At 38.1% G+C, this 288,358-nt stretch overlaps 1 protein-coding gene and 1 pseudogene across 1 annotated transcript; one reads left to right on the top strand and one right to left on the bottom strand.

Moving 5' to 3' along the window:
* Positions 1 to 55,788: 55,788 nt before the first annotated feature.
* LOC130889362 (heat shock protein HSP 90-beta-like) lies at positions 55,789 to 71,402 on the bottom strand (annotated as a pseudogene).
* A 2,616-nt stretch (positions 71,403 to 74,018) lies between these two features.
* On the top strand, positions 74,019 to 285,469 carry Bank1 (B cell scaffold protein with ankyrin repeats 1). The gene is made up of 18 exons (XM_057793002.1): positions 74,019 to 74,032; positions 74,151 to 74,386; positions 107,438 to 107,836; positions 129,759 to 129,910; positions 135,989 to 136,127; positions 141,475 to 141,614; positions 150,183 to 150,288; positions 161,414 to 161,610; positions 243,418 to 243,496; positions 246,667 to 246,975; positions 250,480 to 250,785; positions 259,396 to 259,464; positions 268,612 to 268,811; positions 270,899 to 270,962; positions 279,468 to 279,497; positions 282,877 to 282,926; positions 284,565 to 284,629; positions 284,875 to 285,469. Exons 1-17 carry the CDS (start codon positions 74,019 to 74,021, stop codon positions 284,622 to 284,624), a joined length of 2,550 nt encoding a protein of 849 aa, XP_057648985.1. The 3' UTR covers positions 284,625 to 284,629; positions 284,875 to 285,469.
* Positions 285,470 to 288,358: the final 2,889 nt, after the last annotated feature.

Below are 288,358 nucleotides of genomic sequence, written 5' to 3'. Positions count from 1 at the left end.
GGAGGAAATTTCTCATGCATCATTGTGAGCCCATCAAAGAGGAAAGCCATAATCAGATTCTGGAATTCAGTTTACATGACTACAGTCATCTTGAATTGTAATCACCATGATGACTTCTGAATAGCTTTGCATATTCTTTTGCACAATTTTCATAGGGAGTGTAGATTAAGAAGCTTATTATGGTAAAAATGGAGCTTTATGAACTGGAGGTCAGTTCTGTCTGCACCAGGAAGATACCAAAAATCTTCTGTAATAGCCAGGTATAGTATGGCATGCATGGAGTCACCTTCGTCCTGAACATTTGTAAGAAACCTATCTCTAATCCAAATTCCCAGTATACACTTGGCTTTGCTACTTTCCAGGACTATCTTCTGTCAGTAAGCCCCAAATATAATGGTTAGCAAAACCTGGACTTGTCCATTTCTTTGGTTTCATGGCATCTTGGAGCCCAGTTCTTACATATGGGGACCAGATCATCCCAAACAGTAGGTGATCCTAACGTCTAGCCTTTCATTACTCTCTGGTAGAATTTGCTCTGTGTCACTTGACTTCTTTCTTCACTTGAACATCAGTCATTTTCCAAACACCAAAGTTGACTTTTCATTATCTAAGTGATCTGATTGAATGAAGACTCACACCCTCTTTGCTCAGATAGCTCACAATTGAAGATTTCTTGGAATGTTTGTCATGGTTTGCACATTTAATAAGGGCCGCCTTCTCAAGGAAGCTCCATAACTTTACAGAGTCAGAGCAGTGCATTTATCACAGCCTACAATAATGTGGCCCCTTTGACCTTGCCTATTCCAATGTAGTCTCAAGGTTTCTGCATGCTTCTGCATAAATAGAGAGCCCATTCCTCCTCTGATGTGATTTGAATGTGAAGGGCTCCCTTGGGCTCACCTATCTGAATGCCTGGTCCCTAGATTGTGGTGCTGTTGAAGAGGCTGTGGGAAGTTTAGGAGATGCACTCTCATTGGAGGAAGTGGCTTATCGAGATCAGGCCCTGAAGCTTTACAGCCTGGCTCTGTTTCCTGTTCTTTCTTGGCTTCTTGTGTATCTATGCAATGTCACCGACAGTCCCCATTTTCTGTTACCATGTCTTCCCTGCCATGCATGATGTACTATATTCCTCTGGAACCATGAGACCCAACAGATACTTACCTTCCTTAAGTTACTTTTATTAGGTTGTAACAAAGACACCTGCCTAGCCCTCTAGGATCTATGCAGTTGTTTCTCTGCTAGTTGTCCAGAAACTGTCTGGTTTTGAGGTATTCTGAACTCTCAAATTGATCTTGCATTTAAAAAAAAAAATCTTGTTCCTTGCCACAAGTGCTGACAATGTTATTTTTAATTATGTATTTGGATATCTGAATGTAAGGGTATGGACTTCTATTGTGTACATGCATGTAGATTTAATAGTACTTACATCTAGTTCTACGCATTATCATCTTTGAACGTGCAAAGGAAAACCTAGATCTTATACATATTTCCCTCTTCAACCTATCATGTCCTGGGAGTAGAAAATATAGTCAGTAGTTTTTATCATGAGATTCTATAAATTTTGCTATGAGATCAATTAGTCAGTCTTCACTTATTCATTGGAGGTGTTGACTAAATTACTATTTATTCTTCATGGTGAAACTGGAAAGTTCCTCAGATATTCCTTAAATGTCTGCTTTTCCTTTTAGGGTGCCATTAGGAGATACAACACAATGAGCATATAAACCATCAGAGATCCTTCTGCCTTTCTTCCCTGATCTAGCACCTGTGATTAAACACTCATTTTCTTAAAAATATGCCATTGCCCAAAGTACTCATGGAGGCAAATTTTATGTGTGCTCACATATCAAATGGTTTTTAGGTAAAACAACTTGGAAGAGATTCAAGACACATTAATAAAGAGTTCATCCTAATGTTTGCCTCTAAATGTAAGGTTGTGTTCTATCAATATGCTGGCATAAATGGATGATGTCCTGAAAATGTGAATTTAATGTGATTAAAATAGGACTATCAATTACCACAGTGTTCTAACTATACAACACATGGTACGTGGGCAAATGAGCAGCCCAGACACTTGTACACATCAAGCGTGTGATAGCAATAGATGCTTGTTCTTCCCCCGAGTCTCTAGGGATGCCTTTGCTGAAAGCCACTCCAAGTAACATAACGTGTCCTGCCCTTTCCTTGAAATGGCTGCTATTACAGAACCATTAGTGCCATGGGTACTTATCTTCTGCTTTCAAAGACGGCTCAGGAGATGTGTGCCAAGAGTTCAATGAGTGCAGTTCGACTAAGAGTCCTCTTCCAGCGTGTTTGAGACTGTCAGAGGCAATGTAATAGACTGAATATGCACCACAGTGGAAGTGGTTTGTGGTCAATAAGACCTCCTGAAGCAGTGTCAGGTTTGATATGGAGTTATCTTCCAAGGTTCCCACACGGGGAAAGAGAAGGAAATTCCAGTGATACCAATCAGCAGTAGGCAAAGTCATCACTCATTAATCTCAAAACTTGTCTGCTGTTTCCCCCCCACTGGCATTTTAATCATATAATAGACATGTTACCTGATAATGAGTGAAGACAGTTGGGGCCCAATGTAACTTCCCCAAGGAAGATAAAAGTGAAAATACGGTTTCTTTTGGGTCATGCAGTAAATGACCACAAATCTGTTCTATAATTCATAGGTTACAAGCAAAATAAAATTGCAAGGATTATCACATCCCTCCTATTTTGCTTTACGTCAAAAAGATAAGGGTGACAGTCTTTCAATAATTTTAATTGAGTTTAGTAGTACTGCCTATTTACACTTTGTAATGATACCCACTTCATAAACCAAAATGAAATAGATGTAACAATGAATTTAACATCAGATACTTAAAGTCTGACAAAATTTCTGCTTCTGCAAAGCAGAAGAAAGCGTCTACCTCCCTCTCTGTGACAGCATTAGCTCTGGGTTTTGAGTTCCTAGAAGGTTTACAGGAACTTGGATTGGACCATGATGGAGTTTGCTGAAAAGCCACAGAGAAGAGATGGATGGTGAGGTGACTAGCTAAGGCATTGGACTGGGGCAGAGTCTGTATCACAGTTACACCACTCTCTGAGAATGAGCGAGAATAAGTCTGTGCACACCAGAGTAAAGTTCAGAAATATGATGATGGGTGTGCTTTGTGTTAACTTTTATAACTTAGGAGATTTAGTTATGTAGGCATAAAGTTGATATAAGTACACCAAAGATAAGTAGATATAAATATTGTAACTGTAATTCTTACTTGATTTCTGTTTGGTTATATGTAATTTTACTATGTTAAAGTTAAAACCTTCCTTTTTATTTAAACAGAAAAGGGTGGGATGGTATGGGAGGTCCTTCTGTATATGTGTTGCTTTTATTGGTTAATGAATAAAGAAACTGCTTTGGGCCTGTAGCAGGGCAGAAGAGAACTATGTGCGGAAAATTAAACTGAATGCTAGGATAAAGACAGAGTCGGGAGAAGCCATGTAGCTTCACCAGAGACAGAAGCCTGATGGAAACTTGCCAGTAAACCACAGCCATATGATGATATACAGATTAATAGAAATGGGTTAAATTAAGATGTAAGAGTTAGCAAATATTAGCTAGAGCTAATAGGCCAAGCAGTGATTTAATGAACAGTTTCTGTGCGATTATGTCAGGTCTAAGCAGCCGGGAACAAACAAGCAGCCTCCTGCTACAGAGTGTATTCCTCTATCACTCTCCATTTTGTTTTTTCAACTAATGTCTTTCATTGAATACAAAGATCATGGATTAGCTTGACTCGCCATGTCTGTACCCCAGCCCTATGGTTAGAGATGTGTGAGAGCCTTCATGCCTGGAATATTCTTACATGGATGCAAAGGATCGAAATTTGGGTTTTTGTTTTTATGTGGTGGGCACATTACAGATTGAGTCATGTTCACAAACCCTTGTAATGTAGCATTTGAATCAGTTGCTTGTTTGCCAAGCTAAATACGTATGGCGATTTGCTTGCCTTACAATATCAATAATAATTTGAAATTATAATTTCCTTCAATGTGTGAGAGAGTATATTTGTAAAGGTCATTTGAACCCACCGTTTCTTTTACTAAAACATCCTAAAATATTGATTTATAATTTCTAAAGGTTATGATATTACTCAGGTTATTTCTTTACCTTTTGCCACTTAGAGTAAATCATTTTTCCAGGTAACTCTCCATATCTTGTTAGTTTTCAAATCATCTCACTATAATGCTTTCACTTTTAATCTTTACCGCATCTGCAATATCTTTGCTTTGTTTATATGCCTAATAGGCTTTTTTCATCCTTCAAAATGCTTGCTTATTTCTTTTCCTGTGAAGTGTGAGGTTTCATCTCTGGAAGCACTTTATGCCTTCTTTTGGTAAATACAAATTGTCAGCCTCTCTATCTATGTGTGTTAGGGTTAGAATAAGTCATTTGTACACAGCATAGTGTAGGGAAGTTGATTGGATGACCCAAGTGGCTGCTTAGTGGCTCCAATTTCCCTCTTCTGCATGAATAAATCTGACTTGCCAAATAGTATTTATGGAAGAGTGCTCCATCTCCCTTTGTGCACTCTTTACACCTTTGCTAGAAATCAATGTATTGTGCATGCATGGGTTCATTTCTGGGATGTCCTGTTGTGTTGGTTGATGGGTCTCTTTTGAGGTTTGTTATTGTGCTGTTTTAACTGCTTTAGCTTAGATGTACAGTTTGAAACCAAGCAATGTGATGACTCCAACTTTTTTCTTTTGCCTACAATCACATTGACAGTTGTTTTACCCTCCCATTGATTCCACATGTAATTGGAAAGGATTGTCTTTTATATTTCCATGAATACATTTTTGTAGGGAAAAAACTGGAATTCGAATAATAATTTTATTGAATCTATAAGTTGCATTAAGTAATCCATATATTTCTATCTTCAGTTTTTATAATTATTTTGGTAATATTCAGTGTATAAATATTTTATTTCCTTATTTTTCCAAAATGATTTGTTTTCTATAGATACTATAAATAGATTTTTTTCATTTATTTGCCTAGTACACTGTTAGTATATGGAAATATTAACAAATTTTATATGTTGAATTTTTGTCCTGTGGTTTTTCTGCATGCATCAATTATTTCTTAACAGCATTTAGTAGAGTCTATGGGATACTGTTATGCACTATTGTTCCACCAGCAAACTGCAATAATTTAACTTCTTTATATCCTGTCCTTTTATTTTTCTCTTGTCTAATTGCTCTGATATAGACATCCTATACTGTCTTGAATGTCTCTTTATTTTAGATGAATTATCAATATGTTAGAGAAAAACCTTGAAATGTTTTCCAATTGATTCAAATAATAGACACAGGCAACTCATAAGTGGTCTTTACTGTGTTGAAATAAATTTCTTTTATACCAAATATAGTGAAAAGTTGGTCAGCTTTTGGTTTGTTTGCTTGTTTGTTTTAATGAATGTTGAATTTTATGAAACACTTTTCTGCATCTCATCGGTTGGCCAGATCCTTTTCTTAATTTTGTTAATGTGAGGTACCACATTTTCTTATTTGCAAATTATGAAGTATGCTTTTATCTCAGGAATAAAACCTGCTTGGTTATGCTGAATGGTGCTTTTTAATCTGTTGCTGAATGAAGCTTTTAAAAATTGTGTTGAGAATTTTTACATCTATGTCCATCAAGAATATTCATGTGTGTTTTTCTTTTCTGTTAATGTGTATGTCGGATTTTGGTATTAGAAAATCCAAGTCTTATAAAAATCATGTGAACTATTCCCCCTTATCTGTGACTGAGGTTGGTGTTAGTTACCTGAATGTTTAGAGTAGCCCCATCTTGGCATCATCAAGTCCTAGGGTTGTCTTCAAAGAGAAACAAACTTTCACTTCAGATGCTACATTCCTTCTGCTTATTGTTCTGTTTAGATGGTCTTTTCCTTCATGAGTCAGTTCTGGTTTTTTGGTAAATTTGGAGGCTTGGATAAGTATATGATGATGACAGAGACCATTTGTGTATTTACATGCCACTTGGAATTCTTTGTGTGGAAAACATTGTCACTTTTCCTAATTTGTTTTTGGTTGAAGTAGTTTCTGGTCTACACATATACCTCAGGTAGGTACTCTGCAAAAACAGGCTGTGCTCTTAACAGCTGAGTGTCTCTCCAGTCCCCTCCGACCTAAAGTTGTTGTTCTTGACCTTTAGTTCATCATGTCATGGAGAGGGTGTCATTAGAGCTCCCAGAGAGGATGGGTAGGTCCTCAACAGGCAGCATTTCACTTTACTCTGTATTACTGGAGACCTTCAGGCATCCTTGCTAGCTTCACTGCTTGCTTTCTTACTAGACTGATGGTTCTCCTTCACTTTTTGCCTTTGAGAAGAACGTTTCCTCTTGATTATGTATATATACATATATATGTATGAATATAACATGATATAGTACATATTCAATAATAGACAAAAATACTTTAAACTATCCATCAATTTTATGTATATTATAGTAGGCTTGTTTTTCAGATAACAATGTACTGAGAATTCCTTTGAATCTAAACCTGAACTTCTGAATTTTATTTATGTATTGAAACCAGATTACTCAATTGCAAATATGTAATATGAATGATTAACAATGCAAACTAATAGCTTAGAGGTTAGTTTTTAACTTCCCTTTCCTGAATTCTAATATACTAATTAATTGTTTCTTTTCTGCGACATGCAAATTTACATGTATACTCATATACATATGCACATACATGTGCGGATATATACACACGTACACAGAAACACACATACACACGAAAAGACAGAGATTTGTGCTCTCACTCTCTCATTCTCTTTCTCTTGTTTTGAGTGAAAATACTCAGTTCTACTTTTGCAATTGTACAATTATGTATATATTGCAGAAGAATGAGGTTTTTCACATCTCAAATTCCCAGTTTTCTTGGGCTGTCGTTTGATGGTAGAATACTTACCTTAAATGCATTAAGTTACAGGTTTGCTCCTCAACACTACCAGAAAAACACGGCAACATCCAAGTTTAAAATTAGCCTTTGAAAGGCATTATGAGCAGACAGTGCTCATCACTCCACTGAAAGTGGCCAACTGTACTACAAGTGTTTAAAACCACCTGAAAATACAGCTGCATTGGTTTTGTTTATCTATTTGGTTGCTGTACAATTTAGTGTCTTTAAAGGCAGCTTGTGGGTTTCGGTTCTAAAAGCAACAGCATATAACAGAAACATGTTGGAGAGGGAGAGGTTAATGAGTGTAGAAGTAGCCAAAGAGTATGATCAAGGCCTTTAAACTATTTTTAAAATAGTTGGGAAGGTATTTTAAATACAGAGAAGTTCAGTAATATCCCTCAAAGTCTGCATTTTGTACATTTTTTAGAACTCCAGTTGACTGACTACGACTTGGTACTACAGACATTCACCAGTGTCATTTTTTCCTCTGTCTCGCGGTATTGGAAAACTGCCTTTTCTGTTATGGTGGTTAATTCCCAATGTCAACTTGATTTGATTCAGAAATACCCAGAGAATTTAATGAGACTCATTTGGGGGTTGATGTATTATGGTGTTTCCAGAGAGGGTGGATTAAGGAAGGAAACCTCACTTTGAATGTGGGTGGCGCTATCCCCTGGGCTTCTCCACTGAATCTAAAGGGGAAATGGAGAAAGCCCTGTTCCCTGCTTTCTGTTCAGCACACACACCAAGCTGTACCCACCACCGTGCCTGCTTTGTCATGGAAAGCTTCATTCATCTAAATCAGTGGTTTTCAACCTCCCTGATGCTGTGACTATTTAACACACTTTCTCGTGTTGTCGTGAACCCCCAACCATAAAATTATTTCATTGCTATTTTATAACTGAATTTTGCTACTGTGATGAATCATAATGTTCATATGATATGCAGGATATGTAATATGAGACCCCTGTGAAAGGGTTGTGTAGCTCCCAAAGGGTTCATTACCCACAGGTTGATAACCTCTATGAGCCAAAGGAAACCTTACCCCTTCAAGTGGCGTTTTTGTATGAGGGTTGATCATTGCAAAGGCAAAAGTAATTAATGTATCATTTTCTTTTAAATTTATAAAAGACAGTGTAACTTGGCTTTGGCAAGCAAATTTTGATCAGTAATGGTATGTATGACTTCCTGGTGGAAGTATATGTGTGCCAATATCCTGAGCTCCTGCTCTCTCTCCCTACGATGGGCCTAAAGAAGCATGAGAAGATACTATGGACTTTCAGGGGTCAAAGCAACTCAGAATTCCAGTGTTGACTTATAGTTACCCAGATGTGTATATTCCTCTACAGAAAAGAAAAAAAATGATAGAATTAGTTTCCTATCATTGGCACTTATAAGTGACATCATTAATAATTGTAACACAACTAAGATTGCTTTGGCTAAAATCAGGTGGAAGATATGAATTACTTTCCACAAGCAGAATGTAAACATTTAGCAAATGCACCTGAGAAGAGACACATTGAAGTATTTTGTATCTAAATCGATATTCACAGTTTAAATAATGCAAGATGTCAGATGAGCAATCTCTTTCTCAGCGTTGTTCTCAAAGCCAATTAAAATTCAGCTTGTCCCATTTGCTCAACTTGATACATTTAACTTTTTGTATATTGTAACGTTTTGTTCCGAAGCACAGTGTGCTGAAGGTCACAAAGTGCTCTACCTATGTGTCTGCTACTTTGTCTTTTTCTGTGCCCTGCAGGCGCGTTTTGGTGATGCCCTGAGTGTGAACGGGACCTGAAATCTTACTGTTGGCGCCATCCTTGCAAAAGCTTACTGACTGGGATCTCGAGCTGCCTTATCGGCACAAGGAACTATCAATCCTCACTGTGGGTGTTGTAAATATTAAATGATATTAATTTAAAAGACTGCATCTCATACATAGAGGGTAGACAGTTAACTTGGCACTTTATCTTAGTTAATATTAACATAATAATTAATTTCCATAAATAATGAACTAAAAATGAGCATTCATTTGTGTCTAAAGTTTTAATAAGTTTACAATGAAATATGTTATCAGACTTTTTCATGTAGTTGTCAAGTTCCTTAGGCTTAGGTAGAAGCCTTATAGTCTGAAAAGAGATCCAGACCCAGTTTCAAGGTTGCTGAAGTTCTTCTTTAGATATTATATGTAGACTTAGTTCTTACTCTTTAGGTGGGCACAGTCTCTGTGAACCACTCCCAGACCTTCAAAGATAAAATACTCAAAGATGAAACCTGTACTTCTACCTCACATGCCACACTGTTTCCCTAAGCCTGACTTTTCACTGCAGAGACATGTGATACAAAAAGGCACCTTCTCCCCAGGGAGGGATACATCACTTCCATCACTTCCTTCACCAGTGCATTCAAGCGGTTTGAGGCTAAAAGATCTGTGTTTGGTGCATCCTTCTTTATTGACTCTAGATCCATAGGTACATCTCTGTCTCTGCCCTTCTCTGCATAATTCGTGCCCATGCCATGGAGTAGCTTTTAGAAAATCATTTTTATCAGAACTTTAAATTTGGAAATGACTAGCTCACTGTAATTTTCCTTATGAATTACACTGGGCCAAAATGAAAGCAGAAATAAAGCTAGATGGTCCTGTTTTAATACAAATAATATAAAATATTATTTTATATTAATAAAATAAAAAAAATATTTTTTTATTCTTTTTTACTTAAAATTTCCAACTGCTCCCCGTTTCCCATTTCCCTCCCCCTCCTCCCACATATTGCCCCCTCCCCCCGCTCCCCTCTCCCTATCCCCCTTCCACTTCTCCTCCCCCTAGTCCACTCCCCCTCCCTCTCGATACTGAAGAGCAGTCCAAATTCCCTGCTCTACATGAAGACCAAGGTCCTCCCACTTCTATCTAGGTCCAGGAAGGTGAGCATCCAAACAGGCTACGCTCCCACAAAGCCAGTTCATGTATTAGGATCGAAACCTAGTGCCATTGTCCTTGGCTTCTCATCAGCCTTCATTGTCCGCCTTGTTCAGAGAGTCCAGTTTCAACCCATGCTTATTCAGTCCCAGTCCAGCTGGCCTTGGAGAGCTCCCAATAGATCAGTTCCACTGTCACAGTGGGTGGGTGCACGCCTCGTGGTCCTGATTTCCTTGCTCATGTTCTCCCTCCTTCTGCTCCTCATTTGGACCTTAAGAGCTCAGACGGTTGATCCAAATTGGGTCTCTGTCTCTCTCTCGATCCATCGCCAGATGTCAGAATGGCTAAAATCAAAAACACCAAGGATAGCCTTTGCTGGAGAGGTTGTGGAGAAAGGGGTACCCTCATCCATTGCTGGTGGGAGTGCAAACTTGTGCAACCACTTTGGAAATCAGTGTGGCGGTTTCTCAGAAAAATTGGGATCAACCTACCCCTGGACCCAGCAATAGCACTCTTGGGAATATACCCAAGAGATGCCCTAGCATATGACAAAAGCATTTGTCCAACTATGTTCATAGCAGCATTATTTGTAATAGCCAGAACCTGGAAGCAACCTAAATACCCTTCAATAGAAGAATGGATGAAAAAAAATTATTTTAACAACCAGAGTTGAAAAGCAAGCACAATGAGACACTTACTATAAAGTTTGCATTGACTCTAATTTTATTTTATTTAATTTTAATAAAATGTATTCCATTCTCCTGGGAACAAGGAAATCCTTAAGACCTCTAGAAGGCTGATCAAACATGCAACTAGTTTCTTCGATGTCAAATTCTTTGTAGCTTAATCGACCTATTAGTATCCGTGTATGTAGGTATACTTTTGACATCTACAAGAGGTTCTTCTGTCATTTTGACTAACAATACTAAAATTCCTTCTTCCTTCCATATCCATATCCATTTCTTTTTGAAAGTGAAGAGGTAGGTATTTGTGTGTTTGAGACAGAGAAGGGGACACACCATTTCTGGAGGCACAGAGCAGGTATCAACACTGTAAAGCATAATTAAAATCTGCTAACATCGTTATTCATATGAATGACAAGCTCTTTAAGTTCTTCCTGTATACTCCTTGTGACTAATTTTCCTATCAAGAAACAAAGATGTTGGGGCTGGGGAATTTGACTTCTTAGTTAGCAACGGTTGGACTCTCCCTTGATGCTCAACTTTCTCTTCTAGAGCCAACACCTAGGAACACTAGGCAAACAGCCAGTGGGACAACGCTTATGCAAGCATGAGCAAGTTTTGAGCATTCCAGAGACACCTTAAGGAAACTACACAACTATCCCAGCTGGTCATTCCAACTCCAGCCAGAGCTCATTGAAGCAGTTTAAAGTAGGGTTTTTTTTGTTTGTTTGGTTGGTTGGTTTTTTTTTTCTCTATTGTGCCTCAGTGAACTCTAGAGGAACCCAAAGTCAGCCACCTAGACTAGAAAGGCAGACTCCACTGGGTAGCAAGGCGGAAGGACTGCTATGCCTGATGCTAAATAAGAAAGGTTTTGATGGGTGTATACATCAGCCCCCATGCCTGGAATTGTTGCTAAAGAGTAAAGGCTGTGACTAGGGCCATCATTCCTTTCCTCTGGTTATATAATAAAGTGCTCAGACTCCCAGAATTCAGCTGGCAGACCCTCTTCTGTGCCGAACTCCATGACGCTGAAATATTAGACCCACTGAAAGGCATCTCTTAATTTTCTGTGTCTCCTCTACTTGTCTGTTTCTTGTCAGTAATTTAGGCTGTGCTGAGAACAAAGAGAAAGAAGAGTACCGACAGCAGAGTGGTGGCCAAGGAAGAGGCAGGGAAATGGCAACGGTAGTGACATTTGAGCATTTGGCAGGATGGGCTGTGAGAAATGCAAGGCAGTCAGCTGCTTCACAGCCAAAGGAGTGGCCAGGTCTGGACAATGGAGAGTAGAAGTAGAGGCATAAAAATAAAGGAAAGAGAAGTCAGGCAGAAGAAAGACACAAAGCTAGAGGGAGCCAGGGAACAGAACCTGGACTTCTCGGTACCAAGAAGAACTTCAGAGAGTCATCAAGTCTGTAGGGTTGGGAGACTCTGACTGCAGCCGAAGAACCTCAACACTGGCTAGTATGAAGGGATAAGGGATCCCAGCCTCCTAGTCCTGAACAATTGATGTATCAGGCTACAGAATCTAGGTATCTAGGCCTGTCTATATGCTGTAACACTGGTTGGATCTAAGCTTAAATGACAAGGCTCGCACAAGGGTTGTAACATATGAGTTGCTATTTACTGTGTCTGCTATTTGTCTTCTGTATCTGCTTCGCTGTAACCAAATTCAAACACTAAAGTGAAAGAAATTTCCAAAGACCAGCACTTCAAGGGTTCTCTTTGCCTACATACAACTTCTTCGTAACTAGAACACAAAGGACCCCAGCTGGTTGGTTACTAACCCATGGATTGTGCTGCCTCAAAGTGCTGAGACAGATCAGCCCCGGAATGGAGATTGAAAAGCATGATCATGCAAAGGATTGAGTCTTTCAGGGTAGAGGTGTGGCTCAGATTGACATAGATTCACAGGGAATATAAGCAGATCTCAAATTTCCAGAGATATAATTATCTTTGGAAATAATTTAAGTATTTTAATATATAATGTTAAATTTCATAATTGTGAAGCTGGAAAGAATAACTATTCCATCAGCAGAAACACTGAAGGTACTCTTGAAAGCACAACTAAGATCATTGAGAAGAAGCTTTGATAGACCCTTCTCAGAAGAAGATCTGAACCAGTTTTTTCAAGTTGGAATAAAAATGATAATTAGCCTTTATGACCTTTTAAAGATAAATGCATTAACAAATGCAAATGCATTAAAATAGTATCTATGAGAGAAGATCAATGAGTTACTATTATTACTGGAATTGCATTTTAATTATTTTAGTTACTTTCTTGTTGACTTAATAATTAATTAAGGCAGTTTTTCAAAAAAATAGAAGTCCAGGCATATTTCCAAACCACTCTTGGACCTAGTTACCTAAGAGGAACCATGCTTTCAGTCAGATTTCAAGAGTTTTCACAAGGTTGTTTATTTGTTTTAAGACTATAAACTTAGCCTATTGTTCAATTTCTTTAAGGAGATCTCATATATTAGGTCGTGGCTGCCATTTTTGCCTTTTCTGTAAAACAATTATCATAGATGTGATAGTCAAAGAATTCTGAAAAGTTAAAGATCAGATGAAATGACCGAAGCCATTTTAGAGTATTCTGGCTTCTCTCAATCACCTCTCCGGCTCCTGCCTCTCCGGCTCCTGCTTTCCTGCTTTCCTGCTTTCCTGTTTTCTTTTCTTTTTTTTTTTTTTTTTTTTTTTTTGGTTTCTCTGTAGCTTTGGAGCCTGTCCTGGAACTCCCTTTGTAGACCAGGCTGGCCTCGAACTCACAGAGATCCGCCTGCCTCTGCCTCCTGAGTGCTGGGATTAAAGGCGTGCGCCACCACCGCCCGGCTCCTGTTTTCTTAGAGCATGTGATTTGGCAGAATTCTTTACAATAACCACTCTGAAATACATGAGCCAAATACTAACTCATTTTTGTTTTTATCTCTTTGGGATATTCTTCCTGGTAGACTAAATTTCCTTTTCTGAAATTCATAGCTAGCTATATTCCCTTGAACAAAGCTAAATTATTCATTTATATCTATCTCAACCTTGTTATAACATTTATAAAATATAACCTGTTATTTCACTCTCAGTTGACTCAACTTTAACCACGCTGAACATTTAGGGCTTCAATTTTCTCTTATATCTCTGATCATTGCATTCATGACTTTTCTACTGGCACCACCTGCATCCCTAGCGTATGCAATGCACAAAGCACTCGCTAAGTTTGAAAAATCCTTTTGCAGTAACTGTTCCCAAGGACACTACTTTTATTCTGTCTTCCTTTTAGTTAAAATGTATTGTCTACATGGAATGCGTTTTATTTTGTTTTGTTATTATTTGGAATTTACATATATGTAGACAGTGTATCTTTGAATCTTGATCATATCCACCCTCATTGCCCATCTCAATTCACCCCCGTAAACGACTGTCATGTCTCCCTTCCAATTCCACGTCCTCCTTTTAAAATTATTATTTTCTTTGTTTAACCCAATACATCTAATGAGCGCTTCCCATAGCACATGGGCATGAGGTCATCCACTAGGGCATGAGTAACCCACCAGAGGCCACATTCCCAAAGAAAAGAGACTCTTTCACTCCGTCAGCTATCAACTGTCAATAGCTTCTCAGCTGAAGCTGAGCTTTGGGAGCCCCTCCCTCTTCATGCAGCATATTTTAAAATCTAGCTCAATCTGTGAGCTTAACAGGTTTGGCATCCCCAGAGGGCAGTACTCCCTTGTGCTCTTCGCCATTCTATAGTTTGTACATTCTTTCTACCCCCCTACTGTAACTTTCTTTGTTGTATGATGTATTACTCTTTTTACTCTTTTGGCTTTGTGGGGGGGCAGCTCCCAAATAAATCACATACAGTGGCTTATTCTCAATTATGAATGCCCAACCTTAGCTTGGCTTGTTTCTTGCTAGCTTTACTTAACTTAAATTATCCCATCTACCTTTGGCCTTGGGGCTTTTATCTTTCTCTATTCCTGTATATCTTTTCCTTTCTTCTTACTCCCTGTCTAGCTGTGTAGCTAGCTGGCTGTGTGGCTGGTCCCTGAAGTCCTCTTCCTTCATCTCTTCCTTTTCAGATCTTTATTTTTCTGCCAGAATTCTCATATTTATCCTCTCTGCCTGCCAGTCCCACCTATTCCTTTCTCCTGCCTCACTGAGGACCGTTCTGCTCTTCATTAGACTGTCAGGTGTTTTAGATGAGCACAATAGAACAGCTTCAGAGAGTTAAACAAATGTAACATAAACAAAAGTTAAAATAATACCTTAAATAATACTTCTTAAATACACCTTAAAATAATACTCCACAGCATTTCTTTGACTCTTTGGAGGAAGGCAATTGATGCAGATGATCCATTTGTGGCTGAGCCCTCGTAGTCACTTATCCTCAGCATTTGGCACAGTAAAGCATCTCTGCATTAACCGTCACCTACCATGATAAGAAGGTTCTCTGACCAAGCGTGGGAGTAGCACAAATGAATATACATAAACATAAATATTTAGAAGGCAGTTTGATTAACAGGACCATTTAGAAGAACTCTAGACAAAGGTTCTCTTCCCTTGTCCTAGGTTTTTATCATGCTTACAGGACCAGGCAGGAGTTTCATTCTGCTTATAAGTAATTAAAAATATAGTTTAACAGATGCAGAGAACCAGAGTCAAACATTGGGTGAACTTGGGGAATCCTGTGAAATCCTGGTGGGTGGATTATGGGAGCCAGAGGGGCCAAGGACAATATAAGACAACCCACAGGATCAGCTAACCTGGACTTATTAGAGCTCACAGAGACTAAACAGCCAACCAGAGAACATACAGGGGACTGACCTCTGTACATATGTTACAGTTGAGAAGCTTGGTGTTCTTGTGGTACCCCTAAATGTGGATGGGCTGTCTTGACTCTGTTGCCTGCTTTTGTGACCCTTTCCTCCTACTGGGTTGCCTTATCCATCCTTAATATGAGAGGAGGTGCCTAGTCTTACTGCAACTTGATATTCCATAACTGGCTGATAAGCATGGGAGCTCTGAACTTTTCTGAAGAGAAAGGAGAAGGAGTGGATTGGGGGAGGATGGGGGAGAGACAGGAAGGAGAGGAGGGAAAGAGGGGATTGGGCTATGAAAAATAATTAATTAATTAATTAAAAATGTCAAAAACACATAGTTTAATAGGAATTTGAATGGATGTACCCCACATTAGTGAATGGTGCTGTCCCCAAAAGACATGTGTTATTAGGTAATAATATCAGGGTCAGACATTGACTATATTCCTGTAAGTTGTTGACTAGGGACATCGCAGAACAGCACAAACTACTGTCACAGCTTTTGGTTGCCTACCTTCAGAATATGGTAAGACTATCTTGCTGAAGATGCTGTACAATTTGGTGGTGGACCACAGAGAGAACAGTCTGAAACTGACCAGAAACTCTCCCTGCTGCCTAGATTCCATAGCACTAGAAGGTCCTCTGTAAATGCCTGGAGAAAGGGTGTCTGTGGTTTTCTCTAATATGGAAGTCTTCACGTTACCATACCAACCTGCCAGGCAATATGTGCCTACTTGTAATTTAAATACTCATAATTTCTGAAATACCAGTGGTTGGTAAAGGTAAGACACTTTATAATAACCCATGTGCATTTCTGAATATGGAAATAATTTTTAAGGTATTTAATCTTAGCAACAGCATTGAGCTATCTTTTCTATGATATAACCTATCTCATCAAAATCTACTCCTTAAGGATAACCCATTCTTTGTCATCAATAAAACTTTTCCCATAAGTTCATGCTTGCTATCACTATATCTTAGAACCTTTTATGCAACTATGGAAATGAAGTACAACTATATATTTGCATATATGTATTTAAATAACGCATAGTTCATTTAAAACTTGCTAGGCTTGCTTGGAAATCAGTTCAGGGAACTGATCAAAAGTCTCAATAGTTCTGTCAAATCCTTAGGAGAATATGTCAGAAATCAAAGAAAAATTAACCCTCTGCAGTGGATGAATACTTGCTGATGCGATGTCTTCTTTGGAAGCACACTACTAACTTTAGCCGGTAGCTAGCTTTTAATATATCTGTCTCAAATCGCCAGAGGCAGACAGATTAAAGGCAAATGAAATGAGCCTTCTCCAGTTATCGCTAAGCCAGAATAGCTAGCTATTCCCCGTGGACAGGTGGCATCTCGCAAAGAGAAGTATGATGCCAGCATTATCATTTCACCTTCCCCCGTTGTTCTTCCTGTTAACAGGTGTGTGCACACAGCCTGGGAAAGTCTAATTTTGCTTCTGGTATATATGCTTGCTGCAGATGATTATTTCGATAGACCAGCAGGTCCTTGTTAAAGCTGTGAAGGAGTTGCTACTTGTCCATTTTGTTCCGGCTTTGACTCACTTGTGAGGCATCCTCCCACCTTCTTTGCTGCCATCTCACCTCTCCTAATCAAGTAGAGACAGCTACACTTTTGCTGTCATACAACCACACCATGCCATACAAGCTTCCCAGGGAAGCTTAAACATTGACGTTGCAATTGCAGTGAACTCCATTTCGCAAGCTGCTTCCTTGAGATGCTACACTGGAACCCCCTACATCATTAACACGTCAGTGAGAAGAGAAGATGGTTTGTCTACCTTTGCACAAGATAGACACCACTATCAATATTTGTCCTTCTCCCCTCCCTGAAGTTCTAAATAGATGAGTAATTTGTAAAAGCATGCAGCCCTGATTTGCATCTGCTCTGGTTTCTTAGGCTACATAGAAGTGAGTAATAGTCCACCCTGCTCCTGATGTAGGAACAGATTTCCAGGCAATTACCAGCCTCAGATGTGACTGTTGATGACCATGACCTATGTGCTGATACAGCCAGAGGAATGCATGCCAGGAACTGGCAAACATTTTAGAAATGTTTTCCTTATAATGAGTATATGCTACTTGTACGAAGCACTGGTTTATGACATTTATAATATACTTTGATCATATTCACCCTGGCCTGCATGTTCTAACCTGCCTTGCCTTCTCTCATCTCTTTATCTTCATGTCTCTTATATGGTCCTCCAATACGCTGGTTTCTCATCTTTGTGCACCATCCATTCAAAAGCATTTGTTTTAGGCACTGTGCTAAGCACCAGCAAGTACTAAGACAAAAAAAAGACAGTTTGCTCTGCATCCCTGTGAAACTGATGATAAAACAGGAAGTAGAAGCATGAATAACATTTACAGAATGCTATACAGTGACAGGGTAAATTCCAAGTGCTGTGCTGACCAACCTGAAAGGAATCATGGAACATGAGCCAAGCAAAGGTGGGCCGGAGAACCACAGTGTAGGACCTAGAGACCATGGGAGACGACACGTGCCTGGAGTGAATGAGTGAGCAAACAGGGAGGAGCTAGAGATATTTTCCCAGCTCCAGCTTTTGACAATGAATCCAGAAACTGGGGCTTCTCCATATGTTTTTGATAATCAGATTTCAGTCTGTTCCACCGTGAGAGAGTGTGAATAGTGGTCCTGTGTGATAGGCATGGTAGAAATTTTGAAAAATGAAACATTGAAACAGAATATTATTGGATCTAAAGTTGTTACGTAAGCATAATACTACTTATTCAGAAAAACTGTTCACATAATGTTTCTGATTTTAATGAAATATATACATTAAGAATCATAGAGATATGAAAAGGACCTCATGTCTCATTTTATAGAGAAAAACAAATATGAGGCTCAGTAGTCATCAGTGATATTTTCCTGATTGACCAGTACCAATTGCAAGTGAAATCTCCATTTTCCTGGTTGACCTGTGTTGAACTGCAAATCAAATCTCCAATGAAATGCAATCTCATCTCACTTCTAATGACCAATAGATAAAAGCATACTGGTGAAGACATGGAGGAAAAATAAACTTTGATAAACTGTGGGTGGAAGTACAAATCAGTAGAACCATAACAGAGGCCAGTATACACGGTGTTCAAAAGGGAAAACAAAAGTAACTAAGTTAGATCTATCACATGATTCAGGTATCTGAATTCTGGGTATATTACTAAAGAAAATAAAATCAACACAAAAAGAGGGGATGACCGCATGACCTATAGTATGAGGGCAGTCACAGTGAATGAGAGTTGGAATTAGCCTAGTGACAAACAACTGGGAGAGAAGATGTTCACACACGTGCTATGGTGTAGTGCGTGCCATGTATGGTGTGTTATACAGTCATGAGGGAGAAGGAAATCTTAGTATTTGCTAGTTGAAGCAAAACTGATGGAATTGGAAGATATGGTGTTAGGGGAAGCAGGCAAGCACATAAGCACATGCACATGTACTCACACGCATGTGCATGCACACACAGGTACAACAGGCTCTGTTGCATATGTGGAAACAAAACACAAGGTGAAAAGAGAATAGGAATTGCCAGAGATTAGAAATGAAAGGGTAGACAGGAGCAGGGGGGAAGAAACAGATTATCTGATCAGTTCATGGCACATGCCTGCATAGACATGGCACACTGAATCTTATTAGTGTGTACGATTTATAAAATTTAAAAAAATAAAAAATGTACTTTGTTAACAGTGTCAGTAAATTATTGTTGCATTTAAAAGCTTTAGATCTGCCTTATTTTCAAGAAATGATATTATTGTTGGGACATACTCACTTGTTTACTTTTTGCCTTTGATCCACTTGAAATTTTCAGTACTCTTGCTATAAAAGCAATCAGCTATGGAAGTGGTCTTTTTTGCTGGTATTCTCCTACTTGAGTTTCTTATGCATGAATTTGGCAGGTTGAAAAAATATACTAAGTTGTCAGTTTAACTATCATATATATGTGGTCAAATGAATTTGTACAAGTACAGAAAAAAGAACACCCATATAATTCAATTCAGAGATCAGTCAGTTCGTGGAGGGCTTTGTGGTGAGGAAAGCCAGCATTTGGAGGAAGTATTATTCTTGGCAGATGTACTACAATGTACTTCAAGCAGGACTCACTCTAATCGAGAATAAGATTAACCATTTATTGAAATATCAAGCACAGTATTGTAGAGAGAGTAAATGGGAATAAATAGAAATCTCAAGAGAAACCATAAATGGGTATTAGCCCAGCTGGTAGTGCAGTTTAATCCTTCTCCTCTGCAGACCCCAGATGCAATTTGTTTTAAGGGAACTCCTAATCTCCTCTTCATCTGTTCTGGGAAGCCTGTGTGAGGCAGAGAGTTTACAGTAGAGCCGCCATCCGAACAGGCTCACAAACACAAGCCTAGTGCTACAATTTATCCAACCAATTCGGAAGTTTGATCTTCATTTTCTCTATTTCTGGAGTTCAGTTTCCCAGTCCACATACTGTCGGGAATGAACGGCCTGTGCCAGGAACTGCTATGTTTTCACCCAGTGTTTATTGAAATGGAGAAAGAGATACACAGAAGCCAAGACACAGAACACCTGAATAGAGGATCATGGATCCCCCACTGGACCACCTACATCACATGTCGTGTACCAGAGTTGAAGCATGTGCAGCCAAGATGCTAACAACAATAAGACCATGGTTAACATATAACATTCCATCTCCTAAAGTGTCCTTAATCTGAAGCAATTTAACTGTCCAGAAGCAAGCATGGACCACATGCTTTGATGTAGATGCTTTTGACACAATAGTAAATTCCTCCAAATGGCCTTCTTTGTGTCTCTTCTATGCTCAATTTTCCCATTCCAATCGGTGAAGAAAAGATGGCCTAGAAAGAGAAAGTGAGTAGAAAAAGAGAAGCCAGAAGAATATGTATAGAAACTGGGACAGAGCCACAAGGACTTATCTCAAGTGTTATCTCCTTTTCCAAAGCGGGAACTCTCCCTTATGGGAATGAGAATTCAAAGAGACAGAAGCTAGCACTTGTTCTCACACATCCGTAACCCCTAACCATGACTGAAGCCAGAGGCTCCTTCATCCTTCTGCTTTGAAGATTATTAGAATTTAAGATAGGATTAGCCATCTAAGAAGCAATGCTTATCAAATCTCACTTCAACTTTCTTTTATCATAATCTAGGTTTGCTTAAAGTCTCTAGCACTGGCTAGCATCTGGTGTGGGGGCCTAGGGAGCAATCTTCTCCACCTACATAGTTCTGAAATTAGAATCACAGGTTCTCAGTATGTCGTGAGCCGAAAGGAACCATAGAAGGTAGTTTGACTTATTAAACACTGGAGGCCTTTTGCTTCCACCCTTGCAAGTTGATCATTGCTCCTCCCAGTGTGTCTCTTGAGGAGTACATGATTAGAGGCATGATGGAATGAAAAGAGCATTTAATTGGGACTAGGTAGAAGGCTCTGTGATTTATAGTTATGCTATTTAAATTACACCAGGGCTGTGAGCTATTGTTGCATTTATTCAGAATCCACTTATAAGAGAATAGAAGCTTATTTAGTCTTGCTGTGAATTAAAAGCAAACAAACACCATTCTTTCTGGACTCCATCTTTTCTTCTTTTTTACCTTAAATTTTTTTCACTTGAATTCAATATATGTCAATTATTTGATATGTTAAGAGTATCATCAAAAAAGGAGATTGAAGCAGTATGTTCAATTGAGATGATTGAGTGTGTGTGTAAACACAGACACCAAAGAATTTTATTTCCACTGTTGGGATTTGAGTTTTTTAGACCTAACAAAGCTTTAAAAAAAAGATTCTAAGCACACACAGACACATACACAACATGGAGCCAAGTATGGCTTCCTCATAACCACCTTTCCTAGGGTAGGCTTGATACAACAGAGGCACCTCCTTTAAGAGGCAGTTTTCTTGGTTCAATGCTAGCGAGCATAGCTTTTTAAAGAGTCACTGCTAGTGAACAATTAAAAGGGGGTTATGAGCAGTGGGCTGTGCACTACTCAATGGCAGCATGGACCCAACAACTTCCCAGAATTGGGATGGTAAACCTAGCTCCTGCTAGTACCTCTATGAGGCTAAGCTCTCAGGAAACCAAGTGGGGAAGAGTCATCCATCAGCTGCCATGCACTGGTGTCCTTTATTAAGCTGAGTAGTGCTGGCGACTGATACAGCAGTTAATAATCATCTCATGTGATCAAAAATAATACAGAAACTTAGTAAAGAAAGATCAAGATGGAAAAAAATCTCTAAATAGTTTATAGTATGTTTAAAAATGTACAAAGGCTTGGGAGAGGGAAAAGAAAAAAGTATTTAGACTCTCTTTCCTGTCCTCCCTGCCTACCTAAGTTCTGCCTTATCAACAGGCCAAGGAAGTTTCTTTATTCATTAATGGTAATCACAGCACACAGAGGAAACTCCCTCATCACCTCCCCTTTTCTGTATAAATAAAAAAGAAGACTATACTCTTTTAAAGCATTAACTTTATTTTATGACTCTCTATTCTCCTATGTACATTTATCCAACGCAATGACCCATGTGGATTTGTCTTTATTGCATATCTGTAATTCTTTACTGTCCAGGAGCGCTTTTTAAAGTGTTAAGCACTTCTTAAAAACTTAAGTTGCACCATTAGTAGGGCGTCTCTTTGACTCCGCCCTTCTTTCCCCCAGCATTCAGTCCAGTCCTCTCTGCCTACCTAAGTTTTGCCCTATCCACAGGACAAGGCAGTTTTTTTTATTGATTAATGATAATCACAGCACACAGAGGAGACTTCCACATCAGTTTAGGAGCGTTATTACATTTATTTTCCATAATAGTTTTGTCCTCAGGCCATGACACTACGGATACATGAATAAATTAACTTCCCTAGGTTCACCTAGTAGGTATATGGGAAAGTGTTTGTCAATCTAGACTGTGTAGCCGGAGTCTAAACTCAGTCCTTCCATGGCACTGCTTCCACAGATGGTACTTTATGTTTCATTTGTTTCTTTATCACAATTGGCATAGAGAATGACATTCTTTATGAGTTCCAGGGCTCAAGGCTATTCCAGAGTACATCTTCAACATGAGAAAATACCAATGTAATCAACAGTACCTACATATGGCAATCATGTAGAAACTGTATGATTCTTGTGCCATGTTTGTTAAGTAGTTTAACCACTTTGGATGTTAATTATCTATTTGAAAAAAATTGTTGTTAGCCTTTAAGGAATATTTACTCTAGTAGTAATTGAGAAAAATAAATATTTTTCTAATTGTCTATTTTTCTTCTGTGATTAAGAACTTTCAATTTTATTAAGTGGGGAGACATGCAGTTGGAACTTCTAAAGATTACAATTTTTTTATCAAGATAATTAAAAGAAGACCTAGATTATTACTCAATGGTAAAATACTTGCATTGCTTGTATAAAGCCCTAGATTTAATTACCATTGCAAATAAAAACAAGAAGAATAAGAAAGGAAAAAATTAAGCCCATTTTTTCATGCTAAAAAATCTTTCATTTCTGTAATTCAAAGACACTACTTCTAATTTTCTTTTATCTAACTAATAATAATACATATTAAATGACATTTGTTGAGTTTTTCTGGAACGAATGCAATGAAAAGTCACTTTTAGATTATCCATGAAGTTGACATTGACCTCTGTTTGGCAGATAAAATATAGATTAAAGATTTATTTTTTTTTTCAGACACTAATAAGTCTGTAATCAAGTCTCAATCTTTTTGAGAGAAGACATGTATATCCTAACAAAAAGGTGGTGGTCAAAACTAGGAAATACTAGTAAAGGTGAAGAGAAGCACCCTTGCAGTGGTCAGAGGAGCCATTAGATGATAGTGAGCCCAGATATGAAATGGAGAGGAAAACAATCCAGTTGAAGTTGCAAATGCATAATTTGGCCTTTTGGTAAATCAATTCCCATTTTTCTGAGAAATAACCATGTTAATTTCCATGGTGACTGTACAAGTTTGCACTCCCACGAACAATGACAGAGTGTTCCCCTTGCTCCACATCTTGTCTATCATGAACTGTCAGCATGTTTTTGATATTAGCCATTCTGATAGGTGTATGTGGAATCTCAGAGTCATTTTGATTTGCATCTCCCTGATGGATAAGGATGTCTGACATTTCTTTAAGAGTTTCTTAGACACTTGAGATTCCTCTGTTGAGAATTATCTGTTTAGATCTGTACCTCATATTTTAATTAGATTATTTATGTTGTTGTTGTCTAGTTTCTTGAGTTCTTTATATACTCTGACAGCCCTCTGACAGATATGAGGTTGGTGAAGATCTTTTCCCATTCTGTATGCTGCTGTCCTATATCTTTGCCTTCCAGAAGCTTCTCAGTTTCATGAGGTCCCATTTATTAATTGTTGATCTTAGTGTCTGCACTATTAGAGTCCTGTTCAGGAAGTAGTCTCCTGTGCCAGTGTGTTTCAGGATATTTCCCAGTTTCTCTTCTGTCAGGTTCATTATCTCTAAATTCATTTGAGGTCTTTTCTCCACTTAAACTTGAGGGCTTTTTTTTTTTTTTTGAGCAATCTTGGGCATATATTCAAAAGATGCTCAATCATACCACAGGAACACTGATCAACTATGTTCATAGCAACTTTATTTGTAATAGCCAGAATCTGGGAACAACCTCTGTGACCTCAGCCGAAGTATGGATAAAGAAACTCTGGTACATTTATATAACGGAATACTAATTACTCAGCTGATAAAAACAATGACATCTTGAAATTTTCAAGCAAATGAATTAAAATAGAAAAAAAAAAACACCACGAGTGACATAACCCAAACCCAGAATGACAATGGCATGTGCTCACTTAAGTAGATATTAGCTGTAAAATAAAGGAGAATTCTGTTACAATCCACAGATCCAGAGAGACTAGGTAACAAGGGGAGGTTCTAGGTGGGGACACCTGGATCTCCCTGGGAAGAGGAAATAAGAGATTCCATGGTGGACTGCTGGTGGGTGGGAATGAGAAGATGAGCAATCAGGTGTGGGAATGAAGAGGAAGGAGGGTGCTATGAGCCAAAGGATGATGCAGCAATTAATTAATTTCTGCCATCATTTCATAAAGTCAACCCATCAGAATCAAGGGTTCTGTTGGAGGATTAAACCAAGATGTAAGGCCTCGTTAACGATTTGTCTGCTTTCTTGCTGTAGATTTCTTGCCATAGCTTATTCTTAGCTGTTACAAATTTGGGTTATATCTCCCACAGTTCAGCACTACTTGATCATTTATTGGGCACATTTTCCCCCTATGCATTTGGGGTATATTGATAACATCTCCTATCTATGTGTAAAAACAGTCACACAGAAAAAAAAAAAACAATAAAACAAAACCCTGTTTCCCACTACCGGGTCTTTATTCCTTTCTCCAATGTGGTAAACATAGGGTTTTGCCTTCCTGCAGTTATCTTTATTGGCAGTCACTTGGTCAGCATTAAGTGTCCAGGCAAAAGTATTTCATGTCTGACATTTCAGATATCCAAAGAAATAGAATTACTACATGCATAAAACTGTTGATTCATGACCACTTAGATAGAAAAGAAGCACGTCCTAGATTTACTTGTCTTGCAGATAAGAAAAGTGATGGCCTAAAACTAACCTTGCACTAAAAGCTTTCTAACTCCTCACCCTTTCTTTCATCCCGGTTTGTTGATGATTTTAGTTCAGGAGATTTACTGCTTGTGTTTACCTTGATAAAATAATGAGAATGATAATCAGCCTCTTTGTTTGTCCTCTGAGGAAAAAGAGGAAAAATGAACTTTCCTAGAGACCTACTGAGGACCTGCCTAAGCCAGGTTCCGTTTCTTGTGCAAATTAAGTTTAAATCCTCTTTTTGTTCTACAGCAGCCTTAAGCAAAAGGTGTTGTCCTTAGACCTAAAGAGCTTCTTTCAAGCTGCTGACTATAGCGAAAGTGCAGTAGCAGACCAAAAGCTACACAAATTCCTCTGCGGCTTACGCGGGTTGCCTAGCTACCACCGGTAATTTACCCCTCCTGTTGGAAAAAGGCAAGAGCTCACTGGAAGTGGTGCATGGAGGAAAAACCAGCTTTTATATTATGAAATCTGCTGATTAATAGATTTTAGTTCAATACTTAATACTTAGCAGTTAAAGAATGAAGATAAGCGCGCGATTTCTCCCTTCTCGACTCCCTTGTTGATTTAATCCCTAGTTAATCTCACTGAGAAACCTTCACTAATCACACCACACTCCTACCTGTGACAGCTGACAGTTAGTGCTCTGTGTGTTATTCTCGGTGACCCTGAGAAGCTCAAGCCTCGCATTAAATCACCAAAAAAATTACTGTTGTAAATGTATATATAATAGTACCCTCAAGAACTTTTCTTAGAATAATAAAGAGAAATGAGCAGAAAAAACGTGGTATGAGTAGATTCTTTAACCCTCAGCTTTTAGTCCCTTTGCTAATAGTAGCATCTCTTTTCAACCCCAAGAAGAAGACTTTTAAGGCTGAACCTTAAAAGCTTTCTATAGAAGGGAGGTATTACAAGGTCTGAATCAAGAACAGAAGCCTGATGCAAGGGAATCTCCCAGGAATCTATAAAGATGACCTCCAGCTTAGACTTCTAGCAATAGCTGATATGTAGCCTGAAGTGACCATCTCCTGTGACCAGGAAAGACTTCAAGTGGAGGGATTGGGACACCGACTCAGACACACACACACACACACACACACACACACACACAGTCTCCCTATGTGATATGTGGGGGTAAGAGTGGCACCGAGAGGGAGGGAGTGACCAAACAATGACTGGTTTAGCCTAAAACCCATGCCAGGAGAGTAAGCCCACCCCCACACTGCGTGGATCACCACAACCCACAGGCTAGAAAATCCTGTTAGGATTGAACCAAACATGGCTGGAGGAAAAATTAAAGATCAATGTAATAATGCCTGGTGATACTCTGCTATACTCATAGATTCATTCCTAGTCCAATTGTCATCAGATATATAGTATACTAGGGAAAGAAAACTTGTATTCATCTTCATGTCCAACAAATCTTCAATAAAGTACACAAATATGAGACATTAACAGGACTAATTTCATCACACTTACCTGTAAATATACATGTATGTATTATATATAAACACATGGAATCCAAATAAAACCTATGTCTATTTACATTAACTGTGAACAGGAAGTTTGTCTTAAAAAAATTCCATGAATACTGAACTGAGGGAACTGAGATGGGCCAAAAGAAAAAGATCATCTTAACATAATTAAAATTATAAATTTAAAATTTTATATTAAAATCATAAAATATTGAGAAAGTTTTCTGCTATGATTTTGCTGAATATATTTTGTATGCCTTTGAGCTGGACTGCCCTTCCCCTGTAATCAGATTGATGACTACCTTAATTGTCATCGTAGACCCTTCATTCGGTAACTGTTTGAAGCAGATACAGAGATCCACAGCTAAGCACTGGACAGAGCTTCTGGAGTCCACTCATAGAGAGAGAGGACCGATAATATGAGCAAAGGGGTCAAGATCATGATGAGGAAACCCAAAGAAACAGCTGACCCAAGTTAATGGGAGCTCACTGACTCTAGACTGACAACTGGGGAACCTGCATAGGACTGAACTAGGGCCTTTGAATGTGGGTGACAGTTGTGTGGCTTGGGCAGTCTGTGGGGCCACTGGCAGTGGGACCAGATTTTATCCCTAGTGCATGAACTGGATTTTGAGAGCCCATTCCCCATGAAGGGATACCTTGCTCAGCCTAGATATAGGTGGGGAGGGCCTTGGTCTTTCCTTAAGTGACAGACTTTGTTGACTACCCATGGGAGGCCTCACCCTCTCTGAGGGTGATGGGGGTGGGGTGGGTGGAAGGTAGGGGGACAGGAGGAGGAGAAGAAGAGGGAACTAGGATTGATATGTAAAATAAAAAAGATTGTTTTAAAAAATAAAATTAAAAAATCATAAAATATTAAAATAACAGAACACTAACTGCAGTCTAGCTAACTAAGCTAACTCCTAAGCTTCACTCCTTAGCCAAAATGAATCTTTGAAAAACTGGTTCACCTCCTCTTACCCTTATCCATGAACCCTTTGGTGGCTTTACTTGCTTCTTCTAAACAAACATCAAAGCCATCCATCTGGCTGGCTGTCCCACCTGACTGGATTCCCATTACTGCTCTGCCTTCCTGCTTCTACTTCTTATGCAATGCACACTCAAGCCAAGTGGTTGGTGGGCTGCTCCCTCTAAAGTGCCAGGTGCCTGTCTGCCTGAGGGCCTTCTCCCCAGCTGCTCTCTCCCAGTGACACTCCTCCTCGGCAATCTGCATGATTGCTTCACTCTGCTCCAGCATCACCCTTGAAATGAGTCAGAAGAAGGCCTAGCCAAACATGCTGTTTAATATATCTTCCTCTGTTCGTCTCCTTCTCAGATTCCCCTTAGTTTATTTACCTTTCTGTCGGTACTATTTATATCTTTAATACAATATATAATTGAAAATATTTCAGAAAATCTGAATTGGCAACTTTAGCATATATATTTATTTTGTGCTCAACTGAAAACAAAGACATCAATCTGACCATAATAGTCTATCAAGTACTAGGTGCATCTAATTATATAGTTGTGAAGAAAAATCCATTTAGAACTTAGGAAAAGGCATATTTATGTTGTCCAGATTTGTTTCTGTCTCTGCATCCCTATGCCAGGATATACATTCCTATCATGAAGGTCTTTGCACATTGTGTCTGATAACATGCCACAGGTTACTAGAATGAGACCTGGAAGTAAGACCTTTGTCCTTATGGCTTTCTTATTTTAGTGACAAGGTCTACTGAATCTCAAAATGGTCTCAAACTTACTACATAGCTCAGGATGGCTTTGAACTATTTCTCCTGCCTCAGTTTCCCAAGTGTTGGAATTACAGGCACACAGCATTATGCTCAGATAGTAGTAGGTTCTTCATAAATATTTGCTAAATTAATTAAATTGATCATCTGGAAAGAAGTGACATGGACTTTTTAAGTAAACGCCAAGTAAGATAGAGAATGACTGTCACTCAGAGGTCAAAAATTAGGACCCAAAGTGCCATATTTCATGACTGAGCAGTTATTAGTTTTGTGATTGGGATGAGGACATTTGCCCTTGCAGATCCCATAGGTGGGGTGCATTATTTTTGCAACTTACTTAATACTCTATACTTTTGCTATCCCACACCTTCTGTGATACATAAATTATTAAATAATAAATCATATAAATGGAGTCAGTGTCAGAAATCATGTGATCATCACAATAAATAAAGCAAAAGCCTTTGATAAAGTCCATCGTGTGTTTTGACAAAAGCCCCGAGGAGAATGGGGAGAGAAGCAATCTCTCTCAATGTTCTGAAGGATGTATTCAGTAAACACAGAGCCAGCATCATGGAAGTGAAGAGAAACAAACTCACAGTGGTTCTCACCCTTCCTGGGACATGCTAATAATGCATACTGTGCTGACCCCCAGTCATAAAATTATTTTTGTTGCTACTTTATAACTGTAATTTTGCTATGTTATAAATCACAATATTCGTGCTTTCTGATGGTCTTAGGTCACCCCTATGAAAAGGTCACTCAATTCTCAAAGGGGTCATGACCCACAGGTTGAGAAATGCTGCAGTTGCCACCCAGATGCAGAGAAAGCAAGATGAGAATGCTGTACTGAGTAAAGGTACCAAGTCACGTAGCTAAACATAATTAAGAATTATTGGTTAGTTTAAATTGTAAGAGCTAGTTAATAATAAGCCAGAGTTAATAAGCCAAACCACCATTTATAATTAATATAAGCCTCTGTGCGTTTCTTTGGAACTGAATGACTATGGGTCTGGGTGGGACAGAAACTTCCATCTACAGGGTATGTTTCTGTGGCTGTGATAGAACAACATGCCCAAGTCAACTCACAGAATGAAGAGTTGATTTGGCTTGAGACTCTACAAGAATAAGAGCCCAGCATGGAAGGGAAGTGTGGCAGCAAGCCACAGGCATGGTGGCTGGAACATGAAGCTGAGGGCTACATCCTGAACATTAGGCAAAGAAAGCAATATAGAAATGGTGTAAGTCTTTAAACACTCAAAGCCCAACTCCCAGGGATATACTTCCGCTAGCAAAACCATGCTCTCTGAAACTGTCTACACAGTGCCACCAACTGTGGACAGGATGTTCAAATGCCAGAGACCATGGGGGAACATTTATCATTCAAACCACCATAGAAAGAAAGAAGTCACACTCTTAATTTGCATATAATACCTATCAAATACTTCAGCGATCTCACACTGTACCAGAAAACTCTTTGAACTGAAAAACACTTTCCCCAAAGCAACAATATACAAAATAAAAGTGTAAAAGTCAGTAGCTTTCCTGTGCCAGTAACAAACATGCTAAGAAAAAAAATGTTTCATTCACAATAGCTTCAGAAAGTTATTGTGCAATAAAGCCAAACAAGTTAGTAAGGGACCTTTGCAGCCAAGTTTAATTAATGAAGAAAGAGATGGAATAAAAATATGCTAGGAGATGGAAAAGCCTACTGTGATTATTATAGATATGAAAGTATCTATACTACCAAACAAAATCTAAACATTTAACACAATCTCTGTCGAAATTCCTATGACATTTCTCATATAAATAGAACAATTATTAAAGTCATGTAAAAATCTACAAAGATCTCACATAACCTAAGTATTCATGAGCATAGGAGCAAAGTTGGAGGCATCAGAATACCTGATTTCTGCTTACATTTTAGGGCAGTAGTAACAAATCAGTACGTTTCTGTTTAAACAGCAGATGCATAGATCAAACGAATAGAATAGATGACTCAGAAATAAACCCTCACAGTTACAATCGTCTCAACTTTGACAAGGAAGCCAAAAGCATATGCCAGAGAAAAAGATACCCTCTTTCCTTTGTAGGAAAAACTGCACATTTACATGTAGGAGGGTGCAATAGATCCCTATCACTCGCCATACACAAAAATCAGCTCCAGCTGGATCAAAGACCTTACTGGAGGACTCAAATCTCTGAAAATGTCAGAGGCATGCACAGAGATAGCTTATCAAAAAAACTGCATAGACAAGAATTGCTGGAACAAGACTTTAACAGCTCAGAAAAGAATCCTCAGAAGTAACAATGGAATTACAAAAAATCAAAATTTTCTACACATCTAATAAGGTAATTAACCAAATATAGACAGAAGGAAGAAATGGTTTTTTCTTAGCAAAATATTTGATAGATGATTAATATGTAAATTATACAAAGACCAACAACAACAATAATTTAAATACAAAGAAAACAACCTAGTCAATAAGTGAAATAATGGAATTGACCATTCTCTAAAGATAGAAATAGGTTATATGCATACAAAGACTGTTCATCATTGGGAAATACAAATAAAAAAGACATTGGGAGTCTACTCCATTTAGAATGTTTGTCACTAAGGAAACACACAACTATTAAGAAGAATGTGGAGAAAAGGGAACCCTTAGATAATGCTGGGGGTGGTGTGAGCAAGTCTAGTGACCATGGAAATCAATATGGAAGTTCCCCCAAAACAAGAACTTGATTCCTGTGCAATCCACCTATAATAGCCCTAAATAATATGCCTCAAAGATTCTAAGTCAGAATACAATGGAGACACCTGCATCACCATACATTATTACAGAACCATTCACAACAGCCTAAGCACCTGTCAGTCAATGGAAAGATGAAGAAAATGTAACTCCTATGCACAACTACGTACTATTTGCCAAAAGGAAGGATGCAATTATCCAACTTGCAAGAAAATTCATAAGACCAGAGAAGACGATATAAAGTGAAATGGGTCAGACTCAAAAAAACAAGTATTGTACATTTTTTTAACATGTGGATCCTAGGTTCATATTTATATAAAATCACATGTGTATGAAATGAAAGAAGCAAGATAATGGGGAGGGAGAGGAAGGAGAAAGGGGTGAGTAAAGGTGGCCAATATGGTCAGATACACACCTGAAAATGTTTTCTGACATCCGTAATGGTGTTTAATGGCCACATGGGAATGAAAATAAGCAAAGCTCCATTTTAAAGCAGATGTTGACTGAGCTGTATCACGTCAGTGTGAGAAAGGACCCCTCTAATAATATGGCAAGTTGGTTCACTAAGTTGTGTGACTCAAAAAAGCAAGTAAGAGAATCTTTTGTTAAGATGGACATTACAAACCTTGAGGTCTTATTACGAAAAATGCATGTCCACCTTTGTCACTAGCATCTTTCTGGAAGTCCTTGATTTTTGCCTAGGGTCAAGGATAAGGATGACAGCAGCCCCTGAGTGCTAGGGAAGGTCACCCTTGTGGACCATCTTGAGCACCAGCAGTATAGCATTAGGGGAGGGCTTCTTTGCAACTGCTTGTATTTGAAGCAGAATGTGCTGTTGACTTATTCCAGAGTGTATATTAAAAATGTTTATGTGAATTCCACTTTTCAAATCCCATCCACTTTAGTGGGTTTCTGATTATAGTTCTTACCTTATCAGGTATACGGTAGATACTTGATGTTAGCCAGTTAGATATACACAAAATTTTATTAATTTATTTATTTGTGGCCCTAGGAATTAAAATCAAGCATCATGTATGGTAAGCACATGCTATGTCCCTGAGCTATAACCCTAGGTGCTCCATAAGTTTTGAACTTGATGACAAATTATAGCCCACTACATCTTTGAGAGGCACTCTCCTAGAGAAATGTGTATTCATTATCCTGTCTCATGGAGAGAGAAGCTATTCTCTTCAAAAAATTAAAGTCTGTTGAAGAGAAAGGAAGAACAAGGATGTATTGAGAAATCCAAAGACACAGAGATTTTCAATTTGCATTTTCTAACCATTTGGGGACTTTCACTGCCTGGGTTCTGGGGCAGCCCCCAGGAGCAGAGAGCTCAAAGGGAAGTCACAAAAGTCCTTACTCACTAGCATTTTTACCTGAGGGAGCTAAGGGAAAAAGACACCCATGCACTCCCTTGATGGTTTCCTTCAGCCCTTTTCTTTATTCTTCTTTTGCATTCTCTATTCTTTATTTTCCTGATGATTTCCTCCCCTACTTTTTGATGTTTCCCTTCTAACTCTTTTATTCGTGGTATTTTATTCATAACTCACTCTTGATTTTTTTCTTCTAAGTCATTTTAATTCTTTCTAACTCTATCTCTATAGAGATATACAGCTTAGGTAACCCAGCAAAATCTTTTTGGCAATATAAATATTACAGTGTGGTTACATTTAAGTGAATTATTACAATGACTGCAAGTAAAAACAGCATGTTTTCCATATCCCTTACATGATTAAACATTTTACGTATTACAAGTGAAAAATAAAATATCCCAAGAACCCACGTAACATTCATACCCAAGCAACTTGTTTCAGATTACCTATGTAGGCAAGTGAGATATTCTTCTCAGTCAGGTCTTTTACTGGAAGGTGGCAAAAAAGGGGCCAATTACTTTAATACTTATCTTGAAAGATAATCTTATGAGAAATCTTAAATCACAACCTAAAGTTTTATATGTAAAGAAGAATCAGTCGGTTCCACTTTAAATCTTTAGGGTACACAACTACTCATCAATAGTTTCTGTATTAGGAGACAGAGGGCAGAAACGGATATAAGGAATTAATCATCACCTTTGATCATCAACCAACCCTAGCAAGAAAGTACGTCAGCTAGTAACAGTTGGGTTACTTTGTGTTTTTGACCTCAGCTATGTGTCCTTATGAACTTTAGATTGTTTGGTGGGGGTTTCATCTCAAAACTATTATCCAAACATCTGCTCTAACCTAAAGTTATTTTAACGCTTTGTTTCAGCTGATGATGAACACTGAAACCTGTGACTGGATCTTTCAGCACTGAGATGAATGGAATTTAAAACAGCTGGGTTACTTGGACTCAATTGTTTTCTTTAATCATTAACCTAAGCCACAGTCTATAGGGCTCCTCAATAGAAACTTTTGTGCTCTATGTGACACTTCCTTGTTTTATATTTTATCATAAAAACTCTATTTAAACTAACATTATTATTATTATTATCAGTTAGACAGTACAGTTTCGGAAGAAGTCATCTTCATAATAATTCACGGGTAAAAATGCCCAGTAGAGCAGGATGTTTCCATGAGATAAAGATACTACATTACAGGCAGTGGGGATCTCCCCACACCCATTCACACTATGACAGATACCAGAGAAGACAGCAGCAGCAAACATATAAAGGCACAGCAGAAACAAAAGACATTCTGGGGTCTGTGGTTTTGGGGTCTTGACTATCTGAGATTCACAAATCAGGGAGTTAGCTACCTCCTGGTGGGCTGACACCTTGAACTTCAATTGCGACCTGCTGTTCCTCTGACATGGCCACAGGCAAAGGACTAAGGTTGGTGGTGTGGAGAGGTGTGTGTGTATGTAGTTATAGTTCACGTGTATATAGTTCATGCATGTGGAGGTACACATGTGTGGGGGTACATGTTTACTATTTTGTGAACATGTGCATATGGAAGACCAAGAGAACAAGCTCAGATACCACTATTCCTCAGTTACTTTCTACACTCTTCCCTCCTCCCCCCGCCACAGGGTAACTCAGTGGTCTGAAACTTGCCAAATAGGCTAGTATGCCTACCAGTGAGTCCCAGAGACTTAGCTATGTCTGCCTCCCCAGTACAAGAATTATTACTTTACACTTGTTAGGTGTGTTATGTCTTGTTCCTATTTTTAAATTTATTTTATCTGATTTTATTTTATTGTTAGTTCTTAGTTATTTTTTAAATGCCTGCTTGTTTTATAATGAGACACAGAAAGGGTGTGGATCCAGATGGGAGGGGAGATGGGTAAGAACTTGGAGGAATGGAGAAATGAAAAACTCTAAGAAAAATACATTGCCTGAAAAAATGTATTTTCAATAAAAAGATAAATTTTCAGCAAAGTCATCATTGTGTCATTAATTCAGCCTTTACAGGATTTTGAGACAGATCGTATGAAGTGGGAGCAAGTTTGGAAGAACCCCTGTGGAATTAAATAAACAGGAGTCTGAACAGTGGAATTGTCTTAAGAAACTTCTAAAGGATGATAGATTCTGTCTAGTCATCCAATATTCCTTAAAAACAAGCAAGTGTAGCCAAGAGATCTTAAAGATTAGCTTAAACCGTGTAACTGATGTTGCTATGGTTCAACATAAATTGTATTTTGTATCTGTAATTTTAGGAAGGGTTTTTGGATGTTTGAAATACAATAAAAATTCACAGTGTTCTAGGAATCTGGAAATGCTTAGAACGTAAGAGGATGAGTAATAGAGCAAGTGTCTGCATTGCGGCTCCTTCTTTTAGATTGATCAGTCTCTAATCTTTTCCCAAACTTACATCTTCCAGTGATACTGAGCTAAAGGACAGGTTTGAAACCTTCACCAGGAAGTGTCAGTTGTTGCTCTTCAGTCTTTAATCTGTACGGTTTATACTTTACGCTGACTTTGCCTGTTGTGAGTAGGTTCTGTCTTCGCATGCAGCCTCCTCCCAAGTTATCAGTGGGCCTGGGATGTCCTGGCTGTCAGATGAGCAGTGTTGATTTGTTTTTATACTGACAAGGGAAAATATTTTAAAAAGGATAAAAATCAAGGCGCTTTCAGAACCTACTTGAGTATATTAAAGGGCGTTCTTGCTCCTATTATGAGGCTCAAAGAGCTGTTTGGTGGAAGCTGCCCTCTGATGCAGGAACTGAGGCTTTTCTGAGAAATTCTGCACTTACTTTTAGCTTCCGAGCAAGTTACTTCAGGACAAAGGTTTCATAATAAAATCCCCGGGCTTTATTCACTGATGATGGAAATAATCGCTCTGTGGGGGAAATTGGCCATCTGTGAGCGCCATCCGCTGGGATGCAGAGGTGTAAGTGGGTTGCCCACGAGCCTCCTGGGTGAGTTTCTGCCAAGCTGTCCTCAACTCAGAGGCTAATTAAGATGAGAAACTGCCACCCTATACTGAAATACAGCCATTGCAATACCAGAAAACATTCCCGGCTTCGTCAGCAACCAGAACCGTGGCAGACCACAGCAATACCACTCTAACACGGCAATGCTTGATGTATAGGAGGAAATTTTGCTAATTTCCAATTTCTCTAAACTCCAATGTCATCATCTCAGTTCGATACCTGGTAATTCCACATACACATCTCTGCTGATGTCCCTGTGAGTGCCTAACTCCTGCGTCTGGTGTTTGTTTCCCAATTTGCAAGATTCTGTCAGATCATTCTATATTCATGAAAGGTATTAATTTCAAGCTACAGTTCACTCCACAAAGAGTAATAGTGGCATGCCACACAACTCCACTTCCTTGAACTCCCAACTAGATTCTAATTCATTTTCTTGCATTGCATCTTCCCATTCCCCCTTTAACCTTTTCTCTCCTTTTTTTCCTTCATTTTTTCTTATGTTGGTTTTCTTGTTGAGGCAAAGTCATACCTCGTTAGCCCAGGCTAGCCTTGAATTTCAGGAAGCGTCTCTCTTCACTCTTCCAACTGCAGGGGTTCTAGGTTTAATTTAACAAGCCTGGCTTCCTTCTCCTTGTCTCTCCTTTTTAGTTTATCATTACTTATATTTATTATTATTAATTATTGTTGCTGTTGCTCTTCTATAAACACATGGTCTTTCATTTTAAAATTCAAAATCCTCAACCTGGGAAATGTTGAAAACCAAAATAATTTCCAAGGAATGATTTTGTCAGCAAACTAACATGACATGGGCTGCCATTTGCTGTGATTTCAGTATGAACGGTCTTGTTTCATCTGGTCTTGTTTTATGTTGTTTATCTTTCTGAAATACAGGTCTGATTTTGCTGCATTGCCTTTGACCTTCACATGCAACTTCAGATATGAGCACATCTCATTGCCTTGAAAAGACGAGAGACAAACTTCTGAGTTATGAAAGCTGTTTGGCTCAGAGAACACGAGTGGTAGCCATATACTCTGTACATATTTTATTATGGTCATTTTTTCTTGTAAAGTATTGACTACTTCCTCTGTCACATATTATATGCCTATTCAAAAGCCCCTCCCCCGGAACTCTTCCATTTTTTAAATTTTAAAATAATAAAATATCTTTATAAACATGAAAGAAGAAACACTGATAATCTCCCAACATCTGGACAAATTAACAGGAGGTCAAACCTCATAATCTTAGAGGGGACAAGAGAAGACTTTAGGGAGGTGTTACCTAGGTTTATGACACAGAATCTTTTTGTAACTGGTTCCCTGGATCTCCAATTCCAACTTGATTAAATATAAATGCACAAACTGTCATATATCATCTAGAACTCACTAAAACAGTCTAAAAGTAAATAAAAATAAAGGCCAAATTGCTTCTTTCTCACTATCTCCTGCTTCTCAAGCAGAATAGTTACCGCAAGATTTTCAGAAGCCCACTTTCCAGTTTCTCCATGGAATAGCACATTGTTCATACCATAATATAAATATAAATAAATATAAACTACATTTTGATTTGATTTTATATCATAACCATATTTCCTGCTTAGGGACAACATATCTTCACACAACCCTTTATTTTAATGTTCCCCCACAGATGAACAAAATATGTTATGTAAATAATATCCTTAAATGTATTTTCTCTCTCATTAGAACAGATTCTGAAGGAAAGCTGCTCAGTCAGTGGCTAAGTAAGTTTCAAAAGTTAGCTCAAGATTGCATTTTAAACTCTTTCATCAATTAGGATCCTCACAAATTAGGGTCTGAGGCACTGCCAGCATGCAATTATGCAGCTTGTCCCTCCCAGTCGGATAAGTGGAACGAGGTGCCTTATCCTTACTCGTGTTTGTACTCCAAAGAACACATTCCCATTTGCTTCTGCTGTTGTTTCTCTTTTGTGAATTTCTGTTTTGTTTCATTTTTCTTTTTTTTACCAATTTGAAGAAACATGTTGTGAGTTTTGAACTCTTTTCTATCTTTTTGGAAAGTTTTAAAAGGGTTTATCTTCATTTCCACTTTTAACGTTTCTTATGCTTTTCTTCATATATCTCTGTCTAGTAGTTCAATCTCTCTATTTCTTGTTCTTTGTAATATATTTGGAAGAAGGGTGAGAAACAATTACAGAACGTCTGAGCAGACAGAGCCTTCTCAGGCATGTGGAGCTGCTAATGTCAGTTACTTAGTCAGCAATGTAAGCGGAATAATTCAAATCTCCTCCCCACTGGGCATCCCAAATTAGTCTTCATAAGGCATATTGCTCAGGCAACCCTAAAGGCTAAAATGAATGAATCAAACACTCAGGTAAATTCTTTGGGTAAGTCACAATATGTCTGACACTTCATTGTAGGGCTATTCATATAAGAGACCTAAATTAAATCATTATTTTAGTAGTTGAAAGATTATAACATATATCATACTGCTAAGGGAAAAGGTGGCCAACTATTGAATATCTATTAAGCAACATGTTTAAAATAAGACGATCAGTATTTATTGCCAACTTTCTTCAAAAGCAAGATTGTGATTTACAGTGACATATAAAATAGGAATAAAGGCAGACATTCGAACTGAGTGGGTGGGAGATTAATGAGACGCCAGGATGGAGGAAAAGAAAAAGATGATGCTGAAACTGGGTGGTAGGGGTGCACATCTGTAATCCCAGATTTTGGGAGGCAGAGGCAGGAAGATCTCGAGTTAGAGGCCAGCCTGGATGACAAAGTGAGCTCCAGGACAGTCAGGACTGTTACACAGAGAGACAATGTAAATTAGGCCTAACCCTGTGTTCTAACTTTCTGAAACCTCCCGATAGAAAGAGACCTTGTGGCTTAAACAGCAGCATGTGTCCAGGGCCAGTGGTGGGCATTTTTTCTTGCTCCTAATACCAGGCTAAGATTTCTCTTGAGGTTCTTCACAAAGAGGACATTGTTGTGAGTAATATACAGTATCCTCAAGGGTATACTTAAAATAGATGCATGGACAAGCGTTCTGTAGAAGTGTTTCTAAGTAGGCTGCTTGCATTGCTCCCTGGGTAACACAGTAAACACAGTTCTGTGTCTGGGGTGGTGAGAGCAAGGCTGGCAACCTTCCATGTTTACTGCAGAGTTCTGAGACATAGAGGGGTTAAAGCAACAGGCCGAGGCTGTATGGCTGGTGTGAAATATGTCTATATTTATCCGAATGTGTAAAGGCCTTTGTGCCCTTCATTTATATACCCCAGATATCTATTTTACAAGGAAATTTTTAGACTAAGGCATCCATAAGGTTGTCTTTAATCCTAGGAAAAACTAAGTAAGAATGTAATTTGTCTTTTATTCTACTTCGCTCATTCGCCTTGATCTAAACAATCGAGATAATATGCTGTGACCATATAAGTTGTTACTGTAGTTTCATGACGATATTCATATATATTTACATGCACGGATGTTCTTCAGGTAAGGGTAGGGTTGTAACTCAAGAAACTTTGAGTAAGTCGAGAAAGTGAGGAATAGTCTTGACTGCATTGGCACAGGAAAAGACTTTCTGAACAGAAAGCAATAGCAGAGGCTGTAAGACCAAAAATTAATAAATCATGTCTCATGAAACTAAAAAGTTTCTGTATGGCAAAGGACACTGTCATCTGTCATTTAAACAAAATTCCAGCCTATAGAAGATCCTTACCAATTCCACACCTGACAGAGGTTTAACATCTAAAATACATTTTTAAAAATCTGAAAAACAACTAGATATCAAAAAATAAATAATTCATTTTAAAAATGGAGTGCAGAAATAAATAGGCAGTTCCCAGGAGATGAAACACAAATGACTGAGAAAAACTTAAATAAATGTTCCATATCCTTCATCATCAGGGAAATGCAAATCAAGACTACTTTGAGATTTCATCTTATACTGGTCAGAGTGGCCAAGTTTGATAAAATATATGATGAGTCACCATGGCGAAGATGTGGGGAAAGGAAAGACTCACCCATTGATGATGGGAATGCAAGCTTCTACAGCCATCATGGAAATCAGCATGGTGTTTCCTCAGAAAGCTGGGAATACATATACCTTAAAATCTAGATATACCACCCTTGGGCATATGCCTGAAGGAGTCTACATCCTGCCACAGAGATACTTGCTCATCTATGTTCATTGCTGCTCTACAGAAATCAAAACTAGACTAGATACCCAGCAGCAAATGAATGGATAAGGAAAACATGTTATATTTACACATTAGAATATTATTTGATTATTGGTTATTCTCTACAAACTGATGGTAAGGCCCCATTGCTGAAGTCAAGGCTTACATATATCATTGAACACAGAGAATTTGAGTTGGTGCCTTTCTACAGTTTTTTCCTCTACTGAGTAGGCCCCATGTCTGGCAACACAAAACAAATTCAGTGGTGTTTTTATGTATTTTTTGTCTCACATTGCTTTGTTTGGGCATTTATTGTCTCACTGGTCTTTTGCATATATATTTGGTTTCGTATTTTCTATTTTATGAGTCTCATGGTGTTATGGTGTGTGCGTACGTGTGCACACACACGTGTATGTATATTTCTCTTCATTTTCCATACACACATATATATGTATACATATATATATGTATATACATAATTCTGAAGTTAATCTTCCCACTGAAGAGCATCAGAAAAAAAAAGTCCACTCAGAGTCTTCAGCCTTTGTGTGCAACTTTTGCTTATAATTCCTTGATCTTCCTCATCGTTCTAGTGTTTTCCAGGAGTCTGTCAGCAAGGGAGCTTAGAACGCATGCTTTGCTGTTATTTCGGATGCATTCTTCCGTAAACAGAATCTTGAACACCTTTCCTTCACAGAAAAGCTATGGGGCCCCCACTCTTGTGCACTAGCTTCCTCACAGAACATAAACTCACGTGTTTGAACAGAAATAGCACTGTATCTACGATAGAGCATGGTCCTTTGCTAATAAGTTTTCACTTATGTATGTATGTATTTAAGTGTAGGACTGTTATCTGTGAGGCTGTTTATTCAATCAATACGTTATTAAAGGCAGACATTCTCACTTTGTAGTTTCTGAATATATCCATTTGTTGTTGTACTCTCAGTAATATTCATTTTTTTTTCTTACATTTACAGCCCTCTTTTAGATGTCCAGGTCACACTGAAAAAAAAAAGTAATTTTAGTTTGATAAGATGGTATGGTATTTTGCAATGTTTTTATCTCAGGAAAGTATAAAATTTCTATAAAGCATGACTTTAACTTGATTTGAATGATACTATATCCTGGATTGTGCACCAAGAAAACTATTTGTGAAACAGACATCAAGATAATTAGATGAAAAGAATGTGGTTATGGAATTTTCCTGTGTCTGCTACTTACTAACATTTTGACCTTGGGCAATTTAATTACCTTCCCTGCCCCAGTTCCTCATTTGAAAACAGGACAGTACTGCCCACCTCAGAAACCTACTGAAAAATAAATGAGCAGATACATGGAAATGTTGTGATCTACAATCCAGTGCAAAGCATCTAGCAAGTACTAGCAAGTACATGTGTGTCCATGTATCAGTCTACATGTATTTCTAGAAATTCTGACTGCTGAAAAAGCATCATTTATTTGACTCACAGCTAAACATCATATGTAACTAATTTCAACATTGATCCACTCAGACAGGGGCACGCTAAAACGTATCACATGTATCAGCAATTTGCATATTCTATGCAAATCCATCATTTACCATTCTTTTTCTTGGAAAAAGTCTTTCTTTGTAAGCTTATTCAAATTTTGTTCACTTGTCTTTATATGGCATGAGAGACTTTCACTGGAAAACAGTAGGAGCTTCACAAAGCTTGGGTTTGATTCTTGAGGCTTATGTGGCCAGTGCCCATCAGGCAAGGATGACATCAGTTGTCTGCGCAGGCTGCCAATTCATTGAACAGCTGAGGACATTGTGCGGGATGACGTCAATCTAGTTTTATCGTTAATCAGCTGGTTACACTCATGTTCCCATACATATGAGCATAGCTAAGTCTTTGCCTTCTCTTCTCTGATAGACATTTTTATAATAAATTCATAACATCTGAAATAGTTACCACTGACTTTATTTAAAGAAAAATAGAACTGCCGGGTGGTGGTGGCGCATGCCTTCAATCCCAGTACTCGGAAGGCAGAGGCAGGCGGATCTCTGGGAGTTCGAGGCCAGCCTGGTCTACAAGAGCTAGTTCCAGGACAGGCACCAAAAGCCACAGAGAAACCCTGTCTCGAAAAATCAAAAAAAAAAAAAAAAGAAAGAAAGAAAGAAAAAAGAAAAATAGAACTGTAAGAAGTTTGTTGTTAGGTTTTTGTTTTAAGTGAGTACTCATAGTACTACCGACTTCTTTGGGCTTCCTTCATAAACTGAAGACCATAAGCAACTACCAACTAAACTCTCAGATATTTTACCTGAGCCATATCAGGTAAGGAATTTAATAAATCTCACATTCATACATACATGTATGCATATATATACACACTGATATATCCAGTGCTGTTCCCTTAGTAAATCCTATATGATGCAGCTCATGGTACCAAGAATGGTTCTAGGGAAACAGAACTATAAGGATGAATTTTTTTCCTGTAGTCTTGGTGGTATCTTGAGCTGGGTTCTCCATCTCAAAGAAGTCTAGAGTTGCTAAAGACCCCCTGCTGCCCGGTACACAGGAGTGTTGAAAGTCCATGATATGATTTAGTTAAATAACTTAATTAAGGTCAATGCATTTCATAGTCCCAGTTCACCACTTCTGAGGATCGAAGAATTTAGTGAGTTGATGCATAAAACTTTTGACAATTTATGGGAAAATAAGGAAGACACTGCTGCTGGCTGGTTGCTTCTAGTATCTTCTAGTGTGGAAGGACCCTACCAAGACTAAAGACTTTGAACTCTCACATTCTGAAGGGTTGATTTCAGCTGGAGAAGTCTCCAACACCTGAGTAGAGGATGCATCTCTGCCCTGAAGGAGTGAGGACCATGGGTGGACTCCATCACTGAGCCGAGGGATCTCCATCCCTTCACCATTAGCTGGAGGAAAAATGGAAATGTCCCTCACATATCTTTTAACAAAAGCAATTCCTTCAGCTTCTAAATGCCACCAAGGCGCAGAGTCAATAATGAAAACTTGGCTCTTTTTCTTTTGTGGGCTGGCTGCCACAGCTGTGAAGAGATGTCCATGAGCCGAAGTATCAGTGATTTCTTTTTTTGTGTGTCCTCCCATCTCCATACTGTTCCTTTCAGTGCGCTTCCTTATAAAATACCAAAGGGGCTTATTTCACACCCAATCAAGAGAGACTTCTCCATGTTCAGACTTGAGAACCAATCCTCCTTTTATGTAGGCCTGTGGATAAAATCATGTAAGTTACTACTCATGGCTACGCTGGTGCGCTAGGGGAGACCAGGCACATTTTAGCATCATACTCTCCTGTTGTGGACATACCTGCAAAAGACCAGGTGACTGCAGGAGAGGAGAAGGCCATGGATCTTGTGACTATGACCAGAACAGAAACATATATTATTAAACAATGATTTAAAATTGAAACGAAGTGAGAACAAAACTAGCTATAAGCAGGGAAATCTAAAAGAATGGCTTCCTGGAGATCTCCCTTGCACCGGGTAAATATTCCTGCTAACTAACTGACTGTTCAGCTTCTCAGGATCTCAATCCACGGAGAATGAGACATCTGATAAAATGTGAAGCTCTGGGCTCAGACCTACCAAATTACAAAACTCCATTAAAAAGGGGTCATTGTTTTAATTAATTCAGAGAAACAACTGTCAAGCAGACTAGGAAGAATAAGTGGTCAGCTAGACAATACTAGAGAAGTGTAATGAATAATAATAATTAATTAAAATTATTAATAAGACATTATGTGTCAAGCAATAACTGACTGGTGTGCCTTAGAAAGGTTATCGATGTCTTCTGCAACTTTGTAATTTAGATTAAATCACTTTCTTTCCCTTATAAATAAGGAAGTGAAACAGAGAGATGTCAACAAATCTGACCTTGGCCATGCAGCTAATAAACTGAAAAATTATATCCACTCAGATAACACCTTAGTAGGTGAGCTGCTGTGTACAAAAACTGATGTTTTGCTTGCATGCTTTCTTTTCTGAAGTATCGGGAATTGAGTCAATAGTTGTGTATGTAATTAGATATTCACACAACCTCTGAGCTTGCTCCTGAGCCACTGTTTATATATTCAACACTTTGTAGTTGGTACAATACAGCAGTCCTCAGCCAAGAGGCATTTTCTTTCCCAGTGGATGTTGGATGAATGAAGCAGTAGAGATTCAACATGGAGGAGAAAACTGTTGTTGGTATTTGGTAGCTAGTGGTCCAAAGCACAGTTAAGCATCTGTCCATGTACACAAGAACACAAGCAGTACCAGCAGCTGTCATTTCCCTCAAACTGTCAGCAGCATTGAGGATGAGAAACCCTGGCCCAGAAAGGTGAGACATGCATCTCGCTCCCCAGTAAGGCTTGTCTCCCGTCAGGGCAGACATGATGAGCTGGGCCCAGGGTGCCCACTCTGCACCGTGCTTGAATGTGCACTCCTGGTTTACCAGTCTGTTTTGAATTTTCCCATGCTTTGGTATGGTTAGTTGTTAAATACCGTCAATAGTTTATTACGTTTGCTGTGATGAACTTGTCGTGGCCTCTCCATGCTCTTTCCAGTGTTGTAAAATCTGGCTGCTAACTTGACTAGACAAGCGGCACATGGAATATTGTAAAGCACATGTTAGGTGTTTTTTGTGGGAGTGACCCAAGGGAGGGGAGACCTTCCCTGAGTATCAGTGATAGCACCCATGGGACTGAGGCTCAGATAGAGCAAGGGAGATCATGAGACATGTATGTATATCTTGGCTTTCACCATCAGAGCTATGCACAACTCTAATAATGCAACAACTATCAAAATCAGCTGTGGAAACAAATGAATGCATTGCTGGGTACATAAAGCCACAGTCTATTTTTCAAAGGAGAAAAAGCATTTTTTTTTGCATGAGAATATGAAGGAAAAGAACCACAATGAACTTTGGTGACAACTGACATATGATACTTCATTCATGTAACCCATACATTGTGGGTATTTTCTCTGCTGGGTTGCAATGCCTTGTTTGCTCACGTGTCCCCTGTCTAGTTTTGCAGCCTTGATGGATGTGCACGTACATTCCTCTGCTTCATGGGACTTGCAGTAGCCACATTGGTCTGGCTTATTGTGCTTTAAAATATTGCAAAAATGTCTATGTGACCAATTTCCACAAAATTTTTACTTAGCACACAAAAACATGCCAAATTGACTTCAAATTCTGTATTTTCAGGGAGAGAAAAATATTAGATGACTTCAACATGCTAATGTCACTGACCCTGAAAGACAGCTTTAATGGAAATGCTGCTTCAGATTGATTTGACCACACAAACATCTTGCTACCTATGCCTTTTAAGTATCAGTGGGATTTGATGGTCCCTAGTGCATGGCTCAAACATTCTTACATTTCTGGGCATAGTGGTTCAGACCTGTAAACCTAGACAGAGAATTACTATGAGCCCGAGGCTATCCTGAGCTACATTATGAGTTATACGCTAGCCTGGGCTACATAGTGAGACCCTGCTACAACATATGCCCAGGAAAATTTTTAGCAAAATATAAAAAAACAAACCCTGAAACAGGTTCATAATGTCAGTCGCCTGTATGAAACTCTTCAATCTTGTGTAGAGAAAAACACTGACAAACCCTAAGAATGTAGAAGTTGTGTATATAACCTTATAGCTCACTTTCAAGACATTTTAAATGATACAGCATCAAAAAGCTCAGGAAGCTGTTTCAAATAGAGGTGGTTGGGACAATGAATATTGTTTTGATCCTAGTTTGCAAATTCAAACTCATCACATCCAGTTCTCTATCAACTTCTGATCAGAGATAAAACTACGGAAAATATTTTTATCCACCTTCAAAATTGGTGATATAAAGAAAATTAATGTCAGTTTTTCTGAGAAGGTATGGAGGATACTGGAAGACGGGCACTTTAAATTCTCCAGGCTCATCCATATTGCTTCAAAGAATATTTACTTTTTTAAAGGTTAAGTTGCATTCCCTGGTGTATACACTACCTAGAATTCCCTTTTACCTATTGATAGACATGTAGATTAGTTCTCTATTTTCACTATAACAAGCCAGACAGATAAAAACAGCTACTGAATGATCACAGCTGCTTGCAGAAGCTCATCAGCTCTTAGAAGCAGAGTAGAAGCGTGTCCACCAATGGCTCAGGGAACTGGAGGATGTTAGTTAAAGCTTATAAACATTCAGTAAAGCAGAAGAATAATCTGAGATATCTGTTGTAGAGTGTAACTGTGATGAATAGTATTATATGTACTCGAAAAATTTTAAGACAGTCAACTCTGTCCCACAAATGAAACCAGTAACATCCTGTGGAGCCATCTCCCAATGTACAAATATATTGAAACATCATTTTGTATACCATTGCTATGTAATTTTACTTGTTGATTTAAAATAGTTGAAAGGATGACTCTAGAGCTTGAAGCAAAATTCCTCCTTGGAACAACACATTGGGTTGTTGGGTAGTTTAACTCTGAGCTCCTCCCACTTGGAAGTCACCATATTCTGAACAAAACAGACTTGTGAAGAAAAAATCTTGGATATCACACCTAATATTCTCCTGAATTAGAAATAAGTTATGGTCCTAGACCAAGGAACAGAGAAAAAAGCAAGATGAGCCCAAGTCTGCCTCTGAGCAGCAGAGAAGTGAGGGCCTGTACCAGTAGCATCCCTTGAAGGAAAACAGCAATGAGTTCTACTCTAGAGATTTCCATAGATGTGAAACAAAGCCATGAGCTCAACATTCACACAAAAGGTACAGGGAATTGAGACACAGGGCTTTGTCTTCGTCTCTGGTGGCTAGTTAGCAGAGAAGATGTTCACCACTCGAATCATGCTCACCTTTGGTTTTCTGCACAAACCTGTCGCCCTCCAGTTAGTTATAGCCACATGCTATCCATGAGACCTTTCTCTATGTCCTTCTTCACTTTCTTTCATTGGCATACAATGAAGTCAATAACCATGAGGTGTTAAATGCCATCAAACATAGATGGCAGCGCTTTCACTTCACTTACCTGTTTGCCAAACCCAACACATTTCCAGGGATGGACCTGACTGGAGGGACATGGGAATAAAGAGAAAGAAAACCATACACACAGAGAGGAGAGCTAGGATCAGGTGGATGGAGCTCTCTGCTGGAAGAGGTGCAGAGCACCCCAGAAGGTCAGTGTGTTTATTATATATAGTTAAACAGGGAGATAAGGTTCTTGTATATAGCTGAACACAGAGGGAAGATAATTCAATGCTGATAAAAAGAAATCAGGGTTCTTAAATGTAGTTGAACAAAGAGGCAGGTTCAATTAATCTTGGCAAGGGTGGTCTCTGTAGAGGAGCATTTGGAGCTCTAAATACCCACGCTAGAAGACATAGTGGGCACTTTGTGCACACACTCTCAATGATTACACTCTCGAAGAGGGACGTCTTTGACATTCCCCGTGGGAATAAGGTATTAGGGGTCTTTGACATTGCTGTGCTTATGTCAACAACACCTGCTCACTTGGGATTTCATTTACTTGGGATTTCCTCTGCTTCCCACACCTGCTAAATGATTTTGTAGCTCAAACAGGCAGGATTTACAAATCCTCTTATGCAGGAATTCTTCATTGATGTTGAGATATGACCCATATGTGGGGTTCATCATTCCCTAGAGAACTGAATGATATATATCCTGCAAGAGTGTAAGGAAGTTGTACCATGACCTGGACATTCATCTTGGTAGGAATTGACAGTATCTCTATTCAAGACAATGTGAATATATTTTAAATGAAGAAAAACAAGTTTGGATTCTATTTGTTATAGTTCTGGCAAAGATCGTTGCTTCCCACTAACCTTCCCATCTTCTTGAATACACACTTAGTTGGAGCTTCCAAGCATCCCTGCCAGGTATTGATGTTTCCATTATCCATGAGAAGCTAAGCCAAGTTTACCAACCTGCAGTATGGCTGATGATATCCTACATGTATGCTTATTTATTATTTTTTGCCCACTACTGAATAACTGAGATACCAGGGTGATTTGAATACTGTTTGATGACAGTGGCAAAGCCTCTTTCCACTGCTAAAAGTTTGAATATAAACTTGCCATCTAATCTTCTATATATCATGTTTGTTTCCATGGAGCCTAGGCCTCAGACATGTTTGACTTAGATTATAATTTGTAGTATCAACACCTTGCATTTGTGTATCACTTGTGTGTTGAGTTAAATCTTTTTCAAATTTGGTTTCTACCATGGCACTTGGAGGTAGTTACAAATTTGCATCTACATTGAAATATTTTATAGCCTGTCGGAAACAACACAATACCAACTACTTAATAGTACCTAATATGCTGTACATTTTAAACTGGTAAAGACAAATGGCTATCACTAGTTATAACATGCATGCTCTTATTTGAGATCTTTTCTGCTTATAACATATATTTGACTTTCTGAGTGTGAAATCTTGGACTTTTAGGTTCTTAAGTACTTTCAGCTCAACTTCTACTCACAAACAGGAAGAAGGTCCTGAGATAAAACCCAAATGCAAACATGCCTTCAAAATGTCCTTTTCCTGACAGCTTCATTACATTTTCTAGCCATGTGGGGTCACTCATTTTTCTTACAGGTAAACCTTGTGACTCTAAGCTAGAATAAACTTGCACAGAGGTGTGTCTGCACACGCAAGATGGGAAATTGAAGGCAAACCTCATGTTCTATATGAATAAGCAAAGAGCTAGGAAAAGAAATGAAGCCGGGCGGTGATGGCGCACGCCTTTAATCCCAGCACTCGGGAGGCAGAAGCAGGCGGATCTCTGGGAGTTCGAGGCCAGCCTGGTCTACAAGAGCTAGTTCCAGGACAGGAACCAAAAACTACGGAGAAACCCTGTCTCGAAAAATAATTAAAAAAAAAAAAAAGAAAGAAATGAAGGTAGGACTTGGCGACTGCGGTGAGAGAGCTGGGACAAATAGTATTTAAAAATAAAGTTTCTGACAGGAGACAGATCCCTAAATCCAAAACACCCCATGAGTGAGGGGAACCCATGAACACAGCAGTTGCAGGGAGGAAAAGCTCCTCAATGATCATATAGCATCCTCGAGATTGGAAATACCACCTGCATTCTGGCAGGAAGCGTCTCTCACTGCTAGTGGCCAAGCGTGTCCTCGTCACTAGTTGTAATGCTCAGATTACTTCACAGGGCCTGTGGCTATGTAAGAAATTCTCCCATTTCATGGAAAACACGACTTATTCCTCTAGAAGTAGATGTGAAGTTCTTGGTGATCTTCTTTCTTCTCTTCACTCTTCAGTGTCTTTTTTATTCATTTTTATTGAGCTCTATTTTTTTCTCTTTTTCCCTCTCTGCCTCTTCCCTCCCACCTTCAACATGGTGTTTAAATTAGGGATTAGATTTATTGTAGGAATATTATAAGACATGAAGAGTTGAATGTTATCAGAAAATGCAAGCTCTGAGAGCAATCATATATATACATATAAATGTATATATGATATATGTGTGTATGTAACATCTATATGAAAAGCAATGTAACATTCAAAGGCATTGAGCCACTCTGAATGTGACAAAGGCCGCTTCATTGCTCATAAAATTTAATCCTTGTTGTAAAGAGATATTGAAGACTAGATACCATGATGTATTTTTCAGTGTAGATCTGATCTTTATTTTTTAATTAATAATACATGGCAAAAATATCTGAGAGCTGATCTATTATTTATATTACCTCTTTCAAAGAGCTTTTCAAGCTTATATATTCAGACAGAAAATTCATCTTATTTTATATTTGAAGTTACTTTTTCAATAGAAAATACACTAAAGATGCTATCGTGTAAGAAAAAGAGTTGTGCTGGAATTCACAGTTCTGGATTCTTGTGTGCTCTGCATGTTGAAAATGGACAGCAATCAAGCAGTTCAAAAGAACCTTCATGGACACTTAGTTTTGAAAGTTCTTAGTGAAAAATAAGATTGTCTCATGAGTCTATTTAGAGATAGAAACAAAGACTAAATATAAAGAAATTGAAGATGGGTTTTAAAAAAAATAATAGCTTTAAGTTATTCATGTCATTTTTCCATCAAAGATTAATGTAATTTCCTATGTATTTTGTGTTTGTAAACAAAACTTTATTAAGACCTTCTCTGCCAAGTCAATTCAAATTATGTTTTCCAACAGTTAAAATCTAGAGTACTTCATTCAATTGTGTCAATACAGAGAACAAGCATCTGCCAGGCTATTTAATAACTTATAGTTTTCTCTTCCAACAAATATGAAGGGCCAATATTAATTTCTTAGTGAAAATCCTTATTAGAAATGGTTATTTAAGTCTGGAATAAATAGAACTGAATAGCATGAACAGCGAGTTGGGAAAGGATGCTACGAGGCAGGTGAATAATTCAAGCAGGCCCCAATCTTTATATGATTCGAATGACATCACCTTCTCCCAACAAATTTATAACTCTACCCTGCATAAGTTGCTCTCCCAGGCACCCAATATTAAACTTTGTATTTTACACTTAAAGGCTAATGAAATTGATTTGAGCACAAATCTTATGGGATGTCTTGCTTCAACAAAGCTCAAAAGTACAGAGCGTTTAGGTAATTAGCTTTCGTACAAGAAGAGAGCCATATGTTCGGGGAATAGTTTGTTTTTAATATGCTTCCACTCTTTCTTGATTAAGAAACATGAATCAGCCTGTTTTAGCACTTTTTATCTCTGATATGGCTAAAACTTTTAAAGATGAGTAATAAGAATTACAATGAATCCAAAAGATCCTTTAGTTGTAAAAAGGTATCAGAAAAAGTGGTTGTGTCTTTTACAGTTATTGTGGTAATTTTAAAGTCTGTTGAATCAGCCTACCTCTTAGTGTTTCTTACAGAATTTAGTGGAAGCATTCCTAGTATTGAGACAAATTTATAGAATGTCTTCTTTAGCCCTGGCTCTATAAACACCCTGTATCAAATTCAAAGTCCAAGCTGTCAGTTAGCAATCCAGATGTTTCTAATCAAATACAAGAGGGCTCAAGTCACATGCTGCACAGCAGTTCATTCAGTGATTGAACACACATATAAGAGCCTTTCCAAAGAGTTCTAATGGGAGTTGAAAAGTTCTTAGTGCCTAGAGACATTGTCATGTCCTATTCTGACACACTATTTTGGTGGTTTGAATGAGAACGGCTCCCAAAGGCTCATATATTTGAGTGTGTGGTCTTCAGTTGGTGGACCAGTTTGTGAAGAATTTGGGGTCGTGTCCTTGTTGGAGGAGGTATCTTTCTGTGGGTGTGTGGCTTAGAGGTTTCAAAATCCTACACCATTACCAGTTGACTCACTCTCTTTCTCATGCCTGCAAATCAGATGTGAGATCTCAGCTACTAGTCTGGCACCATGTCTGTATATCTACTGCCATGTTTGCTATTGTGATGTTTATAGACTCTAATCCTCTAGAACTGTGAACACCCAAACTAAACAAATTCTTTTATAAGTGTCATTGGTCATGATGTCTTGCATGGTAGTAGAAAAGTATCTAAGACAACCACTGAAATGTTTGGGGTGATGTAGGAGCAAGCACACATACCACAGCGTCTTCATAGACGTATACCATATTCCGTTTTCCACAGTATATCATAGATTACTGACAATAAATTTACTGTATCATTTTATGTTTCTACGTTAAAATTATTTTAGATTGTACTTCTGATTATCAAGACGAAAGTTAACTTCAAAATATACTCGAGGAGGTTCTTCAGGAGCCATCACAGAGGCAATGGGGTCATAAGAATGGCATCTCCTGAAGAACCATTGGGAAGTGGAAGACTCATGGTCCTGACTCTGAGTAGACGGGTGTGTGTGTGTGTGTGTGTGTGTGTGTGTATGTGTGTGTGTGTGTAACGCATGTGCAATGCCTTAGTCTGTCACACACAAAAGTATCATTAAAGGGTATGGTAAAATTGAGAACAGAAAGAAGGATAGAAAAAATATATGTGTAAAGCAGTAGCATGTGTGTGTTTGATGATGTGTCATCATAAAAGAGTCAAAATTAAAACTTCTAAAAGTTTCTAATGTGAAAGAGCTACAGTAAGATCTTGTTAAGTCTTATTTAAAGATGTCTGTTTCAGTTCTTTGTAGTCCAAGTGCAACATGGTGTTTATGAACTGTACGACAATATAAGGTGGTGTCCGTGTTCTCCCTTCTCCCATCACCCACTGACGCACACAGAGATGCTTCCTTTCCTGCAAACCTCACTCACAGTAGGTGCTATATAGGTATGCTATCTCCCCCATATGCTGTGTAGCTTTTGCACAGCTTCTCCCCGTGGTAGCATCCTGCAAAGCTAGCAAGCAGCATAACTTAGAGAGCCAAGATCAAGAGCAATTCATCGCCACCAGGATTCCCCATGCTCAACTCTTACAGTCATGCCTCCTTCCCTCCATCCCTCCTCCTCTGACCTCTTCCTTAACATTCCCTGCCTCCTCTGCCTTCTTAAACCATAGTAGCCACTAGTCAGTTATCTGTTTTATAATTATGTCATTTTAAGAACACCGTGCAACTAGAATCACACAACATGTAAGCTTCTGGGAGTTTTTGTTTTTATCAAAACAAAACTTACTAGAAATACTTCTAAGTCATTGCTTTTCCAAATAACTTATTCCTTTTTGTTCCTGGATACTACTTTTACTATGATATCATGACACTTTGTTTAAGCACTTAGCCACTGAGTATAAGCAAGGCTTATGAGCATTTGTAGACTTGGGGGAAACAAATGATATACCTATTATTCTTTCCTTTGAATTTGCTCTGAGTTTATTTTACCTTTTCTTTGCTAGGTTGTCAAGGTGGTAGCTTAGACTATTGATTTAAGATTTTCTTTCTTTTTTTTCTAACACGTTTCTAATGCTATACATTTTCCTCCCTTGTACTATGTTTTCAATGGATTTTTCCAAATGGGGACAGACAGATACATAAATACTATTTTCTTGCAGTTGTATACATTAGGCGTTTGGTACCATGAGTGGAGAGATTTGTCTGCTAAGAGCAGTAAGCTATATATGTGACTATGTGACCCGAGTTTAACAGACTCTACACCATCTCCCTCTGTAGTAGTTCACTCTGTCTTCTAGAAATAACACAATCAGCCCACAGCACAATTCTGAGAGCACATCTTTATCATTAGGCGACACGTAAGTACAGCTTTATTGTTTTGTGTCACAATGGACCAGTTGATACAGAGAAGAATCTTCAAATAACACTTAGCATAACATAAAGATTTGAAAAACTCAGTTTGTATTTCCATAAGTTTTCCACTTCCTCACGTGGATCGGGTAGTAACATTCTTTGGTGTTTTCTAAAGAAAAAGTGAAAAGCTTGCAATTTGTAAAATACCATTAGGCTCGACATTTGTGGCAGTTTTTCTGCAGGAAGGCTTTAGCATGTATTTAATGTATTCAATCACAATGGCACTTCTCATCGGCTAATGAAGTTATAGGTGTCCCTGCCCCAAGACGTAAACTATCCAAAAGCACAGCTATGAGCTGAAATCTCTGTGATGTCTTTCATAAATAGGTCCTATTAGAGTTCATGTGTGTGCCTGGTTAAACTGTGACAATGCACACACATTTTATATATATTATAAAGATGATTTCACAGGGTTTTTTAAGCTGTCCCACCTTCTCGAGCACCCATGGAGGAAACAGAAGTCAAGAGGAGGCAGCTCTGGACCTCACTGACACATCTGTAGGTTGCTTGCCTATTTGCATATGGCTACTTTACTTCTCCTTTCCCATGAAAGTAATCTGCTTCTGTAGACTTGCTTAAATTTTCTTATAAATCCCACAGCTTAACCGCATTCTTTGAGATTATGCACAAACATTCATCCGTGAATGTGTCCTTCACCTTGGTGACACTCCCCGGCAAACAGTTTTCTAATATATTCATACTACCCTTGGCTCAGTCTTTACTGACATCCCATTTCCTCAAGGGTAATTTATGTTCTAAATCTATTTTCATCCCCTATGTCAGTAATCTATCAATTTTAAAAGATTTTTTTGGGGGGTGGGAACTTCTTAGTTTGGAGAAGTTTCTGTTCTGTAATTTTGTTTTTACTTCATTGACTTCTGCTATCACCATTTTTTCTTCATTTCCTGCATGTTTGGGTGTTTTCTTTTTCTCCTTACTTCTTGAGGTGAATGCTTTATAACTGAATCACCTTTGTTTCATTCTGGTAAAATTTTTATCATCCCATATCATCTTCTTTTTATTCTGTCTGTACGTACAGCTCACAAAAATATTTTGCTGTCTTCAAATATTAATTAAGCTTTCATCACTTACCTTCATTGATATGCCATATCAATGTCTTAAAATTTGTTGTTTTATGTTTTACCGTGTATTGAAAATATTGTTTTTCTTCAGGATGTCACTATACAATCAATTTCTAGTTGATTTTTCTGAAAATTGGAGTATTTATGTAGTACCGTAACTTTATATAATACTTTTATGAATATAGGATATACTGCCATTGAACCATAAACAAGGGTGAAAATCCCATGTCCCTTCTTCCTTTCCGTTTCTTCTCAAGTCTAAAACCGGTTTTATATTACTTTTATTTTTTTGCGATAACTGTACTATTAAATTTACAATATTAAATGAACACTCAGAGATCTCCTTTGATACGTAGGTCCATAAATCATGAGCCTGCCATCTCCAATGACACTACTCAGCCGTGTAATGACGACGCTGTTGCCCTGACCACATCTGTTGTGCCCTTCTTGTTTACCTGCATCTCCACAGCAAGCTTTGTTACTCTTGGCCCTGAGGCTGTTTTTCTGATCTGTTGGCAAAGGGCAGCTGCCAGCTGTGCTGGGAAACTAGTCCCTGCGCAATGCTCCCAAATGGGCGGTGGATAAGCTCACCTGCTCTTCTAGCCCTTGCAGAAGATGATCTAATACTTGTTCTGCGCTCTCCCAGAAGAGTCTAGAGGGATCGAGCCCCAGGTGGCCGCTGAGTAGTAACATGCCTTTAGTGAGAAGCTCTTTTACTTCTTTCAGTCCTCAGTTTCTTTCAGAGTTTACCAAGATTAGCCCTGTGCATAAACAGAAATTACTTGGTCTAGAGTCAGAATCCTATGTCAGAGTCTACTTTTGAAAATCCAGTTTAAATCATATGTACTATATCTGATGCTGGGAGTCACTCAGACACTTTGAATTGCAGTTCTCAGTGAAGCTCATTCCTCCTGCTTGGAGTCTATTGAAGGAAAAATGATAACAGCATTAAATTACCAATTAGGTTCTCTTTTAGAAAGGACTCCATGTTACATCTAGGTATTCTGCTTTGGCCACAATATTCAACCTACTACTGACTGGGAGTTAAGAATAAATGTGTCTTCTCTGAATCTACTGTTTCACTGTAACTTTACCTCTTCCTCATGAATTCAATAATACCTTTGTAAGAGGCAGAGTAGGCACAAGACTCTATCATCAAGCAGAAATTATATTTGAGATAAAAAAATATGTACAGCACCCCGGGGAATTATCCTGTTTCCCAGGTGAGTGTCTTCACCCTTTAGGTTTCCCAAGTAAATGATGCAGAGGCTGCAGGGCCTCTCAATACTTTATTAACAAGCCCATATTGAGGAAATATACTTGGAAGATTGAAGACAGGTTGACCAAACCAAGAGACAACAGAATCTACTGACCAATGATTTCTATAGCCAAAAGTCTGGGTTTGTTTGTTTTTATCAAAACACTGGCAGAATATAAATGGAATTGACAGTACCTTCTGCATATGGGGATGAGGTCTATAGGAACATTAGCATGATGACAAAATTATAATATTTATCACTCATATTAGATAGGCATAACAAAGACCATTACCAAGCAGAATGATAAAAAAAAAAAAGAATAAGAAGACAAAACTAGTAACAAAGTAATGATTGTCTTAATTGTGTGATGGGTTTATGGGACATGACCCAGAAGCTCATATGCCATATGTAAGACTAGATACATGGCCATGACCTTCTTGAAGAGGTAGAATCCAGAGATGCTGTAGCACACGACTCTTTGCCCACACAATGAAAGGAAGATAATAAGGTGAACTGGGTCACACTTTTGTGGCTTAGCTCTAATATTCAGCTGGAGAATGTTGCATACAACAAATGCCATATAGCCAAGGGTTTCAATGGAATTTCCTAGTGGTGGATGCTTCTAAACCTTTAGGCTGGAATCTTGGCCTACTGCATTGAAAAGTCCATTATATTAGTAAATTCTTGTGTACTGTTTGAGATTTGTGAAAGCAGATTCTGGAAGTAAGGAAGGCTTTCTTACTCTAGACTACGGCCATTTATTTCCACAGTCCTCCGAGACCCATTGCCAACAACAGGCTGTGCCCCTGATTCTGTAACCAGAAGAGGGAAGAACCATAAAACAGCCCAAGATTTACAATACTGTTTCATCACGAACAGTTAAATGTAAATTATTTTTAACCAAGGCTACTATTGTCTATCTCATAATATCGGGGTGACTTCAGCAGGAAAGAGAAGGTGGAAGCTCACCTGGGGAGAGCACGCTCTGACCAATACACTTGATGGGAACTCCAGCATGATACTTTCAGAGGGGTTCCCCCCCTAATTTCTGTTGGATGAGTTTAAGTGCCCCATTGGATCATATCTTTATTACCCCTACTTGTTCTTTGTTTTTAAAACCTCACCCGAGGGTATTCTAAATCAGGAAACCCTAATGGCTGCATTAGTAGGGTTTCTAGTCATTTCTAATGGGTGTTTATAAGCCCAGGACTTGATGATGTCACCTTTTGTTTGCTCTCTTGATTAGGTTACTGGAGTATCGCTATTGAATGATTGTGTTAGGCTATCTGTTGCTTCTATTTACCACCTGGTACTTACTATGTACTCTTTGACTTTTGCTTGCTGTATATTTGACAAACTCATTTACTCAAATTGAAAGCCTGGCTAGCATAGATCATTCTCTGGTCTGTATAGAACATGTGTACACTCCAGAGCCACCCTCTTGACCAGTGCGAAGCTTTGTTGCTCTATGATGGATCACCCAGATGCTATTTAAACAGAACAAGGAATGCCTTTCATTGTGAAAACCATGCAACAATAAGCAGACACCTTCAGCAGTAAGTAAACATAGTAAATCCACATTACCCTCAGCCTAATAGAAAATACATAATGGTACCTGAAATAATTACAGTGAGAACTACAGAGGAACGCTCTAAATACTCATCAGAAAAGAATGGGATCAACAAATCATTTGGGTTTGAATTCCAGTAAGAAAGGCGTGGTCCTACCCATATGTAAACCCTTTTACTCACATTCACTAGTCTCATTTCTCCCCTTTATTTCCTCTAAAACCAAAATGAAATCTATCGTTTTTGTGTCTACTCTTTAGAAAAGCCAAGTATAGTTAATGTAGAGTTTATGCTGCTTGGATGGCCCTCTCAACAGTGTCTACACGTCATAAGAAAAGACCTATTACAGGGATAAGGGCATCCTTCACCAGAGGTGCTGGAGAGACTGAAAGTGTGAGAGCAATTACAGGACCCATCAGGGTTATAGGTCTTGTTAACCACTCAACGGGGCTGCATAATCATGATGTAATATGTGGGTATACACACAAAATAAGTGGGAACACCGCTAAATCATCATTTGCACATAAAGTCAAAGACCCAGAAAGTACAGAACAACTAGGAAACCTCTACAAGAATACAGAGATTCTGTACAAGTATTCATGAGATTCTGGTAGATGAGTTATTGCCCCCCAACCCAGTGTGTGTGTGTGTGTGTGTGTGTGTGTGTGTGTATACCCTTTTCCTTCCAGCACCTATATAGAATACACAATGGGACAATGCAATAGTTAATATCAGGATTGGAGCCTGGGGTAGCTATCTGATGAGGTTTTGTTTTTGTTTCTTGAGCTACAAATGGTGTGGGCCAAGATTCAAATTGTGCTGGTATGACCATCACTCAACATTATCTTATCAGAATATCCTTGTCACCAATGTCTCCATGATCGGTGATGCCTTTCTTATGAATACAAATCCAATGACTACTGTCCTGGTTTGCAGTCTGTTGCTGTTGTTACCATGACCAAATATGACTGGGAGAGGAGGAAAGGGTTCGCTCATTATACACTTTAGAATAAGAGTTCATCGCTGAGGAAAATTTCTGTAAGAGAGGCAGAAACATAAAGAAATGCTCCTTATTGGCTTGTTCCCTTTGGTTTGTTCAATTCTCTTTTTTATACCACTCAGGTATATCCTTATACCCTTGCCCTGTAGTGGCACCACCCACAATGGGTTGAACCCTCCCATAACAATCATAAATCAAGAAAAATGCCTCTATAGACTTATCCACAGACCAGTCTGATGGAAGTAATTCTTCCATTGAGATTTCATCTAGCCAGGTGACTCTAGTGTGTGTCAAGCTGAGAAAAACCAACATAACTACTCTGTATCCCAAGCATTAGTATCTTTATATGCTAGAGCATCAGTGCCCTGCTGTCCGTGGCACACCTAACCACAGCAGCTATGGTTAATACTGTAGCTGATTCTACCCAGCAGCAACAAGACTCATAAAACACCCTGGTGAGCGATCCAGACCAATTTCTAGTTGAACAAGGAGGAGTTTGTCTCAGCTAGCCTACCTGATTCTGTGAGTATCTACAACACTGAGGTTATTAATAGGAACATTTAACACTAACGTGTGAGGCCACAAAAATGAAACCAAAAACCATCACAGCCAAGCTCTCTGCACTCAAAGGCCTAAAAATGGGTTCCTTTATTTGACAGTACAACCTATAAGACATTTTAAAAAACTTTGCCTCTACCTGAAATTACAGCTTTAATTTTTTAAACATTTATATATGCCCATGTGTGTTAAATCACTGGACTAAAAAAAATAAATGATTCCTTTTTTATTACTTGATTTTATTGTTTTCACAGCTATATTACCTAGTATACCAGATTCACATTGCATTTTTTGTTAACCCACTTTATCTGAGAAAATTGTATGCTTTTACTACCGACGTTTTGAGATTTATTTCGTCTTGTTTACATGTATGATGGTTTTTCTCTAAAGGCATGTTTATATACGTTATGCCATGTGTCTGTGGATGAGAGGTTAGAATACCTTGAAACTGGAAGGATGGATGATTTTGAGCCACGTGGGTTTGGGAACTGAATCCAAGTCCTGTGGTTAAAAGCACATACTGCTTTTAGCCACTGAAATATCTTTCTAATTAATTTTTAATTCTTATATAACCTGTATTAAGAACATTTACACAAAAATCATTTTACTTTAAACTCTAATAAATGATGTCTATAATATTCTTGTCTACACGAAATTTTCCAATTTGTTATCCCTGTGCCCTTCAGGCCTTTGTTGCATTTTAAATTAGACTTGTAAATTAGAGACCAGCCTAACTTATCTTCTCTGTCAGTAACCAATTACATCTTGATTAGTCAAACATCTGTTGCATAATAAAATGACCCTGAAGACTGGGAGATGCCTATTTCCTTAAAGCATTTGCCACTCAAGGATAAGGGCCTGAGTTTGAATTTCTGGCACCTATGTAGAAACCTAGGCATTTTAGTATGTGCCTGAATTGCTAGTGCTGGGGAGCCGGAGACAGAAAAATTCCTGTATCTCATATTTCACTAGACAAGAAGCTTGAACTGGGGAGCTCCAGACTCAGTGAAAAAGCCTGTATCAAAAAAAAAAAAAAGATGCAAAGCACTAGGAAAAGATATCCAAGATATCCAACATCAGCCTTTGCATGCATGAACATAAACGCACACAGACTAAAAATACAGACAGAGAGAAACATACACACATACACAGAGAGACTCAAAATACACACAGAGAAAGACACACAAACACACACAAAGAGAGAGAGAGAGAAGAAAAAGGAGGAGGAGAAGAAGAAGAAAAAGAAGAAGAGGAGGAGGAAATTATCCCAACTCTGCTCAGTATCTGAGGGGCTCTGAACTCCATTTAGATATCTCATAGTTTAAACTGTAAAGTTGACACCAGCCTAGAGGCCCTGGGGAAGAGGGAAGAGTTGAGGAATTGGCTCTGTGGCTCTGTGGTGCATCTGTTGGGTATTTGCTTAATTGCTAATAGATGTGAAATGGCCCAGCAATGTGAGCAATGGCACGTGGACCCAGGCTATATAAAATGGTAAGTAGCAGGAGCCTGGAAATGAGCTGATGAGCAGCCCTCCCCTGTGATCTCTGCTTTAGTTCCTGCCTCCTGGTTCCTGCCTCGAGCTCCTGTCCCGGCTTCTCTTGGTGACGGACTGTGATGTGGATGTGTAAGCCAATTAATTCTTTTCCTCCCCCCACTTGGTTTTGGTCAGTTTTTTTTTTTTATTATCACAGCAATAAGAATCAAACTAGGATAGATGTTTTATTTTTCTCTGTGCAGTATGAATGTGCTATGCATGTGTGTGTGTGTATAGGAATGTATATTCATGCATTCATGTGTGTATATAAGTATGTATAGAGGCTAGAAGTTGACACCAGGTATCTTCAGTGCAATGCCACATTTTTATTTTCTTGGGACGATAAGGTCTCTTTCATTGACTTGAAGTGATCTGTGTAAAGTGAAGTTTCTGTCCTGCTCGGTCCTCAGTCGTTTAGTCCCAACAAAACTGATGCACAACTAATAAAAACTCAGAGAGAGAGAAATTGAGGTTCAACATGAAGATCTGAAAAGCAAAACAGCCAACTACTGACACCCCAGTCCAAAATGACGATCCTGCCTCCAGGAATCTCAGAATGAGATTGCGCCTGAGAGATGTCTCTTCAAGTTTTATAATCCTCTCTAGTTCTGGGATTAAAGGTGTGCACCACCACTGCCTGGTTTCTATGACAAGCTAGTGTGGCTACTGGGAATGAAGGTGTGTGTCATTGTTGCCTGGCCTGTAAGGCTGGCCAGAGTGGCTGTTTTACTTTCCTGACTCCCAGGCAAACTTTATTAAAATACAAGTGAAACACCACTAGAGATCTAATTCAGGCAGGCTGATTAGTCACTGAGCTCCAGGGATCCAATCTCTGTCCTGCCCATGGCTGGGACTGCGAACATGTGCTACAGTGCCCAGGTTTGCCATGAGCGTTGGCATGTTGTCTTAGGTCCTCCTACTTGCATTGCAAGCGGTTTAGAACTGAACCATCTCCCCAGTTGCCAGACAGGTTTTTTGAAGCTATGCCCAGTTGAGTGTCTCCTCTGTTTCGTGTAGTATCTATTTCTTTAGAACTGAAAATGGCTTTTTAGGCATGCCCCATTCTTTAGCTAGCAAAGAGTGGCTAAATGTGCATGTAAAAAGTATCTTAAGTCACATGGCCTGTGCAGATGACTGGACCTCTGTGGGTAACAGTAAGATCAGGTTCCAAGGGAGATTTACAAGAGAAACCTTAATATCCAAGTCTTGGTCAAAGCTCTGCTTTGTGTGACACTACTGTGTACTGTTGAGGACTGTGGAATCCCAGACCCTGAATTTCCTGTGACCTCCTGCCTGCCTGGAGCAGGCAGTAAATTTGTTTTCCTATACTTGCAGCTGCTCTGAGCAAACAACTTGTTTTGCAGCTGCTCTGGCCACGAGACCCTCAGGAGTTCCTGATGACAGGGGAGTGGTTTCTGGTGGGCTTGCAGCTGAGAGTTAGCCTTTAGTCACGGGGACCCTGTATAAGCTGCCCTGGAATGCAATAAAGTGGGCATTCTTGGGGTTACCCCTGTCTCTGAGTGTCTGTGTGTGTTTCAATCTCCAGCCTCTTGCCCAACTCACGAACTGTACTGTAGCACATAGACAGGCATTGCGCTACAGTGTACTTCAGTGGTTAAACTCGGTCACAGATGCATTTTCCTTGTTATAAAGCACTGTGGTCTAAAAGTCATTAGTCCCCTACCTTCTTCTACAAGCTAACATACAGCATATATATGAGCAGATCACTTAACTACATACATCTGTGAGGGGTACCATCCTATGTTCATAGTAGTTTTGAAATCCAGCATGACAGATATTTTGAGTTCTGCTTCTTAAATGTAAAAGAAAATCTACTATAATATCCAAGGAAATTCCAATTTTCTTATGAATGTCTGTAGTACTTAATGGGAACTCAACAAAATGCCCAGGCATTTCAGTAAACAAGCCTTTGTAAATGGCTACCAGACAATTTGGGTAAAGATCTGAAGAAATCCTGGCCATGCACACCTGATGTGATAAAGCTTTTTTCTGCTAGGGAGCTTCTGGAGTTCAGTGGATCCAGAGCCTGAATAGTTAAACTTTAAACACGATTTCCATGGAATGTAAAGGTAGCACATGCAGATCGAACTGTTCCTTTGTTAGATGTCTAGCTGTCTACCTTGTGCCAAGGACTGTGTGTTCATCTACCATTCTCCATAGCTACCTCTACATGTTGCCTACTTTGCTATCGTACCAAACTCGGTGCTAGTTGAAACCATCTCCATTTTGTTTATTTTGGCTTAAGTTTTGGGTTGATTATTTAGGGATCTCATTCTTTTTGATGTTTTGGATCCTTGTTATGAAAAGCCCTGGCTTGTAGATTACCTAAGCTTCTGAATTCTGAATGTCTTCTCACTATTATACGCCTTATCACACGGATAAGCAGAGTATTTTCTAGGCTTCCTGAAGTATTTTTTCAAATACCTTTTGCATTCAAAGAGATTTTACTTGCTAGGCCTCCCTGCAGCTAATACTATGCCTTGAGTTCATTTGAGACTACTACTAACCTGCTGTCCTGCTGTGGTGGACAGCTTTCCATCAACCTAACACAAGCTATAGCCGTGTGAGGTGGGGAACCTCAACTGAGAAAATGCCTCAGTAAGATGGGGCTACAGGCAAGCCTGTGGAGCATTTTCTTCATGTGGAAGGGCTCAGCTTACAGTCAACAGTGTCATCCTGGGCAGGGGCCATGGGTTCTGTGAGAGAGAAGGCTGAACAAGTCAGTAAGCACCACTCCTCCATGTCCTCTGTATCAGTTCCTGCCTCCAGAACCCTGCTTTGCTTAAGTTCCTGCCCTGACTTCGTTCAGTAATGGACTATGATGTGGAATTGTAAGCCAAATGAACCCTTTCCTTTCCAACTTGCTTTTAAGTCTTAGTGTTTCATCATAACAATACTAATCCTAACTAAGACATCTACTGCGTACCTAGCCTGTAAATTAAAGAAGCAGGAATGCCTCGTCAGCATTTGCTTATAAGCTCTGGAAAAGCATTACCAGGGAACCCTTTACTTGGAGACCTAATTCCCTGTTCACTGGCTATATGGAGTCTAGAAAGGATGAACACTAGGGAGTAAGGGATAGGTTTTTGTGTAATGTAGAAGCTTATGCCTTGATGTCAAGCAAGAGGGGAAGAAAGTGTTGACATCTAATTGGAAGTGACCATTGGGCACAGAGAATTTGGAAGAATCTAGAGACTAAATATTTTTCGTGTGCATACATCTAGAGTGCAGAGACTATACCTCAGGTTTGGGGATCTGATACAAGCTTAGTTTTCAAGCTCTCACAACTGGGCTTTGAACTTGCTTTATGAATGGGTTGGCTTGAAAACTGAATGAGAATAGAGCTCTGGTTGTCATAAAGTTCAAGGCGTGGCCCCTGTATTTAACCTCTGATTTCTATCTATGAGAAATTAAAACTTATTCATTCTTTATATACTGTCAGTTAGTCCTTTCTTTAAATAATGGTATTATCCTGATTATTAATCACTATTAGAAATTTATTTTCTTCCTCCAATAAACCCACAACCCTCAACTTAGCCACCTAATTCTGGAGTCCTTTCATTCCTGTTTCTTCAAGAATCTCTCATGCATTTTAGTCCATTCCTTTCTGCTGATATATGCTTCCAGGTCATGATGGAGGGAAATAACCCATTCAACTGAAACTGCCCATCAGGAGCTACCAACATTGGATAATGTTCTGAGACCCATCTGCAATGGCATCCAGCTTGCTATTTTTTGAGGGTACTTTCTGGGAATGCTTCTGGGAACAAACACTTCAAGTTATCGGTGAAATAGTTTCTGAACATTTCTTGAAGGGGGTTTGTTGAGAAATAGTCCCAGGGAGAATGAATATGAGGTTAAGGGAAGTATAATTAGGTGAACGAGCAAAGACAAATGTATGGTAGAGGACTTGGGCCACCTTTTGGTAGGATTCCTGAACTGGGTGACCTCTCGCATGTATCTTTGTCGGATAGTGAAGGACCTAGCCCATGTGACCTGACATTTACAGCTTTTGACTATGAGTTACCTTGCAGGGAAGGTGAGTGAAGAATTAGGCAGCTGCACTGGGTCTCTGTAACCATCATAACCTGCAGAGTTTTGATCTAAGAGAGGCAAAAAGGAAGTCCTGTTCAGCATGGCTCTTATGGGCTCAAACTTATAAAGACTGATCCTGAGTAGTCTCTTTAAGCACCAACACAATTTGGTGGAAAAAAAATACATGGTGATAATTAACTCAATACCATGTGCACAAAAATCTTGACATGACTATGTCAAAACCCTTTGTAAAGTGCTTTTGATATTTTCCACAAAGATGGGATCTATGGATTGAGAAAAGCAAGCTCATGATAAGGGTCTGGGGAGGGTCTGGTGTTGTCTTGGCCACACAGATAGTGCAAAGGTCATCAGGTTTTAAACCACGTCTGCTCCCAGCCTTTATGTGGAAACAGGTTATACACCTCTTCCTTTGAAGAGTCAATATGGTATGTTTAACATCCCTGGTTCCTTTAGTGCTTATCAGTAAGCCCTTGGCCCTCTGTGCCTCCCATATAGCTGCTTTTGATGAGGGCAATTCCTGGACAAAACTTCTAGGGGTTGTCTTTAACCAGTGCCTGTGCTTGCTAGGAGTTAGAGCCCCTCGCTTAAGAGGAGACTTTCAGTGTGACCCAATAGCTTGTACTATTCAAGCCAATCTCTGGAAACTAGTCTGGACATTTCTAGCTTATGTTATATTTGACATTTCATTATTTAATCTTTAGTTACATTATTTGTGTTGATGTTTCTGTGTATGCATGTTCTCTGTACATGTACTGGTGCTGAAGTGCATGAGGACTGAAGAGGACAAGTTGGGATTGATTCTTTCTGTGATGCTCAGGTCATTAGACTTGGTGGTGAGCATCAGTATTCAGTGGCTCCCTGACATCGATTTTGTTTTAATGTTAATTATTTTTTTTCCCTTTGTGTGTGTGTGGACGTGTGTGTGTGTGTGAGTTTCTCTTGGTAAACCTGGAGGATGTTGTTGTAGGAGACATTTTCCATCTCCCATTCACCTTATGTACTGAGACAGATTCTGTCAATCAAACCCAGAGCTCACCATCATGTCTCATTTCACTAGGTACCTTATTCTTAAAATCCTGTCTCTACTTCTGAGGTTGGAATTGCAGTAGAGCATCCTGCCTAACCAGCCTATGTGGCTTCTGGGGACTTGGGTTCTCATGTTTGCTTGGCAAGTAGCTCTGCTACTGAGCCGTCTTCCTAACTTCTGACATCAACTTTTTAATCAACCTGCACCTCTTTTCTTTTTCTAAGAATAACAATCACATTTTATTCAAAAATGATTTTCTTCCCATGTTGAGCTTTGGATTTTCGGTCCAATAATAGCTAATAAAGTAAATCTACGCACTTCACTTCCCCAACTGACAAAATTGGTTCTATAATCAGCCTCGGTCAGTGAATGCCTTTCTGTATCATTTTTTTAAAAATTATTTTTGAGATTATAATATAATTACATCGTTTCTTTCTATTTTTGTCTCTCCTAACTGCCTTATACACCCTTCCTTGTTCTCTTTCAAATCTATGGCTTCTTTTTTCATTAATTGTTGTTTCAGACAGATATTTCTAAATATAGAAATATGCTGTTCTCAGTCTGTATAACATTACTTATATGTATATGCTTTCAAGACTGACCATTCGGATAACTGAGTGCTCTTCCCTGGGAAAGATCATCATTCCTTAGTTTCCTGTGGCTTTTTCCTTAGGGTTAGGGCCTTGCAAGTGCCCCCCTTTCACATTAGCATGTCTATTGCTTCTGCTCTTGCTCAGCACATGTTTAGACAACCATGTTGGTGAGAGCTCATGCATGTAGGTTCTGACATTTCTAGGAGATGACCTGACAGCAAAGTCCCTGTTCCTTTGACTTATACAATCTTTCTACCTCCTCATCCACAATGATCCCAGAACCTAAAATGAGGGAGCCGTCTTGTAGATTTGTTATTTGGGACTGAAGCTCCACAACTCTGCATTTTGATTGGTTGTGGCGTTTGTAAGAATTTTATTAAGGCATAATTTACATATCATAAAATTCATTCTGAAATGAATATTAATACATGCTTAGGGTTCTCCAATTGTCATTTTTATCTGCTTGATGCAATTTCCATTGCCCTCTCCCAAAAGAAATCTTTACTCATGGATTGTTCTCCATTCATCCTTAATTTTCAGCTCTTGATAATCACTCATCTGCCTTTTGTCTTTAAAAATTTGCCCATAGAGGACATTTCATGTAAATGGAATCATACAATGCTTGATCTGTAAGACCATCCTCCTTAATTTCCATTATGTTTCCTGCTGAGGAATGTCTCCTTACCTATTTTTTAAAGGGCTTTGGGATAGGCTGATGTTTAACTCTCAGTCTTCCTGATACAGTATCAGGAGGTTTTTCTATTGCTTATCAGTATTGTTTTTAATCTTTCACCACAATGTGTCAGGAGTAAATGTAGCAAAATTTGTAAGAACTATTTTTATTGATACCCACAGATTTAAATACCAAGACACATTTTACAAAGTGTTTCCCCTCATATTTCTAGATATCAGACAAATTCACCCTAACCTTCCTTTCTGGTGTGACTATTTATAATGGCATATAGAGAGTTGTGCCCTTGCCATAGCTGGACCTGTGCTGTTTGGGCTTTGACCCATCCTCCAAAACTACATAACAAACCTTGTGCCAAATAACCTTTATCTTGTTATAGATTCATTTCATTCATATAGGCCTTTCATTATAGTAATGAAAAACTGGGGAATAAAAAGCCCTTTATCCTAAAATCTCACAGATGGTTCGCTAGAGCACATTCATGAGTGTCATCTTCAAAACTATGAATTGGTATCATATACTTGGTCCCTCTTAGGGCAGTAAATACATAAGATTTAGCAAAGAAACAACCACATGGTCTAAGGAGAGATGCTATTCTGTTATTCTGTTACCATTAACTTTATGCTTCAAAAAATTTCTGCTATTTGCTTTTGCAAAATAAATTTCAAAATCTTAATGACAATTTTATAATTAAAATTTTGCTTCTGCCACATGGCAGAGGTTACTTTCTTTATTAACCAGCCATAGGTGCTTGTAACAATGCAGCAGGGTGATGACACAAGCCTATTGGAGATTGCCACCTTCTCAACCCTCCTATCCAAAATATCCTTCATGTGCTTGCAGAGATTCTCAAACTTTGACTTGGTCTCTTTATTCTCTTCTCTTCCTCATCCTTTGTAGTTCCAGGTTCTCCTTAGTCACTGCTGTGGGATAACCCTTCAGTACACTATAAATATATATTTCTCTCATTGGTTAATAAGGAAGCAATTTTGGCCTAATAACAAGGTAGAATAAGGCAAGACAGGACAGCTAATCTGAAAATACAGAGAGAAGAAGGGTGGAGTCAGAGAGAAATGTGAGCCAGCCACCAGGGAAGCAAGATGTGTTAGGGAATAGGTAAAGACACAAAGCCACACGGCAAAATGTAAATTAATAAAAATGGGTTAATTCAAGTTGTAAGAGCTAGTTAGCAATAAGCCTGAGCTATAAGTCAAACATTCTGTAAATAATAAAAGCTTTTGTGTGTTTATTTGGGACTGGACAGGCAATTGGAAAAAAGAAAAGCTCCACCTCCATTAATAAGTCACCAAGACCATGCTCTTTCTATACAACTCTGAGTTGCTGCACACGGTACTCATCAGTAGGTTCAGTTGTACACACCACCTCAAAGCACTGCTTCTGCACACAGACAAAGACAGAGTTGGCCACCTGTTCTTTGATCTCACTGGTAATACAGTAGATGGACTTCCGTGCCTCCTTCATTTGAGACACATACTCTTGACAGGGAGGTCATCTCATCTCTGGACTGAGAGGTGTGCTAGTGGAGAAGCTCAGAGAGGCACTGACAGTGTTCTCCATGGGTTTAAAGCTTTAAATTCTTGGACAACACATCACAAAATCTCTTGTAGTTCTCTTTGTATTCAGCCAGCTCAGAGAAGATTCATGGGAGTTTTTCACAATGTTTCTGCGGAGGACTTTTGGGATCTTGTTCTACTGAAGCCTTTCTCGGGAGATATTCAGGGGCAAATCCTCAGAGTCCACCATTCTAAGGATAATGTTGAGGTTTTCAGGTATCAACTCATCACAACTGCCCAAGGTGAACACATGGCAGATTTCTAGCTTTATGTTGTTCTTCTTGTTCTTTAAAAAGTCAAAGGAAGCTCACCATGGAATGAAGAGCAATGCCCTGAACTCCAACTGATTTACTACAGAAAAATGCTTGATTACCAAGTAGTCTTCCCAAACATTGGGAAAGCACTTATAGAATTCACCATATTCTTCTTGAGTGATATCATCCAAATTTTACATACAAATAGGCTATTCTTATTCAACTCTTCCTGATACATGTATTTCTCTTTAATCTTCATTTTTCTGTTCCCTACTTTGCCACTGTCATCCTCTTTATCTGATCCTACATCCTCAGCCTTAGGCTTCTCTTTGTCATCCTTATCTTCCTCATCTTTCTCACCTTTTCTTCCTCTACCTCATCATCCCTGATGTTTCTTGTTCCTTCTCCGAATAGAAGGTGAAATCATAGCCTATGAACTGTGTTTCTTCACCACTTCCCTGACCCCCACCACCAAGTATTTTTTTCTGATATTCTTTGAGGCGAAGGATCACTTTGGTACTCTGGCTAATGGGTTCACCACGGTCTGCATGAACTGTCAAGGGTCCACCAGTAGAAGACTCCCATGCATACTGCACATCATCATTGTGTTTTGTGATCACAACTGCTTCCTCTGCCTCTAGGTAGGCTGAGAGAACCTAACAACACACTGTACAATCATGGAGATGTCTGCATCAGCCTGGAAAGCCTCCATGAATGCTTTTTTTTTTTTTTTTGCCAGACAATGGTTTCTAAGTTATTTATGAAGTCAGCCTTGGTCATACCATATGGTCCTGGGGGTTATAGATGATGTCTATTTCAACTCTTTACCAATGTCTAACTTGTAACAGTTTGTCATGTTCTCATAGTTAATCTTGTCCAGCATCAGAAGCATTAGAGAGAAACTTTTAAAGAAAAATTTCCTTGTATGAATAAAGAGTATTGAAGGTGTGAGACATGAGCTAAGCAATTTCTGCCAGAAAGGAGAAATTTCCTCCTGTATGTGCTTCCTCAGGAATCTTGCCAGGTTAGCCTAATAGTAGTACAGAGCAGGGTGGGTCCAGACAAGGTCTGACTAGCAACTTGTACACCAAACCTAGACTCTGTGGGAGAGACTCAAGAGAGCTATTCTCTTCCTTTTCTGGGTTCATGACAAGGGTCAGGGTCACAGTTCTAGGAAGTCCCCCCTCCACCCACACCCACATAATCATAGTTGGTTACACCACTGCCCGAAGCACACTATCTTCACTTTGCTTCCTGTTGAAGCTCTTGCCCAGCCACTTCTCTTTATTCAAACGCTTGCAATTTGTTTACTCTTGATTGTTTATAATACAACTTGATTATTTATAACACAATCTCCTCTGACAATCATATTACATGTAAGATGTCACTATATAATCATTTGATATTTTTTTCTATAGAATTCTCTGCAAAAACATAGAATGCATAGAAGGAAACTGTTTTGTAAGTAAAAGCTGTGTCTTTTCATCCCGATATTCTCAGGACCTAGTATTATACCTCACATATAGAATCATTCTTTTAAAATTAATTTGTGGATAATGAATATAGTGTTCTGATTATCAGTCTTATAAAGGACCAAAGGTAATAGATTCTGATAGCAAGAAACTCTTTTCCATTTCCATTTCAGACAATATTCTTTTCAGAGGGAGAGGGGACAGAGAAGCTGACTTTGATTAAAGATATGCTTGACCCTGAGAAATGAAAACAACACAAAGGAAGTTTCCCTGAAGTATATTTTTCATGAAATCATGTCAAAGTCTGAACTTATGTAAGACTTATATTCCCCTTTCTCCACCCTCTCTCTGTGTGTCTCTTTCTCTCTGTGTGTCTATATTATCAAATAAATGGTGCCCAAATTATGATTAGTTGCAAAAACACTTCATAGTTATTTTAGATACTAAGGAAAACATTATTCTCTGCTGACTATAGGGAGTGGAACAGACAGTCTAATTAAATCAATAATTTGGGGGTCAAAGTGTAAGTAAATTACCACAGCTCACAAATCAAACCAAAAGAACTTAAAGGAGAACTGGAAGAATTTAGGCTTCTTGGTATTCAAATATTTTGTAGAGTTGGTTGCTACAACTTTGATCAGCTCAGCTTGTATTTTTCCATCAACCTTACTTTCACTTAGTGTCCGGGCAGGGGTATGGAGCCACAGGTATAATTAGTGATACGAGCCACAGTAAAAGCAGAAACATGGTTATTCCACAAGCCATGCTCAACTAGCCGATAAAAAGAAGGCTGGCACACTTTGTGCACCAGAGCACAGTGCAAGTACACAGGATCAACAGAGCTGCCCCATAGAGTCTCAGCAAATTCATCACAAAGGAAATCAAATATGTGTGCATATGCTTATTTAGAAAAATATGGGCAGATTTTTCTTATTAATACATCACCCCAACCCTCAATTCATAACTATTAATGTGTTTTCTGTATCTAATGTGCAGATTACTCAATATGGTGACTAAAATTAACACAATTTTTAAAAATTTTACCTTATGTTTGGAGATTGCAACAGAAAATCAGTCCCATTGAGCTAAAAGTCAAAGTGGCATGGGGAGAAAATAGTTCCTTCTGGGAGTTCTGGGAGAAATCCATGTTTCTTGCTTTTTTTGAAGCTTCCCAGGCTACCTGTATTCTATAGCTCAAGTCTCCCTTTTCCCTCCAAACTGTTTCCTTAGCTCATCCCCCTGACTCTGCCTACTCTCTCTCTCTCTATATATATATATCTTCCAGCCTGGCTATATACTGCCCTGCTATCAGCTGAAGTAGCTTCTTTTATTAATCATTGGTAGTAAAACATATTCACAGCATAGAGAGGGTAATCCCACATTATATATTCCTATGTCAAGTTGCTTATTTTGATTCCATCATCTGTGGAAGCAATATCTGTATAAAATCAAGAATTAGTTTGTTTATCTTTGGGGTATATTACACAGATTAATATTACAGAATGTTGTTAAATATGAGGAAGGTTAAGGAAAGGAAAACAGCAACCAACTAATGACAAAAAGTACAATTATTGAAAAATTCCTTCACTTTCCCGATGTTTCCTGACAACCCAGTTTTGACCTAGCAAATAAGAAGGACAATGATGCCCCGATGAAGAATAATCTAATTTAAGGTCTCAAAAAGCCAGGCATATTCTTGAAGAAGAAAGTTCTGCAATTAATAAGTGGCCAGGAAGATGTAACTGCTTTCACTTTTACAATAAGCTGTTGCTTTAAGAAGGAACTGGTTCCGTTTTAAGTGCATGGAGTCTACAAGTAGAAATAAACCCAACAGCATGAGAGAAAGCATCCATTCTGTAAAGGCACGGGGAATGAGCCAGGGCAGCTGCTACAGGGCAATAGTGAACAGCTCCAGCCATCCAATCCCTACGACCGACCCGGTGTCAGTGTGAGGCCCTTGTACTCTCCAGAGATGGGGGCAACGAATGATACCGAGGCCTTCATTTTGCTGCTGGAGGAAAGAATTCGCTGCAAGGGAAGAAGTCAATGGATCCAGGCGCTTGATATATTGGGAAACAAGGAACCGGCTGTGGCTAACACTTTTGTCATTCTGCAGCAGCGGTAAAAATCAGAAACTTGCGATTACACACTGCTGGTGGCCTTCTAACTGAAAATGCCTCTCGCTGTGAGAGTTCCTAAGTGCCTCTTCTCTGAGAATAAATATGACCCAAGTGATAAACCAGCCTTTCAGACACTTGTCTCTCTTTAAGGAGACAACATTGCAGGGGTGCGGCGGGTGTCAAGTTTGATTACTCAGAAATAAGACCAGAAGGGGAGAAAGCTTTCTTACTCTCCAATATGTTTTAGTGAATGGGTAGGGAAAGTTAGAATACAGGTGAGACTTAGAACATGCATGCACATGCACACATGCATGCAGGTGTGTTGTTTGTGTGTAGTCTCAATAAAACAGTGTCAAAGTAGGATGAATTGTGCATGTACTTAATGTTATTTTTAAGTACAAATAAGTTTTCTAGGGCCATATCTCTATTGAAGGTGGCCAGAAAACATGAGCAGGTTTGCAAGACACTGGTCCTCCTTAGCTACAGTGTCTTTCTCTCTCTGGGTTCAATAACCCACTAAGATATGTTGTATGGAAAATATCAAAAGGAAAATTCCAAAGAAGGGGAGAGACTATGTAAATTTTATCGTAATATATTACCATAATCCTTCTATGTGCCACTAGTTAGCATTGTTAATCATTTACCAGCCTAATTTATCAATTCAATTAGGTATGTATAAGAACTAAAAAAAAAGCAGGTATAAGATTTTGTACGGTATATGGTTTCTAATAAAAGTTTTAGAATTCTTTTGAGTAAGAGGAACTACTAATATATGTAAAATCTTGCATATGGTGTCTATGCAGTCTTTAGAAATGGCCTTTGATGATCTTCTAAGAAATGAAGGATTAGAAAAAGTAAGCTTTGGAGCTACTTCTAGGACTGAATTCCATTCCAACTCTGTCCTGTTCAAGTTTTAAAACCCAAATTCTTTATTTGTTCAATGAGGTTAAAGTACCATTGTTTTGAGATCAAATGGCATTAGCATCGGTAAACCTTCACATTGTAATTAGCATATGGGATATTTTTAAACCATGATGTTACCATCAAGCAAAACCAGAGCCATCATTACCAGCCATAGAGATAAGATTTTTATCTGATTAAGCCAGTAAGTCCTGCGTTACATTTTACGTACATAAACACATACCTTTGAAGAAATGGACACTTAGTATGCAGAAAAAGCTAGAGTTTTAAGTTGGTCAAAGTCGCTGTTAGAAATACATACAGAAGCCAGGTGGTGGTGGCCCAAGCCTTTAATCCCAGCACTCGGGAGGCAGAGGCAAGCAGATCTCTGTGAGTTCGAGGCCAACCTGGTCTACAAGAGCTAGTTCTAGAACAGGCTCCAAAGATACAGAGAAACCCTATCTCAAAAAAACCAAAAAAAAAAAAAAAAAAAAAAAAAAAGGAAAGAAAGAAAGAAAGAAAGAAAGACACACAGTAGCCAGTGTACCAGTGAAGATGATCTTCCTAACAAGTTCATTTAGGAAGATTTTGCAGTGACTCTCTTATGAGATGTCTACACTATCTTACACACAACTGTGTTTTGCTTTTCCCCACCTCCTTCCAATACCGTTGCTAAAATCTATATTAAACTTTCTTTTAGTACAACCTACCCTTGCTTGCTTCCCTACAGAGACTTAATTTTTCTAACTACAATATTTCCGAAATATTGATTAAAAAGTAGTGTCCACTTCAATTCAAACTCAACATTGCTGAAGTTTCTGGGTCAATAATCTTTCATAGATGGTAACTCACTTGTCAACATGTTATTTCATGCACTGGATTAATTCGTTTTCCTTGTTCCAAATTTGGAAACCTAACTTATAATTATGAGCTATAAGAAATTATTGTTTAGGAGATAAAGGTATCTAATGCCTTCCAGAACTTTCTGACATTTAATAAGTTTTACCCAGCATGCAGCAAAAAGTTAATAATTTTCTGTGATACTTAATAGATAAAGTGTTGCAAAAACACTGTAGAAGAGGGGTTCTAAGTCGGACTTTCTAGTTCTTTCTGAAGAAGGAAAAGAGAAGTGTGGGAAACTCTGTATCACCACCACACTTTCAAACTGATAGTCAAATTTTCTCCAACTTTGGTACCATTTTGTTTAGTGTGTTTTGATGTTCATCGTTAGGGTCTGGGGTAACGCGTTTGGGAAAATTCTCAGTCTTTAAATCAAGCAAGAACACATTCACAATTCATGTTTGAGGAGAAGGGTATAGTCTGTTTAGATAGCTGTGTAACTTCTTTTTGACCTGGCCCATTTCTAAATTAGAGCAGAAGTAGGAGAGATTTTTCATATGGGAATGAAAATCAATCAGCCCATAACATGTGGACTTAGCCTGGTTTAGATAAAGTGAAATATTACAAGTTACATACCTTTACGTCTCTGTTCCTCTATCTGTACCTATCCCTCAAACAGTTTCTTTTCTAGAGGAATACTTCCGGTGTCCCTTTCTTACAGGAAGAAGGGGCAACCCAGAATGTAGCAGGGAAAGCCAGAATGGGAGAAGAAAGGCAAGCTGCAGGTCACCTGAGTCTAAAGGCAGACTGGAAGAGGGCATATGATAAGAACTTAAGAGAACTCTCTGAAACCCATGTAACATCAAGCCATAAGCAGTTTCACTTCCCCCAGCGAAGCTGTGCCCGGGGCTACACTTCCGGAAACCTCGGGCCGCAGTACCCAGGGTGGGAAGCAAGCTGCAGGGCCACAGCCCAGCAGAGCTCAAGGTCTGCAGGGGAAGTTGCAGGCAGGGACCCTGCTGCTGCAGTTCCCAGGCCTCTGGCTCCAACCACCAGCAATGCTTCATGTGGCTTCTGGCACTAGGGGCAGCAGCCAGGACCTGCTCACTGCTGGCCCATCGCCTCCAGGTGGGTGGTCTTGCCTTTGCCAGGGCTGTGGGTGGAGGGTTCAAGATGAACCTGGGGCCCTGCTGAAATTAAGGGCGGCCAGTACAGTTTGTCCTGGAGCCACCAAGATCAGAGTATCTTTAAACTCAGTCTGTTTCCCTCACATCTGAAGGACATCTCTACCAAGCAGCAGCTTTGATGGATGGGAGTGGGAAACACAGCGGGTGTGGTGTGTACTTCCTATTCTAGCAGCTTTTAGCCCCTGCCTGCACAACTTTTTTTTTCTTGCTGATTTTTTTTATTAATTAATTTAATTATTAAAGATTTCTGCCTCTTCCCCGCCACCACCTCCCATTCCCTCCCCCTCCCCCAAACAAGTCTTCCTTCCTCCTCAGCCCAAAGAGTAAGCAGGTTTCTCTGCCCTGTGGGAGGTCCAAGGACCACCCACCTCCATCCAGGTCTATTAAGGTGAGCATCCAAACTACCTGGGCTCCCACAAAGCCATTACATGCAATAGGATCAAGAACCCATTGCCATTGTTCTTCAGTTCTCAGTAGTCCTCATTGTCCATTATGTTCAGCGAGACCGGTTTTGTCCCATGCTTTTTCAGTCCCCGGCCAGCTGGCCTTGGTGAGTTCCCGATAGATCATCCCCATTGCCTCAGTGTGTGGGTGCACCCCTCGCCGTCCTGAGTTCCTTGCTCGTGCTCACTCTCCTTCTGCTCCTCCTTTGGATCGTGAGACTTCAGTCCAGTGCTCCAATGTTGGTCTCTGTCTCTGTCTTCTTTCATCGCCTGATGAAGGTTAATATTCAGGGGGATGCTTATATGTTTTTCTTTGGGTTCACCTTCTTATTTAGCCTGCACAACTTTTGATGAGCTGGAACTTTCCCGAGTGCTCCAGGCAGTGTCCAGACATTTCTAAAATCATTTTGCACATGGCCTTGAGGCTAGGTCTCATCTGAAATGTATATGAATGGAGCAAAATACCTTGTCTGTTACATCCTAGCCACTTCACCTGCCTCATGCGAATCTGCGCCTCCCTGGAGCCATGAGCTCCTAACTGAGAAAAGGGAAAGGGGTCACTTTGGCTGAGTATGTCAGTGAGTTTCTACTTTCAAATGAACATTAAGGTGGTTGCTTTGAGTTCCTTTTGGTTTTATTTTCAAACGCATTTGTGAGTCCTATAATCAGCCTTAAAAACTGTTAGCTTTGGAAAAGAAATTTCACGAAAATATCCATTTTATAGGAAACGTTCCTAAGGAGCTATGCAGCAAGAAATACAGACTGAAATTCTTTTCATGTACTAAGGAGGTTTAAATTACTTGTAACATTTTTTAGGTAGTATTATTTTTTTTTGCCTTCAGTTGCTTTAGGGTATAATATATTTTAATAAATGTTAATAGCTGATTTTCAGTTAAAATGGGAAATGTATTTAAAATAGTAGACAATGGCCTGAGATGAGTTAGAGCCACTGGTGTGGGGACACTGTGTCGTTTTACATGCTAGACACTGACATTCTTCAGCACTCTATAGCTTGGGGTCTGTGACAATGCAGCCTCTCCAAGGAAATACACAGAAATCATCACTTTTTGGACCCTGAGAAAGTGGCCACTTTCGTAATTTTAGTTTAACCATTGAGTTGGAAGCCTTTGGTTTCACTGATATTCAGGTTAATTCATGGAGACAGTGGTGATTCTGAGCAACAGGCTGATGTAATGCACCTCCTATGTCCTGCGGAGCATTCTTGCTTCTCCGTGTCATTTTCCTCGTCTCTTTGCTCTTTCTCAATACAATATTTAGCGTTTGCTTCACTTCCTTATGGATGTGAAAGTTCCCCAGTATGGGGTAGTATTTTGACATTAGCCCAGTCCCACTCCAATTGTGCACGTAGTCTTTTAAGAAATCCAGTTTTCTTTTTATTAGCAAGTTTGTCATTAGACAGTTTTGGAAGTGTACACAATACACACAGACCAGTCTCGCCGTCCACCTCCCCAACACCCCATCACACGTCCTCCCCATAAAGCTCACTTTCATATTCATGCCTATGGCTTTCATTTTTGAGACCCATGGATATTAACCCATGTTACCATGAGTTTGGAGCTACCCTTGGTGACTGGTAGGTCACTAGTGGGTACTCAATTCAAGAAAGAGATTTCCCATTTCCCAGAAGGAGGGTCACACAGGGCCCCTTTACTTCTTATCTTGTTTATTAAGTGGTGAGATCTTTCATACCATGGAGTTGACATTAGCCTAGTGTGGTATGGGGGCTTAATTCATTCAACAACTTCCTTTCTGAGGAAAAGCTGCTCTTCAGAGGAATGCTTCCCATGGTCACACAAGAAGTAACTACCAGGAAGTCATCCAGGGCATGAGCCACCATGTATCTCCTCACTAGAGTTGTGTAGCAATAAGTATAAAGTGGTAACCATGTTTTGACACCCATGAAGACATGTCCTGTGATGACCACATTCTGACATCAGACCCCTGTTGACCATTAAGTATCCACCTAGTCCTTCAGTAGCGGATGGCAAGGTTTAATAACCAGTACTAAAGCAGAGTACACACAATGTACAAATAATGGGAACTGGATTTAGAATGTGTCTTTCAATTTATGTTTAGCTATGGTTTACCAGTGCCAGAAGGGGAGAAGAGGGACCCTTCCTCTGTTTCATTCTAAAGCTAATGCTTTTTAAAAAGGTTTTTTTTTTCCTACCTTCTTTAGGAGCTGTTCATTGAAGTCCAAATTATTTGTCCACTTTAAAAAGTTTTAGTTGGCATTATTTGTTGTGGAAAACAGAAAATATTAAAGATTAGAAGCCATGTGTCTCCCCACCTGTCATGTGGTCAGTGCTTAGCCACAGCTTTTATGAACCGAGGTTTCTTACGTCTCTCCCTGTAAATCCAGAGGATTTGTAGCTTTTCCTGCAACTACAATCTGGATCTGCCCTACTCAGCAAACCCCTGATTCTACTCTGGTGCTTGGCAAAGCTTGCTTTCTCTAGAGTATCTGCAGGTTCTGATTAGGTCACTTCTGCTGAGAAATAAAGAAGGAAACCTTTTTAGACAGTTTTTACTTAAACATGAAGTTATTCAGTAACATGTCATTACTAGAGAGTCAGGCCTAAGCATCAGCGTGTCATGGGGTAATGGATGAGCGGAAGGAATTTTCTACTGCACATGCGTTAGTGTGCACTGCCCACCTCTGGGGCCTCCAGATGCAGGCTCTCTCAGGCCTGGTTCCAGCTTCCTCACTTCCCTCATGTGATCATCAACAATCTCTTTCAGTTGTTATCAAAAAGAAAAATCTTGGGAAATAGTAACACATATTTGGAAGGGTTGTGGGGTTTTTTTTTTTTTTTTTTTTGAGAATTAAAAGAGAAAATATAGGCGAAATCCTCTTTCGGGTGCCATAGATGTTATTCTAATCCTTAGATCATTGTTCAATAGTGTTGCATTTACATATTTAAAAAATAAGTTCTTCCTGGGTTTCATGGTATAGTCTGTTAATGGTTGGCAAGGTAAGAAGCCAGCCTGGGCTACACAAACAGAGAAAAACAAAAAACAAAGATAAAATTTATGTTGGAGCCGGGCGGTGGTGGCGCACGCCTTTAATCCCAGCACTCGGGAGGCAGAGGCAGGCAGATCTCTGTGAGTTTGAGACCAGCCTGGTCTACAAGAGCTAGTTCCAGGACAGGCTCCAAAACCACAGAGAAACCCTGTCTCAAAAAACAAACAAAACAAAACAAAACAAAACAAAAATTATGTTGGAGAGCCTTTTTATCTGGTTTGGAAGCCAACTTAATGACTAAGCAATTTGAGAACTGGAAAAGTTAGAAGGCATGGCTTCCTGTGTAAGATACTGCCACATCTGTGGGGAAATTTTGTGGTTAGAGTAATCCACAATGAGAAAACCAAGGGCGCATGGATGGAGATGGAGAGAGTATGAAACTGAAGCAGTTTTCACAGAACTAAAACACAAAAGGAATCTAATAGGTCAAAGTGAGTGCACAATCTCCTTTCCCATCTCAGTACCAGCTGTACTAAGACATCATACAGGTAAAAGTAAGTGTCAAAAATTGTACAATATTTTCATTCCTCAAATATTTTTAATTATTTAAAGAGGAATAAGCTGCTTTCTCAAAATATTTACTGCTGGTTTAAGAAGTTTTTGATCTAAGCCAGGCATGGTGGCCCATGCCGTTTAATCGAGAACACAAGGGAGACAAAGACGGGCACATCAGTTTGAGTTCGGGGCTAGACTAGTCTACACCTTGAGTTTCGGGCATGCTAGGGCTTCACAGTGAGTTTCTGTCTTTATAAAACAATCAAATTTAAAGTAAGTAAGGAGCATGGCATATGTTTCAGGAGGGTAGGGGTGGCTCAGTGGGTGAAGACACATGCCAGCAAACCTGATGGCCTGAGTTTGCTATCTAGAACCCACATAGTGGAAGAATGGAAGGAGAGAACGGATTCCAGCAAGTTATCCTCTGATCTTCATATACATGAACCACGACACATGCACAGAGACAGTGTAAGTGTAAAACCGAGAGAGAGAGAGAGAGAGAGAGAGAGAGAGACAGAGAGACAGAGAGACAGAGAGAGAGACAGAGAGAATTGGAAGTAAGAAGTGCCATTCTGGCCAAACAAGAGTTATATATGTTAATAGTTTACCTCATTGTTGCCTAAGTCTCTGAGTTGCATTTGTTATTTTATTACATTATTTTTAGGTCGACAAAGTATTACAGTGATTTTAAAAATAACTGTGAAATAAGAATAGGGAGGGAAAATATTTTCTAGGCATCCTTGTTGAAACACACGCTGTTATTTGACATCATATGTAGTTAACTTCTAGATCCGTAAAACATCTGTGTTTTACTGCAGACATTCGGATGATCCAGATGCTGAAATCTGTCAGATTCTGGATGGGACTGACTGTGTCCTGTAGAGAAAAACAATAAGCACCTTAGACTTTCACACTACAGAAACCCCTCTGTTGGTTCCAGCATCCTATATGGAAATCTTACAGAAAAAAACAAAGACCAAAAACCTTCCACAGTCATGACTAGTAATCCCTCAGCCTTCTAGCCTTCTGTGACCTTCACATGTATCTTCTGCATTAGAACAAGTTATGTCTATGTGCTGTATATCACAGCTTCCCTTCTTTTAAGCTCCTCTGCCATGTTTGTTTGCATATTACCAGTTCCCTTGCTTGTTTTCTTATGTTCTGAGCCAAAAAGTATAAGAATTGTTTCTGGAGGCTGGAGAGAAAGCTCAGTGGTTAAGAGTACTGTCTGCTCTTCCACAGGGCCCTCAATTTCCTGCATTCACATGACAGCTCATGACTTAACTCTTGTTCCAGGGGATCTGATACCCTCAGAAGACATACATATAGGGAAAACACCAATGCACGTTAAATAAAAATAAATAATTAAAAGAAACTTTCCTGATTAGGACTTCCATCTGTCCTCCTCTCCTCCTCTCCCCCTTTCCTTCTTCTTTCCATGTTCTCTTCATCCTTCTTTTCTTCCACCCCCTCTTCTTTCCTCTTTATGGTCTAATACACTCTGAAGACAAAGCTTTATTTTTTTCTCAAAGTCATCCTTATTCATTTTTATCCCACATTCATAACTAACTTCCAGAGGAATAGAATAGTGTTAAGAAAGCTTGAAAAATTTGGCCTCCTTTCAACATATATTTAAAAGTTACATGAAATGGACATCAGGTGACTTGATCATGGACACTAGCATCTGCTTTGAACAACAATTCATGTGGTTTAGTATGAATACACTGTACCTTTTAAACCATTCAAATGAAACTGTTGAGCCCTAAGCGGCCATGCTTCTAGGGGCAGTGAACCTAAGGCACTCAAGCTGCAACTGTTGACTCTCCTGTCACTGCCAGAAGACTCTATAAGGTTTATGCATTTTTTAAAAAAATTGATTGATCACATTTTCTTGGGTTTAAATGGACATAGCTTTAAATTTTTAGAGTTAGTTTTTTTATAAGGTGAGGAAAGAGATATAAAAAATTGTGATCGTGAGATCTTATGGTATATGTTTTGACATTACTAGGGGACAGAATCTCACAGCAAACCCTGACACTCTGGTCCCTACAATATTTCTTCCCTCTCTCCTACAATGTTTCCTAATCCTTAGGCAGAAGAGTATTTTGTAGATGCGCTGATTGGTTATCTAGTGCCAGACAGCCATCCCTGAAAATATGAATAAGAAATATTATACGGATATAACAGGTTATACTTAGAAATCTATGTATATTGATATGTAATAACAATTAGTGAAAAATGCCATGAATTTGAAAGAGAGCAGAAAGGCGTATATGGGAGGGTTTAGTGGGAGAAATTAAAGAGAGACATTTTTCAAGTAAACTGTAATCACAAAAATCACACAAATGAACAGAAAGAAAAAAAATTGTAATGGTAAGCCATGTTGATTTGACACAACCTGGAATCACCCAGGAAGAGTCTCATGGAGGGCTCATCTAAATTGGGTTGACCTGGGGAACTATCTGTAGGAGCCTCTTATGAGTGAATTGAGGTTGGAAAACTTGTCTATTGTGGGTGACCCCATACCCTAGCTATGAGGTTCTCAACTGTACAAGAGTAGAGAAATTTAGCTGAGCCCCAGCAAGAGATCACTCATTTCCCTCTGTTCTTGATGTGACTGCTTGAAGTTCCCACTGTGACTTGCCCACAATGATGGACTTTAACCCAAGGTTAAAAACTGAAGTGAACCTCTTCATATGCAAGTTACTTTGGTCAGGGTAGTTTGTTCATGCAACAAAAATGAAACTATAGCAAGAAAATTACAAGGCTCATGATATAGAAAACCAAAAGGTTCATGAGTCACTCATTCCAGTGGGAAGGACTGACAGCAGCTATGACTTCAAAGTTGAAGCTTGAATAATATTTGGGTTGAGGTGGCGAGTAACTGATCATATTAAGATCATGGATATCACAAAGATAGTTTAAGCTAAAGATAGAAAATTTAGGTAAATATGATACTTGTGCACATCAGCGTTTTATACTTGATAAATACTCAGGAGAGATAAACTTCAAAGGATTGAAAAAATATAGTTTAACTCATACTTCTAAAGGTTCCATTTATATATATTTAGATCAACTTTGTGTATCTTGTGATGCATGTCCTAGTTTTTCTGTTAACAATTTAAGAGTTTCAAGTCTTGAGTTTCTTAATCTGTTGGAATTTATTTATTTACTTATTTGGAGGGTGAGAGGTATGGATCTAATTTCATTCAGGATAATTTGTTGAACATGCTGCTTTTACTCGAATATGGGTGTTTGCTTGCTTGTTTTGCCACCCTCATCAAAAATTAGATGATTACATGGCAAAGGAGGTGATGGCCTATATGAGGGAATCTGCTGTTTCACTAAATGAACATATAGCCACACTGCCTTCTAAGTGTGTATATTTACACTCATAGTCTCATGCAGCTCTTTACCTTAGAAAAGCCTTATTTTAGAGTAAGTAGCGGCTAAAGCAAGACTCAAAACATGATAAAGTGCTGAGAATAAAAGCCCTAAATGGAATATCTGAATCACCAACTTCAAAACCTGAGGGTATTATAGAAGAGGGAATGGAAAGGCAGGTCTATAGGATGGGGAAAAGTACTAGCCATTGTTTCGTCAGGATATCTCATGGCCATCTCGATCATGAGCACACAGCAGCTCTGACCATCTTTACAAGACATGAAAGGGAAAAGATTGGGAAGAAACAAAGAGTGAAAAGGACTGGGATGTGGACAGAAGACAATGGGTGTGAGCGAATTGTGATCGCAGTACACTGTTTATAAGTAAATCTATCAGGAAATTTAAACGCTGATAAAAAATAGAAGGAAGATAAAGGAGGTAGCTACTTGTGTCCATATGGCTTAATGCAAACAGAAGTCTAAGATGACAGCTCTCGAGCTGTGACCCATGGCAATCAATCAGACAGTGATGCTGCACTGCAGTCGGAAGAGGGGACTGAAGAATGAACTGAGGATGAGAAAATGGCAGTGGCTAATGGGGATTGCTGTTATAATACACGGAGAGGCTCAGGAAATGACTTTAGTACAAGGCATGGCCATGAGGAAAACATCCTATGGAAGCCTTGCACCGTCCCCAGAACAGTTTCCTGCAGTTAATTTTTATTTACTTTGACTGATTGAACTGAAATATGACAACCACGGAAAACTGTTTGATCAACTCCTACTAATCCACTCGCAGGCAGTAGCTGAGTGAGACAATCACTCCAATATCCAGCTCAATAAATCCAAAGGTCTGACATAAAAGAAAAGAGGTATTTTTAAGATCAGTGTGACTCCAGTATTCTAAAACTGCTGGGGTCCTGCCAGTGACAATCTTCCCTATGGAAACCTTTGGAAAGAATTCCATCAATTCTAGGAAGAAATCTATTCTGTTGAATAGAATGTTTTATATGTCTAAGAATTTTTGTTCCATTGTTGTCTTTCCATCTCTTTTATCTTCTCCCATGATTCTGGAACTCCTTTCCCTCTGTTTCTACCTCTTTTGTCTTTGGAGATTTTTGTGGCATGAACCTTACTTGGGCACACTGTTAAACTGCGCCATAGCTGCACTTTCTGTGATAATCCAGGTTAGAGTCCACACACTGCCATTTCTATTTCACCTGCTCACAGGCTTCAGCTCCTCACTGCATCTTTTCCCACCATGATCACTGGTTCAGAAGCTACAACTCTGAATAAATTCTGCCCAACTGTATTTATTCCTTGTTTCTGAAACCAGAGGCAAATAACGTTGCCTTAAACTTCTTTTGGTGAAGTCAGTGATTATATGTTTAGGTAAATCTTGTTATATGCTACAATAAGAAATGATTAAAAAAACAGTGAGCACAAAATTATATTTCTTCAAAAGGAATCATATTGCAGTTCTCCTGTGACGGAATGATGTAACCTTATGTATTTTATACCTGCCCATAGGTACAAACCTCTGCTGTGTTGCTCAACACCAGTCACTGAACCCGTAGCCATTAAGAACTTGAAATGTGCCTTTTTAAAGTTGGAATATGTCATAAATATTAAGTGAAAGCTGTCAAGGCAACACAAAAGGTTCAGTACTTATAACACTGATAGAGAAATGTGTTCTTTTCTGCATAGTTGCCATCTTTTCTGAACGGCAAGGAGCTCTTCAGAGGAGGCTCCTCTGGCACAGATCTGAGGCTCCACTCTTGCAGTTTTCCTCAGCTCTGTACATACTTTGATGTAAATACAGTTCTGATCCCTTTCTGTCTGTCACATTCTGAATGATAGGAAAGGAAGCTTAAGAAGGAATGAAAGCCAGAGAGCTGGCAGGGTAAGGGAGAGGATGTTGACTGGCTGAGTAGGACCCATGCACTATTTTAGTCCTAATTCCTAGAGACAATGTCCAGCAACAGGGGCTGGCAGTGGGACGTGCTAGAGACAAAGAGGAGAATCAGAAGATGATGGCGTGCTAAGGAAAATGAGTTATGAGAAAGAAAGTAAGCAAAGACTATCAGGGATCCTAAAAAAAAAATACTGGGGGATATATTTTTGTATGGATGATATTATTTATTTTTTAATTGTTTTCATTGAACTATATTTTTTCTCTGCTCCCCTGTATTTATTTGTACCATTTCGTTATTTCACGAGTACTTGTAATCGTTTTCTCAATTAGTGCATGACATGAGTGTGCCTTTTTGTAGTTCTTGGATTCTAAATAACCCGAGTATAAGATCATTTCGTGTCTCCTCCTCTCTTTTCCTCTCCACCATCTTTCCCTGGTACTGTGTAACTGATATGAATGTGACTAGGTGGGTAGCCAGGTGGCTTCCCTCCCCTTCTGCCCTCTCCCATGATCCCCATGCTCCCAATTTACTCAGGGGATCTTGTCTTTTTATACTTCCCATGTAGATTAGATCTATGTCTGTCTCTCTTAGGATTCTCTTTGTTGTCTAGGTTCTCTGGGATTGTGCGTTGTAGGCTGGTTTTGGTTTGCTTTATGTCTATTCAAATAGCATGCATGTACCTAAATCCAATCATCCAATGATTTTGCAAGAATTTTCACACTAAACTGCAAAAACCTGCCACTGTGTCCATAATCATGTAATATCTGTAGCATATCATCATTTAAAAATGAGATTTCACTCCCTAAAATAGTCTGGAATTAAGGGCTTGTTTCCTTGTTAGAAATGTTCATCAATAAACCACGTGTTTGAAGAGAATACATGGGCCATTAAGAGCTCAAGTCAATTACTGTTGTAGTCTTTTCTACCTAAAACAGTGGCAACTAATTACTGCGATACATTTAGGAAGATAGTACATTTTATGTTTTGTAGGTTAACTTAACAGCCCATGTAGAAGCAACTTGATACCACAGTAATTTTTATTATCTCAAATAAATAGAGTGGATGCTCCTTAAAGGAGGCAGTGGATTCTGGCACCAGTACAATAGAGATAACCACATTAACAGACGCTGGCTGGGTAGCTAGTGATTGACATAGCATAGCTAATTGCATTTATGAAAATGGATAGAGTTGGAGGTATTTCTGAGCCTCTTATTTTGGCGGCAACTTGAGTGCCACATTTTTGAACATTCTTAGAATTCTTGTATTTCCTCATTTGTCTAATCTTTTTGAAACCGTTTCTTTGTACACAAATCTTCCTTTGATTATGAAAAGAACTAAAAAAAAAAAAAAAAAAAACAACGAGGATAAGAGACAAGCATGGTGCCGTTAGTACCCTGATAATTTAAGCCATTTCTTAGTAGTAAATTAACACTTAATCTGATAAAAAATATTTTAGTTGTTTTTATAAGATATGTATATCATTTGATATAACAATTTTTGCCAATTAGCCATATAGTCCAGGGCAGATAAAGACTGAAAGGGTAGAGTTGAAAAACAAATGAAGTTGAGTATCCTGTACATATTTAGAATGTTACACATTTTACTTTTATTTTTCAATTGTATTTAAAGAGGAGCATGACAGAAAATAAACAATCACAACATATGTTAGGACAGACACACCCATAGTCTGTATAGTTCAGGTCTTGAATTTAATATTTTTTATTTTAAATTGCATGATATATTTATTGTGTTGGTCTTGTAGATAAAATCCAGAACCTTATATGTGCTTGGCACATGCTATACCATTGAACTAAATCCCAGACTCTCTGTCTTAGTAGGTTCAACTCTGTAGATTTAATCTAATTAATGTTTTAATTAATTAATGATTAATAATTTGCTTAAGTACTTCATAATTACAGTTGTGTGACTGTTTGGTGAAATATCATCCAAAAGCAGAAAATCCACAACAGTTTATCCCACAAAAGAATGAATCATCCTTCATATAAAATTATGATATATTAATGTAAAGATGAGGAAATCCTTTTTAATAGCACAGAAAACATTTGTCATTTAATCAAGTGCTGACTCTGTCGCTATCTGACCTTAACCCCTTTCAAGTATCAAACCTCTGGTTCCTAGGAGGTATTAGATGCTGATGATTATGTTATTCATGATGATACTTAATTCATATTAGTGATTGAATTGACACATCTTATCTTAAAAGAAAAATGCTACAGAAGTGAACGTGGTTTTGAGTAGATTTCTGGAATTGATATTGATGAGAGCAAGGAGACAAAAGACTCTATCTAGCCTTACATGTGAGTACTTATGCATTGCTTAATTAGTTCTCCGAGGATTTTTGTCATCTTTTCTGTTGGGCTCTGGCCATCATGCAGCATTTTTAAGTGAAATAGGATTGGGGCAGTGTGAGCAGATCTGTTTCATTTTATCTTCGCCATCGCTCCAGTGACTTGAAGGCCCTTTGCTAACAGGGGTCTAAGCTACTCAGTGGTGAGAACTAGTTAATAGGTGCAAGGAGCAGCTGAGTGTTTTCTCCTAAGCCCGGACATAACTTCTGATGCATGGCTGCTCTTCTGAGAAAGCCACCACTCCTTTCTACAGGCAGTTGCCAGCCCTGTCCCCTGAGGACCATACTTCACTGCTCTCTGTGTTCTCATGACTCCTTCCTCAGCTGATTAATCAGCCCTTTTATTCTTAGTCATAGATTTTCTCTGTAATAAGAAGAAAGCCTGTGTGAAGGATAAATGTGGTGTTTCAGCCTCTGATGACTTGAGTTTGATCCCTGGGTCCCACAAGGTGGAAGAAAATAACCAAATCCTGTAAGCTGCACTCTGGATTTCCACACGTGTATCTCCCTCTAAGAAAGGGGAAAAACTAGAAAAAGATGCCCATCAATTGGTTTTAAGTATATGTATATGTATGTGTATATGTATAGAACTTAACTTTAAATTTTTTATTATATATATATATATATATTCTTTATATGTGTTGCTGTGATAAGACCATTTTCATATAAGTATATATTGCCCGTTAAACTATCCTCCCCCACATCACCCTGTTTACCTTTGTCTTTTTCCTTCCCCTTCACTGAGTTCCCTTTCTTCCCTTAGTTTCACTTCCATTTTGATGCCATATATACATGCATGAATTTATGTTTCTATTTAAAATCCGGAACCACGTACAAGAGAAAACTTTTGATATTTGTCTTTCTGAGACTAGTTGAACTTCATGATTGTAATCAGTTGCATTCATTTTCCCAAAAGCATCACGACCATTCTTAGACCATTCAGGTGTACAAACGGAAAACCAAATGCTGTTGGGTATCATGACTGCAGACAGGCTCTGGGCGTGTTAGCTTCCCTTTCCCTTGGTCGCGCTGGAGTTCTTGCAGTCACAGGAGAGCCTCTAGATTAGAGATGGTTCCTGTAGAGATCAGGATTGGAGGTAACCTCTAAGGGGATGGACTTTCTCCTTCTGTGAGTCTTTGTCACTGTGTCTCTGGAAGTTTGTACCTCATCCACAAATGTTCTTCAAGAGCCAGTTTCCTTCTCCAGGGGATTGAGATGCATCTTGGGTTAGTGCCTACCCACGTGAGACACAAGAATAAGTACTCTAGAGGTTTATCTCTTCTAATTCTTATGGTTATGATTTTGTAGTGGTGGATCTAGGTACATCTAGGTTAGTTATTTGCTTCAGGTCATAGAAGTGTGCCATTGCAAACTATCATTTTAGAGCTGGCCTTTGAATCCAGGACAGCCTGAATCCAAGACTTTGGCCTGAATATCAGTTTGCCTCTGAAATAAACTTATTTCATTCACACAAATACTTACCCATGTCCATATCAGAAAGTTACTTTGCCCATCTGGAGTTCTTAATTTTTCTAGTAATTAGTACTTGTTATAATAGGAAACTATCTGATGTACAAGACGATATTGTTAAGTAAAAGAACACTATCACTGGGGCATTCTTTACAAGAGCCAATAAACACAGCTTCCAAATGATTATTGTAAGATAAAAAAAAAAGTTTGTTTTCTCCAAGTGCTTGTAAGTGAATGAGGTAATAGAAAGAGCTATAGTGTAGTGCTAGAAAAAAGAAACATGTTTTTAATGATGGCCATTGGGGTATTTAAAATCATCAGAGCTGCAATACAGATGTGATTAAAACACGCTGTAAAACGTTAGCAATAAAGAGTCCTTGAGAAACCCACTGTTTCTAATTTGCATCTGCCTAATGTTTGGCATCCTCAAAGGAATTTCCAAACCCCTACTAATTGACTCTTAGAAAATCCTTCTAATGTATCATTTGCTTTGACTCAATGGGAAATCTAAACAATGATCATTTAAGCTATTTAATCAGCATTTTCCTCCAAACACTGAGAAGCAGCAGCTAGCATGCTGCACATGTGTCTGTTTTATTCAAGGCTGGAGGGCACGGGCCAAAGGAGCTATAGCTGAAGGGAGTGTTCAGATGGTGTACTAGACAGAGAGTCCCCAAATTAATGGTGTTCTAGATAGAGAACCCCCAAATCTAATTTCTGATACTGTGAACATGTCTATGTAGGAAAGGGAGATTAAGGCTGGAGGTGGAGGGAAGATTGCCAGTTGATGACTTTGAGGAAGAGAACCCTCATGCACTCTCTAGAACAGCCGAGTGCAATCACAGTGTCCTCAGAAGTACGAGAGGAAGAGGCAAAGGAATGACTGCCTAGGAAGGGTTTGAGCGAATGTCTCTGCCTTGAAGATGGAAGCTGGGACCGCGAGGAATGACTTGTGATGCCTTCTAGAAGGCAGAAAGTGTAGTTGTGGGTTCTTTCCTAAGGTTCCAGAAAGAACTCAATCCCTCCAACTGCCAATTTTATCCCAGGGAAACCCTTTCATGAATTGTAACAACTGTTAAGCTAATAAGTTTGTATTACTACTCGTGTTTTGGAAGTTTGTGTGGCAGCAACAGGAATCATATATATATATATATATATATATATATATATAGAGAGAGAGAGAGAGAGAGAGAGAGCGCCATGGATGTGGACTCCACAAAGAAGATGGAGGCAGCGTAAATAACAGATACTACCTGACCATCAGGCGTTTGTATTTCGGTCTGCTTACAAAACTAAAGCATGAAGGAATGAGCCTTGATAAAATATCAAGAGCAGATCAAAGACACTCTTAGTCATTTCAGCAAAGATCTTTCTGAACTTAATATTATTTTAACGCCCAGATAAAAATAAAAGTCTGTCACCCTTTAGTCTGGCTGGCTCATAATATATGAAATCACATGGTATAATTTTGGGGGTTATATTATATAAGTAATACTTGTATAGGATAGAATGATTAATATAATATACAATATACCATAGTCATCAACTCATAATAGATATTGATAACACTTGCCTTGAATTTTAAGAGTTTATATGTATATGTATACACACATATATGCATGCATATATATATAGATAGATACATATTTTCTTATTATGCCTATGGTTTCTAATCTTTAATTTACATAGTAATTCATGATATATTTAAGGATAATTTTTAAATGTCAAGATGTCAAAGTATATTTTCAAAAAATGGTATTATAAAATTTAAATATTTTTGGTTTGGCAGTTGTTCAACTCAGTATTTTTTTTTTTGATATGTAAGGACTTTTTCTCAAGAAACCTTTACACTAACAGTAGGTTGAATGAGTAGAGAATATTCCTCAGCCACAGATTTTTTTTCTTCCTTTCGTTTTTGAGATGAGTTCCCACTGTGTACCCTAGGCTTCCCTCAAGCTTGCACTCTCTCTGCCTCAGTCTCTGGAGTGCTGATGCTAGGCTTTGGACTCCAATCCTGTTTCCCTCAGTAGTATGTCTGTATGGGGCATTAAATGCACTATGGTGGCAGAGTAATGCATATTAACTCATTTCTTTTTATAATATATACCCCCCTTTAAAGGCAACAATTGTGTTTTTTATCCTTTTCTCTCTCAAACCTGAAAATTCTTTCCTTATGATCATTACATTTCTATTTAATATTTTAATTGATGAATACATTTTATCATTGCGGTACCCTTTATAATCATAAGTTACCCTGCTGTATTTCAAATACTTGATCGAAAATCCAGATGAGAAACCAAGGCCATGAAGTCTTAAGAGTTCTGCTGGTGAGGGCTAGGGAGGAGAGGAAGAAAATTAGACCCCGAAATATGACTGTGTGAAGGATTGCATTGTTTCATAACATTTCCAGATGAACATATGTAACTCTTTTAAATATTTTTATTTACATATATGTGTGTGTTTACCCTTAAATGTGTATGGGTACCCAAAGAGCCCAGAAGAGTGTGTATGACCTGGAGCTGGAGTTACAGGTGATGGTGCTACTGAATGAAGGCACTGGGAACTGAAACCTGACAAATTCTCTGAAAAAGCAGCATATACTTTACCTACCCATATATGACTCTTAACATTGTGTGTGTGTGTGTGTGTGTGTGATAGAGAGTGTGTGTGTATGTGAGAGAGAGAGAGAGAGAGAGAGCACGAGAAAGAGGAGAGGGAGGGAGAGAAAGAGAGGGAGGGAGGGAGAGGGAGGGAGGGAGGGAGAGGGAGTGTGTGTGCATTTTGCTGTTTCATTTCTCAGCCCTGGTGCTTCTATAAATTACTGTGGAGCTCAGGATGGCTCCAAACTCATGGAGACCCTTTACCCTCAGCCTCCAGAGTGCTGGAATTACATGTGTGAGCTATAACTTTTAGTTTATTGATAAATTTTAACTTTGATTATAATTGTAAATTATATTACTGTATGTAAGTTCAGCTGGTAAAATTTTAAATACTAATTTAATCTTGTTTCTATAAACTCAAATATAAATGTATACCTCTGAAAATACTCAATACTATATTTGAATATTTATTTATGCTGTATTGAAATATAATTACTTAGACAAATAACATTTAATAACTAAGGTGCATTATTAATATTATTTAAGAATAAATTTGATCTTTGCTTGATGGCACACATCTGTAATCCTAACAATTAAGATTGATGGATACAGGAGGATTGCTATCTTGGGCTACATAAAATGAGCCTATTTCACAAAATAAGGCATAGCAAGCAATAAGTAACTTGAAAGCATTTATTTTTGCATGTTCTTAGTTTTAAACAGTCTTTTATATGAGAGGGAGCTTCCATGTTTGATGGGCAACATCTTGTATGTTGTAATAGTGATAAGAAAATTATGCATATTTATAATATTTTTTTCTGTTTCTTCCTATTCTAAAATATTTCTTTGCCTAGAAGTTCACTTTCTTATTAAAATAATACATGGATCTTACTATAGTATGAACATGCACATGTCATTTACTAATGCCAATAGGCAGTTTGTGGCCACGTTAGTTACCATGATCTTGTCTTTGTAACTTTGTTGCTGTGATGCATGGAGTGTGAGTATTTGTAGTTGAAAACAAATCTTCATAAAAGTGAGTCTGAAGTAAAATATTTAAAATTTATTTTCTCTTATTCACATATGTACTGTAACCTCTTCCCCTAATTCACCATCTTACCTTTTATAGATTTTGATAAACACTATAACTACGCACTATTGACTTGAGAATTCTGATATAAAATTTTAAGTGGATAGTTTCCAATATGGCATCCTATGCAAATAGGTGATTTGGCTTCATTTGACAAAATCCCATTAGTGAATTAAGGTAGAGTTTGAGTAAGAAATTAATTTAGTAAACTTAAATAAGCAACATTCATTGAATTGCCTAAAAAATAGTAAACGCTGTTTAGATTTCTCCTTTTCACATCAGAAGGACTAAGATCTCTTTCCTTCTTTCCTGTCAACAATATTTAAAAAATTAAGAGCTGGGCTAGAGAGATGACTCAAAGGATAAGAGCACTGGCTGCTCTTCCAGAGGTCCTGAGTTCAATTCCCAGCAACCACATGGTGGCTCACAACTATCTATAATAGGATCTGATGCCCTCTTCTGCTCTGAAGATAGATATGCAGAGCACTCACACAAAATATAAAATAAATAAAATTTAAAATTTATATAAAAATTAAGAACTGTGGCTAATATCATCCAGCCTAGCTTGGGAAATATTATATTAAAATATCTATAACTATTCTTACACCTGAGTGGACTTATTGCTCATGTGCTTGCTTCCATTATTTTCTGGGCCCTGCTCCTCGAAAATTCAGTTTTGAATAGTGTTCAAAAGTGGGTTTTTAAATCTAGAGGATTTATATGGAGCTTCCCATATGGTTAGAAGAGAATGGACTTTAAGTGACCTGAAAGTGGTTGCTGTCAACAACCGTCCCAGACTTAAAGGATTTTGTAGACTGTTCTACTGTTTAGATCAACTGTTACCCAGAAGTCTTGTTTACGCTGAACATGTGCCCCAGATGGGTTTTAGGGAAATTCTGTGGGTGGGAGGAGACACACTTTGCCAGTTTGCTACTTCTCTTACATTAAAAATTGACTATGAGATTACAGACATTGAGATGAGTCTCATTTGCTGGATTTAACTGCATTAAATGAATAGATGACCATCCACACTTTGTTTCCATACATACTTGCTTTCTAGTATGCAAATTTCCAAATCATTCCCCAGTTTTCACCATACTGCTTAATTCTCCAATTTATTTAATTGGGGATTAATTTTTTGCAGGTTTGCTAAAGGTTTATTCTTGATCAGTAATGTATTATAATAGAATACAAGCAATTTTCACATAGAAAACTCATGGAAGACTTCATTATCAAAACAACAATCAAAAGTTTGCTTATGTGGTCAGCAGTAGTGGCACACACCTTTAATCCCAGTACTCAGGAGGCAGAGGCAGAGGCAGAGGCAGGAGGATCTCTGTAAGTTTGAGGCCAGCCTGGTCTACAAAGGCTTGTTCTAGGACAGGCTCTGTAGAAAAGTTTGCTTATATAATTTCAGTCTTTTGGGAATTTCAGGTCATGGAGGGGATTACAAGTTGGCAATGAAGGGCTTAGTTTACAAACATTCATTAGTGTGCTAAATCTGCCAAGTTCATGGAAGTATTTCAAAAAGGAAGAAAAATGATTTGACCTCTGTTCTGAATTCATGATTACCCATCTGTCCCTCTTTCTCTCTCTTTCTCTCTTTCTCATTTTTCATTACTCTCATCATACTGTGCTCTGGAGCTTTGAATAGAATCAGATGAATTGAGAATGAAGGGAAAGCAAAGAAGCAAGAGACTGTCAACAGTTTTCTCTTGCTCACTGATAACACAGTAGACATGGGGTTGAGTTGTTCACCCAGATTTGCCCTCTTTTAAATCTCAGCAAATGACCCTGTGCTGCTGTCTACTGGGAAGCCATGAAAGGGACTGAGGGTTTTTCAGTTTATCGTAACATCTCTTGCACTGCGGTTTGATAGTTGAACCATTGTTTGACACTAGAGAATGTAAGATTAATGGTTTGTTCATGGTATGGCATTGGATAGGTTCATAAAGCTTTTTAATTTATGTATTTTCAAGTTTAAAATTTTATGTTTGAGGAAAAATACTTTAAGAAAACTGTAATATCATGAGTACTCTAAAAGGATGCCACAATGTTCATGTAGAAGTATTTTATTATTATCATCAAGCAGGAGTTTTGATGTAGTTATTTTGAAATATAGTTCATTTGTAACCAAATGTGAAGACACTTTTCAGTCAGGGAACTCGGGTGATTGCGGAGATAATTAAGTGGAGGTGTGGCAATACATGTATTGAGTTGACCAACAACACTAAGAAAAAAGGCAAAATCACGAGGTAAAGGAAGCCAAATATATGTTGGTTTACATTTTTATTTCAAGAAAATGGAATCTGTCACGAGACCTCATAATGAAACAGATATACCTATCCAGCATAGGGGCTTTGGACCATAAGCCAATGGCGATTATGATCATATTCCCACCCATGCTGCTGAAACAAAATGAGACAGCCGTAGTAAGAAGTGGGATCCTATTTAGAAGGTTATTTTATAGCTCCTGGTATATTCTCCATAACCTTTACCATCACAATAAAACTAACTGTAAAAAGTTTACTAATATTTCTGCACTACAGAATGAAATTATAAACATGGTACAGGATCTTTACATGCTTGTTTGAGGCTGAGATGCTAGACTTTAATGTAGCATTGACCAAACATTCGAGTTGGAACTTCAAGATCTGACTTTTGGTTTTTCAATTATACGAGTCAATATCTACTAAAATGTTTAAAGAAAATTCAATTCTCTAAACTCAAATTCAGACTTCATGAAGGTATATAGTGGGATGATAAAATGGATACTTAAGAATTGATAGAGCTTAAATATATTCTATAGTTACTCTATTATGGATTGTGTTAGAACTACTAAAACCCTAAAAAAGGATGCTTTTTAAATTCTACATTTTCTATTAATTTTTGTCAGACTTGGTTTTATAACCAAAATTGTTGAAGTATAACCTTTACAAATAAAAATAAATCTACTATATACTTACAGAGATCTAGAAATCTATGTATTTTAGAAACTAAAAGCCATGTAAATTTTAGTATTGATAATATTTCTATTAAATATTTTCAAAACATCAGCCCTAAATTTTGCATTATTATATGCTTTTATCTTAGTATTTTGTTTATGGAATGGGCTTTTCCACAGGGCAATAAATTTGTGAGATTAATTTTCCTAGGATCATATAAAACCTATTTCACTTTGATCCTATTGCAGCCTCCACTGTGATGCTAACAAATTTTCAGTAAGCGTTTGATGATCAACAGTGTGGTCACAGGCTTCTGCAGGTTCAGTTACTCCCAAAGGAAGCTAGGAAACATGAGTTCACATCAAATTTTCCTTTATATAAACCAATATAAACAACAAAGACATAAGAAAGTCATTACATGGAAGGATGTAATGTAAAGGCTTTTGTTTCTCAGTATGTTTCTTATTTAGTAATTTCATTTGGGTATTTCATTCTTAAATTAAATAGGTATATTTATTTCCACTCCCTTTCTTCTTTTGTTCTGTGTAGCTTCTTAGCTCAAGCCAAGCCATATTTTCTTCAAAGAAAAAAAAATGACCAGATCAAAGTTTACACTGTCCTGTTAATGAAATTATCTTCTTTCCACTACTCTTTCAGCATAATAGATGGGTGCTTAACGTTGGAGACACACACTTTTTAATTTTTCTCAGGAAGCTAATGCCAAACATCTCCCTTTCTTTCCCTTCCTACAGATTAGGTAATCCTCCCAGGTGAGGTTATAATTGTATATTGAGGAATGGTGTAGAGGCGGTAAGAGTTAATGCTACGGGAATGAGAACAACACATCTGTGGTACTAGCTTTTCCCATCAAGATTGCCCTCATTTTATTATATTCTATTTTGTAGTAGAATATATTTATTCACAATTAAATCAGTAATTTATTTCTCTAGTGATCAACTGGGCTATATAAATCCTGAAGGCAGAAATTAATCTCTATGAGGACTCAATAGAAACTCATAAATTGATTTTTAAAAAAGGTTATCAGAAAAACAAGGCAAATAAATGTCCCTTTAGAATCTGAGGTATAACTGTTGTAGAACTCCAGGTAGAAGTTCTAAAAATTTAATGAAGCATCATTGGAAGAAAAGTATCCCACATGCTCCCAAGATGAGGTAGTTTGTAAATATGATCTGACTGTGTTGCAGAGCCCGTCCTTGTGACTGCGGATTTTATTCACAATTATGTTTCCTGTGGCTACCTGCCATAAGTTTGTAAATGTGACTCTTGCTTGATACCTCTTTTGTTATATGAAATTTTACTATGTCAAAGTTAAAACCTTCCTTTAATTTAGACAGAAAAAGAGAGGTGATGTGGGATTGCCTTCTGTATGTTGTGAATATGCTTTATTACCAAAGGTAAATAAAGAAGCTGCTTTAGCCTATGTCAGGGCAGAATATAGCAAGGGTAGAAAATCCAAGCAGAGATAGAAGAGGAAAGAAAGTGAACTCAGAGATGCTATGTAGTTACCAAAAAGAAAGGCATCACAACATTACTGGTAAGCTACAGCCTCGTGACAATACACAGTTAATAGAAATGAGCTAATTTAATACATAAGAGCTAGCTGGGAACACACCTAAGCCATTGGCCAAGCAATGTTGTAATTAGTATAGTTTTGGTATGTTTATTTGAGTCTGGATGGCTGGAAAACTTAAAAGAGCAATCTTTGCTTACAAATTAATAATAGGAACAGCCCTGGAGGATGAGGAGATAGGCATGCAGAGAGGTGGTGTATGAATCAATAGCTTGTGTTTTGATGACAATATAGCACTACTTGTTGAAAGTCTAAATGAGTTGCAGGTCATGGTAAATAAAGTGGTGAAAGCAAGTGAAAATCTTGGTATGAAATTAAATGGGAGGGGTGCACAAGGATTTTAAACATTGTAATAAAGAGTCAGAAAATCAAGCAATCAAATTTGTGTATCTGGGAGGAAATCTCAGTTCAATGGAAGGGACTTTTCAGACGTTAAGAGGCAGGTAGGGATAGCAAGGGCTGCATTCCAGGCATTAGGAAAAGGTTTCTATTGATCTAAATTTCTTTATTTCCCACTCACACCAAAAGTTCAATGTAAGAATCTAATCCTAATCCTCGTATTTGTGCTTCAGAGACAAAAGCACAATGCTTTCATGGATGGATACGTTAATCTTTCATGAAAGGAAACAATAGTCTCCAAAGGAGGTAGCTAATTATAGGCAAAGACAGTGATAGCAAGTGTTCTGTTTATGCTTTATATGTGAGCAATAAATTTTTTTACACCTTTAAAGTGTTAAACTGAGAAAGTACAGCATGAAGAACGAGAGAAGGGAGAATAGATCCTAATATGATCCATAAAGCCCAAAGCATTTCCCATCTATCTTTATAGGAAGTCTGCCTGTTGAATCCTGTTCTTATCATAACAGGAAACTTCTGTCATTTCAGATTTAGTGGTGCTAACAGGCTGCTCATGCCATCTGTGTACTTGAAATAACACATGAATGCTTGAATACTGTATGAGTACAACCCTATCGATATATTCAGATATTCAGATTTATACATTGTCTTTTTCATTCTAATAACCCTTTAAAAAATCAACCCATCCGTACTTTTCAGACTATCACATTGTCAAGAACCAGGAAGAATTTCTAAGTGTCAGGTACTTGCTGTAGAATAGGTTCTTTTCCCCCCCCACGGGATTAGGTGCACAGCATCAGAGAAAGTCTCAGAGATGCAAAATTAGAGATGAGAAGTGATGTGCTAAATAACACACAGCTCTAGCTGGTGATCCAGGGAGGTTTGGGATATATATCTGTAGTGTTGACTGTACAAACTTGGGCAAATTGTACAAAAAATAAGAGGCACCTTTGTCTCTATGAATAAAATGAACCAACTTTCTTGGGGGGCATTATAGGATAGTGTTTTGCCATCTTATTATCTTTAGAAAATCCTGGGTTTCGTTTCCTGTTATACTGAAAATCCCATTGAAGAGTTGAAATATACAACTGATTCTACTGTATTTACTTAATGACTGAAATAAAGGTATGTGCACATGTACTGAACTTCCTTGAGTGGGCACACCCATGTTATCAAAGGCTGATTGCTTAGAATTTCATGATTGTACAAAGCTGGAATTCTAGAGGTGTTGCGACAAAATTAATTATCATTGGTCTCCTTGATAGCATTCATAGTCCACTCCTTTTAAAAAAATGTGTGTGAGTTTTTGTGCATGTGAGCATACATGAGCATATGTGTGCACTGATCAGAGGACACTGCTCAAGAGGTAGTTTTCCCTGACACTGTGTGGAATTCTAAAACATAGAATCCTGAGATTGAGCTCAGATCATGTGTCCTCAAGTGCCTTTAAACACTGGACCATCTTTCTGTCCCCATAGCCCACTTTTGTATCTAGCTAATATCCTTCTGAGTATCCGGAAAACATCTTGAATATATTTTTAATGCATCATTAGTGTTCACCAATTCCAAAACTAAAAGCCATCAAACATCTACAACTGTAAGCTTCTAACTTCCTGCTTTGCTGTGACCGAGCCACCTGCTGCCTATAGTGATTTATTTAGTCATTGGCTTGCCTTACAGTTTTTTTTCCTTCTGTGATGATAAAAAGCTCTATAATTAACTGCTGCTTTGCTGGAACATGCCATTCTGGCAACCTGAATCCATGTTCTCAGGTCCTGGATATTCATAATTGGCTCTGAATAAACTCCTCTTTGCCCCCTTTGAAATAAGAGCTATGGTTTGCATTAATGTGCACAATTAAAACAAGTTACAGCAGCATGACTGTAACTTTTATTTTATCATTTTCGAACTTTTCCCAGGGATCCAACAGAGCCTTGCTTATACTAGGCAAGCGCTCAATCACCAAGCCAGAGCCCTAGCCCTTCCATTTTCTTTCCTTTTTATTGCCAGTGAGAAAAAAAACACCATAGTTTTAAAAATTAGAATCTTGCAACATTTTCTCATTATGCATAATGATATCCTGGCTTGACACAGGGTCTCATTTAAAGAGAAGAAAAATGTCCATTTGAGACTGAGATTCTAGAAAAGAATTGTGATTTATGTTTAGCCTCATTCTCTTGATAATATAAATAATCTTTTTTGGTATAAACACTATTATTATAAATTATTGATACAAATTTCTTTTTAGATTAAAAATTCATTATAGTATTTATAAAACAAATGAGACATTATTGAATCTGGCAGAATACTTCATTATAAATAAAAAAGTTAATATGTCTTTATTTTGTTCTTGAAAAACAGTTTGTTGGATAAAGAGACTGTCTCCAGGCATGAAGGTGGCATGACACTTCTCTGCCCTGGAGTACAGGTTGTGACCATGAGATTGCTGGATCTTTAAATGATGGGAAGAAATACGCTAAACAGTCAATTATAGCTAAGTCTAGTGATATGAATTAGCATAATACCACTTCCTGGTAGGTAAAGAGAGGTTGGGTCTTAGCATGATCATCTGCTATTCCTTTCCCATGCTCATAGTCGCTCCAGATCGTGGGCGGTGCTGTCGTATATGAAAAGTAGAAGCATGTCTAAAGGAGGACTCTACAACACAGTTACTTTGGGATCACTGTCATGGGGCTCTTTGGTGATGCAAGTGATCCTGAATCACGTTCTTTCCTGCAAGTAACAGCTCAATCACGCTGTATTCATAATTCAGTGGTTTGCTAACCTAGATTTGGATGGAATTATTATTTTGGTCTTTTATCTCCATCCTACTTTTAGTGAATGTATATATCTGTTTATAAATCTCCAGCAAGTCACACAATACCGCTATACAATGCTTTCATTACTTTCATGTTGGCAGATTTGAGACTTACATTTTGAATAACCTCTTTGGGACTTTAATAGTATCTTCAGTAGTAATGTTATTCGATTATGTTATATATTCCTAGGAATGAAAGTTTGCATTTCTATGAGACATATTGATCATTTATTATTAAATTTCCCAACTTCTGGAAATTGGCTGATTTTCACATTGATGCCCCTCCTTAAATTGGGAGAGTAATGATTTAAACTTGGTTGAGTTCAAGTGTGTAAATGAAGCACATTGCCTCTAAACTACTCTTGAGAATTCAGAGATGATTCTTCTGGGATCTACAGCCTACACATTTCTATAGTTACATACTTCTCTTTGCTAAGTCAAGAAGAAGAGAGTCAGAGATATGGCTTCTATTAACTTTTGGTTTTGGAGTCAAGATAGTTTCCTAGTAAAAAAGTCAAAGGCAGAAGGAAGGTGATTGATCGTCTTTTTCTGTGACTGTGACACATTCCCCTCTGTGAGCGATCACTAGTGAGTGAAGAAGACCATCACCTTGTAAGGGTTAAGTGAATGAATTCAAAAGTTAGTTCAACTTCAGCAGGGGTATAGAAGATACTGGGCCTGGACTCCTCCCTCAGTAGCCTGTAAAACCAGGAACTGGTACTACAGACTGTCGTTACTGGTTTGAAGAATGGGTGCTGGGAGGCATCTCTGGCTCTATTCAGGCATCCTGAATTATCTGCAGTTTGTTAGTAAATGACTGTCTAAACATGGTTCCAAGAGTGCCGAACCCTGTAAGATTCCTGTCCATCAAGAGGTTTTATACCATTGCCCTCTTCCTGTAAGACTCATTTCAAACAGGCCTATCAAATGCCTGGACAGGAAAAAATTCCTTGGGAAAAACTGCTTGTTTTAGAGACTTTAAGACTTACACAGAGCCTGACTAAAGGTCAGACAGATCAGCACAAAGATAGTGTAGGTTATTGTCCACTCTTACCCCTTGAGAGTGTTGTTTAGAATAAACTATGCTCTGGGTGACTTTGTCTGAATTCTTTCCATGGAGATCACAGGGGAGCCTTGGAGAGACCCGGTGACAGTGGATGTTAAATATTTCATGTTCTCTAGCGAACACAAAAAGTTTCAATAAATAATAATTGAGAATATTAAAGACCAAGTGCCTTGCAGGACTCCAGCTATCAGGAAGAAAGGAATGAATGATCCTTAATGCTAATCTTCAGCCTTTTAACAATTTGCATAAAGAAAGAAAACTAGCATGTAGAGATTATTGACAGAGTACAAATCAAACCGAAGTGAAAATACCTGCTCATCGTGAACAAAAGATGTTCAAAGAGTATTGAAAAAGACGAAAGATTTCATCAATTTTTAGATACAATTTTAGTCACTAAATTTAGACATACATGCTATATTATTAAAGATGAACTTAGTGTGTACCTTATTAACTTTAATAATAAATGGAGAAACAAAGCAATGCTGGTTTCCACTTAACATTTTTAATTATATTTTATTAAAGTTTCTCAGTTTATTTATTTACTATTTGTTTGTTCATTTATTGTGGCACATTGGACGGAACATAGACCTTGAGCATCCTGGGCTGACTTGGATTTTGTCTGTTATTCATTTTCACTTCCTTTAGGCTTCATGTGGAGCACTGGCAAGTCATGTGGTCCCATTGCCAGCAGTGCCCTTCCTTTTCTGTCCCTAACATAGGTCCTTCCCTCTGGAACTGAAGAATCAAAATCCCTTTCGATGTTTCTTCTTGGTTCTTTTTCAGATTGATATGATTTATTTAAAATCACATTTTAATCTAAAGTATTTTTGACAGATAATCAAAAAAATTAAGTTGTATGTGCTATAAATTGTTGTTGTGTTATAAATGTTAATTGTCATTTATGCATTTTGATGTTAGCTAGTATTTGTTGGTATCTATTTACTGGTATGCTACATATGAGTTTATATCACTTAGCCCATCTGACTTGTCTTATTCCCTAGGATAGTTTAATTTGAACTTGCAATTAATAACAAATCAATTTTTTCATTATGACATTAACACCATTATCCCAAACAATGTATAATTTTTCCACTTTCTATTACAGTCTTTGTCTTACTTTGCTTTTCTAGCATTAATTTTATTTAAGTTTTTATGTTATGTGTGAAGTTTTCTAATGTATCTACCTTTAAAGTTTGAAGACCTCCTTTGAGGTGTGCCAAGCTTCTGTGATTAGAATTCACTCCCAGCTTTTTAATTATCACTTATGTAATTGTCTTAGTTTTGGGGATCTTGTTCCCGAAACCCACCTGCTGTAAGATTGACCAACCTCAGGGACTACTGAATAGTTCCTCCCCAAACTTCCTTTTGCTACTTTTCTTAATTTAAATGTGTGTTAAACTTTAGCTAGTGTACATTTTGAAATAGGGCATCTCAAATTTTTATGCTTGTGATCACCTTTTAGTTAATTTTTTTTCATTACCCCAGCTATGTAATACATAAGTCTATAAAATAGTATGCAGATTTTATGTTTATTGATAACAAATCATAAGTATAGTTATTTTAAAATAATTTTATAAATATGTATACCTGATTTTTATTATTTATTAAAGCAAACCTGAATGCTAATCTGTTTCTTACATAAAAAATTTAATCTCAGCTGAATATTTGATCCTTGGGATGCAGAATATCTTTAATGTTTTTGTAGTTGATATTCTATAATCACCCATCCTGAAAATACCACAGGGAAAAAATGGCAAAATAATGTTTAGAGAAATTTCAAAAGCTATTGGAAATTTTATTCTAGTGACAAGGTAAACTTTACCAAGTGACATTTCATGAAATTGAAGTCAGCAACTCAAACAGTAATTTTTAAATTTAATCATAATAACACGGTACAATTCAAAGGTATACTAATTTGATAAGCACAATAAGAAATAGGAGTATAAAATATTAAAAGGCTATTTGTAGACGGAGTCAGTGCTTTTGTTTCTCAGCTGCCCCATCCCTAAATAATCACAGAAGATTAGTATTAATTATAAATGTTTGATCTATAGATCAGGCTTATTTCTAACTAGCTCTTACAACTTAATCTATTTCTATTCATCTATATTTTGCCACATGGTTTGTAGAGTTAACCATCCTCTAGTACATCTTGCTGCTCCAGCAGCTTGCTTGCATCTCCCAGACTCTGCCTTTCTTTTTCCCTATACTTTTAGCCTGACTTTTCTACTTGGTTCCATCCTGCCTTGCTCCTGACCAAAATCAGCTCTCTTATTAACCAATAGGAACAAAACATTTCACAGAAGGTTTATCCCACGGGAGCTGTTTCCTACAATTAAGCTTTAATGTTTATGTAGGAGCAGGTAACTTTCTATGTAGAGTAAATGCTGTGATTCATACCATACGTTAGTCTGGAATCTGATCTGTAATGTTTCAGGTAGTGTGCATTGGTTTTACATGGTACGACAGTATGCACAATGCAAAAATGTGCCTGGTGTGTGTTTAGAACCAAGTCTGCAGTGACATCACACAGTGCAGCTTAGGAGCGTGTGTTTCAGTGTGTTTTTGATGTGGAATTGATTTCAGTTGCCAGGAGTTCAGAAACCTCTTTTTGTTGTTGCTTTGCTTTGTCTTCTTTTGTTTTGTTTTATTTTTTTTAGATCACATCTTTTTTCTTTTTTATTAAGCATTTTTAAAACTATCTTTTCTCATTTTACATGGTTATCCCTGTTCCCACTCCCTCCCTCCCTCCCTCCCACTCCACCTTTTCATCCACCCCCTCCCCATCCACTCCTCAGAAAGGGTAAAGCCTTCCCATGGGGAGTCAACAAAGTCTGACACTTCACTTCCAGGCAAGGTCAAGGCCCTCCCTCCTATATCTAGGCTGAACAAGTATCCCTCCAAAGAGAATGTGTTCCTAGATGCTAGTTCAAGCACTAAGGGATAAGTCCTGGTCCCACTGCAATTGGCCCCATAGACTAACCAAGCTTCACAAGTGTCAGTGAGCTCTCAGTAGCTCAGGTCAGCTGTTTCTGTGGGTATCACCATCATGGTCTTGACCCTTTTGCTCATACTATCACTCCTTACTATCTTTGACTGTTTAAATTTGCATGCAAATGAATGTAACTAGAAAAAAAAAACCATCCTGAGTGAGGTAACTCAGACCCAGATAGACAAACATGGTATGTACTTACTCATAAGTGGATATTAGATGTAAAACAAAGGAAAGCAGCCTATAGTCCATGATCTCAGAGAAACCAGGTAACAAGGAGAACCCTAAGAGAGACACATGGATCTAAAAAAGAAACAGACAAGACCTCCTGAGAAAATTAGAAAGAGAGAAGGAAGGTTTGAAGGGAAAGGGGGGGAAGAAGAGGAGGGAGGAGGAGAACATGAGGGAATGGGATGCTAAAGAAGAGGGAAGGAGCCGGGCGGTGGTGGCGCACGCCTTTAATCCCAGCACTTGGGAGGCAGAGGCAGGTGAATCTCTGTGAGTTCGAGACCAGCCTGGTCTACAAGAGCTAGTTCCAGGACAGGCTCCAAAGCCACAGAGAAACCCTGTCTCGAAAATCAAAAAAAAAAAAAAAAAAAAAAAAAAAAAAGGAGGGAAGGACAGTGAGGGAGAAAAAGAAAAGAGATATCTTGATTGAGGGAGTCATTAAAGGGCTAGCGAGAAATATAGCACTATGGAAATTCCCAGGAATCCACAAGGATGATCCCAGCTAAGACCCTAGGCAGCAGTGGATAGGATGCATATACAGACCTTCTCCTGTAATCAGGTTGATGACTACTTTGTCATCATAGAACCATCAACTTCAACCATCAACTGATGGAAGCAGATATAGAGAGCTACAGCGAAGCACTGGGCTGAGCTACCGGAGAACAGTTCAGATACCTAATTCTTGCCATTTTGTTTGCTAACCCTCCCACACAGAGTTGTAACCCAGAATTTAAGAAGCTGGAATCAAAGCTATACCAATGAATTAATTTCTCCATATGTATGTTTATGTAACCCCTATGCAGATCAAGACAGAGAGTAATTCCAGAGCTCCAGGAGGGCTCCTCAGCCTGATCTACTAACCCTGATCTCAATATCCTTATCTATGCCCAATGTATCCCAGGTAGATTAGCATCTGTGCCCAATGTGTCCAATTAGATTGCCAATGTTCCTCTGCTATGTGCACTCTTGCTTACTGCACACAATGTTCTTAGATCTATGCACGTTTCATGTATCTATGGCTCATTCCTTCTCGTTGTTGCACAGAAGAGTATCTTATAGTAACAGTGTGCAAGAAGAATTCGCCTTTTGAGAGCTACCTTACAATTCACAGTAATCTGTTGAAATTGCTCAGAAGAAATTACACCAACTTTCTGCTTTCTCTTGTGATTGACACACTTTCTTTCTACATATAGAAAGTACTTTTATAATAACTATTAAACTAAGGTCAATTTAGTCAAGTCTTGCTTTCCTTAACCATTTTTCCCCCAATTGTACCTCACTGATTCATAAAGCTGGTACCTTATACTCTTTAGTCCAAGACTTTATCAAAAAAATTATTAAAAATCTTGGGCTGGTGAGATGGCTCAGTGGGTAAAATTTTTTTCCATATAAGACAAACAACCTGGGTTGGTCCAAAATCTCAGACCCCGTGGTAAACGGGAGAAGTGATTTGCTGAAAGTTGTCTTCTGATAGCCATATGGTGTTGCAGGCTGCGTTCACACACATACCACACAAGCACATGTAAATAGGACTGTTTGTCTTTAATCTTAAAATAGCTTTAAAACTGTTGTCAGCATGCCTCAAGTATTCATAATAATGGGTTTCATTATGACATTTCTGTAAAATACATACCACATTTTGATCACATTTCCTCCCTTTCCCAACTTTCTACCCTCCCATTGACCTTTTTCCTCTTATCAGCTAGACCACTTCTACACCACAATATTGTATGTGTATTCGTGTGTGGTGTAAGCAAAGGTATATGTGATGTATGTAGATGTTCATGAGGATTTGTTCACATATACATATAGGTGTGCTTATACATATATGCATGTGTGTGCAGAGGCCAGAGGTATATGTAAGGTGTTTTTCTCAATAGTTTTCCATCTTACGGTGTCTCTTACTGAACCAGAAGCTCCCAGGGTCAATTAAATTGGCTAGTCCATTCATTCCAAGGATCTGCTTGCCTCCACCTCTATAGTGCAGGGGTTGCAGATGCCACGTCAGCTTTTTATTTTATGTGGGTTGTGGAAATCAGGTCCTCATACTAGCACAGCAGGTACTACATCAGCAAGGATGTGTGTGCAACCCCTGTAAAAAGACTCAGTGTGAATCTTTCTCATCTCCACTTCAGGAGTTTGTATTATCCGCATATTGAATCTTTTTCTTTTCAGTTTTTAATCTACTTAATCATGTATTCCCACATAGCTTTAATTGCATCCTTTCTTAACATTTGCTATGCAACATCTAGCTTTGTTACAGGTTAGAAATTAAAATGTTACCAATCTCTAATCTAGTTATTGCTTTATAAAATTTGCTTGGATGAGCTGGGCGGTGGTGGCGCACGCCTTTAATCCCAGCACTTGGGAGGCAGAGGCAGGCGGATCTCTGTGAATTCGAGACCAGCCTGGTCTAGAAGAGCTAGTTCCAGGACAGGCTCCAAAACCACAGAGAAACCCTGTCTCGAAAAACCAAAAAAAAAAGAAAAAAAGAAAAAAAAATTGCTTGGATGATCTTTTTTAAAATTTTAATTATGTCAAATTGTCTTTGAACTCTTGTTGTACTCAAGCTCCAGTGAGTTTTGTGCTCTAAGGTCTGTCATTTTCCCCTTTACTATTCTCACTAGTCCACGTATGATAAATTTTTAATTGCAATGAACATTGGTATTATGATTTGACAAAGTTCCATTCCATAAAAAAAAAAATCAGTACTGCTAATATTTATTTTGCTCACATCTATCTAGATGAAGGTTAGATTTTGTATTTTAGCTTGGGCAGGAAAACAACCCTTGGCATTTTCTTCCTTATCTTCCTCGGTACTTCTAAATGACTGGCTTCTCGTGGCCTCGTGTGGTCTGCAGGAAAGTGGGACAACAAGGGTTGTTTTATTGCTGCACAGCAGCTGCCTGAATCTACTGCTGTTTCTGCTTCTGACTGCTGCTCTGTAATCGCTATCCCACAGCTTAGGCTGAGACTTGGCAGGGACCCAGAACTGCCACTGCCTCTGCAGCCAGATGTACTTTTTGATGAAATCTCTATCACATTTTACCAATAAAGACTCCGAGTCAGATACTGGGGAGAAAACCTGCTAGCTCAGAAAGGCTGAGAAGCAACCAGCTGACATCCCTCCTTAGCTGGTGACCCTGCAAGAGAGAGTATCTCTTCCACAATGCAATCCCAAACCAAACCAGACTGCCATGCTCAAAGTCCCTCCCTACCACTTCCTGCGCTTTCTCTATTTATTTTATTTCCTGACTCCCCCTAATTGTCTTTAGCTACTTCCTGTCAACTAGTTGCTGGTTCTGACCCTTGACCCGAGGTTTTATTTAATTAACACAGATTCAGGGTTCACAGTGAGATCAAATATCCCTCAGCAAATCGTGGTTTGTGGTCTCGGGTGATCCTTGTAAGGCCTTCTGCAAGTTCCTCCCCTTTTCTGCTGTGGAGTGGTTGGATCTGTGGACTTGACTGATTTCTCAGACTCAGCTTTGAGCCTATCTTGTGGGATCTTGTAGAAGCCCCGTGATGGGAAAAACAATAGGAAAGCAATGCCTGAGGTCCTGACAGTCTGACGATTCTGATTCCTCAACAGTCTTGGCTCTGAGTGGGAGATAGATCTTAGTTCTAGATTGTTCTACGAGAACCTTCTATTAATTTCAATAACAACATTTATTATTTTAAAATTGTAATTTTTTTTGTCGTTTTTGTACTCAAGTGGGTATTCACAGGCCTCAGCAAAAGTGTGGAAGTCAGAGGACAATTTATGAGAGTCCGTTCTCTTCTAGCGTGATGTGGAGCCCAGGGATTAAGCTCCGGTCCTCCTTTGGCGCCAGGCACCTTCACCCAGTAAGCCACCCGGCCAGCCCACAAGTTGTTACTTTCTGACACATGATTTCTCCAACTTTTTTGTTTTTCACAGTTGAATTCCTTCATGCAAAGAAACTTTGTTTTGTTGATTTCTGGGGAGTCACATTTGTGACATGAGTAGAAGAGGCTTGAGAGGCAACAACTGTGTTATATCTTAGTTTTTAATCTGCGTCATTCCAATAAAGATAGCAACATTTTACAATACTGGTATCGGCTATAAGAAATTAGCATGTTTTTTCACATTTAAAGGAGAATATAACTCGCTGTTAGCCTTCTGACTATAAGAAAAATAAAACATTTTTTCCTCTCTTTCCAGGAAGTGCAAAAGACATCCTTCTGATACATGAGGAAGATGCTGAGGAATGGGCTCTGTACTTGCAAGAAATATTTATACATATTGTGGAAAGAGAAGCCATCCTGGTATATCCCTTGTGGAATTTCTCTTCTTCACATTTGGATTTGCTAGACTTAAATGCTTACAAATGTAAGCTTCTGATATTATCTAATAGTCTACTTAAAGACCTAACTCCAAAGAAGTGTCAGTTTCTAGAGGAGATACTTCACTCGCCAGCAAGTGTAGTGACCCTGCTTTGTGGGATGGAGAGCTCGGATCCTCTCTTTCAATTATTAAGTGTCCCCGGAAGCAGGTGGGAGATCTCAACAGAGCAGGAGCCCGGAGACTACATCTCTGTCGTCAGTCAGATCCTAGACAGAGGTAAGAATGCCACATCTTCTCTGTTGGTTTTTAAATGTTTATTTATTTACTTCTTTTGCAATGGGAGGGATGGAGAAGTTAGCTAGATGGTTAAGAGCACTGGCTGCCCACTCTTCCAAAGGACCCATGTTCAATTCCCAGCACCCACAAGGAAGCTCATTAGTCTCTAACACCTATTCAGAAGAGCCAACACCATTTTCTGGTCTCAGTAGGCACCAGGTACACACGTGGTTACACATACAGGCAAAACAGCTATATACACAAAATAACAATATTTTTTAAGTTTTGCAATTTAAAATTTTAAAGGTTTTTAAAGTCTATGAATAACTGATGTAAGGCTAAGATTAGAACACAAATGTCAAGTTCACCTAACAATGTTCTGACTGACTCACAAAATGCATTAAGATTCTTTATTTTTAGCTTTATTCCAGTCAAAAGTTAGTACTTGTTCTAAAAAAAAATTGGCTAAACACACACACACACACACACATTCCTTTGGGCAACTTGGATAAGATTGTGATACCACAAGCAAGCCATGTTATGCTGTTTGTTAGTTTCTGAAAGATAATATCCAGCATAATTGGTGAAGCCTAAACCACTGCTGTCCACACTTATATTGTTACCAGCCAATAACAGTTCAAAGTTTGAAGACTTAAGTTAGAATGCAGAGCTTAGGCTGTTCTGATAATTGTGTGATATATTATTACAGGGTGAAATGCTGTTATTTTCATTGATTTTAAATGGTAAATTTGATTTTAAGCTTAGTGCCACAATATAAAGAACAGAACAGAAGTTCTCATTCATCAACTAATTGCATTCCTGTGTAATTAAGTTCTGGCACTAATGTCATTGAAGGACCTCCCTCTGCGGTGCTCTGCTCTGTCATAGAGGGTGCTACGTTCAGTTGCTTCCTTGTTTGCTCAACCTGCATGTGTCCTTCAAACCCCCAGCTTTGTGACTATGGTTTTGCCTCTACAGGGAAAGAGGGAGCTGTTGTTTCATATTGGCTGTATTAAATGTCAAGGTTGATTCTTTTTCTTGGAACATATTTCTGTATCCTTTAGCTAACCCCTTCATTATTGGACCCTGTCTTTAGTCTCTTAATGGGACAAACATTTCTTCTTTAACACATGGCCATTTGTCCACCCCAGGTGGGTTACTACTTTTTACAGTTAGGTCCTCAGTGTTTCTCAGGTCTCTTCAAAGAAGGTCAGACTGACTGTCTCTTCCACTTGACCCACATCTGCCTGTAAAGTTTACTTATCTTTGTACATACCAACTATGACTTTTCCATCCATTCCTAGTGCACTTAATGACATTCATCAACCAAGCAGCAACGCAACCACAGTCTGTGATCTTTAGCCATATCTATAATAGATTGGGCACGTGTTGCAGTTCTGTAAATTGAGGGAACACACCTCATCCCTTCCCACTATCCTCAGCAAGGTTGTATCTGTCACTGATGCACCTGAGGACCACAGTGTTTCAACAAAGCAAGACAAGACAAAAATCCCTTGTTTTCAAGCACTCTGACCTTTAAAAATTCAATATATTTGTGTGTGAGTGTGTGTGTATGTGAAACGTGAGCACGTGTTTGTGTATAGATGCACACATAGGTCATGTGCACATATGTGTACAGGCTGGAGATCAACATCAAGTGTCTCCCTCTATCTCTCCTCACCTTCCATTCTGAAACATCGTGTCCCATTAAGCCACAAATTCATCGACCTGGCGTGTTAGTTGTTAGCACCAGGGATCTGCCTGGCTCCAGCCTCACCCACTGAGGCTTCAATAACAAATATATCCTGCTGTGTGCAAATTCTATGTGGATGTTTGGAATCTAAACTTCATGTGTGTGTGTCAGGCACATTATCAACTAAGCCATTTCCCCAGCCCTCAGATTCAAAGACTCTGCTGGTTATCTGTTATTCCATAGCAACTCTCTGTAAAACTTAGCTATTTAAAAACATAAATGAGAATAGTACACCAAATTAGTAAGGTCCAGGAAGTGAAAAGTGGCTAAGCAGAGGTTCTGGGCCAGAATATGCTATGAGTCTATGTGTTTAAAATTGGAAACTTCTAACTGGAAGGTTCCAGTGTGTGTGTGTGTGTGTGCATGCGTGCATGCGCACGCTCGTGTGCACACCTGTACATGCTTATATGTGTGTGTGTGTATATATATATACACATATATGTGTGTGTGTATATATATATATGCATATGTTTATGTGACTGTCCATGTGTATGTTTGATTGTATAGGGGAATCTCAGAATAGAGCTTTAATTGTTGACAAATTTCTTTGTTATATCATCTTTTGGTTGTCTAAAAGTCACCTATAATAGACTCATGAAGAAGTTCCCTTGGAAGCAATATTTTTAAATTCTACCATGTTCAAAATCCCTTATCTCTTGCCTTAAACTTGAACTACAATTTGACTCAGGACAGTATTACTCATGTTGTCCCTTACTCTAACATTATAGAATACTGAGATTTGTAATGTCTGCTGAGCAAAGGGTCCTTAATTGATGCATCATCTTAGTGGTTCCCTAGAATGGCTTTCACCACTCAGTGTCCTAGATCCATTACTCTAGGACATGCTTTCTGGTTTTGTTTTTGTTTTTCTGTTTCCTCAAATTTATTCCAGAAGCAGTTTGTTGAGTTAAAAATTTAATTTTTTTAGATTATTGTTATGGTTTTAATTTCCAAGAATTCATATTAAGAATTTATGGGATTGATTTTGATTGTGGTGCATTCCTCCCATTCTGTCTAATTCTTTCAGGCTTTTTAGTATCTGATTAATTTCATTTGTTTCTTTGACAGTTGCTGCTTCTTTTCAGGCATCTTACTTGCTCTTTCTTACTTCTAATTTCCTTTGAATTTTTATTGCATTTTTTTTCTTTGCTTTTCACTTGTCTTAAGCACATTCCTCTCTTGATCCTGTCTTGGTCACCTCTCCTTGACACCTTGTATTTCTGTATTATGAAAACAACTTGAAAATAATAGCATTATTCATTACACATCATGGTCAATTTTTGACAGCAGTAATCCGACTGGGTCTCTTTGTTCACTTTCCCTTCCTGTCTCTTTCTTTTAGTACTTTTCCAGTACATTAATCTTTTTAATATTGTAAAAAAATATAATTGGAAAGTTATGAGGAAATCTAAATAAAGTGCATATTTATGAGTATTGTATGCTACTTCTACTGAGGCAGAACAGTAAGGATTAACTGATTCCTCACACCCAGAATTTCTACTTTCCCTGAATAACTCTCATTTAGTCATTTCCCCGCCCCCTCTGTGTGTGTCTGTGCCTGTGTTAGTGTCTGTCTGTCTGCCTGTCTGTGCAGGTGTCTGTGTACCATGTTGGATATGTAGACGTGAGAAGGCAACAACTCTTGGGAGTTGAAATTAAATTACCCTTTATATTTTATAGGGTAAAATCCTCTATTTAGAGATAGCACACTACAAATTTGAAACTACTTTTAACAGTTATTCTCCCATATTTAAGTTTTAGGCTTCAAAATTTTAAAAGTAATATAGATATAGCGAATGGAAATATTAAAAAATCTGTAGGAAATAAGGAAACTTCTGAATAGAAAAGACTGTTGAATTATTGTCGGTTGATAGCTTCTGGGGAAGGAAAACTCAACTCTTAAGAGTGCAATCCAAATGGACTGAGCACACCTGTGAGTATATGGGAAGTACACATTAGACTCGGGAGTTAAAGAAGCAAGACATGAAAAGTATTTGAGATGGGTTGGAAGATTGGCGTGGTTCTGGAAGGGATTAGGGGAGAAGTAGGGAGTAAATGTGGTGTATGTTCATATGAAATTCTCAATGAATTACATATGTATATTTAAAAGGCTGTTGAAATATAACAGAGATACAGCCATGAAACCAGAACGTGGCCAGTTTGGGGCATACACAATTTTTATGTAACCGGTAGGTCCACCTTACATTGCTTCAGACTGTTTAATGATTCATTTGCTCTGAGAAGCTTCCTTAGTGGTCAGCCTACTGTGTGTTTTGTGTTTCATACCACCCTTCATATTGAATATGTAAAGCCTGATTTTCCAAACAGAAGACAATAGAAAATGGATAAAATAGGACAAAAGATATGGAATTCAATTCCTGTTATCCATTTTCGCCTTTCCTTCACCCACTAGAGAAATTGCACCAGAATAAGAAACCTTTTATTCGGAAGCATGCTGTGATAAAAAGGATAATAAAAATGCCAGGGAAGTCATGAAAATAATTAAATGTTTAATATATTCGCACAGACAAAGAAAAATCACAGGAAATTTTATAAAGTTTAATGAAAGAGAAAGATATTTAATAATTATAATACTCAGGCAAAGTTTATAATTTTAAAAAGTTAAGTAGTGATTCATGTTTCATCTGAGTATTTTATTTCCTTTTAAGAAATTAAGAAAACTAAACTTCCTGTCTCCCTAATTCTCAAATGGAGACTAGCCTGAATCCATGTGAGCTTCCCCCTGACTGCTTACAGCCCGAATCCATGTGAGCTTCCCCCTGACTGCTTACAGCCTGAATCCATGTGAGCTTCCCCCTGACTGCTTACAGCCACATGGGCAGCATTTCTCCCTTTTCCTGTTCATCTCTTCATTTGGTTTTGCCTCTGCACATAGAATTTTAGTATTTCTAAGTTTCATGCATCACTGTTTAAATGTAATACACACACATACACACACACTCACACACACACTCACATATCTCAAACATAAAAAACCCAGCAAGCATCCTTTTTTATTTAATCTTTTAATTTTTTTTGGAATTTCACATGAGTACTATAGTTACGTACTACGTAACCCACTCCTTTCCCCTATTCCTTCTGTGCCCCCACCACTCACACTAAAATTTATGACCTTTTCTTTAATTATTATTGTCGCACACACTCACTCATACAGTTATATATGTATATTCACACATAAATACAACCTGCTGAGTTTACTTAGTATTAATCATAAGCATAAAATACTATACATACATATGCATGCATACATACACTTGTATATATTACCCATGTATTTTAAAATGGAATATGTTTAATGCTGACCACTTGGGATCAGATAACCTATAAGGGGACTTGTCCCTGGAGAAGAGCAAATCTCCTGCTCTTAGCAGTCATTAATTGATTGTAATTCTTCATCTAGGGGTAAGGTGTTGCAGCACTCACCCTATTCACATTGATATATCCAATGTTATTGTCACTGTGCTGGACTTATTTAGGCAACCGTATTGTTTAGATTTTCTGAATGTCGTTTCACTAACAATATTTAAAAAGTACTATTTCATACAAAATTCTTAGTCTTCTGGCTCTTACAGAATCTTTTGATTCCCCCATCCCTGATGTTTCCTGAAGCTTAGATCTATAGAGTCTATTTGTAGATGCATCATCTGGGTTGGGTACACCATGGTCAGTTGTTCTCTGAATTTTGATTAGTCGAGGATTTCTATAATGGTTTCCATCTATAACAAAAAGCTTTGGTGAGGGATGAGAGCTGCTCTTGCCTGTGTGTATAAGGATACATATTTAAAATGCAGTTAGAAGTTTTATTGACCTAGGAAAGTGGCTATAGTAGCTTTTTCTTTAATTAGTATCTAGAACCTAATCAGTCACTAGTAGCTGGTTAGGTTTGCCAAACAAACAGGATTAGTGGACATTAAGTCCAATTAGATGGCTATTGGTTGCCCATGACACGTATGGGCCACTATTATACCCATTCCATATCTTGCTGGACTTTTCAATTGTGTGTTTGTAGACATTTCAGCTGAATAGACCTGTTGACTCTTTTACTTCCCTTAGCAACCTGCACAGCAACTCAGGGAGGAGTCTTCCACTTTTATTTCAGCATAATGTCTTCAAATCCTGCATCTCAAAAACGTACTGTCTTCAAGAAAGGGGTCTTACCATCTTTCAATGTCTTCCTCAATCTCTACAGAGATTGAATGTTTCCATTTATAAAATTTCACATCTTTGATTAGGTTTATTTCTAGGTATCTTTGGGTGTTATTGATAATGAGAGTGTGCCTGTGTTATCAGTGTGTTTGTTGTTGGTATATAGAAAAACTACTGATTTTTGTAAGTTGATTTTATATCCTAGAATATTGCCAAAAAGATTGGTCATGTCTAGAAGCTTTCTTGTAGAATTTTTGAAATATATATATATATATGATGTGTGTAATATGTAATAGCACCTGCTAATAGGTATAATTTGACTTCTTTTTATATTTTGATCTCTGATTCCTTCTCTTGCTCTAACTAGCCACTTCAAGAACTATATTGACAATGGGTAGGGGTGATGAACAGTACTTTCTCCTTCCTGATTTTTAATGGGACTGCTAAGCTGGACGTTTATCCTATGTTAGGGTCTGCTTACCTCAGTCCTGCTCTTTCTAGGTCTTGTATCATGAAGGCAGGTTAGATTTTGTCACATGCCTTTCCAACACCTATTGAGATGATCACTTGTGTTTTGTATTTAACTTTATTTATATAATTTAGTACATGAATCAATTTATTATGTCAAGCCATTCTTGCATCTTCAAGATAGAGCCAACTTGACCATGCTGAATGACATTTGTGATATGTGTTTTATTTGGTTTGAAAGCGTTTCACTTGGGTTTTTACATCTACGTTCCTCCGAGACTTTCCTAAGTGGTTTCTTTTTTTGTTTTTAACCTGGCTTTGGTATTAAACTAATGCTGCCTTTGTAGAAAGAGTTCCAAAGCCCTCTTGTGTCTACTTTTAAAAGTTAATTTAAGAAATATTGGTTGTATATCTTCTTTGAAAGTCTTGAAGAATGCTGTAGCGACTCCATCTGGACCTAGACTTTTTTAGACAGAAGACATTTTTTTTTTTTATTCAATTTCCTTATTTGTTAAGGGCCTTTTTCTTTGAGTTGTTCATCTCTTCTTTGTTTAACTTTAGTGGTTTACACTAATGCACAGATTTGCCTGTTTCCTTTAAATTTTTTGACTCAATGGAGTACAGATTTAAATTAAATTTAAATAAAAATTATTTAGAGTATCCTGAATTTCTTTAACACCTATTGTAATGATTCTTCATTTCTGATAAGGCCCATTTGGGTAATCTCTTCATTTCTTTTGGTTAGTTGAGCCAAGGGCTTGTCAATTGATGTTTATCTTCTCAAAGAACTGCTTCTTAGATTCATCTTTTGTACTATTTTCTTTCTATTTCATTAGTTTCTGCTCTGCATTTAATTATTTCTTGCTTTTTATTGAATTTGGTTCTGGTTTGTACATGTTTATTCGAATTTTTGAGATGCATCATTAAAATATTTACTCTTTCAGTTCTTTAGATGTAAGGACTTAAATTATGAATTTCCCCCTAGCTGCTGCTTTTAATGTCTTCCATATGTTTGGTTTTATTGTTTATTTACTTCCAGGAAATTTTAACATTTCATTATTAATTTCTTCCTTGGCTTACTCGTCATTCTCTGAATGATTGTTTAATCCCCACAAGTCTGTGTAATTCCCAGAGATTCATTTGCTGTTGGTGTTTTGCTTATTTTTGTACTGTGGTCAGATGGGATGCATGGAGGTATTTAATTTTTCTGAATTTGTTAAGATTTGTTTTGTGCCCTATTGTGCACCCTATTTTAGAGAGTAACATCCATGGACTACAAAATAAAATGTTAATTCTTTACTGTTTGGGTAAAACATCCTATAGATGTCTGTCAGGTTCATTCAATATATTATATATAATATATTTTGATACCAAGTTTAATATCTTTCTTCCTAAAGGCCTTGAATTTTTAACGATTTAATGCTTAGAAATGCAATCACATTATTTTGCCTTTATACAATAGACATTAAATACTACAACTTCTCCATAAACACTCTACTTCATTTCTTTGGTCTTCCTCTTGAACTTCCTTGTTCCCCATCTGCAGGGCCTTTTTCTTAGTGTCTGATGTGGGTAGTGTCATCCCTGGACAGGTGTTGTTGGGCTGTATAAGCAAATGGACCAAGAAAGCCACAAGAAACAACCCAGTAAGTAGCTTTCCTCTGTGGCCCTTGCTTCAGTTCCTGCCTCCAGGTTTCTTCTTCGAGTTTCTGCTTTGAGGGTGGACTATGGTGCTAACGTGAGAGCAAAATAAACCCTAGCCTCCCCAAGTTGCTTTTAGTCATGGTGTTTTATCACAGCGTTAGAAATCCTAACTAAGACACCTCCCCTCGATTAATCCCTTGATCAGGCTCCTGCACAGCCTCGTTCCTCTCTCGCCTGTGTTTTTTACCCTTTCACACTGCCCTTCTGTGTTCATTTCTTCAGTCTTCTCTTGGACTTCATTGTTCCCCATCTGCCATCGGAAGTCATTCTTTCTAATCCCACTTACCAAGTGCTACCCTATTGTTCATCTCTAATAGCTCCCTTTGGGTATTTTATAAAAACCCATTCTTGATTTCATTATAGCCTGGCTTTCTCTTTTAATTTCTCCATGAACTTAGCACTAATTTGCAAGCACTCTCTGAAGATTGTTTCTGTTTGTTTTAATATTTTACTACTATAATCAATGTAACGGGAAACTTAATCTGTAGAAAGACCCAGAGGCCTAATTTCAATGTGTTTGCTAAAGAAATGATTTAGGTCTTTCTTTGCAAGAAATTGAATTTACACCTGAGATCCCTTTCAACTCGGTTATTGGCTTGCTCTTTGGGATTGTTTGTTAGCTAGAATCTACCCAGATCTTAAACCCTCATTGAGGCTCATTTCTGGGGAATCTGAAGACACAGTAGTCAGGCTGAGAAAATAAAAAGATAATGTTTTCCAAGCTTGAGTATCCTTGATATATGGGGAAACCCCTTTGCTCATGCTCCAAGTTTCTCTGTATAAGGGGTCAGGAGCTCCTTCAGCCCTACACACTGGAAGGTCAGCCAGAGGGAGTGTGCATTCATGGGTGTGCACTGGGCAGCAGGGCTTGTGATGACTTCTTATGTGGGCTGCTGAGAAATTTTCTTTCTTCATTTCTAGTCCATTCATGTGTGAAGTTATTGTTATAAATAATGTTATTATTACAACCTTAGGTTTGATGTTGAAGAACTGATTGTCCTAAATCTTCACTTTGTTACATGTCTATAAATTCATTGTTTCGAATTCCTCATAAAGCCAAGAAATAATTCTTTTGCAGTCCGGAGTGGACAAGGACTTTGACCAATTAGACATTTCACTAATCTACATCTCCACACGTACATTGCATGACAGGGCTTTTATGAGCCTTGATGCTGCACACCAAAACCTGCCTTTCTCTTTGTTTTCTATTTCTGTGATTCATTTTTCCTTGTCAAAATCAATTTATGAAATAGAGCATTGCAAATGGCTTAGTGGAGCGATAGTACAAAATTTATAGACATTCTAATGTAAAAGGGAAAAACTTTTAAAGATATTTTAAAGCACTATGAATAAAAGTTCTTTTTAAAAGAAAAACACTGAAAGAAAAAGCATTATGTCTAAGTTGATAAGGGGAAGTATTCCATGGCAACCTGAGATTTAGCTACTTTTGCAGAAGAAGCCATCCATGGTCCTTTACAGATCGTTTTAAATACTTAAAGCCAAAATTTTATCTTCTCATCCTTCATGAGTTATCAAGGATAATAAATAGCCTTATTTCATTGCAGGCAAGATGTGATCTAATTAAGTTTCATATTTTGTTGATATGCATGATGCTGCATATCAACAAGCTGAGTTCAGAAGCAGGTCAAAAATACTTATTTTTTTTTTAGCAGTGAAGCTTCAAGTACAAGAACACTTATTGATTTATTTGTGCTATAATGTCAGGTTAGAATAACATGATGTATGGCACATTAATTAAATTGTGACAGTAACACAATGGCTGCTCCACAAACTGTTATTTTGGGGGTGTCTTTCGGGGACTCCATAGTGTCTTATTGTGGCACTCTGTATTCCCAATAAGAAGCTTTCTGGGTAGGTTGTCCACTGACCACCCCAAACCCGTGCATTGACTGTCGCTCAGATGTATTTGAGAAACAACCATGGTGTCCAAACTCACTTGCCAAGAAAAGTTTCCTATTGGCTACACCCAAATTTCATTTTCACTAATATCATCTCCTCTAACTTAGTAAATAATGAAAGAATTGAGGGAAAAATCTGAGATAGCTTAAAACTTATTTACAAAGTCAATAACAACAAAAATGTTCATTAAATATATTTTAATAAAACTTATGTTAAATCTCCAGGCAGCTCGGATGTGCAGAAATTGTCAAATTTAGACACCCAAGAGGCAAAAAAAAGAGTTTTTTTTTTTCTCAGCAATTAAAGACACCCGGCTTACATCATCACTGGTCAGTTCTGCTGAAGCAAACTTGTTTATCAGATTGCATGAAACGTTTTAGTAACTAATTTTTAGATAAAATACTTTGGTGTGGACCACCTGTTGGGTATATGCAGTGATTAATAATTGTCCAAGAGTCATGGAGATGGCTCAGTATGTAAGGACAATTGCCAGATAATCATAGAAACCTGACTTTCCTCTCCACAATCTACGGTCCAGACAACGGACTCCACAGAGTTGTCCTCTGACCCACAGACATGTCTCTTGATACATGTGCCCATGTACATCATACACACACACACACACACAAAATAAATAAATAGCCAAACAAACACACAAATAAATGGAACACTCCTTGAAGGGGTTATTTGTCCTTATTTATTTCAATAATTTAGGTTTGGGAGTATGTTAGAAATGAAACAATCCTCTCAAGTGTGTAGTTTTGTAGAAGATTTACATGTCGATATCTTTGTATAAAAGAAGCTCCTAGAGAGTTAGTCTGAGATAGGTGGAGTCTGAATCACTTTCTGTTTCTTTGGTGAATTTTGACTTTTACTTGTGGGTCACTGAATTCAAGTCCTTTCAAGTGTGGATGAAATATAACCAGACATGTGTTTTTAACAATCCAACACTGTGATATACAGATAATCACTACAGTGCCCGAGGAGAATTAGATATTCTAATGGCATGGGAGACATGATGAGGGCCTCAAGGAAAGAATTAACAACAAGATGGATTATGAATGGCGTGTTAGAAAACTGTTGGGAGGACAAAATAGACTCTTGCTTCAGACTGAAGTTTTACACAACACTATCATTAATTATCATTATCTCTATATTGAAGAATAATCCCAAATGAACTATTCCAGGCTAGCAACTTAGTGTTCTACTGTGTTCTAAACATGGCTTTCTGAAGGATACTGAGGCCCTCAAAAGGCTCATTTTAATGACTATATTGTTTGAGGTGCCTGGGAGATGACTCAGTGGGTCAAGGAACTTACCGCCAAACCGGATGACTTAAGTTCTATTCTGGCACCCACCTGATGGAAGGAAAGAGCCAACTCAGTCAAGCAAGCTGTTCTTTGACCTCCATGCAACTGTGCATGGGCATGCATACTGTAATGTGGGTATGCACACATGCAGATAAATAAATAAATTACAACACTAAAAATAGCTTTAAAATAGCTTTAATGTCACAAAGTGACAGGTTTTGTTGTAGCATTTTTCTCATACATATTCGTGTGTGTGTGTGTGTGTGTGTGTGTGAGAGAGAGAGAGAGAGAGAGAGAGAGAGAGAGAGAGACTTATTCATCATTAATCCACCACTGACATTATTTACTTTAGGAAAAATAACCAGACATGTTAATTTTTAAAAGTATCAATTCACAGAAAAGTTTAAAAACACATTTTAAGAGAAATTACAAAGACATATTTTCACAGGGAAAACTTCATGAGAAAAGTGACATGTTCTTTCATTTTTTTTTCAAAGATCATTACTGTTCAGTTTTAAGGAACTCAATTAGCTTCTCATATTTGCTTCAGCAATAGAATGTAAATGGAGAAAATCCCATCTTACCCCAATTTACAGTTAGTAAGAGAGAACACTCTTCATTGCTGCACCCAGACCCCACAGCAGCAGTTTCAAAAAGCTCCAAATGTGACGAGAGCACCGTCTTTTATTCGGGGCTGATCCTATGTTTGCACCTATGATTAACTCCATAGCCTCATACAGGGCACTTTACAAAATACTGTTGGAACAAGTTACATCAATCTTCTAAATACTGGCATGCTTCATCACAGTCCCCCAAGATCGCAGAAATGAATCTCTCCATTGCTCCAATCAGAAAAGTCTTTAGAAGCTTTGGGGGTGTTGGGAAGCATGTGTTTCTTCCAAAAATTCTTTCTTTCCATAAAAATGCAAGATTTCTCAGTGACAATGAAGATTATTAGTTTTCACTAAAATGACAGGTGCACTTCAAGGTTTCTCAAGAAAATGTCTGTTGGAACTCATCTGTGTGACCATAGATGTGTCTGCTCATGGTCCTTTTGAATGCATTTCGAAAATGGTCTGGTTAATTTCTTTAGCTACCACCCACTGAACTTTACATGTGGACTTTCTTAGACAGCTATTGACCTTTGGCAGTAGACAGGCAGTATGCACGCTGACACACAGAATGTGAGCAGGTCAGACAGAATCAGATTGGAGTAATTAGATCAGCAGAACCTGACCGATATGAAGCAACAATGTTCAAACGCAGGACATCATCCTTTGTGGGCAGGGAGTGATTGGGTTGGTCCTGATGTTGCTACCATTACTACCTGCAAGCAGAGGCTTCTCAGGCCACAGTAGGAGGGAGTTCAGCTGGACCAGTGGCTTCTAGAGTTTAGGAGATGGCAAGCAGGGCTCAGCGGGGCGAAGGGAAGGCGATTGGAGTTTGGAAGCAGACAGTGGAAATAGCCCATAGAGAGGGCTGTGCAGGAGGACCCTACTCAAAACAAATGAAGTATCCTGAGGGTCTGAGGATCCCATGAGTTCACTCCAGCAGTGAATAATTTGTATCCCTTTCAGCAAGAGTGATAAAAACTTCATTACCCCTCACCCCAAAGCATCAGGTATCTGGGTACCAGAGACAAAATTATCACTGCATCACAGAGTATACTAGCCCTTCCACACAAATTTAATATTAAGTTTAAAGAGAATCAACCTGTTTTTATGTAATAAAACTGTATCTCCAAGCAAAACTACAGAATAGCTATAGAAGTAAAACACCTAGAATTCACATCTGGCAGCAAATTAAAAATGACCCAGCATGCAAAAAAGGAACCTTTTCCTCATAAACAGGAGAAGCATCTGTTGTAAAGGACTTGATCCCAGCATGTGTAGAGATCCAGCTGATACAGTAAGAAGTCAAATGATATAACTGAAACGTCAGGCAAGGAATTTAAATAGATGTGTCACCAAACAAAACCTGCAGAACACGAATAGGCAAGGAAAATGTTGTCGATGCTATGATCATTTGGGGAATAAAAATTAAAACCACGACATACACAGCCACTATAAGAGCTGAAATGGGCAACGCTGTTATTCAGCAGATGGTTAGATGCTTTACTCTCTATTGCTTTTATACTATAGTACAATTAAATGTAGATTGCTGTGTTAGGAAAATTGTCTTTTCTTTATAGAGCCCTTGGCCATTGTTCTAGGATATCCTTTCCCCACCAGGCTTCATATTGTCGACTTCCCATCTCCAGATTTGCTAATTCATTGCTGTCTCTTCCCTTGCCTTCATAAAATTTAGTTCTATTCCTACCCTCTGTTTTAAAGATTGTACCATTGCCACCATGGCTCCAAGCTGTCACACGGACTATACTCTCTCCCAGCTCAGCTGTACCTCTGCCTTATAAATACCCATTCTCTCATCTGTGGACCGAGACGTGCATCTGTCCTTTCACGATCTGCTCTCAATATTTCCCATTCAGTGACCGGGGTCTTTTCTCCTTGTGTTTCTTAGAAGATCACCAGGTGAGGTGATTCTCCACCGCCTGTGAATACATTTAAAGTCCTCTAGAGCAGAAAGAGAAGGCCTCCTTATCTAATTCTACTTGAAATGTCTCTAATTAGCAACAGGACTTAGAGACCCTACATTGATTTTTCCCCCATTAATTTAAACAATAATTAGTTGATTCTAACAATAAAGGTATAATAACCTAGTACATTTAAGAAAAAGGCCAGTAGTACTGTTTTAGCTTTCTAGAATTTGTCAAAGTCTAAAAAATTATTATGTGCCTACTTTAACATTTAGGGATTGGATATCTGCCTTTTTCTTTCTCTAAGAAACTAATGGTTCATTATTATTTTAGAATTCCAATTAAAATGATGGATTGTTTGAAATATATATTACTCAAAAAGTATGAATTATGAATGTGAGTTCAGGTATCTGATCCTTTACATAAGGAATTTCTTTGTCCTAAAGTGCTTCTCTGGTTTATATAACTGAATAAATAGTTGGACTTTTTTAAATGAGGTTGTAGAGGCCCAGGTTTCAGGATCCTCAGTTTTTGATGCATATTCTAATTCTTTAAAGATTTTTTTATTTGAATCAATTTACCATTTAATAAATTTCTATTTTGTTTTATTTTATTATCTGCTTTTTCTTATTTTCTTTCTTCTTGGTCATTCTTATATCTATTGAAAGTGAAGCAGTGGACTTCTGTATTAAAGACATCACCCCCAGGCTTTCCTGAACATCAGCTCAAATATCAAAGTGAAGAATCTCTAAAGAGGCAATCCTTGATATGTATAGGGAGTTGATTCCTGAAGCCCAGAATTATTAAAATTGGAAGATGCCATACCCCTTATATAAATGATGCAGGTCTGACATGTACCTCCCAAATGAATTTTTGCCCCAGTCCTCTAGAGTCCAACTCTTTCAACAGTACTTTAGACACAACATAGCATATTATCTCTTATGTAGTTTATTTCTTCATTTTGTTTTCTAATAGTCATTGATGAATTTTTATGGAGCAAGCACTGTTAGAGGAACTTTAGCAAGGCCACCATCATTTACTGGTTATGACTCCACATTTATCACGAATTGTCGTTCTAAGTAGTGACAGCCAATCAGAAAACCACAGCCACTCTCCTAGAATGCTTTGCCAAATGCTAGACAGTTCAATGGGGACTAATGAGCATGCTTACACACAGACTGTCACCTCTACATAAATCAGCGGTCCTAGCTAGAATGACAGCCTAATGTTAATTAGGGTATACTCTTATGCTATGGCCATAACTGATGCCTAAGACACGGCCTCTGGAATTTGAGGTCACTTGTTGTTTGTAACACCTGTAAAAGGGTTGTGTCTTTCGGATCATCCTTGTGATAACTCTACCAACATGGAATGGAGACAGTTGTAATCATATGTCTCTAGACATTGACTAGCTTGTCTTTCTGGTTCCAGAAATAACCACCTGTGTGACCATGGGGTTGTGAATCAACGGCTCAGAACCTCATGGTTCTGTTTAGAGCTGGAATGCTTCTCCCTTTCCTTGTTTCCCCTGTCAGACCTGTTACTAGCTTTGTTTTTCTCCCAGCAGTTGGCCTAAGCTGTATCCTCTCTTTACTCACACTGTTTGCTCTACCCTGTGTTTGATTGCAAACCTGAAGAAGCAAAGCGTATAGAAATATTCCTAGCATCCAGAATAATTCATGATACAGAGATGGTTGAAAAATGTTGATTAAACAATAAATTTCTTAATCTATACATGGAGGGCATTATTATATACCCTGTAGAGTTGGTAGAATATAAATAATAAATAAAAACTATATTGGCATATAATAAATATTCTGCCATTGTTATTAATATTCTGAAAATTTTGTTTATAAAATTTTAGATCAGATTCCAATTTAAAATTCTCTTTCTTTAGGAGAATGAAGTCTTTATTATGAGGCCATTCTAGCTTGCTAATAATGCAAGTAATTATTTTTGGTGACACACAATACTTTTCCTGAAAGTCACTGTCAATCATCAGTTGCTATTGCACCTGTTATGAGCACCCAGGTTTGAGCATTCGCACATCCCAAAGCCCACAGAGAAGTACTGGCCAGTACTTCTTATTGTCTCTGCTAACTTTGAGAAATTAGAAAATATACCAGGTTCCACAGGTTGCGTTACTTAGTATTTATATCTAATATGTTTTGTCTATAAAGAATAAATAGAGTTTTACTCAAATGAAGGCAAATTGCTTCTTTCCCAGTAGCAGTTGCATCTGGAGAAGTCCCAGTATTCTGAACTGTTACTGGTTAGATTTTAATTTGTTACCAGGAGTTTTGACTTCCTGGGGCCTCTACTAGTCTGATTTGTCTCATAAGCCCCTGATGGTCCATGCTGTGGGTCTGGGGTTTCTTTATTTTTGGAAGCCAATCTTTAAATTATGCTTTACAATTATGTATTGGGCTCTATTTTCTCTGTTTGGGCATCTGTGTTCATCTAATTTCTGATTAATATCAGACTTTCAGAACTGTTTAAAGTTTGTTCTAACTCAGTGAAACATGTTAATATCTAGTGCTCTAAAGCAATTTATTTCCTTAGCTAATCTATTATATCTTGCTTGCATATTGTAGAAGGCAATAGATGCATAGATTTTGTCTTAGTCAATTTATTCATTGATTTGAAACAAAAATGTGGAGAGTCAATTCTATAGATTATTCTGTAAAATACATTTCACTGAAGATAAATCATTTTGTATATAACTTATGATATATAAATACCACATATATATGTATGTGTTTGTATATATATGACTGACACTCTACCTCCTGCATTAGAGGGCCACAACATATGCACATATATGATAAAACCTGGAATCTAGAAATAGCCACTCCTATTATTTTGATATAGAAGTGGTTAGTCTATTCTCATTCCTTCAAGAATATGAATGCCTTGAATTTCCATCGTATAGTTCTGCATACACATATACACACACACACACATATTGTTGCATGAACCTTTAAGCTGACAATTTAGTAACTTGTATTTTTCAAATTATACTATAAAAGTGTTTCTTAATGTTAAATATTCTGATAGAATTTTCTTAGAGACATCTTTTGCCTAACAACATGTTTTTTTTTTCCTGTTGCCTATCTTGCTTCTAGTTTTCTGTTCACAATCATAGAGCTATCTCTCTTTGTACCTCCTAGGAAAATAGTTCTTTATAACCCAACATTACAAAATATTCCTTTGCAAAAGCCCGACGCATGGACATGGTATGGTAGAGTGACTTGTTTTACAGTGGATTAAGTGAAGTCCCCCTCTTGATTCTTCCACCAATTAAAATCCATTGTTTCATTCAACTTCACACTATTTGGATGTGGAGACAGAGATGACAGAGGCACAAGACTACTCAGGAAACAGATTGAAATTGTGAGAGAAGTAAAGGCTCGTTATTATTTGTTTTAAACAAGACCAGAATTTTTAGGAATCTGGAAATTTGGAAGTTTGTGCCCTAACTCTTCAACTTTCATAAAACAGAGCAAGGCGAGGCAAAAAGCAATGGTTCCTTCTCAGAAGGGGCTGCAGTCTGCTCCATCACCTCCTTTCTCAGCTCTTCCAATCCTCATCCCTTGTCTGGATGTGATTGATGGAAAGCTCCAGGGTGTTCCTAGCTTCTCGAGACCCATAGTTGGAGTAGAAACAGAGATTATTTTCTTATAGATTTCTACCAAGGCTGCGTGTTTTAGTATTATAATAACTTTTGGGGAAAGACTAAGATTGGTACTGCAAAAAAGAAAACATGAACAAAGTGAAAGTCGATTTTTTTCTTTTTCTGTAAAAAGGGTCTATCAGAAACCAAACTGGACTAGCAAGCACAGTGGGCCAAAATGGCCTCGTCTCTTCCCACCAGCATAGGTGGTGGCTGTGTTTTACTGCATTTTCGGTAGCTCGACTTCACAGTCTGATGAGCTGGGGCAATCAGCACGGGGCAGGTGCAGGATTGGTACCTTGGTGGGCTGCCTACCTTTGGTAGGAAACAAGAACAATGGCAGCCAGTTGTTCCTCATAATTACCACAGCTTGTTTTTGGAAACTCTGGAGTACCTCCGCACCTGTGAGAAGAAGCATGCGATCTTTTCTGACAACTTTTTTTTTTTTTATATGATAACTCTGTAAAGCTTTGCATAAGGCTCTCCGGACCTTGCCTTCTTCCCTTTTCACCTGCCAGGTAATGAGGACAAAATTCTACCTCTAGTCTAGCCCTGAGTATTGTGGGTTCTTCTTCATCTTCATTCCCTTTAGCTAGAAGACCACCAGGAACATACCTAGCCTTGATTATTTGGATGTTATATTTATTTTAATGCAGAAAATGCATGCATGGAGAACCGTGAGTTATCTCACTACAAATGTATTAGAAAAGCACATCAAATCGGGCTACTGTTATGCAAACTACAAGGGAGCCAAGCAGACAGGACTATAAAGTGCTTGTTTCAGGAAATGTTACAAATAGCTGTATAGTTGTTCTCCATGGTGGGATGATTCTTTCCCTGAAAGACATAAACTTACTTCCTCCTTAAAAGGCCCCAATGATGACAAACTGAAATATGTCAAAGTTGACTTCTTGGAGTCAATGAGTTTATTGTGCTTATAGGGCAAGGGGCTATTTACAGGAACATGGAAACTCCAAAATAAGATCACTGGAAAGTCTTTGACCGGTATGGGTGATGGCTTCCTTCCCCATAGCCAAGCTAGTAGAATTTCTATTTCAGTTAACCTTCGCCAGCCTGTATAGTTTAGCACCTCTCGAGACTCAGACTTCGCATGCAATTAGTTCAGAACTGCATACAAATGAGTGAAAGGTGCAGAGGGAGTGGCCAGAATCTCAGATGAGAGTTCAGTGTCTTCCCAAACCGTCTTCTCTGAGGAAATGTTAGTAACGGCAGGCTAGCTAGTGATGGTCGAGATGTGTTCTGGCAAGCGGGCGCATATCTGATAAAGATGACAGCTGATTTGCTTAGAGGACTGTGTTTTATAACACTCTAGGCAGGTAGAAAGCACAGACAGGAAAGAAGCAAGATCTTTAGTCCCAGTAGCCTTGAGTTCAGATCTCATACCTGGGCTCCCAAACTCAGAAGTTTATAGCTCTAAGCCTTAAGCACTAAAGTCATAGGCTTTAATCGTTCAAGGTCAGAGACATTGGTTTAGGTTACAAGGCAGGCTTATTGTTCTGGGCTGATGCTGAGGACACTTAGCAACTAAGAGTTCCAGCTGCTGAACTTTGGTTGCCAAGACCCTGTGCTCTTCGAATCCTTGGTAACTCTCTAAGACTTCCAGTTTAAGGGAATTTTAGTCTTTGTGGTCCTAGATCCTGTCTTAGGATGCTCACAGTCACTGTTTCTCTATACGGTCATAGTTCTTAGTAGTCTTAGCTTCTGACTTTTTGCCCTGGTGCGCTTATATTGTCTCCTCTTTCTCTGAGCTCTGTATATTATGCTCTTCAATCTGGGTTGCTCTCTGAAAATTTTTTCTTCTCTGTCAATGCTGCCAATTTTGAGGTGGACACTCTGACAGGGGACTTCTCTGCATTGCTCATAAGACTAGTGGGCAAAACTATCCATTCTCAACCTGTGGGTCATGACCCCTTTGTGGGTCAAATGACCTTCCCACAGGTGTTGCCTAAGGCCCTTGGAAAACACAGATATTTGCATCACAATTCATAACAGTAGCAATGAAAATATTTTTATTGTTGGGGTCACCACAACATGAGGAACTGTGTTGAATTCACAGCATTAGGAATGTTGAGAACCACTGCTTTAGGAGGAGACTTTAACAGGATTTGTTCCAGTGCTGGCGATAGGGGTGACATCAATGTGTAAGAGAGAAGCCTCGAAGACTAATAGGCTCCTTTTACAGCTAGGAAAGAGCCAGGCACATCTGTGATCCAATTATAATTCCACCAATTGCAGCATATGTAACACTTTAATCATCACAGACCCTATACCAATCACCAGCCTCCTATAAGCCCATTTTTTTTTTCTGTTGATCATATACTGTCTGCTGATTCACTAGGGAAGGTGTTCTCCATCTTCCCTACCTGACTAGGACATGCCATGCTCTGACATGATCCAGACCAGCTGGGGCCCGGAAACTTTGGAGCAGCTGCAGGTGACATCATCTAGTGGTCAGCAGAGCTTGGAGAGCTCAGAGGCATTTTCTAGGCACTTAAAGGCAGGAGTTTGCATGTATGATTAAAGCCCTATCTCTTACTAAAGTGACATCAGCACTGGAGACTCCCGTAAGCATCATCAAAATGTTCAAAGCAGCTGGGTGACCAAAGTGACCATATATAGCAGATCACCTAGAGAGGGGAAGTTAGTTGAAAGTTCCACGTTCAGTAACTGGCATAAGGGAAGGATCTGTTAGGTGGTGTTCAGGGGACCAGATGCCTGCTGGCAAGAGTTTTGCTTATTCCCAGGAAAAGCGAACTTTAAAGGATGCCTGCGATGCAGAAACATCTTCCCCAACGCTATTCCTAACAGCATCTATCAGGGTTTAACTCTCAGCTAAAGACCTACAAGAAGAGTTGGGTCTCTCTAATCTGTCACAGGGTCACTTTTATGATCTATAGATTAGCAACTGTTCTAGTTTGTGTGGACTGAGGTAGGGTGGAGGGTTTCCTGGCCCGTGGTATTATTGGTACTAATGTCAGAAAAACCCTAGGCAAACTGGGAAGATTGACTGGTCCTATCTGAAGGTAGAATTGAAACGAAGGAGTTGTTGCTTCTACCAGCCAAGATTGGGGAGGGTCAATCCTCTTCGATGAGTGGATTCTGCTCACGTTTGCAGCGTGGTCTTGCCTCTGACAACACAGATAGCAGAGGAGCCTTGTCTGGTGACATTAAAGGGCTGTTCCTCAAGCAAGGTTCCCTCCTAGAAAGTCAAACTCTTTCTACTTGCCCAGGCTAGTTTCTGTAGCAACTCCTTTTTCTTTGCAATTCTCTTTGAGCTGACCCTAAAAGTTACAGATGTCTCCCATTCTGAGAATCGTAATTTCATCCCTATGGTTGGAAACACTTTGGGTTTTAAGACAATGAGTAGTTTGAAAAAATCAAGTTATTACTTACCACATTCTTTCACTTTCAATTGAGAACAGCACTTGAATAATTGAGAGTAAATGCTGTTACTGTTAAACTAGACAAAAAACAGTCACTTCACCCCTCTTTATGCTCTGAAAATCTATATTTCCTTGTTCCTAGAAATTCCATAAAGAAATCATTTGAATTGAACCACTTATGTTCATAGGACACTTAAACATTTTGATTAGCACCTTATTTTTATTTACATGTGTGTATATGTATATATGTAAGGATATGCACATATGTATGAGTGTCTAAGGAAGCCAGAAGAAGTCAGATTCCCTGAAACTGGAGCTACAGACAGTTATGAGCTGTGGGATATGGGTGCTAGAACTAAACTTGGGTCCTCTGAAAGAACAGTAAGGACTCTGACCTGCTAAGTCACAGTCAGCCCCATATTTCACTATTAAACTTAGCATCTATTGTTATTTTACTTAATAGTTGTTCTGTAATTGTATTTTAGCCCGCCTGCTCTGGCACTCATGTAACACAGGCTGGACTTGAACTTTTAGCATATATACCTTTTTCTCTTTGCAAATGCTGGGATTACAGGCATAACAACCATTCCCAGCTTATAATTAGTTTTTAAAATTAGAATGTGTATCTATAAGTTAGTATACTGGCTTAGATTCTTCTAAATTAATTTTTTATTTATAATTTTCAAGGTAAATAAATTTTCTAATATTCCACTAGTTTATCAATGGCAGTAGAAAAATGTGATATTTGGAATTTCTGTGAACATTGGACCAGAAGATGAACATATAATCCTATATCTATGTGGCTTAGTCATAAGTGCTATAATGGTATTTAGTCAAGAAATATTATTTAAATGAATAAGATGTTTATTTCAACTATCTTAGACTCAGCTTCTATACTTATGAAATCTTTTCCACAGCAATTGGGTTTTTGTTTTTTTTGGTAGTAGATAAAATGAAAGTAATCTGTATTCTTGAAATTTTCCTCAGGTTCTGAAGACTACCTTGAGGTCAGCATTCCAACAGACCCAAGAGCAAAATATTCTGAGGAGACAAGTAGACAGAAGGGAGCTGAAGACCAAGAAGCTTCCAGAGTGTCTGTGCCTCTAGCCCTGGTGCTCCCTGGGGAAATTCCATGTGAGGTCAGTGATGACAGTCTTTATTATATGCTCTTTTGTTTTCACAGACACTAAATTTCACTGCGATGTAATTTGCACAATTAACCTAGCATTTTGGTTTATTCTTTTTCAAAACTACAATGTCAGAACCTAGAATAATATCAGGCACCCAGTAGGCATTTAATATATCTTTGCTGGCTAACTGGACATTGGAGAATCTCCAAATGCTTAATTTTATCAAATGTGATTGACATTTTAAAATGATATATACAGAATACTACATATATTAAGCTACTTCTAATAACTTGATTTCACAATAAGCAGATAAATAATTTTATTTTCCAAAAGAAAACTTTTGAATAGAACTTAAAATCACTTATTTTTCACCACCATTTAAAAATTATAAATATATTGTTGAATGATGACATCGTTGAAGATGGCAGAATTAATTTCCCATGAATAGAAATACGATTAGAAGGAGGATTTGAGGAAAGTAACAATATAGAAGCATTCTTGTATTTCTTCTCCTATGCCTTTCTTGGATTGATCCCTTAAAATAAACCACTAGAAGGGGTTGAGTCTTGGTGCTGGTCCTCAAGGTCTATGGTGTCCTTGAGTGAAAAGGGCAACAATATAAAGGAGCCCCAAGGGAGATGCATAAAAAGTCCTTCTGGAAGGAGCTGGCAGATTTACATGACCTGACATCAGGAGGTCTCTGATGGCTGCTGATGGTAGGTCCCCAACCCTGTGGTCAGAGAAGCTGAACGTTCTGTAGGGTTCCTCAAGTTTGCATTCCTTCCTTCTACCTTGCAGACTCTTGGAACAGCTCCTTTAAGTCACTTACTGCCAGTGCTAGAGGAAGGAAAACGTGCCAGAAATTTGAACTGTGTACATTTGAAATACCAGGCACAGATGCCCAGGCAAAGACAAATTGCCACATGGGTAAAGGAATAGGTAGCTGAAGCTGGGAAGAGAAAAGCTAAGAGCCAAAGATGTCAGCTCCTACAGTGTCAGAAATAATGGAAGAAATGGGAAAGAACTGTAATAAAAGCAATGTGATCTAGTCTCGAAGAGATGAAATCAAAGTAGGAAATAAAATAACTCGAAGAACAAAAATAGCTCCCTGGGAGTTATGCAATGATTCTAAATAGCTACTTTTAAAAATATCTGCAACAGTAAAATTTGAGTATTATAAAACCCTCCCCTTATTACTCACACACAAAATTGAAGTCCAATAGCAAGCTTTGGCTGTCCTTAGGCAGACATACCCTATGCAGATGGCAAGGCAGGGGCTCTTTCAGTAGAGCAGCCATAGGCTTTTTTTTAAAAAAAAATTTATGGATATAGGTAGAATTTTTCAAGCATTATAAAGTTAAATTATTTCAATATCAAATCTATCTTAAGAATCCTACTATATATATATGTATATATATATACATATATATATAAACTAGACGTCAAAAGATCATATAAAATATCTTAAATCCAGAATTATGCTCCAACATTTCAGAATAATCTCATCCTTTGGAACAAAAATAGTTATCCCAGACAAATCATGGACTCTCAGTAAGTAGATCTTAGTCTGAATCCATATACTGGTGCCAGGCACCGCAGAAAAGACCATTTGGTTCCAGCCGAGTGAAAATTGCGTTTCTGGTCTCCCTGGAGAATGTTCAGTATATGCCAATTGTCTGAAATGACAACCTTTGAACTTCACCATACTTCTGAGAAGTCTTCTAGCTATTGGGTGGGCAAAGACCAGAGAACAATGCCCCATCTCCTAAGAAAGTAGCAAAAGAGGTGTCTATGGAATCCTAAAAGTTCCATAACTTATCAGGGCCAGCTCTGACAGTTCCTAGGCCGTTGGAAGTGGGCCTTATTCACAGCTAGCACTGTTGATACCCATGCCGCAGTTTTGTTTCCATCCTGCTGACCATGTGTTCAATGGGACCACAGTCTTCCTTCCCTATCATGAGAGGTACCTTGCCCCTCCCCCATTGTTCCTTGCTGTACAATTGCTGCATCTTCCTCTCACTGTCTGCTCTTGTTCTGCAGAAGCAGCTTTTATCCATCACTAACTGAGGTGCAGTTTTAAGCTGCTTTCTGTCTGTCATCCTTTGAGCTGGGGAGCATTGATCCTTCTGCTGAGTAACCTTTCCCAGCACCTTTCTTTCCACAGATTATCAATTTTCTAAGCCTTGACAATCTTACACTGCTTCAAAAACGGTCAAAAACATTATTTTTCTCTTTGACATTGACCCATTGTTCTATTTATAAGAGTTATTGCTTAACTGTTTGAGAAATAATTATGTAGGTGTTGTCTGTGTTAGCTTAAACCTGTTTCATCAGAGTTTCTTTAAGTTTCTGTGGGATTGCATACTTTCTTCTATTTTAGTATTCTAAGCCTGTTTTACTTCTTTATTTTCTGGACACTCTGGATTTTGTATTGTGGAGTGACAAATCATAAACAATATGGTGTTAGTTAGGTCTGCCAAAGGTATCCATTGTTCAATGAGAACACCAATGCTTGCTTACCTTCCTGATAAAATCCACATGGAAGGCATTAGCTCAATGATAGTATCTAGACCAGCATCTCTTGTGTATGCTGTCCACTGCTTCAAAGATGTGACTGTATAAAAGTCTTTGACAAATTCCCATGGAGTAGTGGTTCTCCGCTGGGAAAGGCTTTGCCTTTCTTTTATGTGAGGAGATGTAGGCAAATCTGCAAGCATCTCTGATTATCACAGTTGCTGCTGACATCTAGTTGATAGAAACCTTGAAGCTGCGAGCATTACATAACGCACAAAGCATACTCGTGACAGTAGCTTATCTCATCCAAAGTAGCAATCCTGCTAACATTAAATCCTGTCTCTGAGTGTACACCTGCAACAAATGAGTCACCTTCACTTCTCCATAGTGGTGTCACCAAAAACTCTTGCTCCTTCCTGTGGCTTCTGTGACATTGGCAAGGTTGTCCTGTATTCACTCTGTGAAAAGTGTCTGATCTTTAGTCAAGAGTCCACCAACGCCTTTCACACATTTTAAACAAAGCTTTCAGAAGGACTGCAGTCTGTGCTCCGAATCCTCCCTGCTCCTGCTATTTCTGAGTCCCCATCAAGAATTTGGTGAGGATGTCTCCATTTCCTCAACAGAATCACTACTTCAAGACCGGTTAAGATTCTTTTCTTCATCTTTTTTTTTTATCTGCGTGGAAGATCCTTCATTTATCACCATTCTTCCTTTTTCCAATTCTTTCTCTGCTATTATGAGACAAACAAGTGTCAAGTGCACAGCAGGTTGCTGGTGCGGCAAGTTTACCAAGTCCCATGAACCTATCTTTCTTGAGTTGGTATCTATAAACTAGTTATGAATATGTGAAAATGCCATAGTTCAATGTGCAAAAGCCTTAGTGAGCTATCAGTGATCTACTGGTATCTCACTCTTCTACCTGTGTTTAAATCTCAGCCCAAACACACAAACAAAACCTCACTACATATGTGTTTTTATTATAGACCAAATTGCACTCTTTTTGTTAAAATCTCAAGTTTTGTGACAGTACAGAAACCTCTAAAGTTTATAAGTAGTAATGATCGTAAACAATTCTCTCTAATAATTCTTAGATACCCAGTAAAGGGGCACAAACAAAGGGGTCAAACAATGAAGCACAAGATGGCAGCTTCATAACTGAACACACGTTTATAAAATTTTAATATCCTACAGCTTTTTTCTTGAGTCAAGTTTACCCATGCTAGTAAAGACAGATCTCTCCTGGGTTGGCTGTTTACTGCAGCTAGATGCAGGAGTATGTAAAGCCCCACATAGAGAGTAGTACAGAATTCAGCCTAGCAGACTCAATTCAATGTTTTCATGTTTTTATAGAAGTATTCCATTTTAATTTTTAGAACATTGGAGAATCTGCCATGTCCATAATGTTCAAAAGTTATGAAAATGATATAAAAATTCTTAAATGCTACCAGAGTATTTTGGATGAGGAGAACTAATGAAGAATGGAACACTTGGCTTGGTCATGGCTGAATGTAGATGTGGATGTGAATGTATAAGTGTTCATTTGAAAGTTCTACAGTTCTTGAAGGCTAAAGTTAGAGGAAAGCCTGGCTATGAGGGAGCAGAGGAAGAAAGAGTCTATCAGCAAGGCAACAATCACCATTAAATAGGACCAGCAACTTAACTTGCAGTGCAAAATGAAAATGCAAAGCCCCTTGGTTCAAATTAGCTAGCATTTCAAGGCAATGGCAGCAGAACATTAAAGCAAAAGCAGGGTTTCGTAAACCCCGTGTGACTGTGACCCAAAAACCAGCCCAGGTACAGATGAAGATGCAGGCACTTTATTGTCTTCTTTTGGGAATTTTTTTGCTGGAAAGGGTTGAAAGGTGGAGTTCTGCCCTCTATTAAGGAGGGAGTCTGATGCATGAGAAGCAGCATATTTGGGGTTGCTCATGAATGACAATGAGATGCCTTGGAGAATAAAATGTTTGGTGAGCACACTTTGCTTACCAATTCCATAGAGTCAAACAAGTGGTCACTTAAGCATTGAAAAGAACTCTAAAGAACTATCAAAGGCTATTGAGGACCAGACCCAAAATGAAATGTGAAGTCATTGGTGATGAGGTGACCGATGTGAGGTCATTAGAGCTATGAAGAACAGATGGGACCATGGGATCATGTTCTTATCTGCTGACATGGTGTATGCTCCATGGTCAGGAAAAGAGATTCCTTTGAGGTAGGATCTGTTCTCTGTGTATCATTGGTAAAGAGAAATTTAAATAAACCTTGAATAAGTAATTGGGATGTGACTGTGGTGGATAATGGCTGAAGTGGACCTGAGTATCTGATAAGTGATTGACAGCATTGACTTTACCACTTCCAGAAAGGCCTCAGTATAACGCATTAATATATAAGTCATAGTATGTGATTATTATGCTTAGAACAATAACACTCGAGTAAGAAAAAATGAGTTAATGACTTTTTAATAAATATAATATCATAAAAGGGTATCAGCGAGTTCCCTATTTTCTGACAGGGTAAAATTTACTATAACAACAGATTTGAGAGATGATATCTGAGACAGTCAAAAATTATTTTACTTTTCACAGAGTCAAGTAGCATAATATAAAAAATAATGAGGATCTGAAAGTTAGATAATTCCTAACAATTTTCTAAATATGATCCTAAATTGTGCTGCTTATGTGCAGCAGTTGAATTCTCTATTTCAGTTCCACGGAATGTGTGTGCATGTATGTGTGAATATGTGTGTGTATGCATGTGTGTGTGTGCATATATGTGTGTGTGTCTGTCTGTCTGTCTTTTTCAGTTAGGGTTCAAGGAAATATTTTTATATAAATGGCATTCATCATACTTTCTATAAAGTTGATACTCAATAATGTTTACCAATTCCCATTTAAATGCACTCTTCCAGATTAACATTTTTTCTGGATTTGGGTCCCCCAAATGTGGTCTTCATATTTTTACTTCTGTTCACAGCTCAAACTTCTCCAATATAATTAAATATTGGAATTTTTAGTTGCATAACTTTAATCATCTCAGAAGCCTTAACAGGCCCTTGTATTAGCAAAGAAAACCCAAGAGAACTTCTATGACACAAACTGGAGAACTATACAACATTAATATTTTTATTTTAATTGTAAGAGATTTTAAAGTTAGATTAGTTAGGTTTTTACAAACAGAGAGAAATAGAAGAGTCAGGGTCAAGGTAATGTACTTGGAAAAGGAAATGTTTACTGGCTTACTTATGGTCAATCTGTTAATCTGTAAAATGATTCTGATACCCTGGGATAAGAGGCTATGTGCAAGAAAGGGCAAAGATAAAGATACTGTGTTCTCACTGTTTCTCAGCTGCAAAGCATGGTTTGGGCCTGGATGAGAATGCGAGAGATATCAAAGTACTATAGTAGAATTCAATGAGCATGCATTTATATGTTTGTACATGGTTAAAAATACAAACAAGATAAATTTATTTATCAACAGTCTAAGATTTGACCACTAATAAATGTGGTGGGCACTTTGGTGAAGGAAAAAACTCTTTGGCGTGCTTAACCTATTGCATTTTTTTTTCTTTAACAGAATCCTGGTGAGATATTCATCCTGTTGAAAGATGAGCTAATTGGTGAAATTCTGGAAGTTGAATTTATATCGAACAGCAAGCGCCTCAGAGCACGGCCAACACACTGGAGTAGGAGCGTTTGGTGTATGAGAGCTGCAGGTGAGAAATTTTGGGTTTTAATAATAATAAACCTCTCCCTGAGTTCCTTTCCTGTGATTTATGATAAATGGTTTCACTTCCCTCAGAAACTTGAGTTTGCTCTGCAGGTGCTTCCTGTGTTATTTCTCACATGTTCAACATTGTTATTATTAATCTGATTTGCAAAAGTAAGGCTGTGTAAATCCTTAGAACTTGGTTTGTATATCATTTAGGGAAGTGGCTGCCAGTAACATCAAACATCATTAAATATGTCAGTGGAATGCACTTGGATATATAGTCGCTACTAAATATGGAATTAAAATTATTTCCTTTATGCAACATGAGGATTCACAGGTTTTCTAATTTTATTAAAAAACTTTGTGTTTTCTTTTCATGTGTCTCCATTCCAAGCCTTGGGAAAGTATTGGCTGTTTCATAAAGCATAATTCTTTTTCAGTATTTTCTAGTACCATTTCTCAGATATTCTTCTCAACAGTTCCTTTTCTCATTTGTGAAGCTACCCATTTGACTACTCATATGTCCTAGCTCCATTCTAAACTGGATTCGATTCCCAACATCCACTTTGAGCGGCACATAACAGCTCCTGCTTCCAGCTCCTGGGGATGTGAGACCCTCTTCTGGCTTCCCCATGACATAACCACACACAGATGTACAGGCACTTGCACTCACATGTACACACTCACCCACAAACACAAAACTTAAAATAATTTTCTGAAATTATTTTGAGAAAATAATTATTTTTTAAAATGTAAACCTACTTGCTTTTGTTTTATGCCATTTTTTCTAAAATCAGAGGATAAAGTTATTGCAAAAAAACCTTAAAACTATGAACCTTGTAAATATTTTTATACAAAGAGATATTTAATCTTATAAATATGGAAATATGAAACGTTTATACTTGCAAAGTATATTAGGTACTTTGTGAGTCGATTATAAGGTTCATTTATATTTACAAGTCAGCATTGTATGTTCACGTGAGTGACTCCTCCGTGCTTCCTCACTCAGCTGGGGTTGGGTTCTCAGAAGTGAAACCTTTATTCCAATAACATAACAAATATCCAGATGCTGCTTCCTATTGTGGAAAAACATGCAGAAATGCGAAGGGAAGAACCCCTCGATTCTCTTTTACCTTCTTGCTCCTAGCCCCCATTACCCTATGTAACATTCTTAAATGATGTAATGAATAACACTTTCTAAGTAATTAGTTGCAGATTTCAAACTAAGTCTAGTTAAAATAAATCAATACAGAAACATCAATATTGAAAATTAAGAAGTACTTAAATAGTATTTCCCAAGTAGCAGATCAAGATGCCAAATAAAAGTATACATATTAAGAATATTTTTTTTTGCTTCATATACCTCATGTCAGGAGTAGTAGAAAGGATAAAAATAACAAAAGTATCTGAAACAATTAGAAAAACATATTTTAAAAACATTTCAATACATTGAGATGGGCTAAGGTTTTTTATTATTATAAGATAGTTCAAAGTGTAATCAAGAAATGCAAAAATAGACAAGTGAAAATCTATTTTAAAAAATCTTCAACACAGCAAAGGAAATGATTAACAGAATTCAGAGCCAGCTATAGAATGGGAAAACTATTTACAAACTACTTGAGAAGAGATTAATATACAGTACATATAAGAACCTTAATAATAACATAGAAATCCTATTATTTCTTGCGCTTTTTGCTGTTGTTTTTTTTTTTTTAATTTTGGTATACTTGTTTTTTCCCCCCATTTGTTTCCTAAAGAGAGAGAAAGGAGGCATAGAGTTGGATGAATTGGGGGGGGGGCGGTAGAGAGGAAATGTAAGGAAATGGGAAAGAGAAAAGTGTGGTAAAATATTTTGTATAAATTTTCAATTATAAAAGAATAGGAAATCATATAAATAAACACTTAAAAGAAGAAATAATCAACAAATAAGTGCCAAAATGCTGACAATCCCTAATCATTGAGTAATAAAATCAATCACACCATCAGGGCTCATCATCTCTCTACGTCAGAATGGCTATTACCAACAAGACAAAGAGTAGCAAATCCTAAGCAGGAATGGAGAAGAGAATTCCTACACTGTTTGTGAGAATGTAACAACATATGGACAGAATGCCTTCTTAGAAAACTAAACGTAGCATTGCCATCTGACCCCACAATTCTGACCAGGGCATACCCCAGTAGGAAAAATAATTTATTAAAGGAGGAACCTGCATTCTCATATCTGTTGCAGAAGGGTTCATAATAGCCAAAGAGTGAAATCAGCCTCCATGCTCATTAATAGAGAAATGGGTAAAGAAAATGTGAAATTTATATGTGTATTTGTATGAATATTATTCAACCATATAAAAGATGAAATCCTGTGTTTGTAGCAACTTGAATGAAAAATGGCAAACATTAAGTGACACAAGCCATTTAGAACAAGACTTATACCACAAAGTGACACTCTTGCGGAATTTGAACTGAGCTAAATCTTAAATCAAATCAATTTATTTATTTATTACTCAAATTTTAATTTAATTAATTTTTGACTTTTTATGAAAGATAATAGCACTACTGCATGTTTTCAGCTGGTAACAAAGCAGAGAAAATCTAATTCCATATTCAGTGACCTTTGGGAGGAAGGAAATTCTCATATTCTTTTCCTAGGTAGCATATCTTTCCCTTTGACCCACCTCAACCTTGTAGTCTGAATTTTTTTATAATATCTGTTTATCTATCTATCTATCTATCCATCCATCCATCCATCCATCCATCCATCCATCCATCTATCTATCTATCTATCTATTTATCTATCTATCTAATCTATCTACTATGTATATAGTGTTCTGGGCACCAGATCTCATTATAGATGGGTATGAGCCATCATATGGTTGCTGGGAATTGAACTCAGGACCTCTCGAACAGCACTCAGTTCTCTTAACCTCTGAGCCATCTCTCCAGTCCTAGTCTGAATTTTTTACCTGAGAGAATGCCATCTAGTATGGAGACTTTTCCAAACTTCCAGCTCAAAAATTTTTTGTTTCTATGTGTCTATAATCGCTAGATTTTCCCAGGAAACAAATTTTTCCTAATGGCATCTATGGTTCAAGCAATTTGAAATTATAATAGTTCCAGTTTATAGCTGAGCCTTAAAAGTATGCTAAAACTTTTAACTAGAGATATTAACTAATTTCTACGTAGAAGAAACAGAGTATTCCTTTGGTACCAGCAATACCATGAGGAGAAAAACCTAACAGCTTAGGGAAATCTGATTAAAAGTTGAAAGAAATGTGTAATACATGAACAAAAATATTGACTCACTTTATTAATGATGAAACTGTACTCTAGATAATATAAATTATAACTTTATATCTCATGAAAGAAACGTGAAAAGTTTTTTAGAACACACGGTTTACTATGCTGAACTTGCATGGGAAAGAAGCAACTGATCGGTAAATTTCCATTTAGTTTATGATCTCTAGGTATCATAATTCTGGAAAACAAAATGTTTTAAGCTGAGGATTGTACAAAATCTACTGAAATCAATTTTGTTTGGCTCTGTCAAACCAACTTCCTGTTCACCACACAATCACCACGTTAGCTCATGGGATGTATGTTGCAGCCTTGGCACTCTGTTCTGACTTCTCTTACTCTGTTGGATGTCTCTCTCTTTGGTAAGACAGTGACATTTTTCCACGCATATCATTTCACAGAATGTGTTACATATCTTGTCAAGAATGTGAAGAGAGAAATTTTAGCTCCATGATCTTGTTCATTTTAAAATCTCCCCCACCCTTATTTTTGGCTTTGAACTTACCTTAAAAAATGATAAAAGTGTATTAACGTCAGGAGATGACTCAAATTAGTGTCTAACCTTTAAGAAATGAAACATTCACAGCTGTTCAAGGATGTTGATCTTTTCATTAAACTTCTTCTTAACCCCATATTTTAAATAACATTTTAGAAAAAAATTGAGAAATATCTCAATGGCAGTGTGAAAAGCTGTTAAAATTTGTTCTTCAAATAGATCCAATGACAAATTTTGCTTATATATTTTACACTACAGCATTACTTTTTTTTGTTTTTTTTTTTTGTTTGTTTGTTTTTGTTTTTGTTTGTTTGTTTTTGTTTTTTCGAGACAGGGTTTCTCTGTAGCTTTGGAGCCTGTCCTGGAACTCCCTTTGAAGACCAGGCTAGTCTCGAACTCACAGAGATCCGCCTGCCTTTGCCTCCCGAGTGCTGGGATTAAAGGCGTGCGCCACCACCGCCTGGCTATAGCATTACTTTTTAATTGAAATTACTGTTTGATTTTTTTAAATGGAAGTCCTCAATTTTTTATAAAACTTTAACTTTGTTGGTATATTACAGTAGAATTTGAGGTATGCTTTATTAGTCACTTTGAACAACTTGTTTACATAAAGGCTTTGGGTGAGTGGGTGGATAGGTGGATGGATGGGTGGATGGATAGATGGGTCAATTGGTAAGTGGATGAATAGATGAACAAAGTATGCAGAGCTCATCCTGAAGTTTCTAGATATACTTGTTTTCTCCAGGTGTTGGAGGAAGGAACCAACTGCTTGTTGGTTGCAGGCTACCTGGATAGCTTAGACCTGAAATAATCACGCAGAAACCATTTTATTTAAATCACTGCTTGGCCCATTAGCTCTATCTTCTTACATGTTAATTTAACCCATTTCTACTAATCTATATAGTGCCACATGGTAGTGGCTTACTGGGTAATGTTCCCAGCGTCTGTGTCAGGCAGCAGATCCGTGGCTTCTCTCTGACTCCACCCTTCTTTCTCCCAGCATACAGTCTAACTTTCTCTGCCTAGTTCTGTTCTTCTCTGCCATAGGCTCAAAGCAGTTCTTTATTCATTAACCAATAAATGCAACACATAGACAGAAGTACCTCCCATACCACCCAGGATTTCTTATTCTAATCAATTGCAAATTATTCTTTAATGTCAATAAATCTTCTACACAAAATTTCTAGAAACTTGCATATAATTAATGGATTTCTGCATAATAAAATTGAAACAAGCACCCAAGTTTAAAGAATAGATTCTCTTTGCTAAATTCTAAAGAATTCTCTAAAGATGATTTATATCCTTACAAAAAGAAGTATATCAGTAGGGAGAAATAATTCAGTACTTTGTTTTTTTTTTATAATTTTGGCATATATTTTTCCAAGTTTATTTAATCTAAATATGTACATTTTATGTTTTTAAAGCATGAAATATAGAAAAAAATTAAGTGCTAGAAGTTAAATGCTAGAACTCCATACAGGTTTCCTTTGTAGCTTACATCATAATGGTACAGTGTGTGCATTATAATTGGTGCTTAGTTTAACACTTGTTTATGTTTTGTAAGATTTCCCGGCTGGTTCAGTCACTGTCAAGATCCACTGTGATGGAATCATCAAGGCCACAACAGAGATTAAGTACTACTCAGCAGCCAATGCCACAGAAAGTCCATTTAGAATGTCAGACCCAGGCAAGAGTATATGCCAGGTAAGTTGATCTTTCTAACCAGCTAATCACTGTATATACAAAAGAACTAATGCAGAAAGGGAGGACTCGTGGCTTGGTGTAAGGTTTGATAGAGTGTGAATGGATGGATGATCCACAGTAAGGGAAAAAGTCAGCCTCTGAGGGCCAGAAACACAGACAAATTACTTTGCCTCAGTCAAGTCCTTCCAGACAATTCCAACCAGTGACAGCTTGTCCATTACAGCATGGCTATCAGGACAGGCTCAATTTAAACTGTTATGGAGAAGATAGATAATAGAAGAGAGAGAGTCAAAGAGCACCCCTTGAGAAATGAATTTCTTTACTTAGATGTGAACAACACAAGACAAAAGAAAATCAGGTCATGTACCTGTAAGTCTATGTCAGACAAACCTAGCTACCACTAAATGGGAACCTGGGGTGAATCTTGCATCTACTTTCACGTGAATGTTTTTCCATAATTCTTAGTTTTAATTGTCACTGTTACCTGATAGTAAAAAAATGATAGAATCATCCATGGTCTTTAAGTGTTCTAGACACAGGATGGGGATTTCATGATGTATTACTGGCCTCCTTGAAGAGCCCATATGTGGAACCTTTTCCTATCAGTGCTGGGCATATGGAAGAATTTTAAGGAATCTTCTGAGAGCTTAAGCCATTAGTTTGGTTTCTGCATTTTTTAAGCTTGACCTGCTTTTAATAGGAAGAAATCTTGCTCAATATGAAAATATATGACTTACATGTTTATTTCATTGAGTTTCAGAATAAAATAAATATTTTAACGTAAACTAAAAATAATAAGACTTGATATTATATGAAAAGTACAAAATGGTGTTTGCTATTTTACAATTGGAATTATAAACTTCACTTAATTGTCCTACTGGGAGAAAATGGCAGAGGGGAAGTGCAAGGAAAGGGAGAGTTGATTCAGTAGAATGATGTGATTTTCAGACTTACCCTTTGAGATCTGAAACAAAACTGTCAATGACAGTGATGTTGACAGGCTGCCCTGAGCCTGGTATGATAGGCACTGGAGTCTTTACTTATTTTGCGTGAAACTTTCTTCTTTGGCATTCTTCTTTATGAGTGTCACATCTTAGAACAATGGGAAAAGCAAATGTCTTAGAAAAGGACAAACAGTGAAATAACATTTGTCAGCCTGGGAAGTCTGAGGACATTTGACAAAAAGTCTATATTGCAGTTGCAAAACAAGTGCAAACATAAAAGCTTGAAATACAGATTGCTTTATTTTCTTGTGACAAATCTACCTTGTATTCTATTAAAAATTCTGTTCATAACTAAAACTCAATAAAGGAGATAGTCAGCATTCTCCATCTATAGCTAGTATAGAAGTAAATTAGTCTCCAAATACGTGGGTTTCATGCCAGGGGACAGTTTGTATATAGTGAAAATTAAATGTATGACTTCTAGATACATTTTCAGAATAAAATAATGTACAAGTCATGATTTCCTCTGTAGCGTGAAGTAAATGCACAGATTTTAGGAAATAAGGAAAAACTGTTTATCTTTACCTTGAGTATGAAATGAGAACTGAAAAGCAGTATTGCTATGCCTTGGTTTTCCCTCTTCCCCAAGTCCAGGGGCCTGTAAAGTGAAGACAGACTAGATCTAGTCTTGCTATCAGGATCAGCATGTGCACCAAGTCTGCAGAGGCAGAAGCAGTCTAGCCTGTGGACAACAGACTTCTGGCTGGCAAAGAAACACATGAGAGTGAGGGTTAATGTACTTGGATGGGGAGAGATGTGGAAATTTTGCTGGTGACCTCTGGGCCCAAGAAATACTGGGGGATTAATGCAAGTGCTCTGGGTTCTGAGCAAGTAAACTAGGCCCTAAGCCCTCCCAAGTGTTCCATCAGAGGCTAGAAAGAGTAGTCATGCTTCAGCTTCTAGAACATGTGCCTAAAGCAGACACTGCATGAGAACTGGGGTTCCTCTAAATCTGCACAAATATCCTGTAAATCACTGTCACACCATAAGAAAGATCCTTTATTTGATGGAGGAGAAACTGCAGAGACATTTCCTTAGTGTTTTTAAAGGCCAGTTGTGTACAAACCACTTCTATGAGTTCATATAGAACACCACAGTGATTAGTCCTTTCTTCTGACACTGTCACTGAACCCAATAATTTGTCTACTTCACAAACAGTCCACTGAGTACCTCTATTCAAAAGCCAACCTACATTGTAATCATCCTCCCCATAATGGTTGTTTATTTGTAAGGAAACATACCAGCAAGTGTGAATTCACCCTGCCTGCTTGCCTGAAATGGCATACTGTAAAATTTGCTGTGAGCTTCCCTACATGGTTTATGGCAGATATAATTTCAGTAACCATGAAATTATTAACAAGATCCTTCTATAGCCATTTAAGTGCTATTGGGTATATATAGTCTAAACCCAGTGTGAATTTGAGGACAGAATAATTAATGAGAAATTGGTGGGTTTTATTTTTCAGTTTTCCTAGAACTCACAATAAAAGACTTTATTTGTCATTTAAAAGCTATTGCACACAAAGTAATAAAGCCATTCTTTGAATTTTAATAAAGAATTAATGAAAGAACTGATTTGTTTTGTTTTAATGATGTCCATTAGGTTTTAGAACATTTTAGCTCAATGAACTTAATGATCTACTTAAATCAATCATCTTTCTTTCTTTCAGGGGTGATAAATCCTAAAATCCCAGTATAGAGACTAATAAAGGTTCAATTTCTAGTGCATCACTTAAAACAGGGAGCGTGAGATATTCAAGTGAAAAACTTCTAAACTTAGTTTGGTAGGGCAATTAATATTCAAATACTGTAGATAGAAATACTTTAATTTATCGTTAACTGAGATAATTAAAGCCTGTGAGACTTTCTTCCCATTTACACAGGTGTCTTGGGGACAGCAAAAATGTTAGCTTTTTAAAGAAATGACTGAGTAAGATTCATAAATGAAATTAGGTCAAATGCTCAAAGAATATAATATTGATCAACATATGATCATCCTGTTATTTAAAAAATGTTAAAGTATTGAATTCATGTTTATGTGTATATATTTATCTGCCATATATACATGGGTACCTGCAGAAGCCAGAAGAGAGCATCAGAATCCATGGAGCTGGAGTTGTAGGTAGTTTTGAGCTGCTCAACATGAGTGTTAGGAACTGAACTTGGTAGCTCTGGAAAAGCAGCAAGTATTATTATCTGTTGAGCTGTCCCTCTAGCCCCATTCAAAAAATTCTTTTTTTTTTTTTTTGGTTTTTTGAGACAGGGTTTCTCTGTGGTTTTGGAGCCTCTCCTGGAACTAGCTCTGTAAACCAGGCTGGTCTCGAACTCACAGAGATTCACCTGCCTCTGCCTCCCAAGTGCTGGGATTAAAGGCGTGCGCCACCACCGCCCGGCAGGCTCAAAAAATTCTTGAAATGTAAGAAATAATTCTTCTTAACTATACTTCTTTTCAGTAAAAGGCATCTTAGCATTGCATATTTTTATCACAGTATATATTTTACTTTACACACAATAAATATTATTTTCATCTTCTCACTTGGTATACTTAATTTCTTTTTGTTAAGTTGTGTATATTATTCAATCTGTGACTTGCTGCCTACAAATATATATTTAATAATACTTTTATTAGTTCTTTGTGAATTTCATACATTTTGATCATATTCATCTTTCTTCCCCAACTCATAACAAAACACCTACTTTTCCTCTCACCCAACTCTGTATCTTTTTTCCCTATCTTTTTAATTCTGTCTAGTTTACTGGTATGGGGCTTGCTCTGGAGAGTCGACTACTTACCAGGGATCACACCATAAAGAAAACTGACCCCCTCTCTCCCAGCAGCTATCAAACACCAATAGCATGAAAACTGGGGTAGATATCCATGTGCACCCTTCACCCCCCATACTGGGATTCTCTCTGGCTTGAGCTTGTACAAGTCTCGTGCATGCTGCTACAGTCACTGAGTGGGTGTCTATGCTGCCACACTGTGTGTTGTCTTCCTTCACCTCTCATTCTTACAATATTTCTTCTCTCTCCTTTGTAAAGACCCCTGAGCCTTGAGGGGGTTTATATAGACATTCCATTTAAGACTGAGTATTCTACAGTTTCTTATTCTACGGACCTTGACCAGTAGGAGGTCACTGTCTTAGCTGTCATCTACTTCAAGAAGAAGTTTCTTTGACGAGGGCTGAGAGAGGCACTGACTTATGGACAGCAATATATCTTCATAGTTTGTTTAAATATACTATGTCGATTTAGCAAATACTTAAGACAATAAGACATTGCTGTGAATTGGTTAAAAAGTAAGACAAGATCTCCTGAGTAAATTGGGAGCATGGGAACCTTGGGAGAGGGTTGAAGAAGGGGATGGGGGGAGGCAGGGAGGGGAGCAGAGAAAAATGTAGAGCTCAATAAAAATCAATTAAAAAAAGAAAACAAAGGAAGGATTATCTCACTGAAGAAAAAAGTATTTCTCCAGATCGTGTGCCAATGGCACACACACCAGCTGATGTTAAGACTGGAAGATGGTAGAAACATCAGGACGTGTGGGCCAGCTGGAAAGAGTATGTCATGGGGCTGTGCCCTTACGGACATATCTCGTCCTTAGACCCTGCTTGTCTCTCTCTCCCTGCTTGCCAACTTCCAAGGGGAGCAATTTGTTTCAGTCATACATTTTTTGCATTGTGGTCTGCCTTGGTAAAACCAGCTGGCTATGAACTGAAATCCCTGAAAATATGAACCCACATTGACTTTTCACCCCTGTCATTTCTCCCAGGCATTTTGTCTCAGTGGTGGAAACCTTGACAATATAAAATTCAGTGTGGCTGGAGTAAGGAAAGGTTCTGGCTTGAAAAACTCACACTGTGAGAATTTGCTCCAGCATGCTTCTGTATCCTAATAGTTTCCTTGAAGTGTGATTTCTTAACCCAGTTAATTTTGTGGTTGGGGCTGTTTCCTTTGAAGATTCTCTTAGAGTAATACTGGAAACCCCTTCTCTTTCTAGTAATTTTCTAAATTTTCCATTAGACTCTGTCTGTCTTAAAATATTGAGGCAAACCTTTGTAGGCGGATGCTGCTTGCTCATTTCCCGGCCGCCCAGACACAAAATAATCACGCAAAAACTGTATTGATTACAACACTGCTTGGCCCATTAGCTCAGGCTTCTTATTACATCTTATCAAACCCTTCCTGTTTCCACCAACCCTGGTTGATACAAGGTGCAAATGCAGGGAGCAGCACCAGTCTTTCCCAGAGTGCTGACTTGCAGCCAACTTCTAATGTCTCACAGAATGGGACGCTCAAACGCATTTCAAAGCACGTGATACAAGTTCCCAAACCTTTCCAGAACCCTCGCTTATGAAAGCATTCCTTTGTGTTTCCTCACTGTACGATCCTTTAACTCTTTATTCTTTCAGGTTGCCGAGTGTTCTCATTCATCCCACGCACAAATATAGCACTACACGTCCTGCCACCCCAGACACTTGATGACAGGATGGGCTTTGTTTCTCATTTTTGCAAAACCACCATTTTTCACTCAGTTACTTCCTCGTATATGGGGCACAACTAGTATTTATTACTTCTGGGTATGAGGAAACCTCAAGCGACACCCTCCTCCCTGATACTATTTGAATAACGTAGTGAAAGAATATAGACCAAGGGTGCAAAGAAGGCAGGAAGAGAAGTGAAACTACACCCTGGAAATTCACCGCGGTTCGTGTGTGAAACAACCTGCTTATACAATCATGAACTCTCCGAAGGGTACTGTACCAGGCAGACAAAGAACTGGGCTGTGATTCATCTTTCTTTTGCTACCATAATGGATCTTGAGTTATTACCCTTTCATATTGACTTAGGGACCATACAAAAGCTGTCTTATCTTTCTTATGAATATTAAGGAAATATTGTTTTGAAAAATGCCTGCGATATTAGCACTCTTCTGAAAGGCTCCTTATTATCTCACCATTCTAGATGATAGCAACTTGGCAGAGGAGAGATTTGGATGGGCTGTGGGTATGAGTTATAATTTCTTATTAACATGGACATCCACTGGTTTCATAGGAGATGGGTTTCTTCCGTGTTAAATGACTTTTTCGGGTGTCCAATGAACTCTTGCTCTCTGTGGTTTCTTCAGACCGAAATGTCCCATAAGTTTATGTTCAGAGATGAAATGTTAATTACTAGATTATAACAATTCTTTCAAGAGGTTTGAGTTTCAAATATGTGGAGGTGCTCTGTATCTTCTTTTTTAAACTAAAATTGAATAATTATACACAATGACTTTTCACAATATGATATTCTAACATCTATCCACTGCAAAGTGATAAAATACAGGTGATCACATTCTTTCCTTATCATTTCCCATTTGCACCAAAGGCTCCTCCCGTCATGTCCTTCACATAGTATGTGGTAGCTTATGGTTATACAGGGGCCACTACACTGTGCTCTGGATACTAGAACTTACCTCTCCAGTCTGTGTTTTTGTGTACCCACTAATCAGCCTCCTACGGCTGCCTCCACTCTCAGACTTTCTGCTTCTGCCAGTCTCTATTCTATTTCCTGACTGAGATCTACAGAGGAAAGGGTAGTGTTCGCCAGGTTGATGTGCTCCAGATTAAGTAACAAACAGAAAAAAAAAATCACTGAGCATGTGACTGCTTGATATATGTTGCACAGATAAATGAAAGGTCCATGAAAAGATTCTCTCCCAAATTCAAACGATCAGAGCTTGAGTTCCAATAAGCACCGGCATACAGGCACAGACTTTTGTGAAGTTATTGGAGTAGTATGGATGAAATATCAATGATTCTGATGGAAGCAGAAAGTGAAAGGCAACTGAGAGAATGGTCAAAGAAAATGATTGAAGGAACAGGATTTTGTTAATGTAATTGTGTAACCAATGCTGTTACACAATTGGAAAACAGTTTTCCAAACAAGCCAAAGGAATAATGTCAAAACTCCTTTAAGAAATCATGTCATCCAATGGAGTACTACACAGCAGAAAAAAATAATGACATCTTGAATTTTGCAGGCAAATGGATGTAGCTAGAAAACATCATTTTGAGTGAGGTAACCCAGACACAGAAAGACAATTATCACATGTACTCACTCATGTTTTTAAACATAAAGCAAAAAAAAAACAGCCTATAAATCACAATCCCCGAGAACTAGACAACAATGAGGACCCTAAGAGAGACATACATGGATCTAATCTACATGAGAAGTAGAAAAAGACAAGATCTTCTGAGTAAATTGGGAACATGGGGATCTTGGGAGAGGGTTGAAGGGGAGGGCAGAGGCAGGGAGGTGAGCAGAGAAAAATGTAGAGCTCAATAAAATCAAAAATCAAGAAATTGTGTCATCATTTTATAAGCCATTTTCAAAAAACACTTCATTGAATACGTGTTATACTTATTTAAATTATTAAGATCTTGCCCTATACTTAGCAATAAGTCCTTATAAATTATAAATTATTGGTAATACATGAAGATGAGAAAGTCAGTCTCTTTATGCTTTAGTTGATGTTATGATAAAAATTATTTCTAGATTCTAGTCTGTTTTATCATTAATATCATCAGTTCTATTATGATACAACTTTCATTTCAGTACACTTCCTACTTTGCTGATGCTATCAGTCCTGCATTACTAAGACTCACAGAGAAGACCTGGATCAGGATGTCAAAACATTTTTCTGCCATATCATTTGCATGTCTGTCAAGGTGACTCTAACTACACATATAGCTATTCAGCAACAATACAAAGTAATTAAAAGTCTTAAGTTTCTTTGAGTTTTAATGTTTACTTCAGTATTCATGGCCACAATGGTAAGAAATGACTCATTCAAAAGTTAGAAAAATTAAGTTGATTAGGGAAAATATCATTGTTTTTACTGAAGACTTATCCTTTTTAATTAACTTAATAACTTCTTGGAAGGAGAGAGGGAGAGAGAGAGAGAGAGAGAGAGAGAGAGAGAGAGAGAGAAAGAACTTTTCCTAACCTTCTAAAGCAGTGTTTCTCAACCTTCTTAAGGCTATGACCCTTTAACACAGTTTCTCATGTTGTGGTGACCCCCAACCATAAAATTAGTTTTGATGCTACTTCATAACTATAATTTTGGTACTGTTGTTAATTATATTGTAAATACCTATGTATTCCACTGGTCTTAGATGAGCCCTGTGAAAGGGTAGCTCCACCACCAAAAGGGTCAGGACACACAGGTTGGGAATTTCTGTCCTGAAGCATTTTCTCCACTTGTGTACTCACCTGCTACATTATAAGCTACAGTAGGAAATTATAAAATGTGTGATACCCACTATTTATCAAATCCCTCTAAATGGTTGGCCTGGTTTACTTTCTTCTCCCTCCTTGTGAACAGTGGAACAAAGAAGGTGCCTTCAATTTCTTTCCCTCAGATGCTTAGTTCTAGAACCATTCCGTAGGTGATAACTTTCTATTTTGTAACACACTGAGTTCAGTTAGTGCTACCTCTGTGGGCATGTGTGTGGGGCCAATCACTGGAACATGAGCACCCTGTCAGCTAATTTTAAATTTCCTTTGCCTTTGAAAACAGAAAAGCATGGAGGAGCTTGATGGCGTGCTTGCATCTCTATTCAAGTATGAGATACCACACTATGAATTCAAACCTCTCCAAACTGAAACTTACTCTCCAAAAGAATGTGAGTACTTTTCAACAGTATTATTTATTTGTTTATTTATTTATTTATTATATTCCAATATCTGTGACTTTTAAGTACTTACGTTGCCAAGAGACTGCCTATTTTACATAACTCCTAGTTCTTAAAGCCATACTGTAAGGGAGAAAACATTTAAATATATTTTGTTAGTGTATGGATATGTGTGTATGAGCCTGCATGCCACATGTGTGGTGTGTGTGTGTAGACATGAACACACATGCAGGAGACAGAGGACAACTTTTGAACATCAATTTTCTCCATCCACCTTTACATTGGTCATGGGGACTCAGATCAGATCAGAAGGTTTGACCAGCAGGTACTTTATCCACTAATCTATTGAGTCAAACTCAATAAGACAAACACTTATAGGTCCATGTACTTAACTTTTTCAACCACAGACTGTAAAACTGTGTGTCCTTTCTAAAATTAGTAGACTTAACCTCATGAGTTTTATTCTAAGAATAGGTTTGAATACATATATTTGTAATAAATAATATTTATCACATCATTGTGTGTAATTACAGTATTCCTAAGATCAAAAGTTATGTAAATTTTGACAAGATATTAATGCAACTATCAAGATTAATTTTATCATGCTTTTTTGCTGGATTAATATTTTAGTATTGAATAATAGACCTACATAGAAGTGTGTAAATTGGTTGTCTCACCTGTTTATAGTAATTATGTGGGGATTGTATAATGTAAGTACTTGTGTTTGTAAAAATCTTAAAAAATGAGCATTTTCTTTAAAAATCTGCTAAATTTGTGTGTAGGGGGTACATACTCATGTTGAAGATCAGAGGACAACTTGTGGGAGTCAGTTTTCTCATGTTTGATCTCATGGAAGAAACTGAGATTATGAGACTTGACTCCATATGCAAGAGGCATTACTTTCTGAGCCACCACACTAGCCTCTGAATGGACATTTTCTAGAATTACTAGTTATTGTTTGTATGGTACAAAATATATAAAATATACCAAGATAAAATGTGTAAGAGCTACCGACAAAAGTTATATAGTCAAATGTTACTGTGAGCTCATGGTCTATTTTAGAAACATTTTTGTTTCTGTATAGTTTATTGAAAGAATGTTTAGTTCTCTTGGCATGCAGCATCTGTAAACACCGAGATATTGTGGTGAATGAGACAGACACAGGGCTAAGAAATATAAGTATTTTCCATATCAAAGGAAAAAAAGAAATATAAGTCTAGTATTTACATATTAACATATAAAGTTTAAAGCATTTTTTTGGTTAGTTTCTAGTTAGGCTTTAAGGCAGCAGCAAGAATCAGTCGAAGCCCAGCTGATTGTGAGGCAACTAATGTATAAACAGCTGAAGAACTATGGGGGTCTATTAAGAGGGAAGGCCAAGAGACATGCCATCTTTTAAGAAGTAAGAGAGTTAGATATGTGAACAGAATTTTAACTCTGTTATTTACTTACAAAATAAAGTGCCAAAGTAGGGCTGAAAAGTAATATAACATGATTTTTTAAATTCAAGATGCTTATAGTTTTAATTGAAGAAATAAGAAAATATGCAGTTGATGAATCTAATCAATGTGATCATTTGGCCTATGGAATTGTCAGACGAACAAACATTAATTTCCATTGTCTGCTTCAGAGGTAGGACTTTAGATCTCAAATGATGAGACCCAGCGAGGAAGAGAAGGGAGATAAGGACTCTAGATGAGTGAAAGTATACACAAAACTATGAGGATGAAATTGGGATAAAAGAGAAAAATATCCTACGACAGAAATCTTCATAAACTTTTTCAGTATCATATTTGTTTAGGTTTATGAAATTGGAACTATAGAGTGGTAGAATATGGAATGGATTAGGCCTCTCATTTGGTAGAATTCTAGATAACTTTTAAAAAATAAAAATTTTGGGGTTCGTTTGTGATCTGGTTTAGGTCTGGAATGCTCTGCAAAAGTCCCTGGTTAAAGGTTTAGTTCCCAAATTTGTTGAGAGACATCTTTGAAGCTCAGGCTTACTGTGGTGTTTTTGGGTCACATGATATAGCTTACAGGGAGATTATAGGTTATGTGATACATCTGCTTCAGCTGGAGTGTAGAATCCCAGCCCTTCCCTTTCTCTTTCAAATAATGGTCAAAATAAAGTTTTCTTCCTTTATTTCTATCTTATCAAGGGTATTTTATTCATAAATAAGGAAAAACTTGATTAATGAGGAAGGATGCAATGGCATTAGTCCTATTTTTTCATAGATGATGAATACTTAGTTGGGTTGACTTGTGCACAATCCCTGAATGTGTGGCTCTGTTGCAGTACGATTGAAGTATGTTTTAAATATCTCTCTGATAAGCACAGATAAAGATGGTGCTGATGACCCTCAGGCATCACTTGAGTATCAAGAACAGAATATTTTAGCCACCTACAGAACTTTTGTAATACAACAGGCCTAAGCTATGCTCAGCACAAATAAGTGGGGACCCAGGGCATCATCAGCGTTTTGTCCCCAGGTGATCTCCATTGACAGGCATACTCACCAGCCCCTCATTGTTCAAAACCAGACCAGTAAAATAATGTATCCTCACACTGGATCTTGAGAAAGAAAAAATATTAGTCTGTCTCTAAGATAGTTAGGAAAATTGTTTGCTTGAGACAGGGTTTCTTTGTGTAGCCTTAGGTGTCCTGAAATTCACTCTGCAAACCAGGCTATCCTCAAATTCACAGAGACCCATCTGCCTCTGCCTCCCAAGTGCTAGGATTAAAGGTGTGTGCCCCCACTACCTCGAATGATTACATAATTCATCCTTCTTTATTGTTGAGTATTGCCTGGAAAATCAGATACTATTAAAGCTATAACACAGCAATTCCCATTTGAAATATAAAATAACATAATGGAATAAACACAATAAAATACAAAGATATAAACATGATTCTATTCAAGTGTTGCTGAGCTGTTGTCCATTTAATATGAACTAGAGTCACCTGGGAAGAAGGAACCTCAGCTGAAAAGTTACCTCCATCAGATTAGCCCGTGGACAAGGCAATGGGGCCTTTTCTCAGTTCGGGTTGGATGTGGGAGGGCCTCATAGTGGGTGGTGTCACCTGGGCAGGTGGTCCTTGCTTGTATAAAAAGCCAAGCTGAGGAGCAAGGCGGCAAGCAGTGTTTCTTCGTGGTCTCTGCTTCAGTTCCGGACTTGAGTTTCCCGCTTCGCTTCCATTGATGGTGAACTATAAACTGTAAGCTCAAATAAACCCTTTTCCCCTAAACTGTTTTGGGGCATGGTGGTTAGCAACAGAAACAACTTACCTTCTCGCCACTAAAGTTCTATTTCAGAGGCAGCTTCAAAATACCTGATCCTAAGGAACCCTCATCTGTGTCTCATGTTCATGTTGAATTGATAAGGTTTGGGATGCCCTTGTTTATATAGAAATTCATCTTAAGACTATGAAGGGAAAACCACAAGGACCTTGAGTAAGACAATGGATATATCTGAGTGTTAGTGAAATGGGTATAACCCTGAGTGTTTCCAGAGCAGGTCTATAATTCAGTGCTGAAATGCTTCATTGTTAAACATATGTTATTTGTTTCTACATAATCTAGCTCAGATACATGGAAGACTGGGATATTGTGAGAATTGTACCCATGGGGAACTGAAAACGTGGTCAACACTGACATTCTTATGATAAGCCATGCAATGACCCACAGACATCTGTGTTTATTTAAAAGCAAAAGCTATATTAATGAAGATTCTTATTTTATTACTTTCTCACCCAGTCTGCTTTTAAAAAGGTATTTTAGGAAATTCTAAGTTCAGTTCCCTGACTCTTTTCTAAAATAAGTAAAATACTATTCTAAGCCCATCTTAGTCATTTTGCCCTTGTCTAGACAACAAACTTCCTCATTTGACATTTATTTTTATGCTTTACTCAAAGTAGAGGATAGGTAAAGATAGGGTAGATGTGTACAAGAAGTAAAATCTGCTCCAGTGTTCTCTTACGTTGTAATGATCTGCCTTTGACTTAAAAATGACCTTTATAATGGAGGAGAATTTTCCAAATGGAAAAAATTATCCTGCGGAGTAGAATGACAAGAAACATTTAAACAAACTTGGGATAGTCCTGTACTTTAAGACTGTAGATCACGGGAATCATAGGAAGGATTTATGTGTGAGTCTCTAGTGTGTGGATCACCGTGGACTGGGAAACTGGTGTAACGGGTTGTCTTCAGCATTCAAGATAGTAGAGCCTAGAATATCAAAGAGAAGCGCTAAAATGAGTCAGGATCACTTTAGGCATCTGCTTCGTTAGTTCTGATTCATACATGAGCACACCTGGTTGGTCCCTTATCAGACAGGCTGAAGACAGCTGTGACGATCTGCGGACGGGGCCAGGACGGCACACTCAGCCAGTGCAACAGCAGCAATGCTTCTGGAGCCCTCAGCTCTTTGGAGTTTCACGCCACTTTCAGCAGCCCACTGCAACAGTCTCTTAATGTCTACATGTTCTACACAGTTCTTCTCAAGTCTGTGTGATGCAGAGTATTTCCTGTCAGAGGTGGGAAGAAATATCACTGAGCTGACTGTCAAAGTGGGAGTTAGTTTAGGAAAAGAGGAACTGTATTATTTTGCCCAAACAAATATAACCCCCCCCCCAAAATGAGAACTGGCTCAGCTAAACTCAATAAGCAACACCTTTGTCTCCCAGGTGAAAGAGAAAGGAATGCTAAGGCAAAAGAAAACAAAACCACAAAAATGTACTATTACTAGCCATAGCTAGCATCTGTGTTTTGGGTTTAATTGTGCCAAGCACGAGGTGAAACACCTTACATAAGTTAATTTAATTCCCTACAATGCTCCTATGGTATTATTTAATCTCTACATCACAGAAGAGATGCTGGGAAGCCAGATGTCAAGTGAATTACAGAAAACCTAGCTTCCTCAGCCACATTAGGGCAGGTGAGCATGTACACTATGGGGGGCACTTCCAGAGTATTGAGGATCATAGCAGTAGAGAGAAGAGATAGAGATGGATATAGTGACAGAGACAGAAAGGTAGGTAGGTAGGTGGATAGATAGATACATAGATAGAGATAGATGATACATAGGTCTGTGTATAAAATACATTAATATATATGAACTATGTGTATATTTAATGGACATAAGTATATGAAATATACTGTAAAAATCTTTTTTTTGTATGTGGTGAGTGTACACGTGTGTGCATGCATGCGTGTTTGTGTGCATGCATGCCTGTAAATGATAGTTCACACCTTCCATGTTGTCTCTGTAGGTGTCACAGAGCATCCTTTGGTATCACTTTCATTTCCCACCTTGTATATAGGGCTCTATGTTGTTCATTACTACATCCAATAGGATAGCCGGCCCTCAAGATTCCAGTGGTGTCTTTTCTCTGCCTTCTGCTTTACTGTAGGAATGCTAGTTCTGCAGCCACACTTTTCTGTACCTGGCTTATGTGTTGCTGGAGATTTGAACACATGCCCAAACAATTGAGCTTCAAGTTCTCTACCCACTGAGCCATTAGCCTATACTCAATATAGGACATACACATTTATTAGGTGCCAACAGACAAATACATACATATCAAAGATAAATATTCTAATAATTAATTCTCCTGAATAACCCAACATTAAATGTTTCCTAATAATTCTCATGTTATACTTTTATTTAATCTTGGCATTATATTTGATGCTTCTCCTTAAAGCCTTGTTAAATTCCTCCTGGTACTATTAGCAAGCCAAAGTTTTCATCAGGGCCTTGTTTATTTTATTATATAAGTCATTTAATATGTTTAAAGAATATCTCAGGTTCCAGACAACAGAAGACCTGAAATAAATACTGAACCCTCCTTGTTAAGGGCTCAGGCACTCCAGCCATTCACATCCATCCATTCACTGTTTTCCACTGTACGTTACTTGGAGTTCTGTGATATCCGTGTATGGGAAAATAAGCACAGCAATATCCCTGAAAGGCATGGTCCTCAGTGGCCAGTCATGTGATCACAACCGGTCCGTCGGCTTCCATGCTTCAGCTGTTCCTGGTTATTCTCTTTTCTATTCCTTTGCAGTAAACACACCACAGGCACAACGTTGGAATTTTATAAATAATATTTTATTGTTTTGTTTTCATTTTATTAGCATTTATTAATTGCGCAGACTGGCATTTAATTATGATATTTCATACATTGTTCATTTTCAGTCCTCTATGACCATACCTACCTGTTGTTCTCCCTGTTCCCCTTTCTCAGTTGTCATATACTGCCCACAGTTCTTCATTTAGGGCTGGGAACCTGTGAGGGTTTTTTCCCCAGTACATATCAGAATATCAACTGGTATCATTGTTCATGTTTTATTTAGGCTACCTTGTTGTTGTTTTTTTTTTTGTTTGTTTTTTTGTTTGTTTTTTTTACCTTATTGTTGAGACAGACAGAAAGTGTGTGTGTGCGCGCGTGCGAGAGAGAGAGAGAGAGAGAGAGAGAGAGAGAGAGAGAGAGAGAGAGAAACATCTAATGGTTGATGGAGCTTACCATCGGCTAGGCTAAACTGACCAGCAAGTTCCAGAAGTTTTCCTGCCTTTTATGCCTTTTATAGCCCACCAATGCTTGTATTACAGAAACAGGCAGTGACATATCTGACTTTGTTTTGTTGTGGTGGTGGCAGTAGTGGCAGTTATGACAGCAGCAGTTTGTGTGTGTGTGTAGTTGTGTTTTTTGTGTTTGGTTGTTGCTACTGCTGCTGCTGTTTTGCTTTTTTAATGTGCCAGAGGTGTTAGGGAGCCACAGTCAGGTCCTCCTGCCTGTGTGGCAAATCCCTTACCAACTGAGCCATCTCCCCAGCCCCTTTCCCTATTTCTTTGTATTTAAAACACAGGGAAAACTATTCCCCTGCCACCAAGAATCAGTGGCATAAAGTAGAAGAATAATAGAATTATTGTAATCCTCACCCCCAGCCTTCCACTTTTAGAAATAAAAGAGCTGAGGTGCAGGAAGGGGAAGGAACTGTTTGGAGAGCCAAAGATTTACTGGCTGAGCTGGGATTAAAATCTGCATCACCTGCCTTTTAATCGCTTTCTCATGTGACTCACTGTTTGTCCCAAAGTGGCCATCTGGCCTCTCACTCTGAGCGAGTGAATGCTTAATATCCAAGAGAGTCATTTGTGAGAACAGATTACGTGTCCTGCACTGTCAACTTCCATACTCTTCTCACTGTCAAATGTTAAATTAATTCTTACATTTTATAGCTGGACATGTTCCATTTTGTCACTCTACTCACCTAGGTTAAGCTCTTAAAAGCTCTGGTCTGAGTCTGCCAATCAACTTCTTGGCCATCTTGTTTAGGATTCTCTTAGTTTAAGCACCCTGCATAGACAAGCATACTACGTGACTCAATTCCCTTGCTGCCCAAAAACACATCTGCTTTCTTGAACTTGTAAAAGACATGTCTGATCAGATGTTCCTTTAAAAGATTCCCTCAGACGTTCTAGTCTCTTAGTCTTAAATTTCTGTTTGGCAAACATTGGCTGAGAGAGATAAAAATAAATGATAGCTGTTCAGGTGGGGAGAAGGCAGCAATTTTGCCATATCTTACTGTAAATTGTAGCTTTGTTTATTTATTCCTTGATAATAAAATTAATACAAGAAATCTTGATGAATTAAATGAAAGCTTGCTGGGAATGGCAAGATATGTGTGTAATTCCAGCACTACATGAGATCCTGTTTTTTTTTTTTTTAAAGAAAGCTAAATAACAATTTAATGAAAATTGCTGTGAATAGGAACTGAAATTTAGCCAAACTTTAATAAGATTTTGTGTCTTTTGAAAAAAATCTATTATTTTTACTTAAGAACATTATATAAATTGTTCATTTACCAAATTTTGTTAGTTTAAGGGAAATAACTAAGAACAAAGGCTAATTGAACACCTCCCCTGATTAGGATGTATAACTTATGTATGAATGCTGCCCACAGCCAAACAAGAACAAGCAATTCAAAACTCAGTTTCGTTGTTCTTGCTACGTTACTGAGTATATAGTCAATTTTTGAGAAGGTTCCATAAGGTGCTGAGAAGGTATATTCTTTTATGCTTGTATGGAATGTTCTATAGATATCTGCTAAGTTCATTTGAGTCATAGCATCTGTTAGTTCCCTTATTTCCCTATTAAGTTTCTGTCTAGTAGACCTGTCTAGTAGTGACAGTGAGGTATTGAGATCTCCCACTATTAGTGAGTGGGGCTTACTATGTGATTTAAGCTTTAGCAATGCTACCTTTACATATGAGGGTGGCCTTGTATTTGTGGCAAAGAAGTTCAGAATTGAAATTTCCTCTTGTCTTGGCTGGCATCTGTGGTCTCTTAATGCCTGCATAATTCTTGACCAGAACCTTCTGGCTTTCATTGTTTCCATTGAGAAGGTGTAATTCTAATAGGTCTGCCTTTATATGTTACTTGGCCTTCTTCTGTTGTTGATTATAATAAAATAATCCCACACTATCCCATAATGGAGAGCATTAAAAGGTTTCTTTGTTTAGGGGTAGACTCACAGATCAGCAATCCTCTGCATGAGTGGGAAACAGGAACCGAATCCAGCAGCCAAGGGGCCACTTCTACATCTGTATATATAGTACATGTGGCCATGCCCAAATTGGTCCAGTATCTTAAAGGCTTTTGGCTTAAAAAGTTCCCACAGACTTTTTCCTTTGCAGCTCTTAATATTCTTTCTTTATTCTATATGTTTAGTGTTTTGATTATTTGGTGAGGGGACTTATTTTTGGTTTAGTCTATTTGATGTTCTGTAATCTTCTTGTATTTTTATAGACATATCCTTCTTTAGGTTGGGAAAGTTTTCTTCTAAGATTTTGTTGAGTATATTTTCTGTGCCTTTGAGTTGGACTTCTTTTCCTTCTTCTATCCCTATTATTTTAGATTTGATCCATTCATGGTATCCCAGATTTTCTGAAAATTTTGTGTTAAACTTTTGTTAGGTTTAACATTTTCTTTGACTAATGAGTGTATTTCCTCTATTGTATCTTCAATGCCTGATGTTCTGTCTTCCATCTTTTGTATTATTTAAGTTTCCAATACAAATGATGCTTCTGTAGAAAATTTAATGACAATACATATATAAACAAGTTTAAGGAAAAATATTTAGTGATCATATGAACTAGAGTTAAATCCTGAAGATGACTGTCTTAGTTAGGATTACTATTTCTATGATGAAACACCATGATCAAAGCAACTTGGGGAAGACAGGTTTGATTTGGCTTACACTTTCATATCACTGTTCATCTGAAGGAAATCAGAGCAAGAAATTAAACAAGGCAGGAACCTGGAGGCAAGAACTGATGCAGAAGCCATAAAAGTGTGCTGCTTACTGGCTTTCTCTGAATGTCTTGCTCAGCCTGCTTTCCTATAGAAGCCAGAACCACTGGCCAAACATAGCCCCACCAACGATGTCATGGGCCCTCCTACATCAATCAATAATTAAGGAAATGTCCCTGGCTGTCATTTTGTTAATGTCAGAGGCATTTAAAATATCAGCAAAAAATCTTTTTGTTTTTTCCCAAGACAAGGCTTCTTCTCTGTGTAGCTTGGCTATCCTGGCACTTGTTCCATAGACCAGATTGGCCTTAAACTTCTTGCCTCTTCCTCTCAAATACTGGGATTAAAGGTGTACATTACCACTACCTGGTTAATGAAAAAAATCTTGATACCCATTCACTGTAGTTCTCAAATTACATATAGGTTCCAGATTTATCCATCCTATATTCTGATACTTTGCATTTATTCCTCTTCCTACCCAAGATAACTACTAGTGAAAAAAATGTTTTTTACTATAACCTTGGCAACTATTTACAAGGATTATTCCTGTTTTGTTATAGCCTGTGACAGGCAAGTTATTTATGGCCTCTCCAGAGTTTCTATGGTGATTTTTGTCTTATCCCACTGCCTAGTAAACTACTTCCTAGAAAGCATTATTGTATGCCTCCTATTTCCTACATAGCTAGGGAGATGGGTCCAGACAAAGCAGATACTCAATAAATATGCTTTGACTTTTAAAAAGGAGAAAAAAAAAGAAAAAATGTCCCAGAGACATGCCTACAAATTGAAATTATAGAAGCATTTTCTGAATTGAGGCTCCCTCCCCTCTAATGATTCTAGCTTGTGACAAGTTGACATAAAACTAACCAGGACAATGATGATCAAGGAAAGACACACAATACTAATATAATAGAGTCATGAGTACATCACCTGGTCAGTTTGAATTCTTTGACACTGAATACTCAAGATATTGGGAGGAGCCACTAGACAGTGCTGGCCACTCCTTCTACTGTGTAGAAATAGATTCCCAAGTAAGTTATTTGTTTTTAACATAATATACTAACTTGAGGATACCAAGATAAGTTGTTGATATTAAAGGATGTATATATTCCTGTAATTAGTAAATAATTAATAAAACACTGAAAGTGAATTATGAGGGACTTAGCCTGCCAGACTGACAGGATGCAGGAACCACAACAGGGCATGAGTTGGCAAGAGATGGCACTTGAATATTATATTTTCTAATGTAGCAAAGAGCAAGGTAACCAAGGCATGTGAGAATTTAAATTACCAGGTTGATATCTGTATTGTTAAGTATGACCTATTTTGATCACTGTAGAAAATTGCCTATAATGAAAGTCATTGCAAATAAATAAAATTTATGTATTGCGTGTTTTCAAGAGAATACATTATTTTTATTGAAAGTCGGTAGAGACCTTAAATAATGTCAATGTTTGCCAATAAAAATCTTACCTTATAAAATATTAGTCAAACTTTGACCCATTGCATATCATACAAGAAGGGCCAAGTACATTTTTTGAAATGTGAACAGCAAAACACTTATAGTAATTTCAAACCTACTCCACAATTAAGATTGGTGCATTATGCTAGTGATAATAGTCATTTGTATTTATTTTAAGAAAACAGGAAGGAGTGTCTCCATTGCAATGACTGCCAGTGTTTTCTTACATTTACTGAAGGTTCTGCTCAGCTTTCTGGATGTGATTCTCAAGACTAGGTTGTATTTGGCTATTTCATGGCACTGCAAATATAATATATTCAACCTTTTATTTCCTGTGTCTCCAGATACTCATGCCAGAGAGCTCCCAACACTTCTCCACTGTGCAGCCAAGTTTGGCTTAAAGAATCTGGCTCTTCATCTGCTTCAGTGTTCAGGGGCAACCCGGGCAGCCAGGATGAAGAACATGGATGGTTCAGACACGCTGCATCTTGCTGAAAGGCATGGTCATGAAGAACTCAAGAAAATCATGGAAGATGTTATGGTAAGTCTTTCCCTCTCCTTATATATCTGCTGCTTTTTCTCTATGTGTACACATAATATAGACATGAATATGTTGCTGTTTTGAAAACTTTGCCTTCCCACAGCTAGGAACATGGTATCAGACAAAAGCATCTGTTGCTTCAAACTTGTCCACTATCTTCAGAAAATTTCATAAGATCTTTGAACCTCTCCAGTTATTTACAGAAGTCTCACCCCACCCATTTGTCCCTCTGGCATCTAGGGAACCTATTTAGTATTGGAGAAGAGACAGCCAAAAGGCAACGAAACTATTTACCTTCATTTCTTTGCTTAAGAATCTAGGTAAGATATTATTAGGTACAAGCAAACAGATCAGTAAGCGCTGGATTAGAGGAAAACATTTTGGCAGTCATTCAGAAAGGCTGCTCAATAACAAATTAATTTATATTGTTTGAACTTGTTTCTCTTGAGTGATTCATTTTTCTCTCCCTGTTGAGACTTAGTCTCTTATTGTTTCTGTTGAAACCCCAAATTTCAGAACACTCTAGATTATAGTTTAATGAGAAGGCAACAAAAGACAGATTTTAGAAAGGAATGATATCATCTCAGTAAACAAAGCATGCACACTGTGTTCTCATAATCCAGTTGAGAAGAGCCACTGCTCTATAACAAAAGAAGTGCATATTTTGCTTCAGAAAATGAATTATTTTTGAGAAAGCACTGGGTAAAGTTGAATGTAACAATGATTATGGCAGAGAATATCTCAAATTTATCTTTGGGTTCTCACAGCTAATATTATTGTATTGCCAATAAGCAGCTAATGTAGAAAGGTACAATACTATAAATGGATTCTGGTTATTTTATCCCTCAGCTGATTATCGCAGCTAATTAGTCAAATATTAGAGTTACAGAAATAGTGACCATTTGTAGTTCCCAGAGAATAAAATGGTAATCAATGAATCATTTACCAGGAGTGTCAAAATATTTATCAGGAACTTGTGAATGCCATCCCCTCTCTGGAGTTTCAATAAAATGTATCTTCACATGTTTAAAATAAACACAGAACGTGTTAATAAAGCACAGCTTTTCAGACTAAGGCCTTTATCAGAAGCATGCCTCACCTATATGAGTGCACTGTAGGTAGTGACTGTCACACATGCTGATGAGTGCGTTCATTTTACCGTGTCTTCTATATGAGGTCCTTGATCAGAGGATATGATGTGCATCTCAGGTAAGTTCATCATATCAGCTTGACATTACCTGTAATGTTATCATCTGGTTCTTTCTGGTTCTCAAGGTTTCTAAATGCTATTTTTTAATTTTCAGTCTCTGGTGAACTTTGGTTTAACTGTCATCAGATGTAGTTACTTTCAAAGATAATCACCAACTTTCAAGAGTGATATTTCCCCATGAGAACTGCATGTTCCTGCTCTATAGTACTGTAGAGCATCCTGATAACTGTCCTTATGAAAGACTCTATAGGGCTGCAACATAAAGACTGCCAGATACAGGAAACTTTTCTTCTTACATGCTCTTGGTATCTATGCCTCTGCTTCTGTAAGTGTATCGCTGGCTTGAACAGTTTGCTCTCATGGTCTCTAAGGGACTGTTTACTCTGGTATTAGCTTATTACTAACTTTGTAGGGTTCAGCTTGATCCCAGTTGCATGAAATTTGTGAAGTGACTTTTCTATGCTATTTGTAAGCTACCCCTTTGCCAGAGTGTTTCTAGAACATTTTGTCATCCTACATTAGACCGATAGCAATCTGTGATCACCCTGCCATGACTGAGCGTATGGCGGTAGCTGTGCTAGGAGATGGCAGACTTCTAAATGCATTTTAATGACTGGCTGACTTAAGCTATAATTTTCAAGCAATCAAATTTCCTCTTGCAAATGTGTGGTTAAGTAACTGGAAATATAAACAAGATGTGGTGACACTTGTGGAAAGTGTTTTCTTATGATTCACAGGTCACATAAATTATTTCTCTAGTTATCAATTTGGCATGAACAAATCAAAGAGCCACAGCTCCTTGGTGAATCTATGCATGATAACCCCTATTAGTATTATCTATTCCAAGTTATGTTAGTAGAGTCATTAAGTGTATGTTTAAACTAAATAGCAAAAATTTTATATTATCATATGTTACTGAAATATTTAGCTTCTTAAATATTTATATAACTGTAGTGTAGAGTCAAATTCTAATCTACCACATATATTCACACACATTCTTAAACTATCCCAAAGATTTTGAAGTGCACACTGTTCAAGCCTGAAGCTTACATTCCATCAATGGAGCATTTGCTTTACAAAATAAAATTTAAAAAAAAAAACTACTTTTCACTACAAACATATTCTGGCCTTTGCCAGTTTGCTGATTTATTCTATTCATAATCTTTCATCAGTAGACATGACTGATTTTAGGGACTTACGTGGAATTATACTGTTGGGCCATAATCAGTGAGGGGAAAAGAAGCCAATTACTATTTTAGAATAATATATAATATAACCAGACATGTCCTTATCTTGGTATCTGCTATGTAGAGGCAGAGAAGGAAGAGCAAGAGACATTCTTAAATCATAGTTTTTCATTTCATGACTTTTTCCTATGAGAATTCAACATTTGTACTTAGTTTGCAGACACAGATTTTCATTGTAAGTAGCATTGGGGCTTTAATAAAATTACCGGATTGTCACTGTGATGAAACTCCTAACAGGAAGCATCTTAGGTGGAGGCATTGATTTTGTGTCACAGTTTAAGGACATCAGTCTGTCCTGAGGCAGTGGTCATGGCAGTAGGTGACTCTATGGTGGCAGGAGCGTGCAGCAATTTCTCAGTCTCGTCTCAGTGCTCTGGGAAGGAGGGAAAGGAGAATTTCTGTGCCCCACCCCGTTTCACTCTTCTTTCTCGTTCAGTCTGAAACCCCAGCTCACAAGATAGTGACTCCACACTCAGATATTTCCCCCTCAAATAATTCTTTCTAGAAATGCCCTTAAGCCATATCTAAAAGTATAGCTCCAAAGTGCTGTGAACATTTCATCATCCAGTCACGCTCACAAGCACAGTGAACCTTCACAGCTGTCTAACACCTATATTTCTTTCAGGTTAGTGCTACTTCGAGATGACTTTCCCAGTCCCCTGTGGACTCCCATGGCCATTCCATTCCCATCTTGACAGCACTAATCGTCATTAGCTGGCTATGAAAAAAAAAATTACAATATGAAGTTAGGAGTGGGAATTGCTAGGGAGATATGGGTAGAGTTGGAGGAGGAAGTGGGGGAGTGTGTGATCATACTTCATTATAGACATGTATGAAAATTAAAAGAAATTAAAATTTATGCATGTCTATACATTACAGAAGGTCTTAAACAGTAAGCCATGTTTTAGTCTCTCACAGTGGGAATTTGGAAGTTGGTCAGACAAAGGGTGAAAGGCTTGATGATTAAACCTGCAACAGGATTGCTTAGGAGTTCTCGAGAAAATCCTTGACAGTTGAAGTAGCAAATAGCAACACTGTACATAACTTAAAACAATGAAAATAACAAAGACCAAGAAATTGAAAGCAAAACTGAAAGCTGGCCTCAAATTGGAAAGATCTTTGAGATTTAAGATGAAGTACGCAGCAAACATTGCTGTGTTTAAAACAAAATAATAACAGGAGTACATCCTCAGAATAATTTGTCGCTCCATTAATCCCCATCAGCCGAAAGCCTTTAGCAAAATGCTAGCATTAAAGTCTCAATAAACAAGGAAAATAGATGCTCTGTTACACAACATTAATATAGGCCGGTTAATAACTGGGAAAGCAACAGACACTTATTTTAGGAATAACTTTCAGAAATATCTTTGACTATGATGATAGCTCATGTTGTTGGGTGTAAATATTAAAAAGCGCTACATTGTAAGGATCCTTTAAGGAATGTTACGAAATAGGAAAAGTGGATTTCCATGTATTGTCAACAGGACTTCTGAATGTAAGCCCATTACTCACATCTGCCATGAGATTCCTGTGACTTCTTGCCGGCTAGCCGTCCTGGCTGTATTCCATGGGTTCACACCATGTAGGTATATAGGTGGTAGGTGTTTGGGGATGGCCTGAAAGGGAGAGAGGAAGATTCTGTTGTGTCTGATTCTATTATAGACTCTGATCTTGTCTTCACACTAAATGCCAGAACTAGAAGTGTGGAGGTGCTCGGCTGATGCCTTACGTCAAAGTAGTAGCTGGCAGACGCAAAGAATTTCCTACTCAGTGGCCAGCCTTTGTGCTTGGGCTTGTGACAGTTGCTCTTCCTGACTCTTTATTTGGCCATTCTAAGCACTGAAAACTGAATACTTCATATGGAACATGCGGTTCTCACATAGTTGGCTCCATTTAATTTAGTATGCAATAGTATTATATGCATTTAAATTAAAGCATCACCTTTGACCTCATCTCTCTCCTTCTCTCTCTCTCTCTCTCTCTCTCTCTCTTTCTCTCTCTCTCTCTCTTTCTCTCTCTCTCTTTCTCTCTCTCTCTCTCTTTCTCTCTCTCTCTCTCCTGTGTGTGTGTGTGTGTGTTTACATCATATGTATCTGGAAGCTCACAGTGGGAAACTGCTTCCTTCTCACTGACATGTGCTTGGCCTATATTTGCTCCTCGATGGCTGAGAAGACATGTGTTCAATATAACAACTTGTTGCTCTCACTTATTAGAAGACTTAATCATGTTTCAGTAAATTAACTGGGCATAGTATCTAGAATTTTTTAAACTCTGGCATGTGTGTGTATGCATGTTCACATGTGTGTAGTTACATGTGTACACGTGTGCATGCCAGAGGTTGAAATTGGGTGTCTTCTTCAATTGCCTTCACTTTATTACCTGAGGACACAGAATAAAGATATTATGTATTTTTTTAAAAAAAATTAAATTTAACTTCAAGATTTTCATGGTATATCAAGAATTGCTTGTGGGGTCTAAACAACCTTAAACACCTCATAATAGTAGGTATTTAAAAATCTAGATATTTGTAGACTTTGTCTACTTTGCTAGCTTTGAAAAAAATACTATAATTATTTTTTCACACATTTTTCCACAAGTTATATCCTTAATGAAACATGTATGAGAGATGGTTGAACTCAAACCAGAGAAACTGCACTAGTGATTTCCCCAAATGTTTTATTAACTGCAGGAAACTAATTAAGAATTGTGTGTCTGTGTGTTGAGCATCATCAGAGAAGCCATTAGGAAAGACATTTCTCGTGCCTATTAACCCTAGTGTGTGAGACAGTTTACAATAATCTCTGAAATAGTGTCGGTATTGTTTAACAAAGTCAAGCAAAAACCCATCTGTAATTGCCAGTAAGAACCACTCATAGATGCCATAACCATTGCTTTCTCCGTGTAGCTATTGACAAAAAATTATTTACATCTCTCAGAGTTTATAGAATAAGCTAGTGGTATCTATGTTTTCTCCCCTTCTTACCTGTACACAGGATAGGACAGTTGGCTGCTGCTACCGTGCATCTCACTATCCTGAGCAAAAGGAAATCTTAGCTTTGGGAGAGGTCCTGATGTCATTACCAAATGAGATTTAGCTTACAATACTTATTTGAATATTTATTTTGCCTCACCTTTGGAAACTTTTCCCCCTAGGAAGATCCCTCAGTGTATAGTTTAAGCCACTTCCCACTTTTCCTTCTGCCAGAGGAGGTAAAGAGCAGCTGAATGACACAGGCATAGGACCAGCAATAATATGATTTTGATTACCTATTGGCTCGGTGGATAATGATTTCAATGCTGGCTATATTAAAATTAATTGAATAGCATAGGAAAAAGGACCATTCACGGAAGTAACAGAGATGAAATCCATGCTCTTCCAGTTCTTATCCAGTACAAATCATTAACACATTGTTAAATAATTTGTCAAGGTTGAAACAGTATCTAATTCTACATAGGTACTTTCTTATCTTTGACATAGTTGCTTCAAATGCCAGCATCATCCCAAGAGTTTCATTCCTGCACATGGTGGCTACATGACCACTAAACCCCCATATAGCGCTTCCCTTTGCTAAGGCTCAGATTTCTAATGAACTTCCTAATCTGCAGTTCTCCCTTTTTTCTGGCTTCTTTGTATCAATTAGCTCATCTGCAACTGACAGGATCTGGGGGTGCTATTTAAAGGAGATGTAATTTCAGAACGTAAAAGAAATCACTAAGAGTAATTAAAGCAGTCAGTATTGATAACAGAGGGGTAGAGAATTGACATGATGAAACACGGTGCTTTTAGCCTTTCAGAGAGAGGCAGGCAAGGACCGAGTATTCACCTTTTATTGGGAAAGTTTGATTATTGGAAGTTTTCTATTAATTGGGTTTATTTTGGTTATATTTGATATGAGAAGGCAGAAACATGTATTTACTATAGTCTAATGTAAATTGAAAATATGTACTTTTTTATCAATACTGTAGTAGTGTTTCTACTTTAAATTTATATAAAGATTTCTCCAAGGTCTGACTTCATATTAGAAACATAGACTTTTATATTAAAATGAAAAGAATACTATCAAAATGGCATAGCCCAGAGCTGGTATAATATGATTCTCATCTTCTTTTTATGCAGCAATGCCTTCTTTGTGGTACATTTGGATGTAAGATAGTAAATATTATGATGGACTTACTGTGCCCCTAAAAATATTGTATAAATTATTATATAAATGGAAAAAAGGTGGTTCCGATGAAGGTTAAAACTTGGGATTCTTTTACATAAATTAGCTTTACTTTAGCCCCCAAACCAAGAGTCTCCCTAATTTACATCAAAAGGTCAATTTAGTGACTTATTCAAGTAACATTGTTGAGTAATTATCAGGTCCTAAGCACACTTGAAATTCAGAACAGACCAAAACATCAGCCTAATGTAAGGGATAGCTTAGGGTCTCCATTTCTGTGCTGAAGCATCATGACCAAAAAGCAAGCTGGGAGGAAAGGGTTTATTTCACTCCATATATTAGTTCCATACAGCAGTTTATCGTCAAAGGCAGTAAGAGCAGGACCTCATTCAGGGCAGGAACCTGGAGACATGGGGGTTAATGCAGAGGCCATGGAGAGAAGTGCTTGTTAGTTTGTTCTCCGTGGCTTGCCCAGCCTGCTTTCTTATAGAATCCTGGACCACATGCCAGGGGTGGTACCACTCTCAATAGTCTGGGCCCTCTTCCATCAATAACTCATTAAGAAAATGCCTTACAGATCTGCCTACAGCCTGATTTTAAGGAGACATTTTCTTAACTGAGGTTCCCTTCTCTCAGATGACCTTAGCTTGTGTCAAGCTGACATAAAACTATCCAGCACCGAGGTTGAAAAAACAAACAGGGAAATATTTCATGTGATAGATCTGATGAAAACTAGCATTTATTTCCAGGTAGGAAATTATGTTGCAAATACCAAGATCTTAAAATGGGATGCATGTGACCAAAATCAACAAAGAAACTAATGCTACTAATATCGGGGAAATGGGAGAAGAAAGAAAATACTAATTCTAATTGAGTTTTTCCCAGACTTAAATTATTAAATTTAAAACAAAAAATTAGTTGTTTGTGGAAACAATAATACACTATGGTTCTATTCAGACACAAATTTCTAAAAATGGGGTTTAAGATTCCCCATGAAAATTTAGAAGAAATGAGCCGGGCAGTGGTGGTGCACGCCTTTAATCCCAGCACTCAGGAGGCAGAGGCAGGCGGATCTCTGAGTTCGAGACCAGCCTGGTCTACAAGAGCTAGTTCCAGGACAGGAACCAAAACCACAGAGAAACCCTGTCTCGAAAAACCAAAAAAAAAAAAAAAAAAGAAAATTTAGAAGAAATGATAGCATCCAGTGTGTGTCTCTCTGCCTGCCTCTATCCTCTCTCTCTCTCTCTCTCTCTCTCTCTCTCTCTCTATATATATATATATATATATATATATATATATATCTCCCTCCCTCCCTCTGTGTGTGTGTGTGTGTGTGTGTGTGTGTGTGAGAGAGAGAGAGAGAGAGAGAGAGAGAGAGAGAGAGAGAGAGAGAGAGAGAGATTTATCTATTAGACCTAAATGTTTATTTCCACTTACAAACAGCAAACTAAGATTCTTGACTTGAGCCTGTGGCTGAGATTTTAGCCTAAACAAGCAAATTTCTCTCATTATTAGTGCTTAATTTTCTTTTCTCAGTTCTGCCGAGTCCACTTATTCAAATCTGGCTCTCAGTAAAACATCAGTAAGCCAATTAATCCATTTCCTTAATGAGAACTCTCTATTACAAGAATGGGTGGCTGCATAGACTTATATTGAACCCATCAATCTTGCAATTGGAGGCAAGAATGCCAATTATCTAAGCAATCTGGTTCATTACTGCCATATTGGCTACATTGCTAAACAAGCCTGCAGCACAATTCAGTCGCTCTGGGAGAGTGAAGCACTTGGAGGGTGACATTTCTTGAAAGCCTATTCTGTGCGAGGCGAGGTTAGAAGTCTATGCATTACCCCCTCATTGCATGTTTTCACTGTCATTTAGTTTACACTGAAACAAAGAAAACGTTCGCTCTTTGCAAGTGAGTGAACAATGGAGCCATCAAATACTCCAGAAGATCGATAACTACCCCAAATGTAAGAACCTACTTACTTATCATGAACACATCAAGGATAAAGGGAATGGGTTTCAACCTGACATGAAAGGAGCCAGGGTGATTCAAATATAGTAATGAGACCCCCTTGGACATGTCCATTCTGAACCTCTAATCTTGTGTGTTCTTTCCTTCATATTCCAAACTTATGTCGACTGAATGCCACTAAAGAGGATGCCAGAATCATCAATATTTCTCACAAACATTTTGAAATGTCTCTTTAGTAGTTCTGCTAAATTCCATATGATAGGAATTAAGTAGAGAGAGATGAATTAAAGACATCCACGCACACATACACACAAAACCCAGTGTTTTTATTTCCATATGAAATCTGCTTGAAGTAGTATCAGATTGCTTTAAGAGTCAAATCATACACAAAGAGTCTCTTTGGATTATATCAAGCCCTAGCATCTTCAACTTCCTTGCAAAAACTTTCGATATTTTATTTGCTTTCTGAGTGAATTATGCTCACAGTTAGGTTTTTTCTAGTTGAAAGGTCACCTATTTGACTTGTAAATATTGTGTTTTTCCTTTCCCATTTAGTCTATCTCCTCAAATGAAGATATAAAATAATTTATCACCATATTTTTTCTTAAATAGATTAAGCTAGAACAATCCTTCAGACAGGGATAAATATTTTATTTTTGTCTATCTTTAATTTATTACATGAATTCTTTAACTTTAAAAAAATATCATCTGAAGTTCCCATTATCAAGGTATCCTGAAATTCCATTTAACATTTAGCTGGTGTTGGTGGCCTTTCCTGGTACATATATGCTAATTGGATATAGGGAAATAACTAAAAAATAAACAAGCGCATTTTAGAAAGTGCCAAATGCTGTGGCTGCTCAAATACTGTTTGGGAAGTCATAGAACACTATTGACTATCCCACTAATTATCTGATAAGTGACATTTCCATATGAAATTATTGCCAAATATATTGAAGAATTCAACTCAGATGGAAGTCTGAATCTAAGTTCAGGTTTTCCTATATTCTATGTAGTATCTCTAAGACTATAGAAAAAGAAGCCTTGACTGTGTGCACACCAATTATTCCAGTATTCATGATGCTGATACATGAGAAAAAGAGCGCAAAGCCAGCCTGAACTACATATTGAGACCCTGTCCCTATAAACAGAAACACAGAAAACTAAATGCAAATTTAACTCATTAAAAGAACATTTGCCTAGATTATGGAAAGAAAAATATCCACCATTTTAGATTCTGTAGGTTAAATTAAATCAAGTAATGATTCTTATATGCTTAATTTTCTACACACATCTTTAACTCTGTTCATAGCCTGGTGCATTACTGTGGTTTCACTGAGTGTTAAAAGTATATTGGCAAGGCTTCTAGCAGTGAGATTGGGACACCAACCTAGCCACAAAATTGTCAACCTACGTATAGTCTGTCCTGCCTGCAGCAATATGTGCTGCAGCAATGGTGGTTCAAAGCAGAGAGAATAGCAAAATGATGAATTGTGGGAAACCAATCTGACATCTGCTTGTTCATACTGTAGTGTATTGAACCTAGCAAGTCTGAGACCAGGCAGTCGATCATGAAACTGGATTCCATTTGGGAAAGTGTAAGGCAATGAGAACTGTCGTGGTGGGGGGGGTGAACCCGGAGAGGATTATTCGGGACAGGCTGTGTGGACTCAGGTACTGGGGTACTGAGAACTTGAAGGCGGGCTCTAGAAATCAAGGATAATGATGGACAGTAGGTAGGATTCAAAGGGCACAGTGTGCTGGATGCGATTAATGAGGATGTAGCAGAGCAGAAAATGGTCAGAAGCATAAGGGTTAGAACTTCAAAAGGTGGAGTGTCGTGGGAGTTAATCATTAGACCTTTCACCAACATGGTCTCAGGATTCACTGCTGGCTTCCAGCCTTGCTTAGGGACAGCATAATATCTGCAACCAGATTGGAAGAGGGACCACTCTATCTGAATCTTGCAAGGAGCTGCAACTAGATGCACTAAATGCAGAAGTTACCAGTATCACCATTGAAAATAAAAGAAGACCTCAGAAGCCACCCTGCCCCCTGATGCAGGAAAAGTAGCTGCTCGTCTAAAATGCTTTCTTCACTTACCAGCAAACATAGCTAAGAGTTTGATATCTGGCTTGTGATCTTACCCAAAGTCCGTATTCCACACAAATAAATAAGAAACCTGGATGTGTTTTATGAGAGAACAGATAAGCCCTATATTTTATGCTCTATTTCAGTATATAGTAAATGGTGCCACTGCTTGGATACAAATTATGATCTATTTTGAGTGCAACACAAGAGTGCACAAATCAGACTTGTTTCTACATGATGACCAGACTCAGTACTTTGAAATCCTAAGTCTACCCTAAATATAGAGCTTCATTAAGTGCACATTGGCTTTTTCCATGAGAACACTTAGCATTGTCAAGCACACTGCATGGGCACAGACGTTCTCACTGCCACCCTATCTTTACTATGGACTAGCACACACAGTTGTTGTCTTCCTCCTAAATATGGAGGGCAGAGCTCTGTCAGATGCATGACCTGATGGCTTTTTAAGATTCTGTTCTCACATACCATCACATTTTGTATACGCTTGTGTTACAAAGGATATCATTTCTTGCCTAATGTCTGTGATCTTGAAATGGAGCTCCACTCAGAACTCATGGCTGCAGGTAGAGTACAAAATTTACAATAAGGAAATGTCTGTGGCATGATTTACAAATACAGCTCTCAAATCCACTATATTGGTCGGATTGGAATGACTACTGCAAATACACAGACTAAGTCCCATTGGGCAGCTAGGCCTAGAGCAGGAGGCCCTAGGGAACATAGCCCACAGAAGCAGTCCTTCCTGGTGATTGACAGCACCTACAGTAAAGGGGCGGAGCTTACTGGGCTACCCAAAGTGCCATAATAAACAGGGGCAGAGCATTTTCACCTGATCATCGTCCAACAAACCAGAACTCAGCTTTTTTTGTGTGCTCTTTAAGGTCCTTACCCTTGTGAGTTGCAAGTAGAGTACATATTAAACAATGCCTTTATATGTGTGTATATAAATGTTTTACTTTTATAGCTTTTTCCTATGAGTTTACAGTCTAAATTTTTCTAAAATGTTTTTAAATTTTCATTTTATATTTCCTATTGTAATTCCATTTCTTTAAACACACACACACACAAACACAAACACAGACACACACACTAATTTGTAGCATCAGAATATGAGTGACTACAATTTACAAAACACATTATCAGTACCCTGTTCAGAAAACACAACTAGATGCCCTTCTAACAGTTAAACTAGAGATGAAAATTACATGCTATTAATGTATTGAATTAATAAAAATATTTTTTTCACTTATGGGATATCATACCTCCATCATAGCACAAGAGCATCATCCTTTTGGAGAAATATGAACATGTCCTACAGGAGGCAGGCATGAGATAATCTTTTCAACTTTCTGTCAGTTTATAAAGAACAAAATTAAAACCTGAGGATTCTGTGGATGAGTAAAACAAAATAAAACTAGCAAAAGCTATATGGTAGGAAAATTGGATGTGGTAAATGTGCTGTCACAGCTATGTGAGGCCACTGTCTATTCAGAGTTTTATGTTGCAAGACATTACATGGAAACTTTACACTAACCATGTTATTGCCTCAACCATTTATGCTCTGAATTAGTTACACTGTAATCTCTGTTCCATTTCACATACAAGTATAAGTTTTAGGTGAACTAATGCAAACAGTAAGCCTAAATGGATACTAAGAAAGTCTTCAAAATAACAGTCTATCATGGGGATAGGGCAGACTAAGGGAACTAATTAGAAAAACAAATGGAACTAACATTTAGAGTTTCAGCTCTGTTGGGGGTAAGAGATAGCATATTCAATGCCCAAGGAAAGCCAGGAGTATCCCACTGGGAGTTATTTAGAATTTATTTGGGTGCTTTTATTTTGGTGGTTTTGTTTTTGTTGTTTTGCAGAAAGAGTAATCTGTAGGGAGAATATGCTAAAGGAATGAAGGGTTTCATGTGGCTCTATTCTCAGATACCTTTTGCTCAACTCAATGTTTTAATGTCTGTAGCCTAATAAAGGTGAGTGTTCCCTGAGACTACAGCCCTCATGCTATGGTGCAACCCCTTCACAAGCTTATATATTTTAAATACAATTTAGCATATGTATGATTACGTAGTAATGATTCCATAAAATACACTAACGCCAATTGTAATGGCAAAGAATGTTGAACCAAATGGCAAATGTTGCTACCTGCAAAAACAAGAATTAAGGAAGTATCATAACATAGATCAACAATGGAGATCCAAAGACTAGAAATTCTGCCTCCCAATCTAGTTTACAAGCACTAGACATTTGTACTCAGATGATGTCATGACAGTGTGGAGAAACTAACACACTGATAGGGATACGGCCATGGATGAATTAATTGAAGCACTGAGACATAGATCATCCAGGTTCCCTTGTAATTACTGCTGCTTTGCTCTGGGTGATTTGATTCTTTGCATCCAATTTAGTTTCCTGCTTTTTTTTTTTTAAATCAAAACCCAGTGTATCTAAGTGTGATTCATCAGAAGTTCCATAGTATTATATAAGCTGTGCTGAGGACCTAGATGCTACCAGCAAAGTCGTCAGTGTGTGATGTCCAGAGCAAACATAGAGCCCCACTCAACCTGAGTTAGGAAGTCTTATTTCTAACAAGTGTGAAAGGCACAGTGTATATTAGCAAGAACTCTGGTAGACCTTGCAGACTGATCGCTAGCAGCCCTCAGAGTACCAAACCTCTTAAAACAGCTCTGTATTCAATGGTGTACTCAGCTATGTGATTCCTGCCACATAGTTGGTTGAGATGGCACTTACAACATCTTTTGACCTAGATGAATGGGTACCTGACTGGGCATGTGAGATGCTAAGAGACTATAATGGAGAATAGACATGCATTAGGACTCCAGGGAAATGTCTGTGGTAATCACTTAAGGCAACTGTAAAACCCTTTGATAGGAATGAAAAGCTGATGACAAGACCCATTGTTACATGCATCCCAAGTGGTTTTAGAAGTCAGAGGCAACCATTGCTTAGGTTTGTGAAGAGGGTTTTGTGTGCATATCATTTATGTCAAAGTAAGCCCATCAGGTCTGGGATGTGGTTAACTGATAAGTCATTGCCTACTACATATAAGGTCCTAGGATCAACTTCTAGCTCCAAAGGTGTGGGTGGGGGAATCAAGACTGATCGGAGCGGTGTAGTCAGTGGCCTTGTGGCCATAACGTAAAAGCAAATAGCAAAAAAACTAAAACCCCTCTAATTCACCTATATGCATCAGACCAGCAGTTCTCAACCTGTATGTTGCAACTGCTTTGGATCAGATATCAGATATCATGCATATCAGATATTTACATTAATGATTCATAGCACTAACAATAATTAGTTATGAAGTAGCAAGGAAATAAATTTATGGTTGGGGGGTCACAACATGAGGCACTGTATTAAAGGGTCACAGCATTAGGAAGGTTGAGAACCACTGCATTAGACTAATTCATACACAAATCAGGGATTCCCTGTACAGTCCCATAACAGACACTTTTGTGACTGGCTATATTGATGTCTAATGTCATTTTCAAACCATGTTCCTTGTCAGACTTCTGAGGGATGTTCAACAACACTATAGTTTTACAAGAATACTCACTTCATGGGCGGTACTCAGCTGCCCCTGCCATAGCTGGACCATGGCTAACTTCCTTGTGGAAATGCCACCTTCTTTGTATGGTCTACTTTCACCATTATTCAATCTCCTAGCCCTGGCCCATGTCACCCGGAATTTCAGTTCCTCTTTAATTTTCTCACCTTTTTCTTTCTGCCATTGCAAAATATTTTTGGAATATTCATGATCTAGAATATCCACAATTATTTATTTCCACCCCACCCTACTTCAACCCAGAAACATTAAATGCAGGAGGACAGTGACATTTGTTTTGCTTTGATTGTATTAAAATTCTGAGGTTGAAGGCCCACCTCTACATGTATCTCTGAGGGCATTATCACAGGAATTAACTGAGAAGGGAAACCTACCTTGATTCTTGGGGTTATCATTTAATACATATTCTTTTTTTCTTTTGTGCTCTTTGAAATAGGGTCTCACCATAAATAACCCATGCTGGCTTCAGACTCAAAATCCTGTGCCAGCCTTCCAAGTGAGTACTATTCCACACTCTTTATAAATGTACACTTTCTGATAAAAGTTGGAAGGTTTGAATTTTATCAAGTATCATTTATCATCTTGACAATTAAATTAGCAAAGCTATTATTTCTCTAGGGTTTATTTGGAGGGATTTTTTCCTTTAATTTTTGTTTGACTTTTTTTACTCACTCCAATCATCACTCACCTGTAATAGCCTCTCAGCTCTTAGAATGGAGTGGTATTGGACAATTTCTGCATCACTATTTTGAGCTCCTCCAGCAATTAGAACTCACTGGCAAGAGTAAGAGCAATATTTAGGTCAGGAGGCCCAAGAACCAGGTAGGAGAGCAAGAGTGAGCACTGATGTGTCAATCAGCAGGGCGGAAACATCTGGGTACCCACCCAATTCAGCATTTTCATTTTTCTGCTCTTACTAAACTTGGCAACTGGGGACTCCATTTAACCTTAATTGATTCTGCAGCTGAATCCTCCGAAGTCATTCTGTAAAAATAGTTCTCACCCCACAGCCTCAGAGCATGTTCTAATGCATGCTGAAAGTTCTGGGCCACCAGGCAGACTTTTTCATTATCAAAGTAGAAAGCACCCCTAATAAAACCACATGAGAGGACAGAGCCCGAGGCTGGCATCTTGAACCTGTTCTTTCTCAGAGAACTCTCTAGAGGCTGAAATTTCTCCATAGGGTGTTGTATGCTGAGAGCTGAACCAGAAAGAGCGAATTTAGAAAATAATATTAATAAGTGAAAGGGCCATACACACAGTTTGGCACTGTTGTCTTATGGAAAATAAGTAAGTGGGCAAGCTAAAAGGAATCTTGAGATCATGATGAACTTTCAAGTTTAGTCGCTCCACAAAGAAAATTGGTGCTATTTCTCTTATAAAGGAGTCCTGAAGAATTTATTATTTTCATGCTTGTAATGTCATACTTCAGTGTTCATCTAAGGTCAGAAATGGGAAAGAAAAAACTAAAAGCTAAATGAGGGAAAGTAAGAAACATGAAAGAGATATAAGTTTAAAAACTGTCCATAAAGAATAAAACATTTTCATTTGGTAATGTAAATAGGCATCTGTTGGACTCAGGGAACTGTCATATACTTTGAGGATATAAATGGCAATGAGAATATAGTACAATTATAGGAATTGCCTATGACTAGTAGCAAGATTATCATTAATAAACTCCCATCTATACTTGAATTCCACTGAGACGGTAGGAGGAACAGGAGAAGGAACAAAAGATCATGTAGGTCCAGGCAGTCAGTGCACAGAAGCCACCTGAGAAAATCAAGTAGCTGTAATAGAATTAAGGTAAATATGTGTCATGTGACAAAAGAATTTGTACAATATAAAGTCAAGGGAATAACTTGAAGGTAAATTACCGAATTAATGCTTTGTCCTAAGGGAAAAGGAGAAAACTATCCAGGGGTTTGTGATAGTCGAGGGTTAAGACGGCTCTAGTGACGTGAGAGTCAAGACTTAATCCAGCCCTAGTAACAGAATCCTGAGACCATCAGAGGCAAAATGACCAGTTAGGGGCTAATGGTGAACAACCATATCCCTTCCTGTCTCCACCTCCCTAGTGCTGGGATTAAAGCCATGTGGCTCCCAAGTACTGAGATTAAAGCTGTGAGCCACCACTGCCTGGCTGTTTCTATTTTGGACTGGCTCAATCTCATGTAACTCATGGTGGCCTTAAATTCACAGAGATCTGCCTGCCTTTGTCTCCTGGGTGTTGGAATTAAAGGTGTGTGCCACCACTGCCTGGCCTCTATGGCTAACTAATGGCTAACTCTGCACTCTGATCTTCAGGCAAGCTTTGTTAGATCACAAACAAAATATAACCACATAGTCTCAGTTTTATAAAGATAAACTTGATCCTTAAATGAAACAGCATTCACATCAGAAAGATTATTCCTTCCATGTTGAAATATGATTTGGTAAACCACAAAAACTCAGAACCTATAAATCAACAGAAGAAAGAATTCTAATACCAAACTAAGTGGTGTGCGCTTCATGTTCACTCTCATCTCAAAAGGCTTTGCACTGGTGTTATGAAATGCCTTCCGTGCCTCTGTGCATCCTCTAGTAACCTTAGTGCTGGGGGAAAAGAGTAAGGCCAGCTCAGAGATGAGCTGTTGGATGCTCTGTGTCCTTCAAAGAGCAGACTCTTTCTTGGCATGGTACACAGTAGCGTATTTCTTAACCACTACAGAGAGATGAAATACTTCAAACTGAGGAGAAAGTCTAGAGTCCCAACAGTTTTGATCCCTAAATACTGGACCATTTCCCAGGTATTATATACAAAGCAAGCATCTCAGTTTGCCAAATACTCAGTATCAAATTTCCACACCATTCTTTGCATTAAAAAGCTAAGTCTTCAGTAATTATAAAAGCGAAAGTCATTAAATATCTACTGCTCTTATCCTTCATTTCACCAGTTTTTCCTAAAATTTCAAATAATGTTTTAATTATTTAAATTATTAAATTTTAATTTAATTTCAAATAAAATTTCAAACACATGTCACACAGAAACAGGTAATAACTCTCTCTCTCTCATTAATTAAATTTACTTATTTATTTTACATCCTGACCATAGTTCCCCTCCCTCATCTCCTCCGATTCCTTCCTCCCACCTCTCCCCAACACTTTCCCCCAATATACTCCTCTGTTTCTGTTTATAAAGGGGCAGGTCTCATGTAGATGTCAACAAAGCATGGTATATCAAGTTGAGATAGGACTGATCTTTTCCCTTGTATTAAGACTGAGCCAGAGAACCTAGACAACAATGAGGTCCCTAAGAAGGACATACATGCATGGGAAGTAGAAAAAGACAAGATCTCCTGTGTAAACTAGGAGCATGGGGACCATGGGGGAGGGGAAAGTAAGGGAGGGGAGCAGAGAAAAATGTATAGCTCAATAAAATCAATTAAAAAAAATAAAGACTGGGCAAGGCAATCCAGTATGAGGAATAAGTTCCTAGAAGCCAATGAGAGCATTAGGCACCCATGGAAACTTAACAAGTACACTGCTCTGCACTAAACTTTTAAGAGGCAGGTGTTCAAAGAGAAACATAGATGCCGACCTCAACAGCCATAGCTCCATGTGGCATAATTTTTCAGAACATTTCCATTTTATGTTCAGTGTTTGTGAATTGTGCCTAAAAGATTCATTCATTCAAACCACGAGCCAAAAAAGGTAAATTATAAAAGTAAATCAATGAACACTCAAATACCTATAACAGCTTACTCTCTGCTCTTCTGAACGATCACATGGAAATGTTTGCTTCTCGTCACTTTTCATAGCTGACTAAAAGACAAGAATTTTCGTTGCGCCATATTTGGTCACTACTTTCTTTCATTGGATCAAAAAGTTCAATGATATTAAATATAAAGCATTTTGAGGCCTTTATTTCTACTTTTTCTCTAAGTCTTTGGAAATCACCTGAATTGCATGATAAATTTACAGCCAGTTTCTTTCTGGCAATATAATTCCTTCCTTTGTAGGATTATCCACTTACTTCAAATGTTAATCTTTGTCTAATATATGTGGTACAGGGAAAATGTCATTATTTGCTGTACTTCTGCCTTCATCTGAACCCAGGAGTGTGGTGCATTAAATGATAAAATGAGCACTTATTGTTTATTCCTTTGATAAGTATACTTGGTTTTAAGTGTCTCTGTTGCCAATATTTCACAAAGAAAACTGCTGGTTGAGTAGTACAAAACATTTTGAAACCAGAGTAATATGAGGGTCTCCCACCAAACTGATAAACATTGCAGAATCCATATAGTGAATATGTGTGTATAGAGAATATATATTTTCACATATATGTGTGTATATATACATACAGTGAATACACACACACACTAGCTCTTTTCTTCCATTTAAACTGGTTTGTCAGTATTGTGGAGGCACTGTGGGTGTTACCTTTTGACAGTAGAGATAGCTTGACACCTTAGATCCATATATTTTCCCTGTAAGAAGAATTGTATCCTCTTGAAATTAATCCCTCTGGATCAGTGTGCCATTGATCGGTTGTGCAAGAAACATCCCCATATGTTCAAAGTATACATATCTGGACATTTTTATGATCCCTCAGCTTGGCTGAATGGTCTTCCTGACTTGGTCTGTGTCATACTGCAATAAAAAGAAAACTCAACAGTGTTGCAGTATTGTCTCTTATTAAATCCTTTTTAAACATTTTATTCATTGTGAAATTTTTGCATTAATATTTACATTTCAAATACTGCATCAAATATTATTCATTGTTATTTGTTATATTTTAGAACATCCTTAAATTTTACATCCAACATAAATAAATACTTTTAAAATTAATCAATTTATTAATTAAATAATTTAATCTATTAATTAAATAAATGGAGGACATTTCATATTCATCACAGGAAAAAAATCCATCAAGATGAAGTCTCAATTCTGAGTGTCTATGCCCCAAATACAGGGCACCCTCATTTGTAAAAGAAACATTACTAAAGTTTAAATCACACATCAAACCTCACACACTAATAATGGGAGACTTCAACACCCCATTCTCACCAATGGACAGGTTTGTTAGACAGAAAATTAATGGAGAAATAAGGAAACTAACATATGTTATGATTTAAATGGACTTAACAGACATATATAGAACATTCCACCTAAACACAAAAGAATATACCTTTTTCTCAGCACCTCATGGAACCTTCCCTAAAATTGACATACTCAGTAACAAAGCAAACCTCAATAGATTAAAAAAAAAATGGATTAAGTCCCTGTCAATTATCAGATCACCATGGTTTAAAGTTATAATTTAACAGCAACACTAATTGCAGATGAAATATCACTACAATTTTTTATATGTTCATGGGATCAGTTTGCCAGTATTTTTGCATCTATGTTCATGAAGAGATTGGTCTGTAATTCTCTTTCTTAGCAATGTCTTTGTGTAGTTTGGGTATTAGGGTAGCTGTAGCCTCGTAAAAGGAATTTGGCAATGTTCCTTTTGTTTCTATTGTGTGGAACAATTTGAGTATTGGTATTAGGTCTTCTTTGAAATTCTGGTAGAATTCTATGGTGAAATCATCTGGCCCTGGGCTTTTTTTAGTTGGGAGACTTTTGATGACCTATTTTCTTAAGGGCTATAGGTCTATTTAAAATATTTATCTGGTCTTGATTTAACTTTGGTATGTGGAACCTATCCAGAAAATTGTCCATTTCTTTTAAATTTTTCAGTTTTGTGGAGTACAGGTTTGGGTATGGTATACATTCATTTTCATTGAAATCCAGGAAGTCTTTAAATAAATATTTTTTATGATCAACCTTAACCCTGGTCCTAGTGATGAATTTGGGCTTGATTTATATCTGTGGTCAGTTGGGAGCTGGAACTGTTTTTGTTTTGTTTTGATTTGAGGATAGTATTGACCAATATGCCTTAGTTCCACTCCGTATAATCTGGGATGTGTATGTATGTCTTGTACCCACAGAAAATACAATATTCTTGCCCTAGCTTGGGTATCGTCCTTTGAGGAACACAGTGAGACAAGCATGAAAGACGAGAGATGCTTGTATCATATTGGACGGGTTTGCACTAATAGACTTCTCAGGGATAGTATGGTCTTCACGGTTTGGACTGCTGCTCTCCTCAGGTTTCTTGGATTAAAAAAGGGGGGGGGACACTTTCTACGCAGACACTTCTTAGTTTTTTCCTTGACAATCAGGTATTTCTAAATTTACTTCATATTTGAAAAAGAAAGCATTTTAACCCCAAATATATTTTAAGTCCTAAATCTCTCTGAAGTTTTAGTGAGAGCTTCATACTGGTAATTTTTATCAAAGAGTGTAAAGGGAAGAAGTGAGGATGGGGGCTTGTTTAATATGCAAAAGCCTGGCATACACTTCCTTGGCCTAGCCAAGGATGGCATCATCTGTGATGGCTCATCAAGGTTATGGAGGGGATGGGATGGGATTGGTCTATATCCTTCATGTCCACATCATAAATAACTCAGTCTTATCATGAGTTGAAAATTAGATAACTCCCTCTTGAGGAACAGTCAATAAAATGTCCAATTAGCAAGTGTCCCTGATGCTATCAGAGTTGTTAAAAACCAGGGAAGTTGAAAAACCCACAGTTGAAAGGAGCTAAAGAAGTCATATAACATAAATGCAGTGTAGTAGCTTAGAGATTTTGTACAAGAAAGGAGCACAGGGGGTTAAAAGCGAAGGAAGTGTCAACAGAGAACTTAGGAAATCGTAATGTATGACTTCATTACTTTGATAGCATGTTAACAGGGATGTGTAGAATATTTATACAAGTAAACTCACTCTGAAACTAAAATATTATTTTGAAAAATATTTCAATTTACAATTTTATTAAGTATCTCTATTGTTTTAAAATGTTTTCATAAAAATGTGACAACTTTGCATTCAACGATCTTGTTAGTTTTCTGTTCATTAAAGGCTGTTTTCATAAATATCTTTCTGAAACTAGTTCATAAGGAAAAGTTAAAGATAACAAAGAACTTTGCTGACTACAACCTTGAGCTGGAATTTAACATAATTACATTGGTTTTCTGAAGAAAAAAAAAAAAACAAACCTCGAATGTACCTAAAACATTTTTATTTTTATCATTTCTAATTCAAATGTCATAATAAGAAAATGTCTTTTAGAAAGGAAACACAAATCCTTAGATTTATAGAGTTACATGATACAGACATTTGTGAACAGTAGCAAGAAATCAAGCAAAGAAAAAAACCTAATCTTGAATTTTTAAAGATTAGTCTTCTTTGAAAAACTCAGACACCAGAGAACACATAATAGTCACTCTCTTCTCGGGATAATTAGTACATTGCAAAGGAATCACCGGAAACAAGCTTCTAGAGAGTTGGGCTGATTTTCCTTCAAATATCTTGTCACATTACATAATTGTTAATGCAAATAATTTTGTCTTTCCGTTTCTGTTTGGTAAACATGTGACCCATTCACATTTATGAAGCAAAAGTTATGAATACATGTTTGTCAGCGCTCATATAGAAAACGTGTAAAGCAGTTTGCCTCTGGGAGCTCAGCTGTGGCAACTGAACGCTGCATGCTGCTGCTGCTGCTCCTGCTGTTACAGAGAGTTTTCCTGTAGTGAGAAGTGGTTACCTGATGGGGGCTTTTACATAACTGTCTTGTTGCTAGGCACCATACTCGGGCTTTCACTTCATACAGAAATGAGAACACTGTCCCAATGTCTGGGAGCACATTATATCTAAGTATGCACACAATATATGCTTAGTAGACATATTAAAAACTGTAACTATGTTTTCCTTATAAGTGAGTTTCCTGAAAACAAAACCCAGCTCAGACATGCAACTGATTCTGTGTTCTAAATAAGAAAAAAGACATTAGCCAAAGGTCACTTATGTTTTGGTTGTTCTACATATGAGTTAAAATGAAAATATCAAGAAGAATAAGAATAGATATCCTTGAGTATATAATGATGATTTGATAAAACATCCCTTTTTTTGACTCTGTGAAGACAGAAATTTAACTTTAGATCTTGTCACATTATCATTACTCAGTAAGTATTTGTCAGATGTAAATGTTTTTACAGCTAAAAAGAGGAAAAGAAGATTTGTGTTTATTTCTAAATGTATTGTTTGAGAATTTCATCCATGTAAGTAATGTAGCTTAGGGGTTACTGGTGTTGGTGGCTGCTACAGAAGGAATTTTTTTAAAGGATGCTCTAGCTCATGGCTCTGTATCCACATGCACACCACAACACTCAGATGTCTCAGTGAATTAAAAAAAAACTGGGAGTAAAAATAATGGGGTATATGGGAGAAGTTGGACTGAGGGACTAGGGGCTGGATTTGAGCAAATGAGATTTTTTTTAAAATTCAATACTTGATTTATAAGCCGATGTTCTTTGTGTGCACATTAAGAGATTTCTTCATAAAATTAAATAAAGAATTTGACAGTATTATTCTGCCTTGAAAAGAAAGTAACAAATAATAGAAGACAATGAAAACCCTTATATAATGTTAGCGAAGAGTAAGAAGGCAAGGTGTTTGCCCACATCTGTAACAGAGGGCACTCAACACTGGCTCATGCAGTCAGGATGTAGAGGTTGGCCAGCAGTCAAAGTTAATACTGGGCACTAAGGCTCAGGTGACTGGAATGAAGCGCAACAAGAAGTTAAATTACCTGAAGCTTTGCTATGTGTAAGAGCCCTAAAGGCATTCTAACAGCCCTTTCATCTGTAAAGTGGATGTTATTTATTTCAGAACAAAGGTAGCATAAATAATAAGTAACTGGAGATTGAAATGTTCCCATCTGTCTTTTTCCATCTCTTGTCATATTTATAGGTAATGCCTTGTGCAGAACACTTCATCTTGAAACGATAAACAATGAGCAGTCTTCCCCCAGCTGAGGCATTTCTGCTCTTGCTCAGTAAATAGCAAGATCACAATATGGCAAAATTTTATGGAAACAGTATGAAAAGATTAGAAAAGGTTGATGTTAAAAATTATTATAGTGCTTGGAAATTTTATGTCATACTTGGTCTGGCGTGCTATTTCCTGTTTTCTGGATCAATTCAACAAAAATAATGAAAGTATTCTAAAGCAGAAGACACAAGGTGTCATTGATCACCTTGCTTCTTCAACTATCACCCTGATTTTGTTGATAGCAATTCCTCTAATTCAAGTTTTATACTAATTTGTAATTGTCATATGTGTGTGTATGTGTGTATATGTATATATTCCTGGAAATCTTAAAATTAAGCCCTGCAAATCATGAGATTATATTTTACTGTTTTATATGTAATACAATGGTGCATACATGTGAGAATTGTTTCTTTTATCTCCAGCTATCATGTGCCTCTTGTTTACTGCATATTTTCCTTTTATGACATAACAAGCTACAACAAACAAGATAGCATCAGATAGCAGAGGTTTATTCTCTTGGTCAGTTGGGATATTAACATATCATCAGGGTTTCTTTTCGTCAGAGGCTTTGTGGGGAGATCTTCTCTCGGCTTCCTTTTCAGTTTCTAGAAGCTATTCTTGACAATTCTTACCTTATAGTGTCCTCTGTCATCATGGTCGCTGTTCTCAGCATGTACTTGTATCTCTGTCCTCACAAGTACCTCTTGAAAGGATGGCAATCAATGAACTTGGGGTATGCTTTCATGCAGTAGACATCCTCTTTACTTGATTACATCTGTACTGACCCTACATTCATGTAGAGTCCTAGGCACTTGTTTTAGGCATTAGGACTTCAGCATTCCTTTGAAGAGAACCAACTCCACTCACAAAATGTTCCTCATGAAATCTCACCTGGGAGAAACAACCAAGGTGAGGTGTAAAGTTTACATTCTGGCAAATTTGGTGTTCATTTGTGGGCTCTGTTTTTGATTCCACGCACTAAGGTGCAGTCCAAATCAAGTCTAAGAATCTTTATTCCAATAACAGAGTGGTGAACCCCATTATTCAGGAACTCTTCTGTCAACTGGCCAGGCAATGAAGAGATTAAAATGAGGGTGACAAGAGGTCTGTCCAGTCCCTTGGAGGACTGGTGTGATGGAACAAGAAATACCAGGATGGCAGAAGGGGAAACAATGGCCCTGGCATCCATGGAATTTTCCAGCATGATTGTCATCTCAGTTTGCTATATGTACAGTCCATTTTAAAACAGAATGATTAAAAGGTGCATACAATTATTTGAAATATAATAGAAGCCATTTCTTTTTCTCTCTCTCTCTCTCTCTCATACACAAACACACACACTAAAATCATAAAGGCACACACTAAAATCATAAAGGGAAAGGATGTTTCCTGATAGACAGGATTCTGCTACTGTTGGGTTGTTGGATGAAGAGGCAGTTTTGAATACCAGGGGGACATTTTCTAAAATTTTATTTGTTTTTCACAAACACCGCAGTAGTTTATACAGTCAAACAGTAGATGTTTAAAGGTCACTGATAATGAGTTTAATTCATCAATAAAAGCAGGAAAAGTCTTTTTTATTGGTGAAGTAATTATGTTGAGATTTTAATTGCTTGGATATATGCTGTTAGTGCTCATTTACAATTCTTAAATGCAGCCCTTACAGGCACTGTGGATCACAGGATGAGAAGTAAGTTACTTCACTTCTAGGCAGGGATACAGCTTGAAAATGCAATGGAGAAAAGCAGCATGCAGAAACAGTGATGCCATCACCACCAAGAGACAATATAATTAGTATGGGCATTACCGTCCTGTAGAACCATTGTATTTACATCATGGTACACCACACACTCAGGCAGATTGTTGGAGAGAATTGTACTAGATTTAGATGGAAAAAATACATTTTTCAGGTCTGGGACATGATCTTTTCTGTTTTCTCAGTATATATATAAATTTGATTTTCCTTACCTGGTATATAAGTTTTCACATCAAATCTTTCCATAGCTAAAGATGTTAGTTTTTCCTGTCCTTCATGCCATGCCTTTTGCCACGAAAGTTGTTATTCTGTTATTTAAAATGAGATAAATATCATTCATTTAATATGATTCAAGCATGGGATTCATGACAAATAATTCTGCTTGATTATATAATAAGAATTTGAACAAAGCTGCTTGTTCCGGAGAAAGCTGCCTGGACACTGTTTCTTGTTCAAAGTTGTAGTAGATCTTTGACACAGCTTTGAGTTATACAGTCGACAGCCCTCCCTTTTAAAATGGCTTTGTAAGAAAATAACTGGAAGAACATTTCCTAGTAGCTTTAAGATTCAAGTATTTGTTGAAAACCCAATTCAATTGATCACCTATATGTATTTCTTAAGAGAGAATTCTCACTTTAATATACTTGTTGTGATGATTAAAAGATAACCGGTAAAATGTTTGTACACTAAGTGATTAATAACTATCTAAATATTTCCAAATTATCTGTATTTCAAACATGAGTACTTACAAAAAGATTCCATTGGGATTTTTTTAAATATCACTGTTGATTTATTTAAATAAAATATGTTAAAATATATTTTTTCATGTGACATTTTTGTAATATTTTAAAATGATGTGTCCATATATGTAACTGGGGATCATTTGCCTCTCAAAATAAGAATGTCAGTCCCTTGAATACATTTTTTGCCACTGAAGCAAAGTAAAGGTTTTCCAGTAGGACCATGTAGGCAGAATATGGGAATAAATGACCTTCACTTCTCCTTGGGGCTCTATCCTATATTTCCATGGCAACCAGGCATGCAGTTCTGATTCTGGTCGTCATCTCTGCCCTCAGAACATTTCAGCTATTCAGGCAATTGTAAAACTGCATTCTTTTCTGGTTTGTTTTATTCTTTATAATTACAGTTAAGGCTCAAGCAGAGGGCTGGAACAAATAATTCTTGCTTACGCGGAAGTCCTAAAGTTGGTCTATTTTAGGCAAGCTTGGTTATTCCCTCAAAACTAAAAGTACATCTAGTTGTTATTAGACCTTGAATGCAGCACTTGAAGATGCTCTGCAGAGCTGGAAAGGAAGCCAGTAAACTCCAAGGCTTGCTCTAGCTCCTCTGTAAATAGACTTAAATCCCTATCAGTACTCATTAGTTGCTCTACAGCCCAGCCCAGCTCTGCCATCAACACTTGCAAGGCCATAGAATATAGACACCCGCAACACAGGTTGACACCCCAATCTTGGTAGAGGAAGTCATACAAGGCCCTATCTCTAGATGAAGAGCTACTAGAACTAATAGTGGCTAAGAGAGAAAGAATCAATGTTCTCCAGAGACAAGCTTTCTGAAAGGTGATCCAATCTCAATTAGGTATCCCTAAACAGATACAGATAGACAGACAGACAGACAGAGACAGATGATAACAACACTAAGTGAACTCAGCAGGAAATTATATATAGATGGAATGGAGAAGAGGGTAAAGAGATGTATGACCATAATATTTAATAATAACTAAATTAAGTTAATAATAAGTGAAGGTCATGGATTTGCAAAAGGAACATGAAAAGAGGTGGGGAGAGGATGGGATCTAATGATGTAAGTGTATTTCATACTCACATACAAAATTTTCAAAATTTCTTAAAAAGAAGAAGAAAATTCTCAATCATTTTTCAGGGAAACTGATCATCTTTGCTTTCTTTCTTCTGGAAAGAGAACTCCATGGAAGGCAGAAACCTCAGAGTACTCATAATACAAGTAAAAAATTGACTTGTGAGGATATCTTACACAAGATTATAGTTCAAGGATAGGGACTTTTAGAGAGCCCTTTTTTTTTTTCACTGACTTAATCTTTTTCGGGCCCCACTACTGCTCAAGATAAGCGTTGCCCATTGTCACCTTCCAAAAGCCCCATGTCTATTTTTCTTTTCTAGGACAATAAGGCTAGCAAGTCCATTCTCTCATCAGTTATAAACTTCATTGCATCAGAAATGAATTTACCAGAAAGCACCCTTACCAGTAATAAAATGGACGTGCATTTTTATCTTAATGTGCTCCTAACAATCACCTCATCTAAACTGTGTCAGCCATGCCTTTCTAAGTGTGGCATCATAATGCCCTTGTCTCCCCAGTTTACTCTCCTGCTTCAGTCTTATCTCAGAAAATTCCAGTGAATGCAAGGATTACTAATTTGAAGTCAGCCCTATTCCTGTAACCAGTTCTTGAGACAGACATTATCCCTCTAAGGTAAACCACACTCTTGTGATTACTCATGGTCCTCTCTGGGACGCCACCACTGCCTGCAATTCCTAGCCCATTCTCAATGGAGTCCTGGTGAAGGAGTCTCCCATGACTCACCGACTTCAAGGCAACTTATCCATCATCAAGAAAACATTGTCTAACTCCACGTGGAGACATGGCAAGGAAACCTATAGGGACTTTCTGAGGATTTCAAGATTCTGTGGAAACTTTAAAAGTTTCCAGTTTGGGTTTTCCATGGAAAGAGTTTCTTGAATTTTTCTCAGTCATTCAATCTTTTGACGAATAAACCTTGAAGCTAAAACTCCTTTCTCCAGTGGGTAGCCATGACCTATGTCTTCACAATTACTGTTAGTTGACAGTGTATGTTTCTAGTTGACCATTTATTTACTTATTATCTGGAAGACAATAAATCCAGGTTAATTCTAGGAGTAAAATCCACCTTATATTTTAATTGATACTAAAAGTTGCTAAGGCATTTCTTGAAGTAAGCAAGTTAATTAAATTGCTGGACTTTAAAAGCAAGCATGAGATTAAAATCTGCATGTGTTTGCCAAGCATCATGGTTTGAATGTCCCCTCGAAAGTCACACTGAAGTTACCGTTGTTTGGGGACTGAGAGGTGGGACCCTCAGGCCGTGTCTGGGTTGTGCTGACTCCACTCGTCTCACAAATCAGCGCCGCTCCTGCGGGTGGGTTTCTAATACAAAGTGAGTTAATCCCAACTTCTGTGTAGCGTATGTTTGTGGCTGCCCTTCTGTGAGGTGGTTAGCTGCTGGTTACTCATGATCTTGTACTTCCCGGCACCCAGAATTATGTGCCCACTAAACATCCATTGTTTATAAATTATCCAGCCTGCGGCACTCTGCTAAAACAGTGTGAACTGGAAGGAGACACTAGGTCATGTTGAGGAAACAGCGACTGCTTTTTCTCATTGCTTTGCAGCGGGCAACCCCAGCGATTGGCTTTTCTTTTCCTTAAAATAACTCTTGCTGTTTCTGGTAGTTGAATGCCAACGTGGCCCATCTGGCACTGTTTTTCTAGAATATCATAGGACTGCTTTTCTATTCAAAGATACACTTTCACGTGTCCTTAAAGCTTTTCTTGTCTTCAACCTTGCAATGGTCACAGTACTGGAATCAGCTTGCCACAAATAGGATTCCGAGAGAAGTGTGGGGATGAGGATGCCAGCAGGATCCCCAGCAACAGTGTGGATCATGGGTACTGACATGAGTCCTATGCACATGCTCATCTCTGCTGGTCCTTCACGTAGCAGGCACTGCCCCCCTGCTGGCAATGGCTGCACTCCAGCACGCTGGTGGTAGACTGAATGGCAGAGCAGGTATTTTGGGAACATTTCAAATGGCTAAGAGCATGTAGAACTAAAAGCCCTTGAGAGGACAGTGTGAACGCTTTTGGTGTGTTGATAATTCCACTTTGACACATAAAGCTCACAGACTGTCCTATGAGATCAACAATCTGCTACAGAGTTATAATTATGCAACCAAGGTTGAAGGCACAATATAACACACAAACCTTATGTCCATCTTGAGATGTTTTCTCTCCGTACTGAAGCCTGTTAATCTGATTCCTAGAGAGCAGATTTCTGATGATATAATGTGTACAGGCAAGGACAACCATGATAGAACACTACTAAAATGTGAAACAGTTCAACCAGAGCATGAAAACGCCCATACTGACAAAGCAAGTTCACATTAGGTGGAAAAACACTGTGGAAGGTTGTCAATATCTCACCCCCTTCCTTATCTCCAGGCATTAACAGAAAGGCGGTCTTACTAACTCACCAAATGTGGCCCCACTGTCCACAGAATGGAAGAGATACTTGCTTCCATGCAATTTCTTTCATCAATGCTGAAGGAGCAGAAGAATTACCTATTAAGTGTGATGTTTAGAAGAGAAGTCACAAGAAGAAACTGCTGCACACATTTTAAAGATAATAAATAAATTATGGCTTAAGTTGGCAGAGATGGTCAGGTTCGATATCCTGCCTCTAGTGGCATTTGTGACATTTATCAGATGTGTAATCACTGCTTTTCCTGGACGAATGCGCTGCCACGGGCCTATTTACATTAGACACAAAAGAGCCCTTACACATGGGCAAGGTGTGCCTCCAATGGGCTGGGTGTGGCCACATATGTACTAGGATACTCTCTCATAGGATTCGTGGTCTCCCTAACATGCGCTGGATGCTCCCTTACATGTCATGTTGTCAAGGGCCTTCTCTCATATATGGATCCAGGCATTGCCACACAGGGGTCTTGGTACTTCTTCTCATGGGAATGAGGGTGCTCCCTTACACTGGTCGCACATAGCCTGGATGATCCCTCACATAGATACATACAGTTCCAAGGTTTAGTCCATTGTCATCACACAGGAGCATGGCAGTGTGCAGTCAGACGTGGTGCTGGAGAGTTAACAAGTTCTACATCTAGATCATAAAGCAGCAGGAAGAGTGAGCCAGCCACTGCAACTGACTTGAGTATCTGAAACCCCATTGGCACACTTCTGCTAACAAGGCCCCATCTTCTAATAGTGCCATTCCCTATGAGCTTCTGGGAGCCATTTTTATTCAAACTACTCCACCATCTTTCTGGATCTGGCGATTAAAGCCAGTTCTCTCAGCCTACGCACAAGCACATCAACCTACAAGCATCTCAATCTCACCAGCCCAGGTCATGTTCTTACTCTGTTGTTCCCATCCTTCTCTTACCTGTCAAATGTTCTGCCTTAGACTGATAGTCCTCTTCTGAGTTTCCCACCTGCTATCACTGTTTGACTAGAACCTAACTTTCAACTCCATGTTGAAAGATCTGCTCTGCTGCCCCAGAGTCTCTACTGGCCACAAAGCCTCTCCCAATTACCACCCAAGCACACCACACTTTTCTATTTTCAAAGTTAGTTCATTATCTGTGCCAAATCAGCTTGTGTCTGTTTTCTACCTGCTGCCTTTTCTCCTTTCCTCGCTCCCTTTCTCATATGTGTTTTCCTCCATTCTCCCTTGTTTTCTTATTTTCTTTCTCCATTCCGTTGTTCTACCTTTTCCCCTCCATCTGAAATCTGGTAGGCTCTTCCAAATCATCTTTGATTTTTGTTTTTCTGCATACCAGCTTCAGATAATTAAACCCATATTAAAAACAGTGTTCTGTAAGGTGTCTTTTACAACTTGAATACAAGGTCAGTGTTTTCTTTTTAATGACAATATACTACTCTAGAGTCTGTAAGTTTTTAAATTAATGATGTATGTTCAGACTGTTCTCAACCTTTCTATAGTCCATAATTGATTCATAACAGATTTGATTTCTTGAACTCTTTTGGGCTTTTGTGATTTTCATTACTGTATTTCTGTATTGTTTATGTGAGATTTAATGTTGTTTAGAACCATAAACATAACAGCCACCTTCTTTATCTACAAAGAAACTTCCAAACCATTTGTCTTCAGCCAGCTATTTCCTCTTAGGTCTGTTTCCATGGGTAGTGTTGGGTTGGTCATCTCAAGTCAATCTGTCCTTCCACCTGCACTGACCACAAGCAACCCACCCTTCAGATATATCTCTTTTCAAGAATGTCTTCTCCCAATGCTCATTGTTGCTGACTTTTCTTCCCAGATTCCTGCGCATGCTCTGATATCTCTCCTAGCATGTGTTTTTGTATAGACCAGTGCCATCAGTGAGTGGGTTACACGTGAGTTAGTGGCAAGGACTCTAATGGTGCCATCCTGTCTTCTGTAGCACCTAAGGCTGTCAGCTGTACGTCCTCTGAGAAATCAGTGTGTGATCTCCAACTGAACATCTCAACTGTCAGTAGTTAGGTTCTCAGTCAGGGGAAACTTTTTTGGACTGATCCCATTGCTTTGTCACTGATCACAGTTGAACTGAATTTGGGGCTGCCATTTATCACCAATAGTAACTACACGAAGAAGTCCATAGAACAATAAGAGGGTGAGTTTCATATGTGCTCATAAAAATACTATTTCATTTTTTCCAGATGAATTGAATTTCTACTTTACCTTAAAATGCTACATCATATAGTTTTGTAGAAACAATGAGATTCTGAGAAACTTAATTACTTTCTCTCCTAGCTGTTAGAATGTTCTACTTTGGGAATAAAAAATGTCAATTTTATTTTTATAATTCAATTTTGTATTTTATAGGTACGTGTTATTTTATATTGGAATTTTAACTAGTATGTACTTTAGAGTTCAATTATAAAACTTACAAAATCCATTTATATTAAAAGCTATAACAGAGAATAATTTTCAACAAAGATTCTGCATTAAATTGCTCCTTCACGGAAATATTTTTTTCATCAATATTGAAGATGGAGAGGCTAAATTATTTTTTCCAGTGGGGATGATTTTGTGTTAAAGTAAATGAAAGAAATATATTTGAATGAAGGAATAGATACTGATATATTCTTATGTATATTATTTGAATCTATACTATGGCTCAAAAACAGAAAGCAAGCTTTTATTATGCATTCATGCAAATGAGGCAAGCAAGGTTGTGTGTGCTGGGTGGTAGAGAGCCCCATGTCATCTTGATGAAAGGGGAATACCACCTTAATAAAAGGAGTTTTGCTTCATTTTAGGTCAAAGAGGATTTCACACTGACTTTGTGTCTATCCTTCATTCAGAATGGCCTCCTGTGGCCTTCGCCACAAACATTACATTATCATAGTGTAAATCACAGTTGTATTTTTCTACACAAAGACATCCAAATCCTGTAAAGTGTGTCAGTCACAGTGCATAACCCCCAGTCCCAGATCACACTTTCTCTAATGCCACAGATTCCAGATCTGCAGAGTAGTTTGAGTCCCCTGAGAGGGGATTTGATGTTGTCTGGACATAGAGTTTTCTGATTATTAGCTAGTATGTCAAATAAGTACCAGTAACTCCAAGTTGCTAAACTGATAGGATCTTTGTTCATTTATTTTTTAATGATGTGATTCATGCTGGGAAATACACTTTGAGCTAACCTAGAGCCTTTTGTTGCTCAGGAGCATTAGGTCACCTTGAGTCTGAAAAGCCAATATCTTCTCATCTTGGGGGTTACTCTTAATCAAGCCCATATGAAGCTATCAAAATGAGAGGACCTGCATTAATAAAAGAATTTTCCTGTTATAAGTTTGTTTTCCTCATACTTGTACTTCTTTTGTTCTATAATGGCAATATGATTTAACTCTGAGGCTCTTATATGACATAATTCAAAAAAAAAACAAATTTATTTTTGGCCAAGAAGCTGTAGGGCTACAGCATCTATAGCTATTCTTGATTATTACTTATTATCTGGTGTCTTCTACTTCTTCCCCCGCCCCTCCTTTTTGGTAACAAAGCAGACATCACAGTTTTAAAAAGCTTTAGGATAAATACTTGAATTTCACTTTAAGATTTTTATAATCTGGGTGTAGTGATGAATGTCTTTAACCCAGCACTCTGGAGGCAGAGTCAGGCAGATCTCTGAGTTTGAGGACAGCCTGGTTTATAGAGTGAGTTCTAAGACAGCCAGGACCACACAGAGAAACCCTACCAAATAAATAAATAAATAAATAAATAAATAAATAGAGAGGATATGTATCACTTGATGATGTAAGTGAAATTGGAAGAAAATTCTGACTCTGAGTAATGAAAGTGCCTTGACAACTAATTATTAATTAATTTAAAAATTATCACAGTGAGAAATATTGATATGAGTAAAGTTTAAAATATTTAGATATTATGGGTCCTTAAAGGTCTCTTGATAAATATTTAAAAAGTTCCACTTATTAAAGGTTAGCAATTTTTATAACAATATATAACATTCCAATACAGATGCTGTACAATATTTCCAAATTCTTAGAAGTTCTCCCCACTAAAGACAAAGTCATTTAATTAGGAAATGACTTTTCTCACTGAATTTGGTATCTAAACTCTTTGAACTGAGCACAAAAATGTAGGTGGCATGGGAAGAATTATATTATGGAAAAGAATTGTTTTAATTAATTTTTGTTTTAATGAATGGACCAGAAGCCATCTCCCATGGCTTCCTGTGGATATTATACGGAAAAAGCATTTGAGACTGGAATTCTAGGCTATAGAGTTTAAGGGTAATGGGTCCAGCTATAGAAGATGAAAAAGGTGATTGTATAGTGAAATAATGGCTTGAATAATCAAGAGAGTCCTTACTTAGAAGCAAGATAGACAGACAGATGGATAGTTAACTGCTGAAAAGTTTAAGATTGAAACAATCTCCAGTCCCTTGCCCTGGTACCAGCACCGTCTATAGGGCGGGAAAATAGCAACACCCAAGCAAACAGATCTGCTAATACAACACTGGTCACCTTATTCAGGATGAGAATTCACTTTTATAAAACCACAGGGTCCTGTGCAGATTAAATCATAATGAGAAACACCAGGATGGCTGTGAGCATGCTCACTAATGGCTCTGGCCGATCTCCATCATGTTCTCACTTGGGAAATTGCTCCTTACCTGAGCAGATTCTTCAAACAACGGGAAACCGGCAGAATCTGTCTTTTCTTTATTAGGTTGGACATGAAGTGAAAGAGTAGAGATGTAGTTTTTTTAAGATTTATCTATGACTGTGTAAGATTTCCCTGTTTAGTAACTTAGCAACAAGTACTACCTACATCATGTCAGCATTCAGGGGTAAAGTGTAGGTTCACGGATGTTCTTCTGATCATAAATGACCACAAGAAATGTAGAGATGCACTTTTGGGCTATGTGATGGCACTGTGAGCTAAGAAGAAAAAATGAAGAAAAGAAATTATAAACTTGTCTTAATTTGCTTCAGTTGCTGTGATAAAACACTATCACAGCCCATCATGAAGGTAAATCAGGGCAGGAACTCCAGGCAGGACCTGGAAGCAAGAACTGAAACAGAGCCATGAAGGAATGCTGCTTACTGACTTGTTCCCCATGGGTTGCTCAGCCTGCTTTCTCAAAAAGTCCAAGGCATCCTGCCCAGAGGTAGCACTGCTCACCGTAGGCTAGGTCCTCACATATCAACTATTAATAAGGAGACCATCCCTACATACTTGACTTCAGTCCAATCTGATAGGAGCATTTCCTCAGTTGAGGTTCCCTCTTCCCAGATAACCCTGGTTTGTGTCAATAACCAAGGAAATCTAGTTTTTTCCAAGTGTATGATGAAGCACAGGCAGTGAAAGATGCCAAGAGACAACCAAATGCATGAGCGCCACTGTTCAATGAGACTAGCAGATACACAGCGGAGAGATACACAAGGTTGAGAGCCCTGACTAGTCCTCTGGAAGTCATGGTTTTGATTCCAGCACCCACATGATAGCTTGCAACCATCTGTAACTCCAGTCCCTGGAGATCTGCCTCCCTCTTCTGGTCTCTTCAGGTGCTGCACACATATGGTGGACAGGAGAGATAGAAATACAGACAGAACTCTATGGGATTGTGTGTGTGTGTGTGTGTGTGTGTGTGTGTGTGTGTGTGTGTGTGTGTGTGAGGGAGAGAGAGAGAGAGAGAGAGAGAGAGAGAGAGAGAGAGAGAGAGAACAAGAGAGAGAGAACATACTTGATGACTGTGGAAAGGTTTTAAGAGGTGGAGGAACAAGAAGTGCTGTGAGATTTCATTTGCTAGAAATTTCAGAGAAAATGATCTATATGTGTTCTTAAAATCTCCTCACTGCAGTCTTTGTGTTTATATCATGCTGAAATCCTGCCTTATTACTGAACATAATGACTTTTTACTATGACGGCTTCAACTTGAGACCTTCTGAAAATGGACGCATTCTGGTGTCATGTGCCCACCAGAAACCCAGACGACTTAAACTATACACTTGTCTCTTTAATCGTCTATCATAAAACAAGTGCACAGTGTGACTGGGGAGGGTTGTCTTCTTTATTCTAACCTCACTTTCAGAGATATCAATTGGAAAATTCTCCAAAGTGTCTATGCAAAAGTGAGTACGGGCTTCCTTGACACGTCCAAGCGTTGACTCTATAATGATGGCAATGGTCATCCAATGTTACAGGGGTAATTTTGGAAATTTAGAATTTGTTGAATGTGTTTAGTAAAATATTTCCTTTATCCAGATATAAATCATTTAACTCCATCAGGACCAATATTAGTGATGAGTTCCCTATATTAAAATGCATGCTATTTTATATACTTGCCTTTTCCATGAGAAGATACTGACCAGAGCAGTTATGCAGGCAGGTTTCTTTGGTTCAGACATGATTCTGTCTCTCATCACTGGTTATTTGCTGACATAGTTTTCTGTGTGTCGCTGTCCTCAGTACACTGGCAGTGCTAACCACAGGACGCACACCAGAAGACCATGGTGAGCACTAAATGGCTGAGCACATTCAAAGTGTTTTCATTATTTCCTGGCAATGATACTGGCTATTAGTGCAAATTATTATCATTGGCTTTCTTTCACTGGCTTTCTTGATGGGCCATGAAGTCTATGAACTTCATGTTTCTGTTTCTATCCTTTATCCTGCAAGGAGCATCAGCCTAGGATGTGGCAAGTGAGTAATCTGTCATATGAGCAATTGGGCGAGTAGATAATGCACCATGTTTCTCCCTGTGAGCATGGACCTGGAAATATATTTCAACCATGTGTGGTGATTGATAACTTCTATAATCTTTTCTGCCAATTTCCTATTTGTCTGAGTTAGTCCTCTTTCAATAAGATTTTTCCAAAAAGATGTTTTTGCAGAATATACGTCTTCCAAACAAAAGGCAGTTACCTTGGAAGACAATAATTCATTGAATACCTAATTTTTAGCACCTGGAAGTATATAAGGAACACTGGAGAGCAGGTCCTCAGTTTGTCCAAGCATCTAGAGCTCTGATGGCCATGAGTGGGGAATTAGTGATACCGTTCGTTGCTGCCTCTCTTCAGCATTCTAAATACGCCCTGGCTGTCCTCTGGATCTATGCTTCAATGCCACAGGGAAAATCGATAGTAATAACACAAGATGCTGAGAGCAAGGGTTCGGTTGCTCCGTTTTCTAAAGTCTGGAATTCCTGTGAACTCAGAAAATCATGAACCATGATTTGGATAAATTCTGGTAGAGAATATAGAAAATAATATACCAAAGACAGCAGAAAGACTTCATTTTAGTCATTTTTAATGAAATATTCAATATGGTAAGTACATGTAGATTTGGCAGCTATTGATTTGGCAATTTTCTGCTATTAGGATTGATATAATATCTAATGAAAGATTTAGATAGTGAAGAGTCCAGGTTTGCTCTCCTCCTGTGCCAAATAAGATCGTATTTTCATTGTCAATTATAACGTTAATTTCATTCTCACTGGAATGATATATGGTTTGTTATGTCACAAAATTTTGCAGCTTTACAGCTAAAGAGTCTTCAAAACATGTTCTTCAGTGTAATGGGGTTAATAAATCAAATTATCTGCAAACGAAAAGAACATGCTTTTCTGTGGGTGTGAATCTTAGAAGATAAATAATACCAGAGATTGATCAGTGCATATAAGAATATTTGGGAGAGAATATATATAGGTTATTCTATTTATTTGTATTATAATATATAGGTTAAATATAATATATATGTGTTATTCTATTTATTTGCATTATAATAAATGTAATCATAGTGTGTATCAGAAAGTAAAATGACAATATTGTAAAAATTGTCTGAATTTTAAATCAAATCCAAGAACATATCAAAAAATCATCCACCTTGATCAAATAGGCTTCATCCCAGAGATGCAGGGATGGTTCAGCATTTGAAAATCTGTCAATATAATCCATTATATAATTAAAGTGAAAGAAAAAAAAACGCATGATCATCTCATTAGATGCTGATAAGTCCTCAACAAAATCCAACATCCCTTCATGATGAAGGTCTTGGAGAAATCAGGGATATAAAGAACATACCTATGCATAATCAATGCAATGTGAAGCAAGTCAACAGCCAAGATCAAACTAAATGGAGAAAACCTCAAAGAGATTCCACTAAAATTAAGAAAAAGACAAGCCTTCTGCATTCTCCATATCTATTCAACAAAGCACTGGAAGTTCTAGCTCGAGCAATAAGACAACAAAAGAAGATAAAGAAAATACAAATTGGAAAGGAAGAATGCAATCCTCATCAAAATCCCAACACAATTCTCTACAGAAAGAACAATAGTCAACTTCATATGGCAAAACACAAAACCCAGGATAGCTGAAACAATCCTGTATAGTAAAGGAACTTCTGGAGTTATCACATCCCTGACATCAAGCTCTACTATAGAGCTATACTCATAAAAACAATTTGGGATTGGCATAAAAAAGAAACATGGATCAATGGAATCAAATTGAAGACCCTGATATTAATCCACACACCTATGAATACCTAATTTTTGACAAAGAAGCCAAAATTGTACAATGAAAAAGAAAGCATCTTCAACAAAGGGTGTTGGCATAACTATTCTGACATGGAGAAGAATGCAAATAGATCTGTAACCATCTCCATGCACAAAACTCAAATCCAAATGGATCAAAGACCTAAAGATTCAGTTACACTGAAAGTGATATCTGAGAAAGTGGAAAGTAGCCTTCAATGCAGGGGCACAGGAGACCACTTCCTAAATATAACATCGGTAGCATGGACACTGAGCAAAAATTAATAAATGGGCTCTCCTGAAACTGAGAAGCTTCTGTAAGGCAAAGGACACAGACAATAAGACAAAGCAACCGGGCGATGGTGGCGCACGCCTTTAATCCCAGCACTCGGGAGGCAGAGGCAGGCGGATCTCTGTGAGTTCGAGACCAGCCTGGTCTACGGAGCTAGTTCCAGGACAGGCTCCAAAGCCACAGAGAAACCCTGTCTCAAAAAACCAAAAAAAAAAAAAAAAAAAAAAAAAAAGACAAAGCAGCAGCCAATTTAATGGGAAAAAAAATCTTCACCAACCAACCCCACATCTGACAGAGAGTTAATATCGAAAATATATAAAGTATTCAAGAAACTAGACATCAACATACCAAATAATCCATTTAAAACTAGGGCACAGATCTAAAAACAGAATTTTCAACTGAAGGAATTAAAATGGTCAAAAGACATTTAAGGAATTGTTCAACATCCTTAACCATCAAGGAAATGTAAATCAAAATGACTGAGATACCATCTGTAACCTGTCAGAATGGCTAAGATTAAAAACACTTATAATGTGGAGAAGTGTATGGAGTAAGACAAACTCTTCTTCATTGTCAGTGGGAGTGCAAATATGTACAGTCACTTTGGAAATCAGTATGTTAGTTTTTCAGAAAATTTGGAATCAATCTACCTCAATACCACTCTTGGGCATATATATACCCAAAGGATGTACAATCATACCATAAGGACATTTACTTAGCTATGTTCATAGCAGCATTATTTGTAATAGCCAGAACCTGGAAACAGCCTAGATGTCCCTCAAGTGAAGAACGGATAAAGAAAATGTGATACATTTACACAATGGAGTACTACAAGTTGAAAATTGCAGGCAAATGGATGGAACTAGGAAAAAACATTCTGAGTGAAGTAACCCAGACCCAGAAAGACAAACATAGTCTGTACTTAATCACAAGTGGATAGTAGATGTAAAGCAAAGGATAACCAGGCTACAATCCTCGTCAGAGAAGCTAGGTGAAAAGGAAGGCTCTAAGAGTGGCACACATGGAGCGCCCCAGGAAAAGGAAATAGTTAAGATTTTCTGAGTAAACTAGGAGGGTTTTAAAAGGAAGGGGATGTAGGATAGGAACAGGAGGGCTTGAGATGACCGAGTTGTGGGGAAACGGAGAATGAAAGCAATGAAAAAGATATCCTTGATAGAGCCAAGCCATTATGGGGTAGAAAGAAACCTGGTGCTAGGGAAATTCCCAGGAATCCACAAGGATGACCCCAGCTAAGACTCATAGCAATAGTGGAGAAGGGACCTGAACTGGGCTTTCCCTATAATCAGATTAGTACTCTATTGTAATCATAGAACCTACCTCCAATAACTGATGGAACCAAATGCAGGGATCCAAAGCCCAAAGCCAAGCACTGGGCTGAGCTCCTGGAGTGCAGTTGAAGAGAGGGAGGAAGGATCATATGAACGAGGAGGATCAAGATCGTGACTGTGAAAACCAGAGACAGCTGACCCACGCTGGTGGGAGCTTAGGGACTCTGGACTGACAGCTGGGGAACCTGTAAATATGATTGACAGTTATGTGACTTTATCTGTTGTGGGGGAGTGGTTGGCAGTGGAACCAGGACTTATCCTGGGTGCATGAACTGGCTTTTGGGAGCACATTCCCTATGGTGGGATACCTTGCTCAGCCTTGATATAAGTGGGGGGGGGCTTAGTTCTGCCTCAACTTGGTATGCCAGACTTTGTTGATCCCCCAAGAAGGCCTTAGTACTTACTTGGCTAGGAGGATGGAATGTAGGGAGATGAGGAGGGAGACGGGGGAGGGAGGGGAATTAAGGCTGGTATGTAAAATGAAAACCAATTATTTCAAATAAAAAAAATTGTCTGAATTTTGTATGTATGGCCTAGGAAAGAAAAAAATATATAGGTTACAGTCAAGACTGATCAACTAGCACTAGTAAGAATACTACCAAACTCTAACAGGCTAAAACCTCAATCATTTCCCTGCATCCAGAATGCAAATGTACCTTGGCCACTGCCCATTGAAGTTGCTAAGATTGGCAGACTCCATTTCAGCTCACAGTGCCAGTCTTCCTGAAGCAGGATGAAGAGAAGCTGGTGACTCATGTGCTGGCTGTCCAGCCTTCTGACAAAGCCAGGCTAATGGCCAAGCCAAACTCAAGAGACACAGGGTACCCTGGCCTCATGATACACCTAAACAGGAACCCCAGCACAATATCTGTCTCAACATATAGTTCCCCTGTGACTCTTAACTCACTGTGTTCCCAAAGTGACTACTCTTACATCAGTTGTATTATGTGGGCCATTCTCCTACCTTATTGATTATTAAATTAACTTCAGGACTAGAATGGAAATTCCAAAGAACCTAATTTCCAAACACATGAAATAGCTAAATTCTTCTAATTTTTCTTTCATGTATTTTTCTGACCTTATATGAATAACATCTCATGAATTATTGTCCTGAGTCAGACCCATGGCCATTCTGGCCAAAATCTTACCCTTGCAAAAATTTAAAATGTCACCTCTATTATTTCTCCATTATTCATAGAGAGAAACAATAGAACTATTATAAGAATCGCTATTTTAAAAATAGATTCTCCTATTTCATGGGCACAAAAGTGAACACGTATTCTTCCAAAACTTAAATATTTCTTTTGTTGAGTTAATAAAATCCTAATAAAAATATGATGCAGTAAAGTTCATTTTTTGTGAAGAGTTTCTAAATATTTTTGAAAGTTGTAATAAAAAGAGGAGGCAATTTTAATCTAAAGCAAAACATAGAAAATCGAAGACTTCTATTTCCTCAGTTTCGAAACCCAAATTGGAAAACAACAGTGCTAATTGTTAAAGCCACCCTTCAAAGACCATGCAAATCCACATTGTCATTTCATAAATGGAGAAACTATATCCAGGCGATAGAAGGGGAAAAATTAATTTCTGTCTCCATATTAAATTTTGGAGGGATAAGATGTCTAACTACAAATTTGATTTCATTGCAATAAAGTATGTGTTGTGTGAGGAACTTAACTCATACTGAGTAAGCAGTGGGCATCGTCACAATCTGTTCTTTACAAGAGGCCTCTCTGCCAAGTCTTCTTTCAATACTTAACTCACAGGTCTCCAGATAGATAGATAGATAGATAGATAGATAGATAGATAGATAGATAGATAGATAGACAGACAGACAGACAGACAGACAGATAGCTAGCTCTCAAATATTTGTAGACTATAAAACTTTTCAAAGCAGTTAGATCTCTTGGAAATATTTAAAAATATGCCATGAGAACTTAGAATTAGAAATGTTTCACGATCGTCCCCCCTGCAATGGAAAGAAAGATAATGACATGATCACAAGGAAAATTATTGTTGCTTAATCTCATTTGATAACAGAATTTTGCTTTAAAACTTTAACATTTATATATTGATTTAGATTAAATATAATCCTTTGAGGCACAGAAATTGTGGCACTAAACTCACTTCACAAAACATTTTAAAATGCAACATGGAAGCTTATGGAAATTAAGGCCTAGTTTTTCCATTTATATGAAGAATGAGTAGACATCATTTGGCAGAGTCTTGACAATTAAATCCGGACTGCCACATGCTTTTGTAATGTACTGTGTTTTTATGAATCTTCAAAAAAGAGGCTATGCAAAACAAGTAGTGACAGATATACTAGACATGAACTTTCATACAAGAGGAATTTAACATACTTTTGACATGGAAGAAGAGTGAATTGACATGAATATTTACAAGGCAATAGCTGGTGTAAAATTCTACTCTTTGAGAAGAAGGATTGCATTGTTTATGCTTCACTGTGGCAAAGACTTTCTTGACAACAAAATAAAAGACTATCTCTGGTAGCATTTAAAATTTTATAACATTGGCTTCTGACTACATAAAGTTAATTTGTATGAGTGATTTCAAAGGCAACCAAGAAATCTATGGACATGATCCAGAAAGGGAAATAACAGTAAACAACCTGCTATTGTTCTGAATAGGAAAAATACCTGATTCTTGCTGGGAGGTCTCAAATGACTCACAATGCTATTAAGTGATTCACTCCTACAGTTTCAGGATTTTAAAACACATTTTAGAAGAAATATACGCTTTGACAAACCATAATAAAAGGCTCAGTAAATGATATACAATTTTTATTTTAGCTAGGTTATTAAAAACATTCATCTTCTACCTATGTGTGTATGTGTGTGTTTGTATAACCTATACGTAGATTACACACATCTCTGCATGTAGTTTTGTTCGCCACACTCTTAGGGATTAATAATTTGTATATTTCTACATATATATTACACATTGACTTATATAAATATGTGAATCTATGTATTTGTGTGATTTAAAAAGGATTGAAAAATGCTCTCCATATATAGTAAACCAATTTATGCACTGATAAACTAATGAAGGTTGTTGCCTGATTTCTATGCTATGAGTTATCAAACTTTAGTATTCTGCCACTTTTATAGGAAAATGTGTTATCTCACTTCTAATATGAAATCAAGCATCTTTTTCATTAGTTGTCAAATTATTTGGCCCTTTCTGGGAATAGTCAGCATCTTTTGCTCGTTTTCACTGGTGGTGTTTTGGTCTTTTCCCTCTCCTCCACTGGGTTCTCCAGTGCTACACGAAAATCACAGATGAGTTATAGAAGGCTTTTCCTGAATTTCCCATTTGTCTTCCGAGTTTGCTTATAATAATCTTTACCTGGTAATGCAATTCATCACTTTTGTGTTGCCAAATTTACTAACCATTTATTTTAACAATACAAACTTTTGAGTGAACATTGCAAAAGTATAGAAAATGTTACAAAGAATCTTATAATGGGTGTTTAATAACTTTATGTTCATTTTAACATTTAAATCACTTATTCTTTCAGAATATATTCAAGTTTAATGAGTGCAAATTAAATCTTTCCTTCCCGAAATGGGTATCTAGATATCCTGCAAGTTGCTCATTCATTTTTCTTTACTGATTTGACATTCTATTTTGATAAAAATATATTCCCAAATAAATCAAGACACAGAGACTTATTATCAGTTATGAATGTTTGGTCTTATGCTTGTCTCATTAGCTCTTATAACTTATTTTAACCTGTTTCCCTTCATCTACATTTTGTCTTGGGGCTTTTTACCTTTCTTTCATTCTGTATGTCCTATTTTTCTGCTTTTTCAGTGTCTGGCTGCATGGTCCCAGTCATCTCCCTCTTTTTCTCCCGCTTTCTCTTCTCTCAAGCCTCCTTTCTTCCTCCTACTTATTCTCTTTGTCTACCAGTCCCACCTACCCCTCTACTGCCCAGCTATTGCCTGGTCAGCTTTCTATTAGACCAGTCAGGTGCCTTAGGCAGGCAAGGTGAAACAGATGTAACAACACATCTGCACATCTTTACAGAGTTGAAGTAATTCTACAACAACTGGGCGCACCAGTAGAGAATCTGTTAGGGAGTCAAGTGGATTGTCTTATGGCAGCCAGAAGGCCGAGAGAAGCCATGAGAACAAAACAAGAGGTGTCTTTTAAGGATGATATCTCCTGTGACCTATTTCTTCCAACAACAGCCAGCCCCCATGCTGCAGTTCTCCCAGCTGCCAAGTCCATATAAGCCCTGAATCTATAAAAGTCTCCATCCACTGAAGACAGCATTCATGATCCAAACATCTGCCAATGCCCTTCTGCTTGCACTAGTAACCAGGCCTTCAATATATACCTTATTTCATGGAGTTGGAGATACACTTCATATTCAAGTTGCATTCATATCCAAAGCCATAAGACCCTCCAGTCCTCTTATTTCTCAATTTTTATTATTTATATTTCTTGATTTTCAAGTTTTAGAAAAATTGTATGGGAACTCCAAAAATAAGATATATTGAGATTACTCTCATTATTAGCTTAAGAGTCAGTGCATGTTTTAGAGAAAGTGGTTTTAACCACAGCACATGACTTCATTTATCTTTACCTTGTTTATGTGCTTGGGTGAGTTGCATATTTTTTCTTGCTTGATCCATTCTTAAGTTTAGCCCTCATCATTTTAGTGACTATTATATATGGGCTTTTCATCTGTATTGTGTGTCATTGATTATATAGTTGTAGCTATTGATTTATGTACATTGATTCTGATCCTGTACAAAGTTGTCTAGAGATTTACATCTCCCCATTCTTGATTTTCATGAGTCTGCCAAGCATGCTATGCATTGGGATTATTTTCCCTGTTTCGGATTTAATTATATCACATTTATTTCTTCTGCCAATTGCAACTATTATCCAACTCACATTGGATAATGTCCATCTTTGCCTCTCCCCTCCAGTGAGAATGCCTTTACTCTCTCCTCACTGAGCCACAGTTTGTCACTGGGTCTCATAGATGTGTTTATCGGGTAACATAAATTTGCAGTGCTTCCTTCTAGAAACATATCAGCAAGAATAAATAAAAAAAAAATGCCAAGTAAGTTTTGGTATCAGTACATATCAAAATACATCTTCCTTTGATTTATCAGTATGCTTTGGAAAAAATAAAAGCATTTTAAAGCCAAATCTATAAAAATTACAGTCAGAACCGGGCAGTGGTAGTGCACGCCTTTTATCCCTGCACTCGGGAGGCAGAGACAGGCGGGTCTCTGTGAGTTCGAGGACAGATGCTCCAAAGTCACAGAGAAATCCTGTCTCAAAAAATCCAAAACAAAAAAAAATTAGAGTCAGAAAATTACCCAATGACATATTTTTTCACAAATAAATATAACAAAATAAATTTAATAACACTGAATTAATTCTTGGAGTAAGTAACCGCTGGTCGTGAATGTACCAATAGATTCTGATGGATGGATTGTAATATTTTAACATTGCCATCCACGAGTAAAATGTTCTGCAGTGCATATTGTTGAACTCACTGCTGGTTTTGCTAGCCACGATGTGAACAGATTTGGAGATAGGCTCTGACTCACCTTAGTAATACTGGGATGACATCTGTCAATAATCGCCCTAATCTATGGCAGAACGTTTCTTCTGAGCACTCCATCATCTATTAAATTGTTTTTGCTCTTTTCATTGCTTTTGCTGTCTTTCCTGGCTGATTGTAACAGTTTTGTGGTTAATCGTTTCCCTCTGGGAGTCACGTTTCCCCATGCATTCTCATTGTTGTCAGGACGGTAGACTGCCCGCTAGTCAGGTTTCACCTGCAACAAAATAAGATGGCTTCCTGAACGCATGCTTGCGCTGAGCACCTCTCAGGGGGACTCTGTCTCCTCTTCTTTTCTGAGCTAAACTTTGAGGAATAGTAAAGAAGAGGATTACAGGTTGCTTCCGGTCTGTTTTCTCCCTGAACCTCCAAGGCCAGGCAAGGCTTGGTTCTCAACACGTGGGCCATGACCCCTTTGGGGGGGTCGAATGACCCTTTCACAGGGTTCACCTAAGACCATCTGCATATCATATACTTACACAATGATTCCTAACAGTAGCAGAATTACAGTTACGAAGTATCAATGAAATTTTTATGGTTGGAAGTTACTACGACATGAGGAACTGTATATAAGTGTTACAGCATTGGGAAGGTTGAAAAGCACTGATCCAGGCTGTCTGCATGTGTCTCTCACTGTGAGAAAGTTGGGACAGCTGTCTCTACTGGACTCACTACAGGCCCTCCAAAAGCCTTTGTCCCCGGGGCTTTGACAATAACCTAGTGTCTTTGGGCAGCCTTTTCTATTCCTGAGTCTTTCTCTTCTGCTTGATTAACAAGATTTACTGTTTTTTTTTTTTGTTTGTTTCTGAAGATGACTGAGGAAAAAAACGGGGGAAAATGATGTCATACTGTCAGTGAGACAGACCTGGCTTCTTTAAAGACAGCACTTTGATAGAATGTGTGATCTGTCTCCTACTCTGTGGCTCTGATCATGATCAGTCCTCTTGTGGCAATAAAATGTTCCCGGTTGTTTGTTCCGGAATTCCATTGTGACATCTAGTAGGAACCCCGCCTTCCCATTCACTGCTGTTCATAACTCCTAAGGAATATTTTAGCCAAATCAGTGTATTTTTACTTGGCAGTAAACAAATATGATTAATTTAAATACTGTACTCTGCTTATCATGAATTAAGGATTAATAATTTTGTACTTTCCCATTTAACAAAAGTATTAACATCAATATTCATAAAATATGAAGTTTCTATTATACATTCAAAGCAAATTTTTACTATTAATATTACTATTTTAATAATGTTATTTCTATATAAAAGGACCAGTGATATTATATTTCATTCATTTAACAATACTCAATAATAACTACAATCAAGTGTAATTTAAAAGCATTTCTCAATAAATGCAACAAATTAAACTAGCTTTATATATCTAGTAATCATATTTTACAGATATGCATATGTATATGCAAGGAATAACAGGATGTAGAGGCTTTTCCTAAAATTTAATCTCCATACATAATGATTATATGGCACCAGAAATTTTTCCATTTGCAATTTTTATAGATTTTGTTGAAATGTGCTTTTATTTTCTTTTCTTTCAAAATTCATTGATAAATTTGAAGGTGAACATGATTTTTTAAATTTTTTTATTTAAAAAACATTTTTTATTTTACATACCTGCCCCAGTTCCCCCTCCCTCCTCTTGTCCCACCCCTCTTTACCCACCTCCTCACCCCTCACACACTCCTAAAAGGGGGTAAGACCTCTCCCTTGGGGTGTCAAAGTCTGGCACACCAAGTTGAGACAGGATCAATCCCCTCCTCCTATATCAAGCCTGAGCAAGGTATCACAAAATAGGGAGTGGGTTCCAAAAAGCTAGTTCATGTACCCAGAATAAGTTCTGGTCCCATACCAGGGTCCCCCTCCCAAGTTACATAATTGTCACCCACATTCAGGGGGTCTAGTTCAGTCCCATATAGGTTCCCCAGCTGTCAGTCCAGAGTCCCTGAGCTCCCACTAGCTCGGGTCAGCTGTCTATGTGGATATAGGTTCTATGATGATAATTGGGGCAGTCACTAATCTGAATATAGGGGGAGGCCTCTCTACTATTACTAGGAGTCTTAGTTGGGTTCATCCTTGTGGATTCCAGGGAAAGAGATATTTTGATAGAGGGCCATTATGTGGTTAGGGAGAAACCTAGTGGTAGGGAACATGATTTTTGAAGTTAAAATACTAATTTACCACTTATACTTCAATATGGTATTAACATTCAGCCTTGATAAAAGTTATATGAAAACCAAATAAAGTATAAAAACATATTTATAATTTATTGGCAGTTTAGTATAATATTCAAAAATCTAGACTCTGTAGACTTCATGGACTTTATTTTTGTCTTTAATACTCAGTTCTTGCAAGTTTAGGAAAATAGTTAAATCACTATTCCTTAATTTCCTTTCCTATAGAATATTACCTTCCGTGATTGACTCTAAGGAAATGAAGAAGAGGGAGTTAAGATGTGTGAAGTGCCGATGATCGTTTCTGGAACAGGGTGGCAGCTATTCCAATTTCAGAACACTCATCTCTGAAATTAGAGGCTTCCTCTTGATGCAGAAGCATATAATCTACTTGTAGTGTGGCAGAGTCATCCCAGATCTCGAAAAATTAATCAAGAGTAAAATAACTTGAGCAAAGTCTTTATCCCACAAAGCAATTTTTGGAAGAAGGAAAAAGTCTCTTAATATTTAATTCAGAAGGAAATTACTTAGCTTAAAGTACTTGGTTTACCAGTGTTACAGCCTCCCCAAATTAGCTTACTCATTTTCAATATTATTTCAAATTATTGCCAAAAAGTAATCCAAATATCATATTGGGAAGTAATATCCTGGCATAGGAGTAATGGAGATAAACGGTTCTCAGAGAACCATAGAGAAGCCTGAAGTGTTTGACAAATAAAATTCTATAATCATATTTTCCACTGTAATAAATCACAGTTCCTTTGTCAATGAAACTGAATATATAGCTACTTTTGGACATACTAACAGCCTAAGTGAGACATTTGTTTTTACCATAAGAAATTATTTTTGTCATAGTTTTGACACATAAAATTGTCACATTTTCAGATGGGCCCAAGAAACCTTGAAGACAAAGAATAAAGGTTATATTACTGAGCCTTCAAAAGTGAAACCCAAGGTCATGATAATCCTTGCACTAAATCCATAGTGGATTTTAGAAATGTGCAATGATTGTTCACATTGAAAGGTCCCAAATCCCAAGCTCATTTTTGCTTGTTTCTCCCGCCAGAAACAAAGAGTGCATTTAGTTTCCTGCAGACCTCAGTGCACTCCTCACATAGTATGCGGTTCGAGTCCCCTTGACATATGAACACTGGGTGGATAGTAGCTGCTTCTGCTGATAGTTGGAAGAACAGCAATAACCCTTTCAAACTAAAGTGAGACATAATTTCAATTCTATCTAAAAACAAGTTTAGTGGTTATCCAATTCTAAACATGAAAATGGGATGCTGTGTAGAGAGAGAAATGCATCTATAGTCTCAGACCTGTAAATTCAGACAGAGAACAAATTAATATGACTGTAAGGGGTTCTATGAGGTATCTCTCTGAAGAAAGGAGAGAAAGAGTGGTAGATCCTTTTGAGTATCTTAATAATTCTGATGTCATACATTGGGAAACAGGACCCGAAGTGGCAAGTGTTAGGAAAATATTAAAGCCTGAAATAGTCATTGATTTCATAAAGACTATAGCAACAAGTCTAACCCTGCACACAGTCAATATTATACCATACTCTATGGTTAGACCCACTAAATTATATATACAAAAAGATTATTCAATGGTTATTACAATAATAATAGAATGTTAAACAAGTTTCTATCAATGTCTTCTACAGATGCAAAACATCCTCAAAATGAAATACAATATAATAATTTAAAATGACTACCCATATTCAGGATATAATAGAAGATTCAGGGTCCCAACCCTAATTACAGCATCCGTGTCCAGCAAGATGGACCTTCATATATTCCGTGCACCTGTTGACAAGTTCTATTTTTTTAAGATTTCAAAGGACTTGACAGAGATTGCTAAACATCAAGAAAATGTTTAGTATAAAATAGTATCTCTAAATGTGAATTCACTTGTTTTCTACATTTGCTTATTCTTCAAAAGATACTAATTACAATCTACCAATTTATGTGTGATGTTCATATATATGTGTGTGTGTGTGTGTGTGTGTGTGTGTGTTGCTTTTATTGGTTGATGAATAAAGCTGTTTTGGCCAATGGCTTAGCAGAGTAAAGTCAGGCAGGAAATCTGAACAGAGAGAGAGAGAGAGAGAGAGAGAGAGAAAGTAGGCAGAATAAAGAGATGCCATGTAGCTCCAGAAGGAGAAAGATGTCAGAACATAAACAATAAGCCACACTCTTACTATGGCAATACATAGATTAATGGAAATGGGTTAATTTAAGATGTAATAGTGAGTTAGGAATATGTCTGAGCCATTGGCCAAACAGTGTTGTAATTAACATAGCTTCAATGTGATTATTCGGGTCTGGGCATCTGGGAAACGAAAGTACAGTCTCTGTTTACATCCAATCACTGGGATAAGAGTTGAAATATGAAAGGGACTAAATCATGATTCTTCTGGAAAAATATCAAATGTTTAGACTTCTAAACATTTTTAACATGTGCCTGGTAAACTTACATCTCTCATTCTGTTTAATGAAAACATGAAATAAGGGTTAATGATCATATAGAAGATGCTTAAAACATCTTTTACTATCTGAATTTAAGTATCTATCACCAAAATAATTTGATAAAATTCTAGCTTTGCAATGCTATATTTCATATCAAATGTTTTTCTCATTAATGAATTCATCTACCAAGATAACTTCTCTGGTACATAGTAAGTGTCTTAATTATATACATTGCAGAATCCCTAATAATTGAATATTAAATAGAGTAAGTTCACCCAGCCTAGAACGGGAAGAGAAAGCAGCAAGGGACAGTAAGATGACCTGTCACACAACAAGTTAAAGGCAGGGTGGGACTAGAGCCAGCTTCCTGGTACGTAATCTAAATGACTTTGTCTCTTGGAAAATATGACTATTTATTCTCTTAGGCAAAAATTCACCCTTGATTATCCAATTTCTTTAGGAAATCATTCAAATGAATGAGCAATCTAGTTTATTATATCAAATACAGAATGTATTAATATTTTCTAAGTGTGTATTTGTGTGTGTGTGTGTGTGCACTCCTTTCATCTTCCTAAGGCCTCCTAGGTAGGGCTGGGTACTCATATTAAATGTTTGCAAATAAGGGAAAAATCTGAGTAATAGAGAGGATTATGTCCCACAATCGTACTGTAAGTAAGTGACAGTGTCAAGATTTTAATCCAGATGCCAAGGGTTTAATCACTAAGTATATTGCCTCTGCTTTCATATTATCCTACACAATCATTCCAAGTACACAAAAACTAAACATAGCATATGCCAGTGAAGTTTATCTCCTTAAGAATCTTTGGGGGCTGTCTCTTATTAGAAGATTCCCATGCCATTCTTATAAAAAATTCTTAAAACTTTGTGAATGTGTGGCTGAGCATGACTCAGCAGTTCAAAAAGTTGTTCTTGTTGCTCTGAAAAGGAGCTGTAAGAGCCAGTGCATGAGTCTATACATTGCTTCCAAGGCCAATGTGACGAGAAAAGTGTAGATGGGGATACACACCAAGTCTCAGATAACTGTTGAGCTAGGGCCTCAGCGACTCTCAGCAAATCTGTTTCAAGTTAAGCTTTTAGGTATTTATGTTTTCTGCGAAAACTCTGCTTATCTCGATGTTTATTGTTTAATTGTTAGAGATACCTTATATAGTCAATTTACTTAGTTATAATCATTTAATTTTATTGAAGTTAGCAAATTATATGGCAGACTCTAATTTCCTGCTTATTAATTTTTGGAATATACATTTTCTATAGCTGTAAAGCAAGCATTTCCTGGATGTTGAATTAGCTTTATTCTTCAGTTGCTGAGTACACTCACTTTCGAGGATGGTCCATGGCAGAGAAGACTCACAATAACACCTAGGGTAGGACTGTTCCTGTTCTATTTTTTGCTGTTTTTCTCATGTTTTGTCTGTCTTCTTTGATTTGTAAATTGCTGGTACAGGGGCACTGGAGTTAGCTTCTTCAGAATTGTTAGCCAGTCGGGCTCATTTTAAATGTTCCAGCTACAACTCTGCCTTCCCATTTTACTGCTGTTCACAACTGGGCAGACCATGAGTGTGCGTTCATACAGTGTATTTTGAGGAAACCTTTGGAAACTCTTTCAAAGTCTTCATCATAATACTCTTTGAAGCCTTCCAGTCTGAACCCTTCTTGAATTTTATCTTTATAATGGTCAGGACTTGGATTTCTCAAACTCAACACAGCAAATATTGCTAAACATAAATTCAGAACCAGAACTGATCTAAAAGACATCAATACTTGACTCTGGCAACTTTTGTATAAGGTTTCACTAAGACAGAATGTTCATCTACCCACTTTGTAGCTCCCCGACGGACGTCCTTGGCTGTGTGTCGGATGACACAGCAGACTGTACTGGAGGGGAAGCCACTGCCCCTTGCACGCGTCATCTCAGATGATCTCAGGGCCATTATGTCTATCATGTGGGTGTCTGACACCACTCCCCTGTGTACAAAATGTATCTTCAAGAAACACCAGTTTTCCCAATTCTCATTTTTTTCCAGTTCCGTTTTTCCATTTGGAATTCTTTTATCTCAGTTCAGGAATATTATATTTTTCCCAAGTTTATCTTGAACTTGGGCAGTGTTTTAAATGTTCAACTCTCTTCTCTTTATTTAAACTGTTTTTACACTATGTGGTAGAATGGGTTGACTGGGTCAACATTTAATAGAAATACACAAAGCATATCAGTAAAGTATCATATGGCACTCCTAATGCAGAGATTTTTTTTTTCCACTCTACTAAAAAATTCGAATCATGTGAGCAACTTTAAAGATAGGGATCCGTGGGTCCCACATCCAGTAGATTACTTAACTTTGTCCAAGACCCCTTAGGCAATTCTCACAGGTAGCCAAGGTTATCAGTCTTGAGTTACAATCTTCCATGAGACAGAACTGCTTGCTCCTCATCCGCACTTGGAAAGTTTCTGAGACCCTTACGGAGTCTGTCACTTGGCTAGGATTCTTTTTTGTCATATGACTGATCATTTCCCTCCTGCTTTTTGCTTGGACTTTCTAGAGGCATTGGGTAGTTCTGCTTCAGCCTCCTGAGATTACAAAACAAGTCTTTGCTGTTTAAGTTGGCTTGGCCAAGTAACGACTAACAAGGCTCATTAGCCAAAACCCCTGAGAACACACACCTGCAGGAAGTCATTGTAAGCTCATCGCTAGGGGCAGTAAGGGAGACTGTAGGTCATAACTGTGGGCTACGTATGTCAAAAGGGAATCTAAGGGAGAGGACACATTGGAGGTTTGAGAGCCATGATGGAAGAAACTGCTTAGAATGTGCAAACATGGGAACGGAGGGGAACATTCTGCAGTCTTATCTTTGGAACAAGGAGCCCATCTGTGAAGGTTAACCATTTATAGTTTTATCATAAGACAGAAAGATCAGTGAGTGAACTGTTGTTAAAAAATTTGAAAAATAACTTCAGCTGTTCATGATAACCATGATGATTTTGATTTAGCCCTGGTCATCCTTTTCTAGGACTTGTGAGTTCAAAGGCTCAACTCTCCCCTCACAATGTGGATTGTATTTTTAGCAAAACTGTTTTTCACCTTAGAAGATACATAGTTTCCTATATTCTATAGCATAATAGTCATCTATCTATAATAATAAATGTGATATATTCTAGGTAAAACTAAAAGCATGACTCATACAAAATCTGTTGGTTTTTACTATCTTTTTTTATATTAAGAAATATCTTTACTATTTGTTTGCTCAGAAATATAAATCATACCTTGCTATTTCCAACTGTAGAATATTGATAAGAATCATTTCTGAGAATATTCGAAGTTTATAGTTACCAGTCTCATAAAGCAGAGTAAAGGGTTAGCAGTATCATGTTTCCTTCTTTGGATCGGTAGTCCTCCTATCTTCTTCCCCTTGCAGAGAAATTAAGTTGAGAGGAGAAGTATACTCCTAAAAATTAATTTTAAGTTTCCTTTTTAAATACAGGAAAGTCAACTCAGGCTATGTCTTCACACCAAAATTGAGTTATCTGCTTTTTTTTTTTTTTTTTTGAGACAGGGTTTCTCCGTAGCTTTTTGGTTCCTGTCCTGGAACTAGCTCTTGTAGACCAGGCTGGCCTTGAACTCACAGAGATCCGCCTGCCTCTGCCTCACGAGTGCTGGGATTAAAGGCGTGTGCCACCACCGCCCGGCATGAGTTACCTGCTTTAATGAAGCTCCCCTTCCCCAGCTTAGGATGGGGTGATATCCTGACAAACTGATAGTAAATAGAAAAATACAGCAAGTGAAAACACATTTTAAAAATGTAACCCACCAAGCATCCTAGGAAGCAGTTCACTGTCCTCATGGCTGTAGACTGCCCAAAAGCGTGGCTCACTGTCTCTCCCAGTGTCTGCTGCATCAGAGAGCATATTGCCAGTTATGCAAAGACAGAAATTCAAACTTTAAATCACTGATTCCACCAAATGCTGTCAGTTTGCAGCATTATTATCAAGCCAAAATTCATCATCACACCATCATAATCGGCTACTTTCTGCAACTAGTCAGGAACCATTTCCTACTGTCTAATGCAAACTGATAGACCTGGTGTTTGCATCTACTAGTAAAGTATTTACAAAGTTTTTACCCACATTCAAGTGTATGTGAGTTTGTGTTCTTAGATACAAAAGTCCTGGAAAGACTCTTAGATACAGTACCACTTCTTCCTATGTGATTTAGAACTAGGCAAATTCCCTGTGGTCTAGGTTTATACATTTTGTTGCTAAAATATTCAGTCTGAAACAATTTCTAACTTACAAAAAGTTATTAAAATAATGCATATTGCCTAGCTATCCCACTTCTGGGCATCGACCCAAAGGGCTCCATATCCTACTTCAATGATATTTACTCATCCGTGTTTATTGTTGCTTTATGCCCAATAGCAAGGAAATAGAATCAGCCTAGATGTTTGCTAGTAGATAGAAAGATAATGAAAATGGGTAGATGTACACTGTGGAATTTATGAGGCAATAAAGAAAAATGGAATTATGTAATTTGCAGAAAAATAGGTGACTGAAGAGCATGATTTTTAAGTGATGTAACCTAGGCACAGAAAGACAAACATTGAATGTTCTTTCTCATGTGAAAATCTCTAACTTCCCATTTTTTTATTTATGCACATCTACATTGGAACAAGAGAAGGCAGGTAACAGGAATGGACCCATGACAGGGGAAAATTACGTTATGATAAAATCTCATTAGATGACAGCCTTGTGCCACAATGTTAAAATTGGGCATACCTGGATAAATTCAGTCTAAAGTTGTCATAAGTACTTCATCCTATGGACATACTTAGCGCTTCGCTTACACTCTGCTCCAAAATATATTCTTGTTCCAACAGAAGCCATGTGGTAGAGTGAAGTAAGGAAGCTGGCCCTATTCTGGACGCTAAAGCCTTCAGAATAAAACTCAGATTAAACCTTCTACTAGCTATTTCATTAATGAAACAAAATTAAATAAAGAATATTTCACACTGGGCAACATGGGAATTTACAGCAGATAGCTCCAATTTACTAAGTCTCTCTCTCCTTTGTTCTTTTTCTACTCAAGCAGCCCATTCTTATGCTCAACTCAATCTTCAGTCTTGCATAATTGAAGGAAAGTACCTTGAAAGCAAAACCACTTAGAATCCAATATACATTTGGCAGGACAAAATGAAGAACTCATATCTGGTACTTGGATAACTTAAGCATGGCTGAGCATGAGCCAAGGTTCACTGGAGGCCTTAGTGGTGATCTCACACCTCCCAAATGGTCAATTAATGGCTCCGAGTCCAACTGCAACCAGAACACAACCTGCCAAGAGGGAAAGGGTCTGCTCTGTACCTGTGAAGCTGGTGGACAAAGAATGCCTACAGGGACACAAATAAACCTGAACACTGTCAAAGGCAAGAAGTGGGAGACAGAGGCCTGATATTCGGCATCAGATCGGGAGGCTGGGACATGAGCATCCTCTGCCTGATTAATAAGGGAAAGCCAACCAGAATTTGAGCACAAAGATTGTTCAGTTTCTTCCTATAAATAATTAAATGAATCTGAGTCTCAGAAAATGAGGGATTTTGTAAAAATCCATGCCAACATCGAGATGATCTTGGCATGGACTATATAATAAAACCAGAAAACACTGGAGGTAGTTTAGTTTGCTCTTATCCAGAGTTTAAAGGGAATGATAGTAGTGGCAATGGAAGAGCAAGCCAGGCGATTTGTTACTGTTTCTATGATAAAATACCACGGCAAGGCAATGGTAGAAGCAGTTGTTTATTTGGCTTGACAGTTCTAAAAGGATAAGAGTCATGAAAGCAGAATGAAGGCATGATAGCTAGAACTAGAATCTGGGAACTTACATCTCAAACTACAATCAGGAAACAGAGGGAACAATCTCAAAATGGCATAAATCTTTAAACCCTCAAATCCCACCTCCATTGATATACTTCCTCCAACAAGATTACACCTCCACCACCAAGGCCACGCCTCCTACACATCCCAAATAACACCACCAACTGGAAACCTAGTGTGGAAATGCCTCTCACTCTGGGGAACATCTAATTCCAGCCACCACGAGTGACAGGTGAAAGAACAATGTGTTCCTAAACTGAGAGATTCTGAACTTGGAAACCAAATATGTGAGCTGCAAGTCTGTTACATGTACAACTGTGATAATATGACAGGTAGAAAAAGATCTGAGGACAGTGTGTGTGTGTGTGTGTGTGTGTGTGTGTGTGTGTTTGTGTATTAATAAAAGTAAATATGGAAACTTGAACACAAAACAGAATGAGATGTCACCCAAAATTTCTATATTTTTCTAAGGACATAAACCTATTGACAATGGCATCAACATAGATCAAGTATCTATCAGTCAGAAAAATTCATCTGTTACTCATTATCTTGGAGTTTACATTCTCTAGTGTACCATCTTCCTTCTCATTGCTATTTACCATGAAACGCTGGCGACATTCAAGTATATCCTTTGAAAACAGTAAAAAGAACCCCTGTAAGTTTCTAAACTTCTAATAATGAAATTGGATGACTCATAGGTCAGTCTCCTACTCACAATACCTCTGATCATGCTGAAGTTCCAGGGCTGCTATAATCCTATGTCATCAGTTCTCATAAACTTGCAATTATCCCCAGGGCACCAATCAACCTGTGCAGTACTGTCCAGTTTTAATCTAGTAGAGATTAAACAAATTGAGACTGTGAGTCACAGTGGTGAAGAAGCCAAAATACAGGTAGACTAGGGTTGCCTTCTGAGAGCCATGTGTAGGAGGCAAAAATCTAATAAGAAAAAGCATAAAGAGTGGGTTTTATTGGTTGGTCCTGAGTGTAACGGAGAGCTAGTCAGCAAATCTAATCGACATTGGAATTGAAAATAGATTAAGACCCCCGATTTCAGACTGATGCTGATAGGCTAATTTTGGAAACTCAACAGAGGTAACTTCACCTGATGATTTTCCCAGAACATAACATGTTTAGGACCAGTTTTGTTTTTAGTTCACCTTAAAAGCCGCAAAGGGAAGTGATCACATTTGTAGGAAATTGCTAAATGGTTAAAGAAGGACAACAAGGAAAGTGGTGTTAAGCAACTTTGAAAAGGAAGTAGTTGGCTGTGGATTCTGGATTGTTTGATGGTTATTAATTAAGACATCATGAGGTCAACAAGGGAGGAAAAAGAACTGATGAATTACATGTTTGAGTAATATATACTCAAATATACTCTGAATTGGGATTTCAGAGTTTAAAATGAGGGTCAGAGAAGAAGAAGATGGGAGGAAGGTTAAAATTAACCAAGGTATTATTAGAAATTTAGCATTATTGAGCAATATGGCCGTTTCTACACTTCCATATTCAAATTAACCTCTCCAGATCTAGATCTGTATCAGAATAGCTTGCATTTATAAAAACAAATGCTATCTTTTGCTTATCCACCTCACAGAGCAAGCAACACAACCAACAGTATCAGAACTCTGCATCTTTGATATCAAATGAGGACAATGACTTCATGATAATTTTTTCTCACTGGAGACTTTCTATTTTTATCCTACTTAGGTAGTTTAAAATATGCTATGTCTTCAGGGCACCTTGCTTTTGGGGCTTTTGCCTACTGACCATGGAGATACCACTCCTAATGTTTTGCCGTGTTTATGTTGAAGCTTCCTGCTGTTGTATGTGTCTCAGAAACATCAGCATTTGCCAACATTCTATAGAAAGAATTTTCAGTCCAAATTGTTTTGACATATAGAAGATGGATAACATTTACAGACAGCTCTTTTTAGGCTTTGGAGAGTGATAGAACTCTAGAAGGAGGGTACCTACAGGAAAGCAAAGAAGGTCAAGCGTCCATGCCTGCCCACATCGCTCATGAATGGCTATTATAGTTCCGTTCACTTTCACAGAATAGTATATTCCAGAATGAAGTGCATTTTGAAACATAAGGTTGTGAGATGGTGCCTTCTACCAGAAGATTCAGGCAAGTTTGTTTAAAGTGCCTTTGCCTCCGTTTTATCATCTGTGAAATCAAGATGATAATGGCATCTAACCTGAACTGTTGTGACTTTATAGTGTGAAGTCACGAAAGTGCTGTGAACACTGGTGACAGGCAGAAAGCAGACAATAAGATCACTATGAGATGCTGTGTTGACTACTGGCTTCCATATGCTAAACATGTGACACAGGGTGCCATGTTGGGAGCTTTCATATACTGTACAGCAATCATTATCAAGAGCAAGATACAACAGTGTGACCTCACTTTATGTGTGCTCCTACAGATCTGGTATGTGGGAGCTGAGAAAAGAGTCCTGTTAGATGGCAAAGCCTTTCTCTTTTAACAGTTCTGTCAAACTCTTCCTTAGGTCTATGAAGTGGTGAGAACATCTTTATTGGTTTCTTAAAGTTAAACACAATTGATTGTGTTAGTTCTGAAACTTACAGCTTAAAATACTACTTACACATACTGTTGGCAGGCGGGCCCAAGTTTGTTGTCTCAAGTAACAACTGAGGGAGCAAATGTTTTGGCTTTGTCTTTTCACATTGTACATCTGTGGATCTATTTATCAAAGGTTAAAAAGGAAACATGAAGAAACTGAAGAGGCCTTCTAGTATAGACCAGCTGATAATCTATTTTTTATATTTTGACATTTACAAAAAATGTCTCAGAAAATGAACATAAATAAGTGACCACATAGAATTCTAATTCATGCAAGTTCATAGTTAGACTCGTTATGAAGACCCTGTGGGTCTTTCCCAACATTTCGTGTGGCAGTAAAAATCAGTTCTGCACATATCTGAAGAGGACAACGACAGTACATTACTCTCTGTATGTATGCATGTATATTTGTGCACATATATGAATATGTGTACACACAAAATATCAAGTTGGGTCGTTTCTTTTTTTTTTCCTCATTTGTTCTTTCCTTCCTTTCTGTCTTTTTTATTTTTCTTTTTGTGCCAGATCATTCCCTTAAAAGAAACAGAAGAATAGATGGCACAAAATTCTTCCACCAACTAGGAATCTGCAAATTCTTTTAGAATCCTGAAGGCAAATGACAAGGTTATCATTGTTGCCTGCCTCACAAAGTTGTGTAGGGTAGAGAAAATTTTCTCAACACATATGGTGTGCCTATCCTTTAATTTATAGGTGAAATGTTAAATTCAGAGATATGTATGTGCTTCTTTAAAACAATAGGACTAGCAGGTGGCCAGCCTAAGGATTTCACACACATTTCCGTCAGTCATTCCTTGCTAAATTTTATGACCATTTTGATTAATAATATTAACAACAAATGACGTTAGGCGGGGAAATGGCAGCAGAAAATATTTGCAGGTCATGAATAGATGGTCATGTGCAAAGGTCTCTCTCCAAATGAACTGACCAGAATTGAAAAGATACACATTTTTTAGCAAATTCTCTCAACCAAAAATATGGCCACAGCATTTATTTTCATTCTCATAAGAATCACCTAGGTTCTATTCTTTTAACCCAAAATGCTTTTGCCATTATCCAATCAGCGTCTCATAGAGCTTGTGTGTAAGCAGGTCAGTGTGCTGGACCCAACAACTCCTAGAAACTGGTTTACATAAGCAGAGCCTAGAGGCTCTGAACCAGGGTTGCTTTGCTTTCCAAAAACCTCTTTTGAGGATGACTCTCTGCCTACCACTCCTCCCCGCCAGGCTTCTGCTGAAATATTTAAATTGCAAATAAGTAAAAAGCACCATGGAATAGTTTTCTAAACCCTGAAACATGTAGAAGATCGCCTGGCACACATCCAAACTTTACAAAAGTAAATGCCAACTTCCTGATTACAATTCAAATATTCATTGCACTCTTATGATTTTCCTCAGTACACAGATATATAAAAACCCATTGCTACAGTGAAGTCACTATTCCTGTGTACAAGGAGGTGAAGGTATATATAAAATTCACTAGCCCAGGGAGTAATCAACCCACATCTGTGTCAGATATATATGCATTCCCACCCCCTGGAGAACTGGGATTTGTCATCTAGGCAGCTATGATGACCACATTTGAAAGATATTCTGTTCTTATACAGTTTAAAGTCTTTTCTCCTCCTTTCTGTATCATGGTTTTTTAGAAACCTGTTTACTTTAAAGCTGATTTCTGTAAACGACAATGCCCAGTTTTAAATAGTTCTTAGTATATATGTCTGCAGTATTCTTTTGAAAAAATAAGAGGAGGGAAGTGAATCGAGGCAGCAAGGAACACAGGGATGTGTGTGTGTGTGTGTGTGTGTGTTTGACAATTGATTATGTTCATCAGAAGTAGCACTTGTTCTTTCTTTTAGGTGATTTACTATAGTCCCTCTTTAGATACTAGCCTACAAATCTCTTTGAGAACCCTTTCAGTTTTCTCGATCTAGATCCCTCATTACAGAAAGCAACAGAAAGGGAGAAGCTGGGCTGGGGGACAAGGTGAGTGATGACAGTCACTGAAGATCCTGGGTTTTGCAGATGTTGAGGACCTGAGCTTTGTACATGCAGTGCCAAAGCTGACTGAGCATGTTTCCTTTGCAGCATGAATAATTACTTGGCAATAAAGAAGCACTTGCTGATGGGGCACTTTATTGCATGGTATTTTATTATCTCTGTCTTGGAAAATGGTGGCCACTGATTATCTAATAGAGAGGAGAAACTCACCTCATAAATTTCTTATAGCCCTAAATCCTAGACAGGGTATTTGATGGCAGGGGAGGCACACATTTTAAATGAGGCAACACTTTTGGTAAACGCCTTCTGAGCACTCTCTTCTAGAACATGGAGATCTTGTCCTCCAGCTTTTCCTGTCAGGTGATGTTTGCTCAGTTTCTCTGAATTTGTTTTGACTTTGCCGTTAGTGACCGTCTTAGTCACTGTTCTATGGCTGTGAAGAGACACCATGACCAAGGCAACTCCTATAAAGGAAAGAATCTAATTAGGGGCTTCCTTATGGCTTCCGAAACTTAGTGCATTACCATCATGGCGAGGGAACATTGTGGCAGACATGGTGCTGAAGAAAGCAGCTAAGAGCTTTACATCCCAGTCCTTGGGCAGTAGGCTTGGAGAGAAATACAGTACTTGGCATGATCTTTTAAAAAATCAAAGCAACACACTAGTAACACATTTTCTCCAACAAGGTCACTCCTTATAATTCTTCTCAAATAGTTCAACTGTGGACTAAACATGAAAGTACATGAGCCTGTATGGGTCTTTTTCATCCAAACTTCCACAGTAACAAATTCACACCGGTTGTATTAGACAGTTTTTCCTTCCCAGCATAGTACTGTAGGGTAGGAGCCCCAGGCTGCACTCTGGTAGTGCTGCTAATAGCTGTGCCTATAATCTTAGCATGACTTTTGATAACATTGGCTCCTGCTTCTATGAGATGGAAAAATGGGACTGAAGTCTTCTCTAGCCATTGTACATTATGGTTGTTGTTGAGATTCCAAGTTGAGTGTAAGCACTCTTTTATGTTTCAAAAACAAAAGATATATCTGTGAAATTCCAAAATAAGACTCATTCTTTGATTTGGCATTTAGTTTGATGGATTAAAAAAAAAATCCTGTTCATTGTAGTTTGTTGTGTTGACCATTTCCAATGGAGATCGTCTGGAGGGTTTCCACAAGTGTGCTTCCCTCAGAAAGAAAGGATTCACTTCTGAGTATGACTACAATCACCCTCCTTGCCTGACTTCATAAGAATTTTACCATCTGCCTAATGTTAGCAATTATTTGTTTTCCTGATGAATTTATAGAATCTATGGGGTTTTTAATGCTTTGTGTCAATTACACTTTTCAAATGGCTGCTTGCTAGATGCTGTTGTGAATGGTGTGTGACAAGGGAAACGGAATCACAGCAACTGGGACTTACAGGGTTCTGAGATGCCTGAGCCCAACCCCTGCATACCTGACAAGGCGTGCAGCAGAGAGCCTGTTTCTTCTCATCCCTGCTGTCTTCATAGGCCACCAGAAAACTGCTTCTTTCTTGTTCCCAGAAGTGCATCTCCTCTAATATTTTCTAATGCCTTTGATTTCAAAATGAAAGAAAGCTAAAAGAAGCAAAGCCTTTAAATTTCTGTTGTTTTGATCAGTTTTCTAAAGCTAGTAAACTGTGGAAGGGAGTTTAAGACTCAAACCCTAATAAGGTTCGCGACAACATGAACAGAAAACAGATGCTGTCTCCTGTCCTTTTGACCATAACCTCGATTCCCGTGTTCATTTCGTTGTCTGTCTGTGATCTTCATTTGAACATTGCCAAACAGGTACTTGATTCTGTTAGCTCCTGATCATTAATTGTAGATCATCATTGGAGACACCAACACTGATGTGTTACAGGGTCATATGACGATTTCAATTTAAATTTAACTCTTTTCATAGATAGGCAGTCATTCTCTTGGTTCCCCATCCTCCATCTTCCCAAATATTATAGCATTCCTTTCAGTGAGATTAGTATCTTATTTTTATATTTTACAATTAAATGACTATTATCACAACTAACCCATACCGAGCCATTGTACTTCCTGTCTCATTCAGTCCCACTTCACTGTGATGACCTCTTATAGGCTTCCTTTTTCTGCCTTGCACCCAATCAGTAACTCACACTCAAACCTCCTGACATAAATGTAACTGTCAACTAAATATAGTCAAAATTATTGGTTTCATCTTCTCTTGGAGCTTTTCTTTTCCATTATATACTGACAGCTTCCTTGGCCTTGAAAGAACTTCATTATTCTTCAGTCATGTACTGCCTTTCTTGAATTTGAACTCTGTTTCCTTAGTTCTGACCAGTCCACTTCAGCATTTATGAATTTAAAAAAAACACATTCTTCTGTAGTGACCTGGTAAATGGTACAAGAAATGTTGAGAACCATGGGGCAGAATTTTATAATAAAAACTTCTGTAAATATTAAAAAAGTAACTCTCCATTTCCACCTCACTCTAGCGCTGGCAACACTATCTATGGTTCGCTTGATTAACCATCTTGCTATCTATAAAGACCTGGTTTGGAATTATAGTCTTCTAGGAATTGTAAAACCCTGCCCCACAGCTTCAAATCTCTTGATTTACTCATGATGCTTCATAAGTTTGGCTTTACCCATCTCTACTACTCAAGTCATTGAAACATTGTCACTACCAAAGCCCATGCCCTTCACCGCTATTGGATACTTTGATAATTTAATTTCTGAAATTCTCCCAGAGAATTCTCTTACCAGAGATGTCAGAGGTGGAACAGCAGAAGTAGAAATGGGCACAGCCATTGCAGGTCTCTGTGTTTTGCTCTGCAGTAACAAATGTCAACAAGCTAGACGACAGAACAGTGAACATTTTTGCTCTTGTAGCTCAGTGGTCAGAAATCTACAGTCAATTTCTCTGTGCCCATATGGACAACATGTGGACAATTTTATAGCAAAACATCTGTAAATATTAAAACAGTAAGTCCCCATTTCCACCTCACTCTAGCGCTGGCAAACACTGTTTAGTCAGTGCCTATACGAGTGAACTAATCTAGGTCCCTCATGTCAGTAGAGTAATGCACTGTTTATCTCATGACTTGATTCACTCTGTATAATTTCCCTGAAATTTGTCCATTGTCACAAACCAGAATTTCTTCATTTTTAGTGCTAATATTCCATTATGCATCTGCACCACATTCTCTTTACCCTTTTATCTATTGATAGATGCTTGGTTTGTTTGAAAATTCTTGACTACTATGGAGCATACTTCTTATTGAAGTTTATTACATGAGAGCAAGTCTATCTCAAAATGCGTATTGCAGTTCTTTTGTATACAAACCCAGTAGTAATAGTGCTGAATCACATCGTAGTTTTGCTATAACTTTTATTTTATTTTATTTTGCTTCTCAATGTGGTTTTATCACTCTCTACATTCTCAATAGTGGACAAATTATTCCACACCCTCTCTAGATCTTATCTTTTATAAAATAATATCCATTAATAGGTGTGAAGTGATACACTATGGTCTTTCGTCTATTTCTCCTTGATGATTAGAGATGGTGAATCCATTTTCATATCCTTGTTGAGCATTTGTTGGTCTTCTCTGGAGAAATGTCTGTAAAGATATGTTTTGCAACGTGATACCTACAGTTTGCCGTATGGTGCTGTGTACTTTAACAGGTAAAGAACATAGATTAACTGTTGTTTGCCAAAACATACACAAAGATATGAGTGATGTACATACATGCTTAGTGACCTGGCATGGTGACACTGTCAGGGAAGTGAATGTCCCCAAGCTCATCAGGGTAGGTATGTGTATTAAATGTATAAAATTTTGTCTCTTTTATGCCTCCACACAGCTATATTAAAAAGCAGTCAGTAAACAGGGATTTGCTCACTTGGCTTTGTTTCTGGAAGCTCAAGAAGAGAATTTGATTCCTTACCCACTCTAGCATGTATCTCATGTTTGTGTATGTAGGATTCTTTGACAAAGTCAACAGCCTAGAATTTTCTAATCTCTCTCTGCTTCTGTCTTTGAATGTCCTTTCCTCTCAAGAGGACCTGTATGTTTCTATGAGACCTGCGAAGATATTCTAAGACATTGTTTACATACACTACTATTCCTAAATGTCCTTTTAATCCTAGTCATCGATTTCTTTTTCTTGACTTATTGCATTGATTGATATCACTAGTGTAAGCCAGAATAGAACCAATAGTGGCCAGAAGCCTTATTTCCTGTTGCTGTGTTTCAGTAAGTACAGTATTACCATAAAGCTTGGTTAGTATTCTCATCTATAATCCTGTCTATACCTAGATTACTGAGCAATACTGTCTATTTGGGGACTAGTTTATTTTTGTAATCAAAAATGAATATACACATATGAAAATGTATATTTATATAATGGCAAATTTTTCTTTCTACAAAATGTGTAGGCTCTTGGTGTGTTACTAAAATATGCATCTTTTTAAGTTCATGCAATTTTGTTTCAAATCACAATCTTCCAAGAATTTATCTGAATCATTCACTAAATGTTCTCTTTAACTAAAAATGGACCCAAAATAGATTCACTATGCCTGCTGTTGACAACAGAAAATGACTACATCTAATAATATCTTCAGTCGTTTACCAACTGAAAAGAGTAACAACATGACAAAAAAAATCCTGGAATTCTCTGGTTCTACATAGGATATTCTACCTAGGATATTCCCAGCAGCAACCTGCAATTGTGATGTTTCCTAAGTTACCAAAATCAACATGGAAAAACAATGGTAGGATGGTATTAGAGATTTTGAAAGGAGCCAGACCACCTGATTTAATTTGAGGAAGCATCCCTTTCAGAGGAGTGTGTCAACACACACAGCCTGTACACGTCAGGAAACAGAGCTGAAGAGATGGCTGAGTAGCCGAAGGGCAGCTCCACAAGCGTGAGAAGCAGTGTGCAGAGGACCTGTGGCCACCTGCAGCCAGCCCCGTGGTGCTGCTTAGAGGAAACATGCACTGTGTTGAGTGTAGCTTTTATATATAAGGAAGATAGTATATTAATCGTGTTTTGGCTTTTCACTGCTGTGATCCAATACCTGACATAAAGCTACTTATGGGAAGAAGGATTCCTTTTGCTTCTGGTTTAAGGGCAGTCTATCATGGCAGGGAAAGCCTGACAATGGGAAGAACCATTAGTTTCGAGATTAGAGTAGGTGGCTGCTTGTTCCCATGTGAGTGGATCAGGAAAGAGAGAGGGGAATGCTGCTCTCCTTAGTCACTCTTCCCCCTTTCGTCATCTTCTTCAGTCTAGGTCCATAGCTCATGGTATGGTACTGAGAACATTCAGGGTAGCTCTTCTTTTATTAGTTAAACCTCTGAGACACACCCTCAAAGACACGTGTTTGCTCACTGATAATCTACGTGTTTCCTAGTTCAATCAAGATGATAATTTAATCATAACAAGTGCTTGAAATAGTTGCCTCATTCAGAGTGTCAGACTAAGCTCTGTTGATTGCCTCCATGGATGGTTGTGTCTAATACTGGAACACAAGAGACAGGAACATCCACAGGGTAGTCTAGAAAAGCCGATGAACAGTTCAGAAATCAAGGTGTACAGCAAGACCAAAGAAATATAGATTGTGCTTTTCCAGGTGTGAATAAAGGAGAGTTCTGGTAATTGGAGCAAAATCTTAGACAAGGTTTATGAAAATCCTATAGGTGACTTGTTTGTCTGATGGGACTTTTGTTTGGTTTGGGATTTTGTGTGTGTGTGTGTTTTTCTCATCATGATTTGGTCACTTCTTTTTCAAAAAAGAACTGGCAATATCAAGTTATCAGATGAAATCACGGGCTGCAAGAAACCATAGTAACAGAAAAGAATTAAAGATATAGAGAACTGCACTCAGTCAGAAGTCATTTGCAGCATCTGGGGAGGATGCTGAGGATGCTGAGTTAAGGATCATAAATAGACAGAAAAACAGAGTCCAGAATGACTCAAGAGCTAGGACCTGCGAGAGCATGATTCAACAGGAGTGGACATATAGCAGCAGCATAAACTCAGAGTAGGAGACTGTGCCATGACTGAGTTCAGCCCCCAAACCCTAGAAACAAAACTAGAACTCGAGAGTGTTTCTTGGGGACCTTATATGCAGCACTAAGGCCACGAGGGAGGCTCCGCTTCCTGTCTAGAAGCAACTCTCTGGAGCAAACAAATCCATACAGCTACGTGTCTCCTGCACATCCATTTTTATCTGCTTCTTGCTGGGTGAGGGTGGGAATGGGAGTTCCAGTGGCATCCAGACACTGAAGAATTCTCTTAACATTTCATTTCCTGTAGAACTTCTTCTCCTCCCGTGTGGAAAATACTATCCTGCCACATGGTTCGCCTACATATCCCCCACATATGACATGTTGCAAAGAGGTTAAGGGACCTGACGTAGCTGGCATAAGGACATGGTTTCTGAATGTTACTTTAAATAATTTTTAATTTGGGCCAAGTTACTTATTCTCTCTGTAAGTGTGCTTCTTCCTCTGTGAAAATGAATAAGTAGCATGCATTCAAACAGAAAGTGATGATGTGTAAAATGATAGTTCAGTGCCACAAATATCAGCTAACATCATTGCTGGTGTTATAACTGTTGTTAAGCTTTGCTGTCATCACAACTGCATGTGATAGACCGATGCGAGCACACACACAAACACATGTATAACACACATGCATATGCAAACACACAAACACATGTATAACACCCCATCCACATATAGTAAGACTTAGCTAAATGACTGTTTCAAGGTCAGACAGGCTTAATTTGCAGGGCTTTAACGACAGGCCGGTGGCTTAATGCCTCATTGCATAAAACCAGAAACTGATTGCAGAAATCCATAGAAAATACCAGACTTCAGAAATCAGTCTTACCGGACCATCCAGAGGTGGAGTCCTAAGAAAGTGAGCCACAGCACAACTCTTTGAAGCTAAGAATAAGGCTTTGTGATCCTACTCTCAAGATACCTGAGTTGGCTTCAAGCTATTTCATTTGCCATTTTATCCTGTAAATTAGAAGAATCACACTCAAATGGAGATTTAACCAAAGGAGTTATGTATCTCTGCATATACCATCCTACCTGCTTGGCTTATAGCCATTATAGAACTCTCTGAGTTAAACCATGACAGTGACTAATTTTGCTCATCAGTCTGCCTGCATCTTGCACATGGCTTGCTTATCTTTGCTCTGTGGAGGCTTCAGTTAAGGGGAGATAGAGGGTAGACTGTCTAAGCTAGATGACTTGAATGTTGGAGAGCAGAGCTCAGCTGACGGTAAGCTGGGAACTCTGCTCCTCCCTGTGAGGACAAGATCCTGTTTCACAGACTACCCTCTCACTGTGCTCAAGTCTGAGGATGCACATTCTGTGGGGGAGACAGACAGACAAATCTGTTTGTTATTTCTGTGATCCAAATTTACGAGTCTCACGTAGGTACCCATGCTCACTCCTGAGCAAAGGCAATGAAGTAGAAAATGCTATGACTTTCAAGTTGAGGGGATATGAGCACTTTCTGGCTATGAGGGGTAGAGAGGGTCTGGGAAAAAACCTGTGGAAAGGTAAGTACATGCACAGATATGTAAATATTTATACATTTTTGACAAATTATATATCTTTTAATATACACATATTTTATATCCAAACATATATTCCACAGTCATATACACATATATAAAAAGCATTGGAGCTATGTAAAATAAGAACTGGACTCTACCACTACTCATCTTTATTTTGTCCAAACCAATTTTAACTATGTGACATATTCTCTGTTTATTATTTTATTATCTGTCTCCCATCCACTAGACTGAAGCTCCTCAGATTCAGAAACTCGATCCTATCTTCATTACTGCTATATCCTAGGTCCCTTCCTGACACACAGTGTGCATTCAATTTATTTATGGAATGAATGCATGCATGCATGCATGAATCCCGCTGTAATGTGCAGGACCATAAATTCAGCTGCACAGATGAGGGCTTTCAGGCTGAATGCTGAGACTTCGGCTGAATGATGGTCCGCGGCACTGTCTTCTGTGGCTAACAAATTCTACACGTGGTAGAGGCTGTCGTCCAAGCTCCTTCAGCTCGCGCTTCTGTCCCACGGGAAACGAGACTCCCACAACCACCTTTCCTCTGAGTTTAACTTCACTCTCAGCAGCCAGTGCTCGAAGCAGAGGGCAGCTGTGAAGTATTAAGCAAAAGGCCGTGCCAGATGTCAGGATTTCTTTTTCTTTTGCCTTCCACAAGATGGAATTCGTGAAGCCTCATAAAATCACAGTTAATAAGCTGCCTGCTTTGCCTTGAGGTCTCTCCCGGAGTTCATAATAGCGCTTATTTTGGAGAGCACGAGAGCCGCTGCTCACAAATATCTTCTGGTATATTAAGAGTCAAGTAGAAATGATGAGAAAAGACCCTGTTTGCCTTTAGAAAAATTAAAACCCTCAAAGCATTAAGAGCAATAAAAGATTATTACATGCCTTTTTCAGATAGGAGGTATGTTATAATGAATCCCTATGGCAGGGTCCTGCACACCATTTGTTGTAAACACCTTAGAGTGAATGCTGAGTGTAATACCCACTCACAACTTTAACACTACTAGCTGAGCTCCTCTGTATACATGGAGGTTCTAATGAAATACTGTTTAATTCCAAAAGGGAAGAAACAGCTCAAAAACTCATGAGTTACACAGTTTTTATAGTACAGCATTTGCAAAGTTCTTAGATTTTGGTTGCAGATAAAACAAGTCATGTAAAATGTCGCATTATAAGAGTTAACACTCTTTGGAAGAAATCAAACATACCCATAGTCAAGCTTGCATCACAAGCTTGTAATAATTGTATTAAAGCACACAATAAGTTATGTTACTGAGGCCTGCAAAATAGCAATAATTTATGAATATTTATAATTTTCCTTTTAAAATAAGCATCCATCTAAGACCACATATAGCCCATGTGATGCATGATTAAAATACACCTAAAATGAACACATGAACAAAAGCTCTGCTTATTCGCCATCACTAGGACAGGCTCCTCCAGACGATTTTTAAAAAGTTGCTAATGCATTTGAATCATTCCAAAAATTTTGTGAACCAATATAGAAAAGAAATGTGAACCTTGTGTTTGAAAGTTGCATTGCTCGCTCTTGGTGCTGGTGACTGTGGTTCATGGACACAGGTAAGGACCCTGGGAAGTACTGGGGGATCTGGTGTCCAGTTTTCCACTCATGGAAAATCGACACATTCAGTTTAAACAGCAGTGCAGGAGTCCAATGCCATCATCACTGTTATTATAATTACCGTGATAGACAACAGTTCCTACTCTGTAATTTGCAGGTAGCATCTTAATTCTTTAGGCATATGTTACACTTTAAGAATTTATGAATCACATAATTCTTTTAAGAAAGGAACTATTAATCTTCCATTTAAAAGATAGATAAACCAAGGAACAAAAAGTTAAATGTTTGATGGTGACACAAAGTTCTGGGTGAAATCAAGGTTGAGATTGGAACTTGATCATCAAGAGTCATGTATTCTATACAGAAAGATTCAAAACTATAACTCAGGAAGTAGACAATGATGGACTCTGGGATGTCACCACACATTTAGGTCTAAGCTTCCGAGAGCAGCCCATGGTGTCCTACTTCACCTGCATGGCAGTAGCCTTCTGCTTACTGCACAATGGTCGTCATTCTCAACATATATCAAAAATAAATATATATCTGTTCTCTTAAAATGAGCTAAAATGTAAGTCCTTGGTTTACCAAATTAAATTAGTTCTGAGAAAAATTAAATAACAAAACCAAAAGTCATGAACCTGGGGCAGGAACTTGTCAGGATAATGATGGGTGGGCACTGATACAATTGAGAGGGAGATGAGAGACAGTGGGTTGGAGGAGCCATCGAAGGACAGTATATATGTGTATGAAACCATCAAAGCACAAAATTAATCTCATTTACATAACTTGTTCCTGATTCCTGTAGAATCAGCCACAGGGTCACTAATACATGTCAATGGCTGGGTATGACTCTCACAAATCTGTTAACAGCCTCAGGTGTGACCTAGGCCAAGGCACAATGTTCAGGCCCTGTACAGTGAAGCCCAAACACATTACAGACTTGACACCATCTCTCATTTGATGTCATATGAAAGCTCATCTTTCTTTTCACTGATATGCATTTCTTGTTAAAAGTAAAAACAAAAGAAAGTAGCGTCTTAATGATAGTCTGGCAATGTTATACAGGTGAAAAGCATGATAGAATCCCTGACAAAGAATGTTGGAAATCTGCCACAGAGCATGCTGGGTATTTGACAACCCTGAAATGAAGCTGTTCTGGACCAGACAGAATGAGAAAAAAGCAAGCAACCAAAATGAAAAAGAAAAAAAAAACGAAATTAGGAAATTAATTTAGCAAAGGATCCTCAAGTAGGTTTTGAGTTAGGGGAAGTGAGGACAGTACCAGAGTCAAACCATGGTGGGTAGTGTGTCCCAATGATGTGAGATTTCCCTCTGTATGCTGTGATTACCATTAATGAATAAAGAAACCGCTTTGGACCTATAGTAGAGCAAAACTTAGCTAGGCAGGGAAAACTAAACTGAATGCTGGGAGAAAGGACGGAAGAGTCAGAGTGACTCTATATAGCCCCACTGGAGACAGACACCAGAACTTTAGCCCATAAGCCACAGTCACATGGAAATACACAGATTAATATAAATTGGTTAAATTAATATGTAAGAGTTATCCAATAAGAACCTAGAGCTAATGGGCAAAGCAGTGATTTAATTAATACAGCTTCTGTGTGATTATTTTGGGGCTAAGCAGCTGTGAAATAAACTAGCAGCATCCTTACTATATCCCAGGACAAGCCAGGATCAAAAACCTAAGTGTTTTGATTTCCTTTTTTGACTGAAGATTAACAAAATAAGAAGGAAACAATATAAAATTGTTATGATGAGTATCAAGAAATAATAGTCTTAAACCACAGTTTAAATTTAATTTTAATAATCTCCTAACATTTAGATGAATGTATATATAAATGTTTAGAATTTTTCTTTTTCCATTTTCTGTCTATCACGATAGCCAGAACCTAACTTAATAAAAATGTTTCCTATTAACACAATAACATTGTCTTTAAGAGTGAATTTCTGTTATATCAGGAGAATATGGACTTTCTAACATTTTTGGGAATAGGCAGGGTCATCTTTTAATGCCTTAAAGTGCTGGTGGTCATACCTCATTCTAAATGGAGCACATGAATCTAGATTTTCTTAAATTAATTTCATGTTTTCATACTTATTTACATTTTTTAGAATATCATTTTATTAAACAAATTGGAAGCTTGAATTTCAAAGTCATTTAGTGGTGTGGAAGGTTTTTCTATGTGTTGCTTTTATTGGTTAATGAATAAAGAACTGCTTTGAGCCTATAGCAGAGCTATAGGGCAACAGATCTAGGTGGGGGAAACTAAACAGAATGCTGGGAGAAAGGAGGTGGAGTCAGAGAGAAGCCATGGAGCTGCTGCCAGGGTCAGGCATGTTGAAATTTTGCTGGTAAGCCACTGCCACGTGGTGATACACAGATTAATGGAGATGGGTTAAATTAATATGTGAGAGTTAGCCATTAAAAAGCTAGAGCTAATGGGCCAAGCAGTGATTTAATTAATATGGTTTCTGTGTGATTATTTTGGTTCTGAGTGGCTGGGACAAATAAGTGGCCCCCTTCTCACTACAAACTAGCAACATAAATTTTAAACCTTTCTTCCTCATTTATAAAATGAAGAATTTTGAGCTGTTGACAGTGATGTTGTCATTAGATAACAAGTTTCATTTCCCAGTGTTTATTATCTTGTTGCCTGTCCACAGCACAGATGGGTTAGATGGGGAAAGAAGCACCAGATTTTAAAATAGAACACCAGACTTGAGTCCATTTAAGTTCTTAACCTCAAAGCCCTGATTTATTCTGGGTTTTATTCCCTGTTGGTGTAAAAGTCAAGATCCTCTCCTTTCATGCCTTGAACTCTCCTACCAGCTTATGGGACTGATAGGAAGATTGTGATTAATGTGAATAACTTTAAAAACATGTTGTTTTATAAATAGCAAGAAATATAATCCAGATCAATTTGAGTCTGATATTTTGAGTAAGTTCCTTACTAAATAGCCAATGATGGGTCTTCAACTCATTGTACAGCACAGGGTGATGTCAAAGACTTATATTTACCTTACAAGGGATGGGGTTATAGCTATGGCTGCCAAGTTCTTTTTAATTCCTTTGAGTATTTATGACTCAGGTAACAGAACTCAGAGGTCTTAGATATTTTGTTACTTGTATTTATTTACTTTTTTCCCTCCAAATGTACATCTTGGTTTGACAGGACTACAGAGAAGTTAACAGTGTCTGTATACACATTATGAATCCCAATGGGCAACATTCACTTCACCCATTCAAGGCACTGGCTGTCCTTACTTTCCCATTTCTGACATGGAGAGCAATAAGGGATTGTTTACATTGTTTGAGATAGGTTACAAGGTCAAGCCAGGCTTAAGTTAGTTCCAGTGCTACCAAGGAGATAAAGTCTGTTGTCAAAGTGTGTTACTACAAACCCAAACATTGATGCTTGTAACATTCTTACTTTACATTTTTTATTGAAAGACTGGGCCTAAAGCAGCATTCTCTGGTTACATAATGTATCTCCATTCACCTCATTTTCATATTTTCTAAGAATACAAGAAGCATAAAATACTTCTACTGTATGTGTCCAAGACTAATGTACATATATATGCTGTGTACATGTATATATGTGTTTAATACATATAGGCTCTGAAAAGATGCCTAGCTCTTTATCATAGAAAAAAATACTGAGAAACCTAGACAAGGAAGGCTGGAATGATCCTCACTGCTGTAGCCCCGGGACATCCACTACTTACCTTTATTGACATCCATGCTGTCTGGTTTTGTGATTTTGTATTTTTTATTTAAAATTTCCTTATCACAATTTTGGCCTTATCTTCCCTATGAATCGATAATGGGTCTACTGTTTCATTGGAAGTCTGCCAATCACCCAGGCTATTTATCTTATGTGCTCTTTCTGGGCAGATTTGATAGATAACCTGACTCCTAGCCCCGACCCTAATGCTCAGATATGATTGGCAAGCAGGAAGAATTTTACATAAGTGGGATTTCACTGAGGATACCCATTTCCTAACCCTCTGGTCAAGCCAGGCAGCTCCTTGTTCCACAAAGAGAACCTACAGTTTTTTGTGCTAGATCTTTGATTATTTTACTTATGTCATTTACTGTCCATAGTGTCCTCTCCGTCTCTGCTTTTGAATGTTTTATGATCATAACTAGAATTCTTAGATGCCACAAACCTGAGGTTTGCTTTTTGCAAAACTCTAAGTTATGCTTTCTATGAACATTTTGGCTTGGTTTATAGAATCAGATGACTTGGCATGTTACTAAGATGACTTCCTGTGTTTATTTACTCATTTGTCTTACTGTTTGAAACCTTCAGTAAGAATACTCTCTGCATATCCTTGGACAAGTTAGTTAACCTATTGTGCTTAATTTTTCATTCACTTAATAAGAATCATAATAGCAAACTAACTCAAAGGTACATTGAAAATTAAATATGTTAACATTGAAAATTAATTCTGTTAAGCTTATAGCATTTTGTGGTACATAGTAAATATTTAAGTTAACTATTAATACTTAGGTTAATAACTTAATACCTAGGTTGTTTCAGCTAACATATTTACTATAAGTATTGCTTTTATTAAGATAAGTTAATATATTTTTATTTTGTCTCCATTTCTTCTTTTTCCAGTTTCTGATATTTTGGATAAGTGCTTCAATAAAGATAACTAAATATTATCTTCTTTGACATTATTGTGTTTCCTTACTGACAGAACTTTGCTTATGTTGGACTGTTTCCATTTTGTTTTAAAGTCAGTTTAATTTCTCGTGAGTTGTAAATTTTTATAAAACTGTCCTTGGCACGGAACAGACTGTTTAATCTTTTATCCATTCACTCAGCTGTTAATAAATGCAAATCCCAGGTAAAGGTAAAACAGTTCTTACTGTTAGAATGCCACAGCCCAGATTGATACAAAATTGCTCAGATAACTAGACAAAAATGTTAAAGTGCATGCTAGACAATGAACCAAGACAGTGTGTCAATAGTCCCTTGGTGCTAGGCCATTGTTGGTTTCTAGAGATTTTGATCAGTGTCAGAGATACTCTAAGACAAAGTGGATAACACGAACCTTCCCCCTGTTTCCCCATGGATGTAATTTTAAAGACTGGGTGCATACATAATCAGACTTAAATACCCTCTACTCTACCCCACCCTACCTTACCCTACCCTACCCAACCCATTAAATACTTCATCCAGTCTTTGGACAGTAAGTAGTGTTCTCCATTTAAAACTAAAAGAGTCCTTCCAAAGATCCTCAGAGGTGAAGTTGAAGGTGAGCGAGGCACAGCAGACAAGCTGATTTAAGTCTGTATTACCCTACACTATGAAGAGCTCTGCTTTCAGATTCACATGCCTGCTGGCTGTGTTCCAGCTCCCTTAGAACTAGCTGTAATTTCTTTAGGCTGTGACTATGAAGATTAGGAATTCTTTTCTTTCACCAGTAGCTGAAACCTGTGTAGTGAATCACTCACTCATGGCTTTAAAATGTCAAGCTGTCCCCCCCCCCCCCAACAAGCAAAATGCTTCGTGACAGAGGGAGGTGCTGTAGGCCTTATTGTGCAACAGTTGTGAAATCTACACAGCGACCATCTTGGTGTCTTGGCAATGGACTCCGCAAAGTCAAATGTTTTACAGTATTACAAGTTAAAATAAAAACTGTCAGATATCAGGACTAAAGAAAATGCTGTTTTTCTGCCAAAGTGAGCTCATTGTTCTCACTAATTCTCTTCCAATTTGATTTCATATGCAAGTATTGTGGAAATAAATTTAATGACAATGCTTTTTCTTCTACCAGGAAAGGTTTCTGCTTTATCTTAAATTCATTCAAATACAGAAAATGCATGTTTAAGAGGTTTGTGCTATTATCAACTTATCAGTGTATTTTGCTACAATCTGAGGCTTCTTTGGGTGCATCAAGTATGTTTCTTGTGCGGAAGTAATGTTCCTTGAAGAGAAATCTGAACATACATGTCACCAATGCGCTCATCTGAGCATACATGTCGCCAATGCGCTCATCAGAATGCAATAGGGTAGCAACGTTTTGGGGCAACTGATGTGAATGGAGCCTGACAGCTATGATGGAGTGGTTACAGTGGGTTTAATGAAAATATTAATCATCAGAGATATATATGATATCTCTCAAAGAATTTTTTTCTTTTTCTTTCTAGTGAAACACTTCACTACTACCAAATATAGCATGAGCACAGAAATCAGGAATGTTCTTTAGCTTCGCAACACATCCTCAATAATAAATGTTTTACTTTTCCTTGCTCCTAGTCTCCCATGTTTCAAATATTGTAATCAATAGGAATCAACTCTCCTTATTTGGAAACTGGGATTATCTCAGGCACATGAATACTGAGAATAGATTTGCAGCAACATACGCTTTAAGGATTGTTCTGTCTAATTTGTCAAATAACACTTATTTGTTCATAGTAATAGTATAAAATTAAACAGTCCTTTGTTTCACTCGTCAAATAACACTTATTATCTAACAACTGAAGAGTATAATTTTTGTAGGAAATTGCTAAGTGTCTAACTGGCATTTTATGTTTGCGTCTGGCTTGAATTCAGAAACCGCTCGTACCTCTTATTTTAGATAAATGGAGTGTCCTTCCACTGTAAGGATGGCGATGTAGCTTTTATTGCTCTGCTGTTTTGACCGCTTGCTTCTTTGACCCTGACTCAAATTATTAAAGACTCATAAACAGCAGACAATGAATTTTTGAAAATTGTCAACACAAATATAAACCTGGCCCTTTGCTTTCACTAACTTCAATCTGCCAGCTTGAAGGCATATAAGTCTGTCTACAACCTGCCTTCTACTTGGTGTTCCTTTGCATTATATAATTTTTGATCTTAATTTGATTACAGTATTCAAAACGAGTTAATGATTTATACCCTTGTCATGGTGGTGCTTTGTGTGTCCTCTGCTGACCTTTATTAACTAGATTATTTTAAATTATTAAATTTAAAACTAAAACCGATGTCTAGACTTTGGAGTACTCAGTAGTGAACTTTGTGCTACTGTCTGGTACACGCTCCTATTTTTGCCTTGAGTATTAGAAAAGCTTATATTCAAGGTGTGGCAACTATAGATGCACATGCTTAGTCAAGGTCTTTTCATAACCTCCTCACTGTTCTCATACAGACTCTGTGCCCCATCTATGCCAACATCTTGTCCCTTCTCTTTACATTCCTGTTATTTAATGCCTTATTGGTGGCATGGGCTGCACCTTCCCTCATTTTGTGCTGGAAGAAGAGAAGTTAATTTAAAACTAACCTAAAAATTATCTGTAACATAAGCATTGTAAAATCAAAGTTTACTACCTTGTAGGATACTTTGAGATTCCTTCAGCCTCCACCCTCCTGGCCTCCAGCTCCTTCATAACTTTACAAAGGAAGCTGTGCAGGATGGAATCTCACCAGATATGAGTGCATAACCAACACACCCTGCCCACTTGCCCTGCTTAATGCCTATGAGGATAGAGAGGTCCAGCATGAACCTACGATAATATTTGTGCTATGATCCCCTCTCCCTAAATCGGGTGTTACGGCGTAAATGAACGCAGACAGAAATTATAATAAAATATTTGGCTTTAATAAGGAAAGGACTTACAGAACCGAGGTTCCTGCGGAGAACAAGAAAGCAGAAGGGAAGGCAGGGAGCACACCCGCAATATTTATTAGTAAAAAATAACCTTAGGGGACCCCGCCCTTCAAGCAAGGTGACTGGCTGGTCTTCCTCTACAATCGGGTATAACTTAAAAAGATTGTTAGCTAGGAAAAGGTGTCTGTTTATAATCTTTGGTAATTTGGGGCCCTTTGGCTTTATTCTTTCTTTATATTCTAGTTTGAATACAACTGGCCTTTGTTCAACTTTGTAACTGAATATAAATGTTGATGTAAACATGGCTATGTGAAAAACATGGTGACATAAAATTTAATTCTAGTGAAACACACTCTAAAATAATATATATATAGCAGTTGCAGCGCGTTTTCTATTTACTAAGCTTTATTCTGAGTCCTTGATGTCAGCTGTATTTTCCAGTAACATAGGGTGAGATACACTGAAGCTCTCTTGGTATCTAGAGAGGCCAAACCAGAAAGGAATTAGCTGAGCTGATGCGAGGAAGATCTGAACCCACGTCTATCTGATGGCTTCCCTTGTCTCAGAACTCATGGCCCATGGAATCTGTGCGTGTTCAAAAGGGAGCAGATTAGAAAGATATTCTGCCTATGAGCAGCACCTGCCTACACCACCACCACGCAGCAGCTAACCTTTAGTAAACAAGTGCTGCCTCCGGGCTTCCTATCACAATTTACATCTTCTGAAAAAACGTCACCTGCCGCAAGGATTCTGTGACTTTCCTTTTTGCCTCATTTCCTTGTGGACCACCCTGCCTTGATTTTGCACTCTTCTTCGCTAGAACACCCACCTTCATTCTTCCACCAATTCCCGCCAGTCCCTTCATCCACTAGGTAGTAAACATCCATGAACTGCTACCACTAGATTCAGGATGAGTCTCACAAGCCTTTCTCATCCTTCACAACCCAATCCTAGCTATGATTTCACTAGGCATTTCATATGGAAATCTTGAATTAAGCAAAATACAAAATAATAATTTCTTGGTATATTTTCCATTGATTTTTTTCCCAAGCTAAATATTCAGCATCTTAGGGGAGTGTTATGTCATCTCACCCTGTCTTCTTAGAAACGTGCCATGTATATTATAGCATCATACGCAGAGAAGATCCACAAGAAATGTCCACTGCCTGATTGGTCCATGCTGTTGTTAACAACCATGCTTAAACATGTCCCTCATGAATGGTGTGCTGAGGACCTTCTGGCTGCAGCTGTTGAGGAGTTTGGGTAAAGTCCCTGAGCCAGAGACTCCTCTTTCTGTAAGATGTTTCAACTCAGTCCTGAGCATCATTCTGAAATCAGAAATGGTTAATAAAGAATGGTTCTCTTTCTAGTTTGGATTTCTGACTGTGTGATTACATTTTCCTTGTTTCTCTTTCTTGTACTTTTTCACTAAAGCCCTTCTGCCCACTCCTTCCTGCCCATCTAGCTTCATCTCAAAAATGTCGACACAGCTCAAGGTTTTTCTTCACTGTTCAGAAGTCTGTAGTACGAAATTTATCTGTTTAATTTCATGGCCAGTTTATCATCTTATATTTTGGAAAGGAATGAGGCATTAGTTGGACAAGTATATTTTATAAACAATGTTCAGTAGCCTGTATCTAACTGCTCTTCTGAAATCTTTAAAGCACAATTTTGACTCTGTACTTGCAGTTCAGTTCTGTTAGGAAAATTTGTCAGTTACATCTTACTGATCAAGTCAGAAGCTTATTTGTCCTCTGTAAAACTAGTCTGTTTTCAGAGATTGGAAGATTCTCTACTTAATGCTCATGTATCCACTCCAAATATATTTTCAAGTGTTCCTACATCCAATACAAAGGATATTTAAGCTAAACATGTTCTCCAGCTTGGTTCTAGATTGTATTGAAAAATCTGGTGTTAATCTGTGTCCGCATCGCTGAAGGATTTTAAAAAGAAGGCTTTAGCCTGAGGACTGGCCATCAGTTATTGAGGGTTAGAAATTTTCAGGGTCATATTTAACACTCTCCCTCTGGCCTTTGACAACATAGTTCTTAATATCCTGTTTGCATTGTCTCTGTAGTCCTTGCCTCTATAATGCCCCCCCTCCCTCTCTCTCTCTCTCTCTCTCTCTCTCTCTCTCTCTCTCTCTCTCTCTCTCTCTCTCTCATCAATAGCTTATATTATGAAAACCAAATTCTGAGTATAGTGACCCTCTGACTCTCTGTCCCATTGTTTCTGAAAGGAAGCATTGTACATGATGCATTCCACTCTTTGCTCACAGTGAACTTCTTAAGATGCTTTGTGCTAATGAATCCACACAATCATTATATTTCTCCTCACCTGGGTCTCCAGCAACTCTCCTTGAAAGCCAGAAAAACTGGCTTCAAAGCATTTCTTTTGAAGTTTTGTGAAGCATTTAACTTTGTGATACATTTGAAACCATCTCTTCTGATTTTCCTGTTGGGTATTTGGATGTTTCCTTTCACCTGCCCTTCCATCCTCCTGATGGGTATTCAGGTGTTTCCTTTCACCTGCCCTTCCATCCTCCATCTTCAATGGCTAAAGTGTAGCTCCAGAAGATCTGGAGAGTCTCTGGATCACCCATCTATTGGTTGAAGTGGGGTATTGAAATTAGCCACCATCACTGTGTTGGAGCCAACTTTAATTCTCTATTTTATCTGTTATGATGACTTATTAAAATAAAAAGCAATGTATCTTGCTTTCCTTTATCTTCTAGCAACAATGAGTAATTTTGACTTTATTTTCTAACTTTCTTTTTTTAATAACACTATATTACTATATAGAAACCCAACTAAACGTTTAACAAATGTATGGATAAAATCAGACATAGAAAAAGAAGCCCTGCTTTCTTAAAAGTATTTATAAAGTCCATATTATTATACTCATTAAGTACTCACTTCATGGTAGACATGTGTTGACTTATATTATTTTGATTTGACCTTCAGAAAATGAGGGGCAGATTATTACCTACATTTTACAGGGTATAAAATTGTTGTTTAGAGTTAAGCATTTTGCCTGATATTACATAGCTGATAAATTACACAGCTGTGGTTTCTCTTTCAGATGATCTACAGCCCTTGTTCTCTCCACTAGAGCACATAGTTGAGAGTTAAAGTGTCCACATGTCAGAGTAGCATGAGACTTGTTTGTCTTTGACGCCAGCATTGGTTTTGCATAGTAGTTATTAATGTATCATTAGATCCAGCATATTTTTTATATACGATTGTAAGGACTAGAGGAGAAAACATTTGCTTTTCCAATATAAATATTTCTAGATACTTTGATTCCTGTTCAGATAATTATTCTTTAGCACATTAATTATATGAAATACTAATTGTACATTATTTTGGCCATAGATGAAGTTTGGAAGGGGGTTTCTTTGGGATATTCTTGGTTTGGGTTGTTTATATAACTTAAATCATAACACAAAACTTACTCCAGTAGATTTCAATTTCTTTGTACTTATATATAGACACTTGCTCAGTAGCTATAATGTATAGTATTTTTTCAATAATTCCTCTAAGGTCTTTGGAAATGATTTCTGATGTTTAAAGGGTTAAAAACATTTCTTTATGTGCATTTGAGATTACTATAGGCTTCTAAATTATATTCTTGACCTACATTATAAAATGAACACATTATTCTAATTGGGAACTGAAGACATCTATCTTAAACAATGGTTTTAATACAAATACCTGCAAATGTCATCCAAAACATCAATGTTTTCTTTCATGGATTACATTTAAGACAAAGGACCAAGAACTAAAATAAAGTATCAGACTCAATAAAGTACTGGGGTACCTTTTTACTCTTAAAACATCTTAAGATTCTCTGGAAAATAAGAGGTTTTGATGTTTTCATGAAGAACATCCATTAAAAAAATATGTGATTCTCATTGGTTCTCATTGTTCACCATAGATGGTAAAGAAAACTGATGAGGTTAGTATACTCACCAAACACCTAGCATACCATGGCTGCAATATTGCATGAAGTATATCAATGTGGAGTCTCATAGCTTAGAACAAGGGGCCTCTTTATTTCCATCAATTCTGTTAAGAACAAAACATATCTTTAAGCCATTTGAAGCTTGCGTTCAAAACGTGTGGTCCCTGTTAAATACAGTCACAGGCCATCCTTTTCTCTATGTGTTTTGACAAACACAGTTTCTGTCACTTGGCTTTCTCTAAGAGGAACAGAATGTTCCACAATTATAAGGATCTCTGTCTCCTCAGAGAGTTTAAGCAGAACTAGCGCTTCCAGAGATAAATATAATTTGTTCTCACTCAGTAAGTCTGTCTTCTACATAGTATGACCCGGGGTATAAATCAGTGGTTAATGCATAGCATGTGGGAGGCCTGCATTCAAGATCCACCATTGCTAATACGTTAATAAGTAAACAAATGCTAGAACCGACTTCAAAAGGACAAATAAATAGAAATAAATGAGCTTTTTTTCTTCCTTATAAACACATGGAATAAACATCTTTAAAATATGATTACTTTCATTATATTACAATATACCTGATATAATCAATATCTTTTCAATATTATATTTCTTTTTTTAAAATCAACTCATTATTCATGATGAATGGCTTTCTCGCTTGTGTTTTGAATGCCATGCATTGAACACATGTCGAAGGTTATAACCAAAGTTGGTAATAAAGAAGAATTAAGTATTTAATGAAACTTTAAAAGTATTTTCCCTGTAGGTATGATTAATGTACATTATTAAAAAGTACCTTCTTTCCTTTCAGATCCAAAACATTAACAGAAATAATGAGCAAGAAAATGACTATGAAGAGGATGTTGCCTCATTTTCAACACATTCTCCCTGTAAGTCTTCCCACTCCATGAATACATACATGTTTATAACATGGTGTATGAAACCTACAAACAAAGCTGAACAGAAAATGTGGAAAGGTATTTCATCAATCGGTGGATTTTTAAATAATATTACGGTAAAGATGTTTTACCTACATATGCTAATTTAAACACCTTTCACAAGGTCAGGGTTTAATAATCAAATATGAGTGTATGAGTTTTCTTACCCTGAAAAATTATGTGAGTCCATTTGATGTTCTTTTCTGAGTATTTGAGAACTATGCCCCCAAATTTATTTTTCAAAACATAATCACATTCTTGGTGAAGATGAGTTCTCTCAGCTGTGAAGTGGGAAGCTGAGGCAAGGCTGTTTCTAAGATCCTCCACGCCACAGCATATATAATTCTGTCTAACACCTGAAGATGAATTCAGTATCATACATGTTCAGGCCAGGTCTCATTAGCATGCAGCAGCTTGCTTACCGTCTTTATCAGTGATTATGATGGGCATCTCACGCTTCAATCCGGAAAATCCTGATTCCTGCTGTCCTCTGTGTCTCCACTGATGACTTCCTCCCCAGCCAGTGAAAATGCCTTCTCCTTTTAAGGTCAAAATTCTTGAAGTTACCCTGGATTTGTGTTCTTTTTCTGCCACTATACAGCCACCCCACCGTAATAGTACTGATTGCACCTTCAAAATATTGCCAGCCTTCAACCCGCTGACACTGCTCTTTGTTAAGGATGAGCGTGCTTCTGCCCTGGGGTTTGCACTGATGGAGGAAGGCCACTCCTTCACAACATTGCACAGTTTCAGCTCCCTCCACATGCGCTTCCTCCCCGCGTCATCTTTGTTCCCTCCCTTACTTCATGCATACACCCTAAGTCCTGTTTTAACAATTTTTTCATTTCTCTTTGCTTGTACTTTTCTCCACTGTGCACAGTATCGTTCAGCATTATATTTTATTTATCTGGTTCTTCATTCATGGCCGTTCATTTAAAATACTTGTTTGGGGAGATTAAGATTGTTTTGTTCATGTCCATGTGGCCTAGAAGCAGTACATGCTCGGCTATACACTACTGGCCACAAGCTTTTCAAGTGACAGGCTAATGGACAAACCAGACAAAATTCAATGCAATGCTTACCAAAGTATACTTTGATGAAATCCTTCAAACATTATCATAAAACACACATAAACACTACATATTAATGAGTTGGTTAAAGGGGCTATAGGCTATATATTTTATCACCTTAATAATCAAAGGTTATGATTAAGTTCATTATTAATACTGACCACACATGTATTATGATATTCCACCCTCTGAAGAAATGCCAGTAACAAGAGAACATTATGACAGTCTCTTGTAAAGAAAAATCTCATCTCTACAGCTGAAGCTGAGCTCTCTCAGCCTTGAAACCATGGCTGGGCTCAGCCATCCGTTTTCATGGGGTTGGCGGAGGTTGAGGCACCCCAGTCAGCATCACAATAATGACGGAGTATGCTGAACCCTCTGCCTACTAACCCTAACTTGCCAGGCTGGCTACATCTGCCAAGGCCCTGGAATGTCTGTTCCTTGTTGGTGTCAAGAAACGCTGATTCTAGAACTAAAGTGCTGGTGTGCAATTTTCTGTACTTGGCTGTAGTTCTGGGCTGATGACTGATTTTCTTAGATGAAATGGTCAAGCATCTCCAGGTCCTTACGACTGAGCAATAGTTCCCTTCCAGTCATTCCATCATCTACTCCATGAGCATTTGCAGGGATCTCTTTGGGTCAGTGTTTAGGTGTTAGGAATAAAAAACTGAATGAGACCTCTGAAGAAAAATCACACACAAACAACACAGTATACACGTATACTTCCCCCAAACACCTACATACACCACGCACACACCACATACATAACACACCACACACTTACACTCCCCTACATACATATGCCACACATACATACAGTATATAACACACACACCTATCACACACACGTCATACACATAAAACACATCATACACATACACCACCACACATACACTTATACATCACACACAAATACCACATATACCACACATATACAACATGCCTCACATATACATTACATACACACCAGGTACATAGCACACACATATACTCCTCCATACACATACCCCACGTACACCCCACAACACACACACACACACTCAACACAAACACCACACATAAACAATACACATACACTACACACACATCACAGAAGTATGCTTGCTCTTCCCAGACTAGTATTTCTAGAATCTAAGTTCAGTTCCAGAAGTAAAAACTGAGCCTTCTTCTTCCTCGTGTGAAAGAAAAGACTGTCCAGGGCACCACTGCACGCGTTCTTTTCCACAGACCTAATTCCTCTCACACTGTTGGAAGTCTGCTGCGGCGCAACTTCATTTTTCCCAACAACAAAGAACAAATGCCTTCTTCCCCCACACTGTTTCATAGAATATTTAAAGCTATATTTTAGTTTGACCAATTTTAAAAACAATTCCTTTTCATTGGAAATGATAAGACCCATTCCAACGTCTCTGTGAAAGATCAGAAAGATTATGTCCTTCATTTTCACTTTTAAAAAGAAAACATTGTATAAATTGTTTTATGGATGTGAAGTTATTGTAGCTTGATGTTGTGGTGATATTCCTGGGCGGTTAGAGTATTATTCTTAGACTAAAGGGACGTTGACTTAATTATGTTGATACTGACTCAATTTTCAAAAATTTCAGAACAGAATATACTTTATCATTAGATATGCTTTCTCCAGAAAAAAAAAAGACGTTTCACCAAGAAACATTTTCAGAAATTAATGAAGTACCCATAATAATGTATGGTTGTTACTTATACAGATTATTTAAAATGACTATTACCAGCACTAAGTAGTATTATAATATTTATTATTATATTACTGTTATATGTGTATTTACATGGAGATGCGAAGTAGTGGTACAGATTCCGTTTCAACAGTTTCTCTACAGTTAAACATCACTGTCTCCGTGACTGTGTCGTGTGCTTGAGATACAAGATGAGCTGGGGCATTGAGGTGAATTGTGAAGCGGAGCTATGCACTGGGCATCTTTTTACTATACAGCGGGTCACAAAAGTGTGTCAACTGTGTTACAATTTTCTGTGAGACAATGGGTCTAAGCGAAGTTTCTCAATCTTCATCTTAAATAGCTACTCCGTCCCCAGCATTTCATCACGAACTCGGCAAGACACACAGACAGAGCGTGGACGGATCTGAGGAACCTGAAAGGGCGGGGGACACAAAGGAGGAAGAACCAAGCACCGAGGCAAGACCCAGCCTGCCAGAGGTCGATGGTGTAAGCTCTGAGAACCAGTATGATGATTTGTATGTGTTCATCCCTGGAATTGACTCCGACAGCAACTCCCAAGAGCCTGTTCCGTACTGCAGACCGCCTCTGCCCCCACCCCGACAGGGGACTGCTGCCTCGCAACTGGAAAGACCTCATTTTACCTCACAAGGTAAGTTCGTAGGCAGCGATGCAAAGAAGCAATTTGTTCCAAGGCTTCTGCACAACAGATGGTACAACGTGGACTCTGTGGAGACACGATCCGATTCCAAAACCACGGAGGTGACGCCCGGATCCAGCTGAAGCTAAGGGAAGAAAAGTAGAGATAATCTTACCCCTTCTCTCAATCCCTTCTCCCCCCAAAATAAAATGCCCTTGCAACGCTTCGGGAATGTGAATATGGTAACTAATGATACTAAAATAAGCATAATAGTTCGGAAAGAAGCTGTCGTGATGCACGTAAAAGGAATGTGGTACGTTCTGTGGAAGAGTTCAGTGTTCTAGCCAGAAGGAAGGCTGTTAGGGGTATTTTAGATATGAGCATAGGCGCTTCACTTACCTGGTGGCTGGGTTTCCTGGCCGCTAGATCTCCTAGGATTTATCCTTTGAGATCTCCATAGCCTAAAAACTCTCAACTCCAAGGTCATTCAACACCATCATCCATTTCATTAACCTCTCAAGTTATATACTGTTTTCACAAAGAAAATTTCATAAGACTAAAATACCACTGTTTTTATTATATTCTATAAATAACCTTCTAGGATCTGAGCACTAAAATATGTTATGAAATGTATGAGCACTGCTTGAAAGCGTGGAGAGATGGTTCGGCAGTTAAAGAGCACTGGCTGTCCTTGAAGAGGACCCAGGTTCAATTCCCAGAACCTACATGATGGCTCACAACTGTCTGTAACTCTATTTCAAGGGTTCTGTCCCCCTCTTCTGGCCTCTTTGGGCACTACATACACTTAGTACACATGCAAACATACAAATTCTCATACACATGAAATAAAAATATAAGTGAATTTTGAAACCATAAAATTTAGCATTACTGCCCTCCAAGAGCCTGTCTCTGGGAAGGCTCGTGTTTATTAGTATAAGCTGTGCTCAGGTTCTACACTACATTAGAAAAGCAAACCTGGGAGATATTTCTCTGGCTTTTCCAACCTGCATTCTTTGCTCACCTTTTCTGGGAGGTGGAGTTAGCACATAAAAATCTGTGGCAGAAGAAAACAGGCTAGCAGTAGACTGGCCACAAAATTCTACTGCATTTTTTCATATTTGAAAAATTTAAATAATAAAAATGAAAATACTATCTTGGGTCATCATAATCTTATAAGTCTTCATATACAATATTTCAACTAAGAAACCTAATGCCACTATTTCATAAGTTTACCAGATACCTATAGCCAAAATTATAATCTTGGCTAACATATCTCCTGAAAAGTACCACATGTAAGAGGCAAAGACCTCCTTCCAAAAAGCCACATTGCTTTAACTTAAAAAAATCACATTTGTTTTCTTTAATATTTTTATATTTTGTATATAAACAATGCAAAGTAAAGGGTTTCATAATAATATACACATTATATATAATTATTTTCATCATATTCATTCCCCATACATTCTTGTCTCCTTCTCACTGGTCCCCATCCTCTTGTGAATTGATCTCCTTTTACTTTCATATTTTTTTAATTCATCTCTTCACCCATTGCAATGAAAAGTGAGTAGAAAAGAAAATGGCATTGTTAAGATATTTTTTATAAATTTTCAGGTTTTAATTTTATTTTTTATATCTATTGACCTTTTACTTTATGTGTATGAATGGTTGGCCTAAACAAATGTATTTGTGCTATGGCATGCCTGTTGGAACCCATGGGACAAGTGTTAAAGGTGGCTGTAAGCCAGTATATGGGTTCTGGTACTCAAACCCAGGTCCTCTGCAAGAGCAACAAGTACTCTTAGCCACTGAGCCAATTTGTAAGAAAATAGGAATCAAATTCAACGAGTGAGACTTGCAGACATATTCATTGCATAAAGTCCTAATTTACATCACTAGGAAGCATCTTCTCACCTCCCCAACAGTCACAAGATGGCATTATCATTGTGACCCTTCTGCCACTCAGACACAAGACCTAGAATTAGACTATGCTGCATCCTTCCAGGCTTCTTCTCTTTTCTATACACATGTGCCCCATTATTTCACCAGTTGGAGTGATGCACTCACAGGAGTAAATGAATCAGTTGTTCTTAAGCACAAGCTGGGGTGAGAAAACTCAGACCCCACTCCTGATGCTTTAGAGGATAAGAAATAAAATGTATGATTTCTAGTGTGAGTCCAACTTTAGAGAGAGTTGGAAAGAGAGGTGGGTGGGGAACAGCTCAGGAAATGGGTTCACAAAAGTGAGAGAGTTGGCACATTTTACTGAAAATGAAGTTCTGAGAAAGGCTTTCCCACACACTTAATCGGGTTTCACCCAGAGGCTGTCAGGGAAACAGAAGTCATGAAGTCGAAATCTCAAAGCCATGTTATTCATGCAGAAAGAGGAGATTTTCAATGATTTCAAAGCTGGTGCCAGACATATAGGAAATGAACAGTTCTTGGGTTAAATGAATCAGAAGAATATAGTTTGAGATGCTTTGGAAGAATATCAGAGTCACCCCTCCCAGAACTACCAAAAGCAATTACTGAATATTTTTATAAAAAATACTCTTTCATGTAGTTCTATCAGCTGTATTTCCCCTGAGTGTCTAAGTTTCTCCACTAAAATCCCAACTGCATTCATTAATTATTATCAGATGCAAACTATCCAACAAAAGCAAATTGGCAATGAAAAAGTAAACAGTAATATCCACAGTCAAAGAGACCTTCTCATCAGCCTAGTCGGGAGCCACAGGTTATTTTAAACTTATTAATCAGAGCGTTTCATATGCTTGTCTACTTAACAACTGCCATGAAGATGTCTTAGCACATTCTTACAAAGCAGAGAAATATTTTTCTGGCTACAGATCCCTAAAAGATTCTGTATCTGTGACTGAATTCTAATCACACAACTAATGCTGAAGGCAGTGATTGCCCACACTGTTACCCCAAGGCCTCCAGTTTGGTGTCATGTTTAAGTGAGGTTCGTATTCACCTGGGATAACCACAACTTGCACCTTTAAAAAAGTCAGTTTACCACAGCAGAGAAACACTTGCCAGGACAGAAAGTGGAAGTATGTAAGACTGGTCCCTCATGTTATTTTCTGAGAACTCAAATTTTTGATGAAATATTCAGTACAAGCAACGGAAAGGGAAGATGTCTTAGTGGGAAAGAACATGTCCTAGTTTTATGCTTAAAAACACCCCTTTTGGAGCTTGAAATATAGATTTTCAATATTCTGATATTCAATTTTCTAATATCAAATATGTACCTAAAATTTGAGAAATCATGATTTTTTGAAAACATATATTAAAGTCTTTGCTTTGCAGAACTAGCAACTCCAAGATGTGTAAGTGGATCAAGTGACTGACTTTTCTTTTCAAATTTTGATAGTAATAATAGGCATTTTACCAGAGACAGGCCTTTTTTCATGTTGTTTCAATGACATTTGAGTAAATTGATTCAAGAAACAGGAAATAAAAAAGCAAGACTATTCCATAAAATATAAGACCCAACCCCAAATGTTTCCTAAGCAGGAAAAATGGTGGAAAACCAAATGGAAAGAAGTCAGAACTGGTATGACCTCAGCACAAGACAAGAGATGAGAGAGGAGCTCAGCAGAGAAGAAAAGAAAGAAGATGAAGCACAGAACGAAGAGGAGGAGGAAAACCCATATACGTTTGCGGAGACCGATGACAATGAGTATGATCTAATACTGGCCAGCAAGAGTGTAAAGAAAAGAACTGGAAACCGGTCTTTCATTGTAAACAGGCCTCCTGCTCCCACCCCGCGGCCCACTCACATCCCTTTCAAAGAAGAAACAACGCCTTACATAGCTCAAGGTAATGGTTTGATTTCTCAAGATTTTTTTTCAACTTTCAAATTTTGTGTGCATGGATGTTTTACCTGTATGCATGTCTATGTACAGTGTGCACACCTGGTACCCAGAGGCCAGAAAAGGGCATTGGATGTCCTGGAAATAGGATTACAGAGAATTATAAGCAACTGTGTGGGTGCTGGTACTTGATCCTAGGTTCTTTGAAAGAGCCACCAGTAATTTTAACCATGTTCCCAGCCTATATTTCTTGAATGTTCTCTATTCCATGGCTTATGGGAAAAATTTGGGTTGAGGGATGAGAAAGTGGGGGAATTAATGCTTTAAAATCCTAAAGGCTATAAGCATCTTTTCAAGTCACAGATGAGTTACACTGGCCCAATTTTTATTATGGCATTTTATTAATTCTGAGAATTTCATATGTGTATACAAAATTGTATTTACCCCCACTGCTTCCAGATCCACCTTCCCCCTCCCAACTTTCAAACTATTTTGACTGATGAGATGTTGTACAGGTCTTGCTCATGGATGTAGCAGTCTTGTCCTGCCCAGAAGATCCCGTTTTTCCCCAGTTTTCTTGCTCTTACAATCTTTCTCTTTCTTCTCCACAATGGCCCCTGCACCTTGGAGATACAGAGGTGACATACCTGTCCCTTTTGTGGCTGAGCACTCCACAATCAGTTAGTCTCTGCCTGTTGACCAGTTGTGAGTTTCTGTATTAGCTATGTAATTCATTACACATAGAAGCGCCTCTGGTTAGGAATGAGAGCTAATCTGTGAATTGAGATCATATAATCTCATTGAGATCATAGAGGGCAGCTTGATATTATGTCCATTTAGCAAAATAATAATAAAAGTAGGTTCACACATAAGGCCTGTAATATCCCTAGTCATGGGTTTCTGGGCAGATTTAAAGTTAAAAGGTAAACATTTCCTCCTTCTTACCTAGTTCTACAAAAGTCAATTAGAGTGAGAAAGAGAGAGTAGGAAATGCGGGTCATCTGTTCAGAACGAGCAGTTGGTGGCTGAAGGTATAGCTTATTATGCAAGCATGAGAGCCTGAGTTCAAATCCCCAGGAAAAAGTCAGGCATTGGTATACATACCCAGAACCCCAAGATTAGGAGGTTTTTACCACATCATTCCTAGTCCTCCCACTCAAGCAGATCTACTAACTGAAATGTCCATCATTTTCCAGAAGGTCATCCATCCCACTATCCATCAGGAGAACATCAATTTGCACCATTCTTGATAGCTGCCAGACAGAGTGGCAGAAGGCTGTTGGCACACCTATAGTGTAACATAGCCAACGAGTAAATTGTAAGATACAGAACTGAAGAAAGCAGAGTAAAGAATCCAAGTATATCATTTCAGAGAATAAACAGAGAAAAACCAGAGGGATGGAAGAAGCCGTGTTGCCACTGCAGAAGTACCTTTGTGAAGATCTGACAAAGAATGACTTTGATATACTAATTCTAATGATTCAGCTGCCACCTGGGATATCAATAGAGGGGTAACAGAACAACGGGACCTCACAGGCTGCTGGTCCTGCTTCCTAGCTTCATCACTGGGACAGTGCACTGGAACTCTCTTAGCATCAGCTCCCTTATCTGAAGTTACACTGGCAATGTGAACCACAGAGGACTGCCGCATAAGAGCTCACAGGGATTCCCTCCTATTGATATCCCGGGTGGCAGCCAAAGCCAAGGTACCTCAACGGATCACGGATTCTCCTTTGTGTCAGATGCTGTACTTTCTTATCTATTTTCCTTGACTTCTGACTATAACAGAACCAAAGAAATATATAGAACCCTTCTCTGCATTATAATTAGTATATCAAAGCCATTTCTTGTCAGATACTTGGATTCTTTACTGTTTTAAAACAAATCAAGGAAAGAAAATGGTAGTCAGTACGGCATAGACAGACTGGTAATAGAATTGCATCTTAAATTGTGCACAGATGTGAACTCCTATTAGGGAAAGGTTTTAGCATCAGTGAATCATTTTTCATTCTCCCCTCATAGAATTAATAGACAGGATCAAGTCCATGTGGCTGATTTGGGGCAGAATACAATTCCCCTTTCAATTTGCAATTGCTCCTAGGGTATCCTTGGCATTTTGCAGTGACACAAAGTTGCATTTATGACCTTCTTGAGGGCATCTCAGCTACCAAGACCCTACAATGTCAAGTACAACTCAGCTGTTCTCCTAAAATTTCCACTTGCAGTTCACTTGTTCCTGAACCTGATTACATACGATGAATTGGGGGTAGGGAGAGTACTTGGTGAAAACGCTTGGAAAAATTAATTCCCACTGTTGTACATGTGACAGAGTAGAAGACCTTCTGCCTTCCTTGGTAAAGAAATAAATTCAAGTGGGTTAAAGTAGCTCTTATGGCCAGAGCCTTGCAGCCCATTCTCTGCCTAGGTGACCTCATCCAAAGCATTTAGTTTCAGGACACCATATGCATGTCACAGGTGCTCTTAGAACAGAGTGACATAGTCATCCTTCTATTTATAAGGCTAGGGTCCTTGTCTTTCTGGGTGAAGTTCTTTTCTTTCTGTGAAAGAGTGCTGGTCTAGCTCTACAAAGGAGCCATCATTATGACTGAGTATGTGCTGTTCATTGAACAGAAACAATGCTGCTGTATAGCCTGTTTTTAATGAATTGTTCCCCTTGTCCTGAGAGCAGAACACCACTGTCTCCTGGCTCGTTCACAGAGACACTGAGTGAAACCAGGGAGGACTTTCCAGGCCATCTCTTAGCATAGGGATATAAAGAAAAAAAAAAAAACATATTACCCTCATCTTCCAAGGGTTCAATTCCTTGGTCATATAAAGGGGGCTAAAATCACATTGGTGTGAACTGACATTACAGATTTGCATTTGTGAGCAAAATGAAAGAAAGCATCCTCAAGCCATTGGGTTTTTTCCTATTGTTCCACAACTTTGTGTTTTTGTCTTTAAGATGTGGCTAAACTCTGTTGAACGTGTCTGTGGTAAGAAGGTTAATTGATCTGTGATAGTAATTCTTAATGACTCCCAGATGTAACTTAGCACTGTCTAGAGAGATTTTGATTTTCATAAGTAGTATAGTGCTAGAGGTTCCGAGGAGGTAGAGCTCAGAGGTACCTGATGGCCATCCCATAATTTAACAATCAGCCTTCTACAACTACAGTCTAAAGCCTTTGCAGTAGAGAATGTCAATAGTTCCAAGGTTGGCAAACTCAGATCCACATGCTTGCCATTTTTAGCCAAAGGAAACATGAAATCTTTAGGTAATGGTCATTTAACAGCTGCCCACAAAGACAGCCCTCTTCACGCATGCACACATGTGCACGCGCACGCACACACACATACACACACTATAACTGAGTCACGTGATTAGAGAAGAGTGAGACACTCTAAGGAGCTGTCACATATGAAGAATACCCTGTGAAAGAAATTTATCAGTAATTCATGACCTCCCTGAAGAGAGACAGGACTGAACTCGATGTCACCATGCACTCAGTGCTGTGTAACTTGGTGAAAGTTGCACAACCTCAAATTCATCTTTTTAAATTTGTCTTTGTAACTTACTCATACTACGTGCCTTTCTGGGTTTCCGTGACAGTGAAAACTGCACATGCTCTGTGGCTGATTCGGAGCAGTACACAAAGAACAGCTCAGATGATAGCTGAAGTTATTCTCCGGACACAAGGCAAAGCCACCTCTCTTTCCCTATCAGTGCCTGCCGTCTGCTTCTTCCCTCACCTAGTTTCATACGCGTATATATTAGATTGCATGCTTTCCAATGATATTCATCCGCTGCCAATGTTGAAAACAACTAGAACAAACGGACACAGCCCTGACTTTGGAAGTTTCCGATACCCATAGGGTGAGTTCTATTAGTATATGTAATATCGAATGGTTGTTCAAAGTTTGCATAACCAAATGGAATATAAAGTTAGACTCTAGAAGCCCGGATCCTATGAACCTTTGAAATACAATGAAACAAAACCATGACTACACTGGTCTCTAACATGAAAGCATTTCCTGATACAGACGGATGAAGAACAGATAATTTCATTGGGATAATCACAGAAGATGAACCAATAGGTAAACTTCTAATAGTTTTAAAGGCTACCAGTAGCTTCCATACCACCTAAGCCATTTTTCTTTGAAATGAAAGAAAAATTAATTAGGTTATCACTCAATTAATATTTACTCATAACATTTTCCAACTGCATAGAAATGACCAGAAACAAGTCAACATGCTGCTGGGTAAGCAGCATGTTCCATATGTGTTGATTCCCTGGTAACCAGAAGAGGAATGCCTACCCAGGGATGCATGAAGCCTTAGCAAATAAACTCATTGTCATGGCCTCAAGCTGTTGGTTCCACAAAACATCCCATTTCTTCCAAAATCTACCAGTTTTCTAAATAGGAAACATTTCTGAGTAGAAACATTCTTGTTCGTATAAACTAAAATAAATGTGCAAATAGAAAGTTTGTTTTCTATCCCCTCCCCAATTAAGTTGCTTAAAGGTGGAGGAAAATTTGATTGTGAGATTTTTCTGTGCAGAAAGAGGATTTTCACACTAATCTACCAAATTTTTGTTACAAACAGAAAAGAAAATGGATGGGTTTGTTTTTTTTCCCTGAAGGAGCTAAGCATCTACAAATACCACCCTTGCGTTTCAGTCTCTCCACCATTTATCTTCAGGTCGTTCTTTGCTTTCTACTATCCTCTCTCTGCCAATCTCAAAAGGAAAATGTACCACCACTCACGACCATGTGTACATTTTCCCCGAACACCCGAGCATCGTTTCCGTCTGCATGCTCCTGCCAGGTGAAATAGCCATGGTCATGTTCCTGTTCTGATGGGCTGGCCTGTGCTGATTAAGCATCCCAGATAATGAGATGGAACTAACATCAGCACGACTAAATGACTCGAGCTGTCAGAGTGTTTGCACTCTCTTGTAGAGGCTCTGTTTCTTTTCTAATCTTCAGATGAGTCTCTGGACCACCCATGGTGTTGGAGCAGCTTTTCTCGCCCTCAGTTGACACCCTCAGAAAAGGGTGGACTGTTGGTTCTTTTTTATTTTCCCTCTTCTGCCTTTTCGTGAGTAGCCATCACGTAGCACACAGTGGAGAAACAGAAGGGGAAATAGGGCTGCAGGGACTGAGTTTGAAACCCTGCCTTCCTGGCTGCTTAGCTCTCTCCTCTCATCAGCGTGTACTAACAGCATGTTTGACCTCTGTCTGAATGAGCACAGGGAAAAGTACGAAGGTTTGGGAACTCTGATATACCTGTGCACCCCCAGGACCTTGTTTATACAGCTCTGGGCTGTGTGGTTGGCAATCTAAGGACAGATTGTCTAGGAGCTCATCCCCTGCCCTGCAAGGTCAGGACGCAGTGCAGATTGTGTAAGGCTTCTACCCCCAATGCTCTGCAATGGGCACAGAGCATCATGGATTTATGACTTGTACTTACTTCTTCGTGAATGACATCAGTTTAGCCATTTAGACAATAACGCTGAGGGAACTTCTTCCAGTTTTCCAGAAAGGGGCACTCTGGATGAGTTTTACATCTCAGGAGCCTCTACATGAGGCTGACACAAGGACTGTTCCTGCTGAACAGCCTGGAAAGACAAATGTGCAAGAGAACTGGTTCCATTTCACCCTCTCCTCCTCTGCTACTTCTGCTTTGATTAACATTTTTGAATATTTAATACTATGCTAATCTTTCCATTCAATGTCATTTATATTCTGCAGAAACCTTTACAGAAGTCATTTTTACCAATATTCAAAATAAATGATGGTATCATTTGGGACATTTGTATTATTTAGGATTATTTTAAACCTCAAAAACTTGTTTATGTTTTTGTTTTTTCCTCTATTGACTTTTTTGTTTAAAAGTAATGACAAGGTAAATACTGCATTGGTCTTCTGTCTTTTCACATTCTAATTGTAGGTAGAAAAAGAAAAATAAGATTTCACTGTACAAAGGTTAGTCAGATTGGCATGTCATAATTGCATTGGTAGCATTCTTTGGACATGGGCCAGGTACAATGTAGTTGAGACAGTGTTATCCAAGAATTCAAGCACAGAGGGTCAGAATTTGTGTGTGTGTATAACCAGTAATAATATATATTTTTATATATAATATATATTTTATTAATATATGTAATATATTAAATACATTTTTATTACTGGTCTATAGTTTAACTCTCTGGTTTTTCTCTTAGTCTAAGCCTTCTGATCACAGATAATAGGTCTTTCCTTGTGGCTATTCTGTATATGAAAAATTCCTCTGAACTTTAAAAGCAATGAGGAGACTCTTCGCTAAGTCTGAATTTTCATAAGGATGTAATGGCATCAGTAAGTGGGGGAGGGGGAAGCATGGGAGCAGCAGCAGGTGAGTTAAGGAACTCTAAGGCAGATAAGATATTAAGGGGACATTAGTCCTGTAACCTACTGCCTCCCCCCACCTACAGCTCCGTTATCTGCACATCCTCACTCCACCACCCATCCCAGTGGTCCAGCCTCAGCTCCAGGCTCACCCTGATGCAAACCTAGAGAAATCACACTAATGCAGAGTGACTGCAGGACAGCATTAACTCCGTGTGACATGGGCCAAATGTGCTGCCTGCAGGAGGCATTCCCATAACATATGCAGGGTCAATGTGATTGGGATCAAATTCATACCAAGAGAGCTGAAAGAGAAGTCTGCTTTCAGATGCTCCACAGCTCCAAACTTCAGTCAGATCCATGAAACCCATAGGCACTGTGCTGCTTAGTTGGAGAGATTCTTGCTGCATTTGCCATTGGTTTCAAGTCATTTCCCATATTAATACTGGCTACCGTTTTTTTCAGCTGCAGACACTCTCTGATACATCTTAACAGTATTAGCGAAAACACGGGCTGCCTGTTATTTAATCGAAACTGAAGAACTAGCTGATGCATACATCAAGTATGGCTTGGGGAAAAATATCTAATATCCTCAAGTATGTAGTCACCTGCCATATATGCCTCATAGTACTTCATTTAGGAAAAAATGCCACAAACCCTGAACATACAAAGAAAACTGATTCTCAACCCAAGATGTTACTTTATATGTATAATTTTTCTTAAATGCATCATATTGGAAAGTATATTCTCTTTTCCAGAGGACATGGAAAGGAATAATCTTTTAACTTTATCTAGAAATGTGTTTAATAAATGTTAATTTGATTTGGGACATTTGTTTTAAAAATATGTGTTCTTAAACCAGGCAGTGGTGGTGCACTGCCTTTAATCCCAGCACTCAGGAGGCAGAGGCAAGCGGATCTCTGGGAGTTCGAGGCCAGCCGAGTCTACAAGAGCTAGTTCCAGGACAGCTAGCTAGGGCTGTGATACAGAGAAACCCTGTCTCGTGTGTGTGTGTTCTTGATTATTTCCATATATGACTTTGTTAGTAGAGTGCTTTAACTAACACGTAAAGCCATGGCAGAACTCCATGACAATCACTGAGGTGTCTCCCCAGGTCACAGTGGGCGAGTGCTGTGCAGTTGTCTCCTTGTCCCCGTGTACCTCAGTTCCATTTTATAGGATGATCCTGCTGAGATACTAAGAAGAACAAGAAGACAGCCATGCTCCTGGAACTCCTCCCAGCCTCCCTCTCTAACTTTAAAAGGGAACAGTTACTAAGTGGGAGATGCAGCATCACTGTATAAGGGGGAAGCAACAAACTGAAGGCCAAGGCTTAAGGGTCTAAATCATCTCTCAGCTAACAACTCGGGGATCATTTCAAACTTCACTTAGCCCTTTTACAAGCTGCTTACTTCCTCATCTATAAACATATGAGGCTGGACTAAATCTCCCAGGCCTCTTCGAGTTCCCAAACCCCATAATTCAGAGTGCCCATAAAAAAATAAATGTAACTCCGGATGCTCATTTTCCAAAAGTGGAGCAGTAAAGGATCTGGTCTATTTCATTAGCAAATACCAGAAAGTACCCAGAACTTTGTGGGTGCTTAATAAATATAAAACGCTGATTTTACCTTTCATCTGCAAAATAGGGTGAGTAATGCTGACTTAATTCCCAGAATTTCATGTGAGAAATAATAAATGAGAACAAAGCACTTTTCAGATAATGAAGTAATTCAAACAAGCTGCTTTAATAGGTCTGAGGTCTGGGTGGATGGCACAAGAGTAAAGCGTCTGTTTTATTATTACATCTGTGGAGCACAACAGGGTTTGCTCCACTTTAAGAAGAAACAATAATTGGCCTTGCTTATCACCCACATGCCAGTTTGGGTAGTTTCTATGCAAATGGATTCTTCATGTGAATTTAGCATTGATCGCTTGTAACCAAATCAAGATTTTATCTCCACCTGATGTCAAAAGGGACTTGGCCGGAGTGAACCAGTGTAGGAAAGCATTCCATCACTATCAGAGGACTCTGTCTGAAGAAAAAGCTACCCAAAATTACTGATTAACTGTGAAGATGAGATTACAATTTTAATAATCCTTATACTCAGAAATGAATACAATTCAGATATTGTTACTAAGGAAAATGATACATTGCATTCTGCTTTCATGGTGTATTTCATATTCCTAAAGCCTTTGCCTAATAAATTTTATGTATTTATTTTTAGTGTTCCAACAAAAGGCAGCCAGAAGACAATCTGATGATGATAAGTTCTACAGTCTCCCCAAGAAGCCAGGTATTGTTGTTAAATTCAATCTATTTAATAATCTAAATAAGATTTGAAGGAATCTTGGGAATATGTATAAAGCCTCATAGGTCAAATATAAACAACTGAGTTTGATTGATTTTGCTTTGAAGTTTGTATCTTATTGCAAGACAGCTCTGCCATAATGAAATCAATGCAATGTAATCAATTTAATTAGCAAAAGCAGAAAATATCCCTCATCGTATTGCCTGTGGTGCTGCTATCAGTGCACCAGGAAGGAGAAGTAGGACAAATTCCATACTATGCATCAGAACCCCTCCTTTTATGGATATGTAAAGTGGTGCCTCTAGTAGAATAGCTCAGGTATTTTTACCCAAGTAGAATTGGGTGAATGGGCTATGAATGCCAAGCAAAAGTCAAATCATTTCCCCAATATAGTCTTGTCTTGAGCATTTGATTCAACACATTGTGAACAATAATTTATCACGCAGAGTAGAGCTACAGACTACTATAGTCACACACATGGTTTGAACAGGTGGAACATTTTTGCTTCCAGTATTCACTGGGATGTTGGTCTTTATCAAGGATAGATGCTAGCAGACTATTGATTACAATTCTTTTTCATTAATCAAGAATGAATAAATGTTCAAATAAAGAAAACCGACATAAAAGTTAGTTGACGCAGGACTTAGGTAGCTGGCTTTGGTAATCTGTGAGCATATGCAGTTGTACCTTTGACATAACTTCAGTCCCAAATTATGTCACCTTGAGACTGGTAACAGGTAATTATTAAGAAAGAGACATTGAAATAGAACGATAAAATCACTTCACAGCAGTCCCCATAGGCTGCATCTCCTTTTGTGTCATTGAAGGGGCAAGGGTCAGGATATACCAACTTTTAACACTCATTGAACAGTATTCAGCATTGAACCTCAGTGGACCTGCTCTTAGGATGCTGTGAGTGGTCCCATAACAGAGCTGCATTCTTAGATTAATGACTATCACTCATCACTTCAAGTGGCATTTCTCATGGCAGCTAAGTTGTACTTAGATTGTTCTAACTATTAGGATGCATGGTGCTTGAATACAATACATGAGGAAGGTGAACCTCTACTCTTCTATGAACTAGTTAGACATACTGCTTGTAAATTTATATGCAAAATACCACTCTCTTTAAAGGGCAATTCTCCATTTATTAAGCATGAGTTTGATAATTTAGCCATGCCGTGGTTTAGATGTACAGTGTTCCCCACAAGTTCCTGGGCTTCAACGCTTGTCTCCAGCTGCTATGTGGAGGCAACAGAGAGTGGGGCGTGGCTAGTGAAAAGAGATAGTATGGGTAGGCTTTGAGGTTCATAACCAGCCCAACTTTTGGCACGAACTCTCTCTACCTCTTGGTATTCTAAGATGTGGCGAACTATACTGCAAAGCCCTGTAATCACAAACTCATCTGCCTCAGCACCCATCCATGCTTTTCCCACCATGGGGAAACTATGAGCAAACAATAAGCCTGTTCTCCCTCCACTTACTTCTGTTGGGCATTTTCAACAAGAAAAATAATTAATAAACTTGGTAGTGAAAGTCGTGTGCCTCTAATAAACCTGATCATATACTTCATAAGACTTTGGAACTAGGAAAAATGTGGAGGAGTTTAGGACTGCAAGCCAGAGAAGCCCTGGAGTGCTATCCAGGGAGATTAATGAGACTTCCTGGTGGGAGTACAGAGACCATAAAGTTGATAGAAATACAGACAGAAAAGGCCAGGCTGGTGAGGTTTTAAGCAGAGGCAAATGATTAAACTAGAGGATATTCGATTCATGAAGCATTTTGGCAAAGCAGCTAGCTACCCATGTCCTGAAAATGTAGGTGAGCCTGAATTCAAAAGTAATGAACTAAGTTGGTTGGTGGAAGAAATTTCAAGGCAAACATCATGTAGGTTGTTGCATATTTACTCAGTGTCTTTAGCTGGGTTTACAGTAACAGAACAGAAAGGCTTGGGGAAATGACAAGCACGGTTGAAGAGGAGATGTACACTTTGTACTGGAACAATAGAAGTGATCCCTTGGTGGCAAGACCCTATGCAACAAAGGCTTCCAAGTATAAGACTGAAACCCAGTTTTTTAAAGCATTAATTTTAACAGAGAGCTCCTGAACAGGGGGTTGAGATCCTGAATAGGATCTCATACCTTTAAATGTGTTCCCTTGAAAATATCTTCCTGTTCCCTTGAAAATATCTTCCTAAGGAAATTCAGTCACACATGCACTTAGCAACCACAGCCATGATCTAAGTGGGTCAGCATTCATCTTGACCTAACAGCAAAATTCAGCATTATCTGCCTAGAGCTGATGGTGTGACAGGCAGTAGAAAGCAACAGTTGGAGTTATACAAGTCTGTACTAAGGTTCCAGAATGGCCCTGAGGTCACACACTGTGGAACAGAGTTCGAGTACCTCCATAATAGAACCCTCAAGAAAGCTATGTGTGGCTACACAAAGCTATGTGTGAAATTTAAGTTGAAATGCAGACCCAAGGGTGCTGGAGGAACAACGAGTGTGGAATATCTTCCAAAAGGGCCTGCAGCCACTAAAAGGACCCAGGTCACATAAGAGCCCAAGTGTGCTGAAAGCAGCATGGGTAGGTGTAGGTCTCAGCAACTCCATGTGAAGCTGTGAGGTTTGCCCTACTGGGTTTCAGTATTGCTTTGCTCATGACTTCCCTTCCGTCCTCCCTCTCTTCCCTTTTGGAATCAAGTACCATTGTCTGTTGGAGGTATCCAACTTGCTCTTTGACATTTACAAAGGCTCACATCTGTGAGTTTGCCTTGAGTCTCAGAAGAGACTTTGTAATTGTGAACGGTAGCCATACTGATGCAGCTTTTGAAGTTGGATTGATTGCAATTTGTGCTCATCAATAGCTACCAGCCAGTAGGGAATTAGGGCCAAATGTTACCGTGTGGATAGAGAATGTTTCCCCGCAGGTCCCTAATTGATTGTGCTGTTTGAGGAAACTGTAGAAACTTGAAAAGCTTGTAAAACTTGGCTGATGGAGGTAGGGGAGTTGTTATAGCCTTTGATGATTGGACACAACCCTACTTCCAGGCTAAGCTTTGTCTACTTCCCAGTTTTCTGAAATACAATAAATCATGACGTACATGTGTCCTCATGGTCTTGAACCATGCTTCAGCCACCATGCCTTTCCTCCCATGATAGACCATACCTCCTCAACCTCGAGCAGAAAATAAACCTTGTGTCTGTCACAGTCATTAAAAGGTAGCTAATGTAAGGATGGATCATGGACCTTTGAAAATCTGCTTGTTGTCCATTTGCCTTGCCTTTATGTCTCTCAGGAAATAAATGTAAAACTCCAGGAGAGGTCTTAGTACACTTAGGAGCCCAAGAGTTTTTAAAGATTTAAACAAAACTGATTACTCCCATCTGGAGTCCCACACATAACTCAAAGTTTTATAAATAATAAAGAGGAGGTGGGTGTCTCAAGCTCTTTCAGAGAAAAAAATTCCTAAGTATTTCTTATTATAAATTATTCAAATATCATCATTATAATTCAGTTCTGTTAGCATTGAAGGTGAGATCTGGAAATGTCAGGATTTCTCCTTTCACAGGAGGAAAAAGATGTTAGAGACCCGGGGAGCACCTGTTCTTAGCAGTTGGCTATCTGTCTGTTGGCCATCTGTCTGTCCCACAGAAGGCAGTTTAAGAAGAGCTGAGGGTTTCCCTTGAACCTAGAAGGACTGATTTACGTTCCATGCTATACAAAGAAACAGTTTCTACGCTGGGATAAAAGGCTAGAGAGAATGGCGGAAGGAAAGACGTTTTACGATGAACCTTATTGATAATGCAGTGGTTTATTATTTTATACACTTGGTCATATACGACTTTTGCTTCACAAAAGTCAATTTTTATTAAACTTTTTAAGGGCATTTCTGGAGTCTCAGATACTAAAAAATTGTCATATGTTATTTGATTCTTTTTTCGTTTTGATTGTTGGATCCAACTTATTTGTAGCATTTTAAATTAGTCACAGTAGGATATTCCTTTACTTTTAGACATCAAGAATTTACCAGAATAGAACAAAATATTGTGCTACTTCTAAAAGTAAAAGAACATCAGCTCTTAAGAAGTTTTCGTTATTTTTCAAAATCTTATGACTGTAACCTCTAGGAAAATCAGTTTTCAGCGTGATCAAAAAAAAAAATAATAAACATCCTGGGTACTTAAAAGGCATTTATGTTAGTAAGAATTTTCTTTAACGTAACAAAATGTCTGAGCAACCAAGCTAGGAGGCAGATTTATCCGGTCCATGGTTTCAGAGGTAGGAATGATTGGGAGAGCAGAGCAGTTCGTGTCATGGCTGCCAGGAAGCAGAGAGAATGCCCTGCTCCTTCCAGATTTCCTGTACTTTGTAAAATTGAAATCCCACCCCTAAAACAGCACCCACACCTGAGGAGCAAACGTGCAACGTGTGATCCTGTGAGGAACATTTCACATTCAAACTATCCAGCCATTCTTCTTGAAGCTGTTTGGCATTATGGAAAAGGACTGAATCTTACCGTTCTCAGAGCATCCTTCAGCCGTCCTGGGATCTCATCAGGTCATAGAAAAACGGTAGATGCTTCTCCAATGATGATGTCTGTGGAGGATAAAGGGGGTGGGTTGTGAAATGTTCATGAGTTAAGATTTTCTAGGGGACCCAGAAGGCTCCCTAAGAAAGGGTTAAATAATGTATTTCTTCTACTGTGTACTGGACGGGAAAAGAACACAGAAGAGCCCACTATTTCCCCCACAGAAAGCGAAAGCATTCCAGAATCTCTAAGTTGAAGATTGCCAAGGGGTTGCCAGGAAGTTACATTATTGCTGAGCCAAGAAAGTTTCCTGAGGAACAGAAAAAAAAATTAATTGGCACCATTTCTGTGGGAACTCAAAGGAATTCCTGAACTCAGATTTTACATCTTGAGAAAATATGAAGGGAAAGCACTAAGGACTGGGGAGTCACAGGTAAAAGTTTTCTTCAAAATGCAGTTCTAAAGTCAATTTTCCCAATTTGGTTTTGAAATTAAAAAAAAATGCCAAAGAATGATGCCACAGATAGAAAGTGCTTCTGGTCCACTCCGTTTCCTCCCTGAGCCCCAGGAGCAGCCAAAGGTGTGTTCATCATGGCCACAAACCAGAGGACTAGGTCTTGTTGGCATATTTGGAGCCTGCAGAGGTTCTGAAGTCAGAGTTATGCTAACCACACTCACCAAGGACCGATTCGCTTGTGAAATTCTCACTACAGGAGCGTTTCTGCGTCCCTTGGGTGTAAGCCAAACAACAAACATTCCTATTAAATAAGCTTGTAGGTATCAGGCAAATGGACTATGATCGAAAGGCTACTACTTCAAGGACAGTGACACAAAATTAAATATATTCTCAGCTCGCAGATTGTCTATGTTTCCTAGACTTATTTCTGCTGCACTTTTCTTTCCATGCCAAGACCAACTCCATTTTCTCTCTCCACTATTGTTTCACTGGACGTTAGAAACACAGCAACCAATGAGCTGAAGCATTAACAAAGAGCCTCCCTGATCATGAGCCTCTCCCATAATCTATGTGCCTCAGTTAATTACTGGACCACATGAAGGATGTCCTGATGCTGTACGTCAGGATAAACCATAATTTACAGGGGCATGTTGGTAAGCGTATGCCCATCCTAATCAAATGTTTAGGGCAGAACCCTCCCCACACACATTTAGAGGAGCATGAGAACTTCCAATTTTTGATTGCCTAAACCTTATTCATATCTGCTATATAAATATAAAATTACATATATATTTGCCACTTACAACTTTCACATTGTAATTCTTTCCATGTAGATTTTTTTTATGTTTAATATACATTTCTTTAAAGTCATAATTCATTCTGAAAGAGTCTTCATGATAATAAGAATTATTTCAGTGTATTTAATAATCAATCACTAAGACATTGCTTAGTGACTTTGTGCTTGCCTTCTATGGGCTTATTGCTTTGGAACCCCTGGCATGATCTCAGCCAAACTACAGCATCTTTGCAGGCCTGACTTTTGGTGGGGTTTGAATGCCCATGGAAAAGATTCAGTCAGGGCACATATTTTTATGTGTTCTCAGAGTACACAATGCTGGGCAGTTTGATTAATGTTAAATAATAAAATTATCTTTAAGCAGGAGACCCAGGGAAGCATGGAAGGGATTACTCTTATGTGGGGAAAAGAGACTGCTGAGCCCTGAGGTGTTTCCGTCAGGCTGTTCTTGCCTGGATATATTAAATAGAAAAGTGGAAAAGGTGTCAACATGTGGTCATTTGTACTCCATAAAAGAATAATGGCTTCAGCTGCCTTTTCCAGTATAACTTATATTTTCATTTGTCATATTGCTCACAAAAGGGCATTTTTCATTGTTATAGTTACACCTGAAAAATTTTTGTTCAGTTTCTGAGTTCTTGCCTAAAATGAACTGTGCTAGCTGTGTGTATTGCAAAACCTGAGGAATACAGAATCCCTAATAATAAGACAGAAACTAAAAATTGTTTGGAAGAATCTAGGGCTAGTACCAAATTTTGGAAGATGATTGATTAAAAAAATCAATGTCAACAATATACCACTGAAGTCTGTGAAGCAAGGCAGTCATTTTCCCAGGAAAGAGGGAGGGAGCTGTTCAATCCCCCCTCGGCCTGGAACCCCAGAGATCACTCTGACGTTAAAATACTATTCTCCTCTTCAGCTTTTGTGTCTGCGTGTGCATGAAGCACCCTCTAGTAGACGACAGACAGCGAGAGGCATGAGAGAGAGGTTTATCTGTGAGTTGGTTGTTTGTGCACAGGCAGGAATTTATTCCCAGTAAATCATGCCCCTTTCTATGTGGAAAAGCTGTGCACCTAAGGACCTTATTTGTGTGTTGCCTCTATCAAAATCCTCTCCAGTCTTAGGTCTGATAATAAAATATGATCTGAACACAAGAAACAAATCCAAAGGTCAGTTAAACACACTAAGTGTCTTGGTGAGCAATGAGTTTGCCAGACATGTTTTATATACCTGCAATCCTGACAAATGGATGAGAAGAGCAGGTGGAGGAGTCCAAGGTCAACCTGAACAGCATCATCACGGTCTTGCCTGTGCTACCATGTCTCACCAAACAATATCAGGAGGGAGAGATAAGAACCCCAAACTTTGGCTATGGCCTAACAAACGTGCTTGTGGTACACGCATGGACCTGAGTTTGGATGCCTGGCATGGTGTAAAAAGCTGGGTAGAGAAGCTTATCTGTGATGGCAATGCTAGGGGCACAGAGACAGGCAGATCGCTGGAGCCTGCTGACCAGGCAGTCTAATCCAAAATGGAAAATTGTGGATTAGACTCAGTGAGAGACACTGCTTCAAAAATTAAGGTGGAGAAGCAATTGAAGAGATCTGACCTTGACTTCTTACCTCCATGAATATGTGTACCCGTAGGTGCGCGCACGCACGCGCACACACACACACACACACACACACCAGAAGGAATAAAGGAAGAGGGAGGAGGAAAGATGGAAGAGAGACAGTTGGAAAAGGGGAACAGGAAATGGAACAGAAGAGGAAAAGAATAGGTAAAAATGGACCAGAATGGTTTCTACAGTGTGGGGTGCCTGCAGTGCATACCCTTCAAGGACCAGGATAGTATGTGCTCCATTGGGAAAGCCTATTTTCTTACTATACAATCAATATAATATCATTACAGAAAACTGTATATCGAAAGAAAATACTCTCTTCCCAATAATCATTTTTGAACAGTATGAATTTTTCCTGTGATACTTGCTTCTGTGTGTATGTTTTATCATTTATGTCCTTGTCACTATAGCATAAGCCCTTGCATGGGACTGTCCTCATTTTTAGTATGTTCTTTGCAATGACATGATATTTATCAAATATATGTTACATATTCAATATTGGTCTTGTTATCTAACAGCAAGGCCTAATTAAGCCCTTTCTTTTTCCAAGTTTTAGTAAGAAGCATTCTAGTCAGTCACTCCCTACCAGGAATTCAGTGCAACACTTTCTGACCTGTTCTACAGATTCAAAAAGATTGAGTATAATAGGTTACTTGTTGTTTTTGTGGACATTATTCAAGTCAAATGAAAAAAAAATACTAAAAAGAAAAAGGGAACCAAACCATTCGTTTGTCTAAGGCTTTTACAGTAAGTGACCAACAATGGTTTCAAACATGCAGCTAGCAGGATGACAAAAGCTTTTTGATGAAAGTGATGTAAAGATCATACTAAGTCTTCTAAAAGTAAACAGAAACAGAAAAATTGGATGGAAGAAACACCTGCCCTTACAACCTGCATTAAAATACTAAGCTTGATGCCATAAAAGAGCCTATCAGCATTGCCAAGGTTTGTGGGTCCTACGTTTAGACTAATGAGCCTGCCTTGAACGAGTAGGTAGTAAAATTTCCAGATCATTTTTTTTTTGGAGCTTGTCATACTTATTATAATTGATCAAGCCAGGTGCTTTATTATATTTTATATGAGAGGGAAAAGCAGGTTTGTTGAAAATTAGTTTGTCCACAAGCTTTTTTTTGTCTCACTTTTAGGACTTGAAATTGGAGACTTTTTTTTTTGATCTTTTTGTTTTATTTATGGGATTGCAAAGGACCAAAACATATTTCTTTCTGCACTGAGGTCATCTTATTTACAATTTAAAAGTTAAGAATTTGAAATGAGATAGGGCCAGTGAAGTGAATATTGTTAAAAGGATCCAGTTCTTTATTAAATTGTATGTGGAGGGGTGAGGAGGGTCACAGTATGTGTGTGGTTACAGAACAACATGATAAAGTGATTATTCTCCCCTTTAAGTTGGAGGCTATGTACCACCATCCTTAAAAGGAAATACATTAGAAGACGCTTTTGCTGTCACAATGTCGTGCCACAAGCCTGAGATCTCAGTACTTTGGAGACTGAGGCAGGAGGATCTCAAGTATATGGTCGTCTTGGGTTACAAAGTGACAACTTCTCTCAAAAAGAGTGAAACAAAAATTTTATGCTAGTTCATTCTTCAACTCTGAATATATGGTTAAGAGCAAGAAAATCCAACGAGTTCTTCTGTAGAATGACTTTGTTTCAGTGTTTCAAACATTAATTTCCTATTAAAACACCCTCTTTTTGTATTGTAGACAAAGCTCGGATGGAAGGTCCAACCTTCTCCAGTACAAAGGGTTATCTGACCACTGGGCAGGAAGAACTGATCCTTGGGCAGGAGGAACTCATACTCCTGCAGGAGAAAGTCAAGAATGGGAAAATGTCTGTGGATGAAGCTCTAGAGAAATTTAAACGTTGGCAGTTGGGAAAGAGTGGTCTGGAAATCATGCAACAGGTAATATGATCTTCCGGAACATTTCTTCCCCTATGGATCCCCCTAGATTCTTTAAATGTTTAGTCTTCACAAGACATATAGACAACCAGTCTTCTGTTTTTAACTAGAGACTAAAAAGATGTTTGCAACAATCAACTAAATGCTTGAAGATAAATTCATTTATGTGAACTCAGTCTTGGAACCCGTACATCAAAACTGCTTATAGTCCCTGCCCTGCGTGCAAAGAACATTTGTTTTATATTCTTGCTGAAATGAAGACGAAGCAGTCTCACAGTAACAGCTGCTCAGCATGCTATAACATATAGTATAGCCCAGGCTTAAAGGGACAAGAAATAGCTGACAACACATCAAGCATTTAGTCCTAAGTGTGATTAATTTTAACTTCTTTTTCCTTATAAAATATGTCACCTATGCCGCCTTGTCTGTACTCAGTAAGAAGTATCTGCTCTATCGTCTACTTATCTCATAGGCTCACACTCCCAAAATATTTTAGGGTTCTCTCCTTTCTGCGGCAGGAAGCCTTTTTGCCTCAGAACACAGTTTTTATGTAGCTGCTTGATTAAACACATATAATAAGCCAAGTTTGGACAAAACAAACACAGGGAGCTAATATAGCTGAATATTCTACCTCTACCAAAGAGATCATTTTTTATTTTAAAAGACAATGTAGCTTTTAACAATAGAAAAATGAGTCACTCGGATGAAGTTTCAAACAATATGGTATATTGGCCAAAGCAGCGTAGGCGAGAGGACTTTCCAAACATGTCTGAGATCAGAGCTTGTCAGAAACCACCCACCTACAAGGGCAGATTCGGTTGCCAGTCAGTGGCAGAGATGGTCCAGGTTTCACAATACTAATCAAAGGCAATTGTTTTTTCCAAACAAATGCTAAAGGAAGTGGAGGGTGGAGTTCCGCACCTGTGCCTTGCCCATGAGCAGAGCGCTATGTCTCCATCCTTACCAATGCCATCACCTTCGCGGTCATTCTAGTCCGAAAATAGAGCAACATGTGTTCAGTTTAAAGCCCATGCAACTCATTCTGCTCCCAGGAACTACATACACTTACTTTATCCTTCTCAATCCCTTAAAAAATAAAGATTTCAATGCAGTTTAGTGTGCTCCAGCTTCTTAGAAATGCCTAGTCATTTCTTGAAACACTTAGTTGCTTGTTTTGTTTGTATGTTTATATCCATGACAAAGGAATTAAGACATCCATACATGTGTTCACCACTCCCTGATATTTCATATGCTTTTCTATATTCCTCTCCTGGCTACCAACATATTCATTTGTATCCTGGAAATGAATTTGCCAACAGTTATTGGGACAAGGTATACCTGGTGGAGGACTGTTCTGAGGAAAAGGGCTCATTTTCGTGTATGTAGCCAGAGTTTGAAGAGCAGGGAAGAATCACATCGCATAGATTCCCCAGCCCTGAAGATGAGGCGGTGCCAAAGCTAAAGGCTCTGCCTCTCACCTTCCTCCTTGGCGTGCCCAAGGCAGAGGAACGTCCGCAAAGCCATGGAAATAACCCCCAGGAAAGAGGCCTTCCTGAAGGGGGATGAAGCGCTCTTAGGTTGTCTTCTCAAGAAATTTATGAAGTTCTAATGTGCTTTTATTTTCTGCAGAATATTTGGAAGAACAATATTCTGAGAAGAGGACTCTAGTTTCATAGTATTTTCCCCTGGGTCCTTAATTTTTTTTATAAATAGAGTACCAGGAAAGAATACGGCACATGGAGGCTGAAAATGGGCTCAGGAGACATCTGGTCCCAGCATCCTGGTATAACTCTTCACTCAATGGAGGCACACAGCATGAGGCTAAGCGCTGCTTCCAAGCCTACTTATAGCTGTGATTAGATGAACTGCTGAGCCTCCTCGCTCTCAGTTTCCATTTCTGTGAAACAGGATGCTACCGTTTTACGTCTCTTTCATGAGGAATAAGGTTATGGATAAAGTACCAAAGATATTTTAGACTTTTTAAGTATCAACTTATTACTAAGTAGTGGTTTGGGCACCGGTTACAGTAAAACTGCTTTTATTTTGACCCTTTAATATCTGTATTATCTGTGTTCTGCACTTTTATTAAGGAAAAGCTACGCCAACTACGAGACAACATTATAGGGAAACGGCCCGAAGATGAAAACGCCTGTGGTGAGTGACAGTTGCCTGCTACTCAAAAATGAGAGTGTGATTGGGTAGAAAATGTAGAGACGCCAAATCCAGACAGATTTCTGTTCAAATCCACCCATCTTTTCCCTTCCCACTCTCTGGCTAGAGACTCAGTATCTCTGGTTCATTCTCTGCCAAGCGGGCTTATTCACACATCCACCTAAGAGTGCTCTACTGACCCATATTGACCAACCAATGCTCAACTACTTCTGTTTTATGTCTGTTTAACTTATGAATAAGATTATCTTGTTCCAGTGTATTTTCATTGTTCATTTTGTGGGCGATATACAATCATTGTCCATTATACATCCAAAGAGGTAGGTCATTCCAGTACATTCAAGCTCACGAAGCTCATAACTGTCCACATGTGAATTGCTTTACATTCTCTCTCTCCAGTTGACCTTTCCTCACAACCACAGTTTCTGGCAGTGCAGCCTTCTCTTGTTGATAGGAGTTGCCCTGGGGAAATAACTAGGGCTAAAGACCAACGCCATTAAGATGACAGATCGTCTCTAAAGATAAATGATATATATTCCAAAATTGAAAGTAAATATTTCTATATGGCCATTCTTTTTCCAAGTCTCTCCTCTCGCACAGAAAATTAAAAACAACTACTAAGAACAAGAACCTTAAAATCCCCATCTCCCCACTGTAAGTACATATTCCGTACCTTTGGGTTGTACATCATATGGAGATTCACTGTGGGAAATTTATTCTCCTTCTGTTATTGTGTTAGTATCTGTTTTCCCACAGAGAATCTTTAAGCTTTCCTATAAATGTGTTCTAAACTATAAATATACTTTTTAACATAATATCATGAGCAAGGGACTGATTTACATATAACTGAGATCTACAAACTTGGATTATTACGTGAAAAAATACCATTTTAACAACTAATAAAATTACAAATTCTAAAAATAATTTTATTAAAAATATTATATAAAATATTATCTATCATATCTAAAGAGTACATATTAAATACTAATGCTTCTTACAATGGTCATAGTAGATGTCATTCATAATCTATAAATAAGGAAATAGGATTTGAGAAACTGGGAAAAAACACACAGATAAGAATCCACTATACAATCTTTGTTTGAACTCAAAAATCAGCACCAATATTTTAACAACAAATCAGTTATCTCTTCAGTCACGGTGTAATGAACAGTAGTGGGCATGCACTCCAACTATAAGGTTCTAATAGTGATCAAAGATGAGCAAGTACTTTTGCCAAGTGGAAACTAAGCCAGTAAAGACTGTACTGTCAGTGGTAAGCAGATTCATGGGGGGAATCTAACCATTGCCCACCTGTCTGCCAAAGAAGCATTTCCTGGTTGTGGGAGGGCAAGGCAAGGTGGTCCCAGACCGAGAACATGGAGAACCTAGCTGAGGCAACTGAAACCACTGCGGTGTGCTCAGAACTAGACGAGAGTAGGCTCAGAATCACACAAGAGGAACTTAGTCTGTGGCTGAGAGATGAACTGAGTGAGTGTGTGCAAGAAGCATAAGAACTGAAAGGGTACTGGAAGCAGAAAACAGAGGCCAGAGAGAGGTTGAGTGAGCTAGGCAAAGGCCTATGGGGAAAATCTTTGCTCCTGATCTGCCAGAGTGGAACCACCCCAACACTTCTTGAAACCTGCAATGCCTGCTGTACTAAGACCCTAACTCAAAGTAACCTCTACTCATATATCTGGCAAGCTCTCAAACCGAACTATAAAATCCTAAGAGAAACATAGCTTGTACATCAGGCTTTCTGAAACACTTTGGGGCTGGGGAATACTGAAAAACAGCAATCAAACCTAGAGAAGCTCATGTCAGAAGTTGAACTGTCTACTAAAACAAGATCCTACACAGAACCCCCCAGTATCCAAGAGTTGTAATGCTCAACATTCCAGCCAAAAAGTGGTTAAAGTTACATAAAAATAAACAGGAATTGTTGTAATAGGAGCGGCAGGGCTGTGTCCCCGGCACCCAGCCACCCGCATGGCTAGCTTATGCCCCGAAATAATTACACGGAAACTGTATTCTTTTAATCACTGCCTGGCCCATTAGTTTTAGCTTCTTATTGGCTAGCTCTTACATACTGATCTAACCCATTTCTAATATTCTGTGTAGCACCACGAGCTGGCTTACCAGGAAAGATCTTAACCTGCGTCTGTGTCCAGCGGGAGAATCATGGTGACTCACTGACTCGGCTTCTTTCTCCCAACATTCTGTTCTGTTTACCCCACCCACCTAAGGGTTGGCCTATCAAATGGGCCTAGGCAGTTTCTTTATTAATTAACCAATGAAAGCAACAGATTAATACAAGACCCACCTCCATCAAGGAATCCCTAGTGAAGGGAAAAAAATAGCTATCAATGGTAAAAAGCAAGCAGTCCCTGTTGACTGTTGTGGAAGAGGCCACTAAACATTAAAGCATCTCATGCAAAAGACAGCTCTAGGGGAATAAATATAAAATATCATGAGAAAATTCAAAACTAATTGAAATAGCCAAGTGGAAATTACAGAAACCAACATTAAAATATAAGAACAGTTTATAGCTTATAAAGTTGGCGTATCACATATTACTGAGCATGAAGATGAATGAACATGGTTTATCCAATACTAAGGAAAATAGATGAATGACATATAGAGGAAAATCTTAAGGATATTCACTAATATCTCGTCAGAATCCACAGAGAGTTAAAGGTTATATGGTACTATCTTCAAAGAGTTGAAATTAGAGGAGAAGCACACTTCTGGAGAAAATAGTCTTGAAACTTTTGCTGAAATAATGATGATTTTACATAAATGGAACCAGAGGATTTCAGAAAAATTGCAAGGTAATAAACATTAAAGAATTTCATATAGGTAGAAAGAAATGGTAACAGAAATAAATTCAGATCCACATTGAGGAGATAAAAACACGTGAAATCATATAAATGAGGTATCTATAGGCTGTTATATTTTCTATGCTTTGGTAAACTATGTGAACTATAGTAAACTATAACAACTATTTACAGCAAGATCTGCAGATATGTTACAGGTTAGAACATGCGAAGGAGAAAGACATTTAAACAAACCACCTAGAACAGAGGCTGCAGTTAACTGGAAGTGGGTAAAATTTTATACATGATAAAGTGAAACGTGGAGAAAAAATGTGAAGTCTCAATCAGAACACAAGAGAAAGGAGGTAAAGTACTTTGAGAACCTGAGTTTGCATATTTTATATAAATTTAAAAATAAGGGACTAGACAGAGGACTCAAGGAGCGCTTGCTGCTCCTGCAGAGGACCTGAAAGCCACCCACAGGGCTTCCCAGCACCCATATGGTGGCTCACAACAATCTCTACTAGGGGTTCTGTCTCCCTCTTCTGACCTGTGTGAGAACTGCATGCATTTATTACATACGCAGACAAACACACTTAAAATAACAAAAAAGTAAACCTAGGAAATCAATAGAGAAAATTAGTTGCAGTATTAAAACGCATTTAATTCTAAATAATATATCAGGAAAATTGCAAAACTGGCACATACACAAAATAGATAAGCAAAAGTGCAAGAAAACAAAATAGTGGTAGGAAAATTGAGTACTATCAATAATTGTGTTCAATGTAAATTGATTAAGCACTTAATTTTAAAATAAGGTTTTTGCTGGAAAAAATACCTAAATTTAGGCAGTCTACAATATATATATATACATATATATATATATATATTAAATAAAGACTGCTAGAAAATGAAGGTCTACCACCATGCAAAGATACAGTACGAGATGGCTGTAATGGCCATGTTGTTACATGACAAAAATAATCTAAAGATAAAACCCATGGCAGGAGATAAAAGAAGACTCTAGATAGGAATAAAGTTCAGCAGGATGACATGACAGCCTAGATACTTCTGTCTTTTATGTTACACGTGCACCTGTAAGTTTTATCATGGCCATTGAATCAAAATTTCATGGCAATACTTAGAAATGTTCTCATGTGTTTCTCAGTAGTTAACTGAATGTATGATGAAAATCAATAAAGATGCAGAGGCCTGAATCACAAGTAATTCAACCAATTTGACATTTACTGACTACACCATGAGAACACGGAGCTCACAGACTTGTGTAAGACGTGCTTGGTTGGCTATGAAGATGGAGAATGTGCTAAGTCACAGAAAAGCTTCAATACGGTCCAGAAGATCAAAAAGATGAGAGAATGCCCGCTAAGTGTTGCAGATTCATTCCACTACAATGCTTCAAAAATAATCAAAAAGGATCACAGAGAATGATTTTGAAATGAAAGCTACTGTAGACAGGGTACCAAATTTGTAGTATAAGACAAATTTCAATTAACATAAATTAAAGGGAAATTTATGACCATAGAAGTAAAAAGAATATACTTATTTCTATGTGACTTTTAATAAATTGTCAATATTTTATATATTCAGTAAATAAGAATTGAATAGGGAGCTAGAAGAAGATAAAATATAAACAGCTAACTTAACTAAACGAAGTTACATAGGACTACCAGGAAAGAATATAAATAGGAAAAACAATGCATTCTGAAGCTTAACAAAAATGGCAGGCTGCACATCACCATGCTCTCTGCCATGATGACAGGGGACTGAACCTCTGAAACAGGTGCTGAAGAGCCTAAACTAAAATGGGAACACATCACAGCCCTCATCGAGAGCGTTGGTGTGAGGATCATTGACTGAAAATCCACAGCTACTACATTGTCAAAGCTGAAGCTAGAGCTGGGCTTGGACAGTCACAGCGTTGGTCAGGGGCAAGTGGCCCTCTTTGGCTTCCCGGATGAATGCCTTGGACAGTATCACTCGAAAGGTTGTGTAAACAGCTGTTACCATTCTGGTTCCACAATTGAAGTCACATTTTAGCCTAGCATCCAAGAGTGACACGGCAGATCCAGAAAACTTGGATGTTAACGGTGAACTCAAGGGTTCATCTTCAAATCAAACAATCCGAGGACCTCAGGCTGTCATTGGGGATGCTGTGGCTATCTACCTTGCAGGTGAACCACTCGGCTCCATGCTATCCCACAATTCCTAGAGCTCTTACAGTCTGAAAGTGCAACTTGTAAGGATGAAAATAGAAACTAAGAGATTAGTTGAAGAGTTAGTTCATAAAGAGAATGAGTTACAAGCACTTCTTCATCAAGCTATTGAAGAAAAAGACCAAGAAATTAAACCCCTGAAACTAAGTCCTAACGGAGAGATAGCGCTGGATTTCCCATGCACCATATGAACTGTCCTGGCACAACCACTGAAGATGCTGAACGTACTGGCTGGCTGAGAGAAAATGGAGCTGATGCAGACACTGTAAGTCGGTTTCTCGCTGAAGATTACTCACTAGTGGTTGTTCTCTACTATGTTACACGTGATGATTTAAAGGGCACCAGACTAAGGGGACGAATGCTGTGCCCACTGTGGAAGACCAGCTTGACTTTCAGAACAAACGCACCTCACTGCCGCTAACTGAACCTTCAGTGGAGAGTCTGAATATTAATACAAGATGGATATCCTTTCAGGGGAAGAAAGTAGCTGAATTTTAAATCCAGTGTTTACTCTGTAAAACACACACACAAAATAAACACTCTAAAATTTTCCAAATTTTCCCAACTTCTAGTCTACAAAATTCCTAAGGACCCTTTGTAAAGTCTTTCAAAATCATCCTAGTTAGAATCCTAATGTCAAGGATTGTTTCAGTCTGCATATTTTTTTTAATTAATTTATTTAATTATTAAAGATTTCTGCCTCTTCCCCGCCCAACATTGGAGCACTGGACTGAAGTCTCACGATCCAAAGGAGGAGCAGAAGGAGAGTGAGCACGAGCAAGGAACTCAGGACTGCGAGGGGTGCACCCACACACTGAGGCAATGGGGATGTTCTATCGGGAACTCACCAAGGCCAGCTGGCCGGGGACTGAAAAAGCATGGGACAAAACCAGTCTGCATATTTTGATGGAGATGTTTTTAAGTCAGCAGCTATTGCATTTCAGCCAGATGTTTATATGGAACAGACATAACATTTTTTGTGACAGTATACCTCGGGAACAAAACCAAAGCGTGACCACAACTTTGTAGGATTCTCTTTGTATGTGATGTGCCCTGAGCATCTGAGCAGAAATGCATAATTTGGATGGTTGTATAAAGTTTCCTTTCTTGGTGGGGGGCATCTTAGAGTAATGGTTTCTACTCTTTAACTTAAGGTCTGGCCCGAGTGTGTTTGCTGGAGGTGTTCATGTACAACTGAACCATGCCTGGACCATAGTGGAGTTAGGTTGTCCTAAAGCTACCCACTGTGTCATATTTACTCAGAAAGTAAAAAGATTGCCAACATGTTACTTTCATAAAGTCCAGAAAGTTCTTTTAAAAAAAAAAAAACAAACAGTAGATAAAATGTGCTTTACTCTAGTTTGTAGGTTCATCTCTCTACATAGCTGTTGGATAACAATTTCAAAGTGCCAGATATTCTACACTACAGACAATGGCAGGTTTCTATTGTCAAAGACAGGAGTAGCAGCCAAGTTAAAAGAAGGCTGAAAAGAACCATTGGATTCAAAGGCAAATGACAACAAACCATGCTGCTAATGTATACATTTCAGAGGAGTAAGTATAGAAATAAACACAATCAGATATTTACATCTAGTTCTGTCAGCTGAGAGAAGCTAAGAACAATGACAGGTCAGCTCTTACAAACACACCTAACACCAAGATCTTAATTAACAAAAGCAAATGGCCAATGATTGTATAAAAGATGCTTGACATCATTCATATTCTGGAAAAGACAGAGTCAGTCTCAATGAGATACCAATGAACAACTGTTATGAACATGACTTTAAAAAGGCTGCCGGATCAACCTAGCTATAGGATGTGGGACTGGATGTTCATGATTGTTGATGGAAGGTCGAAGTGTGGAATGACTTTGAAAACGTCGAATATATGCTTAGTCTGTGGTTTGGTGATTCCAACCCAGGATTTTTTTTTTAAGTTATAAGTAAAACCTTGTAGCCAACAAAATACCTATTCACAAAGTCTATGGAAGTTTGATTCATCATAGCTGGAAACAAAATGTCAATAGATGCAATTACATTGTGCCTGTGTGGTATCTAGTCTCATGTCAACTTGGCACACAAACTAGAAGTATCTGAAAGGAGGGAAACTTAATTGAGAAAATGCCTCCATAAGATACATCTGTAAGGCATTTTCTTAATTAGTGACTGATGGGGGACAGCCCAGCCCATGGTGGTTGGTGGAATCTCTGGATTGGTGGTCCTGGGTTCTATAAGAAAGCAGGTTGAGCAAGTCATAGAAAGCAAGTCAGTAAGCAGCATCCACCATGGCTTCTCCATCAGGTCCTGCCTCTAGGATCCTGCTGTTTCAGTACTTTCTGTCCTGCCTTCCTTCATTGATGCCCAGCAGTATGGGAGTGTGAGCCAAATAAACCCTTTTCTCCCTAACTTGCTTTTTGGTCATGGTGTTTCATCGCAACAATAAAAACCCTAATGAAAACAGCCTGTATCCATGCTGTAATACCACCTAAGCAGTACAACTAAACTCATCTATGTACAATACAAATGAATTCCAGCCAGGGCACTGAGTGAAAGATACTAGGCACATGCTTAAGTTATGATTTCTATTGCTTTGACAAGACACCATGACCACAGCAACTCTTATAAGAGAAAGCATTTACTGGTGCTGGCTTACGGTTTCAGAGGTTTACTCCATTGTTGTCATGGCAAGAAGCATGGTGGTATGCAGACATGGTGCTGGAGAGGCAGCAGAGAGCATCTGGATCTTCAGGCAGCAGAAAGAGAAAATGAGCCACTAGGGCCTGACCTGAGCTTCTGAGACCTCGAAGCCTATCACACTTTTTCCAACAAGGTCACATCTACTCTAACAAATGCCACACCCCCAATAATGCTGCTCCCTATGAGTCTATGGGGGTCATTTTTATTTAAACTACCACAGCTGGCTTTCCAGACTAAAATAATACAATCAACACTAATCTATAGAGCTGTATAGCAGATCAGCAAAGACTGTGAGGAATAACGTTCTGATGAAGATTAAAAAGGGTTCTGAGTGTATATTCTGTGACAAGGAAACCTGTTGGATTGGTAGGCACACAGTTAATGGGTTTGTTTTTATAAATCATCAGCTTATAGACTCACTTAGAAATGCTTATACTATATCATATGAAATAATTTCTGAAAATCAGATGTCTAAAATGAACAGAGTGTTTCAGACTAAAGGGATATCAATGCACAGAAGCAGGATTCCAGCAGCTGTCAATCAAGTGTCAGACCATAACACCCCAGGACAAGTCAGGAAGGACAGATGTAATGAGGCCCAGGTTAACACATTATCCAGAGAGAGGATTAGTATTTTCAGTTTATGTTGTAAAATTTCAGTCCCCTCAGAAACAGTCATAGAACAATAAAAAGGTCCCTTGGGATAAATATTAAACCAACCTCACAGAATATGTTTTTGTCTTGTAGATAAACTCACCATTGTGCACCATCCAAGTGGTAAGTGTTAAGTATTAAATTAAGGATTCAAACTATAACCAAGTACACATTCAATGTTTATAATTGATATAACCCCAGCAGTTTTATGTTGGTGTACAACTTTGTAGAGATTGCATGTTTATGTGCAGAACCACCTGGCATCAAATATAAAAGTGCAGTGCCTCTACAGCAGCAAGGTGCATCTCATCATAACGGAGGAAAGGGACATGATGATTTGACCTCTTGTGTCCTTTGGCACCTAATTCAAGCTCTGGTCTTCATCTAATTTTTTTTTATTTAGCATACAAAGTGTTAGATACCATCATGACATTTTCAAACATGATTTGTCTTTGCTGATCTTTCTCCCCTCTCTTCTGCCCCTTACATACCATCACCCTCAGCAGCCTCCTTTCCAATTTCATGACACATCTGTTCAATTGCTCTCTCTCCTTCCAACACCTCCTTTCCCCCTCCCATGATCCCTTTTCTCATTGCACAGCCTATATCCATATGTACACACAAAAACATTAAGAGCCAGGATCAGCATAGGAAAGACAGCACACACTGTTTTCCCTTGGGTTCCTGGGGGTGGGGAGTTTCATTCTAGAGCACCTCACTTCTTTAGTTTTTTTTTTTTTATTCCTACCAGTGATTGGTTTGTTTGATTTGGCCTTTTTTGGTTTTTTAAAGATGTTGTGAATAAAATGTTTTCTCTAAATTCCTTTCTTAGAAAGATATATATGAAAAATGATGACTTCTGTTTGTTGGTTTTGAATCCTGCAACATTGTGCCATGTGTTTATTATATCTCAGAGGACTCTGCTAGAGTTTGTCTTTTAGAGAATCATGTTGCAAATAGGAATAATTTAACTTCTTTTAGTATTGTTAATCTTTTATAGCTTTATCTTGTCTTGCTGGTTTTGAACACTATATTGAAAAAGAGTGGATTGATTACCCTTGTCATTGCCAAGATTTTAGGGAAAAAATTTTTCAAATTGTGTCTATTTAGTATAAAATTGACTATAGCTTTGTTATATATAGTCTTTATTAATTTGAAGTATGTTATTGTTATTTCTAATTTCTCCAGGACTGATATAATGGAAACTTTGTAAAAACGGCTTTTCTGCCACTTTTGAGATGATCATGTGACTTCTATCCTCAATTTTAATTAGACTATATATTATGCTTAGTGATTTGCATGTGTGCGACCAGGCTGAAAGTGCAACTCACTTGGTCATGGTGTTTGATCTTCTTAATATGTTTTTCAATTTTGTTAAGAGTTTTCCATATATAATTTATCAAGGAAATTAGTCTGAAGTTCTCTTTTTATTATGTTGTATCCCATTCTGGTTTCATAAAATAAGTATGAAATGTTGCCTTCCCTTTGTATTTCTTGGAATATTTTGAGACATATTAGTGTTAAAGTCTCTGCTTCCTGGGCTTTTCTTTGTGGAGATTTTTGGTTTTATCAGCCTTGCTCATCTTTTCACAGAACCAACTCTTTCATATCTGTGTATCACCCATTTAGTCTCTATTTTGTTAACTTTCGCTCTAATCTTTATTCTTGTCTACTGGGCTTAGGTTTGGCTTGTTATTCAAGAGTCTTCTGGTACACCATTAGGTTATTTGAGATTTCTCTTACATTTTTAAGCTGTAAACTTTTCTGTAGAGCTGCCTTAGCTGAATCTAGAGGATCTGGTAGGGTGTGCTATTGGTTTTTCTTGTTATTTCTGGGTTTAATGTCCTGCTACTCATTCCATTTAGTCTCTGAATGTCTGTGTTGTTTCTGAGGTTTCTCTTGCTGTTTGTTTTATATTTATCAGACCACAATGAAATAAAAATATAAAAATTGTCCCAAGGAGGGCTTTTTGTATTTAATAAGGATTACTTTGTATCATATAATGCAGCCAACATATTTATATAAATATTAGAATGGAGTAGTGAAGTCTCCTGCTAGTATTGTGCTGCCACATATGTGATCTTCTATGTCTTTTAGTGTTAATTTTATAACATGCCAATATGCAATTCATACATGTTTACAGTTGCTCTGTTTACTTAGTGAATGTTCCCTTGGTTAATCTGGAAGGTCTCTATCTCTCTTGACTAGTTTTGCTCGTATGTCTTCTTTAGCACGCATAATAGTTGCTATGCTTGCTTCGTGTGGCCGTTTGATTAGTAGGTTGAGTTTCATCCTTTTGCACCCAGTTTTTGGATGCCCTTGCTAGCTAAGTGCATTTTTTATTGACTTTTATTGAGCTCTACATTTTTCTCTGCTCCCCTCCCTGCCTCTCCACTCCCCTTCAAATCTCTCCCAAGGTCCCCATGCTCCCAATTTACTCAAGAGATCTTGTCTTTTTCTATTTCCCATGTGGATTAGATCTATGTATGTCTCTCTTAGAGTCCTCATTGTTGTTTAGGTTCTCTGGGATTGTGATTTGTGGGCTGGTTTGCTAAGTGCATTTTTTTGAGACAACAGATAATTGAATCTTGTTTTTTAATGCAATCAGTTTAGCTAGTGACATGTTAGAAAGTTGAGACACTTTTCATTTAAAGTTATTGTTGAAAGGGGCTTGCTCTTTGCTATTCTTTTGGTTAGAGTCTTGCTTTTCCTCCTATTGTGTTAGTATTGGGGGTCTGCTGGTTAGCTATGTTACACAGCATTAATCCCTTTACCACCTCATCTTTGTGTATTCTTCTCATGGCATGAACTCTTTCCTGTCTTCACATGGATCAGTCTGTTTTCTCATATGTAAAATGTAACTGAGAAATGTACGTGGGAATTCGTCATAAAGAATGATAATGACTTATGGAACTGGAGTCTGATAGTTGGTAATGGAAGTCACTGATAGGGGAAATTAAATTTGTGTTATACTAACTGAGTGTTTCATATGAATATAATAAAAAGAGGAATATTTGAAAAATGTTGGGAGGGAAAAGAAGAGTTAGAAGCCAGATAGAGACCTATTGAACAACCAGTCTAAACCGGTAACTGCGAGAGGAATAAGCAATAGGAGTACAGTGTGTGGCTGAATGAAAATGGGGGGTTCTCATGGTAACATTTGGGGAACAGTGTAGTTGCCAGTGGGGAGCCCAGAAAACTATGATTTGCAACTAATTAGTTCTAACAAATGGTGAAAAAAGTAAAAGGGTTTTAATGAAATAGAGATCGCTAATACTAGGGTTTGAAATTTTATGTCTAAGCAGAACTGACTCCTCTATGTACTCCTTAATATATTATATGGATATAATGCTCAGTTCGTCTAATACACTTGTAATATGCCCTTGTTACCCATTTAATTTAATTTCTATTTACTCATATCCCATGTTTCATAATATTTTCATGATAAATAAATGAATTATATGTTATTAATTGAAGAAATAATCAAAGTCTATATTTATAGGTAATACTGCCCACAATGATATATTGTACAGTAGTCCCTTCAACAATAAGGTAGGTTGTCTTCATTTTAATCTTTTTTTAATACAAAGGAAGACTTTCTCTGCTGAGGAATATAAATATTTCCCATCTTATCTATTCTTTGAGCCAATATGAATCAGAAAAACTAGATAATCACTATATTTTAAACCCATGAGAAGTGTTGGGCAGTGGTACCATACACCTTTAATCCCAGCACTGGGAAGCAGAGGCACAAGGATCTCTGTGAGTTTGAGGCCAGTCTGGTCTATGGATCTAGTTCCAGGATGGCCAGGGATACACAGAAAACCTGTCTCAAAAAATCCATAAGTAGAAGCTTAAGGAAATGTATTATTTAGAAAAAATAAAGATGGAACTCTTAGATGGAAAAAAACAAGTATAGCTGGATTCAGTGTGTCCATAAAAAATAAATGTTAAAGGAATTGTGAGCACATCAATTTTAACAATAAAAATCGAATGAGAATTTTATTCAGGAAGTGTAGTCATTATGGTCAATGTATAGCCCCAAAGTATTGATTTTGCAAATATGTAGCATTTCACATCAGCAATAAGAAAATGTTAAGAGAATAAGAAGATCATTAAGACAGAAGAGTTTAACTGAAAACCAAGATACTTCAAGACATCATAGTTAGTGTCCTGACCACAAATACTTTATGAAAACCACATTATTGCATCTTCCCGCTCATTTGACATGGAAAGTGTGTACTGTTATCAAGAGTGACGTTGCCTTTTAATTTCTTGCTAAAATAAAGGATTAAAAGTCATTGGCAAGTTCCTAATGAAATCATTTTAGTTTTCCAAAGCTGTAGTAACCCTTTCAGTTTCCGATAAGGAATATTTTTATCATAAAAGTATTTCATGCTTTAAGAATAACTTGAAGTGCTTGCATTTCTGGATCTTGTGACCCACTGTAGAGTATGCTATAGGCTCTCTGCTCATTGGAGGGCAGGATTGCAGACCGCACTGAGGCACAAGAGTTATAAAAACACTTTGTCACCAGTCAGTGCTAGCGCACGCCTTTAATCCCAAAATTTGGGGATGGATTTCTATGAGTCCAGGGCTAGCCTCGTCTGAAGAGCAAGTTCCAGGATAACCAAGGCGACATAGAGAAATTTTGTCTCAAAAGAAAAAACTGTATCAAACAAAGATCCTTATTCGATATCTGAAGGACAGAAAAAAAGATATATTCACACATGCACACACTTTAAGGCTATACTTTCTTTATATTTTAAGTATACTTTAAATTAAATATACTTGAAATATAAAGTCTTTAAGATTTGAAAAATTTTGGATAAGTTTAAGTTTCCATTGCTTAGCTGTTTGCCCTTAAAATTGAAGCAAACTTTGAGCCAGGTATGATGTATTAGACTCTAAGCCAAGCATTGGGGAAGCCAAGGGAGAAAGGGAGCAAGTCCAAGGTCAGCCTAGACACAAAGAGATCCTGCATCTGAAGAAATCAAACCCTAAGACTGTAGTGGAGCCAAGCTTCACTGTGACTGTTTCCCTTTAAGATAGAGAACTGTCTAAAAGTTACCTTACAGAGCTGGGTTTTTTTCCCAGAATGAAAGGCAACTATGCTTTATAATGTTTCCTTTTGAACCTTAAAATGGAAAAGTCTTAGCTCTGTCTCATTTTTTTATTATTAATTTCTAGTTTCCTGCTCGACTCCAAGTTGAAAAGGAATTTGGATTCTCCTGCAAGAAAGATCATTAAAGAAGGTAAAATAGTAGTTGTCTCTTAGGAAACCTAAAAAGGCCATGTCATAGATTTCAATCAATCATTTAAGGAGTATTTAAGTATTTCATTGTCTTCTCTTGAAGCATAAAGAAGCTTGCTCTTTTTCCAAACTAAAGGAAAATGTGTCTTCGACAGATTTATAGATGTAATTTTCAGCTGGGAGATAAATATGCATTGATGAATCATCATCCCTAATCCATTTCCTGTGATGTGATCTTATTTTCAGATTATTATCTTTAAACTCAAGAACTGGCAAACATTCTGATATCTGGATGAAGCAAGGCTGCTGTGGAGTGCCTGATCTCTAGGACTGATCTACACGTAGAAGAACACAGAATGTGCCTTTGGATTCCAGACTATGTTATCATCACAACTTATTAGGACTTGATGGAGACTGATAGCATGTTCTGAAAATCCATTCATTTTGTCACTGAAGCACCTAGTTTTTCTGTCTTGAAAACGAAAGACAAAAAAGCAGAAAAGTTAAATGCAGTCTGGCAAAATTATGGAGCCAAACTATATCGATTAGTCTTCCTACACTTTGTCCCTTTCAACTAAAAACGTATTTTATATTTGCCATTTAAATGACAGTCCACTGTCCACCTTTCTCACCTTTAGAGCATAATGTTCTTTTTACATCATATTTCCAGATAGCTTCTATTATTTAGTGCCAGTGTGCATGTGCCTTTGAAATGTACTTGGATTTACATTTTCCTCAGTTGATAATGTTTTGCTTTTTCAGTGCTAACCAAGCACACTGCCACTGAGCCATTCTTCAGCCCTCTACATTGTTTTCTGAAGTCATATCAATGTTACCAATTAATGGTGTGCTGCCTGATAGTTCAGAACAGACATCACACATTGGTTGTGTTGTTCGTCATGTCCTCTTCTAGAAGGACATTTTCCCATACCCCCTGTCCCTGAGTCCTTACTAAATGTCTTCTCTCAAATTAAAAAACATCTTTACAGCATGTGTTGTTTCTTACTAAGAGCCAGGAGACACTGTCCACCTGTTCCTCAGAAGTGGTCATCAGTTCAGACTGGAGTGCAGGTTAACCAGACCCTGATCCTCGTGCTGTGCACACTGAATGCTTACAACTACTGCTGATTCTCTAATTTATTGGGATTAACAACTAAATTTTCCTGTCTGTCACCTTAACTACCAAAGTGTAGCTGATTTCAGGAGATGGAAATGATGTAAGAAAACAAATACAAATGATTGCTCTTCTAGTTTCCAAACAGTGATAGGAATATCTATCTAAAACATTTCCACATAGTTTATAGAAGTTCAATCAATTCCTAATAGAAGGTACTTTTGATTATGACATTTTAGGAAATCAATTCAGAAATGAAAGATGTTGCACACACATTTCTGTAGGCTGTCTTTGTCTCTGTAGGGTGTCTCAGCCAAAGATTTAGGAAAAACAATAGAAAATATTGATATATTTTCCAGATCCACTAAATTTGAACAACTATATCATCTTTACACAAGATCTCCCACAACAATCTATGGCCAAAGCCCACAGTTAAATCACTGACTTTATTCTTATTTAAAATGTGAAATTCAATGATGTATAAAGTGGCAACTTTGATATTTATAACACATTAATTTACTTCTCTGAGGTTCAGTTATATGCCAGAGAGAAAGCCTGGATTTTACTTGAGTATTAATGACAAAATTTAATGTTAGATACTTTTAAGTACCTCACTTATGAACTGGGCTGGCATAAACTAAAGATAACCGAAGTGGCATCTTCTCATATACTCTGTGGCATTTGAAATATGACTTGTTCATCAAGACAAAGACACATAGCAGAGCAAAGTTGGAAATAACTGCCCTTCTCCATAAAGTCCCTTTTCTATGCCTCCTGTCCTTGACCCAGCAGGGTTTGTCCAGTATGGAGATAGTTAGAGAAGGTTGGAGAGAAGGAAGTGATGGATTGTCTTCTTCCCACATGTTGCATGAACATAACAGATAAAAACTAAGACAAGATGAAGGAGGTAGAAGTATACACTAAAAGTCTGGATGTACAAGTTTGTACTCTCACTAGCAATGGAGAAGTGTTTCCCTTGCTCCACATCCTCTCCAGCATGAGCTGTCACTTGTGTTTTTGATCTCAGCCATTCTGACAGGTATTAGATGGAATCTCAGAGTCATTTTGATTTGCATTTCCTTGATGGCTAAGGATGTTGAACATTTCATTAAGTGCTTCTCAGACATTTGAGATTCCTCTGTTGAGAGTTCTATGTTTAGATCTGTACCCCATTTTTAATCAGACTGTTTGTTTATGTTTAGTTTCTTGAGTTCTTTATATATTTTGGCTCCAATGGAACTAATCTAGGACCTTTGTACGTATGATGCAGTTGGGTAGCTTAATCTTCTTGTGGGACTTCTTGGGGAACAGGAGCTGTCTCTGACTCTTTTTGCCTGCTTTTCGGACCCTTTTCCTCATTCTGGGTTACCTAATCCAGCCTTAATATAAGGGAGGTGCCTAGGCTTACTGCAACTTACTATATCATGGTTGGCTGATATACATAGGGGGGCCTGTGCTTATCTGAAGACAAAGGAGGAGTGGGTTGGGAAGAGAGGAGGGCCTAGGAGAAGAAAAGGGAGGGAGGAGAAACTGATCAGGCTTGAAAATTAATTTTAAAAGTAGGGACGATCTGACTGAAAGGATGAAGAGTACACTGGATGCTGTAAATTAAGTTCAGTGAATCTTTCCACATAGTGGAGGAGGAACAGAATTTGTTTTAAAAAATGCAATCAAAGTCATATTCTTGAAATCAGCACTTCCCTCCACTATCCTGAGATGGAACACTTGATAAGACAAATAAAAATGTTTCAAAAGAGCAAGAAAAGTGGATGGAGTGCAGTCCCCTTCGGATATAGGTGGCAAAATACAGGGAAAATGTAATAATAGGGTTCCGTGCTTGCTGTTGTGGCCACACCAAATAGCTTCAGCTGCCTTATGAAGGTACAAGAGAGGAAGTGGGTGTGATCAAAGCAAAGTACATGTGTGAAACCATCAGACTTCCAGCTGCAAGAAGGTTCATCAAAGTGATGTCACTGCACAAGAATGGGGACCTGAGTCCAGGTCCCATAGGAAAAGTCGGGTACGGTAGCGCTCACTGGGAAAGCAGGGACAGGAGGACCTTGGAGATTGCTGGCCAGCTAGTCTTACCAGTTTGGTGAGCTCCCACTTCAGCAAGAAACCCTGATCCAGAAAATAAGGTAGAGCATTACAGAGGAAGACACCTGACATTGACCTCTGGCCTGCACACATACACACCTCCACACACAGGCCATAAATCAGATATAATGAAGCCCATGACTCTGGACAACTTACGTATGCTGAGTTTTAAAAAGAATCTTCTCTAAGCCTATTATGATGGTTAATCTTTCCCTATGTTTTTTTAAATGGTATAAAGCATGTACTACTGAAGATGTACAGTGCTCTGATAACTGCTCGTGTTTATAGACACCAGTGTGGTCACCTCTGCGTCTACACAAAGGCCACATCTATCACTCCAGAACCTTCCGTCATGCCCCCTTCATTTGTTACGCTTACCTAAGCTGAACATTGTCTTTTAGTTTTTATTAAATCTGTTCTAAAACACTTTATGCAGGTATGTGATGTGTTCTGCTTACACTTACTCTCAACCTTCTCCCCTCTGTCCTCTCTCTTCCCTATAAAGCCCTTTCTCACACC

The sequence above is a fragment of the Chionomys nivalis genome, chromosome 18 (genome assembly GCF_950005125.1).
Source record: "Chionomys nivalis chromosome 18, mChiNiv1.1, whole genome shotgun sequence".
In the NCBI taxonomy this organism is placed as follows: Eukaryota; Metazoa; Chordata; class Mammalia; order Rodentia; family Cricetidae; genus Chionomys; species Chionomys nivalis.
Note: the sequence above shows the minus strand (reverse complement) of the source record. Positions and strands in the feature narration are given on the sequence as shown.

Coding starts and splice junctions, on each gene's coding strand:
- Bank1 (XM_057793002.1), top strand. Junction 107,837..129,758: donor CAGTCAGATCCTAGACAGAG/GTAAGAATGCCA, acceptor AATTTTCCTCAG/GTTCTGAAGACTACCTTGAG. Junction 161,611..243,417: donor AAATCATGGAAGATGTTATG/GTAAGTCTTTCC, acceptor CTTTCCTTTCAG/ATCCAAAACATTAACAGAAA.